Source organism: Salvelinus alpinus, chromosome 19 (assembly GCF_045679555.1).
Source record: "Salvelinus alpinus chromosome 19, SLU_Salpinus.1, whole genome shotgun sequence".
In the NCBI taxonomy this organism is placed as follows: Eukaryota; Metazoa; Chordata; class Actinopteri; order Salmoniformes; family Salmonidae; genus Salvelinus; species Salvelinus alpinus.
Genome location: NC_092104.1, coordinates 37633839 through 37884366, shown reverse-complemented (window position 1 = coordinate 37884366; position 250528 = coordinate 37633839). Strand labels below are relative to the sequence as shown.

At 43.3% G+C, this 250528-nt stretch overlaps 2 protein-coding genes across 3 annotated transcripts; one reads left to right on the top strand and one right to left on the bottom strand.

The window, feature by feature from the left end:
- The first annotated feature begins 21367 nt into the window (after window positions 1–21367).
- On the top strand, window positions 21368–135625 carry LOC139545496 (RIMS-binding protein 2-like). Of its 2 annotated transcripts, XM_071353320.1 has the most exons (27): window positions 21368–21513; window positions 97592–97681; window positions 100786–100908; window positions 103232–103336; window positions 104369–104419; window positions 104955–104975; window positions 106391–106432; window positions 106779–106989; window positions 107734–107888; window positions 108520–108599; window positions 109095–109204; window positions 109479–110726; window positions 118504–118655; window positions 118949–119596; window positions 120198–120332; window positions 120678–120830; window positions 122688–123434; window positions 124637–124757; window positions 125294–125407; window positions 126758–126927; window positions 127522–127690; window positions 127896–127958; window positions 128308–128411; window positions 128984–129010; window positions 129517–129588; window positions 129814–129957; window positions 132643–135625. In XM_071353320.1, the coding sequence occupies exons 4-27, from the start codon at window positions 103235–103237 to the stop codon at window positions 132835–132837; spliced, it is 5034 nt and encodes a 1677-aa protein (XP_071209421.1). In that variant the 5' UTR covers window positions 21368–21513; window positions 97592–97681; window positions 100786–100908; window positions 103232–103234; the 3' UTR covers window positions 132838–135625. The 2 variants fall into 2 exon arrangements, with proteins under 2 accessions (XP_071209421.1, XP_071209420.1); XM_071353319.1 differs by lacking the exons at window positions 21368–21513; window positions 106391–106432 and having other exon boundaries at window positions 125294–125411; window positions 126732–126927.
- Window positions 135626–197521: 61896 nt separating this feature from the next.
- Window positions 197522–202577, bottom strand: LOC139545495 (frizzled-10-B-like). Its single transcript, XM_071353318.1, has one exon. It carries the CDS (start codon window positions 201799–201801, stop codon window positions 200044–200046), a length of 1758 nt encoding a protein of 585 aa, XP_071209419.1. The 5' UTR covers window positions 201802–202577; the 3' UTR covers window positions 197522–200043.
- Between the last annotated feature and the right edge of the window lie 47951 nt (window positions 202578–250528).

The following is a 250528-nucleotide window of genomic DNA, read 5'->3' as shown; positions in this document are numbered from 1 at the left end:
GTCAGTACAGGTGCATCAAAGCAGGGACCGAGAGACTGAAAAACAGCTTCTATCTCAAGGCCATCAGACTGTTAAACAGCCACCACTAACATTTAGCGGCCGCTGCCAACATACTGACTCAACTCCAGCCACTTTAAAAATGGGAATTGATGGAAATTATGTAAAAATGTACCACTAGCCACTTTAAACAATGCCACTTAATACAATGTTTACATACCCTACATTACCCATCTCATATGTATATACTGTACTCTATATCATCTACTGCATCTTGCCATCTTTATGTAATACATGTACCACTAGCCACTTTAAACTATGCCACTTTATGTTTACATACCCTACAGTACTCATCTCATATGTATATACCGTACTCTATACCATCTACTGCATCTGCCATGCCGTTCTGTACCACCACTCATTCATATATCTTTATGTACATATTCTTTATCCCTTTACACTTGTGTGTGTGTGTAAGGTAGTAGTTGTGGAATTGTTAGGTTAGATTACTTGTTGGTTATTACTGCATTGTCGGAACTAGAAGCACAAGCATTTCGCTACACTCGCATTAACATCTGCTAACCATGTGTATGTGACTAATAAAATTTGATTTGATTTGATTTGATTTGATTAGTAACTACATTCAAGTAAATGACCGATTCCATGTAAAAGTCAACCTGAGCATGTACAAATAATGTTACACATTTCCAAATGAAACCACGTTCATAATTATCCTTTAAAGGCAATGCTACCAAATACGAATTGAGTGTATGTAAACTTCTGACCCACTGGGAATGTGATGAAAGAAATAAAAGCTGAAATAAATCATTCTCTCTGGAAAGGTCAACCTAAACAACTAAAACCAGATATAAAGATATTGGAGCTATATATTTTTAAATAAGATCAGCTTTGAGAAGTAACAATCACCAAAATAAAAACTAGACTGTCCCTGACTATCTAAAATTCCCCAAATGTCATGGCATGGGGCCCCCACGTTTGAGTCACTCAGATACAATAAGAACATGGATTGCAGGAAATTAGCTTTAAAACTGTAGAATGTTATCTCTCCGCCCATGGCAAATTGTGTAGAATCCAAGGGATTTTATCCTATGATTTTTAAACCAAATACCATTACCCTATTGGATTTATAACCTGCCCTCGATTATGAAAAACTGTATTTCTATTATGGAACTTGTTTATTTTCCATTTACTGAGGAAACAAAAACTGTTGAAAATGCAAATTGCTGAAGAGAAAATGGAGAGAAAAGGATGTGATGTTTACTTCTGGCCTAATGAGCAGTCTGCACAAAGTGCTTGACTTTTGTGTAATCAGGCAAACAGGATTAGTGAAGGAAGTGGAGGCAGGTCCCCAGAGGGTTTATACTTCTGCCTTTAAATGGGTAAAGGGAAACTTCAGAGGTGGAACTAAAGCCAAATGTCAGTACTTCTACACAAGCTAAAGTATACAAATGCCATAATGCCATACACCTGATGTGGTTGCCAGTTTATTGAAATGAGAAGTAATCTTATGAACTCTAAAGATTCACAGGCATAGGCTACATGATCATTGCCCAGCTCTGTCTGACCGTCTGACCATCTATGTTTTTACATTCACAGTATGTCAATCAGATTCGTTAGACTGCACTTTGTAGATGTCCTTTGGTACAGGAACAATCTGAATCATATTTTTCTTGTGTTCAGAAAACTAAACACTTAGTTGCCCCATCACGCTCACTGATGCTTATTGGGTAGAATATTGTATTTTGCCATCCCATCATACCTGCTCTCTGTTCATGTGGATTTGCGATGAAATAATGAAACAAATATTGAACTCACCAAGAGCAATTCAACTAGCTGTGACAAAGTTGGGGAAGGTGCAGAGACTTGCACAAGGGCCTTCGGCTGCTAGACAAGGAGAATGTGAATGTGTCCGTGCTGTTGAGAAACTTAATAATTTATTTATTGTGCCTTCATTGTTAATACAAAGGAATATACTATAGGCCTACTCTTTACATTTTTCTGATGTTTTTCTTGCCAAGGATTGAAGAGGGTGAATATGAAAAACACAACATTCAGAATTTAATGGCAATAGCCAAAGGGGAAAGTTACATAATGCAGAAGGCCATTGTGCCAGGAGGAGCAGAACAGCAACTGGAAGAAACCAAATGCACCTGACCTATGACTATATGCAACTGAAGATGAGACCAGAAAGCATTGGGCATTTCAATATGACAAGTCATGAGGGAAAATATTTAAATGTCAGATTGGAGGTGGCCTATAATGTGCATTGTAATGATCAGGTGTGAGTCTGCCTGCAGCTCAATCAATTCTCCTCCGTCATCGCCACGGCCATTTACATCCAACCTCAACCCGAAACCTCGACGGCCCTCAAAGAACTTCACTGGACTATGCAAACTTGAAACCACACATCCTGAGGCTGCATTTATTGTAGCTGGGGATTTTAACAAAGCAAATCTGAGGACTAGGCTGCCGAAATTCTATCAACATATTGACTGTCTTACTCGCGCTACTAAGACTCTCGACCATTGCTATTCAAACTTCCGGGATGCTTACAAGGCCCTCCCCCGCCCTCCTTTCGGCAAATCTGACCACAATTTCATCTTGCTCCTCCCGTCCTATAGGCAGAAACTCAAACAGGAAGTGCCCATGCTTCGTATTATTCAACGCTGGTCTGACCAATCGGAATCCACGCTTCAGGATTGTTTTGATCACATGGACTGAGATATGTTCTGGGTAGCGTGGAAAAAGAATCTAGACGCATACATGGATACGGTGACTGAGTTCATAAGGAAGTGTATAGGAGATGTAGTACCCACTGTAACTATTAAAACCTACCCTAACCAGAAACTGTGGATAGATGGTAGCATTCGTGCAAAACTGAAAGCGCGAACCACCGCATTTAAGAATGGCAAGGCGACTGGTAATATGGCAGAATATAAACAGTGTAGTTATTCACTCCGCAAACTAGCTAAATGTCACTATAGAGAGAGATAAAGTGGAGTCGCAATTCAACGGCTCAGACACGAGACGTACATTATTGTGAAAAAGTTTTAGGCAGGTGTGAAAAAATGCTGTAAAGTAAGAATTCTTTCAAAAATAGACATGTTAATAGTTTGTATTTATCAATTAATAAAATGCAAAGTGAGTAAACAGAAGAAAAATCTACATCAAATCAATATTTGGTGCGACCACCCTTTGCCTTCAAAGCAGCATCAATTCTTCTAGGTACACTTGCACACATTTTTTGAAGGAACTCGGCAAGTAGGTTGGCCCAAACATCTTGGAGAACTAACCACAGTTCTTCTGTGGATTTAGGCAGCCTCAGATGCTTCTCTCTCTTCATGTAATCCCAGACAGACTCGATGATGTTGAGATCAGGGCTCTGTGGGGGCCGTACCATTACTTCCAGGACTCCTTGTTCTTCTTTACGCTGAAGATAGTTCTTAATGACTTTCATTGTATGTTTGGGGTCATTGTCATGCTGCAGAATACATTTGGGGCCAATCAGATGCCTCCCTGATGGTATTGCACGATGGATAAGTATCTGCCTGTACTTCTCAGCATTGAGGAGACCATTAATTCTGACCAAATCCCCTGCTCTATTTGCAGAAATGCAGCCCCAAACTTGCAAAGAACTTCCACCATGCTTCACTGTGCCTGCAGACACTATATTCGTGTACCGCTCTCCAGGCCGTCGCTGAACAAACTAACTTCTGCTACAAGCAAATATTTCAAATTTTGACTCATCAGTCCAGAGCACCTGCTGCCATTTTTCGGAACCCCAGTTCCTGTGTTTTCGTGCATAGTTGAGTCCAGGGTTCCACTGTTTTCTGCCCCAAAAATTTGGCCTTCCTGTGACATCGGGTGCTGTAGGTGTCATGGAGGGCAGGTAGTTTGCCCCCGGTGATGCGTTGTGCAGACTGCACCACCCTCTGGAGAGCCTTGCGGTTGAGGGCGGTGCAGTTGCCGTACCAGGCTGTGATACAGCCCAACAGGATGCTCTCGATTGTGCATCTGTAAAAGTTTGTCAGGGTTTTGGGTGACAAGCCACATTTTTTCAGCCTCCTGAGGTTGAAGAGGCGCTGTTGCGCCTTCTTCACAGCACTGTCTGTGAAGAATTTCAGTTTGTCTGTGATGTGTACTCCTTCTCCACTGCTGTCCCTTCGGTGCATCAAAGCTGGGACCGAGAGACTGAAAAACAGCTTCTATGTCAAGGCCATCAGACTGTTAAACAGCCATCATTAACACTTTAGAGGCTGCTGCCAATAGGCATAGAATAGGAATCACTCGACACTAAGGAATGGGACACTAATCACTTTAATAATGTTTACATATCTGGCATTACTCATCTCATATGTATATACTGTATTCTATACTATTCTACGGTATCTTAGTCACTTAATGTTTACATCTGGCATTACTCATCTCGTGTATTTTTTTATTATAATATTTTTTTTTACCTTTATTTAACTGCAAGTCAGTTAAGAAAAAATTATTATTTTCAATGACAACCTACGAACAGTGGGTTAACTGCCTTGTTCAGGGGCAGAACGTCGGCTCGGGATTCGATCTTGCAATCTTTCTGTTACTAGTCCAACGCTCTAACAGCTAGGCTATCTGCTGCCCCATATATATACTGTTATATATACCTATATTATAGTATATTATATATACTGTTTTCTATACTATTCTACAGTATCTCATTCACTTAATAATGCTTACATATCTTGCATTACTCATCTCATATGTATATACTGTTTTTCTATCCTATTCTACTGTATCTTAGTCCGTTCCGCTCTGACATCGCTCGTCCATATGTACAGTATATAGTCTTAATTCATTCCTACTTTGTTGTGTAATTTGTTAGATATTACTTGTTAGATATTCCTGCACTGTCGGAGCTAGAAGCATTTCGCTACACCCGAAATAACATCTGCTAATCACGTGTATGTGACCAATGAAATTTGATTCGATCATGTGTGAGGTCATAGTGCCAGAGCGTTAAGCAGCAGTTGTGCAATGGAGACTGTCAATTGGGATTGCAGAGAGGGTCCTGCTAGAGGAAGGGTGGGAGGGCACTAAACAGAGAAAAAGAGCTGCTGTGGTTGCTAGGCAGCCGAGCAGAGGAGAGAGAGCATATCTATCTGTTTTGGGCTCTGTTCATTCCCTCCCTTCCTCTCAAGAGCGCAGTACCATAGCCAGCCAGAGGTGGCAGCTTCAGCATGTGTTTTCTCCTCCTCTTCCCTCTATCTCCCAATAGGGTAAGAACCCAGGACGGCACAAATAATCTCCTTTAATAGCCTTCTGCGCTTGATTTCCCCATCTGGGATTGGATGGTAATGTTCTTGCTGTTGTTTGGGGTAGCCGATTGGTCGTGTCCACTGTGCAGTGAGAGAGGGTTTGTCTGGTTGGGCCTTGGGGTATCCTCTTTAGAATAATGACCCATGAGGTGCCTGGGCAGAGTCCCAGTGTCAGCTTACAAAAAAAATATGGAGAAAGACTGCAACAGAGCAGGGAGGAATGAGCAGGGGGAGGCCACAGCCAAACAGAACCTCATTTGACCTTGTCACCTTCAATCATGGCTTCTCATCAGCTGTGGGGAGATTGGCTGGCTGTTGGGGGGGGGGTGCTAAAAGGACATATGGACATATCCACTCTCTGTAATTGGAGAGAGTAAAGAGGAAGAGAGAGAAATTACAGTGATTTAAGGCAGCAACTGAGAGCCATCCTAGAGAGAGTGCTGCTGTGTACTGCACTGCCTCTGCACCTCTGCGTGCCTGTGTCTGTGTGAGTAAGCGTGTGTGTGAGAGAGAACGAGAGGAGAGAGGGAGAGAGGGGGGCGTGTAGATGTGTGTGCTCTGCTGCACAGCCACGGTAGTGTGAGCTGAATGATGCTCTCTGGCTGTCTCTCTCCATGCTGCCTGGCTGTGCCGCTCTCTGCTGCCGCGCAGCGCTGATTAACCATTTTAAGCTGCAGCGGACACACACAGCCTGACCAACCACCCGCTTCCCTGCCGCGGCCATCGTCTTGGTTCTACCACCTACTGATGGTCTGACACAGTAGGACACTGCTGCCTTTGCACCGCTCCTACAACAGGCAAATAAAGCGACAGGACTGCTGCTCGTGAGGTACTGTCAAGCCCCCTCTGTTTTTCTCTACAGGCTGCACTGTACTTGCGTTTTTTCTACTGCTGCTGATGTTGCTGCAGAAGCACTGTGCTGCTGGGGGAATGATGATCATAACATGCCTCTGTGTCACGGCTCAGCTCCTCTGCAGTGCTCTACATGGATCTCTGCTATATCTGGAGCCAAGAAGAAGAAGGATGCAGAGTATTCCAGCAGGACCAAACAGAATGCTAGCAGTCAGAGGATGTACTGTAGAATAGCTTTAGCATGTCAGGAGAGGATCTGGAGGGATGTTCTATAAGATTCCTGTGCTCTGGAGTTGAAATGATTGGAGGACACTAGTATTTGTGTAGTGTGGTAGTGAAGACTTTAGGGACTGTAGTGTTCGTGCTAGTAGTGTTTGGTGCTAATATGCAAGGGAAGACACATTGTGTTTGTGTGCAGGGGAAGTTGATTAGGAGACTGTGTGTATTAGTTGTGTTTATTTGTAGGGGACATATAGTGTGCGGATGATATGAATGGGAAAGTGTGTAGTGTGTACCTATTCCACCTAACACCTAAGTGTGTAGGTGGAATCAACATGGGATATGACAATTAGGGGAAAGCCTATTGGTCAGTTTTAGTGGATGATTTGGGAAATGCTTGTTTTATTAGTGATCAATGTGTTAGTGTTCATCACTTGTGAGAAATCAGAGGATTCCTGGTATTACAGTTTGTGTTAAAGGGGTTGAATAATTAGCGGGTTGACATTTGTCATGAATCTTGCCCTGGAGGCTGCAGAACTGGGCGATTCCCGCTACATGTTCCGGTTGCAAATATTAATGAAAACGAAAAGGTACTTTTTGGTCTTAATTTAAGGTTAGGGTTAGGCATTAAGGTTAGCAGTGTGGTTAAGGTTAGGATAAGGTTTAAAATTGTGGCTGTGCCAGTGAACACTCTGCAGAGCTGCCTCCAGAACAATATTCATGACAATAAACACCACCCTGCAAATAATTAAGGGGTAGGATGTCAGTGTTTCATTTGTACTTACTGAATTAGGGCACAACCTCGTTTGGTTGGTAAGTTGATCGTTAGGGGACATAGCTTTAATGGGGTGGCACTGGGGCTGGCATTGGTCCCACCGGGAACACATTGGTCCCACCGGGAACACATTGGTCCCACTGGGAACACATTGGTCCCACCGGGAACACATTGGTCCCACTGGGGAACACCTTGGTCCCACTGGGGCTGGCATTGGTCCCACCGGGAACACATTGGTAACACTGGGGAACACATTGGTAACACTGGGGAACACCTTGGTCCCACTGGGGCTGGCATTGGTCCCACCGGGAACACATTGGTCCCACTAGGGAACACATTGGTCCCACTGGGGAACACCTTGGTCCCACTGGGAACACATTGGTCCCACCGGGAACACATTGGTCCCACTGGGGAACACCTTGGTCCCACTGGGAACACATTGGTCCCACCGGGAACACATTGGTCCCACTGGGGAACACATTGGTCCCACTGGGAACACATTGGTCCCACCGGGAACACATTGGTCCCACTGGGGAACACATTGGTCCCACTGAGAACACATTGGTCCCACCGGGAACACATTGGTCCCACTGGGAACACATTGGTCCCACCGGGAACACATTGGTCCCACCGGGAACACATTGGTCCCACTGGGAACACCTTGGTCCCACCGGGAACACCTTGGTCCCACCGGGAACACATTGGTCCCACTGGGAACACATTGGTCCCACTGGGGAACACCTTGGTCCCACTGGGGAACATATTGGTCCCACTGGGAACACATTGGTCCCACTTGGGAACACATTGGTCCCACCGGGAACACATTGGTCCCACTGGGGAACACATTGGTCCCACCGGGAACACATTGGTCCCTACCGGGAACACATTGGTCCCACCGGGAACACATTGGTCCCACTGGGCACACGTAATTTAAATTAATTTATGTTGAGCCAACGTGGAATAGATGTGGGATGTGTCTTCTCAGGGATTCATTCAGCGTCGAGCAGCACTTTTTTTCCCGAGCGATAGCAGAGATGAGAGAGAAAAAGAAAAGAAGAACTGTATTTTAGTGTGTGTGCGATAGAGAGAATGTGTGTGTGCGTGTGTGTGTGCGTGTGTGTATGTGTGTGTGTGTGTGTGTGTGTGTGTGTGTGTGTGTGTGTGTGTGTGTGTGTGTGTGTGTGTGTGTGTGTGTGTGTGTGTGTGTGTGTGTGAATGAGTTCTGTCTGCCTCCCAAGGTCGCTTCTCTGAAGAGGTCCCATAATTAGGGCTGTCACTCTCCACCAATCACCTGGGGCGTGAGAGAGTAGCCCTCCACCCCTCAGCCTCATTCACAGCTCCACCTGCCCACTTTGACAAGGAAACATGGTCATTTATCATCCCAGTTACTGTCCCTGAAATGCTATCAAGCTGGTTTCCATTACAGTGTATTCGGAAAGTATTCAGACCTCTTGACTTTTCTACATTTTGTTACTTTACAGCCTTATTCTGAAATTGATTAAATAATATTTTTTTCTCATCAATTTACATACAATACCCCATAAGGACAAAGTGAAAACAGATTTTTAGACATTTTTGCAAATGCATATTTTTTTTTAACAGAAATACCTTATTTACATAAGTATTCAGACCCTTTGGTATGAGACTCGAAATTGAGCTCGGGTGCATCCTGTTTCCATAAATCATCCTTGAGATGTTTCTACAACTTAATTGGAGTCCACCTGTGATACATTCAATTGATTGGACATGATTTGGAAAGGTAAGTACAGAGAGATCCTTGATGAAAACCTGCTCCAGAGTGCTCAGGACCTCAGACTGGGGCAAAGGTTCACCTTCCAACAGGACAACAACCCTAAGCACACAGCCAAGACAATGCAGGAGTGGCTTCGGGACAAGTCTCTGAATGTCTTTGTGTGGCACAACCAGAGCCCGGACTTGAACCCGATCGAACATCTCTGAAGAGACCTGAAAATAGCTGTGTAGCAACGCTCCCTATCCAACCTGACAGAGCTTGAGAGGATCTGCAGAGAAGAATGGGAGAAACTCCCCAAATACAGGTGTGCCAAGCTTGTAGGGTCATACACAAGAAGACTCGAGGCTGTAGTCGCTTCCAAAGGTGCTTCAACAAAGTACGGACTAAAGGGTCTGAATACTTATGGAAATGTGATATTTCATTTTTATATTATTCATAATTTAGCTTTTTTTTAAAAAATGCAACAGTTTTTGCTTTGTCATTATGGGATTTTGTGTGGGGAAAAAACGGTTTAATCAATTTCAGAATAAGGCTGTAACGTAACAAAGTGTGGAAAAAGTCAAGGGGTCTGCTACTTTCCGAAGGCACGGTATGTACTGTAGTACACACTGGTAGCCGTTTGATGACAGAAAGGACTTGTGATTACCAAATAGACTCAAATAGAATTTTCCAGTTCCGATCACAACAAATGAGAATGTATGCCAACCACATGACATTGATTCAATGATAATTTTGTAGGAAGGGTTTTTCTAGCTTCAATCCTATTAAAATGTTTAATATGCCCCTCTTTCAGTGATGAAACGACTGCATCGTTAGAGGCACGGTGGTGCTTCCAAGCTGACTGAAATAAAATGGTTGACCGTGCCAGACCTATATCATGCAGCCTAATGCAGCCGGTGAAGCCAGCAGGGGTACAGCAGTACGTGTAGAGGTTTTGTCCTGCTTACTTCTTAGCAGTAGATGCATTATGTAAGCGTGCGAGGGTCAGTGCTCCTCCTGCACTGAGGATGCTGTGGTGGTGTGGTGTGCAGTAGTAACAGCTGGAGCAGTGCTGAGTGAGGCTGAGACTGATGCGGAGGCATGGGTCAGGACTGGCCCCTCAGTAGAGGAGAAAGGATGGGTTATGCAAGAGGAGCGGAGCGTGGCCCTGTGCACTAAATGCTCTCTCTGGTGACGGAGCTGAGGCTGTAGTAACAGCTGGAGCCTTCTATTACTGCTGCTGCTGTGAGGGGCTGGCCTGTAATGGCTGCAGCACGTGACCAGCGCTAGCTACCACGGTGGGAGGTATCAGTGATATGAACAGCAGGGTCTGTGTCCAGGATTACGCAACAGCATCTTCTCTGCTTGGGAAGGCAGGTCTGTAAAGATGCCAGTAGTAGACGGCCCAGTGACAGTGCGTCATCATCACCCCCGTCATTGTTGCCGTGAGCCTGTCCGGTGCATAAGGCAAGCATGTGATTTTTCTCTTCCCTTCCGCCTGCTGCTGAAAAGCGATGTGTTTCAGGGCTTTTCCAAAGTATGCGAGCAGATTTAGTTGTACCGTATATTTGCAAACCCAGTTCATCCATGATTTGTAATTCCTCTCTACACACTCGATCCTAAGCTACCAGATACACAAGTGTGTGTCTGTTTGTACGTTTACACAACATATCACAGTGCACACACACACATTTGCGTTATGCTCTAGCTCCCCCGGGCATATAGCGTGAGAAATTATTCATTTTTATTGAACCTTTATTTAACTCTGCAAGTCAGTTAAGAACAAATTATTATTTACAATGACGGCCTACCCCGGCCAAACCCTTCCCTAACGCGGACAACACTGGGCCAATTGTGCACCGCCCTATGGGACTCCCGATCACGGCCGGTTGTGATACAGACCAGGATCGAACCCGAGTCTGTAGTGACGCCACTCAGGATCCCTCATGTAAATGGAATGTAAGTAGAAATGTTGTGCCAGCTGTAGGTCGTTGTAACCACAGGGCGGCTGGGTTTGTGTGTGTGTGTGTTTGTGTGTTTGCTGCAGGCTCGAGGAGAGGCGGGGAGAGCCGCTAGTAAACTACCTCAGGGATCTGGCCTGAGCCCATTCATAATTGATTCGTTTGGAGTTAATCTGGGGGTATCCACTCAGTCAGAGGGCTACACTGATTGTGCTGTTGGGACAGACAATCTGATGGATGCTCTGTAAACTTCACGTGGAGGGTCATTTGTGTTTTCTTTTGATTAAAGGTGATTATGCAGCTCTGTGTTACTTTACCCAGTAATCAGGGGTCCTATTCAATCAAACCTGGTCTGGAATAAGTCAAATAACATCATTATTGTATTGCTAGAATGTGTTTAGATGCATATACTAAAACAAGGTTAACAGAACAGTGTGATAGAAAAAGACAATCAAATGCATATCACTCATGTCTTCTACAAAGTCAGTATTGGGTTGAATTGTTTGGACTGGTCTGTGGTGGTGTGGTTTGGCTGCACACAGAGGCTGCTCTATCGCTGGCACTATGTCCTAGTCAGGCCATTGATTGTCTTCATTTGGGGCGGCAGGTAGTCTAGTGGTTAGAGCATTGGGCCAGTAACTGAAAGGTTGCAGGATCGAGTCCCCGAGCTGGTAAAAAAAGGTAAAAATCTGTTGTTCTGCCACTGAACTGTTCCTAGGCCGTCAATGTAAATGTAAATAAGACTTTGTTCTTAACTGACTTGCCTAGTTAAATAAAGGTTAAATAAAACATTTGAAATGAATGAGGAGATGGGTGGAGACGAGGCTTCCCGGGGGGTGGAGACGAGACTGCCCGGGGGGTGGAGAAGAGACTTCCCGGGGGGTGGAGACGAGGCTGCCCGGGGGGTGGAGAAGAGACTTCCCGGGGGGTGGAGACGAGGCTGCCCGGGGGGTGGAGACGAGGCTGCCCGGGGGGTGGAGAAGAGACTTCCCGGGGGGTGGAGAAGAGAATTCCCGGGAAGGAGAGGGCTCCTGAGAGTGGCTGCAAGGGACCACTGTGGTGAACAAGGGTTCAGTCAGAAGGAAAGCACAGGCAGCACCCACATTCTCATCTGCAACAGTAAGATATACAGTATATGAAAATCACATTTAAACTGAATATAGGGTAACGTGACTACATCTGAAGCAACAGCTTCTTTGGTGCTTGTCAAAGTGCAGGTGATCTTTTTTTTCAAAGGTTGGGGTTCAGTTCCATAGAGCTTCTCTCAGTCAGCAGTGTTGGCTTTTCCCTTAACTTTCAACAGATTAGTGAAGATTGTCACTGGTTGGAGAAGTCGGGTCTGCTGTTCCGGTATGTCTGTCCAGGGCTCCAGTCACAACAGACAGGATGAATGGCACAGCCTTAGTTTGGGCAGCCTGTCAGTGTTCACTAGAGATGGCACATCACACCACTCCAGTCCAGATCAGGGGAGGTGCATGATTACGTTGGTCTCTAGGGTCTGGCCAAAATCCAGCGGAGACAGCGGCGATTAGAGCCAGGATTTGCATTGTAATGAAAAAGCTTATCTCTGCAGGTTCAATCTCTATCTCTGTCCCTGGCCGGCTCGGTTTGGTTTATATTCTCCCTGATCTGATCACTCTCTGCTATGGTGTACTGTGTTAGAGCAACTATGAATGAAGTGGATCTGCATCTCTAACAGCGTCAAGTTAGCTTGGCATATTTTCCTAGGCCTTTCTGATAGGCATCATGTATAACAATGTCTTGTTAGATGTTGCTTCCATATGCTTAGTTTCATATGCTTACAGTTATCTACACATCAACCAGACAGGTGCTTCCAATTTGTTTTGCGGGGGTCTGAATTCAGAAAGAATCTCTCAGATCCTTCTTCTGATACTTGCGGTATGAGACTGTAAGATTGGCCAGTGGAATCGATTGATATACCACTGCCTGCTTCCAATGGAAACCCACAAGAACATGACACACTAGACTAGAGCAAGTAAGGACATGTGTGACGTGAGAGACATAGGATGCTATAGTTCTTCTGTCCATAGTGACATGCTGCAGCTCCTTTCAGTGTACGCTGTCCACCCTCCCCTGTCTGTCTGAGGTTAATGGGAGTAACTGGCCGCTGATTACAGCATGGTATTGGCGGGAAGCAGAGCAGACACACACTGCCAGTCTGCTGCTCGTGGCACGCTGGCTGTCTGGCTGGTTCCACAGCATTTTTTAATTCTGACTAGAATTAATGGATTGTTAATGTGCTGTGGTGTTAAATGCTTTGTGTTTGTGTGGGGGAATTAATTCGTAGGCCCTGATCAAGTGGAGTTTCACACATTACGAGGAATAGCTTTTTTCCCCTCACTGGGCTACTATATGATCATTCTCATTTCTTAGGGATTCATCTTATAGTAACTGTCCAGTCAAAATCTCCCTTTTAAAATTACATATTATATTAACTCACCCAAATAATGTTGTTGACTCTTGCTATACTCATATGTGGATAAAAGCATAACTTGTAGAAAAAACACAAAAACCCCCACCTCAAACTTGTGTTTAAAACCATTGCAAAAATGCCTGCTATTTCCTCATAGAGGATGCTGTCATTATCATGAGGATGAGCTGGCCAATTAGAGGTGTACTCGTATGAATATTTTTAATGAGCGGTATACGACCACACCATTGTGGTGGCACATCATCTATGAGTCCATGTTAGGTAAAGCTCCGCCTTATCTCAGTTCACTGGTCACGATAACAACACCCACCCGTAGCACGCGCTCCAGCAGGTATATCTCATTGATCATCCCCAAAGCCAACACCTCATTTGGCGCCTTTCCTTCCAGTTCTCTGCTGCCTGTGACTGGAACGAATTGCAAAAATCGCTGAAGTTGGAGACTTTTATTTCCCTCACCAACTTTAAACATCTGCTATCTGAGCAGCTAACCGATCGCTGCAGCTGTACATAGTCCATCTGTAAATAGCCCACCCAATTTACCTACCTCATCCCCATACTGTTTTTATTTATTTATTTTTCTGCTCTTTTGCACACCAGTATCTCTACTTGCACATGATCATCTGATGATTTATCACTCCAGTGTTAATCTGCTAAATTGTAATTATTCGCTCCTATGGCCTATTTATTGCCTATCTCCTCATGCCTTTTGCACACAATGTATATAGAGTATTTTTTTTCCTACTGTGTTATTGACTTGTTTATTGTTTACTCCATGTGTAACTCTGTGTTGTTGTCTGTTCACACTGCTATGCTTTATCTTGGCCAGGTCGCAGTTGTAAATGGGAACTTGTTCTCAACTAGCCTACCTGGTTAAATAAAGGTGAAATAAAAAAATATATAAAAAAAATTGTAAGGGGTGCGTAACTGGTGGCAGGGAAGTCAAACGCAGGAGAGCAGGACTTGGTGAATAGCCGGAGCAGTTAACTAACGGCATACAAAACAATAAACACATGGGTACAAAACCCGTAGCGCACCAGTAACACATAGCACGAGTACTTATAAAATAAACAATTCCCGACAAGGACATGGGGGGAAACAGAGGGAAAATATACAACATGTAATTAGGGAATTGAAACCAGGTGTGTGTGAAAACAAGACAAAACAAATGGAACATGAAAAATGGATCGGCGATGGCTAGAAGACCGGTGACGTCGACCGCCCGAACAAGGAGAGGAACCGACTTCGGTAGAAGTCGTGACAGCCATTCTGTTGTTGGGGTACGCCCACACCATTCCAACACAGAAAAGCTGCTTTTTAAAATACTTAATTACCATTTTTTGTAAGTAAAACTATTTCACTCATATTGTCATTAATTACAGGTCATAGAAATCTGTAAACACTGGACAGTTACTTTAACCATTTGTTTGGTAGGCTCTCTTCGGGGATGCAGTGTCTGTAAGTTTGGTATAAGCTATGAGTTTGGTATAAGCCGCCTCTCCCGTCTCCAGTCTCCATGCACAAGTCACAATGAGCAGGGCACAGGGTAATTTCATAAAGAATCTCTAATAAGATGGATTGAATCAGCCTTGTTCTGGCTAAAATGAATTAAAAAGATAACATGACATACAGACTCCTAAATTGAGTCATTATACCTGCTGAACTCGAGCTAAATATGACGTGTTCCTATTTCAACAAGTAAATATTTACTAACCCTGGGCCACAGTCCAGGTTGAGCTCTGTACAAATGGTCCTCCACTGGAAATCAAATGGAGAATTTGATTGAGCCTGCCTGAGCCAGAAATGCATATACAGTGCTGCTTTAAAGTATGTGAACCACTTGTGCATTTACAGATTTTTTTTTGTTTTTAACATGAAATCTTCATTTAATCAGAACCAGTCTTTTTGATCTGACATAACAGGTTTATATTTACCATTACCATGGTGTAGAGGAAATCATGTTTGTAGTATAATTGAAAAAAAATAAAGGAATTAGTGCAGGTGCAAAAATAAGTGAACCCCAAGTTGCATTGGTTAAATCAAGTAGGTAAGTAGAATCAGGTGGGTAAATAATTGGGTACCAAATGAACCAATCAAAGGAGAGATCGTTAGGAAAGAGTTTGTGCGGGACTCTGATAAATAGAGATAAGAAACATGGTTAGTTTGGTGTGACCCATCCATGTGAATGCAAAGCACACCATGCGGAGAGGAAAGGAGATCTCAGGGGACATCAGGACGAGGGTAGTGAGAGCACATCAGTCTGGGGAAGGCTATAAAATCATCTCAAAAAGAGTTGATCTCCATCAGTCCACTGTGAGGCAAATCATTTACAAATGGAGAGCATTTAACATGACAGCAACTTAGCCTGGAAGTGGACGCCCCCTGGACGCCCCCCCCTTCCAAAATATCCCCAAGAGCCACAAGAACAATAATAAATCAGGTAAAAGCCAACCCAAACATAACATCTAGAGATTTGCAGTCCTCCCTTGCTGCACCTCAGGTAACTGCATGCTTCAACAACAATAACAACACTGAGTCGAAATGCCATTCATGGGAGGGTTGCTAGGAAGAAGCCTCTGCTGTCAAAAAAGAACCAAACTGCCCATCTTAACTTTGCCAGAGACCACCTGGACAAACCTGAAGGTTTGTGGAAGTCCATTCTCTGGACCGATGAGTCCAATATTGACCTTTTTGGTCACAATCAACACCTCTATTTTTGGCAAAAACGCAACACTGCCTACCACCAAAATAACCTTATCCCAACAGTCAAGCATGGTGGTGGGAATGTCAAGATCTGGGGCTGCTTTTCCTCTGGACCTGGATGACTCCACATCATTAAGGGAACCATGAATTCTGAGGTATACCAGGAGATTCTGGAACAGAACGTCAGGCCATCAGTCAAGGAGCTAAAGCTGGGGATGAAAATGGGTCTTCCAACAAGACAACGACCCAAAGGATTTAAGAAAATCTACCAAACAATGGCTCAGGAAAAATAAGATTGTGTTTTGGATTGGCCAAGTTAAAGTCCTGACCTAAATCCAATCGAGATGCTGCGGCAGGACCTGAAGCAGCCAGTTCATACCAGACACCCCTCCTATAAGGAGGAGTGGGCAAAAATCCCTCAAAACAGATGTCAGAGACTGATTAGTGGCTATAGGAGATGTTTAATCCAAGTTATCACTGCTAATGGAGGTGCCACAAGCTATTGACTGAAGGGGTTGACACATTTTTGCACATATCAAATCTGAGTTTCTGTTAAATAAACCACTTTCATTAAATAAACAATGAAAATATATATTTGTGTCTGTCATTTACTTGGAAGGTCTTTATTACGAATTGGGGTTTAGATAAGGATTTTATGTTTATTTTAATATTTTATAGCAAAAGAATGACCAGCCCTGTAGGGATCACATAGTTTCAAGCAGCACTGTACATATTGATATTGATATAGCGTGTCTATGACTTGCATTCTGATTAAGGTATATAGGGAGACCTACCCTTCAGTCCTGGCAATCACAGTTGACAGAATAATTTTTCCTTATGGCCCAGAAATACGACACTCTCACATACATCCCTTGCCTATTGCCTACACTTACAGTGAGTGAGTGCTACACTACCTAAAATGCACTTATGAATCATTCCTGAATATATAAATGTTCTCAACCACATTTCAGGTTTTCCATGAATGTGGCTACTGACAAGCATAAGTATCTGATGAAAAAAAACAAGTCAGTGTTGCTCAAATTTATGGAGCATTTATAGAGCAGAAATATTTCATCTCAAGGCTATTGGACAGGGGCATGCGGCGGGGTAAGAACAACCTGGGTCCAGATGTCCGTTTGTGTTACGGAGGTAGGCGAGCTGCCTCCTGTCAAAAGAAACAAACACTAATTGCCCGTTGGCCTCTGATTGGAGATGTGCAGCTGGGGACGAGTGGTAAAAATATCCCTGCCTGTTCCATTCCCATGAGCAGCGGGCAGGCATACAGGCAGGCATACAGCACCATTGCCTTAGTATGCAGTGCCAGAGGATGGCACCGGCACAGACATCTTCTGGCCATTTCCACAAATGTCAGGGCAGAGGAGGGAGCGACACCAACACTGGGGCCGGTAAATTGCCAGCAACCCCTTAGGGTGAGCTGCTCCAAATGGACTGGCCTACTGAACCATCGTCCTCTAAACACTGGGAGGGAATGTCACATATAAACAGCAAAGCTGCTGGTGTCATGACACGGTAGTGTTGTGTTTCTGTCCCCAGCTAGCTAAAGCCAGGCTGTGTTCCCATGATGTAGGCATTTCCCCCTCTAACATGCAGAGATGGCCTTCCCCGGCTGGCCTGCCCTGGCTGAGTCGAGTTACAGCTCTTTCTCTAGTCTATGACACAGAAGCAGCATCTGGTTCCACCTGACTGAAATCATGAATAATTCAAGAGGGCATTATTATTTTCAGCTAGCTTCACTGGCTTGGCAATAATAAGTAGTTTAGCTACTGCTATCATCACCGCCTGCTAAGTGGTCCAACATGGAGAGAGGATGTTATTTTACCACGTCGTTGGCAACTTATACTTGTGTGGGTTTGTAAGAATTAGGTTGAGTGAGTGTTGCGGTGCTTTGTTACCTAGATATGTAGATGTTTCCTTTGCCTGGTGTTGGAATGGAGGGAATTGTATGTAAACAGTCTTGGACCATCTGTGTGTTTGTGGTTTGCTTTCCTACCTTCATATCTCTGTCCCTGAGCTCAGTATTGTACAGTATGTTTATGTTTTATGGACAATATATGCATGTTACAAGCATGTTACAGACATGACCTAGTATTATCCATGGTCAACAAATATGATTTTTTCTTAGCCTGCAGTAGGCCTACATCTCTGTAGATTATGCCTTCATCGACAATTTATCTCCTTTAGTGAGCTTTTGCTTGTCTGTGTGTGTGTGTGTGTGTGTGTGTGTGTGTGTGTGTGTGTGTGTGTGTGTGTGTGTGTGTGTGTGTGTGTGTGTGTGTGTGTGTGTGTGTGTGTGTGTGTGTGTGTGTGTGTGTGTGTGTGTGTGTGTGTGTTTGTGTGTTTGCATGTATAGTCCGATCTCTTTAGAGCTGTATGTTTGCTCAAGGCAACAGATGTGCAGGCGGTCTAGTCTACACTCTATCCTTTGTATGTTGTAACTGGAGCCTTACTGGAGCATCAGGGGGGAAAGTGCTCATAATTAGCCCAGCATCAGCAGCAGGACAGGTTGTTTTTCCACTCAGACCACCTGCTAGTCCTGTTCTGGGTTACTCTATAACCCACTGGGCGGACACAGGGAAACTAACATGGTGAATAGTGTAGCTATATGTCAGCAACACTCAACTGTAACATCCACTGTAACATCTTAGAAAAAGATCAGTGTAACGATCGTTATACTGAATGGACCAAGGCGCAGCGTGCGTAGAGTTCCACATAATTTTAATAAATGAAAATCACCAAAACAAATACAGACAGAAACGAAACGTGACGCAAATGCAATGCTAACAGGCACTACACAAAATCAAGATCCCACAAAGCACAATGAGGTAATGGCTGCCTAAATATGATCCCCAATCAGAGACAACGATAAACAGCTGCCTCTGATTGGGAACCATACCAGGCCAACATAGATATATATATTCACCTAGATAACCCACCCTAGTCACACCCCGACCTAACCAACATAGAGAATAAAAAGCTCTCTATGGTCAGGGCGTGACAAACAGGAACTTCGCATGAATCTGAACAGCGTAGGCTATACTAAAATATGAAAATATCATGTATCAAAATCGATATCTACAGTATCTGACCTCTATATTGTTTTATGTCTTCCGGATTTGAGAAGATGACGAGTTCAATGGTAAGCCTGTCCAGTAGCTTTAATTCTCGCCCAGCATCCAGCCTATCTGACGCCATGCTATTTTCCTGATTTATGACCCCAAAATATATCTGGCTTCCATTGATTTAGTCACCCTACTTTTTAACATCCTACAAGGGTAAAAATGACAATACAGTTTGAACAGATTATGATAAAGACATTAGGTTTGGACCATTGGTTTTCTTATGGTGTTATCTATCTACCCAATTGGTCAACAGATGCGTTTTTGACTGAATACCTTAAATATTAGCAACGTTTTGTGTAAGTTGAATAGATGCTTATAGGCAGGTCATAACCTAGCTGAGGAACGCTCAACTCCGTTCTCTTATATTAAGGTGGGGGTAAGTATTGATAACTGGCCGCACAATTTGCTAGCAACAACATTGAATCACCATCAGTCGATAAAAATGTAAATTCTGAAAACTTTTACCAGTACATATGTTTGTCCTCTACATCTCTGGGCCTTCCACAGGGTTCTGAAATTCGTACTTTTAATAAAAACGTATAGAATACAACCACTGACTTTTTCCTAATTTTGTTGCTCAACTGGAGATGTTCTACAGCAGGTGGAAACTCCTTCCATGGAGGGCCTAGTGTCTGCAAGTTTTAGATTTTAACTTTTAATTAACCTCTTTCAGCTAGGGGGCAAAATTTTTATGTTTGGAAAAATAACGTTCCCAAGGTAAACGGACTATTTCTCAGGCCCAGATGCTAGAATATGCATATCATTGACAAATTAGGTTAGAAAACACTCTAAAATTTCCAAAACTGTCAAAATATTGTCTGTGAGTATAACAGAACTGATTTTGCAGGTGAAAACCTGAGGAAATCCAACCCGGAAGTGCCTTTTATTTGGAAAAATCCCTGTTCTATTGACTGCCCCTCCTCCATTTAAAGGGGTATCAACCAGATTCCTTTTCCAATGGCTTCCTCAGGCTGTGACCAGGCTTTAGACATAGTTACAAGCTTTTATTTTGAAAAATTAGCAAGATTTATCAAAACGCGTCAGGTGTCCTTTGATTAGTTCATGCGCCCGAGAGTTGTAGCTCAACATTTTCTTTCTCTGTAGTATTGAATAGTTTACCATCCGGTTGAAATATTATCGATTATGTATGTTAAAAACAACCTGAGGATTGATTATAAAAAACGTTTGACATAGTTCGACGAACTTTACGGATACTTTTTGGAATTTTTGTCTGCCCTTCAGGACCGTAACGAGCCTGTGGTTTTCTGAACATAACGCACAAACCAAATGGCGTTTTTTGGTTATAAAACTAATCTTTATCGAACAAAAATAACATTTATTGTGTAACTGGGAGTCTCGTGAGTGCAAACATCCGAAGATTATCGAAAGTAAGCGATTAATTTGATTGCTTTTCTGACTTTCGTAACCAAGCTAATTTGCGGCTAGCTGTTCTTACTGTTTTGTCTAGTGATTGATAAACTCACAAACGCTTGGATTGCTTTCGCTGTAAAGCATATTTTCAAAATCTGACACGATAGGTGGATTAACAACAAACTAAGCTGTGTTTTGGTATATTTCACTTGTGATTTCATGATTATAAATATTTTTTGTATTTTTTGGCGCTCTGCAATTCACCGGTTGTTTACGAAAATGATCCCGCTAAAGGGATCCGTGCGTCAATTAAGCCCTAGACAACCAGGTGGGGGGAGTTACTTACTAATTAGTGACCTTAATTCATCAATAAAGTACAAGGGAGGAGCAAAAACCTGCAGACACTCTGCCCTCTGTGGAATGAGTTTGACAGCTGTGTTCTACAGTATGTCAACTGAGATTCAATTGGTACAAGTGCATTTGCGCTGAGTTGAGCAACACAAATGAGGAAAAAGTCAGTGGTATTTGAAAAAGGTTTTTATTAAAAGGATGAATTTGAACACCCTGTGGAAGGACCGCATTTACAAAGGGACAGGTAAGCGGTTTCAGATTATTATTATTATTATTATTTTTTTTTTACAAGTATCGACTGATGGCGACTAAATGTTGTTACTAGTAAATCGCGCGACCAGTTATTAATATTAAACCTGGCCTCAAAATAAGAGAATGGAGTTGAGCGTTCCTCAGCTACTCATAACCATGTCAGGTCATTGATAATGACTCGCTGAAATAATTCAGATGACCATGACAGCATTTTAAACTTATCTCATGTTTACTCCACAGTTGAGAAAGGAAGTTGTGCCCCTCCACTTCCCAGATGTAGCGCCCCAGTGTCAGAGGGGGGATAGACTACGTCTTCTAGATGACAACAATAGAGCCCTGAAACTGAAGCCTGGGGCTTTCAACCAACACAAGCTACAGCATATACTGCTGGTGAGTCATTGACTCTCTATCTCTATCTATCTGAGGCTGTAGTGGTGGATATTATTTTCAGTGGCAAGAGGCTGCTGTCTTCTTGGCAAGGTAAGGAAGGCAGTCACCCATAGCAGTCAGAAGCTGTATTTTCCCCCTTTGTTTCCCTGATCTGGACTGTGAACCTGTGAACCATAAATAATTGTTCCTACAGCTAGACTGCTAATTCTGCTAAAGATTTAAATAAGTTGACTGTCTGTTTGGAGTAGTAGGCTGACGGATTAATTGGGGACAGTTTGAATAGTTATTGGTGATGTCACTGCTGCTGATGAACAAAGCTTTAAGATGTTGTGGCTCCAGATCCAACCTCTAAAGCCTAATAAATATCCTCTATGCAAAAACTATTCTCAAGAAAGTGAAGGCTAAAGATCTGTTTGGAAGCCACAGTCTACTACTCTCCTTATTTAGCCAACAGTTTCCAGCCCTGACAAGTGGAAGCTGCAGTAGCTGACTACGCTAGCCATGCTACTGGCCTGGTATGCAGCAGGGCAATGGCATTGGGACTAAACAGGTTGTTGGAGGGAGGGGGGCAGGCATGTTATGTATCCTCCAGTCCTCAGGCTGATCCCAAGCTGTGTCTTCACAGCGGAGACTGCTTGTAATTCCCCAGGCTTCCCCTGATGTCTTCATGTTGTTTAATATGAATGAGCTACATCGATTAGCTCTCAGGGCAATGCTTGTGTAGAGGGGATGGGAATTAGCTGTGTGTGTGTGCACGTGTGTATGATTTTATAACTTGCTGTACTGTTACTTTGAAATCTTGAACGATAGCTAGATTGGTGTACAACCGTTTCTTGTCAGTGGATGTTTGTACTATCAGTTTGATTTCTCTGTTTGTAAGATTCCACCAATTGCGTGTGCTGAATGGAAATAGAGAAAAGGTCTAAACAGCTTTCAAGGTTATTCACAAACTTGAATAGTGTTGAGAAATGAGATATTGTTGTGGCTTTCAGTCTGACAGCTACAGTCTAAGGGTGTGAGGTTGGTGGTTCTGTGTGTTTGCAAAGACAGGAAGGTGTTAAATTGTATTTTTCAATTCTCAGCTATGTGATACTTAGCCTTCAAAGAAATAGTCTGTCTTTTCACCATTCTTCTGTCAGCTATTTAATCCCACTGCCGAATCAAACTGAATTATTTTGAACACATTCTTGGCCCAAGACTCATGTAATATTCAGTTGAAACCTCATTCTCTTAGAGCCTCTAACTAGCAACGTAGATTTGGCCAATGTTATAAAACATGACTTTTACCCACAAGATATAGCGCTAGAGAAAGCTGTCCAGCAGGCTATTAGCCGCCAGCCAGGTGTTGTCTTCATTTGTTCTGTGATTGTCCTGTTTCGGTGACATGGTTAGACGAGCTCTGGTCACACAAACCCCTGCCCCCTCTACCTGGAAGTTGCTAGGAAACGAGTGCTTCTGAAGTCAACTTACATCCTATAATTTCATTAAGCTGTTGTTTTGCATTTCTCAGTCAACAGAGAAATGGGATGGGAGGAACGGTAAAGAGACAAGGGGAGGGATGTTAGTCCCCTGAAGTGAGAGAACTGCAGATTATGGTTTCTGAAATGATTGTCGTGGCATCGGTAATTACTGATACTGGATGCTCCCATGGAAGACTGAGTGAAGTGGTAATGAAAAACTAACAGAGCGTGGGGTACTTCAGTAGCAAGCCCCATTAGCCTCCAACTCTGTTATCTTCTAATGGAGATACAATCAGCAAAGCCACAGACTCATGTTAGCAAAGGTATCACTTTTCATGTACATGGCTGTCTGCTGACATTAACATGTGACCACCACAAAACATTCTTGGCATGTTTAATGCTAGCTCGATAAGGAAGGATGTCTTGTGTATATTTTATTTTTTGGCAATAAACAAAAATGTACATAGACAAAAACGATAGACATTTACATACATACATTTCCACCAACATTAATGACATCACACTTGCTTACACCCACATGTTCCCACCGTATTCACACCCAATGTTATTTTGAATGCTTGTAAGACTGCCCCATATGATTTCAAATTGTGTTATGTTGTGTTATGTTTGTCTGTAGCCAGCATTTGATTCTTCCATTCTCTTAACGTTGAAGTATCCAACGTTTAACTTCCAGTATTTACGTAATAGCTTCTTTAATATTGTCCAACCCATTGCCATGTCTTGAAATGGACAGATTAAAGAATGTCTTTGGGGGGTAATTGGTATTAATGAAAATAAATATAAAACATTTGGGAGCCATGCCATTCTAAAGAGATTTATTCTACCTGGAAGATTTATGGGGAGATTGTTTCATTTAGTTAGATTTGCTTTCATGTTGTTGAGTAATGGGAGAAAGTTATCTTTACATGTTTGTCACTTATTAAGCATCATGTGTATTTAATATTTTTTTGTGGTCCACTTAAAGGATTGCTGTAGATCAAGTGTCAAACTCATTCCACGGAGGGCCAAGTGTCTGTGGGTTTTCGCTCCACCCTTGTACTTGATTGAGGAATTAAAGTCACTAATTACTAAGGAACTCCCCTCACCTGTTTGTCTAAGTCTTAATCTAAAGGTAAAAAATAAAACTTGCGGACGCTAAGCCCTCAATGGTATGAGGTTGACATCCCTGCTGTAGATCATGAGTTATTATTTGTGTTTTTCCCATTGCCATCACGTTCATTTTATATACTAAGATAAGAGAGTATTCACAAAATATTTTTAACAAGGGGGGCATTGGGTTTTCTATTTTAGACGCTTGACGCGCTGCAAGCGCTCATTGGTTTTTATGAGCATACTAACCCACATGGGTGATTGAAAGATGAACGAAGTCCACACTCCTGTCCAGTTGGTGGCGGTAATGCACGTTAAAGTTGGTTGCCAACTGCCATATAAAATCCACAGATGAAGAAGAAGCAGGATGACCAAGGAGAGATTAATCAAAGAGATGAATCAAAGAAAACTAACTAAAACCTTAATCAAAGAAAATGATCTAAAACGTGGTCAAAGGACCACATTTGGGAAACCCTGAACTAGCTAGCTAGGTAGCTGTTTAGCTTTCAAGCATATTCACTCATTTGTTTTGTAAACAGTTAACAAGGTAGTTAGCTACCACATGTTCTTGACAAACTGTCAACAGAGTAGCTGGCAAGCAACAAGATATACCAAATAATGGTCTAAAAACCACTTCAGGATAAATAAATCAGATTTGACCGTTCAGACACAAGTCGCATGGCCAAGAATCAGGTGGTTGGAAATGTGGCTTGAAAGATCTGATTTGAATCGGATAAGATTTGAATCGGATATGCCACAAATTGGATTTGAGTCACAACTGGCATTGTGAATAAGGCATAAGAGCATGTCAGTCTCACAGTAATCACACTACCACTACTACTGCTCACAATCATGTTCATCATCAACCATTGCATAACTCCCCATGATAGAGCAACAGTTAGGAATGCAAAGGAAGGAGAACTCCTGTCTAAAAGGCATCCTGTTGTATACAGTGGTTGTATTTTAGAATAGGAGAACAGAGGATGGTGAAAGCGCTGACACCACTGCTCTACTCAAGCAATGACGCAGCCTGAAGGTGTGTGTGTTTCTGCTCTTCCTGTTCCACGCTCCTCTGCATTTATTCCCTCTGATCTCTCTTTATTGCGGCATCAGAACTCAAACAAACACACACAGGAATATTCGGATGGGGGTAGGGTGATGATGCTACACAATCCTCACAAAAACTGTGTGTGTGATGCAGCAGGGCAGGCTGCTGTACTGGGGGGCTGCCTCCCCATGCCCATGTTTACTTGAGTAGTAATGAAATTAGAGCGGCGTGGCGCCCACACTGCCGTAATTCAATTAGCCTTCTTATTAACGCTCTGGAGCAGCCGGCCAACCCAGCCGACCCGGGACCCAGGACTATGCTGCTGCTCTGAGTCTGAGGATAAACACACCATTCACTCCTTAGTACTCCTCACTGACTAGAACCTTTACATTCACAACATTTCTTTTCACTCTAGAATGTTCAGAATACTGACTGCTTTGTATTCAGAACTGTGTCTTTGTATTCGTTAATGCTTTGTGCTGTACTGGGCAGTATTAGCTGGTACTTTATGACTCTGGTTGGAACAAGGTCCATTCTGGTTGTAACAGGTTAAGTGCATTGCAGGAGTTGACATGTGTGCTATACTTGTACTGTACAGGGAGATAAAAGGAGAGGTTGGAGTTTAGCCAGATAAAGAAAACACATGTACACACACACACTCAAACACACACACAGCTAGTGCAAGAGCCTTTACCAGATTACAGTGAAGATTCTGAGATAACACTCCCCCAGGATCAGTTTCAGTTTGGCTGTGAAAGCCAACTGACATTTACTCCTGAGGTGCTGAACTGTTGCACCCTCTACAACCACTGTAATTATTATTTGACCCTGCTGATCTTCTATGAACATCTTGAAGAACGATCTGGCCTTAATGGCCATGTAGTCTTATAATCTCAACCCGGCACAGCCAGAAGAGGACTGGCCACCCCTCAGAGCCTGGTTCCTCTCTAGATTTCTTCCTAGGTTCCTGCCTTTCTAGGGTGTTTTCCTAGCCACCATGCGTCTACATCTGCATTGCTTGCTCTTTAGGGTTTTAGGCTGGGTTTCTGTATAGCACTTTGTGACAACTGCTGATGTAAAAAGGGCTTTATAAATACATTTGAGTTAATTCCAGCCTGCTAAAACTACAACACTGTCATGACCATACACCTGAATCATTAGCTATCTGATAAAACATATAATATTATCTATGTGGTACAATCAGTGGACGTATCAACGGTTCATGTAAAAATCTTTGGCTTTTATTTTCCGTGTGTGTGTGTATTTGTTCTAGAGAGAGTGGACAAAGTCACCACAGTGCCCATATAACTGGGTGGTAGAGTTAAAGCTCTGCTAAGTTTCTCAATCACTGCATTGAGGTTATTAAAATTCCAATCTGCTGGAGGCTCCCTTTCTCGCCTTCTCAGAATGAATGTGCCCTTTTAATAATGTAACTGGTTTTAACAAGATCGTATAACGTTCATCTAACTTTCATAAGCCTGTTAGCCCAGTGACGAATTCATGCCATGGCATCCGAGGCTATTATGGTGCCACACTTCCACAGAGAAGAGCAATGAGTAAGAGTGAGAAGCCCCTATGGAGGCTGGAGAGTTGTACTGTACATACTGTAGCGGTTTCAGGGGTTGTGTTGTGGATATGTGCCTGCGAGATTTCTTTGTTTTTGGCTGCCAGGACCACGGACAGCAATGCGAAGTATTCCCCAGAGGCAGGACCACGGACAGCTCAGGGGAAACTTCTAGCCAAACTGATATATCAGGAACGCTGCCAAAGCCTGATGATGATGATGATAATAATAAACAGGTTTAACCCTTTACTCGGACTGGTGTTGTGTGGCTGTATGTGTAAAACCCGCCTTACAAAGAACCTGGTACCGAAAACCCTACATTGGTGGAGAATGCGGGCAAGGCAGTGAGGATAATCACGCACCAATTTTTATTTTATTTTTTGTAACAAGCGGAAACCAATCGCTTGTTATTGAAGGAACAAAGGGAGTGTCAACTGAAGATGAATATTGACATGCAGAAGTTACCTGCTGAAATCACTGTGGTGAAAATTGCTCAACAGACCACTGGTTAACCCATCATGGCCACTCGGTATCTGCAGAAAATGATGCCAAATGATGACCTTCCTAAAGACATTTGAGCGCACGGGAGAATGAGCGGCATGGCCACAGATAAAGTGGGCAGGAATACTGGCTCCATTTCTTTGTGGGGAAGCACAACAGGCGTTGTCTGATCTGGAAGCAACAGAAGCCAATGACTATGACACACTGAAGAAGGAAATATTAGCACGGTTGCGAGTCCCTGTCTCTTTGAGGGCACAGTGGTTCCATACTTGGACGTATAAACCCGAGAAGGCACCCAGGTCACAGATGTTTGACCTGGTCCACCTAGAAAAAAAATGGCTGGAGCCTATGACCCTAAGTACTGGGGCCATCGTGGAAAGAATAGTGATTGACCACTACATCCGGGGCTTACCTTACAAGCTAAAGAAGGTTGTCAGCCAGGGCAGTCCCACCACAGCGGACGGAGTGGTGGACCTCGTTGAGAGATGTCGAGCAACTGATGAACTGCTCAAACCCAGCCGTCTGGACAAAACCACCCAGGAAAAGGGAGGCCTCAGAGGAGGAAGAAAGACATCACAACTACAGACTCCCCAGGTTTGGAAAGAAAGAATCCAAAGGGTGGAGGGGGAACGTGGGCGCCCGGACCATGTTTTCCAACCTGAAGCAAAGATGAGGAATAGAGGGGTTGATACCGACACCCGGGAGTGCTACCGCTGTGGTGAAATAAGACACATCGCATGGAACTGTCCCAAGAAGGAGGAACCCATGAAGGTCGACATTTCCAATCTACACCACTGCCATGTCATTTCTGCCCATGTCCAAGCCCACCGCCACCCATCGCACCTGTTGGGTACAGGTCCAAGGGAAACAAGTAGATGCTCTTTTAGACTCCGGGAGCATGGTCTCCCTCATCATGCCTTCACTACTAACCCAGCTGAGGAAAGACTGCCACTCCATCCATGGATATCACCTGTGTACATAGGGACACCAAAACGTGTCCAACTGCAGATGTAGAAAGGTAACCTACTGTAGGGTTGATTGAAAATCTGCCATATCCCGTGCAAGTGGGTCACGACTGTCCATATTTTCAAGAATTGTGGAAAAGACTACAGGACAAAAGGAGATGGCTGTGCCAGTAATAGGACATGTCAGGTACCATTTACATTTTCCTGTGAAAAGAAAATGAAACCGCTACCAAAGAACCGCTACCAAAGAAATGATCAAATTGGTACTTACCTGCCCGACTTCCGTAGCCGACATTCGAGTTCTCCTGGGAGAAGGGGAAGGAAACGACGAAGAGACAGGAAACCCAGAAGGGATAAATGGAAGAGGAGGAACAGGAAGAGCAGGGCAAGGGGCCTGGAAATTCCTCCTGAGTTAACACAGTATAGGGGAAAGTTTGGTACTGCTCAGCTGGAAGACACCACACTACAAAACGCAAGACAGAATGTCAAGGTAGTAGATGGTATATCTATAAGTCCTGCTAATGTACTCACTTTTCTTCATTTTTCCATGATAAATAATCTCTTACACCAGATCACGAAGTTGAATGACGTCACAGTGGAGCAGCTGTTGGTTCCAACCCTGTTTCGGCAAACAGTGCTGAGCCTGGCCCATAGCCATTTGTCGGGAGGACATATACGGAGAGAATAAACACAACAGGTGTTACAATGTTTCTTCTGGCCGGGGGTGCAGTTTTATGCGGGTATGCAGTTTTGGTAAGGTATTGCCAGGGGTGTCCTGACTGTCAGAGAACCTCATCCCTTCCTGAAATCCATTAATCCCGTTGCCAGTGATAGACACGCCATTCGATAGAATTGCTATGGATTTAATTGGACCATTACCACTGTCTGCGAAAGGCTTTCAACATATATTGGTTGTGGTAGATTATGCCACTAGGTATCCCGAGGCCATTCCCCTGCGTAGTGCTAACACCAAGAGCCTCGCCAGAGAGCTGCTACAGATGCTCTCCAAGGTACCCCAAGAAATCCTGATGGACCAAGGTACGGTGTTCATGTCCAAGGTGATGAAAGATTTATGTAAATTGCTTCAAATCAAACAACTACACACTTCTGTATATCAACCCCAGACCGATGGCCTAGTCGAGAGATTTAATAGAACCCTGAAATCCATGCTCAGACGGATCATGGAGCGGGTTGGGCAAAACTGGGATCAGCTGCTGCCGTTTTTTTTAAATGTTTGCCATAAGAGAGCAGGCATCCACTGTTTTTTCACCATTTGAGCTATTGTTTTCCCGCAGGCCCAGGGGATTGTTAGATGTGACAAAGGAGAACTGGGAACAACAGACCAGTCCCCACAACACTGTCATAGAACACATAGAAGAAATGCGAGAACGCATTAACAGTGCCCGTTGTGAAGGAACATTTACAGCAGGCCCAAGAAGCCCACAGTCGAGTGTATAATCGTCCTGCTCAACCCCGAGAGTTCACCCCAGGGGATCGGGTTATGGAGTTAGTACTCACAACTGAATATAAATTCCTGGCCACATGACGTGGTCCCTTTTGAGGTGTTATAGAAAATGGGGCCTGTGAACTACCTCATCCGTCAGCCAGGGAGAAGGAATCCAGAACAGGTGTATCATGTTAACCTGTTAAAAAGGTGGGTGAGTCAAGAAGCACTGTTTGGGGAACAAACATATAAACTTCAGTATTTTCGGGCCACTTCCTGCTGGAAAAGATTGCCCTTGGAGATGTATCACCTTCCCAGACCCAGGAGTTACGTGAGTTGATGGGGAAAAGGATTAAACTCCCAAAGACAAAGCTTGGAGGACCTTCCACTGGTTGCAAAGTGTTTACTTTAGTTTGTTTTGGGTTTTGCATATCAAGAACTGCAAAGCCTGATAATAGTTAACAAGTTTATTCCTTGACTTGGACTGGTGTTGTGTGGATGTATGTGTAAAACCCGCCTTACAAAGAACCCGGCACCAAAAACGCTACAATATGTTTAGCCTGCTGAGAGGGAGGGAGTTGGGGAGAGAGGGAGAGATTGGCCTCATGGTAGGCTTAACTGATAGCATTCCACTGAACACTCCCCCCCTCCTCTGCCTCATCTATACTGAACAAAAATATAAACGCGACATGCAACAATTATACTTTCACATGACTGGGCAGGGGTGCAGCCATAGGTGGGCCTGAGAGGGCATAGGCCCACCCACTTGGCAGCCAGGCCTACCCACTGGGGAGCCAGGCCCAGCCAATCAGATTTAGTTTTTCCCCACTAAAGAGCTTGATTACTGACAAATACTTCTCAGCACCCCACCCCTTCCTCAGACGATTCCGCAGGTGAAGAAACCGGATGTGGAGGTCCTGGGCTGGCATGGTTACACGGTAGAGAAATTAACATTAAATTATCTGGCAACAGCTCTGGTGGACATTCCTACAGTCAGCATGCCAATTGCATGCTCCCTCCAAACTTGACACATCTGTGGCATTGTGTTGTGACAAAACTGCACATTTTTAAGCGGCCTTTTATTGTCCCCAGGACAAGGTTCACCTGTGTAATTATCATGCTGTTTAATCAGCTTCTTGATATGCCACACTTGTCAGGTGGATGGATTATCTTGGCAAAGGAGAAATGCTCACTACAGGGATGTAAACATATTTGTGCACAAAACTTGACAGAAATAAACTTTTTGTGCGTATGTCAAATTGTTTTTTTATTTTTATTTCAGCTCATTAAACATGTGACCAACACTTTACATGTTCCGTTTAGATTTTTATTCAGTCAGTGTATAATGCACACGTGTTACACAGGGATCAACCCTGAAAAGTCTTGCTTAAGCATGGCAAGAGGGCCTATCATGTTAAAGTCTATTTGTGGCTGGTTTTTACACATTGAGATTGGTGGTAGAGCATCAGTGTGGGTTGAATGGAGCTGGGGCTGGGCCAATGTAGGAGCAGGATAAATAAAAGTGCTCCTGGGTGATTTAGCCTACTGCATGCCTCGTCCTCCCAGCTTCTGCTGGAGTAATGTGACCTTCATAAGCAGATTCAAATATGTAGCAGGCATGCATTGATTTTTGGACCAGTCACTAAGATTTATGGACTCAGCCAGTACATAAATATTGGTACTTGCTCTCTCAAAGAAGATCTGACACTGTGTGTGTGTGTGTGTGTGTGTGTGTGTGTGTGTGTGTGTGTGTGTGTGTGTGTGTGTGTGTGTGTGTGTGTGTGTGTGTGTGTGTGTGTGTGTGTGTGTGTGTGTGTACATTTATTTGTGGGTACCAGAAGTCCTCACAAGAATAGTAAACAAACTCAAATTCAGAGAAGTGAGGACATTTTGTGTGTCCACTTGTAAAAAGGATATTTTCGTCTTAGGGGTTAGGGGTTTGGTTTAAGCGTTTGGGAAAATAGGATTTTGAATGGGAATCAATTGTTGGTCCCAAAAAAGTCCTCCAAAGTATATTAAGACATAGATGTGAAAGTGTACTGGACGTTCTTAAGACAGAAAAAAGTAGGAGCCACAGCAGGCACCTCACAAAAACAACTTCTGGTATGAAATGAGAATGCTGTTGGTAACCTTAATGGGCTTCTGTAGCAGCAAAATAGGTCATTCCCATTAAGTGACGCCGATAAAACATTTTTGTGTGTTTGATGGTGGTCCCCAAGCTGGATTGATGGCTTCAAAATACAGCGAGGACTTCAATATATTTTCCTTGGTTTTCCTATGTCAAGTCCTCAACATGTAACCTTTTCTCTCCTTATGTATGCACATACTGTACATGTAGTGTAGCATCACTATACAGTAGTAAATGCAAACTCTTTCTCTCTCACACACACCCCTCCCTTACTCGAGACACCCTACACAATTCTCTATCGCCAGCAGACAGAACACAACGTCACAGTTAGATTGCTTTTCCAAATCTGTAACATCTAATTTAACGCCATCAGAAGATGGGAAGGGTTCAATCTAGCGTTCCTTAATTAGATTGCTGTCTGGGTGGAGGGAAAGGGCGAAGATGGCTGCTAGCGTTTCTCCTTGGGAGAGAGAGGAGCTGACTATAAGAATAGTCACTCCAGGTATCAGAGGTGTTGTGCTGACTGTGGCTCTGCTCACAGACTGTGAGAAAGGTTGAAGAGTTTACTTTTGTTCCAGTGTGTGGCTCACCAAGCCATTCATTCAGAGCCTTTCAGATGAACCGTTCACCTGACTGTTACCAGTCTTACTGCTCTACTTGGCTTGTTTATTGCACTGTTGTTTCAGAGAGGTTGTGGGGAGCTGGCCCATTGTTTTTGTTCCTAAGCTCTTGAAGTTGTGACAGTGAGGCTTTTCTCTCTGCAGTTTCTAGACAGCAATGGGTTCTGGACGTTTTCCTTTGTGACGTTTGCTCTTTGGAGACTGCAGAGGAAGAGCGTGAAGACCGAGTGGTCCTGACAGGCAGACTCAGGATGACTCGAGTGCTGATATCTTTTCGTCCCAGGAATTCACCAAGAAAATATTGTTTTCTGGGTCATTTGCTTTGATTCCATCCCCCCCTCTCTGTCCTCTCCTGCTGAAACTCAGCTGATGGCTTAGATGTCATACTGCTTTCCAGTGAAATGATCTCTGAGCATGAAAGTGTGTGTGGTTGTGTGTGGTTGTGTCTGTGTGTGATTGGGTGTGTGTGGGGTTGGGTCTGTGTGTGCAAATTATAGAGTGAATGACCATGTAAATTTACATTCAAAAGAAAAGTCAAAGAAACAATCATGCTTTTTCCCAGAACAGTGTCTCAGTCGGCACAACACAGAGCTGAGCAGTAAGAGAACTAAATGAAATAGCATGACAAACTTGCAGAGCCAGGAATTGTGTTTGCTTGTACTTTTGTTATTTCTTTCTCTCTCTGTCTATCTCTCTCTGAAACTGTTACGAGAATTATGTTCTCAATGTTCATAAACCACTTCAATTAAACTACTCAGTCTGCAACCCAGAGTTTGTAAGATTCTGGTTGAATGAAACAGACGGAGGCCCAGCTATGATAGTCAAAATGTTTATTCACGAGAGCGCTAGTTCGTTGTAAAAAACCATTCATTTTATACTGGCTCCTTACGCACTTACATTCACACACAAACAGTAGGTATCCTACGCACATACTATATCACTACCCAGCCGACAAAGATTAGGGAGACAGTGGGAAGCACTCCCTGTCCTCCCTCAAGATTAGGGAGGACGTGAGAAGTACTCCCTGCCCTCTTCCAAATCTCTGAGGCCCCTAGCAAGGTCGGCCCCGAATTTTGCTCAGACAGTCTGTGTTTAAGATACTATAAAGCTATATTGTACAGATATATTGTTTTACCCTAATTCTGACTAAAACTACACACATCATTAATTATGCTTTTACTGAATTAAACTACACACATCATTAATAATAATTGTATGATTCTAATCAATTTCATACAATTATATGGTTTCAGGGTGGAATATTCTAATCATTACTTTAAACATATAAATTCCATTAACAGAAACACAGAGGGATGAGTCACTCTAAATGAAACTGCTGGTTGAGAGGCCTGGCTCTAGCTTTGTGTGACAATGGGAAGTTAGAGAAAAGACATGCAGTAGCAAGACAAAGGGATAGTTAAAATCAGACAATATGAAAAACAAGTCAATTTCCAGAAAACCTGACCAGAAGGTTGAAACACCTTTTTGACCAGAAGGTTGAAACACCTTTTTGACCAGAAGGTTGAAACACCTTTTTGACCAGAAAGTTGAAACACCTTTTTGACCAGAAGGTTGAAACACCTTTTTGACCAGAAGGTTGAAACACCTTTTTGACCAGAAGGTTGAAACACCTTTTTGACCAGAAGGTTGAAACACCTTTTTGACCAGAAGGTTGAAACACCTTTTTGAACCATTATCTTCCAGTTTATTATATGATGATCTTCCTGTCGCAGTGATACAATAAAACAGAGGTTCCCAAACTAGGGGTCGCATGGGGTCGCCTGATATGAAAATTATGTCGTGGGAGAATTTCCAAAATCCACCCCAAAATAATTATAAATAATATATACTGTATGTTTTTTGTATCTGAAAATCATTGTAATGTGGTCAACCTTAAAAATGTAAATCAATGTAAAAAAAATAAAAATAATCAACAACAGAGTACACTTATATCGTGGGAAAAGGCAGCACTTGACCATTTCGCTTGAATCAGGAAATCAGGCTATTCCCTTTGAGTCAGCTGTCATGTGACCGAAATGTTGCAGACAATGCATTCACGGGTCACTACGGAGGAGTTTTTGTTCCTGACTCAAAGGGAATACCCTGCCGTCTCCCTCAGAGTATTAAAACTCATGGTTCCCTTCGCCAGGTCATATCTGTGTGTAGCTGGATTCAGCAGTGCTCTCGTCTGCATTAAAACCAAATATCGATTCAGGTTGGATATGACAGCAGAGATGAGGTGCACACTGTTGACCACGCCCTCTGACTTTGAGAAGTTCTGACGCGACATGCATCAAGCACACCCATCTCATTAGTGGTGGTGAGATAATGGTGCTTTCAAGGCAACTGGGAACTCGGAAAGAAAACAAGGTCCAATCATGACACCAGTGATCTTAACTTCTCTAGGGTAGGGGGCAGCATTCGGAATTTTGGATGAAAAGCATGCCCAAATTCAACTGCCAGCTACTCATCCCCATAAGATAAGATATGCATATTATTAGTAGATTTGGATAGAAAACACTCTGAAGTCTCTAAAACTGTTTGAATCATGTCTGTGAGTATAACAGAACTTATTTAGCAGGCGAAACCCTGAGGACAAACCATTCAGATTGTTTTTTTTTTTTGAGGTCACTCTCTTTTCAATGGATTTTCATTGGGAATCCAGATTTCTAAGGGACCTTCTTGCAGTTCCTTCCGCTTCCACTGGATGTCAACAGTCTTTAGAAATTGGTTGAGGTTATTCCTTTGTGTAATGAAGAAGTATGGCCATATTGAACGAGGGTCACTCGAAGTGTCCTGTTTGTTTGAGGCTCGTGACCAGAAAGCTAGCTACAGTTTGTTTTAATCCTGTATTGAACACAGATCATCCCGTCTTCAATTTTATCGATAATTTACGTTAAGAAATACCTAAAGTTGTATTACAAAAGTAGTTTGAAATGTTTTGGCAAAGTTTACAGGTAACCTTTGAGATATTTTGTGGTCACGTTTCACAAGTTGGAACCGGTGTTTTTCTGGATCAAACGCGCTAAATAAATGGACATTTTGGATATATATCGACGGAATTAATCGAACAAAAGGACCATTTGTGATGTTTATGGGACCTATTGGAGTGCCAACAACAGAAGCTCGTCAAAGGTAAGGCATGAATTATATTTTTATTTCTGCGTTTTGTGTCGCGCCTGCAGGGTTGAAATATGCTTCTCTCTTTGTTTACTATGGTGCTATCCTCAGATAATAGCATCGTTTGCTTTCGCCGAAAACCCTATTTGAATTCTGACATGTTGGCTGGATTCACCACCAGTGTAGCTTTAATTTGGTATCTTTCATGTGTGATTTAATGAAAGTTAGATTTTTATAGTAATTTATTTGAATTTGGCGCTCTGCATTTTCTCTGGCGTTTGGCCAAGTGAGACAGTAGCGTCCCGCCTAAACTCAGATTTTTTGGATATAAATATGAACTTTACCGAACAAAACATACATGTATTGTGTAACATGAAGACCTATGAGTGTCATCTGATGAAGATCATCAAAGGTTAGTGATTCATTTTATCTCTATTTCTGCTTTTTGTTACTCCTCTCTTTGGCTGGAAAAAATGGCTGTTTTTCTGTGACTTGGCTCTGACCTAACATAATCGTTTGGTGTGCTTTCTTCGTAAAACCTTTTTGAAATCGGACACTGTGGCAATGGTGGCAATGGTTGCCAATCCATTCTTCACAATATAGCACGTAACCCATTATGTGATTGCCTGTATACTGTACTATGATCATGTTATCAAATAATTGTGCTCCCAGGGAAATCATAACACTTACAAAGGGCTAGTACAGTACTTGTACCCTAAGCAGTGTGTACCGTGTGGTGGTGACTCACCAGGGCTATCTTCATTACAGTCATTTGAGCACAGGCGTCAGTCTCATTCTGCCCTGCCCAGTGGTGTCTAATGATGCTCTTATCACCCAATCCATGGATCTATGGTGCCCTGTGCTGTAACATAACTCTGAGCTTGCACATATTCTCACCTTCAGGGCTCCATTATTACTGTATCTGGCTACAGTCGTTTGATAAGACTGTATTGGTCTTTTAGATTGGGATTTTGGGTGTTTCCTTGCTGCATTGCTGCTCTGAGCTCCCTCGTGGACTTGAAGAATACATCTCTCTCTCTTTCTCTCCCTCTCTACTCCCTCTGCACTGCTGATGACTCACACTCTACACACCCTTGCAGAAATCTCTACTCCAGTGCCCCAGAGAAAGGGGGAGATAGAGGGAGATAAACGTGTTTTCTGCCTCTCTTCTGACACAGGATATCTTACATGAAACATGCTCTTTTCTACCTGCTCTCTCTGTGTGTCTCCCTGTCTAACAGAACACACACACACACACACACACACACACACACACACACACACACACACACACACACACACACACACACACACACACACACACACACACACACACACACAGTGTCGTTCCCTATGACTTCCTCCAGGGCTCGAATGCAGCTGGTGTTTTTCTACTATAACCTTTCTAGGACACACGTTCCGCTAGCGGAACCCCTCGACAACATTCCGCTGAAAAGGCAGCGCGGGAAATTCAAAAATATTTTTTTGAAATATGTAACTTTCACACATTAACAAGTCCAATACAGCAAATGAAAGATAAACATCTTGTTAATCTATCCATCGTGTCCGATTTAAAATATGCTTTACAGCGAAAACACAACATATGATTATGTTAGATCACCGTCAAGTCCAAAAAACACAGCCATTTTCCCAGCCAAAGATAGGAGTCACAAAATTAATCACTAACCTTTGATGATCTTCATCAGATGACACTCATAGGACATCATGTTACACAATACATGTATGTTTTGTTTGATAATGTGCATATTTATATCCAAAAATCTCAGTTTACATTTGCGCCATGTTCAGAAATGCCTCCAAAATATCCAGAGAAATTGCAGAGAGCCACATCAAATAACAGAAATACTCATCATAAACTTTGATGAAAGATACATGTTTTACATATAATTAAAGATACACTTGTTCTTAATGCAACCGCTATGTCAGATTTCAAAAAAACTTTACGGAAAAAGCAAACCATGCAATAATGTGAGACGGTGCTCAGAAAGAAAAAATTAATTCTCCGCCATGTTTGAGTCAACAGAAATCAGAAATTACACTATAAATATTCCCTTACCTTTGATGATCTTCATCAGAATGCTCTCCCAGGAATCCTAGTTCCACAATAAATTGTTGTTTTGTTCGATAATGTTCATTATTTATGTCCAAGTAGCTACTTTTTTTTTTTTCTTTTTTTTTTTTTGGGGGGGTGGATCAGCTTAATATTGCGGAAAGAATGTTGTTTCCAATGTAATTGTCTGCATCATTTCCAATCCCCCATATTTTTTTGGGTAAATATATATATCCATTCACGTATGCATACATATACACATATATACAGTGGGGAGAACAAGTATTTGATACACTGCCGATTTTGCAGGTTTTCCTACTTACAAAGCATGTAGAGGTCTGTAATTTTTATCATAGGTACACTTCAACTGTGAGAGACGGAATCTAAAACAAAAATCCAGAAAATCACATTGTATGATTTTTAAGTAATTAATTTGCATTTTATTGCATGACATAAGTATTTGATCACCTACCAACCAGTAAGAATTCCGGCTCTCACAGACCTGTTAGTTTTTCTTTAAGAAGCCCTCCTGTTCTCCACTCATTACCTGTATTAACTGCACCTGTTTGAACTCGTTACCTGTATAAAAGACACCTGTCCACAACCTCAATCAAACAGACTCCAACCTCTCCACAATGGCCAAGACCAGAGAGCTGTGTAAGGATATCAGGGTTAAATTGTAGACCTGCACAAGGCTGGGATGGGCTACAGGACAATAGGCAAGCAGCTTGGTGAGAAGGCAACAACTGTTGGCGCAATTATTAGAAAATGGAAGAAGTTCAAGATGATGGTCAATCACCCTCGGTCTGGGGCTCCATGCAAGATCTCACCTCGTGGGGCATCAATGATCATGAGGAAGGTGAGGGATCAGCCAGAACTACACGGCAGGACCTGGTCAATGACCTGAAGAGAGCTGGGACCACAGTCTCAAAGAAAACCATTAGTAACACACTACGCCGTCATGGATTAAAATCCTGCAGCGCACGCAAGGTTCCCCTGCTCAAGCCAGCGCATGTCCAGGCCCGTCTGAAGTTTGCCAATGACCATCTGGATGATCCAGAGGAGGAATGGGAGAAGGTCATGTGGTCTGTTGAGACAAAAATAGAGCTTTTTGGTCTAAACTCCACTCGCCGTGTTTGGAGGAAGAAGAAGGATGAGTACAACCCCAAGATCACCATCCCAACCGTGAAGCATGGAGGTGGAAACATCATTCTTTGGGGATGCTTTTCTGTAAAGGGGACAGGACGACTGCACCGTATTGAGGGGAGGATGGATGGGGCCATGTATCGCGAGATCTTGGCCAACAACCTCCTTCCCTCAGTAAGAGCATTGAAGATGGGTCGTGGCTGGGTCTTCCAGCATGACAACGACCCGAAACACACAGCCAGGGCAACTAAGGAGTGGCTCCATAAGAAGCATCTCAAGGTCCTGGAGTGGCCTAGCCAGTCTCCAGACCTGAACCCAATAGAAAATCTTTGGAGGGAGCTGAAAGTCCGTATTGCCCAGCGACAGCCCCGAAACCTGAAGGATCTGGAGAAGGTCTGTATGGAGGAGTGGGCCAAAATCCCTGCTGCAGTGTGTGCAAACCTGGTCAAGAACTACAGGAAACGTATGATCTCTGTAATTGCAAACAAAGGTTTCTGTACCAAATATTAAGTTCTGCTTTTCTGATGTATCAAATACTTATGTCATGCAATAAAATGCAAATTAATTACTTAAAAATCATACAATGTGATTTTCTGGATTTTTGTTTTAGATTCCGTCTCTCACAGTTGAAGTGTACCTATGATAAAAATTACAGACCTCTACATGCTTTGTAAGTAGGAAAACCTGCAAAATCGGCAGTGTATCAAATACTTGTTCTCCCCACTGTACATACACATACCTACATAGACATACATACTTTTTTTTAAAGAGTATACCTTTATTATTATTCCCTGCAAACCCTACCACCGATCCCCCAATTGGAGTAAACTGATAAACATTTCTGTTTTTACCTTCAATTTATACATCTTATACACATTTACAGACACAGTCTACTTTATAATAGTTCTCTCTTGTTTGTTCTTAGTCCTTCCTCTATTTCTGTTGTCCATCCAGTTTGATTTCCACTTGTAACTGAGCTATTTCACAATAGCTCCGCACCTATACACATTTCACAGATCCCGTATGCCCTACATTGTTTATCTTGTTATTAGTCCCACCCTTCAGCTCCACTCAACCTTTCCCATCTATCTTCCAACATCATCCATTTCGGATTTTTATTTGCCATATATTTTTCAGCTGTGCTGTGATGCTTCACAAAAGATTTGAATCTTCCTATTCTCATAGCTTCCACGGATTGTAAATTAAAAATAAACATTTTTGCTAAAATAATTATTATATTATTGATTGATTGACTATGGCTTTTCAAATCCCCCAGTATTGCTATCTGTAGCGTTAGTTCTACGCAAATGTTGCAATTCTTCAACCATTCCTGGACCTGTGACCAAAAACGAGCTACATGCGGACAATACCAAAATAAATGGTCTAATGACTCTGCCTCCTCACAGCAGAATCTACAGAGCTGAGAAGATTGTATCCCCCATATATATAACATTCTATTAGTTGCAAGAATTTTGTACAATAATTTAAATTGAAAAATTCGAAGTTTTGAATCCGGCGTTGTTTTGCGTATCAATTCATAAACCATGTGCCATGGAATGGGTACATCGAAAATCTCTTCCCAACTATTTTGCAATTTATATGGCACAGCTGTAAGTTTTTTGGTCCTTAAATGAAATTGGTATATGTTTTTATTTATCACACTTTTCTTTAACCATTTATGTTCTTTAATATAAGGCCGACATACAAGTTCCTTACTTTTATCCCCTTCCACCTGCCTCTTCCATTTTTGTGGTAATGCTGCAATTAATTGGTTGTAATTTTGGGGAGAGCAGACATTTCCATATGTCTGTGTTAGCTGCATGTGTGACATTACTCCACCAGTCCTATTTATGATATCATTCACAAAAATTATACCTTTTTTAAACATTTCTTCGATAAATACAGTTTTTTTATCAATTACTATATTTGAATTTAACCACAAGATTTGTTGTACTATTTGTTCCGTCCTTTCAGGTGGATTAAACTGAAATTGCAACCAACTTTCTAAGGCTTGTTTAAAAAATAAAGATATTTTGGAGATTATTTCCTTTTCAAGCAACCGAAAGTGAGCAGGTGTAATCTGAATAAAGGGAAAAAGGCCCTTCTTGAACATAGGATGAGACATTCGTACCAATCTACTAGAGAACCAGTTTGGATTTAAGTATAACTTTTGTATGACTGATGCCTTTAGTGAGAGGTCTAATGCTTTAATATTTAATAATTTCTGCCCTCCGAATTCATATTCGTTATATAAATAGGCCCTTTTAATTTTATCTGGCTTGCCGTTCCAAATAAAATTGAATATTTTTTGTTCATATAATTTAAAAAGCAGGTCACTAGGTGTAGGCAAAACCATAAGCAAATAGGTAAACTGTGATATGATTAAAGAGTTAATCAGGGTGATTTTCCCACAAATAGACAGGTATTTTCCTTTCCATGGTAGCAAGATCTTATCTATTTTTGCTAACTTTCTATAAAAATTTATTGGAGTGAGATCATTTCTTTCTTTTGGGATTTGTATACCGAGTATGTCCACATCACCGTCAGACCATTTAATTGGTAAACTACATGGCAATGTAAAATGTGTATTTTTTAGTGATCCAATACGTAATATGGTACATTTATCATAATTTGGTTTTAATCCAGAGAGGATAGCAAATGTATCTAGATCCTCTAAGAGGCCGTGGAGAGATTCTAGTTGTGGTTTTAAAAGAAAACATGAATCATCAGCGTACAATGACACCTTAGTTTTTAGGCCCTGGATTTCTAATCCCTTAATATTAATGTTTGATCTAATTTTAACAGCTAACATTTCGATGGCAATAATAAATAGATATGCCGATAGTGGACAACCTTGTTTTACTCCTCTAGATAGTTTAAAACTTTCTGAGATGTAGCCATTATTTACTATTTTACACCTAGGGTTACTATACATAATTTTTACCCATTTTATAAGAGATTCCCCAAAATTGAAATATTTTAGGCATTTATATATAAACTCCAGTCGTACTTTATCAAAAGCCTTTTCAAAATCAGCTATGAAAACCCGGCCTGGTGTCCCCGATATTTCATAGTGTTCTATTGTTTCCAGTACTTGCCTTATATTATCTCCAATGTATCGTCCATGTAAAAAACCTGTCTGATTAGGATGAATAATATCTGACAAAACTTTTTTTATTCTATGCGCCAAGCATTTTGCTAGGATTTTTGCATCACAACACTGAAGTGTAAGAGGTCTCCAATTTTTTAAATGGACTGGATCTTTATATATACCACTTGGGTCCTGTTTCAGTAATAATGATATCACACCTTCTTGTTGCGTGTCTGATAATCTATCATTTATATAGGAGTGGTTAAAACAAGCTAATAGTGGTCCTTTGAGTATATAATTTTTTTTTTTGTATACTTCCACTGGTATGCCATCCAGTCCTGGAGTTTTCCCATCCTTAAAGGCCCCAATTGCATCAAGTAGTTCCTCCTCTGTAATTAGGCCTTCACATGAGTCTTTCTGTACAGATGTTAATTTTACATTATTATTAGGGAAAAAATCCATACAATTAGTTTCAGTTAGTGGAGATGGAGGAGCCTGAAATGAAAATATATTCTTAAAGTACTTTACTTCCTCTTTCAAAATATCATTTGGTGAATCATGCGTGACTCCATCATTTGTAACAAGTTTTAATACGTTTTTTTTGGTAGCATTTCTATATTGAAGATTGAAAAAGATTTTGGTGCATTTTTCCCCATATTCCATCCAGTTAGCTTTATTTTTGTAATATATTACACTGGATCTTTCTTGAATAAGTTCCTCCATTTCTTTTTGTTTTTCCTCTAACTTATTCTGTGCCTCTATGGTACCGTTTTTATTGTTATCTAACTGTATTGTTAGTCCTTCAATTTCCTTTGTTAATATTGTCTCTTTTGATCGAAATTGCTTTTGTTTTATAGATGAGTACTGAATTGCATGGCCTCTAAAGGCACACTTAAAAGTGTCCCATACAATATGGGGATCTGCTGTACCTATGTTATGTCTAAAAAAGTCAGTTATAAATTCTTCTGTCCTAGTTCTAAACAATTTATCATCTAGTAGGCTTTGATTAAATTTCCAATATCCTCGCCCACGTGGAAATTCTGTAAGAGTAATATATATGCCAATTATGTGATGGTCCGACCGCATTCTGTCCCCTATCAAACACTTTTTAACTTTTGGTGCCAGAGAGAATGATATAAGAAAGTAGTCAAGGCGACTAGCTTGATTAAGCCTCCGCCATGTATATCTCACTAGGTCAGGGTATTTAAGTCTCCATATATCCACTAATTCCAATATATCCATGACATTCCTGATTTCCTTAAGTGCCTGAGGGTGATAGTTTGTAGTGTGATTTCCTTTCCGGTCCATAGAGGTATTTAAGACCGTATTAAAATCTCCCACTATAATAATAGAGTCTAGTGTTGCTTGTAGAGTTGATACATTCTTATATATATTGTCAAAGAAGCTTGGATCATCATTATTCGGACCGTATAGGTTAATAAGCCATATATGTTTATTGTCCAATAACATATTTAAAATAATCCATCTACCTTGAGGATCTGTTTGGACAAGTTGCACATTTGGATCAAAGTTATTATTAATTAAAACCATCACCCCTTTTGAATTTCTTTGCCCATGGGAGAAATATATTTCGCCCCCCCAGTTCTTTTTCCACAAAACTTCATCTAAAACTGTTGAATGGGTTTCCTGTAAACAGTAGATATTATAATCCTTCTCTTTTAGCCAGGTAAATACTGATCGTCTTTTCTTATTATCTGCTAAGCCATTACAATTGTAACTGGCTATACTTATTTCACCACTTACCATAATGAGACACACCTTTCAATTATTTTTATCAAAATATATGTTTGTAAACGTCCTATTAAAAAGTAACATAATGATTGAGTGTCTATATAGTTGTACCATGACATTTGCATCTCCACTAAGCAAACCTCCAATTGGTCCCCACTATTCCACCCGCCAAAAGCCCCCATCTCGAGTTGGGTTGTCATCCCAATGCCCGGCAGACCACCCCCGACCCCCCGCATCGCACAGCCCCGGACCGACTGGGATCCATCCTTCGAAAAGTGCACACAGCACCATCCACCGAACCGAAGCAGATCCATTGCCAAATGCATTTCCATCACCCTCACCTCGATTTTTATTACATATTGCTGTGAATCATCCTCTATAGTCCCTAACATCTTTTACTTCTTCCTTCGCAACAGTTGTGGGATACACACATACACCCACACACATTCAGCCCTTACCCCCACACAACCATAAGCTCACCCTCTCAACAATTGCACCATCCCAGAGCCCAACTCAAGATGAGTCATGATTTATAAATGTACTTGCAGTTGCAGCTGCATGAGAAGGCCTGCAAGACCGCGCAAAAAATGAGCATAAATGTAGAGATTTATTTACCATTGTCACATCCTAGATGATGGAGGTCAAATGTACACCTTCTTCCTGAAACACCCACAATACGGTCATCCATTTTGACCATGTTCCCAAGCCTCTCCATGCAGTCCAATTGGTTTCGTGCCACCAGGGCCACAATAATATACCCCCTCTCTGAATGTCCGAGTGTGACCCCCTCCCCATGGGTTACTGCAGCTAGTGTTGCCAGCACTGCCACTGCCTGGGTGGGGGCACCCCACCGGAATCCCCACCGGCTAGGTACAAGGTCATCAAGGTTCTCATTAGCAGCTTTGAGAATTTCCTTGTTTATTATGCTCTCCCTTTAGGGGGCTTTGGCTTTGCAGGACCAACCCTGCCAAGCAGGCTCAGAATCTTGAGGGGGCAGTGCTGCTCTTGGTCCCTGACCTCATTTTGGCTGCATACAGACCGCATACAGCATGCACATAAAACAGTTAGGGACTTCTCCTTAGTATCTGGGCTATTCATGTGGGTGTCTAGGGTATAGGGCCATGGACCGTACCATTAAAATAGGATAATAAATAATTAGATGTAATTTATTTTAAAAATGTAGTTCCCCATGATAGGACAATAAATAAATAAGACGTGTAATTCATTATAAAAGTATATCCATCATCTGAACAACATTGAAAGCCCTCTCATACCCGGCCCACAGCAATACACTGGCTCTGGGATATGCAACTATTTCATTACTCACTCACTCAACTTTTCAAACATAACAAATAAAAATAAACACACACCACACCATCCACACATACTGTGCCTTCTGTTTACTTAGTTTTTATCTTCACTATATAGAAATAGTGCTTGTGTTCAATTAGTTATATGTGAAGATTTATAGAAAAGCTATATTTTGTATTGTATTGTTACAATCAGTAACCGGGCTTGAATTGTGTTTATTTTCCTCATCTATGAGAACTTTGTAATTTTTTAAATAACCATGGAGTAATCTTTGTGTCTCTGAACAACTGGTTATCAATATATAGTTTATCAACGACGAGAGCTACTCGTTTCGCTTTTAATCTATTTTCTTTGAAAATTGGATACAGAACTTTGCGCCGTTCTGCAATTTCTTTCGGAAACTGATCATTCATGCCAATTTTGGTCCCAGCAAGTCTTTTACCCAGGCTTTTAACCATTATTTTATCTTTAAATGAAGCAAATTTGGCAACGATTGGGCGTTCGTACCTCTGCCCTCTCTGTCCGAGGCGGTGTACACGTTCAAGTTGGATCTTATCGATAACTTCGCGCGGTATCTGAAGCGCTGCAAAAAGGAACTCTCTAACTACAGATTCAGGAACCTCTCCTTCTTTCTCTTGGATACCTGTAAGTACCAAATTCTCTCTCATGGATCTAGTTTGTATGTCCAGTAAGCATTCCTTCAGAACGTTGTTCTCCTTTTTAAATTCATTCATTTCGGTTTCAATCTTATTGACCGTCCCTTTTAGCGCGTGTGTTTCCTTCTCCAAAGCCGCAGCTTTTTCATCACTCATCTCTAGGCTTGCCTTCAACTCTTTTATATCTTTACTAACTAATTCAAGTATACCCAGTTTGTCATTTATTGATTTTAACAGATCGGTTTCGACCTTTACCATTGCCGGTGTTGAGAATATTAGATCATCCGTGTCGGTTGAGGAGTCACGTTTTCGTTTTTGATTCGGTTCCCCTGTCTTATTCTCCGTCATGTTTGGGTGTTGCTTGTTTTCGTAATATTTGTCGATAAATGTCTCTAGTCTTAGGATTTGTTTTGTGTTATTATCCAGATTGAAGGTTATCACCCACCAGATTATTTAGTGCTAATATTTTAGTCTAATTTAGCAGATATTTCGAATATTATGTTTTATCTTGAGGTGCTCTACATAACTTCGTTCAGTCCGCCATTACCTTTACGTTACCTTTACGTCCGCCGTCTACGTGCTACTTTTGTTAGCACGTTTATTGCACATATCCAAACGCTCGTGCAGGTCCAGGCGAACGTCGGATGAAAACTTCAAAAAGTTATATTACAGGTCGAATAAACTTGTCAAACTAGGTATAGAATTAATCTTTAGGATGTTGTTATCATAAATATTCAATAACGTTCCAACCGGAGAATTCCTTTGTGTCTATAGAAGTAATGGAACGCAAGTCGATATCATGTGGAATGCGCATGACCAGGACCTGGCTCTCTGCCAGACCACTGACTCAAACAGCTCCCATCCGGCTCAACATCACAGGAGAAGCTTCATTCAACGTTCTACAGACTGTTGACATCTAGTGGAAGCCGTAGGATGTGCAAACAGATCCATATCCCACCGGGATTTCAATAGGTGATGAGTTGAAAATCGACCAGCCTCAGAATTCCCATTTCCTGTTTGGATTTTTTCTCAGGTTTTTGCCTGCCATGTGAGTTCTGTTATACTCACAGACATCATTCAAACAGCTTTAGAAACGTCAGTGTTTTCTATCCAATAGTAGTAATAATATGCATATATTAGCATTTGGCACAGAGTAGGAGGCAGTTCATTCTGGGCACGCTATTCATCCAAAGTGAAAATGCTGCCCCCTATCCCTAAAGATAAACCCCAGTACATTTACATCCATTCTCTCATTCAGTTAGCAGATGCTCTTTACTGCAGTGGAGCACCTTACAAATGTATTAACATTTAATCAGGTACATTTAGTGCTTATGAGGAGGAAGAGTTAAGTAACTGCAATTGACGCATAAGGCTAATTCTCTGCCATAGAAAATTCTGTGTCAATTTAAAGCATTAACCAGCATCACATATGAAGATGTGAAGATGCAATGCGTACAGTAGTGTCCTCTGGATTGCCATTACACTGATCCCATCCCCACAGTTATCACTGTCGGGTCCCCTCCCTCCAGTGGGCTAGCTAACCTAACACAGTGTGACATTCACAGTGACTGCTAGCTGCCGCAACCGTCCACACGGTCCACACGTGGTCTAGTGTAGTGCTGTTGTGGATTGTCTGCCCTCTGGCTTTTGCACTGCCTCTCTTTCTGGAAATAGATAGAGAAAAGTAGCTGAGGGTGATTAATAGTCATACTGTATGTGCAGCAGAAAACACAGTACCAGGCCTGGCCAGGCCACAATTTCCCTACCCTACCACACAGGCTTTAGACCCCACAGGCTTTACATTATATTATATAGCATAATATATCTGACTTAAATCATCCTGATACCTCCTGGCTTACTTCATGTATTTCACCCATTTCATCATGGTTTTAATGCAGCTGACATGTCAGGGGAAAGCACTGCCTTTGATGTAGTGTTGAGTTGTGCCTTGTCTGTTCTGGCACCGTGGCTTGGCTTGTACATCCTCCCAGTCGTTTACTGCGCCCTTGGCTTCGCCCTCACTGCCTTCTCTCTTTAACTGAAATACTTAGTTTCCTCTTCTTCCTTCTCCTCATCTGCCTCCTCCTGCTCATCCCCCACCTGCTCCTCCCCCACCTGCTCCTCTGCCTCCTCCAGCTCCCCCTTCTCCCCCCCTACTCATGCCAGTTAGGATTTGACTGGCACTCTGTTTTTTCCTATTAAGATAGGGCTATTTTTAGTACATTGTGTCACAACAAGGCAGTCTCATTCTGTGCATGCCCTCTGAAATAACTCCACTTCCCTATCTTCCCCTCAAGGCTTCGAGTGGTCTCTTCAGCTACATGTGCACTAGCCCTGGCTGGGTTTCACACAGTGATGTGAGCAGGCCCATTACGCAACCCTGTGTGTGCATTCAGCCACTGGGCTGCAGGGCCAGAATGGGAGCTACAGTCCCACTCTTCTCACTCTCACATTCTCTTTCGTTCTCTCCCTCTCCCCATCTTAATATCCTCTCTCTCTCTTAGGTACTGTTCATGTGCAGCTAGTCTTTTGGATTATATTGACAGACAGTGTTTGTCTTTTCTTATTCCATGTTGCGTTGATTGGAAAACACCATGACTGCCATACAAATTGCACTAATTCTGGTCATTCAACCAGAGGGCTGAAGGAACCAGCCTGCATTTACTACATGATGTTGAGTTCTTTAGCTGTGGGATCCTGTGGGATATGTTCTGTGCTGCAGCAGTAGGGAAAGGGGATACCTAGTCAGTTGTACAACTGAATGCCTTCAACTGAAATGTGTCTTCGGCATTTAACCCAACCCCTCTGAATCAGAGAGGTGCGGGAAGGCTGCCTTAATCGACATCCACGTCTTCGGCGCGGGTTAACAGTGGGTTAACTACCTTGCTCAGGGGCTGACTGACAGATTTTTACATTTTACCTTGTCAGCTCGGGGATTCGATCCAGCAACCTTCTGTTTACTGGCCCAACGCTCTAACCACTAGGCTACCTGCTGCAGTACTCTGACTATATCCAGTACCCCAAAAAATATAAATGTTTTATTGTCACAAAGTATTCAGACCCTTTGACTTTTTCCACATTTTGTTACGTTACAGCCTTATTCTAAAATGGATTAAATTGTTTTTTCCCCTCTATATCCACACAATACCCAATGATGACAAATCAAAAACAGGTTTTTAGAAATTTTTGCAAAAGTATTCAGACCCTTTCAGACCCAAAGGTACTTTGTTGAAGCACCTTTGGCAGGGATTACAGCCTTGAGTCTTCTTGGGTATGACGCTACAAGCTTGGCACACCTGTATTTGGTGTGCCAAATTCTTCTCTGTAGATGCTCTCAAGCTCTGTCAGGTTGGATGGGGAGCGTCGCTGCACAGAGATGTCTCTCCAGAGATGTTCCATCAGGTTCAAGTCCAGGCTCTGGCTGGGCCACTCAAGGACATTCAGAGACTTGTCCAGATGCCACTCCTACGTTGTCTTGCTGTGTCCAGTTGGAAGGTGAACCTTCTCCCCAGTCGGAGGTCCTGAGCACTCTCAAGCAGGTTTTCATCAAGTAACTCTCTGTACTTTGCTCTGTTCCCCTTTCCCTCGATCCTGACTAGTCTCCCAGTTCCTGCCGCTGAAAAACATCCCCACAGCATGATGCTGCCACCACCATTCTTCACCATAGGGATGGTGCAAGGTTTCCTCCAGACGTGACACTTGGCATTCAGGCCAAAGAGTTCAATCTTGGTTTCATCAGACCAGAGAATCTTGTTTCTCTTGGTCTGAGAGTCCTTTAGGTGCCTTTTAGCAAACTCCAAGTGGGCTGTCATGTGCCTTTTACTGAAGAATGGCTTCCGTATGGCCACTCTAACATAAAGGCCTGATTGGTGCAGAGATGGTTGCAGAGGTGGTTGTCCTTCTGGGAGGTTCTCCCATCTCCACAGAGGAGCTCTGTCAGAGTGACCATTGGGTTCTTGGTCACCTCCCTGACCAAGGCCCTTCTTCCCCGATTGCTCAGTTTGGCCGGACGGCCAGCTCTAGGAAGAGTCTTGGTGGTTCCAAACTTCTTCCATTTAAGAATGATGGAGGTTACTGTGTTCTTGGGGACCTTCAATGCTGCAGAAATGTTTTGTTACCTTTCCCCAGATCTGTGCCTCGACACAATCCTGTCTCGGAGCTCTCCGGACAATTCCTTCGACCTCATGGCTTGGTTTTTGCTCTGACATGCACTGTCAACTGTGGTTCCTTATATAGACAGGTGTGTGCCTTTCTAAATCATGTCAAATCAATTGAATGTACCACAGGTGGACTCCAATCAAGTTGTAGAAACATCTCAAGGATGATCAATGGAAACAGTATGCACCTGAGCTCAATTTCGAGTCTAATGCCAAATGGTCTGAATACTTGTGTGAATATTTCTAAAAAGCAGTTTTCACTTTGTCATTATGGGGTATTGTGTGTAGATTGATGAGGAAATTGTTTTATTTATTGCATTTTAGAATAAGGCTGTAACGTAAACAAAATGTGGATAAAGTCAAGGGCTCTGAATACTTTCCGAATGCACTGTACATCAGATAGTGTCACGATCGTCTATGGGTGAATGAGTGGACCAAGGCGCAGCGTGAAAGAAAGCCATCTTCTTTTAACCTCTAACGAGTCACCAACCCTGATCCGGGAGCACCCCCCACCACCCCCCCACTGAGTAGCATAGCTAGCATAGCGTCACAAGTAACTTGTAGCATCTAAATATCATTAAATCACAAGTCCAAGACACCAGATGAATGATACAGGTCTTGTGAATAAAGCCACCATTTCAGATTTTTTAAATGTTTTACAGGGAAGACACAATATGTAAATCTATTAGCTAACCACGTTAGCAAAGGACACGATTTTTTTACTCCCAACAGTTTTTTCCTGCGTCAGTAGCTATCACTAATTCGACTAAATAAAAATATATATAGCCACTAACCAAGAAACAACTTCATAAGATGACAGTCTGATAACATATTTATGGTATAGCATAGTTTTTTTTGGGAAAAATGTGCATTTTTCAGGTATAAATCACAGTTCTACATTGCAGCTGCAATCTGAAATAGTGCTGACCCAGCCAGAACAATTACAGAGACCAACGTCATATAATGAATTACTCATCTTAAAACATTTCAGAAAAATACACAGCGTACAGATATTGAAAGCCCAACATCTGGTGAATCCAAACAATATTTCAGATTTATTAAATGTTTTATAACGAAAACAAAATGTAGCGCTAAATTAGCATAGCTATACCAGGCAGATTCGGCTGGGCGCCCACGGACAGTTCACATGCACAACAGATATGATATAACATCGTAAATTGGGTCTTACTATGGCTGATCTTTCATCAGAATGTTGATCAAAGTGTCCTTTGTCAAGATGAGTCGTTGGTTCCGTTCAGAATTGTTCCTTTCCCACTCCATTTAGCACAGGTACTGGTCGAGTGGCACGGATCTCTCAAACGTAAATAAAATCAGACAACGGAACACCGCAAAACTCCCGAAAAAATTCAAATAATCTGATTAAACTATATTGAAAAAACATACATTACGATGATATGGTCACATGTATCAAACAAAATTCGACACGGAGATAGTTTTCATCCATAACGCCAGCAAAACAGTACACAATCGCAGCTCCAACTCGTGCGAATCAGAAAACCGGAAGTTGTCGGTCACGCCAAAGAAATAGGTCTTATTTCACGTCAGTACCAGATAAACAAAGAATTTCTCCTCTGACGTCCTCTTGACACCCAGAGGAAGGCGAATGAAGTGTGTTTCTGGTCATAGGGGTCATGACCATATATAGGCAGAGCGTTGAAGCGAGCATAGACTTCTTGCATTCTACTTCTTGGTCAGGGAAAGTGCTGTCAAATGACTTGTGTATCACTCAGAGACAAAATTGAAACGGTTTTAGAAACTAGAGATTGTTTTCTTTCCAATGGTATTATTTATATGCATATAGTAAGAGCAATAATTGAATAAGAGGCAGTTTAATCTGTAGAGCAAATTATGCTAATGGGAAAATAGCACCCCCTGTATTCTCAAGAAGTTTTAATGAAGAAAAAACAAACACTTATAAACGAACAACAAACAAACGATCGTGAAGCTAAAACGAACTAAGTCACATGCAACATAGAACATAGACAATTACCCACAATCACCTAAAGCCTATAGCTGCCTTAAATATGGCTCCCAATCAGAGACAACAATCACCAGCTGTCTCTGATTGAGAACCAAACCAGGCAACCATAGACTTTCCTAAACTTCTCTCCTGAACACAACCCCATCCACTATACAAAACCCCCTAAACAATACACACACCCTAAACTAGACAAAATACACAAACTTCCCATGTCACACCCTGACCTAACTAAAATAATAAAGAAAACAAAGAATACTAAGGCCAGGGCGTGACAGATAGGTTCAGTGAAATGTGTTGTTTTACAGGGTCAGCCATAATATCTTTTTATTTAACCTTTTAACTAGACATGTCAGTTAAGAACAAATTCTTATTTACAATGACGGCCTACCCCGGCCAAACCCGGACGACGCTGGGCCAATTGTGCGCCGCACTATGGGACTCCCAATCACGGCCGGTTGTGATACAGCCTGGAATCGAACCAGGGTCTGTAGTGACGCCTCTAGCACTGAGATGCAGTGCCTTAGACCGCTGCACCACTCAGGTAGTATTACAAAACCCCTGGAGCAAATTAGGTTGAAGAGTCTTGCTCAAGTGCACATCAACAGATTTTTTCACCTTGTCGGCTCTGGTATTTGAACCAGCAACCTTTTGGTTACTGGCCCAACGCTCCAAATGATTGGCTACCTGCCACCCAGACTTTAGTTATTGTGGCCAGCAGATGATGATGATGGGAGGGGAGGAATGCATTTATCTGTTCTCTAAATGATGTACTTCCTCCTCCCAGTGAGGACTCCCAGTGAGGTACAGGTCCAGTGTCCAGCAGCAGCATCATGGATGTCCAGTCAGATCTCTGCAGCTCGGCCATAATGTGCACTCCTCTCCTCAGCTAATCCCATCATCTGCTATGTCATTGCCAGCAATGTTCAGGTTAAAAGGAAATGCATTAAAAGGAAAATCATTGTTGACGACAACAGTGGTAGGCCTGATTACCGACAACAATGAGACGGCCTATAGGGAGGAGGTCAGAGAACTGGCAGTGTGGTGCCTAGACAACAACCACTCCCTCAATATGAGCAAGACAAAGGAGCTGATCGTGGACTACAGGAAAAGGCGTGCAGAACAGGCCCCTATTAACATTGACAGGGCTGTAGTGGAGCGGGTCGAGAGTTTCAAGTTCCTTGGTGTCCACATCACCAATGAACTATCATGGTCCAAACATACCAACACAGTCGTGAAGAGGGCACAACAAAACCTATTCCACCTCAGGAGCCTGAAAAGATTTATGCATGGGTCCCCAGATCCTCAAAAGGTTCTACAGCTGCACTATCGAGAGCATCCTGACTGGTTGCATCACCGACTGGTATGGCAACTGCTCCGTATCTGACCGTAAGGCGCTACAGAGGGTAGTGCGAACGGCCCAGTACATCACTGGGGCCAAGCTTCCTGCCATCCAGGACCTATATAATAGGCGGTGTCAGAGGAAATCCCATAAAATTGTCAGAGACTCCAGTCACCCAAGTTATAGACTGTTTTCTCTGCTACCGCATGGCAAGCGGTACCGAAGCGCCAAGTCTAGGACCAAAAGGCTCCTCAACAGCTTCTACCCCCAAGCCATAAGTCATAACAATTAATAAAATTGCCACCGGACAATTTACATTGACCCCCCCCCCCCTCCCTTTTGTACACTGCTGCTACTCGCTGTTTATAATCTATGCAGTCACTTCACCCCCACCTACAAATTATCTCAACTAACCTGTACCCCCGCACACTGACTCAGTACCGGTGCCCCCTGTATATAGCCTCGTTATTGTTATTCTTATTGTGTTACTTTTTATTATTACTTTTTATTTTAGTCTACTTGGTAAATATTTTCTTAACTCTTCTTGAACTGCACTGTTGGTTAAGGGCTTGTAAGTAAGCATTTAACGGTAAAGTCTATGTTACGCTCATTGATGGAAGGATCGGACCAAGGTGCAGCGTGCTAGGCGTACATCTTTCTTTTATTGATGACACCGAAAAAACAACAAATACAAAAACTAAACGCACAGTTCTGTAGGGCTGGAAAGCAACAGTACAAAAACAAGATCCCACAAACTAAGGTGGAAAAAAGGCTGCCTAAGTATGATCCCCAATCAGAGACAACGATAGACAGCTGCCTCTGATTGGGAACCATACCCGGCCAACAAAGAAATAGAAAACATAGATTGCCCACCCTAGTAACACCCTGACCTAACCAAATAGAGAATTAAAAGGATATCTAAGGTCAAGGCGTGACAGTCTACACTTGTTGTATTCGGTGCATGTGACAAATACAGTTTGATTTGATCATTTATCCTTTCTAGTGGGGAAGGATTTAATATCTTATCCACTGTCGTTACCAGAGGTAAGACGATGCGAAGTGAAGGGCTTGGCTTCAGAGCGGAAGCAGTGGGGAGACACACACACTCCCGTGCACACTCAGCATCTCTGGTACAGAGTGTCTGGTCTAGGGAAAGTCAGACAGATCAGAGGATGGGGGTTGTGTTCCGGCCACACAGTCACATCACATTGTGGACCAACTTTGAGAACACTCCTCTCACAGTGAGGCTAAATGAGATCCTGTGTCTCTGGACTCTGAGTTCACCCACAGAGACTCTGCTTTGACAATCTAAGGATTGGTTGCTAACAGATTTTGTGCTTTTTCTTGTGAGGGAGCATTATTTTGATGATATTGGGGTCTGTATACTGGTTGGTCAGTGTAGGTCTCGCTGGCTCTGGGCCTAAGGTCCCCACCCACTTAATACACACATAGTTAAATAAAATAAAAAATACATGCATATACACACACACACTAGCTATGGTGTAATCCGCTAATATCCACTCCATGATACAATAAGTCACGTTCCCTTGCTATCAACCAGGTCCGTTGGGTCCCATGGTCTACAAACATATACTGTCTCCTTTTTATTACCGTCAACATTAAAACAGAAACCATTCCCCAAGGCACAAAGAGTGCGAAAACAGAGTAGGTTGGAACACATTTTTAAATGTATCTTAGATGTGTTTATTTTTTCTCCTGTCAAAGGACATAACTGCAATATAATTATTCACACCACCTGTTCGGATCCAATGAGGCAGGGAAGAAAGCCTTATCTAGCAAAGGTCAACATTCTCACTCGCCTGCTGACCTTATTTTACTACCCCCTCCTCTACCCTCTCGCTCACTCACTATTTCCCACCCTGTTTCTCAATTCAAATTCTCTTTCTCAGCCCTCTCTTGTAAATCTTCTTCTGTTCATAAAACTGGATGTGGCATGTGAATAGTGTTGTGAAGGGTGCCAGTATTGGAGTGAGTGACAGGCGAGGCGGTGGTCATGTTTTTCTATTGTTTATCCCCTCCCGGTGTGCAGAAATCAAAGCTCCGTCAGCCCCTCTCTGATCTTTGGATAAGGACCAGAGAGCATATTGACAATTGAGTCCTTAGCAATAGCAACAGCAGCAGCCATCCAGCCATTCACTGACGCTTATAGTTTATGCTAATGTTGGACTGTGACTCCTGCGTGACTGACTCTGCCTTTGCTATCCTATTGGTCTTGCATACAAAGCATTGCCTCTTTATGTAAATCTCAGCTAAGGATCCTATATGTGCCACCATGGTATATGACACCATGGTCAGGACATTTGTCTTTTTTTTCAAATGTAAAAAATAAATAATAATAATTTATTATTGTTGAGAGGTAGAATACACAAGGTGCAATAAAAAAAAAAAAAAAGGTTTTGCATCAGCAATTTTCCTCTTGTTATATGTCACTCACCGACACTCACTTAACCCATGTCAGTTACATTTGTTTTGATTAGTTAATTTGTCTAGCCATCTATCTAAACTTGTAGTAATCATGGCTAAATTACCTACCGGGCACGTGTCCAGGGGCCCCAATTGATTTTGTTAGTCATTTTCACTCACAATCATATTGACATGGCAGGTAATGACTACATCTGTAGAATTGCAGGACATTAGCTGTACAACTGCACACATGTATTTCTTATTCTGTTAACTTATTGTTTACCTTTTGTTTATAAAACACTTTTCTGCTAACAGATCCTTCTGTATGTATTCAATTATAGTTTTTAATCCTGGCTACAGCCCTGGTCTCATGAAAATCATATTCTCTTTTATATGTCGGTGAGATCATGACGGCTTGTTACAATACCTGCTAAATTTAGTTGCCAGTCGAGGTCTTTTGATTGCAAATGTTGTTTCCCTGTGGCTTACGGAGAAAACATGCAGGCCGAGAGAATTTGATTCCGATTTGCAATCCTCAAATACCCTGGAGAGACAGGGCTCTGTTGTAGAAAATAGTCATTTGTTTTCAATTGAGCCTCGGCAGGGACGCTTCCTCAGTTGTTCCACTCTGCCGTGTGTGTGTGTGATGCGTGTTTGTGGCCATGTGTGTTTGTGTGTTGTGTCTTTCATTTGTGCAATGTTCTGTGTATGCTTCACTCCATTAATTTAATTGGCCCAGCTCCTTTCTCTTTTAGTTTTTGTTAAGAGGACTGATGAGGAGAAGGACTGGAAACACCTTTGAAGAACTCAAATCATACACCCACGCAGTGTTTTGTTGGTTAATAACGGCATATGTACTTAACATTCTGTAAAGTGCATATTGTGATAGCTGTATTATTGCATACAGGCTGACTGACTCTCTCAGATTAAGTAGTTGAAAATTGAATGAAGTCTGGTTGTCGCCTGAGTAGCTAACTTTTGGATTTGTGTGATTTTGCTCAGAGGAAGCAGTGGGCACTCACTGTCCTCTGCTCAGGTAATGTCTGTCCAGTAACGGAGTGTCCTGTAGTAAATTGGCACTGCCAGGGAGTGGAGAGAGGGAGCGTCTCAGTCTGGCCAGGCTCAGATAGGCTGGGGTTGGTGGCGTCTGTTTCTCCTGCTCCTGTGCCAGGCTCCAGAGGGGTGAAAGTGTAGCTCTTTATGTCCTCCTGAGCACCACCTGCTTCCCATTACAGGCCACTACTACATGGACTGGTCTCTCCTCCCAGACCCAGACCGCTCACCCAGCACCCATTAACGGGCCCTGCCTGCTTCTAGCTACTACCATCTCCTCTGATACTATATTATAAGTAGGACCCAGTGTTTTCCCAGGTCAGGTCATATCGTCAAGGAAATATTCCAGGCCCTTCCACCCTCTCTTTCCCTTCAAACCCCCCTCCTCGCTCTCCCTCTCCGTCTCTCGCTCTCCCTCCCCCTGTCTCTTTCTGGTGGGTCATTGTTGATGGGTCCACTAATAGAGAACAGTGTGAGGGGGCCAGCAGGCTGCCGATTGGGTTGATGCAGGCAGGGATGTGAATGCCTGGCCTGTCCTAGCCTGGCCTGGCTGCCACTAAAACTGAGACTCAGGATAGACGCAGCCAGGGGCTTCCCTCTGACTATTCACTCATGCCTTTAGTGAAACTGTGAGACAGTTTGCCCAAAGCTGCAAGTCGATAATCTGCAAAAAATATACCAGCATTGCGGCATTGGCACTGTAGTGTTTTAGTTGATTCATGACAATACCCATGTGAAAACGACAGAAGCTGTCCCTGCAAGTCTGAACAGGTGATGGGTACTGTACTGTAGTGTAGGCCAATGTGATGTTTGTTCAGCGTGAGTGCCTTTCTAATAAGCCATAAACAAATAGTGGATTGGGTATAATTGGGTATATTCAAATGGGATATTCTAACTCACATCTGTCTCCTCCCTGTAGAGTTGAACAGCAGAACATAAGTCTGTAGCTGTAACTGGATCAAGATCAAAGGGAGACACTGCCTACCTCCGCCATGCAGTAGCAGTACTGTACCTCTGCTCTGCCTGAAAGAGCCCCTGCTCTCTGTCTCTCTGTCTCGCTGTCTCTCTGTGTCTCTGTCTCTCTCTCTCTCTGGGGCTGGAAGAAAACAAAGCAAATGAATGCAGGGAGAGACATCAGTGAATTAGCCTTTGCTAGTGTTTAAGTGTTTCATCCTGAGGAGCGGACCTTCATCTGAGGCAGAGGAAGGGGATGAGGATAGACCAGCGGAGAAGCATACGTTAGTTAGAGCAGATTCCACTTCAAAAGCTAGCTGCCGCTCTCGTGATGTGAATTTCAATACTACAGAATGTTCTATCACACAGAGAGGTCTGCTGCTGGAGGGAGACAGGCATTAACAGAAAATCAGATGGTGAGTGGGTGGAAAAGTGTACTACGTTGTATAAAAATTGTGAATTTGTGTTAGCTACCTTAGTAAATGTGAGGTTAATTAAGACGGTCTTATCTTCCCGGTTTGATGGGTCAGTGATTTTACATTACCAGAGACATTGTGATAACACTGGATCAGAACAAATAGGACAGCATGTAATATTTTGTGTCATAATCAGCTTATCTGGGCAGAGCCCAAGTGTCCAGCCAGACAAACAGGCCTGGATGTGAATGAATGTGTTCATGGCAGGGCTTGTAATGTTTCCTCTCTCTAAGTCTCTCCACGGGCCTGTGATGAGAGAGAGGGAGGGACTCAGATGAAGGGACAGACCAGACACACTGTCTGTCTACTGTCTGTCTGCAGAACAGAATGAGGGAGGCTGCCAACCTCACTGCAGGACCATGGAAAATATGTGCCCTGAGTCCCCAGGCACTACATGTGCTGAATAATGGAGAACATGGACACTGTTATGTGGGTGAGAGATCTGAGAGTGATTGTGTGTCATTCTGGCTTGTATTTAGAATGTGTGGTGGGTGTGTTATGACTATGTAGTGGCAGCCTGGTAATGATTTTGTGACGTCACTCTCTAGGTAACTTGTGGTCGTCTGTGTTGAGATGCAGCCTTAGGCTCCCTCTGTCCCCTCACTCACACATCATCCACACATGCTCAGTGCTCTCCACACATACCTGAAGGCTCTACTCTCCTATCTTCTTCTCTCCTGTGGCTGGGCTGATGTGATGAACACTGTGTCCTTCCTGCTCAGAAAGAGAACAGTGAGTGAATACCTACCTAGCTCCCCTCAGCAGCTGCCTCATCTACCTGGCTGTCTGGCTACTGCCCACTCTAATGTACTGACCCGCTGGCACAATGATTGAGTCCACCTCAGCCTGAGCTGGGGAACTGTGAACACTGGAGAATGGAGATAGATCAGTGGTGTGTATTGGTTATGTGAATACCGGAGATGTTTACTGTGCACAGATAAATGATCTGAAATTGGAGTCGAGTGTTACCATGTGAACAGACAGTGCATCTGCAGAGGTTTGAATTGTCATGGTCTGAGAGTGAGTAAGCCTCTGAGTATTTGAGTGGGTAGCAGAGGCAGGAGGGAGTGGGAACAAGGCTATAATGATGCTAGTCATCAGATTCTCTCTGTGTGAGCCTTACTCCACAAAACTTGTTCACATACAAAAACACTCAAACATCCTCAGTTGCCCATGCTTCCAACCTTAAAGAAGAAGTTTACCCAAAATCCAGAAACTCCGAAGTGATTCCAAACATTGAAACTAGTTCAGTGGAGTTTGCCCTCTCCTCTCTCCCTGTAGTGCTGTACGGAAACAGATGCAAAAACGGGTCAAAAACAGCATGATGTTGCTGGATGCAGGCCTCGCTCTGCTCCGTTGCCAGTGAATTCATAATTCGCAGAGTGTGGACAAGTTTGTTGTTTTATTAAAAGCGTACAGCCTTAAGAGCTCTTTTTGTCAAAAGTACTGATTATTAGTGTGATTATTTTATGTAATTTTTGTAGCGGAATGCCACAGCAGCAGAGATGGACATGGAGGCGAGGTGCTCTACAGGTTAGCATATGTGTCCTATGCATTTATGACGGGGGGGGGGTTGAGAGACAATAGACATTGTGTCACATTACATTGCAGAACAGAACATCCCAAAAACATTGTGATAAATAAACATAGGCTTTATAGTGTTTTGGGCAAATGTGAAAACATAAACCCACTAACGGTCGTTCTCATAGAGGTTTATGATAAGCGATCATTCAATACATTTAAAGTTTAGCTACTTACTCGTTACTGTAGATAATTGATTTTTGGAGTAAAGACAAAGTTTATGTGGAGGGGTTCACTCCTGTCGCTGCAGAACTGCTGCTGCTGCGGCTACTGCTGTTTCTGCTGCTGTTGCTATGGCTACTGCTATGGCTACTGCTACTGCTGCTGCTACTGCTGCCACTCTGTGCAGGGGAGAGAGGAACCAGAGCCCAGGAGAGCATACTGCTGATTCTGGGGCTACTGCTGCCACTCTGTGCAGGGGAGAGAGGGACCAGAGCCCAGGAGAGCATACTGCTGATTCTGGGGCTACTGCTGCCACTCTGTGCAGGGGAGAGAGGGACCAGAGCCCAGGAGAGCATACTGCTGATTCTGGGGCTACTGCTGCCACTCTGTGCAGGGGAGAGAGGGACCAGAGCCCAGGAGAGCATACTGCTGATTCTGGGGCCACTGCTGCCACTCTGTGCAGGGGAGAGAGGGACCAGAGCCCAGGAGAGCATACTGCTGATTCTGGGGCTACTGCTGCCACTCTGTGCAGGGGAGAGAGGGACCAGAGCCCAGGAGAGCATACTGCTGATTCTGGGGCTACTGCTGCCACTGTGTGCAGGGGAGAGAGGGACCAGAGCCCAGGAGAGCATACTGCTGATTCTGGGGCTACTGCTGCCACTCTGTGCAGGGGAGAGAAGGACCAGAGCCCAGGAGAGCATACTGCTGATTCTGGGGCCACTGCTGCCACTCTGTGCAGGGGAGAGAGGGACCAGAGCCCAGGAGAGCATACTGCTGATTCTGGGGCTACTGCTGCCACTCTGTGCAGAGGAGAGAGGGACCAGAGCCCAGGAGAGCATACTGCTGATTCTGGGGCTACTGCTGCCACTCTGTGCAGGGGAGAGAGGGACCAGAGCCCAGGAGAGCATACTGCTGATTCTGGGGATACTGCTGCCACTCTGTGCAAGGGAGAGAGGGACCAGAGGCCAGGAGAGCATACTGCTGATTCTGGGGCTACTGCTGCCACTCTGTGCAGGGGAGAGAGGGACCAGAGCCCAGGAGAGTATACTGCTGATTCTGGGGCTACTGCTGCAACTCTGTGCAGGGGAGAGAGGGACCAGAGCCCAGGAGAGCATACTGCTGATTCTGGGGCTACTGCTGCAACTCTGTGCAGGGGAGAGAGGGACCAGAGCATACTGCTAATTCTGGGGCTACTGCTGCATGACGCTTAATACTGGACATCTAGTATAGAAGACCTCGATAAGGGCTAAAGCTATACTGATACCCAGCACAAAATGCTGCAGAGCTGAGGAGCTTATACGTTAAATCCTGCCTCCCTCCATTTCTCTATTTCTCCATTTCTCTCCTTTTCATTCTTTACCCTCTTCGCTCTCTCTCTCTCTCTGTCTCTGTCTCTCTGTGTCTGTCTTTGTGTTTCTCTTCATATTGTCAAGGAAATACTCCTGGCCCTCTCACTCACTCACTCACTCACTCACTCACTCACTCACTCACTCACTCACTCACTCACTCACTCACTCACTCACTCACTCACTCACTCACTCACTCACTCACTCATTCACTCACTCACACTCTCTCTCTCTCTATCTCTCTCTCTCTCTCTCTCTCTCTCTCTCTCTCTCTCTCTCTCTCTCTCTCTCACACACACACACACTCTTGCACTCTTGCACACACACACTCTCTCTGTCCATCTCTCGCTCTCTCTTTGCTCCAGGCTGTGTGAGTATCACTGTGTGTGTCTCTGCATGTGAGAGGAGTGTTGTCAGTGTGCTCTGAGCAGCTGAGGGGAGGTTGCCACAGGACTCACAGGGGAGAAGGGAGGGGCTGAGGGTGTCTGAGAGTTGCACTGTGTCTGTTCTGTGATTCAGTAGGCACACAACACACACACAAGCCAGACAAGTAGAGTGTTAACAGTGCAGGCATCTGCGCCTGCGCAAACAGACTAAAGCTGTGCAGTTATGTAACTTACTCTGCCATTTCAAATTATTTCTGATCATAACTGCTTTATGTGCTGGACTGGATTATTGTGTAATTGGGCTGGGGGTACAGTATGAGACGTGTAGTCAGTGCTGCTCTGTGGATCCTGAGTGTAGCTGCCTGGGCTGTGGTGTTAGGTAAAAGAGGGAGATTATTTTTGAGGTTGTTTAGAGCCCAGCGCAGCGCAGTCGCACGCTAATGCTAAGCAGTGCTAGGCTACTGCCTCCCCTCAGAGCCAACTCCTCACTGTGGAGTTAGCACATACAGAGCTTCCCTAACCCTGCCCTCCCAGATGGAGAGGGAAAGCAGGGATACAAAGAACAACAAGGAGTCTGTCTCCTGGTCACTTCCGTTGTGTGTGTGTGTGTGTGTATATCTTCGGCTGGCATTTTGAGAGGCAACAAATGAGCTGTAAAGCTGTGCTCTCCTGTCACAGATGATGTACAGTGTGTTACTCCCTCAGTAAAAGGTCAAATGTTCTGGCGCTGTGTGACTGCCCGCCTCAGTACATTTGAATGACTACCGCTGAATGGTAGCAGTCTTTTTGACAGTATATTTGTCAATAGGATTCAAATTCAGGTTAACCTGGTTAATTCTGGCTTCAAGCATCTTTCATCCCTAACTGTTCCACAGTTCTCCCAGAGACAAGACAGAGAAAACAGAATGGAATAGATAGCTCTCTATCTCTCTCTCACTCGCAGTGCCTCTAGCTACAGCATAGGCAGGGTTAGGAGGAGCCATCACTATGCATGATGGGGTGAGAGGACATATTCCCCTGCACCCTCACCACAGAAAAACCCCAGCTTTTTCATATTTACATGGTAAGACAGCAGCAAAAGGGCTGAGGATGAAAAGGGAAGAGAATCCTATGTCATTAAATCAGTGTCTGAACTGTGCAGTTGATTATGCTGAGAGGACTGATAGAAGAGGACAGGGTACAGGGGCTAGAAGTGCCTGGTTGGCTGGGACTAGGAAGGAGGGACATATCCTCTGAAAGATGTGTCCAGGCTACTGCAGCCCAACCAGAAGCTGAGAGCCTGAGGAAACTGCCACAGGATAGCAAGTGTTTTTCCCTGTTCTGTCAACATGAGTGCTCTCTCTGGTGCTGAACTCACTACAGACCATTATGTCAGGTCACTGTTGTGGCATCATGCTCTGTTCTTATGAGTGTTCTGCTCTGATTCAACCCTACTTGCCACAATGCTCTTCATACTGTGTATGAACTAGAGCTCGACCGATTATGATTTCTCAACGCCAACGCCAATACCGATACCGATTTATTGGGGGACCAAAAAAAGCCGATACCGATTAATCTGACTATTTTTTAAATTGATTTGTAATAATGACAATTACAACAATACTGAATGAACACTTATTTTAACTTAATATAATACATCAATAAAATCAATTTAGCCTCAAATAAATAATGAAACATGTTCAATTTGGTTTAAATAATGCAAAAACAAAGTGTTGGAGAAAAGTAAAAGTGCAATATGTGCCATGTAAATAAGCTAACGTTTAAGTTCCTTGCTCAGAACATGAGAACATATGAAAGCTGGTGGTTCCTTTTAACATGAGTCTTCAATATTCCCAGGTAAGAAGTTTTAGGTTGTAGTTATTATAGGAATTATAGGACTATTTCACTCTATACGATTTGTATTTCATATACCTTTGACTATTGGATGTTCTTATAGGCACTTTAGTATTGCCAGTATAACAGTATAGCTTCCGTCCCTCTCCTCGCTCCTACCTGGGCTCGTACGAGGAACACATCGACAACAGCCACCCTCGAAGCAGCGTTACCCATGCAGAGCAAGGGGAACAACTACTCCAAGTCTCAGAGCGAGTGACGTTTGAAATGCTATTAGCGCGCACCCCGCTAACTAGCTAGCCATTTCACATCGGTTACACCAGCCTAATCTCGGGAGTTGATAGGCTTGAAGTCATAAACAGCAGAGCTGCTGGCAAAACGCATGAAAGTGCTGTTTGAATGAATGCTTACGAGCCTGCTGGTGCCTACCATCGCTCAGACTGCTCTATCAAATCATAGACTTAATTATAACATAATACACAGAAATACGAGCCTTAGGTCATTAATATGGCCGAATCTGGAAACTATCATCTCGAAAACAAAACATTTATTCTTTCAGTGAAATACGGAACCGTTCCGTATTTTATCTAACGGGTGGCATCCATCAGTCTAAATATTCTTGTTACATTACATAGTATGAACGTCCTATACAATATGATTCAAGCCATGACACCAGTTTACTAGTTTGCTATTAATTATTTTGGTTGCCTGTACTGTAGTGTCTGTAGCAATCCCAGTGCCTCTCTCCCCTCCTCCATGTCTCTCAGTACTGGAGTGGTCCCATATGATTCACAATTAAGACACATGGTTCCTGGATGCAACAGGAGACTCTCACTGGCTCACATACTAACACACAGTCTGGAGAACACATGACTCCCACACACACTGTAGTTAGTACACGTGGGTGGACACGGAGGAAATAGTTCACTATACTCTTTAACCCTCCTCTGTTGTGCATGTATTTATATTCATGTCATTGTGGCCCAACGATAGATCCAGTTTAAGGGGGTTCGTCGCCCTCATCTGTCTTCATTTAATGTGCAGTAAACGCCTATACACTTTATCCTGGAGCTCATTACTCACAATGGCAGCCATTTGAATCTTTTATCGGAGGGCGTTTTAATTGAACATTGGCTGGTGCGTTCCAAACAAATGGGCCTGAGCAGCTTGGGAGCTGTGTATGTATGTATGTGCGTGCGTGTGAAATATTCATAGGAATGCTTAGCCCGATGTCAAGCCGTCTGGTTCTAAAAACTGTACAAATTGTAGTGGCACACCAGGGACACAGATGGAGAGAGAGAGATTTTTGTGGTGGGTGTGTGCAATTCACTCATGGTTAATAATGTAGGTGGAAAAATGTAACCCTCTACTCATAACCACGTACAGCATACACACACACATAATTTAACTTGATCACAGTCTGGTAGACTGGTTGTGAGAGATAAGGTTGGTCAAAGATGCAGTCATAGCAACTGTCAGTTGCCTGGGGTTAAGCAGCACAAGGTCAAAGAGCAAAGCTGGTCCCTCCCCCTCCATCTGCTCTCCCCTCTGACATATTGCTGGAGAACCCCTGTGCCAACTCAAAAGCACAACCAACATAGCATCATATTGATATAAAAAATCGAATAAGTAACTTTCTATTACAAAGACAGTGACAGTATATGTATTTTTCAGAAATATTGGGAAAATCCCACCTTGAAATGGCTGATGTGCATATGAATGTGTTTTCATATGCATTGTGTACTGTGGTCTATACTGATGCTTATTGTGGTCCTGTCTAGGGATCTAGCTCAATGACTATATATATATACAGTGGGGAGAACAAGTATTTGATACACTGCTGATTTTGCAGGTTTTCCTACTTACAAAGCATGTAGAGGTCTGTAATTTTTATCATAGGTACACTTCAACTATGAGAGACGGAATCTAAAACAAAAATCCAGAAAATCACATTGTATGATTTTTAAGTAATTAATTTGCATTTTATTGCATGACATAAGTATTTGATACATCAGAAAAGCAGAACTTAATATTTGGTACAGAAACCTTTGTTTGCAATTACAGAGATCATACGTTTCCTGTAGTTCTTGACTAGGTTTGCACACACTGCAGCAGGGATTTTGGCCCACTCCTCCCTACAGATCTTCTCCAGATCCTTCAGGTTTCGGGGCTGTCGCTGGGCAATACGGACTTTCAGCTCCCTCCAAAGATTTTCTATTGGGTTCAGGTCTGGAGACTGGCTAGGCCACTCCAGGACCTTGAGATGCTTCTTACGGAGCCACTCCTTAGTTGCCATGGCTGTGTGTTTCGTGTCGTTGTCATGCTGGAAGACCCAGCCACGACCCATCTTCAATGCTCTTACTGAGGGAAGGAGGTTGTTGGCCAAGATCTCGCGATACATGGCCCCATCCATCCTCCCCTCAATACGGTGCAGTCGTCCTGTCCCCTTTGCAGAAAAGCATCCCCAAAGAATGATGTTTCCACCTCCATGCTTCACGGTTGGGATGGTGTTCTTGGGGTTGTACTCATACTTCTTCATCCTCCAAACACGGCGAGTGGAGTTAGACCAAAAAGCTCTATTTTTGTCTCATCAGACCACATGACCTTCTCCCATTCCTCCTCTGGATCATCCAGATGGTCATTGGCAAACTTCAGACAGGCCTGGACATGCACTGGCTTAAGCAGGGGGACCTTGCGTGCGCTGCAGGATTTTAATCCATGACGGCGTAGTGTGTTACTAATGGTTTTCTTTGAGACTGTGGTCCCAGCTCTCTTCAGGTCATTGACCAGGTCCTGCCGTGTAGTTCTGGGCTGATCCCTCACCTTCCTCATGATCATTGATGCCCCACGAGGTGAAATCTTGCATGGAGCCCCAGACCGAGGGTGATTGACCGTCATCTTGAACTTCTTCCATTTTCTAATAATTGCGCCAACAGTTGTTGCCTTCTCACCAAGCTGCTTGCCTATTGTCCTGTAGCCCATCCCAGCCTTGTGCAGGTCTACAATTTTATCCCTGATGTCCTTACACAGCTCTCTGGTCTTGGCCATTGTGGAGAGGTTGGAATCTGTTTGATTGAGTGTGTGGACAGGTGTCTTTTATACAGGTAACGAGTTCAAACAGGTGCAGTTAATACAGGTAATGAGTGGAGAACAGGAGGGCTTCTAAAAGAAAAACTAACAGGTCTGTGAGAGCCGGAATTCTTACTGGTTGGTAGGTTTTCAAATACTTATGTCATGCAATAAAATGCAAATTAATTATTTAAAAATCATACAATGTGATTTTCTGGATTTTTGTTTTAGATTCCGTCTCTCACAGTTGAAGTGTACCTATGATAAAAATTACAGACCTCTACATGCTTTGTAAGTAGGAAAACCTGCAAAATCTGCAGTGTATCAAATACTTGTTCTCCCCACTGTATATATATATATATATAATTTTAAATCCAAATGAAGTCTGTTAAGATGGCGTCTTTTGGAGACATAACATGCACAGATCTCATTGAGTAACTCCAGTTGAAGGCTGATCGGGGTACTGCAGGCTGCCATTAGCAACTCAATTATCCTTATAACTTATTTTGGAAGGACATACATCTGGTGTATTAGAAGCAATTATTGGCATTCCATATTTATGCTTCACAGCAATCCGTTGGCTGGAGTGCAGTCTTTATTTTTATTTATTTAACCTTTATTTAACTAGGCAAGTCAGTTAAGAACAAATTTTTATTTACAATGACGGCCTATGCCGCCCAAATCCTAATCCGGACGATGCTGGGCCAATTGTGCACCGCCCTATGGGAGTCCCAATCACGGCCGGTTGTGATACAGCCTGGAATCGAACCAGGGTCTGTAGTGACGCCTCCATCACTGAGATGCAGTGCCTTAGACCGCTGCGCCACTCAGGAGCTCAAAATCTACTGAAGACCAGAAGGAAACAATATTGACACAGGCCAGTTGCTGTTCACAGTTAGCACATGTATTTTGATAGGTTCCTATAAAATGTGTCAATTCATCGTGGATAAAGACATTGAAATGGTAACTCTAGATCTGATTAAATCTGCAGCTAGAAATAACACCACTAGGGCTTTCAAGGTCTCCTCATTTGTTTTATGGGGACTTAGTTTGAGATGACACCTGGACCCAGTAAAATCTGTCAATGCTGATATTAAAATGTTATATTGTACCAGGCAGTCCACCTGAGAATTCATCCCATTGTTTCTGTCATATATATTATATCTGTGGATCCTGGGACCACTTATGGGAGGCTGGCTTTCATCCCACCTATTTTCTCTAACTATGTATTCCCTGGAAGACTACCTATTCAATTGACAACTCAATTTAACAGCTGATCGATAGATGGGTGTTGTGAAAAGCAGAGGCTTGGTTGGGAAAGGCATCTCATTACATGTGGGGAAGGAGTATCAGCAGCTTTCAGGTGGACCCTGCCTGGCCTGGTGGCAGAGGGGCTGCTGGGAATGGAGGCTCTGAGCTTGTGTTTTATAGAAGTGACTCTAAAGATAGCATGTTATTATAACCCAGGCCTCTCTCTGGAGTGTAAAATAACAGCTCTGTATTGGTCACTGAAAATGAGGACAGGATACAGGTTATTGGGTTTTCATTTCTATGTTTATTTTAATCCACAGATCTTGTGAATGAGGCTTTTTACAAGTGAAAAAGTGAAGGGCTTTTTAACGTTTTTCTCTTCAATCGGAACTGCACTTATGCTGAACATTGAGGCTCCCAAAATTGAGAGGCAGGTGGTTGACACCTTTTTATAGTGGCATTGGGATCGCAATGAAGAAGAAAAGAGTTGAATGGAGTCTTTCTCCCTCTTATCTCACTAGCCCACCCTCTAACATGCCCACACACACGCTCACACACACCGAGACAGCACTGAATAAATGAAAAGCTCTGTCCCCCACTGACAAGTCTCGTTGTCAGACCGTGTTCTCTCTCAGGACACTGTGTTGTCATACTGTGGCATGACAACATTTAAGTCATTGTCCCTGCCAAAGCAGAGAAGCCATCCACAGTTAGTCTTTTCTTTTTCTCAGGAGACTGAGAGCAGCAGGAAAAGGGAGGAGTGTGAAAATCTTGACGAGGCAGTGAAGAAAAATAATCAAACATGTCAGACTTTGGTAAGTGCTCTAAAAATACAGTACCTCTGGCTCTCACTCTGACTCTCAGTCCAATTGATTTCTGTGTGTGTCTGTGAGAGAGAGCGAGAGAGAGAGAGAGCCAGGGAAGATGTACTGTGGTGTTTGTCACACTGCTGGCATTCTAGAGGTGATTATAGAAATGGACAAATAGACTCACATTAATTGTATTTGCATGTGTAGCATTACCCCAAAAAATCCATTGAACATCATCTCTGTGCTACATTCTGATAATGCTAGGCTGTACAGTATTAATGCATTCCTGTTTACACTGCTCTTTCCACAGATGACAATATCCACACACATTATTCTAGATGCGATACATTATAGAGATACACTTAGCTAGTAAAATGTATCGTTGGGGCCTGGCTATGTTGGCACAGATGTACAGTACCAGTCAAAAGTTTGGACACTGCATTGTAGATTAATAGTGAAGACAAAAAAACTATGAAATAACACATATGGAATCATGTAGTAACCAACAAAGTGCGAAGATTCTCAAATATAAAATATATTTTGATTTGTTTAAAAGTAGCCACCCTTTGCCTTGATGACAGCTTTGCACACTCTTGGCATTCTCTCAACCAGCTTCATAAGGAATACTTTTCCAACAGTCTTGAAGGAGTTCCCACATATGCTGAGCACTTGTTGGCTGCTTTTCCTTCACTCTGCGGTCCAACTCATCCCAAACCATCTCAATTGGGTTGAGGTCAGGTGATTGTGGAGGCCAGGTCATCTGATGCAACACTCAATCACTCTTCTTCTTGGTCAAATAACTCTTACACAGCCTGGAGGTGTGTTGGGTCATTGTCCTGTTGAAAAACAAATGATAGTCCCACTAAGCGCAAACCAGATGTGATGGCGTATTGCTGCAGAATGCTGTGGTAGCCATGATGGTTAAGTGTGCCTTGAATTCTAAATAAATCACGACAGTGTCACCAGAAAAGCACCATCACACCTCCTCCTCCATGCTTCACGGCAGGAACTACACATGTGGAGATCATCCGTTCACCTACTCTGCGTCTCACAAAGACACAGTGGTTGGAACCAATAATCTCACATTTAGACTCATCAGACCAAAGGACAGCTTTCCACTGGTCTAATGTCCATTGTTCATGTTTCTTGGCCCAAGCAAGTCTCTTTTTCTTATTGGTGTCCTTTAGTAGTGGTTTCTTTGCAGCAATTTGACCATGAAGGCCTGATTCAGGCAGTCTCCTCTGAACAGTTGATGTTGAGATGTCTGTTACTTGAACTCTGAAGCATTTATTTGTGCTGCAATTTCTGAGACTGGTAACTCTAATGAACTTATCCTCTGCAGCAGAGTTAACTCTGGGTCTTCCTTTCCTGTGACGCTCCTCATGAGAGCCAGTTTCATCATAGCGCTTGATGTTTTTTTGACTGCATTTGAAGAAACTTTCAAAGTTATTGACATTTTTCGGATTGACTGACCTTCATGTCTTAAAGTAGTGATGGACTGTCATTTCTCTTTGCTTATTTGAGCTCTTCTTATAGGGCTATCTTCTGTATACCACCCCTACCTTGTCACAACACAACTGATTGGCTCAAACGCATTAAATGGATAGAAATTCCACAAATGTACTTTTAACAAGGCACACCTGTTAATTGAAATGGATTCCAGGTGACTACCTCATGAAGTTGGTTGAGAGAATGCCAAGAGTGTGCAAAGCTGTCATCATGGCAAAGGGTGGCTACTTTGAAGAATCTGAAATATAAATATATTGAACACTTTTTTTTGGTTACTACATGATTCCATATGTGTTATTTCATAGTTTTGATGACTTCACTATTATTCTACAATGCATACAATAGTAAAAATAAATATATATATTGAATGGGTAGGTCTTTCCAGGCTTTTGAGTGGTGTACAGTTCAGGTTGTGTAGATGTCATGGTTGTTCACAGGAGGTCAGCTGTGTGTTACACAAGCCCTCTGCTCCCATGTGCTGCTCTCTGCCTCTCCTCTGCTGCCTCTCTCCTACCTCTGCACCCCAAGGACCGTTTTTCAGAAAGTAGCAGAAATGTCAGTGTGCCTTCTGGGCTGCATGGCCTTGGCTCTATACAAAGGGTCAGGAAGAGAAGAAAGGACAAGGCAGAAAGCAGCTAGTGCTGAGAGTAATCCACTCTGACTACTCTGGAAGGCGTTTTAAAGAGGAGCTTTTCTCCCTTTGTGCTCGCCTTTCCATGACGATTTAAAACATATACAGTATTTCATTAGGATGGATAATGCTGGGGCTCTCTCTCTCAATTCAATTCAATTTGCTTTATTGGCATGACGTAACAATGTACATATTGCCAAAGCTTATTTTGGATATTTACAATATACATTTTAAATGAGAATCAAAATTGTCAACAGGACAACAGTAACAACAATAAACAAGTGTCAAAATAACCATACATTCAACAATAACAATAAGTATACAGTAGAGTACATGTGCAGGTTGATTGGTCTGTCAGACACTGTCCCTCATCTTATGGCAGGCAGCAATGTAGTGCGCTGCCAGCCCACAGCTCTCTGCGTCCTCCCCCAACAGGACGGGTAGCCTACTCTCATCAGAGAGGTCTTTGAAACCTTGAATAAGGGTTTCAGATTTGGGGAAATTACACTCTCTAATTGTTTTATATTTTTTACATTTTGTAAGGAAATGCAGCTCCGTCTCAGGTTCTGCTGTTGTGCAGTGGTTGCACAGCCTTTCCTCTACAGGGAGCCAGGTTTTCCTGTGTCTACCCTTCTCAATGGCAAGGCTGTGCTCACTGAGCCTGTACTTTGTCAAGGTTTTTCTAAGGTTTTGATCAGTAACCATGGTCAAATATTTAGCCACAGTGTACTGCCGATTTAGGGCCAGATAGCACTACATTTTGCTTTGTGTTTGTGCTTGTGTTTCCCAATAAGCAATATAGTTTTGTTTTGACTGTGTTGTAATTTGGTTTATCCTGATTGATTGGATGTTCTGGTTCTGAGGCTTCAGTATGTTAGTAGAACAAGTTTGTGAACTCAGGACCAGCTGGATGAGGGGACTCTTTTCTTTGCTCAGCTCTTATCATTGCAGGACTTGGTAATGATATGAGAGGGGGTCACTGTATTTTAGATGTTTCCAAAACTTAATTGCTATTTTTTGAGTTTTTATTATTAGTGCATATTGGCCTAATTCTGCCCTGCATGCATTGTTTGTAGTTTTCCTCTGGACATGTAGGATAATCTTACAGAACTCTGCATGCAGGGTTTCAATGGGGTGTTTGTCCCATTTGATGAAATCTTGTTTCGCAAGTGGACCCCACACCTCGCTGCCATAAAGTGCAATTGGTTCAATGACATATTCAATTAGTTTTAGCCAAATTTTAATAGGTATTTCAATTTGAATTAGCTTTTTAATGGCGTAGAATGCCCTGCGTGCTTTCTCTCTCAGTTCATTCACTGCCTCATTAAGGTGTCCAGTTGAGCTTATTTTTAAACCTAAGTAATTGTAGTGTGTGCAGTACTCTATATATTTTGTACCAATTGAGAACATTGGTCTAATTCCCTGAGATCTGGATCTTCTCTAGAAAATCTTTGGGGTTTACTGCCAGGGCCCAGGTCTGGCAGTACTGCTCTAGCAGGTCCAAGCTCTACTGTAGGCCATGTGCTGTGGGTGACAGGAGGCATGAGTCATCTGCGAAGAGTAGACATTTAACTTCTGAATTGTGGAGACTAACACCAGGGGCTGAGGATTTTTCTAGAATAGTGGCCAATTCGTTGATGTAAATATTGAAGAGTGCAGGGCTCAGATTGCAACCCTGACGAAGGCCCCGCCCCTGGTTAAAGAATGCTGTTCTTTTCTTACCAATTTTAATGCTGCACGTATTGCCAGTATACATTGATTTAATTATGTCATATGTTTTACCCCCTACACCACTTTCAATAACTTTGTAAAACAGTTCTGTATGCCAAATAGAATCAAATGCTTTTTGGAAGTCGATAAAGCAAGCGTTTATTTTGGTGGACATGTTAATCTATCACGGTGTGTAAGGTGTAAATATGATCAGTTGTGCGATGTTTTGGTATAAATCCAATTTGGCTTTTACTCAAGACATTGTGCTTATTAAGGAAGTTTAGAACTCTTTCATTTATAATACTACAGAAAACCGTCCCCAGGTTACTGTTCACACATGCCTCTGTAATTGTTAGGGTCAAATTTGTCTCCGTTTTTAAAGATTGGAGTTATGAGTCCTTGATTCCAGATGTCAGGGAAATAACCTACACTCAGGATCAAATTAAACAGTTTTAATATAGCCAATTGAAATTTTGCACTAGTGAGTTTGAGCATCTCATTTAGGATGCCATCAGGTCCGCATGCTTTTTTAAATTTGAGAGCCTGAAGTTTCTTATAGAGCTCCTGGTCAGAAATTGGGGAGTCCAATGGATTTTGATTGTCCTTTATAGCTTTTTCTAATCCATTCAACTTCTCATGAATTTGGCGTTGTTCTGCGTTTGTGTCAATTTGAACGGTGTTGTAGAGTGTTTTAAAATGGGTTGACCATATGTCACCATTTTGTATCGCTAATTCCTCTTGTTTAGATTTTTTTTTTTTTTCAATTTTGCCAGAAGTTGTTTGTGTTTATGGACTCCTCAATTAGTGTCAGCTGCTTGCTGTTGTACTGTGCTTTTTTTTGGTTCTGAGTGTACGTTTATAGAGTTTTAAAGTCTCACAGTAATGAAGGCGTAATTCACCATTATTTGGGTCTCTGTGCTTTTGGTTGGATAGTGTTCTAAGTTTTTTCCTTATAATTTTACAATCTGCATCAAACCAGTTGTCATCTGTGATCTTTTTTGTTTTGTTTTTTATCAATTTCAATTGTGCTTCTTTTGCCGTTTGCCTGAATATATAGTTGATGTTTTGTACTGCTAGATTGATGCCTTCTTTACTGTGAGTGAATGTGGTATCCAGAATGTTATCTAAGACTGTTTGGATATTTTGGTTACAGGTTGCTTTCTGGTATTCTTCTGTGCTGTTTTGGGCCCATCTGTATGAATTTCTGATGTTGTACAGCTTACTGGGCTGTGAATGTGTGGTTGTTTCCATGTCTGTTCTTTTGAGGAACAACGTAATTTGGCTGTGATCAGACAGAGGTGTTAGTGGCTTGACAGTGAATGAGCTGAGAGAGAAAGGGCCAATGTCTGTGATCATATAGTCTACTGTACTGTGGCCAAGAGGTGAGCAGTAGGTGAATCTCCCCAAAGAGTCCCCCCGTAACCTACCATTGACAAAGTACAGACCCAGGATTCTACAGAGCTGCAACAGATCCCTTCCGTTTTTGTTGACAGTGCTGTCACTGTTGTTTCTATGGAGGAGATTAAGACAGTTAGAAAAAGTATGGCCTGTAATAAAGCTGTCCCCTCGTGTGCTCGTTAGATCAGGTAGTTTTCCTGTGCGCGCATTTGTGTTCCCACAGATGAGCAAATTTCCCTGGGCCTGGAAATGGCACGTCTCTTCCTCAAGGGTGGGGAAGATCTCCTCTGAGTATTATGGGGATTCTGAGGGGAGATATATATTGCGCAAAGGAACACATCTTTGTCTGTCAGTACAAGTAATTTTTTCAGTTTTAACCAAATGTGATATTTACCAATTTTGAGGGGATCAATTAGATTTTGTAGTACTAAATGATCAATCCTCCAGAGTCTCTGCCTCTATTGACAGAGCTGTGTTTCTGTGATGGCACAATGATCTCTCTGTAGCCTGTGGGACAATGACAATGTCAGCCTTCACCTATGTCTCCTGCAGAATGATGGCGTTAACATCTTTAAGATTTTTGGTGAACTCCAGTGATAAACTCTTCAGTCCAAAGGTTGACGAGTTTAGGCCCTGAATGTTCCACATGCTAACTGATAGCGATTTCATGTTCCAAAAGAAAGAATAGCAGTCAGAAATACAGTAACTACTAATTAATAAGTTGTTAAGAGTGAGATAAACAGGATAACAGCTAACATTCTTTCCGTTATATATACAAATATTCCTATTCATTGAACAAGTAAATTCTAGTACAATAGGTGTGTGTGTGTGTGTGTGTGTGTGTGTGTGTGTGTGTGTGTGTGTGTGTGTGTGTGTGTGTGTGTGTGTGTGTGTGTGTGTGTGTGTGTGTGTGTGTGTGTGTGTGTGTGTGTGTGTGTGTGTTTGTTAGGTGCAAATTTATTGGAGGAGCTGTTTAATCTCACTTAATCCTACAGGGTTCTCCTGTCCTCTGACGACCTCTGCGTAGCTGCGCTGGTCCTGTTGTTGGGCCCTGTGGAGGGGGGCCAGGTCTGGGCCGTGGGGCTTCCTCTCTGGTCTGGTAGGGGTGGTGGTCTGGTGCGGGGTAGTAGGCTGGGCCCGGTCCGGTCTGGCTAAGCCGATGGAAGTGGTGATGCTCTGGTGGTGGGTGGGGCCTGTGGGGTGCGCTGGGTCTGGTGGGGCGTTGAGGGGGCCTGGGGCTCCTTGGTGGTGCAGTGGTCTGGTAGGGGTCTCTGGGTGGTCCTCTGTCCAGTGCTGCATGGGGTGTTTGTCTACCAAGTGCCACGTCCTTTAGAGACTTGGCAAACATCCCTACTGTCTGCTTCCTCAGGTTGGAGTGGTCGTGCAGATGCTCTGGGGTGATTGTTGGGTGGTGAGCAACGTGCACGTTCGTGAGTAGTCCACACCCTCTGGTGATGTCAGCGTTGACTTTCTGAATGGTACGGGGATGAAAGTCTTTGCGGGGCAGCAGAGTGGAGATGGTGATGTGGGAGTTGGGGAACCGCTCAGAGGCCCTCTCTGCTACTCTGTTGACCAGGCTGCCTACTCTCTCCTGCTCCTCTCGCAGGTTGTTGGTGCCGGTGTGAATAATGATGTGGCCTGGTGTGCCAAAGTCAGGCTGGGACAGGATGTGGAGTGCATCCTGGGTTTGTGGGCACCATATTTTGCACACCTTGTGTTGGGGGAAGAGTTTATCTTCTTGGATGAATTTCCCATTTCAGTCAATGAGGATGGCCACCTCAGTGGGTTTTACCAGATTAGTGCGTTTACGGTCTGGGGCTGGAGTACACATGGCCTGTGTACATGGAGGGGTGTGTGGGGGTGTGTTAGGGGGGGGGGGCAGAGAGCTTCTCTCTGTAGTAGGTGGCCCCATGTGAGACTCCTTGTTGACTGGGGGTGTGGGTAAAGTGTTGTCGGTATGGGGGTGGGTTGTGGGTAAAGGTGTGGTTGTGTGGTTGTTAGGGGTGGTGGGGGGCTGCAGCTTTTCTCTAGGAGTCTCTACAGTCTGCTCTCTGTGCTGTAGCACTCTCTTGATGACAGACAACTCCTTTTCCATCTCCTCCTTTACCTGCACCAGCTCTCTCCTCATGGTGGCCTTTACCTCCTCAAGCGCTGTGGTAAGGCTCTCTCTCAGCTCCTGGACAGAGTTCTTCAGCTTGGTCCTGCACTGGTTGATCTGGTCCTGTAGAAGCTCTGTGTCTGGGCTGGTGGTGGTGTAGCTGAGGGGCTGCTCCTTCAGCTCAGTAACCCATACCTCTAACAGAGCCAGCCTGTCTCTCAGCAGGCTGATGGTAGTGTGGTCTTGGCTCTGGTGGTTGTAGGCAGGCAGGGGGGAGGATGGTCCTGCTGTTGGGGTGCCTGAGGTGAGGGGAGAGGTCGGGGTGATATCCTTTTCTTTTTTGCTTTCCTCTGTCTTCGTTAGGGTGGGGAAGTCCTGCACAACAGAGCTGAGTGCAGCCTCACTGCCCTGGACCATGACAGCGCCGTTCTGATACATGTTTACTGTCAGAAACCTGTTTTCCTGGTCCTTATCGCTGTCATTTGCCTTCCCTTGCTTCCCTTGCAGATTCCTTTTTTTGTGGTATAGCTGAAATGCCTGGTTACAGCTGTATGCCAGGCAGTAGTGTGGTCTGTGTAAAATAACAGGTTTGTAACAGTCCTGTTTTGTGAGCAGTCGGCAAACAAAGTTTCTGGGTTCTCCCAAAATTCTGTGCTTAAAATTGATTCTTCCCTTCTCTGATTTGATTTCTGCTGGGTATTCAAAAAAAAGGGGGGAAAGTCTCTCAGTCTCTGCTGTTGATGTTAGTGCTGCCTCAGTGGCCATGTTGCTATGGTTACCACCAGTAAACAGTTGGCTCTAGACTGTAAGCTAGCTGACAGATTTGAATTTGGCTAGCTACCACGATGAAGATTGGTCTTAACTCACTCTCTGTCAATCTTTTCCTCCTCTCTCTCTCTCTCTCCCGCTCTCCTCTCTCTCCCGCTCTCCTTTCTCTCTCTCCCGCTCTCCCGCTCTCTCTCTCCCGCTCTCTCTCCCGCTCTCCTTTCTCTCTCTCCCGCTCTCCTCTCTCTCCCGCTCTCTCTCCCGCTCTCCTGCTCTCTCTCCCGCTCTCTCTCCCGCTCTCCTTTCTCTCTCTCCCGCTCTCCTCTCTCTCTCTCCCGCTCTCTCTCCTCTCTCTCTCCCGCTCTCTCTCCTCTCTCTCTCTTACTCTCTTCCGCTCTCCTCTCTCCCCCGCTCTCCAATCTCTCCCGCTCTCCTCTCTCTCTCTCCCTCTCTCCTCTCTCTCTCTCCCGCTCTCCTCTCTCTCTCCCGCTCTCCTCTCCTCTCTTTCAATTCAAAGGGCTTTATTGGCATGGGAAACATATGTTTACATTGCCAAAGCAAGTGAAATAGATAATAAACTAAGTTAAATGAACAATTCAAAATGAACAGTAAACATTACACTCACAAAAGTTTCAAAAGAATAGAGACATTTCAAATGTCATATTATAGCTATGTACATTGTTATAACAATGTGCAAATAGTTAACGTACAAATGGGAAAATAAATAAACATAAATATGGCTTGTATTTACAATGGTGTTTGTTCTTTTACTGGTTGCCCTTTTCTTGTGGCAACAGATCACAAATCTTGCTCATGTGATGGCACGCTGTGGTATTTCATATCATTTATGGTCCAGTTCCTTCTGCATATTTCACATGTAATTACATAGTAGGTTTTTGTGCTTTGGAATAAGCTGTGAAATGGAGATATAGTGCATGGACATTTTGTTTTGATTTAGCTATGGCTCATTGTGTTGTATTGCAGTGTTCTATTGTTTTACATTGCTTGAGTCTAACACACAATATCTTAGATTTAAAGGAAGCCATGATGAGCTGTCAGTACGTCCCCGCACCCATTCTATCACTGCATGAGAAAAGGGGAGCAGTGAGTCACAGCACAGCTAACTGGATGTGTACGGCGGTGGGGTTTCCCCATCAGAACCACAGGGGGGCCTGGCTGGTCTACATTAGGTAATCACTCCATAAGTACTGAGCTGAGTCCCCTTTCAGACCCAATATCCGACACAGAAGAATTGAAAAGAACAATGCCAGCTCTGAAGGGACTTTTATGCGGAGGGCCGCATGTGTTATTGAATATTCTGTTTTCACTCTGCTATGGGATTGTATTTGAGTAGGGATGTTGCGGTGATCGTATTACTGCCACACTGGCGGTTACTGTCACGGATCCCCCCGGTACTGCTGCTCATTCTGTTCACCAGTTCCGGAGGTCTACGTCACCGGCGTTCTAGGCTTCACTGAACGGGATTCATTATCATCAACCCCGGACTGTCTTGTCTGATTAAACACACCTGGTTCCCATTTCCCCTGATTAGTATGTTATATACAGTATGTGCCCTCTGTTCCCTCTGTCTTTGTCGGTTATTGTTCCATGTCCGTTGGCTGTGTGAGTATCTATGCGTTGGTGCAGCTGTTATGCTGCGTGCTTTATATATTGTGTATTACGGGTATCGTCCAGTGTCGTTCAACGAGGTTTACCCTCGCTCTTTTGTTTGGGTACAGCCCAGTGTTTTTGTATACGTGTTTGTTTTGTGTTTATTAAAAATCCCTATTGTGTATTCCTGCACCTGTCTCCAAATCCTTTATACCAGCGTGACAGTTACGAGTCATGAAGGCAGTGAAATTCCACGTGACCGTTTAGTCACGGTAATTATGCTTCTCCAAGCTCTGATGCTGCTGATGGTCATTAGTAGCCTACCAAACTTGCTAACTGCCTGGTACTCAGCACTCTACTGTCCCTATAATCACTCTGACATCAATGCAAATGTATTCGAAAATCTAAACAAACACTTCATGAGAGCCCATGAGCTCATGTTGCACAACATTTCTATAGGCTATGCATTTGTGTGAGAAAACAGCCATGGTGTCACGCCCTGACCGTAGAGATCCTTTTTATGTCTCTATTTTGGTTGGTCAGGGCGTGAGTTTGGGTGGGCATTCTATGTCTGGTGTTCTATGTTGTCTATTTCTTTGTGTTTGGCCGTGTGTGGTTCTCAATCAGAGGCAGCTGTCTATCGTTGTCTCTGATTGAGAACCATATTTAGGTAGCCTGTTTTCCCACTTTGAGTTGTGGGTGATTATTTTCTGTTTAGTGTTTGTCGTCACCTTTCAGAACTGTTCGTTTGTCGTGTTGTTGTTTTGTTAGTGTTCATATTTATTAAAGAAATGTATTTATGAATACTTACCACGCTGCACCTTGGTCCTCTTCTCCTTCTCCTGACGACAATCGTTACACATGGCCTCTACTAAAAAGTGGATCCCATCAGCTTTCTATAGACTAGGCCTACTATATTTATTTCTCAACTTTCCTAATATTAAGCACATTGCTTCTCTTTACAACAGGAGTATAGCTTACCTGGCTGGCATGAAAATAAACCACTGGGAAAAGCATCCTCCATTCAGTATTTAACTGCATAGATCACATGTGAGAAAGGCTTGCTCACAGAAAGCCTGTGAGAAAGACCCGGTCAAGTGATGGAGTGCGCAGCACTCAGGGAGAAGGGCACAAAGGCCACTGGCCGCAAAAGGCATGGATTCTTTTAGGGTGCATTATGTGAAATTCCAGGCATTATCAAGTGCTTGTCAAATTGTGAGTGACTGATGTAGTGTACAGCCTACGCAAAAATGCCTTTCAAGCGTCTTTTTTCAAATCATTTAGAGTCGCATCATGTAGCCTTACACTGTATTAAAAATCAAAACATATAGCCCAACGTTTCTAGAACAACTAAAGTTACATGAATAACTCTAAGCATATAGGAGTACCTATTTCTTTGTTAACCGCTCGACACAATAACCGCATGTACGCACTCCCTCAAAATCATTTTTAATTTTATTCAGTTTTGTTCAATTGTGTTCTTCATAATATAAAATAATGCCATGGAATTCTAAGCAAATCTTGTCTGCTAAATGAACTCGTGTAGCCCACATCCATTTGGCATAGCATGATCAGGACCTAACATAAGGACAACTCTATTCTGTTCTTCTGAAATAGACTACATTTTCTTCATATCATTCTTCTTTAGACCTGTCTAAAATAAATAATGGATTTATTGTGATGGTGTAGGCTATATTACTTGGATTTATTAGACTTTGAAATGTAGATGTTCCAAAGGTCAGAATGAGTGGCTTGTAGGTGATGTGTGGAAGCCAGGAGATGCTAAATGTGTTTGTTAATTAACTGTCAATTACCGTGAGACCGACCGTTATTTGCTTTACAATCACCAGCTGACTAAAAATGTGTGACCTCCACATCCCTAGTGCTGAGGCTTTGTTACCAAGAGAACGCTCACAGTAAGACTTGCAGTATTTCAGCTGTTGTCACGTGCAACTGAGTGGATGTCTGACTACAGCGCATGTCTCATCATATCAGTTTAAGCATCATTCCTTAGCCCAGAGCCAAATGTTGCATGCGCAAGCTACTCAATTTGATAACATTTGTTTACATTTATGCTAAGTCTGTCACAAGAGACTAGTTTAAGCATGACATTTGTACTGACATTGTATATGCTATTCATATTATCATATAGCAATTGTTATAATTTTGTCATTGTCAGATGTATTATTCATTCCAACCTGTTTAGATAGTAATCTTAGAATAATGTAGATAGACTGATTCAAGCAACACTTTCAAATCAAATGTATTTATAAAGCCCTTCTTACATCAGCTGATATCTCAAAGTGCTGTACAGAAACCCAGCCTAAAACCCCAAACAGCAAGCAATGCAGGTGTAGAAGCACGGTGGCTAGGAAAAACTCCCTAGAAAGGCCAAAACCTAGGAAGAAACCTAGAGAGGAACCAGGCTATGAGGGGTGGCCAGTCCTCTTCTGGCTGTGCCTGGTGGAGATTATAACAGAACATGGCCAAGATGTTCAAATGTTCATAGATGACCAGCAGGGTCAAATAATAATAATCACAGTGGTTGTCGAGGGTGCAACAGGTCAGCACCTCAGGAGTAAATGTCAGTTAGCTTTTCATAGCTGATCATTCAGAGTATCTCTACCGCTCCTGCTGTCTCTAGAGAGTTGAAAACAGCAGGTCTGGGACAGGTAGCACGTCCGGTGAACAGGTCAGGGTTCCATAGTCGCAGGGAGAACAGTTGAAACTGGAGCAGCAGCACAGCCAGGTGGACTGGGGAAAGCAAGGAGTCATCAGGCCAGGTAGTCCTGAGGCATGGTCCTAGGGCTCAGGTCCTCCGAGAGAGAGAGAGAAAGAAAGAATTAGAGAGAGCATACTTAAATTCACACAGGGCACCGGATAAGACAGGGGAAATACTCCAGATATAAGACTGACCATGGCCCCCCGACACATAAACTACTGCAGCATAAATACTGGAGGCTGAGACAGGAGGGGTCGGGAGATACTGTGGCCCCGTCCGACGATACCCCCAGACAGGGCCAAACAGGCAGGATATAACCCCACCCACTTTGCCAAAGCACAGACCCCACACCGCTAGAGGACTATCTTCAACCACCAACTTACCATCCTGAGACAAGGCCGAGTATAGCCCACAAAGATCTCCGCCACGGCACATCTCAAGGGGGGGCGCCAACCCAAACAGGAAGATCACGTCAGTGACTCAACCCACTCAAGTGACGCACCCCTCCTAGGGACGGCATGGAAGAGCACCAGTAAGCCAGTGACTCAGCCCCTGTAATAGGGTTAGAGGCAGAGAATCCCAGTGGAGGGGAACCGGCCAGGCAGAGACAGCAAGGGTGGTTCGTTGCTCCAGAGCCTTTCCGTTCACCTTCACTCCTGGGCCAGACTACACTCAATCATATGACCTACTGAAGAGATGAGTCTTCGGTAAGGACTTAAAGGTTGAGACCGAGTCTGCATCTCTCACATGGGTAGGCAGACCATTCCATAAAAATGGAGCTCTATAGAGAAAGCCCTGCCTCCAGCTGTTTGCTTAGAAATTCTAGGGACAATTAGGAGGCCTGCGTCTTGTGACCGTAGCGTACGTGTAGGTATGTACGGCAGGACCAAATCGGAAAGATAGGTAGGAGCAAGCCCATGTATTGCTTTGTAGGTTAGCAGTAAAACCTTGAAATCAGCCCTTGCCTTAACAGGAAGCCAGTGTAGGGACGCTAGCACTGGAGTCTTCATGCATCGCGCCGACAGAAACAAACATCTTTCTGGTAAGAAGAGGGGCGGGGGGGTATGCCTTATGATTAACGAGACGTGGTGTGATCATCATAACAACACACAGGAACTCAAGTCATTCTGTTCACCTGATCTAGAACTCCTCACAATCAAATGTCGACCGCATTATCTACCAAGGGAATTCTCTTCAATCATAATCACAGCCGTATATATTCCCCCCCAAGCAGACACATCGATGGCCCTGAACGAACTTTATCTGACTCTTTGTAAACTGGAAACCACACACCCTGAGGCTGCATTCATCGTAGCTGGGGATTTTAACAAGGCTAATCTAAAAACAAAACTCCCTAAATTCTATCAGCATATCGATTGTGCTACCAGGGCTGGAAAAACCCTAGATCATTGTTATACTAATTTCCGCGACGCATATAAGGCCCTCCCCCGCCCCCCTTTCGGAAAAGCTGACCACGACTCCATTTTGTTGATTCCAGCCTACAAACAGAAACTAAAACAACAAGCTCCCGCGCTCAGGTCTGTTCAACGCTGGTCCGACCAATCTGAATCCACGCTTCAAGACTGCTTCGATCACGCGGATTGGAATATGTTCCGCATTGCGTCCAACAACAATATTGACGAATATGCTGATTCGGTGAGCGAGTTCATTAGGAAGTGCATTGACGATGTCGTACCCACAGCAACGATTAAAACATTCCCAAACCAGAAACCGTGGATTGACGGCAGCATTCGCGTGAAACTGAAAGCGCGAACCACTGCTTTTAACCAGGGCAAGGTGACCGGAAGCATGACCGAATACAAACAGTGTAGCTATTCTCTCCGCAAGGCAATCAAACAGGCTAAGTCCCAGTACAGAGACAAAATCGAGTCGCAATTCAACAGCTCAGACACAAGAGGTATGTGGCAGGGTCTACAGTCAATCACGGATTACAAAAAGAAAACCAGCCCCGTCGCGGACCACGATGTCTTGCTCCCAGACAGGCTAAACAACTTTTTTGCCCGCTTTGAGGACAATACAGTGCCACTGACACGGCCCCCTACCAAAACCTGCGGGCTCTCCTTCACTGCAGCCGAGGTGAGTAAAACATTTAAACGTGTTAACCCTCGCAAGGCTGCAGGCCCAGACGGCATTCCCAGCCGCGTCCTCAGAGCATGCGCAGACCAGCTGGCTGGTGTGTTTACGGACATATTCAATCAATCCTTATCCCAGTCTGCTGTTCCCACATGCTTCAAGAGGGCCACCATTGTTCCTGTTCCCAAGAAAGCTAAGGTAACTGAGCTAAACGACTACCGCCCCGTAGCACTCACTTCCGTCATCATGAAGTGCTTTGAGAGACTAGTCAAGGACCATATCACCTCCACCCTACCGGACACCCTAGACCCACTCCAATTTGCTTACCGACCCAATAGGTCCACAGACGACGCAATCGCAACCACACTGCACACTGCCCTAACCCATCTGGACAAGAGGAATACCCATGTGAGAATGCTGTTCATCGATTACAGCTCAGCATTTAACACCATAGTACCCTCCAAACTCGTCATCAAGCTCGAGACCCTGGGTCTCGACCCCGCCCTGTGCAACTGGGTCCTGGACTTCCTGACGGGCCGCCCCCAGGTGGTGAGGGTAGGTAACAACATCTCCACCCCGCTGATCCTCAACACTGGGGCCCCACAAGGGTGCGTTCTGAGCCCTCTCCTGTACTCCCTGTTCACCCACGACTGCGTGGCCATGCACGCCTCCAACTCAATCATCAAGTTTGCGGATGACACTACAGTGGTAGGCTTGATTACCAACAACGACGAGACGGCCTACAGGGAGGAGGTGAGGGCCCTCGGAGTGTGGTGTCAGGAAAATAACCTCACACTCAACGTCAACAAAACAAAGGAGATGATTGTGGACTTCAGGAAACAGCAGAGGGAGCACCCCCCTATCCACATCGACGGGTCAGTAGTGGAGAAGGTGGAAAGTTTTAAGTTCCTCGGTGTACACATCACGGACAAACTGAATTGGTCCACCCACACAGACAGCGTTGTGAAGAAGGTGCAGCAGCGCCTCTTCAACCTCAGGAGGCTGAAGAAATTCGGCTTGTCACCAAAAGCACTCACAAACTTCTACAGATGCACAATCGAGAGCATCCTGTCGGGCTGTATCACCGCCTGGTACGGCAACTGCTCCGCCCACAAACGTAAGGCTCTCCAGAGGGTAGTGAGGTCTGCAGAACGCATCACCGGGGGCAAACTACCTGCCCTCCAGGACACCTACACCACCCGATGTCACAGGAAGGCCATAAAGATCATCAAGGACAACAACCACCCAAGCCACTGCCTGTTCACCCCGCTATCATCCAGAAGGCGAGGTCAGTACAGGTGCATCAAAGCAGGGACCGAGAGACTGAAAAACAGCTTCTATCTCAAGGCCATCAGACTGTTAAACAGCCACCACTAACATTTAGCGGCCGCTGCCAACATACTGACTCAACTCCAGCCACTTTAAAAATGGGAATTGATGGAAATTATGTAAAAATGTACCACTAGCCACTTTAAACAATGCCACTTAATATAATGTTTACATACCCTACATTACCCATCTGATATGTATATACTGTACTCTATATCATCTACTGCATCTTGCCATCTTTATGTAATACATGTACCACTAGCCACTTTAAACTATGCCACTTTATGTTTACATACCCTACAGTACTCATCTCATATGTATATACCGTACTCTATACCATCTACTGCATCTTGCCATGCCGTTCTGTACCACCACTCATTCATATATCTTTATGTACATATTCTTTATCCCTTTACACTTGTGTGTGTGTATAAGGTAGTAGTTGTGGAATTGTTAGGTTAGATTACTTGTTGGTTATTACTGCATTGTCGGAACTAGAAGCACAAGCATTTCGCTACACTCGCATTAACATCTGCTAACCATGTGTATGTGACTAATAAAATTTGATTTGATTTGATTTGATTTTGAGTAATATGATTTTAAAAATTGGTTCTAGTCAGGATTCTAGCAGCCGTATTTGAAGTTTAACTAACTAACTGAAGTTTATTTAGTGCTTTATCCGGGTAGCCGGAAAGTAGAGCATTGCAGTAGTCTAACCTAGAAGTAACAAAAGCATGGATTCATTTTTCGGGCATAATTTTTGGACAAAGTTTCTGATTTTTGCAATGTTACATAGATGGAAAAAAGCTGTCCTTGAAACAGTCTTGATATGTTCGTCAAAAGAGTGATCAGGGTCCAGAGTAACGCTGAGGTCCTTCACAGTTTTATTTGAGACGACTGTACAACCATCAAGATTAATTGTCAGATTTAACAGAAGATCTCTTTGTTTCTTGGGACCTAGAACAAGCATCTCTGTTTTGTCCGAGTTTAAAAGTAGAAAGTTTGCAGCCATCCACTTCCTTATGTCTGAAACACAGGCTTCTAGCGAGGGCAATTTTGGGGCTTCACCATGTTTCATTGAAATGTACAGCTGTGTGTCTTCTGCATAGCAGTGAAAGTTAACATTATGTTTTCGAATGACATCCCCAAGAGGTAAAATATATAGTGAAAACAATAGTGGTCCTAAAACGGAACCTTGAGGAACACCGACATTTACAGTTGATTTGTCAGAGGACAAACCATTCAGAGACAAACTGATATCTTTCCGACAGATAACTGGACCATTAGAATTCACAATTTGTTGCCCCAAGGGCCTCTTCCTCCTCTCTTTAGAGGGGCTGACTTTGTGTGTGGTGCTCTGCCCCAAATAATCACTCCATTAAGGCTGTGTGCTTTCTGTACTCCTCTCATGTTCCGTCCCCACAGCACAGCATCACACCACTCCACTGCGCTGCTTCCCTGTCCTGTTCTGTCCTGTCTGTCCCCATTGTCAACCTCCTGAGTCCCCAGGAATTACCCAGAGGAGAAACTGTCCCCAAATAACTTGCAGAATGGCAGGCAGGCTAGCCTCTACAGAGACTGCAGCGCTGCTCTTATCTCCCTATAGACTGAGCTCAGAGAGAAACAGAAACACAGCCATGCAGCCAGGCAGACACGGAGACAGGACCAGAGGCAAGTAGTGAGAAACACTGTGTCCATGTGAGAGGAGTGAGGATAGGGGGAAGGCATTAGTGTCAGTCTGTTTGGTGTATACTGGCTGACCTCTCTGTTTCTCTCCAGGTGAATATAAATGCAGAGCCAGGGTCATGTCAGTGCACTAGCCAGACCGTGCCAGCCTCGCTTTTCTTTGTTTTTTTGTGTCGGTTTGATAAGGTATCTCTGATTAGTGTTTTTTTTTCTGGGAAGGTGCCATATGAAAGATTGCATACATTTTTTTTTAGTAAAGACAGACTGCATAAACATTATTTTAGTAAAGACTGAATACATTTTTTTTTAGTAAAGACTGCATACATTTTTTTTAGTAAAGACTGCATTTTTTTTTTTTTAGTAATGACTGCATAAACATTATTTTAGTAAAGACTGCATAAACATTATTTTAGTAAAGACTGCATAAACATTATTTTAGTAAAGATTGCATAAACATTTTTTTAGTAAAGACGAAACACTTGATGTTAGAGTGTGTAGTGAGTGGCAGGACCATTTGGCACCTCATCCTACCCAGTAGTACCCAGGGACAAAGTGTGTATTTTGCTACTGCCCTGATCACTGATGTGGAATAAAGCATGGCACAGCTCATGAGGACAGTCACCTTGGTGATGGCGTTAGCCATACTAACACCACTACAATATTATTCTCTTCACACATAGTACAGTAGGCTGTTAAGACAAGCTGCCTCATAGATAATGTTGTTTTATCAACTCCTGGATAACTAAGAAGTAAAAACACTAGACTGCATTTAGTTCAACGGAGATAAACAATAATATAGTCATTTGCTCAGTAAAGGGTCATTCCATATGATTTCCTTTTGATTTGAACGAAACCTTCCATACAAGTTTGGCCATGGTAGAAGTGGTCAGAATGTTTTTGGACCTAAATGCTAAAACATTCAGGAGATAGAGGTACAGTACTCAAAGTTGACACATGTTGCATACCCCACCCCACAATGAGACATCCATCTCTTTATCATTAATATCATTTCAAAGCTTTAATGTCAATTATCTAAAATCGTCTAAACTCAGATTTTTTTAATCTTCATAGAATTTTTTCATGTTCATATATATGTTGTATCTTAGACCCTGTTTTACGTCATCTGAGGTGTTTGTGTTGTGTGTGCCATTGGTTGAGACATACTCGTGGATTTCAACTTTTAAATGCTATCACAAAGATGGTTGGAGGTCCACACATTAGAGAATGTTGACTTAAGTGGGAATATCCATTGTTATAAATTAAATTGTCAGTTATCCATAGGAAACCTATTGCAATAATAGACAGATAATACAAAAGACATTCCCATTCAATTTTAATATCCGTGAACACTACCATTTTAAGTAATTTTATGTTAGTTTCGAATCAATTTATATTTCAATGGTGTTCCAGCATAATTGCAGTGGTCTGAAGGGATAGGTCGATTCTATGAATTCTATTTCTATGATTAAAATGACACCCACCCTGTATTTAAGAGTTTACTATGTCTCAATTGATGACGGTCCCAACATAAAACACCCCAGATGATGTAAAATAGTAAAAACTACAACATTTGTGAAAATGAGAAAAATATGAGTTTAAGTGTTTTAAGATAATTGACGTTAAAGGTTAAAAAAAATCATGTAATTATTTTCAAGAAATCATTGAATAGTTTGACAACAATGTTTGTAAAGCGTTGAAATGATATCAAACTCAACTGTTTCTTTTTCAGTGATGAAGACATGGATATCTCATGGTATGGTGGGGTATGCAAAATGTGTCAACTTTGATCACCTCTATCTCCTGAATGATTTGGCATTTAGATCCCAAAAGTCCCTTTCTGACCACTTCTACATTGGGCAAACATGTATGGAAGGTTTCGTTCAAATCAAAAGGGATACATTCCAGTGGCAATTTTAGCATGTAAATCTTAGTGGGGCAAACATAACCCAAAAATTGGGGAGGCATGCCAGCAAAGCCACTACACAACACAACACTAAACAATAAATGAATTGCACTATAACAGTGAAAAACAGTGCCCACAAACTGTTAGGGCCTACATAAAGTTGTCCCAACAGCAGTCCCAACACATTACCACTGCTACATCTGGCTATCAGCGGAGCCTTGTCTGGCAGCGAAACAGTTCATTCAGCCTCATAAACAAATGTGGTTTCTACTTACAATTGAGATGTACAAATGATGGCATAAGGGGATGGATGACGAGCGGATAAGAGGCTATCCGTAATTTTGATTAAGACATTAATGAGTGAGCTAGGACGAATGTAATCAATATAACTATTTGTTGAGCACTTTTGAAATGTACAGCGACAGAATTTAGAACATGGGCCATTCTTAGTGTTCTACCTGCACACCAAGTCAGAACCGTAGGATATATAAAGGGGGCATATAAGCAGACAATGAACGCTCTTACAATATTCAATAGGCTACATGTGCACCAAGTCAGAACAGTAGGCAAAATTAAGAGGGGAAAATAGACCAAATTATTAGGTAGACATGGGCTACTAATAGCTTACTACACAACATACACTTAGTATTTCTTAGCTTCAGTATACATATCTCTCTGGCATATTACATAATTTAGGCAGCAGCATACAATATATTTTTGGACTCACCTTGTTATGCTGTGCTCACTTGAACAGGAAGGTGGCGCGGCGGTCCTTCGTGGGCAAATTTTGTCATCAAAGTCTGGCATTCTCTGGATTTACCACAGGTGGACTCCAATCAAGTTGTAGAAACATCTCAAGGATGAAACAGGATGCACCTGAGCTCAACTTTGAGTCTCATAGCAAAGGGTCTGAATACTTATGTAAATAAGGCATTTGTTTTATTTTTAATACATTTGCTAAAATTCCCCAAAAACTGTTTTTGTTTTGTCATTATGGGGTATTGTGTGTAGATTGGTGAAGGAAAAAATATATTTAATCCATTTTAGAATAATTCTGTAACATAACAAAATGTGGAAAAAGTCAAGGGGTCAGAATACTTTCCGAATGCACTGTAATTGTTTTGACACAGATTCTGTATGTACATACAACCATTGCAATCACATTTCAAGACAGTCACAGATTCTCTCTTGTAATTGCCTCATTCTTGCCTTGTTCTATTCAAATATTGGAATTGCACAATATCAGTTTCAGTTTCTCCCAGCGGATGCATGAAGTTTTCTATATAACGGAGGTGCTGAAGAGTAAACAGTCATCTGAATGAGAACACAGGAGAACACTGTGTCCCTCTTAAAAAGGTCAGTGGTGCCTGCTTGGCTGCATGGAGGAGATTGGGAGAGAATCCATTCCTCAGCCCTGGTCTAATTAGCCACCCAGCAGTGTCCAGCCCCAGCCCCATACCAAGCCCCCATACCAGCCCAGCTGGACCCAGGACCCAGACTCTGTCTCTCTCTCTCTCTGTCTGGTCAAACATGACCGGCTGGCTGGCTCCTCTCTGATAGTCTTTTAACAGGAGAGCAGATTCAGGTATTCTGCACATGTACCTAATTACCCACTGGCCACAGTCCAAATACATTATTCACAAGGCTTCCCTGGATCCACCCTGAATAATTAATAGAATATATTTGAATGACCTCCCCATTGGCAAAGCATCAAATACCTTATTTATTTTTCCTCACAGACTTTTGTGTTACATTTTCTTGCCCAGGGACCCCTGCCCAGGAAAAGCAGTGACCCAGGGACACCCATCACACAGTGCATTTGGAAAGTATTTAGACCCCTTGACTTCTTCCACATTTTGTTACGTAACAGCCTTATTCTAAAATAGATTTAACAAAAATAAATGTCCATCAATTTACACACAATACCCCATAATGAAAACTTCCCCACAGCATGATGCTGCCACCACCATGCTTCACTGTAGGGATGGTATTGGCCTGGTGTTGAGCAGTGCCTGGTTTCCTCCAGACGTAACTCTTGGCATTCAGGCCAAAGAGTTCAATCTTGGTTTCATCAGACCAGAGAATCTTGTTTCTCATGGTCTGAGAATCCTTTCGGTGCCTTTTGGCAAACTCCAAGTGGGCTGTCGTGCCTTTTACTTATGAGTGGCTTCAATCTGGCCACTCAACCGTAAAGGCCTGATTGGTGGAATGCTGCAGAGATGGTTGTCCTTCTGGAAGGTTCTTCCATCTTCACAGAGGAACTCTGGAGCTCTGTCAGAGTGACCGTCAGGTTCTTGGTCACCTCCTTGACCAAGGCCCTTCTCCCCCGATTGCTCAGTTTGACCGGGCGGCCAGCTCTAGGAAGAGTCTTAGTGTTTCCAAACTTCTTCCATTTTAAGAATTGAGGCCACTGGGTTCTTGTGGACCTTCAATGCTGCAGACATGTTTTGGTACCCTTCCGCAGATCTGTGCTTCAACACAATCCTGTCTCGGAGCTCTACGGACAATTCCTTTGACCTCATGGCTTGGTTTTTGCTCTGACATGCACTGTCAACTGTGGTTCCTTATATAGACAGGTGTGTGCCTTTCTATATCATGTCCAATCAATTGAATGTACCACAGGTGGACTCCAATCAAGTTGTAGAAACATCTCAAGGATGATCAATGGAAACAGTATGCACCTGAGCTCAATTTCGAGTCTAATGCCAAATGGTCTGAATACTTATGTAAAAATGTGTGAATATTTCTAAAAACCTGTTTTCTCTTTTTCATTATGGGGTATTGTGTGTAGATTGATGAGGAGAAGTGTTTTATTTATTGCATTTTAGAATAAGGTTGTAACGTAACAAAATGTGGATAAAGTCAAGGGCTCTGAATACTTTCCGAATGCACTGTACATCAGATAGGTGCAGTGAAATGTGTTGTTTTACAGGGTCAGCCATAGTATTTTTTTATTTAACCTTTTAACTAGGCAAGTCAGTTAAGAACAAATTCTTATTTACAATGACGGCCTACCCCAGCCAAACCCGGACGACGACGCTGGGCCAATTGTGCGCCGCACTATCACGGCCGGTTGTGATACAGCCTGGAATCAAACCAGGGTCTGTTTTGACGCCTCTAGCACTGAGATGCAGTGCCTTAGACCGCTGCACCACTCAGGTAGTATTACAAAACCCCTGGAGCAAATTAGGTTGAAGAGCCTTGCTCAAGGGCACATCAACAGATTGTTGATGTGCCAGCTCGGGTATTTGAACCAGCGACCTTTCGGTTACTGGTCGAACGTTCTAAATGATTGTCTACCTGCCACCCAGACCTGGGATATTGTGGCCAGCAGATGATGATGATGGGAGGGGAGGAATGCATTTATCTGTTCTCTAAATGATGTACTTCCTCCTCCCAGTGAGGACTGGACAGGTCCAGTGTCCAGCAGCATCATGGATGTCCAGTCAGATCTCTGCAGCTCGGCCATAATGGGCACTCCTCTCCTCAGCTAATCCCATCATCTGCCATGTCATTGCCAGCAATTTTCGGGTTAAAATGAAATACATGAATCATAAGTTCTAATGTACTGTCTATCGGGTATAATCATGACATGAAACTAGATAATCAGGTTTAGAGTACAATGGTTTGGATATCAATGTATGCATCAGTTTGAGTAGTTTCTATGTTGTAGTAACATCTCAAGGATGATCAATGGAAACAGGATGCACCTGAACTCAATTTCGAGTCTCATAGCAAAGGGTCTGAATATTTATGTAAATTAGGTATTTGAGTTTTATTTTTTATGCATTTGCAAACATTTCTAAAAAACGGTTTTCACTTTGTCATTATGGGGTACTGTGTGTAGATTGATAAGAAAAACAAAGATTTAATCTGTTTTTGATTGAGGCTGTAATCTAACAAAATGTGGAAAAAGTGAAGGGGTCTGAATACTTTCCGAATGCACTGTATGTTAGCAAAAAATATTAATAATCACGTCTTGTCAGCTGAATAATAATAGCAAGTACTGTAGAAGTAATCAACATTTTTGTATTTTTTTATTTTGACAGTTCATTGGAAGAGGAAACTCTAACATAGTCCATTAGCTAGAAAGGTAAAGGTATGGAGAGGCAGAGAGGCAGAGAGGGAGACACATCTGCATTTGAGCTCTCACATTTTTCAACATGTTTTTTTTTTACAAAAGGATAGATTTGGAGTTAAACTAGGATTTTTCATCAGGGACATATGCAGGATGCTACCCTCCACAGCATGGCCTAAAAACTCCAAACCTACAACCTAATTTTGGCCAAAATTAACCGGATAGATTACTGCTACCAAGGTTAAAACTGTCCCGTGGTCCCGTGTGGCTCAGTTGGTAGAGCATGGCGCTTGCAACGCCAGGGTTGTGGGTTCATTCCCCACGGGGGGACCAGGATGAATATGTATGAACTTTCCAATTTGTAAGTCGCTCTGGATAAGAGCGTCTGCTAAATGACTTAAATGTAAATGTAAATGTTTCCTGCCTTCTAGGCAGAGGTGCAAAGAAAAAGCCATATCTCAGACTGGCCAATAAAAATAAAATATTAAGATGGGCAAAAGAGCACAGACATTGAACAGAAGAACTCTGTCTAGATGCCCAGCATCCTGGAGTCGTCTCTTCGCTGTTGACGTTAAGACTGGTGTTTTGTAGTTACTATTTAATGAAGCTGCCAGTTGAGGACTTGTGAGGCATCTGTTTCTCAAACTAGACACTCTAATGTACTAGTCCTCTTGCTCAGTTGTGCACCGGAGCCTCCCACTCCTCTTTCTATTCTAGTTAGAGCCAGTTTGCGCTGTTTTGTGAAGGGCGTTGTACGAGATCTTCAGTTTCTTGGCAATTTCTCGCATGGAATAGCATTCATTTCTCAGAACAAGAATAGACTGACAAGTTTCAGAAGAAAGTTATTTGTTTCTGGCCATTTTGAGACCGTAATCAAACCCACAATTGCTGATGCTCCAGATACTCAACTAGTCTAAAGAAGGCCAGTTTTATTGCTTTAATCAGAACAACAGTTTTCAGCTGTGCTAACATATAGTCGAAGTCGGAAGTTTACATATACTTAGGTTAGAGTCATTAAAACTAGTTTTTCAACCACTCCACAAATTTCTTGTTAAACTATAGTTTTGGCAAGTGGGTTTGGACATCTACTTTGTGCATGACACAAGTAATTTTTCCAACAATTGTTTGGAACACAGGAGTGATGGTTGCTGATAATGGTTCTCTGTACGCCTATGTAGATATTCCATAAAAAATCTGCCGTTTCCAGCTACAATAGTCATTTACAACATTAACAATGTCCACTGTATTTCTGATCAATTTGATGTTATTTTAATGGACAAAAAATGTGTTTTTCTTTCAAAAACAAGGACATTTCTAAGTGACCTCAAACTTTTTAATGGTAGTGTGTATAACAACCATACAGCAGGACCTCAACTAGCTGACTGGTCAGAAAAAAAAACACAAGATGAAAAGTAAAGTACATAATATGAGAGAGGAGGATCCTTAGAGTCTTGACAGAAGTAGGGGATGGGTGATTTATTTATTTCATCTGGCGTGCGGGATAGAGAGGAGGTAGGTGCCACGGGTGGTTCTGCCCGTAACTTTCCCTCGACAAGCAGCCAGTCTCAGAAGGGGGACTTGAAGAGGGAGATTGCATAGTGCAGGCACAGCTGCTCGCTTTGCTCTTGGAGTGTTTGCAGTGCTAGTGTATGTAGTGCATATATCTCACTGTGCCCAGGATGATAAGGCAAACACAGTTTGTTAGCAGATTTAGATTAAACAACATGACAATAACAGTAGCTGTAGATAATGTAATGAAAGTGGGGTGTTGGAGGGTGGTTGGTCATGGAGGACATCAGGTGGATCCAGGTTTGGGAAAGGGATATGGTAGGCTTCTCGGAGCATGGCAGAACCCCTACTGTAGCTCCAGGAGAAGAGGAGCAGAGTGGTAAGGGAGGAGGCAGAGGTGTAGAAGGATGCAGAAAGCAAACACACAGGTTACAGGTAGATCAGGTGCGCGTTCAGCAGGACTCAACGTTTTGGAATCTTCAGATAGAAATATATGTTATGTAGAACCAACATGCCTCTCCAACATGTAGAACATCCCAGTCCTTGGAGGCAGTAGTACGTACACTCACATACGCTAGGCTACAGTAGCTCCATCTTGCCCTCTGATAGACAAGGTAGAATTGTCACCATATTGCTTACACCTATCGAACCCGCTCAGGTCGACACAAGTGCACAGGGTGTAAGGGCTAGGGGTTGATTTGGGATTCAGGGATAGGCTCTTTCTGAATTTGTCGGTCTTCGATTCCTCACGTCCTCTCTCTTCACCTCCTTTTCAAAACGGATTGGAGGAGAATATCTGAGGTTCCTCCCCTCAAACATTCTCTTCCAATGCATTCTGGGGAGGCGAAGAGAGAGGATACGAGGAAGAAAAATAAAATAAGAGCCACATAATCACATAATTACTGACTGCTGTCACACATCAGGTTGCAGGAGAATGAGGAAACTCCTGCGCACATGCGCAGATGCTTACCATTATCTGTATGGGTGCTGACAAGTGTAGCCATTTACTTTTCCCTCAGTTTGCAATATCTCACACTACAGCTTGTGGTCACGTCATATCACTGAGTCTGCATTTAAGTATATGCTAAATGTACATAATCACATGCATTCACTTACTCATTTATCAGGAGATGACTGCAGAATTTGGCAAGCTCTAGCAACTGCCCTAATGACGGACACTAATAGCTAATTGAATCCCATTGTGACGTGGGGGTGGACACATTTTGGCAAGTGGACACTATTTGGCATGACATGCCCACTAAGAATTTTCGCTCTAATGACTGCTTTCTTCCATATCGAAGGGATAGTTTGAGATTTTGGCAATGAAGCCATTTGTCTTCTTCCCTAGAGTCGGATGAACAGGAACAGCTAGCATAGTGAGCATTGGCTCGTGAAACTACCTCGAACTTCCTTCATACTGGACACAGAGACATAATAATGGTATCCATGGTGGTATTCTGTTGCAGTTAGCCATGTTCATAAAATGTATAATGTTTCACACAAATCCCCAAAAGAATTTGTCCAAAAACATTTTAGAAAATGTGGCGGACCCCCTGAAGTACCTTAGTGGACCCCAGTTCGAAAATCCCTGTTCTAAAGTAATTACTTGTTGCACAAATATTCCCGGCCTCATTATCTTCATAATTTATATCTGTCCTTGTAGTTTTATACAGTTATTAGTCAAGCCACAGATTATGGAAGATTGACCACTGTTCGGCTTTCCCATCTCAAAGGTTGCCTGCAAATGACATCTAAGCATTGTGAGACGACAGGGTATTCTAGCTATTGTCTGGTTTGCACGTTCAGTACAGTATTTTTCAAACAAACTGCAAACATTACAAATCGTTCAGTGAAATGAATTGTCAGAGTATGGGGAGTAGCATCTCACTCTGCCTTTCTCTCTCTGGGTTTGCTAGCCTCAGCTTGGCAGAGATACAGTTAGTGCATGTTGTGCGTTCAGAGCATAAAGTATGTCTTATTGTTATGATGACTCCCCTCAGCAGTCTGATGTAGCAGCATCTCTCTTTAGTTTTTTACTTGGTCTCTGTTGGTCTCACGTCATATACATGTACACCTGGACCTGTGTCCTTTAGAAAACCAACCTACATCAGCTCTGAGTTGAAGGGATCGATTTACATGAATTGAAATGCCAATGCAATCATGTGCTTATCCAAGTGAATTGATGCAGTTTGAAGCGCCAATGGGTTTTTGACAGGGATTGTAAATGAATGGAAGTACTGTACAGCCAGCCCTCTCGCAGAGCTGTGTCTTTTGAGACTGTTTCATATGTCTCTTTGATGTGTGGCCCCTCTGCACTGAGAGAACCATTTCTGCTGTCTGATATGTTATGACATGTTCTAGGTGTGATATCTCTCTGTTAGGCTGTGTGTGGCTGCGTGCGTGCCTGTGTGCGTTTGTGCCTCAGTGCTGGTATGTGTGTGTGTCTTCACACTTGTCCTCTATACCAACATGTCTGACCTTCATAAGTAAAACATCCGAAAATACCAGGGCAACACAGTGCACTGTCAGTTAGCCAATAAAAGACACATTGTACTTACAGTAAATGTATCATGCATGAGCGGAACAGAACAACACTGCCTTTGCTTTGCCTGCCGCCGTAGCAGAAAGAAGCTCTGCAGTTGATACTCCAAATTGCATCTGCGGCACGCCTTTTGTCTGTTGATTGAATGTAATCTAAAAATGCAACTCTTATTTACATTCAGTGTAAATGGAAGCATTAAGCTGTCATATACTGTACAGTCCCTTCGGAAAGTATTTTCAGACCCCTTGACTTTTCCACATTTTGTTATGTTGCAGCCTTATTCTAAAATGGATTACATGAAAAAAAAATCCTCAGCAATCTACCCCCATAATGACAAAGCAAAAACAGGCTTTTAGATGTGTTTGCATAAAATAATTAACAGAAATATCTTATTTACATAAGTATAAAGACCCTTTGCTATGAGACTCGAAACTGAGCTCCGGTGCATCCTGTTTCCATTGATCATCCTTGAGATGTTTCTACAACTTGATTGGAGTCCACCTGTGGTAAATTCAATTGATTGGACATGATTTGTCTATATATGGTCCCACAGTTGACAGTGCATGTCAAATCAAAAACCAAGCCATGAGCTCGAAGGAATTGTCCGTAGAGCCACTCCTCAGTAAAAGGCACATTGCAGCCCGCTTGGAGTTTGCCAAAAGGTACCAAAAGACTCTCAGACCATGAGGAACAAGTTTCTCTGGTCTGATGAAACCAAGATTGAACTCTGTCCTGAATGCCAAGCGTCACGTCTGGAGGAAACCTGGCACCATCCCTACGGTGAAGCATGGTGATGGAAGCATCATGCTGTGGGGATGTTTTTCAGCTGCAGGGTCTGGGAGACTAGTCAGGATCGAGGCAAAGATGAACGGAGCAAAGTACAGAGAGATCCTTGATGAAAACCTTCTCCAGAGCGCTCAGGACCTGACTGGGGCGAAGGTTCACCTTCCAACAGGACAACGACCCTAAGCACACAGCCAAGACAACGCAGGAGTGGCTTCTCGACAAGTCTCTGAATGTCCTTGAGTGGCCCAGCCAGAGCCTGGACTTGAACCCAATCGAACATCTCTGGAGAGACCACCTGAAAATGACTGTGCAGCGACGCTCCCCATCCAACCTGACAGAGCTTGAGGGGATCTCCTGAGAAGAATGGGAGAAACTCCCCACATACAGGTGTGCCAAGCTTTTAGCGTCATACCCTAGAAAACTGTAGGCTATAATCGCTGCCAAAGGTGCTTCAACAAAGTACTGAGTAAAGGGTCTGAATTCCTATGTAAGTGTGTTATTTCAGTTTTTTATTTTGTATAAATTTGCTTAAAACTTGTTTTTGCTTTGTCATTACAGGGTATTAATGAGGAAAAAATAACGAGTTAAACAATTTTAGAATAAGGCTGTAACGTAAAAAAAAAAAAAAAAAAGACAAGTGGTCTGAATACTTCCCGAATGCACCATATAAATGTTGTTTTTTGATGCCGGCATCTTGTTACTTTAGTCATGCTTTCTATCACAGATGAGCAACCCGCATTTGGATGAATGCAGCACCTATGGCTGTAACATGTCTGCTCTGTTGAGTGCAGTTGCAGCATTACCTTACTCAGGAGCTCCTCTCCTCTGAGGTCTTAACACTGTTCACTATCTGTTCTATGTCGTCCCTCTCTCTCCAGGAGAATGAGCTTCAAGATGTTCTCCAGGAGAAGAAGCACTTGAGTCTCCACTTGTTCAACAATAGCCAGAACACAGTCCAATATGAACAGGTAGGTAGTGTAGAAGAGAGAGCCACACTGAGCTGCTGTGGATTATGACTGCACAATTAAACCCTTCCCTTATCTGCACACACCGTCTTAGGGGTTTACTCCATTTTCACTCTCCATTTTCACTCTGCCCTTCCTCTCTCTCTCTCTCTCTCTCTACTGTTATATACACTGAACAAAAATATAACCGCAACATGTAAAGTGTTGGTCCCATTTTTCGTGAGCTGAAATCAAATGTGCCTTACGCACAAAAAGATTATTGTAGTCAAGTTTTGTGCACAAATTTGTTTACGTCCCTGTTAGTGAGTGTTTCTCCTTTGCCAACATAATCCATCCACCTGACAGGTATGGCACATCAGGAAGCTGATTAAACAGCATGATCATTATACAGGTGCACCTTCTGCTGGAGACAAAGGCCACTCTAAAATGTGCAGCTTTGTGACACAACAGTGCCACAGATGTTTCAAGTTGAGGTGACGTGCAATTGGCATGCTTACTTTCTTTACCATAAGCCGCCTCCAATGTTATTTTAGCCAATTTGGCAGTACGTCCAATCAGTACTTCCAATCATCACAACCGCAGCTCACGTGTAACCATGCCAACCTAGGACCTCCACATCCGGCTTCTTCACCTGCAAGCCCAGCCACCTGGAAAGCTGATGAAAATGAGGAGTATTTATGTCTGTAATAAAGCCATTTTGTGGTGAAAACTCATTATTTTTGGCTGGACCTGGCTCCCCAGTGGGTGAGCCTGGCTCCCAAGCTGGTGGCCCTATGCCCTCCCAGGCCCACCCATGGCTGTGCCCCTGCCCAGTCATGTGAAATCCATAGATTAGGGCATAATGAATTTATTTAAATTGACTGATTTCCTTATATGAACTGTATCTCAGAAAAATCATTGAAATTGTTGCATGTTGCATTTATATTTTTGTTCAGTATAGATGAAGGTGTATCTTTTTTTATTAATTTTTTTCACCTTTATTTAACCAGGTAGGCCAGTTGAGATTTACCATTTCTCATTTACAACTGCGACCTGGCCAAGATAAAGCAAAGCAGTGCGACACAAACAACAACACAGAGTTACACATAGAATATATACAAATGTACAGTCAATAACACAATATAAAAAAATCTATATACAGTGTGTGCAAATGAGGTAAGATTAGGGAGGTAAGGCAATAAATAGGCCATAGTAGCGAAGTAATTACTATTTAGCAATTAACACTGGAGTGATAGGTGTGCAGAAGTTGAATGTGCAAGTCGAGATACTGGGGTGCAAAGGAGCAAAAAAAATGTAGCTGCTCTGACAGCTGATGCTTAAAGTTAGTGAGGGAGATATGTCTCCAACTTCAGTGATTTTTGCAATTCGTTCCAGTCATTGGCAGCAGAGAACTGGAAGGAAAGGCAGCCAAAGGAGGAGTTGGCTTTGGGGGTGACCAGTGAAATATCCCTGCTGGAGCGCGTGCTATGGGTGGGTGCTGCTCTGCTGACCAGTGAACTGAGATAAGGCGGGGCTTTTAAAGGAAAAATCCACTCTAACTTTTTCAAGTTTTCAAGATATTGGACTTTCAAGAAGCAAAGTGACACATGCAAAATGCATCATCATTATGATGTGGCAAGTAAAACTTCCTATATCTTGAAAACAAGACTGCTGACATGCAAAACATTTTGGGACTGCATCAACAGTGGACTAATGAAAAATTGTTTTTGAGTGGATTTTTCCTGTAAGCGCAGTGCTGCTGTTGAAGCTGCTAGTGTCTCCAGCCTCATCTGGATCATGGGGCGGGAGGTAGCCTAGTGGTTAGAATGTTGGACTAGTAACCGAAAGGTTGCAAGATCGAATCCCTGAGCTGACAAGGTAAAAACCTGTCGTTCTGCCCCTGAACAAGGCAGTTAACCCACTGTACCTAGGCCGTCATTGAAAATAAGAATTTGTTCTTAACTGACTTGCCAAGTTAAATAAAGGTAAAAATAATTAAATGGCTAGGACTCTGAGCCTCTGATTGTATTATTCCTGTTGGCCCCTCACACCTCACAGGCCTTCCTTCCTGCCCAGCTGATAACACCAAGACAAGGGTGATCATCAGATCACGCTAGGAAGTATTAAACCTGATTGGCAGGTAGCGGCTGGGAGTCAAGGGAGTTCAGGTTATTAATGTCTTATCAGGACACTGGGCTCTCAAACAAGTCAGCCATCTGCCAGTGTTATCACTGAGGCTGATATGAGAGTAGCACTTTGCTAGTTGCATGGGTGGATATTAGACCCCTTGCCACACCTGCACACCTGCCACATCTCTGAGTGGACGAATGAGGAGGGGCGGAGCACGGTAACAACACGATTCCTCCCTCATTATTCAGTTATGGATGCACTGAGGAAAGGAGATCAGCTCCACTAGTCACCAATAACTTTTTTTGAGAAAATGCACATTATCAGGGGAGGAGACAGCTTCACTGCTGTCTGGTGTGAGTCACAGTATAAATGGTGTGATTGTATGGCAGCCACCCCTTTTCTAATTGTATTTTACAGTAGCAGTAGCTATAGTAGTACATTAGAAACTTCCTAGTGGGCACAATAGTCAGTTCAACGTCTAGTTTTGATTTACATTTGGTTGTCAACTAAAGTGAATTCAACGTGAAATCAACAAGAAATATCACAATCTCATTGGATTTAGGTTAAAAGTTGGGTGAAATAAATACGGAATTCCTTGACGTTGATAAAAAAAAAATCAAATACAATCAGTTTTCCATGTTGATTCAACATCACTACATTTAATTTATTGGTTAAAATGTTGATTCAACCAATTTTTGCCCAGTGGGTTGATTCATTCAACTCTGTTTCGTTGTTGGACAACAACTGAGCAAATGCATAAATACAGTAGTTGATCCCAGACCCAGTTCGATGCTACAGTACACATCTATGACAGTGAGAACATGTTGTTCTGTTACTCCCCCATTATTATACTGTAGCTGTCAACCAGCCAGCCCTCCTGTCCGCCCATTAAGCACTCCGGCCTGTACCCTGATATCTCCTCCCTTAGAGCAGAGGTGTACATGTGTGTGTTCTGTTTGTCTCACTGTGGTTCCCCGTGTTGTGTTCGGTGTGATCAGGTGAAGTCAGAGTATGCGCAGCTCAAAGAGACCCTTGGTGCTGTGACTCAGGAGAGAGATTCAGCCCTGCGGGAGAAGACCCAGCTCCAAGGCAAACTGGAGAACCTAGAGCAGGTGCTAAAGGTGAGAGTCTGGAGACACACTGTAGATAACCTTACCTTTTGTCTACTGTATGTTTACTGTATGTCTGTGTACTCCTGTGAATAATGAGAAGCCGAGCCCAAGCTCAGGTTCCTTTACAGAGCCTGATTCTCTGCCAGCCTCTACCCTTTCACCACCATCACCTCTCTACCTTCCTCTCCTTTCTCTCTCTAATATCCCTGACCTGTCTGTTGCCTTCCAGTGCCGATGTGGGAGGAAGCTTAACCAGAAGCTGTGAAAGACTAGGAAGCTTGGAGCAGTCGGTCCTCCCTTCTCTTACCCTGGCCCCACCCCCTACATCCCCTCTCTCCCTCCCCTCCATCCCCTCTCTCCCTCCCCTCCATCCCCTCTCTCCCTCCCCTCCATCCCCTCTCTCCCCTGCTAGATTGATCAGGTATCACTGCTATGCCCATCTGTATGGGGAGCAGCCCACTGTAGCCCCATTTTGAATGCTTTTCTCCACCGCAGTAGCCATGCTAGCTCACCTTATTTCTCTGGGCTGCTTTTCTATGACACGAATGGGCACCTGGCTAGGACCAGTCCAGCGCACTGTGGAATGTGGATGTGCATGAGGCGAGTCTATTGGTTCAGTGGGTATGTGGGACCAGGGGGGTTAGAGAGCTGGGGTAGAGATCACTGTTCATGATGGCAATGAAATGAAAGTAAACTAGGGGATAGATGGGTTGTTCCACGAAATAAGTGCCTTTTGCATCCCTTTGATATTTTAAGTAGAAATTGTGCAGCCATATTGAATTTTAAAAGCCTGTTAAATTAAATGAAGTGCCCCTTTAATATAGACCACATGGAGAATTTAATAAAGCAGATTTTTTATGTGAATAAAGACTTGCTAAAGTGCCAAAATGCATCATTTTGACATGTCCCTCTGTGCACTCTGACTTCCAGGATGATCTTAACTCCATAATGTCTCCAAGTTTTCACCATTATTTTAAAGCCCTAGTTATTTTTGTTGCTTTGACAAATTCCTTTCTGAAGATTATTTGTTTCATAAATGTAAATAAACTATCCCTCATTTTAAAGTGAACTCTGTTATGTGAACTGAACTCTCATTTGAATATGGTGAAACTATTTTACTATTTTAAATCTTTAAAAAAACAAAAACATTGAACATCTAATAGTCAAATCATAGAGTAAAGGAGGTGATCTGGTTCTAATCTTTTTTGCCCATTTTCTGGTGTTTTGTGGTGGAAAACTAAGTGGGTCAAGCATAACACGTTACCCATAGATAGACAGGCTAGAATGTTTTTCCAAAACCTGTCTTCAATTGCCCCTCCCTGAGGTACACAACAAGCTTCCATTTCCCCTGTCGCAAGAGGATTTGTGGCTGATTTAATAGGAAATCATCAACCCTGATGCTTTATTTGGCATTTAATAGGTACTAAGTCTTTTATCATTTTAAATGTAACCTCTTTAGATGAGAACATGTTTTTATTAAGTTGAACATGTGCCCTTTGTGACAGAATGTTAAAATTAAGTGAAATCAAACTTTTTTTTACCCATCTCAAAAGGCACCGAATTGGTGGAATGACCCAGATGTATATCTGACGGCATGAAATGTCCTTTGCTTTCTCCCCTCTAACAACTCTGGAACTCTGATTCTTTACATTTAAATGAAAGCAATAAGATGATTGGATGGCACTTTGACATAATGGTTGAGGAAGGCCTTACATTAAGCCTTGGTTTTGTTTGGCTTCTTTTGTTGTTATGGATGACCACGGACAAGTGAGCATGCCTTGGAGTTTGCTAACCCTTTTCATGTAACTAAAAACCATGTATTGATCATGCAAACACAACATTGATGAGGACAGCTCTTCTGTAATGAGACTTCAAACACAGGTATTGTGTTACCCAAAGGGGACAGCAAACTTAAAATGGTTGATTGATGATTGGTTGATCATGCACAGCAAAGCTTCTCCAGTTCTCGTCCTTAAACTCTGTTCCAACATACTGTACATTCTAGTATGGATTTGGAAGTTAATATCCAGGATTTGGGTGGTACACCTTAACTTGATCTCTAATTTAGATAATTTGATACAAACTGTAAATTTACATTTGTTATTGACATTGGTCACATTGGTGTTTTGACAGGCTAACATCTGCCTGAAGTGTGTAAGACTTGGAGGTCCAGTAAAATGTCAACAAGCTCATTATTTGTAAAGCATAAGCCAGGAGTTTCTTGAGGACAGAGCACTGGAGACTTGTGGTATGTAATCCTGATGTCAAGGGTTTTTAGTTCTACTAACAGCAGCCCTTTCTATGCCCCTCCCCCCACGCCCTCCTCGGGCAGCATATGCGCGAGGCTGCAGAGCGGAGGCAGCAGCTAGAGTTGGAGCATGAGCAAGCCTTGGCTGTACTCAATGCAAAGCAGCAGGAAATTGACCTTCTGCAGAAGGTAAGGCACACCAGGTCACCATGCCATTGCTAGTTGCATAGGGAGGGGGGTGACCCATCTTGTTAGCCCAGTGCTGGGACAGAGGTCAAAGAGCTTTGTGTTGAGCACTACTACAGTTAGAGGTTCCTCTTAAATCCCCTCCTTCAGATGTCTGTCTGAGAGAGTCCTGGAACCAAGTAACTCAGTAACAGGCTCTTACTCTGCTATGGGGAGCAGATTAGCACAGTGAAAACTTAGATCAGACTTGACGTTTTTTGGTGGTTTGCTAAAAGGCTGGCCCAGATGATTTGATGTTTTGCCTGCCTCCTCTGAGCAGAGGAGCTGACGTCAAGCAAGCGCAGCAATTACAGGAGAGTGTGAACGTGATAGGAAGTGTCATATAAACACCTCATCTGGAATCGTCAGCCCCTTTCGCGCGCTCTCTTGCTCTCTCTCACGCTCTCTCTCGCTCTCTCTGTGTATGTGTCTTGCCATTTGTGCTGCTTATTTTCAAGTTGGCCATAAATATGCATGCAGTCTCTGTTTTCTCTCAAGGAGCAAAATGAGCTCATTACAGCGTTCTCTTTCTATAGACACTGGCTACTTTCTGCATTCACTATACAATTAATTGCCTGCGAAGTGGATTCATGAAATTGTAAAGTGTGCAGATGTTCTCCTATTCATGTGGAACGTTAGTTTCTCAACAGATGTTCCCAGTCACATGAAGTACACTAGCATGCATTATTGTATGTTGTATTATACAGTACGATGGGTTTATATCACACAAAGATGAATCATCTAGAATAGCCCTGCAGTCTAGTTTTAGGAGAGCACTACAGATGTATATTGAAGATACATTATGAATAGTTTGTTATAATTGTTTGAATGTTTACACACCATTGTTGTCATAAATGGCCTTTGTAACAGCTCAAACAGTGTCTTCCAACTAGAGTGTTTTTCAGTGCTGTCCAGCCAGGTCCCAGTTGTCCAGTTGAAGAGGTCATTTGTTGTGTGTGTGCGGAATGGAATGCCTCCCCATGTTATGTTTTACAGGCTCAGGTTGAGGCTAAGAAGGAGCATGAGGGCGCCGTCCATCTGTTAGAGGTGAGTGTCAGGGCACTGGGGGGTGACGGGAGGTTGGCTGGCCGTGTTGTCACGTGTGTGTGTGTGTGTCTGACATTTTCTACTCCTCTCAACTCTACTAGCTCAGTGTGTGAGACCATGTGCACTCTGTTGACGGTTGTGAATGTGGCATGCAGACCACAGGCCAGATGGAATAACAGATTCTTGCCCATTTTCACGTGATAACTTTATTGTGATGATTTGAAGTCTATAACGTATACCCATGTGACTAGCAAGTGCAAAATAAGAACATGACAGTGCTTTTGATATGACAAATTAGCTATTGTATTTTGTAAATGTGTATGCAGTATATTCAAACAGTATATCCACATGCTGTATATCGTTATTGATCATTATATTATTTTATATTTGTGATTTATTGTTAATAATGAATTATTTTGCATGAGTGCTACTGAAAATCTTCTGTTTTGATTTCAAGGTGTGTGTGAGTGTTCATGTGGAATTGTGCTTAATTTCTTTTCACTGTTTTATTGGTGTGTGTTTTATGCATATACAGAACCACTTGGACAGCATGCAGGTATTTCAGAATAGTTTCTATTTACTTGATATTTTAATCTCTGCCTGTACACTAATCAGGGGTATATCCCCCCTTTTCTTTGGCTCTCTGGAAGTAAATGTTAATGGAATGACAGTTCAGAATTGAAAGTGGTAATGATTTGGAATTAAATTGCTTGTGATATTTTATGCATAAGTCAAACCAAGGTGGCAGTCCATCAAGAGGTCATGCTGATTTTGATGGGAGATATTTGCTTTAGATTTATTTTCATTTTAAAACATGAGATTCAAGAGCTGAACAATGTCATATACTGGACGTGAAACAATGGCCAGTCATTTATTCATTGAGGTTTTTCTGCAGTGTTGTTGTATCAGTGCAGACAGAATTTTTTTCCAGTTCTTAAATGTTTGCTTATCAAAGGCAAGGCTGTCCTTTCCATACAGTGATGACTCATACTCGCCTCCTCCATTCAGCTTGACATCAAAGCATGTGCAAGCATCCACACTCCACTTGGCTCGTAGCCCGCGCTGCTTACCGGACAGACGCTGGGGATATGGGTTGTCACAGGACAGAGCAGGACAGAAGGTCTGGCTTTGACACAGGAGAGGCTCTTATCATCCCTAACTTTAGTTATGGCTTCATTCTAATGTCTGAGGGGATTCTGCTTAGATGCTGGCATAATGGGAACCATTTATATTATGAGGACGTTCTAACATTCTGATTTGACAAAAATAAGCAGACTTCCAGACATAAAGAGGGAAAGACCAATTTGATCCTATCATCCTGCTCTGACGAGTTCATTCTGGTTGATGTTGCATGCAGTGTGTTTCACTAGGCTGCTACAGTACTGGTCATACACACCCAGGGGAGGGCTTTGAGATGGTGATAGGCTAACCACCCTCTGTGCTAATGCACAAACCCATTGAATCATATGCAGCGATTGCAAAGGTCACTCCTCTAATAGCATGTTCACGCGCTGGCAAACAATAACTTGTCTGTATGAAAGTCAGAGCTGAACAAAACGCCACAGACATTGTGCATTAGGCATCACTTTGCTTTGGGGAGTGCATGCAGGAAATGACATGGTAACTTTAGCAACACTCTCAGGGTGGTCTGATGAAGGGGCTGATTTGGGTTTATGTGAAGAGGGGTTGTCTGTCTACATTTGATGGTTAACACTCAACACTTACCCCTGCCCAAGAGAAGATCATGAGCTGGGCACATCTGGGGTTTCTGCTAGGCCTGCCCATGATCCCACTGCACTGTGGTCTCCTATCAATGGGCCGGTGTGTGGTTGCAGACAGTATTTCACTGTAGAAAGCCAAGGATTTGACTGCATGGTTCTATGATGTTTTGAATTGCTCTTGCCCCTCTTTTGTCAGCTTCGTAACTCATGATGACTCTTGCCTTTATTTTACTATCTCTGTGCAATGAAGTTGAGGAGCATTCCCCGCGCTTTGAACACAGTGCAGTTTTTGGTATGCATACTTCCTCTTAGCAAGAGGCTGCTCTATAGAATAATGTGCATTAACTGTAGTCCTGCATGTGATCTGCTTACTGTCACTAGTTTAGGTGTTTATGACTGGACTGTATTTTGCCTGATAGGAACTTTAAGACGTCAAATCCCTTTTCTCTGTAAGGAATGAAACCCACGTTTTTAAAGTCCAATATCTCATCCTACCTCATGTTGTTTGTGTGTGTATTTAGACAAGTATACCGATTTTTCTCCTTCTCTCACTTTCTTTCCTTCTGTTACTTTCTCTTTTGTCTCTCTCTACCTCTTTTTCCCTCTTTCTTTCTCTCTAACTCGCTCGCTGTCTCCAGGCAAAAGTCAGAGAGCTGGAGGAGAAATGTCGGACACAGAGTGAGCAGTTCAACCTCCTGTCCAAAGAGCTGGAGAAGTTCCGGCTACAGACTGGAAAGTTTGATATCCTTGGCAGTGGCACCGATCCCTTAACAGCCCGTGAAACCCCCGGATCTCCCAACAAATCCCTCTCCCAGCTCCTCAACGGGCTGGCTGCCCCCACAGTGAAAGGTTCGAGGAATCCCAGAAGAACTTTGTTTTAGCTTGCCTGTGTACTGTACGTCATAGACCACAGCCCATAGACAACAATATAACCGTTATTTCAGTTATCTGTGAGCTGTATGTGAGAGGTTTGAACGGTTGAATCAGACAGTGGGAGCAGTAGAGCAAAACAACTACATTTTAAATAAACAATCCAGTGTTATGAGGATGGAAAGAGAAACGTGCAGCTGCTACTGAAATTGGAGATCTGAAATGCAACGCTTGTGACGTACATGGATGAGCATAGAGCAAGTAATGAAATAATCAATCATGATACTGTGTGACATAGCCTTTACCACAGCTTGCAACTGCTTGTTGTTAACTTAAATAACTAAATACATGCCAATACTACTGACCTTTACGTTGGGCCGGTGCCTGGGATCTGACTGATTACATAAGGATCTGTATTTTCGACCATGTTTTTTATGACACTAATTATGATTCATATTTCTCTAATTGTTAATGGGTTGTATCCTGTAGTTTCTTGCAATGTTATATGGTATCATGTATTACATGTGTAGGTATCTTATCAAATGAAGTATGGATGATGAATGGTGATTATGACAAATTACCATCACATGATGAAAAGGAGAGCTAATAGTGATATATAGCACTCCATTTTGGACATTACTATTACTACTCACAGATAGAAGTATGATTTTAGCAGGCGCAGTCATGTGTCAGATCGGAGCTGTTCCTTTGTTTTGCCCCCAGGCAATGAGAGTCCGCTGAGCAGATCTGTGATCTCTGAGTTCATCCGACCGCACCAGATCAGTGGGGACAAGCCGGAGCTCCTGTCTGTAAAGCCAACATTCCTCACCCGCAGCAGTAGCCGAGCTGGGAGCTCCCAACAGGCCCTCCTCACCGAGGTGGGCCCTACTAGGTCCCCTACGAACAGCGTCCATCTGCATGTCCCTCCCTCCGCTCATTCGAAGTCAAACTAACCACTCATTCAGTGTCATTCCATGTTAAGCCTCTGACATGAAATATACTGTTCTTGAAATAGAAGAGTCCATGGATGGCCCTGCTTGTATAGGCCTAATGTGGATGGACCTAAATAGTTTGCTTGCTCTTTCAAACGACTCCTCTGAAGATGGTAAAGAATGTATTACACTAATGTTACAGAATTACAGCATTTATTACATGTTTGCAAAATTGCTTCCTGTTATGAAAGTGTAAGCTGAAGTCCCACTCCGGTCGAGAGGCAGGACTGAGAAGTGAGGCAGAGAGGATGGGGTGTGAAATGGCCGATCTGTTTACTTTTACTTTCCTCTGCTGGGAGGATTGGCAGGTTTACACAGTGTTTAAAGGAGAAGATTATAGTCTCTACTATCATGAAAGGCCAAATCAGTCTCACTGATTTCCACAATAGAGAGCATAACATGTATTTAAATTGCATAAGGAAAACCTAGGGTCATCCTAAGAAAATAATATGAAAAGTGGGGGAAAAAATCTATTATATTTGGCTGTTACATCTCTCAAGGTTTGCTCTCTCAACAGATGGACAAAGAACTAAGCTCAACGACTAGGACCAAGAAGAGGTTCACAGGCAAGGTCCGTCTGTGCATCGCCCGGTACAGGTGAGAGGAGGGAGCTGCTTTGAGATGCCTTACACTACTGTGTCATATAAAAATGCATCCCTGCACAGCCCATTTCAACAGTGTGTCCCACTGAGGTTTGAGCTCACCCCTTAATAATGATGCCGTGCTCTGCTCTCACCAAAGAAAATTAACTGGCAGCAGAAAAAATTGGAATCCCCCAGAACAAAGGCAAATACATTAATGAAACCCAGTGCTGTTCACCCACGCTGCTTCTCTCTTTTAGTATGTTGGAAAATGTTATATTTTGCATTTGTTTTTTAATGCAGCTTTCAGCAATTCCCCTTTCACAGAGTCACATACGGGTACTGCAGGGTTTGTGGCAAAAATTAAGACTGTGCTTGGATTTGAACCTGAATTCTTCATCTAGCTTGAGATAATTAGCCTGAGATATTTCCACTTGTGTTGGGTTCAGAGGAGCAACACAGTGAGTTCATCAGTTTGACTCTATTGACCTCTGCTCTTTATTTCCCCTAGTTATAACCCCTGTAATGGGCCCAATGAGCATCCTGAGGCAGAGCTCCCCCTGGTGGCAGGGAAGTACCTCTACGTGTACGGCACCATGGATGATGACGGCTTCTATGAAGGTCTGATATCTCACTCTATTTTACCCTCTCTTGGTTAGAAACCGATCCACATGATTTAAAAATAATAAGAATAATTTCAGAACAGAATGATGTTGCTAAGAGACGGCATGGATTATGGTATGTATGTACTGTAAGGGCATTAGATGAGACGAGGATTAGGCAGTTGTGGATCAATCAGTGCTAATATGGCTTTTACGATTGTTATCTCCTCTTCACTGTACTGTGAGTGTTGTTGTCAATACTACTTACTGCTCTTTCTCTTTCTGTTCCTCAGGAGAGCTGCTGGATGGACAGCAGGGCCTCGTCCCTTCCAACTTTGTGGACTTTGTTAAGGATGAGGAGATGCCCTCTGCTCAGCACAGGGACGGGGCCAAAGAGTCAGGCTACCTCAGTAGTAACCACAGCAGCCTGGGCTCCACAGGGCTGGGCAGCATGTGCCTGAGCAGCATCAGCAGCCTGCTGTCTGACAGTAAACTGGACCTGGAGACCAGCCTAGAGAGAAATATGGAGAGAAACCTGGGGAGCAACCTCAGTTCCACTTTGGGTTCCACTCACTGTTCCACTCTTGGCAGCCACATGGGTTCCACTCACGGTTCCACTCTGGGCAGCCACATGGGTTCCACTCTGGGCAGCCACATGGGTTCCCCTCTGGGCAGCCACATGGGTTCCACTCTGGGTTCCACTCACGGTTCCACTCTGGGTTCCACTCACGGTTCCACTCTGGGTTCCACTCACGGTTCCACTCTAGGCAACCACATGGGTTCCACTCTGGGTTCCACTCTGGGTTCCAGTCACTGTTCCAGTCACGGTTCCACTGGCCTGGGTTCCAGTCTGAGCAGCACTCTGACTAGCCTGGGCAGCAGCAGCCTGGGCATGGACTTTCTGGGCTCCATGGGTTCCTGCAGTAACGGGACGGGGACCCTGGATGTCAGCATTGACGAGATTGGTGAAAACATCGTGCCTTACCCTCGCCGCATCAATCTGATCAAACAGCTGGCCAAGAGTGTGATCGTGTGCTGGGACCCACCGGTGGTGCCGCCCGGCTGGGGCTCCATCAGTGGCTACAACGTCCTGGTGGACAAGGAGGTGAGGATGAGCGTGCCTTTTGGAGGCAGGACAAAGTCGCTCATTGAAAAGCTCAACCTGGCCACCAACACCTACCGCATCTCGGTGCAGAGCATCACGGAGCAAGGCCCGTCTGACGAGCTACGCTGCACTCTGCTGGTGGGGAGGGACGTGGTGGTGGCTCCTTACTACCTGAGGGTGGACAACATCACACAGACCTCTGCTGAGCTCTCCTGGCAGCCTAGCAACAGCAACTACAGCCACACCATCTTCCTGAATGAGGCTGAGTATGACATGGTGAAGGCAGGGGCCTACAAGTACCAGTTGTTCCAACTGAAGCCCATGACCGTTTACAAGGTGAAGGCTGTGGCGCGGACACACCAGATGCCTTGGCAGCTGCCCTTGGAGCACAGGGACAAGAGGGAGATCTCTGTGGAGTTCTGCACCCAGCCTGCAGGTCAGCCCTCCTACTACCTCTCCCCCATCATTAAAACCCAAACTTAGTTATTAGGTGACATTTTGCATAATTGTAAGAATTGCTTGGTGTAATGGATAGGTGTGTTGATGGATCGGTCTGCTTTCATGTCTCCAAAAGAGGTGTACTCAGCATAACTGGCCTGGTTGTTTGTCTCTTCACGGGGTATTGAGGAGGCTGTGCAAGTGTAGCTAGTTCCTGCTGCTTCTGCTACCTTTTGTATATCCAGCCTGCACAGCCGTATACTTTCACTGTGTTCTCCTGCTCTCAAAACCATTTCTGTCTGGAAAGCATCTGGCAATGTAGGGTAAACACAGCAATCTATTTACTTTAGCTCTGACAAGCTTTGAGGCCATTATATTTACAGCCTTGTACCTGACAGACATCAAAAGGCTCGCTTTCATATTTCTGTCACTTTTTTTGATTGCCCTCAAGGATTTGTATGCGCTGGCTTTGATAAGAGATGCACATGCTAAAGATGGAGGGAAAAACAACGTGTGATGAATAGACGTCCAGGAAGCGTTTGCCGCAGGAGGCTGCATATCATCAGTGGACTAGAGAGAAAAATGATTCGGGAGGGAAACTCTAGATGCCTAATGGGTGTAAATAGTGTGTTCTGTAGCTCTATGGGATTGGTCCCCTGAGACCCCCCTCTTGCTGAGAGAGAAGGACTCTTCCTGCTAGGCTTTCAATTTATAAGAAAATCACTTTACAACCACCTAAAAAGAACACTACCAATGATTTCCCTCTGTCTGGACTTTAGTAATCAATCCTACTAAAAAATGACTGAGTGTGTCTAAAATACTGATCAACTAAAGAACAAGCTTGACTTATTGAGCTGACTTATTGTACTGTCCAGCCATGCTGTGTGTGAGGGAGTTGGTTAGGTAGAGGAGGATAAGGTGTGAGGGAGGGGACAGGACAGGAGGGACAGCTGTACTAGGAGCTGTGTGTGTGTGAAGACAGCTGCAGCAGGGAGGGGGGCTTATTGCCTGTGAACACAGTGTGCCTTCACCTCACAATGTGATGGTGGTGCTTGATAAGATAAAGACAACATTTGAGAGGCTTTCAATTACTGGGAATTGATCGTGTTCCTGAGGATAAAGTCACCAGTTACATGATCCACTTTGTGCTCTCTGCCGTGACATAAGGTATTACAGTCCTCTCTCCGTTGATGTATTTGATGCCACCGTCCCACCTTTGTCTCTATGTTCAGCCATTTCCATTGTAATACTGGAGCATGGAACCTGTTAGAATCAATAATAATGTCTGTCCACAGTGTGACCGGGTGTGAGCTCATCACATGGTCCGTTAAACTCATTGAACTCAGAGAGTCACCTGGAGCAGACTCTCAGCATCAGCCTCTAACACTAGTGTCTAGGAGGTTGGTTCTATACATGGAATTGTTCTCTTCAAAAGTACTCAGTGTGTTGACTTTTGTTACGCTGTTGTCTTTGAGTATAATGCATGTTGAGTTCTAACCAGGACCACTGCTTAACCAGAGATGGTTAGAAATAAGTGGATGTATCATGCAATCTAAATGTCATACAAGGGTTATTCATCTTAGTTGTTTTTCTCTGCATGAATGTACATAGATGGATGGGCTACACTGACAGGATGTAAATGCACATTTGAGCTCTCACCGACACTCATGATTTATAATAGTCATAGTTTAATGACTAAAATAGCTGAATGCTCAGAATGTCTACTGCTAAGTTCTCTTCAGAAAGGGGTGTACAACGTAGGTATATATCTTATGACACTAATCTAGTGGAGAGATGTGATTTAAGATTAATGCACATTATCAGACTGTGCTCTTCACTGCTGTGCTCTTCACTGCTCTGCTCTGCACTTCACTGCTCTGCTCTGCTCATCGCTGCTCTGCACTGCTCTTCGCTGCTCTTCTCTGCTCTGCTCTTCTCTGCTCTGCCCTTTACTGCTCTGCTCTGCTCTTCACTGCTCTGCTCTGCTCTTTACTGCTCTGCTCTTCACTGCTCTGCTCTGCCCTTTACTGCTCTGCTCTTCACTGCTCTGCTCTGCCCTTTACTGCTCTGCTCTGCTCTGCTCTGCCCTTTACTGCTCTGCTCTTCACTGCTCTGCCCTTTACTGCTCTGCTCTTCACTGCTCTTCACTGCTCTGCTCTTTACTGCTCTGCTCTTCACTGCTCTGCTCTGCCCTTTACTGCTCTGCCCTTCACTGCTCTACTATTCATTGCTCTGCTCTTCACTGCTCTGCTTTTCACCGCTCTGCCCTTTACTGCTCTGCTCTTCACTGCTCTGCTCTGCCCTTTACTGCTCTGCCCTTCACTGCTCTACTATTCATTGCTCTGCTCTTCACTGCTCTGCTTTTCACTGCTCTGCCCTTTACTGCTCTGCTCTTCACTGCTCTGCTCTGCCCTTTACTGCTCTGCTCTTCACTGCTCTACTCTGCCCTTTACTGCTCTGCCCTTCACTGCTCTACACTTCATTGCTCTGCTCTTCACTGCTCTGCTTTTCACTGCCCTTCACTACTCTGCTCTGCCCTTTACTGCTCTGCCCTTCACTGCTCTACTATTCATTGCTCTGCTCTTCACTGCTCTGCTTTTCACTGCTCTGCCCTTTACTGCTCTGCTCTTCACTGCTCTACTCTGCCCTTTACTGCTCTGCCCTTCACTGCTCTACTCTTCATTGCTCTGCTCTTCACTGCTCTGCTTTTCACTGCCCTTCACTACTCTGCTCTGCCCTTCACTGCTCTGCCCTTCAAGGTTCTGCTCTGCCCTTCAAGGCTCTGCTCTGCCCTTCACTGCTCTGCCCTTCAAGGCTCTGCTCTGCCCTTCACTGCTCTGCCCTTCACTGCTCTGCACTTCACTGCTCTGCTCTGCACTGCTCTGCCCTTCACTGCTCTGCTCTGCATTTCACTGCTCTGCACTTCACTGCTCTGCTCTGCACTGCTCTGCTCTGCATTTCACTGCTCTGCACTTCACTGCTCTGCCCTTCACTGCTCTGCCCTTCACTGCTCTGCCCTTCACTGCTCTGCCCTTAACTGCTCTGCCCTTAACTGCTCTGCCCTTAACTGCTCTGCCCTTCACTGCTCTGCTATTCACTGCTCTGCTATTCACTGCTCTGCTCTGGGATAGATGGTACTGAATGGGCAGCTGACTACATCTGCTGCCTCTGTATGAGTGTGCGCGTGTGTGTGCATGCGTGTGCGCGCACGCGCATGTGTGTCAATGTCTGCGGGGCACTGTCAGCTCAGAACAGATGGGTCATGTTGGTTAGCACACAGCAGAGGCAGCAGAGGACTGTGAAAACCAACTTGACTTCTCTGAGGAATACACTATCAAAAGTTTGTGGACATCCTTTCAAATTAGTGGATTCTGCTAGTTCAGCCACACCCGTTGCTGACAGAGTTATACAGTCGAGCACACAGCCATGCAATCTCCATAGACAAATATTGACAGTAGAATGGCCGTACTGAAGCGCTCAGTGACTTTCAAAGTGACACCTTCCAACAAGTCAGTTCGTAAAATGTCTGCACTGCTAGAGCTACCCCGGTCAACTGTGCTGTTGTCAACGGCTCAGCCGCGAAGTGGTAGACGACACAAGCTCACAGAGCGGGACTGTCGAGTGCTGAAGCTTGTGGCGCCTAAAAATCATCTTTCCTCGGTTGCAACTCTCACTACCGAGTTACAAACTGCCTCTGGAAGCAATATCAACACAAGAACTGTTCGTCGGGAGCTTCATGAAATGGGTTTCCATGACCGAGCAGCCGCACAGAAGCCTAAGATCACAATGCGCCAATGCCAAGCGTCGGCTGGAGTGGTGTAAAGCTCGTCGCCATTAGACTCTGGAGCAGTGGAAACTCGTTCTATGGACTGATGAATCACCCATCATCATCTGGTAGTCCGATGGACGAATCTGGGTTTGGCGGATGCCAGGAGAACGCTACCTCCCCAATGCATAGTGCCAACTGTAAAGTTTGGTGGAGGATTAATAATGGTCTGGGGCTGTTTTTTATGGTTCGGGCTAGGCCTCTTAATTACAGTGAAGGGATATCTTAACGCTGCAGCATACAATGACATTCTAGACGATTCTGTGCTTCCAACTTTGTGGCAAAAGTTTGGGTAGGGCCCCTTCCTGTGTCATCATGACAATGCCCCTGTGCACAAAGCAAGGTCCATAAAGAAATGGTTTGTCAAGATCAGTGTGGAAGAACTTGACTGGCCTGCACAGAGCCCTGACCTCAACCCCATCGAACACATTTGGGATTAATTGAAACGCAGACTGTGAGCCTGGCCAAATTGCCCAACAGTCCCTGCAGCAATGTTCCAACATCTAGTGCAAAGCCTTCCCAGAAAAGTGGAGGATGTTATAGCAGCAAACAGAAATGCAATGGTTCATTGGATCAGTCTAAAACTTTGCACATACACTGCTGCCGTCTAGTGGCTAAAATCTAAATTGCACCTTGGCTGGAATAATACATTATGGCCTTTCTCTTGCATTTCAAAGATTATGGTACAAAAGAAATACAAAAGAATGGTTGTTGTTTTTTCTTTGTATTATCTTTTACCAGATCTATTGTGTTATAGTCTCTTACATTCCTTTCACATTTCCACAAACTTCAAAGTGTTTCCTTTCAAATAGTACCAAGAATATGCATATCCTTGTTTCAGGGCCTGAGCTACGGGCAGTTAGATTTGGGTATGTCATTTTAGGCTAAAATTGAAAAAAAGGGGCAGATCCTTTAAAGGTTTTAATTGCTTTTTTAACTAACAACCCACACAGGTGTGGTTCCTAAGATGGCGCCAATAGATATGGCAGCTCTGCTTCTAGCTCCCAATGAACTTTGCAGTATTTCATTTTTTGTGTTATTTCTGTATTGCCGTGTTTCCTCCCAAGAGAATTCTCTTCGGTTATAGTCACAGTCATGTATATTCCCCCTCAAGCCGATACCACAATGACCCTCAAAGAACTACACTGGACTTTATGCAAACTGGAAACCACATGTCCTGAGGCCACATTTATTGTAGCTGGGGTTTTTAACAAAGCAAATTTGAGCAAAACGCTACCAAAGTTCTACTAACACATTTTACTGTAGTACTCGCTCTGGGAAAACATTGGACCACTGCTACTCAACTTTTCGAAATGCCTACCCCTCCCCCGCCCTCCTTTCGGCAAATCTGATCACGACTCCATTTTTCTTCTCCCTTCCTATAGGCAGAAACTCAAACAGAAAGTACCCGTGCTCAGGTCTATTCAATGCTGGTCTGACGAATCGTAATCCATGCTTCAAAATTGTTTTGATCATGCGGACTGGGATATGTTCCGGGTAGCCTCTGAGAATAACATTGACGAATACATGGACACGGTGACTGAGTTCATCAGGAAGTGTATTGAGGATGGTGTACCCACTGTGTCTATTAAAACCTACCCAAACCAGAAACCATGGATAAATGGCATCATTCACGCAAAACTGAAAACGCAAACCACCGCATTTAACCATGGCAAGGTGACTGGGAATATAGCTGAATATAAACAGTATAGGTATTCAGTTAAAACGCCAGTACAGTGACACCAGTACAGTGACAAAGTGGAGTCGCAAATCAACGGCTCAGATACGAGACGTATGTGGCAGGGTCACAGACAATCACGGACTAGAAAGGGAAAACCAGCCACGTCGTGGACACCGACATCTTGCTTCCAGACAAGCTAAACACCTTCTTTGCCCGCTTTGAGGCTAACACAGTGCCACCGATGCGGCCCGCTACCAAGGACTGTGGGCGCTCCTTCTCCGTGGCTGACGTGAGTAAGACATTTAAGCGTGTTAACCCTCGCAAGGCTGCTGGCCCAGACGGCATCCCTAGCCGCGTTCTCAGAGCATGCACAGACCAGCTGGCTGGAGTGTTTATGGACATATTCAATCTCTCCCTATCACAGTCTGCTGTCCCCACTTGCTTCAAGATGTCCACCATTGTTCCTGTACCCAAGAAAGCAAAGGTAACTGAATTAAATGACTATTGTCCCGTAGCACTCTTCTTTCAGCATGAAGAGCTTTGAGAGGCTAATTAAGGATCATATCACCTCTACCTTACCTGACACCCTAGACCCACTTCAATTTGCTTACCGCTCTAATAGATCTACAGACGATGCAATCGCCATTGCACTGCACCCTGCCCTATCCATAGGGCGGCGCACAATTGGCCCAGCGTCGTCTGGGTTTGGCCGGGGTAGGCCGTCATTGTAAATAAGAATTTGTTCTTAATTGACATGCCTAGTTAAATAAAGGTATCCCATCTGGACAACAGAAATATCTATGTAAGAATGCTGTTCATTGACTATAGCTCAGCATTCAACACCTTAGTTCCCTCAAAGATCATCATTAAGCTCGGGGCCCTGGGTGTGAACCCTGCCCTGTGCAACTGGGTTCTGGACTTCCTGACGGGCCGCCCCCAGGTGGTGAAGGTAGGAAACAACACCTCCACTTCGGTGATCCTCAACACTGGGACCCCACAAGGGTGCGTTCTCAGCTCCGTACTGTACTCCCTGTTCACCCATGACTGTGTGGCCACACATGCCTCTAACTCAATCATCAAGTTTGCAGACGACACAACAGTTGTAGGCCTGATTACCAACAATGACAAGACCCTACGGGGAGGAGGTGAGGGCCCTGGGAGAGTGGAGGCAGGAAAATAACCTCTCACTCAACGTCAACAAAGCAAAGGAGCTGATCATGGACTTCAGGAAACAGCAGAGGGAGCACGCCCCTATGCACATCGACGGGACCGCAGTGGAGAAGGTGGAAAGCTTTAAGTTCCTCGGTGTACACATCACTGATGATCTGAAATTGTCCACCCACACAGACAATGTGGTGAAGAAGGCGCAACAGCCCCTCTTCAACCTCAGGAGGCTGAAGAAATTTGTCTTGGCCCCTAAAACCCTCACAAACGTTTACAGATGCACAATTGAGAGCATCCTGTCGGGCTGTATCATCGCCTGGTACGGCAACTGCACTGCCCGCAACCGCTGGGCTATCTAGAGGGTGGTGTGGTCTGCCCAACGAATCACTAGGGGCAAACTAGCTGCCCTCAGGACACCTACAGCACCCGATGTCACAGGAAGTTCAAAAAGATCATCAAGGATGTTCACCCCGCTATCATCCAGAAGGCGAGATCAGTACAGGTGCATCAAAGCTGGGACCGAGAGACTGAAAAACAGCTTGTTTACATAAGGCTTTTCTCATCTCATATGTATATACTGTATTTTAGTCAATGCCACTCCGACATTGCTCAATCTAATATTTATATATTTCTTAATTCCATTATTTGATTTTTAGATTTGTGTGTATTGTTGTGAATTGTTAGATATTACTGCACTGTTGGAGCTAGGAACATAAGCATTTCGCTACACCCGTAACAACAACTGCTAAATATGTGTGTGACCAATAAAATGTGATTTTATTTGTGGAAGCACCTGCTTTAATTAAATATACAGTGCTTTGTATCCCTCATTTGCTCGTGTTTCCATTATTTTGGCAATTACCTGTACATACAATACACATCATATTGTTTCCTAATTGCCTCATTACACACTTTCGTGGCTTAAATAATCAAATTAAACATTAACTATCAAGTACCTCTCAGGCATTGTATGGAATCGGGTCAAGATATTATTCTTCTTTAATGGAATATACTGACATCTCAGCTGATATTGTATTGTTTTTGAAGTGTTATAATGCACTGTGTTAAATCCTTAAACTCCTGTGTTTCTGCTGTCCTCCCTAGGTCCTCCCTTCCCTCCCCAGGAGGTGCAGGTCCAGTTGGGCCAGAACCCTGGGGTGCTGCAGGTACGATGGAAGCCCCCCCTCCTCACCCCCACTGGAACCTCCAACGGAGCCAACGTGATTGGCTATGCCGTGTGCACAAAGGGACAAAAGGTGCGTTTGAATGATGTATTATGCAGAACCTCATGTTCAACCCTGTGAAAGGGAGTGAATGTTGTAACCTCTAACCTTAAATGCTGTGAGTTGTGTGTAACACTCTACCGCCATCTTTTGGATGAAACAGTGATGTTCAGTCTATGGTTTCTGCAGGGCTTTTGTCATGCAGTGATTTGCAAACTGATGTTAACCAGGCTCCATTTTGCCTGAAATTATATATTATGTTTGTTACATAAAATATGTGTATTGAAGAGGTGTGTGTGTGTGGTCCCTGTCCTGTGTGTGTCCAGATAGCAGAGGTGATGTACCCTACGGCAGACTATGTGACAGTGGAGCTGAACAGGATCCAGTGTCTGGAGGCCAGGGAGGTCATTGTCAGGACGTTATCAGCAGAAGGAGAGTCTCAGGACTCGCCCGTGGCCACCATACCGCACAATATCCTGGGGCCTCCCCATCACTCACCCCACCATCGCCCCCCTGCACACCCCCATCCTATGCCCCAGCACCATCTGCCACACACACAAACACACCCGCCCTACCCCCAGACCTACCCCTTGTCACACCCCCAACCTCAGGTCCACCCTCAATCCCAGCCCTACACCCTGCCCCATGGTCAGCCCCTGCGCCACCCACCCCCTCACCCCCACCCCCAACACCAGACTTACCCCACATCTAAGCCCAAACTAGTAAGTGCCAGAGAGTCAGAAACCAAAGAGCATGAGGCAGGCCTGCTGCCTGGCCCGCCCTGGGAACGCTCCCTCTCGCCCCTCCCTCCTCCAATGTGTGGACACACTCTGGAGCCGCCCCACTTCCAGGGGCGACGTTCACCCTCTCCTCAGAGGATCCTGCCCCAGCCTCAGGGAGCCCCCATCCCCAACACCATCGCCAAGGCCATGGCCAGGGAAGCTGCACAGAGAGTGTTCGCTGAGAGTAACCGGGTAAGCAGCCACAGAGCCACTATACATACAGTATACTTAAGTAATAAGGCCCAAGGGGGTGTGGTATATAGCCAATATACAATGGCTAAGGGCTGTCCTTAGGCAAGTCGCAACGCAGAGCAGTAAAGTAGAGCAGTAAAAATACATGTTTTGTCATACCCGTGATATACGGCTGTCAGCCAATCAGCATTCAGGGCTCGAACCACCAAGTTTATAATTCAGATTGACCTATAGCATGATGATGTACAGCGCAAACAGAGCTTGATTTGTGTGCCAAGTGCCTTCGAGACTCTCAACACCACATGGTACTACTGAGTCAACACTATAGATAACTAATATCATGTATCATTGTGATGGTGTGATGCATCTGCAGCAGAGAAGGCTGGTGGGTGGAGCTATAGGAGGATGGGCTCATTGTAATGGCTGGAATGGAATAAATGGAATGTCGAACGTGGTTTCCATATGTTTGATGTGTTTGATACGTTCCATTTATCCCATTCCAGCCATTACAATGAGCCCGTCCTCCTATAGCACCTCAAGCCAGCCTCCTCTGACCTGCAGCTATATGTAAGGTTTTCTTGTCTCTGTTTTCCTGTGTCAGATTGAGAAGAGGAACATCTTCAGTGAGCGGAGCATAAACTCTGATGAGGAGGAGGATGGTTATGACTCTCCCCACACCAGGAGGAGAGGGGCTTCTGTGGACGAGTTCCTCAGAGGCTCTGAACTGGGGAGACGGGTAATACAAAACAACAACCCTGTCACATGTTAAATACAGAATAACACACCCACTGGGCACAGACGTCAATTCAACGTGTATTCCACGTTGGTTCAATGTCATTTCATTGGAATGATGTGGAATCAATGTTTATTCAACCAGTGTGTGCCCAGTGGGCAGTTTGTTTCTCTCCCCATCATCACTCTGGAGACGTACCTCCTGGCAAAAATGCATTCTATTCTATTCTGTGTAGAGTTAAAGTGATGTGGGACAAAGAAAAATGAATAAAACCTTATAAGTTTTAAAATAAGGTGTTACTTTAACCTCTCCATGTTAAAGCTGATCCCCCCCCCCCCTTTCTCCCAGCACCACTACAGCCACAGTGAAGATTACCAGACAGAGAGCAGCCGCGGCTCAGACCTGTCTGACATCATGGAGGAGGACGAGGACGACCTGTACTCTGAGATGCAGCTGGAGGAGGGCCGTCGACGCAGCATCAACTCTCACAACACTCTCAAGGTACAGCACACACACATACCCCATCTAGTGGGGGTCTGACCTGGAGAGGAGAGTACGGAGGGGGGTTGGGTGAACGGGAGGGTCATCCCATTTACCGTGGCCCAGACTGCCCTGTCTCTCACTGTCAGGCTTTACATGCAGGCCCGCTGTGGCTTTGCCTGCTGAGTGCTCCAGCCTTGTCTGAGCTGAACAGCACATTGCATCAGCTTTATCATCCAAGTCTTAACTTACCCATCTGAATGGCTGTAATACACACCCAGAATGTACTGTATGAAGAGGTGAACACAATATGTTGTCTTACTGAGATTGGTATTGATCGAAACATGGAATGTTGTTTTGTCTCAATATGTATTGCATTTTAATGTACAGTTTAAGAATGTCCATATTTTTTCATCATTATTGTTCATGAATACTCTGTTAATACTCTGTGTTTTAACAGAATATGTCAGTGGCCAAACATTTACCTTATAAAATGTACTGTACCATCAGCTAGAAGGGTCATCATGGTACATCGAATGCATAGGGGAATCTCATTTAAGTGAGTTTAGGCTACTTAAATGGAATAATTCACGTTTGGTTGTGTTCATCTCATGTTCTACCTTTTGTGTTCAAGGTTTTTGTTGTTGTTGTGATGTGTAGATGGTTACCTTTGTGGATGCGTGGACCCGTCTCCATTGAGTATGTTGAAGGGACACATGTGGATGTGTAGCCAGCAGTCATTGTGTAACGAGATCTACTGAGGGACATTATTAGTAGTGAAACAGGCCATTTCTACTGCGTTGATCATAAATACCAAGTAAAGTCTTCAGATATATTCATTTGGAGTGTCAATGTATGAAAGGCTTCCAAAGAAACATGTTTATATTTCAGCTGTGAGTAGACTTTCAGTTGATAAGTCAGCCAGATATGATGCCTTACAGTGTATGAATCCGACCCTGTATACTGTACAGTACTCAACAGAACAGTGTGTTTAGGTCTAGTATCAATATGCCGATACTGAATCTGCCTATGTTTCATATGACAGTACCTCATCATGTCATCCATCAGTATGTCTCATGTCTGTGCAACAAATGAATGTCCTGTATGTATTCATGTTTTTGTATTATGTTCTTGAAATGGAGTAGAGTTCTGTGCAGTAGTGCATGCAATAAGGGTCAAAAAGCAGAAGCAAGCACAGCTGAGATTTAGCAAATAGTCATTATTGGAAAATCTAAATCTGTCATAAGAACAGACCTCGGGTCATGTCTGAAAATGTTAGAACAGACTGAGACACTTTTAACATCTTATTTTGCTTATGCAAGTGCTTTGCTCAGTTTGCTGCCTTATTCCTCTTGGTTAGTATATATATTTCTTATTCACTAGCCCAGGCTGTGCTTGGTGCAATGTGTTTTAAGGCTTTTCTTAATTAGTTCATTCACTTATATGTTTCGTGAGTTTGTCACCTGTTTCATTTATCTGTGAGGATTTCTCATATGGCAGATTTTTTGCACCCTTTACTAATCTGTCCTGGCTACCGAAATCCTCTCCCAGACCCATCCTCAGTGTGGCTGTCTATCACTGCCTTTGGTTCCTCCCACAGATTCCCGTTCAGAGCATGCCATTTCCCCCAGCTCACGGAATGACACTGCATGTCTTACATCTGGCCATTCTGCCACAGATAACTAATTATGTTCTTATTTTGTCTTTTTTCCCCCATTTTATTTTTTATTCACACACTGTGTTGTTTCCTGCCTGTTCTAACACCTTCAAAAACTAAACGAACCTCCTGAAATTTAAACAAAACTCTTCATTCAAATGCCAATCCAAACCAATCAACTCTGCGCTCCGCTCTGTGGCTGGCCCGTTCTGGTCATACAGAAGTATTACAGGCGTCAGGACCTGGGAGAGCAGAGGGACTGCTGGGACCTACAGAGGGAGGTGGTGAGACAGAAGTCCCTACGTCGTAAACGGCTCCACAGCATCCCTGAGGTGGCCGAGGACGAGCCTGACGGAGTCAATGGGATGGGTCATCATCATCAGCGCCTGCGCTTTGACGACGGAGGCAGGCCTGGTACACCCCGCATGCATCGCAGGGGCCCCCGTATCTACCAGCAGGACCCCCATCAGCACAACCACCTCTCCCCCAGCAAGAACCACCGCCGCCTGCTGCAGCGTCAGCACTCCTCTCCCCGCTATGCCTACGCTTTTGAGGAGCGCAGCCTGCGCCGGCTCACCAAGAGTCCTGACAGTGGCCTGGACTGTGGCAGCGAGGAGGAGGGCTCTTTGGGGTACAGGGGTTACCCCCACGGCAGCCCCATGAGGGGCCATATCCGCTACATCCACTGTGAGGGGCCAGTAGAACGAAGGGCCCTGGCTGCAGGCAGGAAGAAGCAGCTGACACGGCAGTGCAGCATGGATGAGGACTACTGTGACAGCCCTAAGACGGGCCACCTGTCTGACCTGAGGAACAGGGAGGTGCACTACGGGCCAACGCGGGAGCCAGGGCAAAGCCCCAGACACGGAGCCCTGAGCGAGGGCAGGCTCCACGAGCTGGACAGGGCCTATCACAGGGACCTTAGGGCCAGCTATGTGAACAGGCTCAACAGGGTCTCGGACCAGCCGCTGGTGTGTGTGACTCAGACTCTTATCTGCTGTATATTACATTAGCAAGCAGTAAAACCATACATTTTTTCTTGGTGTTTTTTCTCTCTATGGGTCTCCCACCTTTACATTGATTTATTTTTGTTTTGTGCAGTATTCTGGCAAGTTATTCGTACATGTTCATGGTGATAATTATTTGTAGTTTTTCATGTGTGTAGTTTGCTCGTTTTTAGAATGTTCAGTGAGTTTTTAAGTGAAGCTTTTTTGATTACCTAAAGGCCATTTCAAAACGTTTTTGTGTCTGATGTCTCTGAGGAGAAAGATTCATTTTAAAACAAAATGGCAGCTCAACCATAATAGTTTGCATGGGGATGCGCTATCCCTATTCTGCTCCGCCCTCCTCCTCTCTCAACCAGCCAATGGGGTAGATATGCAGCTCTGACAGACATCTTGCCCATCCTATCCCACCTCTGATTTTACCCTGATTGCTCCACCTTCCACAGGGGATCTCAATTCCAGCATGTCCTGGCTCTCATTGCTCGTAAAGGCTGGAGTCCTATGACAAATCAAGCCTTTCCTAGTGGGACTACAACGAGGGTAGTCTCTCATAACCATTAGCTGATTTAGCCATCAGTCCATCTGCATCATGTTAGTGCTTGGCAGACAATGAACTCGCCCCTCTTCATGTTTTCCCCCAATTTTTTTCAGCAGAATGTCCTCTCCTACTCCCATACCACACAGCAGTGGTCAGCTTGTTGCTCGATTCCCCTGCCCCCATCTCTGTCCCATATATCCTGTATGACTAACTGGATGAGAAGCCTTTGGGCCTCAGTCTCTCTCTCTGGTTTGGGCCCCAGGCTGAAGCCATTCTGGTTGTGCTCAGCTAACCATGCCTTTCTCCATTCTATTCTCTTTCCTCTACTCGCTCACTCCCTCTTTTCATCAAGGAGCTGACATGAGCAGAACAAAAAACAAATGGTCTTTAGCTAAACATCTGATCCTGTTGTGGTGTCTGGGGTTGATTTACTTTGGTTCTGTTGATGGTTTATTTATTTGTGTGTTCTCTTTATTTTATGGGTTTATTTATTACTCTTATTTTGCCTCCTTAAGGACAAATGGAAGTGACGTCATTTGCTCTTATAGTTTTGCGATCCTTTTGAATGGCTGGTTCGTTCTGAGGAAGGCAGTTTATTTTAACCTAAGCTGTATTTTCTCTCCCTCTAAAGATTATAGGGAACTCCCCCTCCCATGGATGCTCCCATGGCGACCGACTGAACCATTCAGGGAGGAGGCCGGTCCACGGTGGCAACCCCCCACAGCGACGGCCCATGATGGTTCCTTCCATTGGTTAGTGCGGTCACCACATGACGAGATGCCCCGTCCTCCTCTGCAGGGACTGTTGTTGTGTATTTATTTTTCCCATGTGTTGCCTTACTCATGTGAGCTGAGCTGAACATCTCTCCCATAGACACATGACCTTAAACAACCATGTAGTTCTCTGTAGTGGTGTACCCCTACACCTGGAGTTCAGTCCATCTTCCTACCTCTGTATGGTGTTTCTGACTTGGCATAAGCAGGTCAGGGGAGGGGCTGCTACTGTTTACTTGGTGCTTCTAACAGAAAAAATGAAGAGATGTGTGGTTGTAGGTCTATAGCCTTTATATACTGTGATCCTAGAGGGCTCACCCGCTTTAACCCTTCCCTCTATCTCACACAGTGCAAAGCATTGCTGTTTTACGTTGAACTCCAGAGTACAACCTGTTTCCTTATCCCACCACCTGACCCCCCCCCCCCCCAGCAGCATGTCCAGCCAAGCCGTGGGCCAGAGCAGTGTGGGGGGGTCCCTAACAGTAACACTGTGATCTGATTGGTATCGTCTGTAGAGATCACCATGGTGGAGAGTAACAGTGAAGGGAGTGAGGGGAACCTCTCACCTGGCAAGGAGAATGTTTACTATCACGGCAGTGTAGCTCGGCACAGGATATGGCATCATAATGGTATGTGGCCCAGCTTCACTCTAGAACAAAATAAATAAACCTTGCAAATGACAGAAAAGACAGTGTTAAGAACCCTAATTGATATTAGAGGTGAATGGTAGTCTAAAGCTTGAGTGTGAATTTTACACTAGGCTGTCAGGGAAGACAAGATGTACACTTTTTCTGTAGCTGAAGAATGAGTGTCCCCTTCCTGTATGTCTGCCTGCAGCCTCAATTCCAGGCCTCCCTTTGAGACCCCTTCCTTCATTTCACCCTCCCTCTGCTCCTCCCTGGCCCTTCTCCCAGGGCGTATAGCCTCCCCCTGTTGACTCTGTGATTTTGCATGACTGATTGTTTACAGTCCAGTGAGAAGGAAAACCATTGGATGTGTAAGTGGACTGGTGTCTTGTTGGTATCACTCCATTGCACAGTGATGAAACTGCTATCATCTAAACCAGACATTAGTATTGTATCATTAAAACATCATTTAACAGAAATGTTCACAGAATTGTGCTATTGAAACATTTGGTTTGTTCGTGCCAGAAAGTCCATGAGTGAATGAATATCAGGGTGATTATTTTCCCCTCACTGTCCCTGATATGCTTCTGATGAGTCAGGTTTCTGCTATGGCATTTGATGTTCTAATTTCTTTCGGGAATGTTAATTTGCCATTTACCTTAATACTTTATTTCTAATGTGAGCATGGTTTTACCCCTCTTGTATTGATAATGAAGCACACCTCCTCATTTTGAAGAGTGGAACGCATGCATCTGTTGAGCTCTGTGAGACGGTGAAGTAAAACAGCAATGAACAGTCAGTCTGTTTCCCTCCATTATTTTCATGTGCATTGTCATCTAGTTACCTCTGCATCCCATAGCTTGGCTTGACATGTGCTGGCATCTCTGTCTAACTGTATCTGTGAGTGTTATAAAGGTACTCTGTTTGTTGTTTTGGTGTCTGTCATACCAGCATTCAGAGATGTGTGAAAAAACTGCCAATCTGTGCTATCTGTCAATTACAGATAGCATAGACTTTGTAAAATAAGTATCTTGCTAACATATTCTCATTAAATTCAAATTTGTAGATTTTGCTCTGTAATTAGGGTCGTATAAAAAAAAAACTTGAGCCAGGTGCTCTTTGAGAGGATGATGAACTTCACAATGGACACAATAGTGTAGAATTACCATTCTTCAAACCCCTTTAAAGCTGTTTTTCACACATACATCTCATGGCCCTCTCCCCTGTCTATCAGCTCTGACAAAGTGACATCTTCTCGTCCCCCTACCCTCCACTCCGCTCTGCTCCCCAGCCTGTCCTGGGCTGGCAGTAGCAGGGCTGGCAGTAGCAGCAGTGCCCTCTCCTATGTTTCAGATGGGTACGGCGGGCAGGGCCGCGGGCGCCGGTCGCCAGAATACTACGAAGAGCCAGAGGACCTGGCGCGTATATTTGTGGCCCTGTTTGACTACGACCCTCTGTCCATGTCCCCCAACCCTGATGCTGCTGACGAGGAGCTGCCCTTCAAAGAGGGCCAGATCATCAAGGTGTTTGCCTGAGCCACACAGTGCTTTAGTCCAATCTGCTTCACTCAGACTAACAACAATAGGGCCTAGTGATGACTTACAGCAGGGTTCACCAACTGGCGGCCCACGGGCCAAATTCGGGTGGTTTTATTTGGCCCCCAAATATAATTTTCGTTTTTTTACATAGAAGACTGTAAAAACACCAGGGAATCAGCTCCAAGTGATTCTAATTTAGGAAATCTGTTCCCACATATTCCCATGCATAATAGAGAGATGTGATCTTATACAAAAGCAAGCAAGGTTTGAAATTATTATATTTTAGTCAAATATATCTGTTTGGGCTTCTTACATTCAATTTGTCTACAATTCAAACAGTCTACAAATGATTATGTTCCGGCCCCCAACCATCTGCTGAAGAGAGAAATCGTCCCGTGGCTGAATCTAAGTTGATGATCCCTGACTTACAGCATTATGGTCATTAAATTTCACTAAAATGGACAGGCCCAGAATTTGATATAATTCTGCATCTACACTTTGAATTTGCTATTAAAACAGTAATGGTGGTGGCAGGCTCTTTCTCTCCCCCCTGCTAACATTGTTCTCTGTGCTGGTCAGGTGTTTGGGGATAAGGACACGGATGGTTTTTACAGGGCAGAGATCCGTGACCGCCCGGGTCTGATCCCCTGTAACATGGTGTCAGAGATCCAGACTGAGGATGATGAGATGATGGACCAGCTACTCAAACAGGGCTTCCTCCCACTCAACACTCCTGTAGAGAAATTAGGTAGTGCAGCACCTGGACTCCCACTTTCTCTGTTTTTTTTTCCTCTGCTACTCTTTCGCTCTCTACTTTGCAGTTGATTGTCTCTTCCCTTTCTCTGCTTTCTCTAACTTTCTTTTTCTACACGTCTTTTGCTGATGGTACTCTAATTTCTCTGTCTCTACAATCGTTTCCCTCGTTCTTTTTTTCTCTCTGCTTTCCTGTGAAGTGAACTGCGACCGCTTCAAAGATGGCCGCTCAATAAACCGCAGGTCCCGAAAATCCAAGCGAGGTCTGTGTTCTCTTTAGATGCACCTTTCCTTCATCTTCACGCTTTTCTTCTTCCACGCTTTCTTCACTTTTCTTATGAGTGTTTGAGTAGGGAATTATGGGTATTTTCTGTCAGTCTCCAACATGCTCTTCTCCAGTAAAGTGGTGGGGGTGTTAATTATGGCTTTCACCTTCATGTACCATGTATCATTGAAACGGAATCATTCATTCAGCCTTTGCCATGTTAATAGACAGTCATTCATGCCAAATCATAAGGCATTACATACTGTCATTTTAATGTGGGAATTTACAATAGAGTAGTAAGGTGAGTATTTCTAGTGTGTTACTTATCATTCTTATTGATTCTCCAGAGAGGAACAGGCGGAGTGGGCGTCAGCACCCCTCGTCCACACGTAGAATGGTGGCCCTGTATGACTACGACCCCAGGGAGAGCTCCCCCAACGTGGATGTGGAGGTACAGTACTGCTAGACCTCTAGCTTCATATCCTCTTCTCCACGGCTCCACCCCCATTTACAGACCAGATACCATCAGGATGCATGTGACTCAATACCTCTGTCCCTGCCCTTGATTGTATAACATGATACAAACAGAAATAGACAGTCAATTCTTTATAAACTGAGAAAAAGGATATGATCAGGAGTACATTTTGTCCAGGTCACACAGTGTTTCCTGTATGCACACCTCAGTTTTTCCTATATTAGACGTCTCACAGCTCATCAGAGAATAATTCAACTGTATGCTGTACTGTGTGTATGATGCTTTTGGAGGACCATCGTTGTTGAAGACTATTACTGCTGTTATGGAGTCAGGTGTAGAGGTAGTTCTACCCTGTTACTAACGACTTACCTGCTTGCCTTGCCAACATTGCACAAATACACCAGCCATACTTACTCCCTAGATTTACTCCCAGTCTGTACCATTATTTAGTCCCCATTTTATTAGTAGCTTAACCTTTTCCTGTTGTACTTATGGCCCTTCCCCCTGATTTCACTCACTCTCACCTTTCTATTGGCACGGCCACACAGTATGGGAGAGACAGGCTGAATGAGCAGGTGAGTGAGAGGAGCGTCCGCTCTGTGTTTTCTCTGTAACTGTTGGTGGAGTGTTCAGAAGAGGTGGGCTTCACATGGTGGATTAGGCTACAGTATACCCCTCTCATGAACACAGCCCCTCACTCATAGCCTGCGCTGGCATCCTTCCTCGGGTTGGTCTGTGTGTTGAGCAGTCCTATGTTTGGTTTGTGTGTTTTGGAGAGACCTGTAGGAGTGGATAGTAGATAGTAGTATGGTATGCCTATTGTCTGTGTTGCAATCCTGTTTTCAAACATCCAACACTTGATGTATTTGATAGTTGCAACAGTCTGCCAAGACTTCATTGACACTTCTAGATGTACAATGCAGCTCAGTGATTGGAATAGGAAGTACAGCATTTCACACAAAATCAACCCTAACAATATCCCATGTGGTTGGGTTGTAGAGATAATCTTCAACAGATTCAAGCAGCTTTGATGTAGAGAAAGCAGGTCAAACTGAACTCAAACATCTCACTGTTTTGACAGGCTGAACTGACATTCTGCGCTGGTGACGTCATAACAGTTTTTGGTGAAATTGATGAAGATGGGTTTCATTATGTAAGTATGTGAGATGTGACTTACACATCATGATATTTAAGGAGCACATTGTCTTCAACCAGCTTGGTGCAAATAAACACCAGTGGAAATGACAGTGATAGTAATAGTAGTTGTATGATAAACAACTTAAAACGATCATTTTGTATCCCTTTTGTCTAGTCCGCTGTATTGTGGAATCCGATGTACATTCTATGCGAGTCACCCTGTGTGTTTGTGATCCCTCAGGGCGAGCTCAATGGACACAAAGGTCTTGTTCCCTCCAACTTCCTAGAAGAAGTGCCTGATGATGTTGAGGTTTTTCTCACTGACACTCCATGTGGAGATTCTCGTTACCCGCAGGACGCTGCAGCGCGGATAAAGACCAAAAGGGTACATGCTCTCTCGCAGTACTAGCCCTCTGTCATCCATTTACTCCTTTCCGTTCCCTTTACCTCCTTACTCCTTTAGTTTTCTGTCTGTGCTTGTGAGTGTTTCATTTCTGAACGTATGATGGGAATTCAGACTTTGGAGCATTATGCTGTAAATGTTGTTGATGTCTCAGAAATATAACGAAAACTATTAATACTTGACAGAGGTACTTTTATTTTTAATGTTGACTGCTGTGAAGGATTTTAAAATGTGGACATATTCATATAGCGTTCTCAAAGAGAATAAACAGAAACAATAAAATAAAAGCAGAATTGTAACTTTAACTGTTTTTTTGCACATGCACATTTAGCATTGCAATAAATGCTTTATGGGTATTACCTGTGTTTAATCTAAAATAGGTTCTAATAGAGGAAATCGTTTTGATGTACTGGAGGATGAAATATGTAGACTGTAGCAACGCATGTTTTCTCTTTAAGATGCATGAATTCCCCTTGAATCTTTTTATAGTGAAAAATAAGTAGAGTACAGTATAACTTTTGTATTTGCTTCCGAAGCCTTGTTTTTGTATATTGCTTACTTGTAAAATAGCATGCAAGATATCAAGAAGATTATGTTGCCCTTTGAGAGTATAATTTCGAAAGTAATCATAATACTAGCTGGAAAATAATGTGACTATAATTCTTTGTTTAACAAATAATTGCAAGTTAATGTTTGAATAACAACAGGTTTCATCTGAAGTTTCTTGGCTGGTGTTCTAGTTTGTCATTCTCATAGTGCAGACTATTGAAATGCCATCACTGCATTTTTCTTTTCCTCACCCGCTTGGCAAAACAGAAGAAGAGTGTTCATTTCACACCTTAGAGGCTCTGTTTCCATCACGTAAGTGAGCAACTGAGGATACCAAGGTTACGCTCCCCTCGTCTAATGCAGATGACATGGGTTCCCTTAGTTTCCGGTATGCAACACACACACACACTTTTTATGACCTTTATTATGCCAGTTTATGTTTCAGTTAATTCATTTTGAATGGATGTAAATATTTCTCTTTTTTTTATTAACCAGAACATTAGTGATAGAATACTGTGGAACACACCAGGATGACACATTTGATCCCAGTTTACATACTTTACAGTTTTTATTTACATTTTTGTCATTTAGCAGATGCTCTTATCCTGAGCAAATTACAATTAGTGAATTCATCTTAAGATAGCTAGCTGAGACAACCACATATCACAGTCGTAGTAAGTACATTTTCCCTCAGTAAAGTAGTTATCAGCGAAGTCCGTGCTAATATTTGACGTGAATTTATTGTAAAAGCATTCAGGTTGTTGTGTTAACTTATAAATAATATATGCCCTTTAGCAGACACTTTGATCCAAAGCAACTTAGTCACGCGTGCATACATTTTATGTATGTGTGGTCCGGGAATCAAACCCACTATCCTGGTGTTGCAATGCCATGCTCTACCAACTGAGCTACTGAGCAAGTTAAGGACGACCACCCTAGCCAATGCATTAGACAAGAAGCATGGTATCTTCAGTTGTTTCTCTGGGTGTTGTACATTACAATGTCAGTCTCTCAAGATAAGCCTCCTGCTGTAAATCATGGTAAGCTAAAAGGCCATTGTTGCACGTCTAGGTTGCCTCCCCGTAGTACTAGTGGTAACATTCAATCAGACTCTATAGCTAACATTCTGATAGAACCTCCTCTCTCCTTGAAGCAGTGCACCCTGCCACACTTAATCTAATCAAACTGCTCGAAACAAGTCAATGGTAATCAAATGTCTGCCAGACAGGCAATCCAATCAATCAGATAAAAATATCATTGGCATTTCTTTACCCATAGATGCCCAAGATAGTGGTCCTCTCCACAATGCCCTTGTTAAGTTGTTAGTGGGGTGCACTTTTTCTTTCACATAAGGAATGATGCGAAATGGCAAAAAGAGCTATTAACATGTTTTTCTCATAGAAAGTGGCATTAATTAGATTTTCTAACCATATTTTTAATGTCTAATATGTAGTTATATACTACAGCCATATACTACTGTGCTAGAGACTACAGTCTCATGTTATTGGGGTCTTAAGGATAGAGACTACAGTCTCATGTTAATGGATTCTTAAGGTTACATCTTTCCTAAGTGCAATTGAAAAGAAGCCTTTTAGCTCATGATTACAATTAAGGAATATGTAGATATTAGATGTTTACTCTAACCTAGTTGTATATGAATGCCCTTTATATTTAAAAAGAAAATCTGCTGTCATATGTTGTCCCATAATGTTAATACAATATTGCATCTCTTGTTTTTGTGTGAAAGGCATGGCCTTTGCCATTGATAGCCATTCTGGAGAATCTCAGCATAAAATGTGCTATTGGTAAAGAGAGCAGTAGTATGTGGACATATTCTTTGGCATTGAAGTCTTTATCTTTTAAACCAGCTTGATGACAGACTGTGTCTACATGGCAGTGGGGGAGGGGGGTATACAGCACCTCAGTACACTAAAGAGACGACATCCGAGCATTGACAAGTTGAACTGGGCTGCACTATAAGGGAGATAGACTGATGAAGCCAAAGGTATGGTGGCCCTGCTGAGACAGAATGGACTGAGTGGAAGGGAGTAGTGACTGGGGTGCAAGAGGGCTGGCTTTTTAACCCCCCTGAACTGTCCCTTACGGGTCTCCCATTAGGTTCCGTTGGAAAAATCGAGTCCGCCCAGAAGAGCTGCCTACCCCAAAGTGCGCCAACACATCCCCGGCACTGGCCCTGCTATCGTGGGGCCTGGCAGTCCCATCAGGGGCCCCCACGACTTGTCCTCCAAAAAGAAAAAGGGACTGCTCTCCAAAGGGAAGAAACTATTGAAAAGACTTGGCACTGTAAAATAACCCCTTCATATACTTGAAGTATATTACCAACCACATCATAGAGGGCTCTATTCAATCTGTAATGCTGAAGCGGTACAGATTCCGTGATAGAAATGTACAGGTCATTTCCGATTGAGCAGTGTTTACCATGAATGCAGTCTCCACTAAAGCGGGTACATTGCCTTTAAATTTCAATCACGCTGAAAAGCTGAATTTCCTCGATGCGGATTGAATAGAGCCCTAAATCTCAAACACTTCCATTACTGTACGTTCAGTCCTGTGAGGAGAAAAAATCCAGTGGTCAAAGATTTTGATGGCATTTGATAACCAGTCAGATGCTGTACTCTTACACCATTCAATTTAATTGCAGTATGTATTTTGAATACGGTCCAGGGACCTCATAGTTTGACATTTAATGTCATAAGCCAACCTCTCTGGTCATGTATATTTTGCTATCTGAAGCACAGGACTACAATACGATAAAAATATTCTCCATTTTGAATTGGCCAATAGTACGTAGGTGTGTGTTTGACTGAAGACTACATTGACCCCCAAAATATGAGGTGTTTAAACCAGTCTCTTTAGGGCTGAGATCAAACGATAGAGCCCAGAATGGCCAGTCAACATCATACTTGATGAGACTACTACTGGTGGCCCATCCTGACCATACACTTCATGTTGTAGTACCCAAAATGAGGCAAGGAAAAGAGCAGTTTTATGGCCAGGCAGCTGAGGTCCTTGTATGGGAACTGTATGGGAGGTTTGCATGTTTTACCTGAAAGCACATCCAGAATGATCATTCCCACCCAACGTTTGAAAGCACATGCTAGCTGATGGCCTTTTCTATCAGAACATGTTAGCAAGGCACATGTGCATGCTTTGTCGGTGCATTTGATGACAGAATCTACACTGTTTGAGCAAAATGTACTAAATGAATTGCAGTAGTAAAAAGCATGTCATCGTTTTCTTTACCTCCATACAGAATATTCCATACAAACCTAATTATCAGATTGGTTCTCAGTTCAACTCAAGTCCAGGTACACATTTGACAAGTCACGACCTAGCACCTGAAGTCAGGATCTGTGCAGTGGTAAAATATGCTACATCTCCAGAAAGACCGAAGTCAGATAAGCAAGTATCAATTCCTAACAGCAAGTATTAGTTCTTCAAACACACCAAAAGACCTCTGGACAAGCACATTAGATAGGAAAGGGTTTCAAGATTCAGTTTCTTTATTTTTTAAGTAGTTGAATTGTCATGAAATGCCTAGTTGAAACCAACCTCCATGTATTTGCCTTATAAATGCACAATTGTTTGTGTCCAGTCAGTGGAGAGTTTTTATGTCCTGTATGCATTCATGTCATTGCAATACTTCTGAAAATGAAATATTTTTGCAAAAGATGTTTATCAAAGCTCGTGATGTGCATTTTATTACTTGTAAGAGTGTCATGTTTTCTGGAGGACCTGAGCATTGTTAGCTTGTTTGAAACTTCAGAAGGCCCAACTTTACACTCTTCATGTTCTGTCCACATTAAAATGACAAAAAGAAAAAAAAGAAAGAAGTGTGGTGAAAATGTAAAGGTGTATTTAATGTTTTTTTTTGTCTGTACATTGTCACTATTTTGGCACAAAAAATTCAAGGCACTTTTATTTTGTTCTTCATGTTATATACAGTACTTGCAATGTGTTCATTCTGCATTCACAATCCCATTTTGACATAGGTTTGTGTACAAGACAATGGACAAGAGGGAAATGCAATTGAAGGCCGGTTCAATCAAAACTGTTTCCAGGATAAGTTTAAATCAGCATTCTTCCTGTGCAACAACAAAGCATGGTGTGAATTAATGTTCAGTTGGTTTTCATTTTGTTTAAAACAAAACATTTTTGTAGAGTACACTCCAAACTTGCATTTTTGCAGAAGGAGAATGTTGTTTTTGACTTATCCCAGACACAAGGTTTAATAGAATAACCTTTATTGGATGAAAGTCATATTAAGTTATTTTTGTTACATAGAAATTGTGATTTCAACAAGACAAGTCTACCTCCATCATGACCCCTAGAATTCCAACTAATTTGACTACATGTTCACAGAAGCCAACTCCATTTCATTTATGAAACTGAGCTCTTTCTGTTTGCCCAGACGTACTGTATTTGTGTCAGCCCCCAACTAGCACATAGAGTAGTGAATGTATGATTAATTGAAAGCCAATGTATTATATTTATCAAAACTATCCATGATGAGTATGCAGATGTCCAGTGTTTTCTGGTCCAGTTTGTATGTGAAATGAAACCTTTTTCCATCTGTTAAGAACCTCTTACACTATTTTGTTAATCATTTCATCCTTCCATTCAATTTACATCACTGTTTTTTAAACTACTACTTACATGAGATTTGAACTGAGACTGCCAAAAAAGAATGTAACAAAAGCATTCTGTATAACTTTATGTACAATTCTCAGCCAAATAGGCATTTCAATCTACAGTTAATAGATGTAAATTTTTTCCATAATAAGTTGTCCGTCATTGCTTCTATACATATTGTTTGAGTGACTTGCTCTTTTTGTACTTTGTCCATTTGTAAATTGTTTTTAAATGTTTATACTTGATTTTCAGACTGCCTTTTTTGTACATAAAAATTTATAATCAAACTGTGCAAAGCTTTCCCCATGGTGTCTTCAAAACCATGTTTTAAAAGTCTGCAATTGTGTGCTAGCTTTATGAAAAGAAATAGCCTATATTGGGGGTTACAAAATATTGTGTGGGTGTGCATGTGCAAATAATTTTATAAAAGACATTTGATATTTTGTAATGCTGATTGTGCCGTGTTTTATTCCCCAAATGCCATAGTGCAACAGCATACATTTCTGAGTGTTGTGGGACTAGAAAACAATGCCTTGAATGTAACGTTATTAACCGGTTCTCAATAGCGGTTCTGTTCCGGAACAGTATGGATCACTTTCGCTCCTAGTTCTGTTTCTATTCCTTGAAAACGTTTGTTCTTTTCTGGTTTTGTTCCCTGAACCGGTTCCAACCTGTTTTAAAATGTACACTACATGTCTAAAAGCATGTGGACACCTGCTCGTTGAACATCTCATTCCAAAATCATGGGCATTAATATGGAGTTGGTCCCTTTGCTGCTATAACAGCCTCCAGTCTTCTGGGAAGGCTTTCCACTAGATGTTGGAACATTGCTGTGGGGACTTGCTTCCATTCAGCCACAAGAGCATTAGTGAGGTCAGGCATTGATGTTGGGTGATAAGGCCTGGCTCGCAGTCGGTGTTCCAATTCATCCCGAAGGTGTTCGATGGGGTTGAGGTCAGGGCTCTGTAGGCCAGTCAAGTTATTCCACACCGATCTCTACAAACCATTTCAGTATGGGCCTTGCTTTGTGCACGAGGGCATTGTCATGCTGAAAGAGGAAAGGACCTTCCTCAAACTGTTGCCACAAAGTTGGAAGCACAGAATTATCTAGAATGTCATTTATTCGATAGCTTTAAGATTTCCCTTCACTGGAACTAAGGGGCCTAGCCCAAATCATGAAAAACAGCTCCAGACCATTATTCCTCCTCCACCAAACTTTACAGTTGGCACTATGCATTGGGGCAGGTAGCGTTCTCCTGGCATCCGCCAAACCCAGATTTTTCTGTCGGACTGCCAGATGGTGAAGAGTGATTCATCACTCCAGAGAACACTTTTCCACTGCTCTAGAGTCCAATATCGGCAAGCTTTACACCACTCCAGCCGATGCTTGGCATTGTGCATGGTGGTCTTAGTCTTCTGTGCGGCTGCTCAACCATGGAAACCCATTTCATGAAGCTCCCGACGAACAATTATTGTGCTGATGTTGCTTCCAGAGTAAATTTGGAACTTGTTAGTGAGTGTTGCAACCGAGGACAGACGATATTTACACACTTTGTACTTCAGTACTTGGCGGTCCCGTTCTGTGAGCTTGTGTGGCCTACCATTTCGTGGCTGAGCTGTTGTTGCTCCTAGATGTTTCCACTTCACAATATCAGCACTTAAAGTTGACCGGGGCTGCTCAAGCAGCGCAGAAATTTGACGAACTGACTTGGTGGAAAGGTGGAATTCTATGACGGTGCCACGTTGAAAGTCACTGAGCTCTTCAGTCAGGCCATTCTACTACCAATGTTTGTCTTTGGAGAAGAGAAAACACGGTGTATGTTTACATTTATAAGTTTATTCATTTTCAAATTAAAAGTGAAAACAATTAATACAAGGAAGTCATTGATGCAGAGGCCTGTGATGGCTATCGTATTGGGACTCGCATGCCAAAGTGACGATTAGAGTCTGCTTGATGTTGCAACAAACTAGCCAGGTCCGACCATCCTGATATTGTGACCTTACAGTGCGAGACAAATATATTGACACCCTTGCACTTTTCAGAAATAGTTTCCTATTTCTTCTAAAGTAGCATGATATTTACCTTTTTGTTGGATTTTCAACATTGCAGAGACATTTAAATTGTTGCAATCTCAAGTATTTTTTGTGTCTATAAAGACAAATCTTTATAGAACTCAAACCAGGTGCTTTCCAATGGACGAGCTAAGAGGAAAGTCATCCAACAGCAACCAGGAAGCAGGTTCCTGATAATGATGATGCTCCTGTTTAAGGAAGAGGAAGGACTTCTAAGGATAAAAATACATGTTTGTTCTGAGGTACGGCGTATTAATAGAGCACATTTCTTAGAAGTTAATGCACTTCAAAGTTCTTAAAACAAAAATTCAAATAATAAATAAATAAAATTGACAAATATAAGATAGATATTAAAATGAAACTAAACATATTAAAATAATAATAGGGCAATAAAAAACAGTGAAACCAGTGAGACTGATGGAAGTAAAATAAATAAGATAAACACACTTTTATAAAGCAAATAAAAAATATATCCGGTTGATAGAATAGCACAATAACATCACCCTATGTAAAAGCCTGGCTATAAAGTTGTGTCTTGAGCTCTTTCTTAAAAATGTCTATTGTCTCTGATGCCCTCAGCTGCTCCAGCAGGCTGTTCCAACAGCCTGGTGTCATAGACTAGACATAACATAGTCAATGTAAATCCTGGACACTCAAATTAGTATGACATGGTTACATAAGACATATGTTTACTACATGATTCCATATGTGTTATTTCATAGTTTTGATGTCTTCACTATTATTCTACAATGTAGAAAAAGGTCAAAATAAAGAAAAACCCTGGAATGAGTAGGTGTGACCAAACTTTTGCCTGGTACTGTATGTAGAAAATAATAAAAATAAAGAAAAACCCTTGATAATAGTGAAGGCATCAAAACTATGAAATAACACATACGGAATCATGTAGTGACCAAAAAAGTGTTAAACAAATTAAAATAGATTTTAGATTCTTCAAAGTAGTCACCCTTTGCCTTGATGACAGCTTTGCACACTTTTTTGGTTACTACATGATTCCATATGTGTTATTTCATAGTTTTGATGTCTTCACTATTATTCTACAATGTAGAAAAAGGTCAAAATAAAGAAAAACCCTGGAATGAGTAGGTGTGCCCAAACCTTTGCCTGGTACTGTATGTACAGAATAATATGAAATGCTCTGAGAACAGGTTGGTGGCAAAGGCCAGGACCATAAAGACAATGCAGCCACACCAAATGTTTTAAAACATATGTTTTTAAACGTTGCATCCTGCTGAACTCGCCCGAGAACAGCAGAGTGGGGGAGAAGAGTCGGGATGTTATAAGAGATAAAGTCAAATCTCAAAACAAACACACTCCAGAACACATGGAGGTAGAATAATGTAATGTTGCTATTTTATCTGAAAATATTTTATATAAGAGAAATGTACATAAAAAATTTACAGTAAATATGATGAAATGTACAAAAAGAACACCCTGCTGTTGCTTTAAGTGTGATAAAAAAAAATAATAGCAAACGTATTGTATTGCTGACTGATTGTAATTTTTGAATTAGGACATTTCCATTGAGATGAATGCATTGTACACTTGTAGGCAGAGTGACAACAGATACAGAACTTTATAAATACAGTTGAAGTCGGAAGTTTACATACACCTTTACCAAATACATGTAAACTCAGTTTTTCACAATTCCTGACAATTAATCCTAGTCAAAATTCCCTGTTTTAGGTCAGTTAGGATCACCATTTTATTTTAAGAATGTGAAATGTCAGAATAATAGTAGAGAGAATGATTTATTTCAGCTTTTATTTATTTCACCACATTCCCAGTGGGTCAGAAGTTTACATACCCTCAATTAGTATTTGGTAGCATTGCCTTTAAATTGTTTAACTTGGGTCAAACATTTCAGGTAGCCTTCCACAAGTTTCCCACAATAAGTTGGGTGAATTTTGGCCCATTCCTCCTTACAGAGCTGGTGTAACTGAGTCAGGTTTGTAGGCCTCCTTGCTCGCACACGCCTTTTCAGTTCTGCCCACAAATGTTCTATTGGATTGAGGTCAGGGCTTTGTGATGGCCACTCCAATACCTTGACTTTGTTGTCCTTAAGCCATTTTGCCACAACTTTGGAAGTATTCTTGGGGTCATTGTCCATTTGGAAGACCCATTTGCGACCAAGCTTTAACTTCCTGACTAATGTCTTGAGATGTTGCTTCAATATTTCCACATAATTTTCCTGCCTCGTGATGCCATCTATTTTGTGAAGTGCACCAGTCCCTCCTGCAGCAAAGCATCCCCACCACATGATGCTGCCACCCCCGTGCTTCACGGTTGGGATGATGTTCTTCGGCTTGCAAGCCTCCCCCTTTTTCCTCCAAACATAACGGTGGTCATTATGGCCAAACAGTTCTATTTTTGTTTCATCAGACCAGAGGACATTTCTCCAAAAATTACGATCTTTTTCCCCATGTGCAGTTGCAAACCGTAGTCTGGCTTTTTTATGGCGGTTTTGGAGCAGTGGCTTCTTCCTTGCTGAGCGGCCTTTCAGGTTATGTCGATATAGGACTCGTTTTACTGTGGATATAGAAACTTTTGTACCTGTTTCCTCCAGGATCTTCACAAGGTCCTTTGCTGTTGTTCTGGGATTGATTTGCACTTTTCACACCAAAGTACGTTCATCTCTAGGAGACAGAACGTGTCTCCTTCCTGAGCGGTATGACGGCTGCGTCGTCCCATGGTGTTTATACTTGCGTACTATTGTTTGTACAGATGAACGTGGTACCTTCAGGTGTTTGGAAATTGCTCCCAAGGATGAACCAGAATTTTGGAGGTCTACAATGGCAATTGTCTGATTTCTTTTGATTTTCCCATGATGTCAAGCAAAGAGGCACTGAGTTTGAAGGTAGGCCTTGAAATACATCCACAGGTACACCTCCAATTGACTCAAATTATGTCAATTAGCTTATCAGAAGCATCTAAAGCCAGGACATCATTTTCTGGAATTTTCCAAGCTGTTTAAAGGCACAGTCAACTTAGTGTATGTAAACTTCTGACCCACTGGAATTGTGATACAGTGAATTATAAGTGAAATATTCTCTGTAAACAATTGTTGGAAACATTACTTGTGTCATGCACAAACTAGATATCCTAAACGACTTGCCAAAACTATAGTTTGTTAACAAGAAATATGTGGAGTGGTTGAAAAACGAGTTTTAATGACTCCAACCTAAGTGTATGTAAACTTCTGACTACAACTGTAAGTATATATAAAACCAAATACTTTTACTCAAGTAGTACTTCACTGGGTGACTTTCACTTTTACTTGAATGATTTTATATTAAGGTATCTTTACTTTTACTCAGTATGACAATTGAGTACTTTTTCCACCACTGCATGATAGGACTGTGTTTAGGCACATATTTGACAACAATAGTCTTAGATTTACGCTGAACAAAAATAGAAATGCAACATGTAAAGTGTTGGTCCCATGTTTCATGAGCTGAAATAAAAGATCACAGAAATGTTCCATATGCACAAAAAGCTTATTTCTCTCAAATTTGGTGCACACATTTCTTTACATCACTGTTAGTGAGCATTTCTCCTTTGCCAAGATAATCCATCCACCTGACAGGTGTGGCACATCAAGAAGATTATTCAATATCATGATCATTACACAGGTGCACCTTGTGCTTGGGACAATAAAAGGCCACTCTAAAATGTGCAGTTTTTTCACACAACACAATGCCACAGATGTCTCAAGTTTTGAGGGAGTGTGCAATTGGCATACTGACTTCAGGAATGTCCACCAGAGCTGTTACCAGAGAATGTAATGTTCATTTCTCTACCATAAGCCGCCTCCAATGTCATTTTAGAGAATTTGGCAGTACTTACAACTGGCCTCACAACCGCAGACCACGTGTAACCATGCGAGCCCAGGACCACATCCGGCTTCTTCACCTGTGGAATCGTCTGAGACCAGCCACCTGGACAGCTGATGAAACTGTGGGTTTGCACAACTGAAGAAAACTGTCAGAAACCATCTCAGGGAAGCTCATCTGCTTGCTTGTCATCCTCACCAGAGTCTTAACCTGACTGCAGTTTGGCGTTGTACCGACTTCATTGGACAAATGCTCCTTCGATGGCCAGTGGCACACTAGAGAAGTGTGGTGTTCACGGATGAATCCCGGTTTCAACTGTACCGTGCAGATGGCAGACAGTGTGTATGGCGTTGTGTGGGCAAGCTGATTGCTGATGTCAACATTGTGAACAGAGTGCCCCATGGTGGCGGTGGGGTTATGGTATGTGCAGGCATAAGCTACGGACAACAAACACAATTGCATTTTATTTATTATAATTTGATTGCACAGAGATACAGTGACAAGATCCTGAGGCCCATTGTCGTGCCAATCATCCACCGCCATCACTTAATCTTTCAGCATGATAATGCAAGGCCCAATTTTGCAAGGATCTGTACACAATTCCTGGAAGCTGAAAATGTCCCAGTTTTTCCATGGCCTGCATACTCACCAGACATGTCACCCATTGAGCATGTTTTGGATGTTCTGAATCGATGTGTACAACAGCGTGTTCCAGATCCCGCCAACATCCAGCAACTTCTCACAGCCATTGAAGAGGAGTGGAACAACATTCCACAGGCCATAATCAACAGCCTTTGGCAAATGGTGGTCACACCAGATACTGACTGTTTTTCTAATCCACGCCCCTTCCTTTTTCTTAAGGTATTCGTAACCAACAGATTCCCAGTCATGTAAAATCCATAGATTAGAGCCTAGTAAACTTGAATGAAATTGACAGATTTTCTTATATGAACTACAACTCAGTAAAATATTTGAAATTGTTGCATGTTGCGTTTTATATTTTTGTTCAGTGTAGATTCCTTGTACTTAAGGAGCAGCTGCTAAAGGTTTTCCTGGTAGATTGAGATGGCTGCTAGCGCTATGTGGCTGTCACCCCCCTCCTCCAGTCGAGCTAGGTGAATCAGCAACTGGACCTGGAAGGCTGCTCCGTTGACCCAGACCTTGAGAGAACGAGTCCTCATGTGGGCATCTAGCATGGAGTTCTTCAGAGTTGTCAACGCAAAATTAAGTCTGGGCTCCACATACACAATGTCGCTCTTCATCTTTGCCTCATTATGTATGTTCATCGTACATCTCTTGAGGGCTTTCTCCATTTCATTGTACACTTTGGACGCCTTCTCTTCGGCAAACACGCGGCACAGAATGTCTATGCTGTTCTCTTCTGGGATAAGGTTCTTGATGGAAGCCGTGACTATGTCGATCTCTATAGTCATGACTAAAGCCCCGAAGCCTGTTGCCTTTGGTAAATGCTCCCGAGTGCTCCCGAGTGGCGCAGTGGTCTAAGGCACTGCATCTCAGCACAAGAGGCATCACTACAGTCCCTGGTTCAAATCCAGGCTGTATCACATCCGGCTGTGATTGGGTGGCGCACAATTGGCCCACTGTCATCCGGGGTGGGCTGTCAATGTAAATAAGAACTTGTTCTTAACTGACTTGGCTAGTTAAATAAAGGTTTGTCACTAGGTGCATAGCTTGTTCAGATTATCCAGGGTGTTCAGACTGAAGAATGTCTAGAAAGTAAAGTCAAATCTCAGGGATTGGTGTTGAAAATATGTGTGGCTGATGCAGCCATCTCTGGGATTTTTGATGAGCTTCCCATTGTTTCTGAGAAAAGTTTCTAATAAGTAACCTCTAAACAAGGCTACGGTGTGCTTTTCTTGATGTTGTTAAGAGAATGTGACTGTGGAAGAGTGGCTGTTACTGTCTCTTTATGTAAATGTGATGTTTTAACAGGGCTGGACTTGGCAGGGTTTTACTGGAAACCCTGTGGGTAAACATGATGGGGCCATTGACAACTAAATGCCTGCTTATGTTCGCAAGTATGGCCCACTCACTCACACACACACTCACGCACACTCGCACACACACATACGCATGCACACACACAAGCCCACACACACTAATACAAGTGGTGTGTCCTAGGCTGCATGTCACCCCCAAGAGGAACAACTTTTCATCCATCGGGCCACATTCAAACAGAGCTGGACAGACAGGTTCCACTGTGAAATATGGTGGTGGATCTTTGATGTTATGCGGCTATTTTACCTCAACTGGTCTTGGGGCCCTTGTTAAGGGGCTTTACCCGGTACCAGGTCATTTTAGCCAAAAACCTGGTTGCCTTGGCCGCAAGTGGAACTTCCAGCAAGGATATAACGCCAAGCACACATCAAAATCAAAATGTTGCAATGGCCATTTCAATGTTCAGACTTGAACCCCATTGAAAACCTGTGGTTTGAATTAAAAGGGTCAGTCCATAAGCGCAGACGAGTTAAAATATTCTGTATGGAGGAATGGTCTAAGATCGCCTCCCAATGTGTTCTCCCATCTCATTAAACATTTTTGTTAATGAGGAAGATTAGTGTGAGAAGTGGTGAAGAGTGTGTCTGTCTGTGTGTGTGTCTGTCATCTTTCGGACATTGTAATTACTCAACTTGTAAGTATATGTCACACACACACACACACCATAATGCTCCATAACTCTATTTGACTCTCTGGCTCCTCCGGCTGCACAGCAGCAAGATTCACACACAAATGACAATTGACCAAGAGGAAAAATCAATGTCTTAATTGACCATTAGACAAAGAGGAAATTCCCTCCTGGGCCGAGGGCAGACGCTGATTTTGAAGTCGCAGTTGGGGCTCCACCTTCACGTGACCATGAGCAACTATTCCTCTGCCCACTACACACACACACACACACACACACACACACACACACACACACACACACACACACACACACACACACACACACACACACACACACACACACACACACACACACACACACACACACACACACACACACACACACACACACACACACACACACACACACACACACACACACACACACACACACACACACACACACACACACACACACACACACACACACACACACCGTGGGACTGGAACCAGCAGCCATGAGAAAACTGTATGTGTTTGCATCCCAAATAGCACCTTATTCCATCTATAGTGCACTACTTTTGACAAGGGCCCATATATAGGGCTCTGGTCAAAAGTAGTGCACTATATAGGATGCCATTTGGGACGCAGTCAGTGATTAACCTGTGATAGCCCCAACTCAGGTTAAAGGCTGGGAAGTCAGGCTGTGCAGCCCTTAGGGTTAGCAGCAGTTAGCTTGGTATACTGAATCCACTTAGTGTTGTTTCAGTCGTAAAACGGAGAGATACAGTATATAGTTGTGGTTTCAGGCTATCCAGGCTATCAGTACAGTAGGTCATATAGACAACTTCCGTCAGAATTTATCTTCTGTGTAACCAACATTATTGCAGAGCAGGACACCTATAAATCTATCAGAAATATTGTATGTGATGCAATACCACACTAGGTGTCAATTCAGAAAGCAAACCTAAACCCTCATTCATAACAATGATAATAGTTTGAATTTCAGTGTACTTCCTGAATTGACTAGAATTTAAATTAAGTTTGTGCTATAAGGAAAATGTTTCCATGAGTGATTGGCTGTTGCTTTTCTCTTAAAAGCTTTGCCTTTACAATGGCCGAGAAAGGGGATGTGTTTTCTTGGGCCCTCACGCATTTGCCTACAGTGCCTACTAATTCAGCTAGTACTTCTTGTGCAGACACCCGATCCCTTGGGAGGAGAGAAGAGCGTTACATCTAACCATCATTCCTGTGTTCAGAGTGCCACCCTGTGGTAATTTAGTGTTAGTTATGTGTTATGAATTCTCTGCATGAAAACCTATAACTAATAAGAACGGTTAGAGTAAGAATTCTGCAGGACAACATTATAATTTATTTTTATTAGTGCATGGAAAGCCTGGACAATAAACAGCTCCATAAGACATTGAGGTAGAATAATATCAGGTTGTCACTCCTTTTTTGTGTGTGTGTGTGTGTGTGTGTGTGTGTGTGTGTGTGTGTGTGTGTGTGTGTGTGTGTGTGTGTGTGTGTGTGTGTGTGTGTGTGTGTGTGTGTGTGTGTGTGTGTGTGTGTGTGTGTGTGTGTGTGTGTGTGACATGTACACACACACCAGGCAAAATCTTATGGTGAAATCTGTGATGAACTTAAAATGGATTTTTATTTTAACAGTGCTTGATTTGTGCTGTATAAAGGTCATTTCCGACTGAGCCGACATATGCAGCGTTCACCGCAAATGCAGTCTCTGCTAAAGCAGTATCATTGCCTTTACACTTCAATCACGCTGTAAATCTGAATTTGCGAGGTGTGGTTTGAATAGAGCCCTTAGTAGGCTAGTCTAGATTTACACTTAAAATAATTCAGGAGGTAACAGCTTAGGCCTACATTTAAATTCACTGGTTTGTGATCCTATCAGTAATGTTTTCTAATAACGTAATGTGTCATTCATTTACAATAATCAAATCAATTAGCAAAAAAAAAATCTTAAAAGGGGATTAAAATAAATTACCATTAAGGCTACTAAAATACAAAAATAACAAATGGCAGTGAAATATCCTTGTACTATATGCATTATATTGTAGTTTGACGAATGCTACTGCTACAGTAGATTGCTGACCTTTAAGGACAGGTTTGACATCTAAGCAATTATTATCTGGAGGAAAATGGGGGAGGGTCATGCTTTTTCAATTTCAGGGGAGAATTCTTTATTTGTATTATTTTTTAATCCAGGGGAGGGTCATGTAATTTGTTATCGATTTAAATGTCAGCATTTTGGAATTTACTTGTTGAATTCGACTATGTGTAACTTTGGTTTACAACCCTGCTCTCTCTCACTCTCTCTCTCTCTAGTTCTCCTCACTGAGCCCAGCTGGGTGGGCATTTCACTTTTGGCTTTGATTTGGCTGTTCTATGAGTCCCTCTTTGTGCTTGGCGTATCCCGAATGTGGGTATGTAGAATATCTGGCGAATAAAATAGCGCTTGTCGTGATGACATGGGGAGCTAGCGCGCAACAGAAATGCTGCATTCAAAACAACTGGGAAATCGTTGACATCCAACTTCAGTGTGTTAAAGACAACTAAGGACTCTGGAAACAAAAACCTCTGACTGGGAAAATCGTTTTGAACGGTTATCCAACTCTGATTGAAAAGTTGGAAACTCTGGCATCTTTCTAAAGCTCAGACTTTCCAACCTGAAGATCACAGATGTCAGTATTTTACCTAGGCTATTTACTGCAGTATTATTCCTTTAGCTCTTGGAGTCCCAGGAAAAGCTAGACTAGGCCTACAATAGCTTGTTATACACTTATTTTGAAAATTGTATTTATTACTACAGCTTGCTCTTGCTTGCTGAATGTAAAATACAGAAACCAAAAGAACTGGGGCATATTCATTACACAGTTTCTGTTGCAAAACATTTCTTAAACGGAATGAAATTGGGAGAGACCTACCTGAATTTGTTCAATAGAAACTCTAATTTTGCTCTGTTTGCTTCCATTTGGTTATAAACAGTAAATTGTTTATGTAAGGAATATGCCCCTGGCTAGGAGTAAGCAGAGCGAGAGAGTGCATGTGATGGTGTGATCAAAATACACCATGTGAGTAGCCTGCTAATGCACCTTTCTGGACCTTGTACTCTGTCGAGACTAGACCCTGTCGTGTCTTTGGCTATGCCGGATTAAGTGATATGACATGCTATTCTATAAAATCCTTTCTCTGTAACTAATATTACCTGATTAAGCTAATCATGTAAATGTAATTAACTAGAAAGTCAGGGCACCACGAAATAATGTTTATAGAGCTGTTATCTTCCGAATAAACTCTTAAAGACCTGGTAATCTTTTACCTCAGTAGCAGTCAATATTTAATCGTCACCTTATTCAGTCTCATCTGAAAGTTGTAAATTCTTGGTTATATTCACGAACCCTGGCTAACAAGTTGAATCAGCAATACAACATTTGGTTTAATTATTTATTTACTAAATACCTAAATAATTACACAGAATTACATCTACACAGAATGGATCATACATTGATTACAAATTATGTCATAAAGGAAAACGTCCCTGGCGGACGGAACAGATATGATGGCTGGTTACACAAAGAAAGGGGGTTGGGTTTTGAATGAATGAGCGGAAAGACTGAGGAACAAAAATGTTTTGTCTCTATCGGGTCGTAGGCAGCTATGCTATCGTAAATGCAGTATCTTATGCATTCTAAATAACTGCCCATTTGGAAAAGGAAAATGCAATAAATATTTACTCTGAGCTGCGCTTCGGTAGATTGGTCTTAGATAGAAGGCCGGGTTGTCCAGCATGGATCTCTTGTCCTCTGAAGAATGTCTAGTGGTGAACTGGAGCGTGGTAGAATGGATAACTCTATCCGTCCTCTCCTAGCCCAAGTTTACAGTTGCTGCGGCTAACTCAATCGGCTAGAAGGTATCACTTCTTTAGTGAATAAGAGTTCAAAGTTCATACCAAGTTGCCATACTTTAAGCTCATGCTATATTCCAGCTGGTATAGTTGAAATTCATCCTTTCGGCGTGTCGATCGTCATCTTCACGTTGAAATTCGATGCTAATTCCGTTAGGTTCTTTCTTATCTTAGCCCTTTCAACGTAGGGACCGTCGTCCTCTCGTCCTCGGAACACAAAGTTACATTGTCGTACAGGGGCTTATATAGTGGTAGGAGAGAGGGGCATGTTTCATAGTTTACAAACATAGTTCACTTATGGAAACCAATTCTCTCATTTTACAGGCTAAAATTACATTTAATCTTTTCACAAATAGTTTCATATTTAAACATTTAAATTGCACAACAATTCCATGTGAATCTGAACAATCTGAAACTAGAATGTGTAGACTTTCCAAGATACAGTTTATGTCATACTATCATTAGTAGTAATGTCTCAGACAACAACTGATCTGACATCATATTCATTAAGTACCAACACATATTTTCAACTGGTTGGATTACCGAAATATGGTTCAGTTTCCCACCTTTTGATGTTACCATACACTGATCTTTACAGGAAACCTACTGATCGTAACAGTTTGTTGAGGGCTGACAGTTGTCACCCACTTCCCTTGAAAAATAGTTTGCCCTACAGCCAATTCTGTCGAATCAAAATAATTTGCAAAAAACAATCATATTTCGACAGAAATATGGCTGAGACGCAAAGAAAATTCAAGGAGAGGGGGTACAAAAATTATCAGATTAATATTACCATTGAGAAAATTCAAAACAAAACGAGACATGACCTTTTTCAAGGGCAGTCTCGCAAAAAGACGCATTCTTGCATTCTAACTACCCGCTATTCAAAGCGCTCTGAACAAATTAAGGTAATCGTTCACAAACATTGGCACATTCTAAAATCCGATGATAGTCTCGGTAATGTGTTTTCGGACCTTCCCTTGGTTGTATTCTCGCGGGGCAGAAATCTCAGACCAATTGGTACACTCTGATTTACCACCCCAAGATATTCCTGAACAATGTCTATTTGCGCCCCTACTGGATGGAAATTACAAGTGTAATGGCTGTGCTCAATGCAATGGCACTTATAAATGCAGATCCTTCAAACACCCACAAACAGGGAAATCGATCCCAATCAAAGGTGTTATTACGTGCTCCACTAAGGCAGTTATTTATCTTATAACTTGTCCTTGTGGTAAAAATTATGTCGGTAAAACAAAGCGCAAATGAAAAGTACGTATCTCAGAGCATCGTAGCACCATTAGGTGCAAAAACTTGACTTACCCAGTTGCGGCCCACTTTTTGGAGGCAGGCCACTCGATTTCGTCTCTGCATTATATTGGCATCGAACATGTCACCCTCCCTAGGAGAGGGGGTGACCTTGATAATGTATTGTTAAAACGAGAGGCTGCCTGGATCTTTAACTTAAAGACCCTTGCTCCCTTCGGTCTCAACGTAGACTTTGATCTGAAGCCATTCTTGTGATTATTGTGACTTTGCCATTGTAATTGTTTTGTAAGCTTGTGTTGTCTAAAATGAATCTATGATTGTATGCTATCCATTTGTTTTTTGTATGCTGTTCTTTGTATGCCATTTTAATATTTGAGAATTAACCAATGATATTAGGCCACTCTTGGCCATGATTACAGACACCTGTGTGTCTTTTGACACTATATAAACGAATCATCCCGCAGTGTTTGTGATTATACCCTGTGTACTATTAATAATTGTGTACTATCTTGATAACAATAATTCTTTCCTCATTGCACTGTGTTGTTGTGGCCTAGGTAGAATAATGTTATTGTCTAAATACGTAGGACTAATCAATAGTGGAGCTTTGCGTGCACGACTGCTGCAAAGTGTAGCCTTGATGAATGGACAGATCTACCATTTATAATCAAACTTTTTTTCTTACACTTTGACAGGTAAATATTTACAGCCGTAATATTTAGGTAATGGGTGGCTTAATATCTAGCTAATATTTAGCTTTTCAGCTACACAACTCTAGCCTCACTCTTCCAGCTATTCCCGTGTGCAATAGGCTATATGGACATAAGGCTCTCCGCTATTCCTCTTCTCATGAAATCCCAGGAAAAGTTATGGGCTACAAAATCTATAGGAGATGTATTATTATACTAGGCTTAATAGGCTTTTCATGGAGAGAAGCAGGCTTGCTCTTGCTAATTGCGGAATGTAAAATATGCCTAGGCCAAAATGAACTGTTGGGGAAAGTTGCTGAGAGAGAGTGTATCACTGCCCAGTGATGATAACATTATTGCACTGATGTATTAATTGGTTGAACAGGGAAGACAGTGATGAGCACAGTGAAAAAGAAGATTCAAACGAATTGACATCCATTAGAAAAATGGAAATCACTTTCAAACCACTTGAGCAACGAGGCAAGAAATTACATGATGTAAAAGATACGCAGGCTAAACAGCGTTTCTTGTGGAATATCTAGATGTAATTTAAATACAAGTTTATATATAATATTTTTCATTAGGCTACATGTAGCCTACATTGAAGTATTATTTGCCGTTGTCACGATGCCAATGAACAGACCCTGAATCACTAAATGGTCTGTACCACCTTATTAATAGGCCTACAGCGTGCAGTATGATGCTTTTGATCAGTTGATTGACAGGTGTATGCCATAAAACGACAAACTTTCCTCTAGTGTGGATGATCGGCAACATTTTATAGTTATGTATAATTTCACATTATAGTTATCACCCTTGGTGTGAATGGCCCTTAACACTTAAGTTGGTACAGTTGAAGTCGGAAGTTTACATACACCTTAGCCAAATACATGTAAACTCAGTTTCACAATTCCTGACATTTAATCCTAGTAAAAATTCCCTGTCTTAGGTCAGTTAGGATCACCACTTTATTTTAAGAATGTGAAATGGCAGAATAATAGTAGACAGTGATTTATTTCAGCTTTTATTTCTTTCATCACATGCCCAATGGGTCAGAAGTTTACATACACTCAATTAGTATTTGGTAGCGTTGCCTTTAAATTGTTTAACTTGGGTCACAAGCTTCCCACAGAGCAGCTTCCCACCCAACCTGACAGAGCTGGGTCAGTTATCCAGCGAGGGTGCAAAGGGTCCAGAACGGCAGGCAGTCTCAGGGTCAGGGCAAGCAGGGGTCAATAATCCAGTGAGGTGGGGCAAGGTATAGAACGGCAGGCAGGCTCAGGGCCAGGGCAGGCAGAAGGGTCAAAACCGGGAAGGACTAGGAAACAGGAGCAAGAAAACAGACAGGAGCCGGTGAACAAACGCTGGTAGGTTTCAAGAACAAAACAAACTGACAACAGACAAACATAGAACACAGGTATTGTTACACAGTGGATAATGGGGAGATGGGTGATACATGGGGGGGGGGGGTGGAGACAAGCACAAAGACAGGTGAAACAGATCAGGGTGTGACAAAGGCAATCTAACAAATTTAAGTAGGATATTTACACGTACCGGGGAGTAGTGATATGCAATAATACATAGACAATATAAGAAAACATTGCACAAAAATAGGAGTCCAGTAATGCAGAGTTTGTGTACAATTGCCTTCAAAGGAGCAAATTCTGTTACCACTTTGGACAGGAAAGATTGCGGTACAGTAGGCCTAGCATGGGCTCGCTAGGCTGATCTCCTGCCACAAATCAAATCAAATCAAATTGATTTATATAGCCCTTGTTACATCAGCTGATATCTCAAAGTGCTGTACAGAAACCCAGCCCAAAACCCCAAACAGCAAGCAATGCAGGTGTAGAAGCACGGTGGCTAGGGAAAACTCCCTAGAAAGGCCAAAACCTAGGAAGAAACCTAGAGAGGAACCAGGCTATGAGGGGTGGCCAGGCCTCTTCTGGCTGTGCCGGGTGGAGATTATAACAGATGTTCAAATGTTCATAAATGATCAGCATGGTCAAATAATAATAATCACAGTAGTTGTCGAGGGTGCAACAAGTCAGCACCTCAGGAGTAAATGTCAGTTGGCTTTTCATAGCCGATCATTAAGAGTATCTCTACCGCTCCTTCTGTCTCTAGAGAGTTGAAAACAGCAGGTCTGGGACAGGTAGCACGTCCGGTGAACAGGTCAGGGTTCCATAGCCTCAGGCAGAACAGTTGAAACTGGAGCCGCAGCACGGCCAGGTGAAACTGGGGACAGCAAGGAGTCATCATGCCAGGTAGTCCTGAGGCATGGTCCTAGAGCTCAGGTCCTCCAAGAGAGAGAAAGAAAGAGAGAATTAGAGAGAGCATACTTAAATTCACACAGGACACCGGATAAGACAGGAGAAGTACTCCCAGATATAACAGACTGACTGACCCTAGCCCCCCGACACAAACTACTGCAGCATAAATACTGGAGGCTGAGACAGGAGGGGTCAGGAGACACTGTGCCCCCATCCGACGATACCCCCGGACAGGGCCAAACAGGCAGGATATAACCCCACCCACTTTGCCAAAGCACAAACCCCACACCACTAGAGGGATATCTTCAACCACCAACTTACCATCCTGAGACAAGGCCGAGTATAGCCCACAAAGATCTCCGCCACGGCACAACCCAAGGGGGGGGGGGGGGGCGCCAACCCAGACAGGAAGATCACGTCAGTGACTCAACCTACTCAAGTGACGCACCCCTTCTAGGGAAGGCATGGAAGGGTACCAGTAAGCCTGTGACTCAGCCCCTGTAATAGGGTTAGAGGCAGAGAATCCCAGTGGAGAGAGGGGAACCGGCCAGGCAGAGACAGCAAGGGCGGTTCGTTGCTCCAGAGCCTTTCCGTTCACCTTCACACTCCTGGGCCAGACTACACTCAATCATATGACCCACTGAAGAGATGAGTCTTCATTAAAGACTTAAAGGTTGAGACCGAGTCTGCGTCTCTCACATGGGTAGGCAGACCATTCCATAAAAATGGAGCTCTATAGGAGAAAGCCCTGCCTCCAGCTGTTTGCTTAGAAATTCTAGGGACAATTAGGAGGCCTGCGTCTTGTGACCGTAGCGTACATGTAGGTATGTACGGCAGGACCAAATCGGAAAGATAGGTAGGAGCAAGCCCATGTAATGCTTTGTAGGTTAGCAGTAAAACCTTGAAATCAGCCCTTGCCTAAACAGGAAGCCAGTGTAGGGATGCTAGCACTGGAGTAATATGATAATTCTTTGGGGTTCCAGTCAGGATTCTAGCAGCCGTATTTATCACTAACTGAAGTTTATTTTGTGCTTTATCCGGGTAGCCGGAAAGTAGAGCATTGCAGTAGTCTAACCTAGAAGTAACAAAAGCATGGATTAATTTTTGGACAGAAAGTTTCTAATTTTTGCAATGTTACGTAGATGGAAAAAAGCTGTCCTTGAAACAGTCTTGATATGTTCGCCAAAAGAGAGATCAGGGTCCAGAGTAACGCTGAGGTCCTTCACAGTTTTATTTGAGACGACTGTACAACTATCAAGATTAATTGTCAAATTCAACAGAAGATCTCTTTGTTTCTTGGGACCTAGAACAAGTATCTCTGTTTTGTCCGAGTTTAAAAGTAGAAAGTTTGCAGCCATCCACTTCCTTATGTCTGAAACACAGGCTTCTAGCGAGGGCAATTTTGGGGCTTCACCATGTTTCATTGAAATGTACAGCTGTGTGTCATCCGCATAGCAGTGAAAGTTAACATTATGTTTTCGAATGACATCCCCAAGAGGTAAAATATATAGTGAAAACAATAGTGGTCTTAAAACGGAACCTTGAGGATTTGAACTACAGACTATAGAAATCACTCAGTTTTCCCAGCCAAACCAATATTTCAACTTACATTTTTCAAACAACACATTAGAAAATTGGAAAAACTTAATGTGACATTCATTTACAATAATGATCTCCTGCATTTTACACTAGAATAATCTGAAAATGTATTAATATAAATTACCATAAGAGCTACTGTAAACTATAATTCAAATGAGCATGGAGTTCTTCACTTGCGTCAGCGCAAAACTAAGCTTGCGTTCCCTGTGCTTGATGTCACTCTTCATCTTTGCCACATCATGCATGTTCATCATCTGTCTCTTCAGGCCTTCCTCCATGTTCATCTGTCTCTTCAGGCCTTCCTCCATGTTCATCTGTCTCTTCAGGTCTTCCTCCATGTTCATCTGTCTCTTCAGGTCTTCCTCCATGTTCATCATCTGTCTCTTCAGGCCTTCCTCCATGTTCATCATCTGTCTCTTCAGGTCTTCCTCCATGTTCATCATCTGTCTCTTCAGGTCTTCCTCCATGTTCATCATCTGTCTCTTCAGGCCTTCCTCCATGTTCATCATCTGTCTCTTCAGGTCTTCCTCCATGTTCATCATCTGTCTCTTCAGGTCTTCCTCCATGTTCATCATCTGTCTCTTCAGGCCTTCCTCCATGTTCATCATCTGTCTCTTCAGGTCTTCCTCCATGTTCATCATCTGTCTCTTCAGGTCTTCCTCCATGTTCATCTGTCTCTTCAGGTCTTCCTCCATGTTCATCATCTGTCTCTTCAGGTCTTCCTCCATGTTCATCATCTGTCTCTTCAGGTCTTCCTCCATGTTCATCATCTGTCTCTTCAGGTCTTCCTCCATGTTCATCATCTGTCTCTTCAGGCCTTCCTCCATGTTCATCATCTGTCTCTTCAGGTCTTCCTCCATGTTCATCATCTGTCTCTTCAGGTCTTCCTCCATGTTCATCATCTGTCTCTTCAGGTCTTCCTCCATGTTCATCATCTGTCTCTTCAGGTCTTCCTCCATGTTCATCATCTGTCTCTTCAGGCCTTCCTCCATGTTCATCATCTGTCTCTTCAGGTCTTCCTCCATGTTCATCATCTGTCTCTTCAGGTCTTCCTCCATGTTCATCATCTGTCTCTTCAGGTCTTCCTCCATGTTCATCATCTGTCTCTTCAGGTCTTCCTCCATGTTCATCATCTGTCTCTTCAGGTCTTCCTCCATGTTCATCTGTCTCTTCAGGTCTTCCTCCATGTTCATCATCTGTCTCTTCAGGTCTTCCTCCATGTTCATCATCTGTCTCTTCAGGCCTTCCTCCATGTTCATCATCTGTCTCTTCAGGTCTTCCTCCATGTTCATCATCTGTCTCTTCAGGTCTTCCTCCATGTTCATCATCTGTCTCTTCAGGTCTTCCTCCATGTTCATCATCTGTCTCTTCAGGTCTTCCTCCATGTTCATCATCTGTCTCTTCAGGTCTTCCTCCATGTTCATCATCTGTCTCTTCAGGTCTTCCTCCATGTTCATCATCTGTCTCTTCAGGTCTTCCTCCATGTTCATCATCTGTCTCTTCAGGTCTTCCTCCATGTTCATCATCTGTCTCTTCAGGTCTTCCTCCATGTTCATCATCTGTCTCTTCAGGTCTTCCTCCATGTTCATCATCTCTCTCTTCAGGTCTTCCTCCATGTTCATCATCATCTGTCTCTTCAGGTCTTCCTCCATGTTCATCATCTGTCTCTTCAGGTCTTCCTCCATGTTCATCATCTGTCTCTTCAGGCCTTCCTCCATGTTCATCATCTGTCTCTTCAGGTCGTCCTCCATGTTCATCATCTGTCTCTTCAGGTCTTCCTCCATGTTCATCATCTGTCTCTTCAGGCCTTCCTCCATGTTCATCATCTGTCTCTTCAGGCCTTCCTCCATGTTCATCATCTGTCTCTTCAGGTTTTCCTCCATGTTCATCATCTGTCTCTTCAGGTCTTCCTCCATGTTCATCATCTGTCTCTTCAGGCCTTCCTCCATGTTCATCATCTGTCTCTTCAGGCCTTCCTCCATGTTCATCATCTGTCTCTTCAGGTCTTCCTCCATGTTCATCATCTGTCTCTTCAGGTCTTCCTCCATGTTCATCATCTGTCTCTTCAGGCCTTCCTCCATGTTCATCATCTGTCTCTTCAGGTCTTCCTCCATGTTCATCATCTGTCTCTTCAGGTCTTCCTCCATGTTCATCATCTGTCTCTTCAGGTCTTCCTCCATGTTCATCATCTGTCTCTTCAGGTCTTCCTCCATGTTCATCATCTGTCTCTTCAGGTCTTCCTCCATGTTCATCATCTGTCTCTTCAGGCCTTCCTCCATGTTCACCATCTGTCTCTTCAGGTCTTCCTCCATGTTCATCATCTGTCTCTTCAGGTCTTCCTCCATGTTCATCATCTGTCTCTTCAGGTCTTCCTCCATGTTCATCATCTGTCTCTTCAGGCCTTCCTCCATGTTCATCATCTGTCTCTTCAGGTCTTCCTCCATGTTCATCATCTGTCTCTTCAGGTCTTCCTCCATGTTCATCATCTGTCTCTTCAGGCCTTCCTCCATGTTCATCATCTGTCTCTTCAGGTCTTCCTCCATGTTCATCATCTGTCTCTTCAGGTCTTCCTCCATGTTCATCATCTGTCTCTTCAGGTCTTCCTCCATGTTCATCATCTGTCTCTTCAGGTCTTCCTCCATGTTCATCATCTGTCTCTTCAGGTCTTCCTCCATGTTCATCATCTGTCTCTTCAGGTCTTCCTCCATGTTCATCATCTGTCTCTTCAGGCCTTCCTCCATGTTCATCATCTGTCTCTTCAGGTCTTCCTCCATGTTCATCATCTGTCTCTTCAGGTCTTCCTCCATGTTCATCATCTGTCTCTTCAGGTCTTCCTCCATGTTCATCATCTGTCTCTTCAGGTCTTCCTCCATGTTCATCATCTGTCTCTTCAGGTCTTCCTCCATGTTCATCATCTGTCTCTTCAGGTCTTCCTCCATGTTCATCATCTGTCTCTTCAGGTCTTCCTCCATGTTCATCATCTGTCTCTTCAGGTCTTCCTCCATGTTCATCATCTGTCTCTTCAGGCCTTCCTCCATGTTCATCATCTGTCTCTTCAGGTCTTCCTCCATGTTCATCATCTGTCTCTTCAGGCCTTCCTCCATGTTCATCATCTGTCTCTTCAGGTCTTCCTCCATGTTCATCATCTGTCTCTTCAGGTCTTCCTCCATGTTCATCATCTGTCTCTTCAGGTCTTCCTCCATGTTCATCATCTGTCTCTTCAGGTCTTCCTCCATGTTCATCATCTGTCTCTTCAGGTCTTCCTCCATGTTCATCATCTGTCTCTTCAGGTCTTCCTCCATGTTCATCATCTGTCTCTTCAGGTCTTCCTCCATGTTCATCATCTGTCTCTTCAGGTCTTCCTCCATGTTCATCATCTGTCTCTTCAGGCCTTCCTCCATGTTCATCATCTGTCTCTTCAGGTCTTCCTCCATGTTCATCATCTGTCTCTTCAGGCCTTCCTCCATGTTCATCATCTGTCTCTTCAGGTCTTCCTCCATGTTCATCATCTGTCTCTTCAGGCCTTCCTCCATGTTCATCATCTGTCTCTTCAGGTCTTCCTCCATGTTCATCATCTGTCTCTTCAGGTCTTCCTCCATGTTCATCATCTGTCTCTTCAGGTCTTCCTCCATGTTCATCATCTGTCTCTTCAGGTCTTCCTCCATGTTCATCATCTGTCTCTTCAGGCCTTCCTCCATGTTCATCATCTGTCTCTTCAGGTCTTCCTCCATGTTCATCATCTGTCTCTTCAGGCCTTCCTCCATGTTCATCATCTGTCTCTTCAGGCCTCCCTCCATGAGATTGCGCACAGTAGACGCCTCATCTGCGAACATCTGCGTTGCTCACTTGGGGGGTCAGGGTCTATCAAGTATAGATATTGCTAAAGCCCCAAAGCCTGCTACCTTTGGTCCAGTGGTGAGTCCACCTAGTTTACTCACTAGTTCCTTAGTCCAAGCTGGTGTGTAGGTGGATTATTCCAGTTTCTGCTCATGAGACTGCTTGTTCAAATTATCCAGGGAGTTTTGGCTGAAGAATGTCAGGAAAGTATTGTCAATTCCCAAATCCCAGGGATTGGTGTTGAAAATCTGTTGTCATATTTTCTGCAGACACTTTTGTTTGTGTCTGTGTGTTTGTGTGACATGTACCAATTACAATATCAGACACACACATACACACTGTAATCTTCCTCAACTGGTTTTGACGTCTCTCTCTGACCCCTCAGCACAGCAGAGCAGCAGGATTCACCCAGCCTTACAACACAGTCAGTAGAACACAGTCAGTAGAACAAGACCCTTCAGTAGAAACAGTAGAACACAGTCAGTAGAACACAGTCAGTAGCCAAGACAGTAAAAACAATCAGTATAAACACAGTCAGCAGAAACACAGTCAGTAGAAACACAGTCAGTAGGCCAAGACAGTAGAAACAGTCAGTAGGACAAGACAGTAGAAACAGTCAGTAGGACAAGACAATAGGACAAGACATTAGAAACACAGTCAGTAGGACAAGACAGTAGAAACAGTCAGTACAGTAGAAACAGTCAGTAGGACAAGACATTAGAAACACAGTCAGTAGGACAAGACAATAGGACAAGACATTAGAAACACAGTCAGTAGGACAAGACAGTAGAAACAGTCAGTACAGTAGAAACAGTCAGTAGGACAAGACATTAGAAACACAGTCAGTAGGACAAGACAGAAACACAGTCAGCAGAAACACAGTCAGTAGAAACAGTCAGTAGGACAAGACAGTAGAAACAGTCAGTAGGACAAGACAGTAGAAACAGTCAGTAGGACAAGACAGTAGAAACACGGTCAGTAGGATAAGACAGTAGAAACACAGTCAGTAGAAACACAGTCAGTAGGACAATACAGTAGAAACACAGTCAGTAGGACAATACAGTAGAAACACAGTCAGTAGGACAAGACAGTAGAAACAGTCAGTACAGTAGAAACACAGTCAGTAGGACAAGACAGTAGAAACACAGTCAGTAGGATAAGACAGTAGAAACACAGTCAGTAGGATAAGACAGTAGAAACACAGTCAGCAGAAACACAGTCAGCAGAAACAGGCAGTAGGACAAGACAGTAGAAACAGTCAGTAGGACAATACAGTAGAAACACAGTCAGTAGGATAAGACAGTAGAAACACAGTCAGTAGGATAAGACAGTAGAAACACAGTCAGCAGAAACACAGTCAGTAGGACAATACAGTAGAAACACAGTCAGTAGGATAAGACAGTAGAAACACAGTCAGTAGGATAAGACAGTAGAAACACAGTCAGTAGGACAAGACAGTAGAAACACAGTCAGTAGGATAAGACAGTAGAAACACAGTCAGTAGGATAAGACAGTAGAAACACAGTCAGCAGAAACACAGTCAGCAGAAACAGGCAGTAGGACAAGACAGTAGAAACAGTCAGTAGGATAAGACAGTAGAAACACAGTCAGTAGGATAAGACAGTAGAAACACAGTCAGTAGGATAAGACAGTAGAAACACAGTCAGCAGAAACACAGTCAGTAGGACAATACAGTAGAAACACAGTCAGTAGGATAAGACAGTAGAAACACAGTCAACAGAAACACAGTCAGTAGAAACACAGTCAGTAGGATAAGACGCGTCATATGCTTCAGTCTTCAGACACCTGTCACACAGACAACCGTGGGACCGAAACAAGCATCCATGAGAAAACTGCATGGGGTTACATACCAAATGGCACCCTATTCCCTATATAGTGCACAACTTTTGACCAGGGCCCAAAGTAGTGCACTACATAGGGAATAGGTTGTCCTTTGAGATTCACACAGTAATTTACCTGTGACAACCCCAACTAAGATTGAAGGTCATGATCAGGGCTGTGCAGTACTCAGGGTTAGCAAAAATGTATGACATAAGTCAAAATGATAAATCCAGATTCATGCCACACATTGTTTTGGTGATGTGTTTTTAAAACCAAAAAAGATTCCACTAAATTTAAGCTAGTACTTAATAAAACATGTATTGAAGTCAGACTTGATAGTCATTGAACTACTTGTAATTCCTACCAATCATTTCCTCTTCTATTCTTGTCTAAAAAGCTATCCTGGAAAAAATATAAACGCAACATGTAAAGTGTTGGTCCCATGTTTCATGAGCTGAAATAAAAGATCCTAGAAATGTTCCATACACACAAAAAACATATTTCTCTCAACATTTTGGCACAAATTTGTTTATATCCCTGTAAGTGAGCAATTCCTATTTGCCAAGATAATCCATCCACGTGACAGGTGTGACGCATCAAGAAGCTCATTAAACAGCCAGATCATTACACAGGTGCAACTTGTGCTGGGGACAACAAAAGGCCACTCTAAATTTGTTCAGTTTTTTCACACAACACAGATGTCTCAAGTTGTGAGGGAGCATGCAATCTGTCTGCAATAAAGCTATTTCATTGGGAGGAACTGATTGGCTGGGCCTGATCCCCAGTGGCTGGGCTTGGCTCCCAGGTGGGTTGGCCTATGCCGTCCCAGGCCCACCCATGGCCCCGCCCCTGCCCAGTCATGTAAAATCCATAGATTAGGGCCTAATGAATTTACTTCAATTGACAAATATTATATGAACTGTATCTCAGTAAAATCATTGAAATTGATGCATGTTGCGTTTATATTTTTGTTCAGTATACATGATATCTGTATGCACCATTGGTTGTCATACTTTTCTGCTTATTTATATTTATCATTTTACTGAAATGATTGATTATATAAAAGACGTACTATTGTCTGCACTGTTTAGGGCCAAAAAGAGGGTTCTGCTGTAGTTGAGGGGTAAATCACCAAAGAGATATTTCTATATAAATCACAAGCTCTACTGAGAAATTAGATCAAATGCAGAATGACTGTTACTATGTCTACTTTAAATAGATTAATGTTATTTCTCTGCTCAAGTTCCATGGTCTGTGCTGGTTAAATGAGATAAAATAAAACTTTGTCCACAGAATGCACTGTACCTTTGAAATGGTCCAATCTCCTGTTAATGCAATCTATGTTTTCAGAACCAGAAAATGTCGTAATAATAAATGTACACAGTCATGTAATCAAACAGCATTTTGTGTGGTACACTTGCAATAAGATCAATAAGCAAGCTGTAATAGTCAACAAATTGATTACAGAAAGGAAACACCACGTGTACGTTTAACCATTTATTAGAGAATATAACAATGCATAGTCTTGGCGTTAGGGCTCTGCTCCTTCAGGGTAGCTCACTGCCAGAGCCAAACATCTTATGAAGATGATAATATAACGACAGGCAATGAGCATGATATGCTATATCAAATCCCCTGAAGGAAGAAACACAGAACCCAGACAGATGGAGGCTGCGGTGGTGGTGGGATATCAGAAACAGTGAGCTGGCACAATCATGATCATATTAGCAATACTGCAGGAGCTCATGTAGGCTCCACACTATCAGAATTCTAATAGAGTGAAACTCATCACTGCTCTGGTTTCTTCGTCAGCGCTGTGGGCTAGCTCCGAGCTATGTTCCGCCAACTCCTGCACCAACTCCGCCAAGCTACTGCTTCTCAATCGGCCAACAGAGGATGATGGGGCAATAATCTTGAGGGTGAAGCCGTGATTTGAATTAAACAACACCATGAACCAAGCTTGTGGGCACGCCCCATCTACTGTACCTAGCGGGGCGATATCTGAATTCACTATGAATGCTGGACTTTGTGGTCCACTGTGAGCAGACAAATACACAGGAAGTTTAAACTGGTCCCATCTGGCCGGCCGGCCAACTGGTCCCATCTAGTCCGGCCGACTCGTAGCAGCAGTAGCAGCTCCAATGAGGCCCTTTACAAGATTGAACTGGTCGGCCGGCCAGATAGCACGAGTCGGCCGGACTAGATGGGACAAGTTGGCCGGCCGGCCAGATGGGACCAGTTTAAACTTCCTGTGTATTTGTCTGCTCACAGTGAACCACAAAGTCCAGCATTCATAGTGAATTCAGATATCGCCCCGCTAGGTACAGTAGATGGGGCGTGCCCACAAGCTTGGTTCATGGTGTTGTTTAATTCAAATGACCGACAAATGACTGATGATTGGTTGAGAGAAATTGATGATAAAAAGATTGTGTGGTCTGTTTTGTTAGACTTCAGTGCGGCTTTTGACATTGTCGATCATAATCTGTCGCTGGCAAAGCGTATGTGTTAAGGCTTTACACCCCCTGCTATATTGTGGATAAAGAGTTAATTGTCTAATATAACACAGAGGGTGTTCTTTAACTTCTTTGGGGTAGGGGGCAGTATTTTCACGTCCGGATGAAAAGCATGCCCAAAGTAAACGGCCTGCTACAAAGCCATAAAAGCTAGAATATGCATATTATTAGTAGATTTGGATAGAAAACACTCTGACGTTTCTAAAACTGTTTGAATGATGTCTGTGAGTATAACAGAACTCATCAGGCAGGCAAAAACCTGAGAGAAAATCCAACCAGGAAGTGGGAAATCTGAGGATGGTCGATTTTCAACTCAGCTCCTATTGAAGATACAGTGGGATATTGGTAAAGTTGCACTTCCTAAGGCTTCCACTAGATGTCAACAACCGTTAGAACCTGATGCCTCTACTGTTTAGTGGGGCCGAAGGAGAGAGGATTGAGTCAGGTCTGCCATGAGATGACCATGCTCTGACCATGCGCGTTCACGTGAGCTCTGTTCCATCGCAATTCTGAAGACACAGGAATACTCTGGTTGGAACATTATTGAAGAATTATGTTAAAAACATCCTAAAGATTGATTCAATACTTCGTTTGTCATGTTTTTACGGACTGTAATATAACTTTTTTAACTTTTCGTCCGTACTTTCCGCTGGACCTGCCTGCGCGTCGTGAGTTTGGAAAGTGTACTGAACGCTAGAACAACAAGAGGGAATTTGGACATAAATGATGGACATTATCGAACAAAACAAACATTTATTGTGGAACTGGGATTCCTGGGAGTGCATTCTGATGAAGATCATCAAAGGTAAGTGAATGTTTATAAGGTTACTTCTGACTTCTGTTGACTGCATAATATGGCGGCTATATTTGTGACTTGATTGGGCTCTGAGCGCCGACTCAGATTATTGCATGGTTTGCTTTTTTCGTAAAGCTTTTTTGAAATCTGACAGAGCGGTTGCATTAAGGAGAAGTGCATCTAAAATTCCATGCATAACAGTTGTATCTTTTAGCAATGTTTATTATGAGTATTCCTGTAAATTGATGTGGCTCTCTGCAAAATCAAAGGATGTTTTGTGACTTCTGAACGTAAGGCGCCAATGTAAACTCAGATTTTTGGATATAAATATGAACTTTACCGAACAAAACATACATGTATTGTGTAACATGAAGTCCTATGAGTGTCATCTGATGAAGATCATCAAAGGTTAGTGATTAATTTTATCTATATTTCTGCTTTTTTTCTGTTGTGGTTGTGGACAGGCAAAAGTTCAAAGCCAGATCAGAGTCCAGGAGGTACAGAGTGGCAGACAGGCTCGTGGTCAAGGCAGGCAGAATGGTCAGTTGGTCAGTTAGGCAGGTACAGAGTCCAGAAACAGGCAAGGGTCAAAACCGGGAAGAGTAGGAAAAGGAGAATAGCAAAAAGCAGGAGAACGGGAAAAACCCTGGTTGACTTGGAACATACAAGACGAACTGGCACAGAGACAGGAAACACAGGGATAAATACACTGGGGAAAACAAGCGACACCTGGAGGGGGTGTAGACAATAACAAGGGAGGGTCCTGGGATATAAACATTGAGTTGTTATTTTACCTGAAATGCACAAGGTCCTTTACTCCGACAAGGTCCTCTACTACTCCAACCGAATCGTTTCTAGTCATCTCTCCTCCTTCCAGGCTTTTTCATCTTTGAACTTATATGGTGATCGCATCTACACTTTCATAGTATTACCACGACAACCGGCAAAACAGTTCGTCTTTCAATTACCCACGTGGGTATAACCAATGAGGAGATGGCACGTGGGTACCTGCTTCTATAAACCAATGAGGAGATGGGAGAGGCAGGACTTCCAGCGCGATCTGCTTCAGAAATAGAAAGGAGTTCTATTTTAGCACTTGGCATCGCAGACGCTCGTTGGCGCGCGCGAGCAGTGAGGGTGCAATAATTGAATAACATGGAATTCTATTTTGCAACGCTCGCGCACGCGAGGTGTCCGGTCTGGTCAGCATGTAATAAGAAATCCCGCTATGCCCTCCGACTAACCATCAAACAGGCAAAGCATCAATACAGGACTAAGCTTGAATCCTACTACACTGGCTGTGACGCTCGTTAGATGTGGCAGGGTTTGAAAACTACACTGAACAAAAATATAAATGCAACATGTAAAGTATTGGTCCCATGTTTCATGAGCTGAAATAAAATATCCCAGAAATGTTCCATACGCACAAAAAACATATTTCTCTCAACATTTTGGCACAAATTTGTTTACATCCCTGTAAGTGAGCAATTCCTATTTGCCAAGATAATCCATCCATGTGACAGGTGTGACGCATCAAGAAGCTCATTAAACAGCCGGATCATTACACAGGTGCACCTTGTGCTGAGGGCAATAAAATGGCACTCTAAAATGTGCATTTTTGCCACACAGCACAATGCCACAGATGTCTCAAGTCGAGGGAGCACGCAATTGACATGCTGACTGCAGGAATGCCCACCAGAACTGAATGTTTATTTCTCTACAATAAGCCTCTTCCAATGTCATTTTAGAGAATTTGGCAGTATGTCCAACCGGCCTCACAACCACAGACCACGTGTATGACGTTGTGACATCACGGTTTGCTGATGTCAACATTGTGGCAGTGGGGTTATGGTATGGGCAGGCATAAATTAAGGACAATGAACACAATTGCATTTTATTGATGGCAATTAGAATGTACAAGAAATACCGTGACAAGATCCTGAAGCCCATTGTGCAGCCCATTATTTTAAAGATATCTGTGACCAACAGATAAATGTCTGTATTCCCAGTCTTGTGAAATCAATAGATTAGGGCGTAATGAATTTATTTCAAATGACAGATTTCCTCATATAAACTGTAATTCAGTAAAATCAATTAAATTGTTAGGTATAAATGTTACATTTATACCCAGCCAAGAGTTGTCCAGTGACGGGAGCCTACCAGACAAGATAAATGCCTTCTATGCTTGCTTCGAGGCAAGCAACACTGAACCATGCATGAGAACACTAGCTGTCAACATTCACAAGGCCGCAGGGCCAGAAAGATTACCAGGATGCGTACTCAGAGCATGCGCTGACAAACGGGCAAGTGTCTTCACTGACATGTTCAACCTCTACCTGACTGAGTCTGTAATACCTACATGATTCAAGCCCAAGAATGCCAAGGTAACCTGCTTAAATGACTACCAGCCAGTAGCACTCACGTCTGTAGCCATGAAGTGCTTTGAAAGGCTGGTCATGGCTCACATCAACACCATCATCCCAGAAACCCTAGACCCACTATAATTGGCATGCCAGCACAACAGATCCACATATGATGCAATCTCTATTGGACTCCACATTGCCTTTTCCCACCTGAACAAAAGGAACACCTATGTGAGAATGCTGTTCGTTGACTACAGCTCAGCGTTCAACACCATAGTGCCCTCAAAGCTCATCACTAAGCTAAGGACACTGGGACTTAACACCTCCCTCTGCAACTAGATGCTGTACTTCCTGCAGGCTGCCACAGGTGGTAATCGTAGGAAACAATACATCTGCCATGTTGATCCTCAAAACTGGGGCTCCTTAGGGGTGCATGCATAGAACCCTCCTGTACTCTCTGTTCACGCACAACTCAGACACCATCATTAAGTTTTCCGACGACACAACGGTGGTAGGCCTGATCATCGAGAATGATGAGATAGCCTATAGGGAGGTAAGAGACGTGGCAGTGTGGTTCCAGGACAACAATCTCTCCCTCAACTCGAGTAAGACAAAGGAGCTGATCGTGGACTACAAGAAAAGGAGTGCCGAGCACACCCCCATTCACATCGAAAGGGCTGTAGTGGAGCGGGTTGAGAGCTTCAAGTTCCTTGGGGTCCACATCACTAACACACTATCATGGTCCAAACACACCAAGATAGTCGTGAAAAGGGCATGACAATGCCTATCCCCCTCAGGAGACTGAAAATATTCAGATCCTCAAAAAGTTATCCAGCTCTACCATCGAGAGCATCCTGACTGGTTGCATCACCGCTTGGTATGGCAACTGCTCGGCCTCCAACCGCAAGGCGCTAAAGAGGGTAGTGCGTACGGCCAAGTACATCACAGGGGCCAAGCTTCCTGCCATCCATGACCTCTATACCAGGCAGTGTCAGAGGAAGGCCCTAAAAATTGTCGAAGACTCCAGCCACTCAAGTCATAGACTGTTTTTCTGCTACCCCACGGCAAGCAGTATCGGAGCACAAAGTCTAGGTCCAAAAGGCTCCTTAATTAACAGCTTCTACCCCGAAGCCATAAGACTGCTAAACTGTTAATCAAATGACCACCGGACTATTTGCATTGACCCCTTTTTCATGCTGCTGCTACTCGCTGTTTATTATCTACAGTATGTATAGTCACTTTACCTATACCTACATGTACATATTACCTCAATGACCTCGACTAACCTGTACTCCCGCACATTGACTCGGTACCGGTACCCCCTGTATATAGCCTCGTTATTATTCTGTGTTACTTATTATTATTTAATACAAATAAACATAAATTGGGGGTGGTTCAACTTTAATATTGTAAATAGATTGTGGCTTCTATCAATGCAATTGTCTGCAAAACATATCGTTTTTTACTTTAGTTGATTTCAAATGTCATTATTTTTGCAATTTTGTTCTTACTTACTTAAAAAAAAACTGCGTTGTTGGTTAAGGGCTTGTAAGTACGTTTTTCACTGTAAGGCCTACACCTGTTGTGTTCGGGGCATGTGACAAATAACATTTGATTTGATTATATTTAGAACAATATCTAGCCTAATAGAAAGAAATATAGCACAACCCTCAACCTTTGCACAGTGACCAGACCGTACAAATGTACCTAGGTAGGTAGGCAGACAATATCCAGCTACATATTTTTTAAAGTAAAACCAGCTTATTAGTTTTAGAGATTTACAACAGTTAAATTGTTCTATTATTGTTTATCCGCACTGCTAGTAAACGTAGCTAGCTAGCTTGCTGGAATGCCAATAATTGTTATTTACATCTCTTTGGAATGCTATCTTGCGTCATGCCTATAATTTATATATTTTTTTCATGGATCCATGGTCATAATCATAACCAATGTCAACCCTTGTCACTTATGTTACATACCTATTTATTATTCAAAAGGCACTCGCACATCTGAGCTATCTTTTTTGCAGGTGCATGGTAACAGTTGAATAAAATGAGAAAAAAGAAAGAACACCCACACTCATCAGAGAAGTGTGGGGGTTCCTTCTTTTTTTCCACATAGCTATTTAGTACAACTTTATTGTTGTTGATGTTACGCGTTTGCTAAAAAGTCACAAACGGGAGGCCTGGCGCATAGTAACAAGTTAGCAGGTGCCAGGCTAACTAGCTAGCCAACAGCTAACGTTTGCTGGTAAACCTAGCTTTAGTTGGCTAGTTGTAACGTTATAACTTGCTGTTTAGTAGCCATATCTACGACTAAAACGATAATAGGTGTTATAATTGATATACAACAGATCTCTCATTGTAAAACATCTTCTATTTGTAGTTATAGATATGGCTACCTGTAGTTGTTTAGCTAATTTAGCTAGCTAGGCTAGGTAGGTAGCTAGGCTAGCTACCTACCTAGCACGTTGGAAGGAAACAGAAAAAGTATTTGATTTCCCCCCACTGTAACACAGTAGTATGTTAGCTAGCAATACACAATATGGGTTTCAGTATATAAACTAAAGTTAGCTAGCTAGGTGGTTTGCAGGAAAATTACTTTTTGACTCACTTAGCTAGCTAGCCACCATATTTGGCATCTGCACTCTTGTTAGGTTGCCCAAAGTACCTGTTTGTACTGGTCATGAGAATGGTGGGTATCTTTCAGGTCACAGTTGTTGATAGAGATCTGAAAATAAATGTCTTGCTGTTTTAAGTGTTTTCAGTAGACCTCATGCACCTAGTGCCAGCTGAAATCTTACAAATATCCACCAGATGGTGATAAAGTACAGGCCTGGCAGCTACATAAATCCATGTCTATAGATTTGTCGGATTTGCATGTTTAGGCTACCTGATTATAATCTAGACATAATGTTATAATCTCTTTTATCTTGATGACGTCATAAAATACTTTCTATTTTTTTCCATATACAAAATAGTTTAATTCAAAAGCCAAAAGAATACACATCATCTTAAATTATATCAGGCCTGCAGGTCCTATTAATAACATCAGAATTGTCTTGCTTGGTCTCTCATTTTTGGTAAGCAAAGAATAATGAGGACGTGTATAATTCAACTTTTAAGAGAGTCTGATGTGTTTTTCCTTGTAGCCCAGCCACTCAAATCATCTAGCTGTGATACCTAACATTTGCCTCTGTCATTACACCTCATTTTGTATGCCCATTGTTCTTTTCAAAGGAGAAATCTCTCTTGCTTCTGTCAAAAATTAATGTGGAGTATTTGTTTAGACTAGCTTCTTACATTGGTTTTTACATGCACTTAGGTGGCACACAGATCATCACGGACTAAGCACTCACTCATAGTTTTTGGAGGCCAGAAGTTTCCTAAAGGCTGGATTCGACCAATCCCTTTCTTGTTGACTTTGATGAAAGATTAATTATTCAGATGTTAATGATTCTGTGACAAAGTCACTTTCTTCTCTTTCACATTCTTTTAAGAGGGCTAAACTAAGATTCACCATTTCTTCTTCCTCCCTCTTCCATCTCACCCTTCATCCTTTCGAAAATAAGTTGGCACCTTGGAGGGCATTTTGAGGAAGATGTAAGCAAGTCTTTCATGTCTGAGATCTAAGAGTGATTACTGATTCAGACCTGAGGGACCAGTCTGAGAGGAATCGCTCCAGTCACTGTTTACCTGCCTGAGAAAGGGAGAGAGAGACGAGGGAGAGGGGGCATCAGTGTCATCAACATGAATGTTACATCCTACAATGCAATAGTATGTTTGTATGTGTTATGTATTTTATGTATCATATTTGTTTTAAGTATTAAGTATTATAACTTACTTTTGTCAATCACTCATTATAAATTAACTAAAAAGCAATACTGGACCACAAAATGGACAACAAACAAGAGAAAGACAATACACAAACGTAACCCTGTACAGTGTTTTTCTGCAAAAAGACTGCAAGTAATGTGTAAATGTTTATGACGGGCCAGTTAAATGCAAATTAAAGGTAAATACTCCATATAATGTGCTAATTGAACACCTGGACATGTAAAGCTGGCTATCTTGGAAGATGCCATACATCTCCCTTGAGCAACAAAATACTTTTATTTTAGAGGACAGTTCAGGTGGTCTCTTGTCTTTAGGACTTTTTCACTTGGAGTAACAAAGTAAATTATTACAAGATTCATAATCACATCCTACATCTGAGACCAAGGAGGAATGCCCTTCTTCGCAATGAGCATTATACCAGTAAATACAGCGTTTCCTCAAATTCTATTTGATATTCGGGGTAGCTAGGTTAGGAGCCAACCATGAGACAGACAACGATACTTCAATGAGAAGCTGGAATCTATTTCAATCAGTAGCTCCAAGTGATAAAACAGTGGTGTGGCTTCTGAAAATATTTGTATCTATCATACCACCTTTCACTCCAATAATAAGACATTGGACACATACTATAAAGGCCTTCTTTGGGGAGAAAAAGTTTCCTTCAAACACCACCCCTTCCCTTAAAAAAATACAACAAAGGCCAAAGCCAAGAAGAGAAAGGAAAATGAAAGGGAAAAGAAGAAAAGCAAGGCAGAGAGCGAGCTGCAAGCTGAGCAGTGCGAGGCAGAGAAAGGTGCCCCCTGCCAGGGACGTTGATGAATGCGCTTCAGGCTTTAAGCTCGCCCAGCAGCCCCCAGCAGTGTGGATCCCACACTTACACTAATCAACCACTGCGAGACATCCAGGCCCAACACAAATGAGTGGGTGCCTTCCTCCAAAAGAAAAACGGAATGTACTTTAGGACTGCATATGTAATTGGTTATGTTGTTTAAAAATGTATGATCATCGTGATCATTATCGTCATTATGATCGTCATTTTGGGTATTTCTGACTAAAAACATGCAAACACGGTGTATGTCTGTCCAATACATCATGGTCAGCACTATTACCCCCCAACTCACTGTCCCATTTTAACAAAGATATGCTAACAAACAAAGCAGGATCAAAGCCTTCATAGGAATAGCAGTGGACCTATTACGCTCCTACACTTGATTGGAAAAGTAGAACATGAGGGGATTCTAAATAATAGGGATACCGTGGCATGATATCAGTAAGCGGGTTAGGGAAATTAGATTACTTTATTGCCTGCTGTGGAACTTAATCTGCTCAGCATCAACGCAATCCCATAGTAAAATGGTGCAGAAACACACACCACTGTGTTTCTCACGTTATGGAGATTGTGCAGGATGAGCAAAATATATATATATATTTTTTTACCTGACTTGACCTCACTTCCCTTGCCTACACACCCATGTCCTCTAAACCCATGGATTCATAAAATATCACCATATAGTATAGTATACCTTTAATGTACCTCACCACAAAAAGTACTACAGTGATTCATATAAGGCTTTACATACACTGAGTGTACAAAACAGCTTTTGCCATTACATAGACTGACCAGGTGAATCCAGGTGAAGCTATGATCCCTTAACCCATCTTAAATAAGCATGCCCCATTCAACAAATGTAGAACTAGGAATAGATATAGTCCTTGGTTCACTCCAGACCTGTCTGCCCTTGACCAGCACAAAAACATCCTGTGGCGTTCTGCATTAGCATCGAATAGCTCCCGTGATATGCAACTTTTCAGGGAAGTTAGGAACAAATATACACAGGCAGTTAGGAAAGCTAAGGCTAGCTTTTTCAAACAGAAATTTGCATCCTGTAGTACTAACTCAAAAAAGTTCTGGGACACTGTAAAGTCCATGGAGAATAAGAGCATCTCCTCCCAGCTGCCCACTGCTCCGAGGCTAGGAAACACTGTCACCACCGATAAATCCACTATAATTGAGAATTTCAATAAGCATTTCTCTACGGCTGGCCATGCTTTCCACCTGGCTACCACTACCCCGGTCAACTGCCCGGCACCCTCCACAGCAACCCGCCAAAGCCCCCACCATTTCTCCTTCACCCAAATCCAGATAGCTGATGTTCTGAAAGAGCTGCAAAATCTTGACTCCTACAAATCAGCCGGGCTAGACAATCTGGACCCTCTCGTTCTAAAATTATCTGCCGAAATTGTTGCAACCCCTATTACTAGCCTGTTCAACCTCTCTTTCGTATCGTCTGAGATTCCCAAAGATTGGAAAGCTGCCGCGGTCATCCCCCTCTTCAAAGGGGGTGACACTCTAGACCCAAACTGCTACAGACCTATATCTATCCTACCCTGTTTTTCTAAGGTCTTCGAAAGCCAAGTTAACAAACAGATTACCGACCATTTCAAATCCCACCGTACCTTCTCCGCTATGCATTCTGGTTTCAGAGCTGGTCATGGTTGCACCTCAGCCATGCTCAAGGACCTAAACGATATCATAACCGCCATCGATAAGAGACATTACTTTGTCAATCACCGCATTCTTATTGGCAGACTCGATAGCCTTGGTTTCTCAAATGATTGCATCGCCTGGTTTACCAACTACTTCTCAGATAGAGTTCAGTGTGTCAAATCGGAGGGCCTGTTGTCCGGACCTCTGGCAGTCTCTATGGGGGTGCCACAGGGTTCAATCCTTGGGCCGACTCTCTTCTCTGTATACATCAATGATGTCGCTCTTGCTGCTGGTGATTCTCTGATACACCTCTACGCAGACGACACCATTCTGTATACTTCTGGCCCCTCTTTGGACACCATGTTAACTAACCTCCAGACGAGCGTCAATGCCATACAACTCTCCTTCCGTGGCCTCCAACTCCTCTTAAACACAAGTAAAACTAAATGCATGCTATTCAACCGATCACTGCCCGCACCTGCTCGCACGTCCAGCATCACTACTCTGGACGGCTCTGACTTAGAATAAATACCTAGGTGTCTGGTTAGATTGTAAACTCTCCTTCCAGACTCACATTAAGCATCTCCAATCCAAAATTAAATCTAGAATTGGCTTCCTATATCGCAACAAAGCATCCTTCACTCATGCTGCCAAACATACCCTCGTAAAACTGACCATCCTACCGATCCTCGACTTCGGTGATGTAATCTATAAAATAGCCTCCAACACTCTACTTAACAAACTGGATGCAATCTATCACAGTGCCATCCGTTTTGTCACCAAAGCCCCATACACTACCCACCATTGCGACCTGTACGCTCTCGTTAGTTGGCCCTCGCTTCATACTCTTCGCCAAACCCACTGGCTACAGGTTATCTACAAGTCTCTGCTAGGTAAAGCCCCGCCTTATCTCAGCTCACTGGTCACCATAGCAGCACCCACTCGTAGCACGCGCTCCAGCAGGTATATCTCACTGGTCACCCCCAAAGCCAATTCCTACTTTGGTCGTCTTTCCTTCCAGTTCTCTGCTGCCAATGACTGGAACGAACTGCAAAAATCACTGAAGCTGGAGACTCATATCTCCCTCACTAGCTTTAAGCACCAGCTGTCAGAGCAGCTCACAGATCACTGCACCTGTACATAGCCCATCTGTAAACAGCCCATCTATCTACCTACCTCATCCCCATACTGTATTTATTTATTTGTCTTGCTCCTTTGCACCCCAGTATCTCTACTTGCACATTCATCTTCTGCACATCTACCATTCCAGTGTTTAATTCCTATATTGTAATTACTTCGCCACCATGGCCTATTTATTGCCTTACATCCCTTATCTTACCTCATTTGCACTCACTGTATATAGACTTTTTGTTTTCTTTGTTCTACTGTATTATTGACTGTATGTTTTGTTTATTTCATGTGTAACTCTGTGTTGTTGTATGTGTCGAATTGCTATGCTTTATCTTGGCCAGGTCGCAGTTGCAAATGAGAACTTGTTCTCAACTAGCCTACCTGGTTAAATAAAGGTGAAAAAAAGTGTCACAGGTTAAAAAAGGATGTTTAAGCCTTGAGGCAATTGAGATAAGGATTTTGGATTTATGTGTGCCATTCAAAGGGTGAATGGGAAAGACAAAATATTTAAGTGCCTTTGAACAGGGTATGGAAGTAGGTACCTAGCACACCGGTTTGAGAACTGCAATGCTGCTGAGTTTTTCACGCTCAACAGTTTCTCTTGTGTATCAAGAATGTTCCACCACCCAAAGGAAATCCAGCCAACTTGACACAACTGTGGGAAGCATTGGAGTCAACATGGGCCAGCATCCCTGTGGAATGCTTTCGACATCGTGCAGAGTCCATAACCCAACGATTTGAGGCTGTTCTGGGAGCAAAAGGGGGTGCAACTCAATATTAGGAAGGTGTTCCTAATGTTTTGTACACTCAGGGTATGTCTTGAATCCTCCATCCTTACTTATCTCAGTTCTTTTACAAAGCCACAGTCAAGCTGAGTCATCACGTACAACAATGCTGAAAGATGGCCTCTTCCCCCAAAAGAGTAAAGTCCATGGAAATGGTTCTCACACTGATAGATTAAAAGGTTTTTGCCTTTAAACTTTAATAAGCACTACATTGTACCATTATCTCCATTAAATGCAGCCTTGACCAAAAAGTAGGAACTTCTTTGAATTACAATAAGTGGAAACAAATGGAAAGCGAGATAAAGATGCCCCTAGAGGATGATAACTGTGATGGACATTCTTTCCACATTTCCCCCTGAATACATTTAGTTTGAGGTTCTCCCATTCAGCAACCCTGCCACACATCTCAACCAATGGAAGAGTACATGAAAGCATCAAAACAATGAGAACAAATATGAGAGAATCAAAGACAAATGGGAAGGAACAGACTTTCTGTTCCCTGGCAGTCAGAGTTAAACAGAATCAGCACCACTATTACTAGTTACTTGCTGTAATCTTATCATATTCATCATCTTGTGATGATAAACACCTCTGCATTTGTTCTCATCAAGATACTCAAAGGGATCGTAGATTAATTCTAACACTGTTTCTGACGCATGCGATCATTATGACGGAGGGCCATAGAGATACTCTCGAGTATCATGGCGCCAGAGAAGATGGCTGACGTTTTACGTTTTTTGCGTTATTTGTAACTTCTTTTTAAACTTCTTTTGTATATAATGTTCAGTCTCTTATGACTGAAAATAACTTCTGGACATCAGAACAGCGATTACTCACCACGAGCTGGCAGAAGCTTTTTTTTCCTTTAACGACTCTGACGTCAAGGATATACTGCTTTCCCAGGAACAGGCCCAAATCCCCGTCATTTGCATGAAGAGAAGACGGAGAAAAAGAGGGCGAAGGTCGGGCTGCCTTCTGAGAATTCGTAGGCGATTAAATCAACTTTAATGCAGGGAAACTTAAATCCGTTTTACCAAATTTCAATCAGCATGTTAAATGTGCAACCAGAGGTAAAAAGAACTCTAGACCACCTTTACTCCACACACAGAGACGCGTAATTCTATCCTCCTGATTCCAGCTTACAAGCAAAAATGAAAGCAGGAAGCACTAGTGACTAGGTCAATAAAAAAGTGGTCAGAGGAAGAAGATGCTAAGCTACAGGACTGTTTTGCGAGCACAGATTGGAATATTTTCTGGTATTCTTCCGATGGCTTTGAGGAGTACACCACATCAGTCATAGGCTTCATCAATAAGTGCATCGATGACGTCGTCCCCACAGCTCATCAATAAGCTAAGGACCCTGGGACTAAACACGTCCTGGATCCTGGACTTCCTGGCGGGCACCCCCAGGTGGTAAGGGTAGGTAACTACACATCTGCCACGCTGATCCTCAACAGAGGGGCCCATCAGGGGTGTATGCTCAGTCCCCTCCTGTACTCCCTGTTCACTCATGACTGCACGGCCAGGCACGACTCCAACAACATCATTAAGTTTGCCGATGACACAACAGTGGTAGGCCTGATCACCGACAACGACGAGACAGCCTATAGGGAGGAGGTCAGACACCTAGGCATGTGGTGCCAGGACAGCAACCTCTCCCTCAACGTGATCAAGACAAAGGAGATGATTGTGGACTACTGGAAAAGGAGGACCAAGCAAGTTGAGAGCTTCAAGTTCCACATAACCAACAAACTAACATGGTCCAAGGATACCAAGACAGTCGTGAAGAGGGCACGACAACACCTAATCCCCCTCAGGAGACTGAAAAGATTTGGCATGGTTTCTCAGATCCTCAGAAGGTTCTACAGCTGCACCATCGAGAGCATCCTGGCGGGTTGCATCACTGCCTGGTATGGCAACTGCTCGTCCTCCGACCGCAAGGCACTACAGAGTGTAGTGCGTACGGCCCAGTACATCACTGGGGCCAAGCTTCCTGCTATCCAGGACTTCTATACCAGGCGGTGTCAGAGGAAGTCCCTAACAATTGTCAAAGACTCCAGCCACGCTAGTCATAGACTGGTCTCTCTCCTACTGCACAGCAAGTGGTACCGGAGCACCAAGTTTAGGTCCAAGAGGCTTCTAAAAAGCTCCTACCCCCAAGCCATAAGACTCCTGAACATCTAATCAAATGGCTACCCAGACTATTAGACTATATACAGCCCCCCCCTCTTTTACGCCGCTGCTACTCTCTGTTATTAGAGTTGAAGTCGAAGTTTACATACACTTAGGTTGGAGTCATTAAAACTCGTTTTTCATCCACTCCACAAATTTCTTGTTAACAAACTATAGTTTTGGCAAGTCGGTTAGGACATCTACTTTGTGCATGACACAAGTAATTTTTCCAACAATTGTTTACAGACAGATTATTTCACTTATTTCACTTGTATCACAATTCCAGTGGGTCAGAAGTTTACATACATTAAGTTGACTGTGCCTTTAAACAACTTGAAAAATTCCAGAAAATGATGTCATGGCTTTAGAAGCTTCTGATAGGCTAATTGACATCATCTGAGTCAATTGGAGGTGTACTTGTGGATGTATTTCAAGATCTACCTTCAATCTCAGTGCCTCTTTGCTTGACATCATGGGAAAATCAAAAGAAATCAGCCAAGACCTCAGAAAAACAATTGTAGACCTCCACAAGTCTGGTTCATCCTTAGGAGCAATTTCCAAACGCCTGAAGGTACCACGTTCATCTGTACAAACAATAGTATAAACACCATGGGACCACGCAGCCGTCATACCGCTCAGGAAGGAGACGCGTTCTGTCTCCTAGAGATGAACATACTTTGGCGCAAAAAGTGCAAATCAATCCCAGAACAACAGCAAAGGACCTTGTGGGCCTTGTGAAGATGCCAGAGGAAACAGGTACAAAAGTATCTATATCCATAGTAAAACGAGTCCTATATCGACATAACCTGAAAGGCTGCTCAGCAAGGAAAAAGCCACTGCTCCATATCTGCCATAAAAAAAAGCCAGACTACGGTTTGCAACTGCACATGGGGACAAAGATCATACTTTTTGGAGAAATGTCATCTGGTCTGATGAAACAAAAATAGAACTGTTTGGCCATAATGACCATTGTTATGTTTGGAGGAAAAAGGGGGAGGCTTGCTAGCCAGAGAACACCATCCCAACCGTGAAGCACAAGGGTGGCAGCAGCATCATGTTGTGGGGGTGCTTTGCTGCAGGAGGGACTGGTGCACTTCACAAAATAGATGGCATAATGAGGTAGGAAAATCATGTGGAAATATTGAAGCAACATCTGAAGAGATCAGTCAGGAAGTTAAAGCTTGGTTGCAAATGGGTCTTCCAAATGGCCAATGACCCCAAGCATACTTCCAAAGTTGTGGCAAAATGGCTTAAGGACAACAAAGTCAAGGTATTGGAGTGGCCATCACAAAGCCCTGACCTCAATCCCATTGAAAATGTATGGGCAGAACTGAAAAAGCGTGTGCGAGCAAGGAGGCCTACAAACCTGACTCAGTTACACCAGCTCTGTCAGGAGGAATGGGCCAAAATTCACTCAACTTATTGTGGGAAGCTTGTGGAAGGCTACCTTGAAACGTTTGACCCAAGTTAAACAATTTAAAGGCAATGCTACCAAATACTAATTGAGTGTATGTAAACTTCTGACCCACTGGCAATGTGATGAAAGAAATACAAGCTGAAATAAATCATTCTCTCTACTATTATTCTGACATTTCACATTCTTAAAATAAAGTGGTGATCCTAACTGACCTAAAATAGGGGATTTTTACTGGGATTAAATGTCAGGAATTGTGAAAAACTGAGTTTAAATGTTTTTGGCTGAGGTGTATGTCAACTTCCGACTTCAACTGTATCTATGCATGGTCACTTTAATAACTCTACCTACATGTACATATTACCTCAATTACCTCAACTAACCGGGGGCCCCCGCACATTGACTCTGAACCGGTACCCCCTGTACAGTATATAGTCTCGCTATTGTTATTTTACTGCTGCTCTTTAATTACTTGTTCCTTTTATTTCTTATTCTTATTCATATTTTGTAAACTGCATTGTTGGTTAGGGGCTTATAAGTAAGCATTTCACTGTAAGGTCTGTTGTATTCGGCGCATGTGACAAATAAAATTGTATTTTATTTGATTTGAGTTACATTTAATTATAGGAGGCCATTATGAAATACAGTATAACACACTTACAGAGTCCAATTCTATTAACTTTTTTTCTAGATGAATAGGGGCTTTGAAGTGATTTATCGAATGTGTAAATAGGGTTAATTTCCCACTTTTGACATGGTGCTGCTGTTAATTATACTTAACATGGCTCATGAGCAACAAGGGAAAGACTCAGGTCTAATAACAGGGCTGTTTATGAGGGTCTGAAGCTGAGCTCATATGTAAAAATAAAAGGACCTACAGCATGTGAAGTTTAAGCCTGAGTTTGCCATGCAAGTTGGCAGACCAGACCCACTGGGCACAAACTGGTTGAATCAATGTTGCTTTTCATAATTTGTCAACATATTGTGATATGGAATCTACGTGTAAAATACATTGGATTTGCAAAAGGTCATCAACAGTTGTTTTGAGGCTAATTTTCAACCACAGGATTATGTCATCGTGGTAACCAACTTTCAACATAGACAAACCTTGTATATAATATGTTGAATTTGCCCCATTGAAACAAAGTCAGATTTCCAACATTATATCCACTGTCAGAAGAAAAAAAAGAAGCTGGGCAGCACTTCCTACTGATGAGTTGATCTATCTACATCCAAGGTTTTAAGTAAGGCCAGCCCTGCTTAACATTTATATTTGTCACTGACTACAGTACTACCAATGTGCTATAGTGAGAGTGCTTATTAACATTTACATTTTACATTTAAGTCATTTAGCAGACGCTCTTATCCAGAGCGACTTACAAATTGGTGCATTCACCTTATGATATCCAGTGGAACAACCACTTTACAATAGTGCATCTAACTCTTTTAAGGGGAGGGGGGGGGGGGGTTAGAAGGATTACTTTATCCTATCCTAGGTATTCCTTAAAGAGGTGGGGTTTCAGGTGTCTCCGGAAGGTGGTGATTGACTCCGCTGACCTGGCGTCGTGAGGGAGTTTGTTCCACCATTGGGGTGCCAGAGCAGCGAACAGTTTTGACTGGGCTGAGCGGGAACTGTACTTCCTCAGAGGTAGGGAGGCGAGCAGGCCAGAGGTGGATGAACGCAGTGCCCTTGTTTGGGTGTAGGGCCTGATCAGAGCCTGAAGGTACGGAGGTGCCGTTCCCCTCACAGCTCCGTAGGCAAGCACCATGGTCTTGTAGCGGATGCGAGCTTCAACTGGAAGCCAGTGGAGAGAGCGGAGGAGCGGGGTGACGTGAGAGAATCTGGGAAAGTTGAACACCAGACGGGCTGCGGCGTTCTGGATGAGTTGTAGGGGTTTAATGGCACAGGCAGGGAGCCCAGCCAACAGCGAGTTGCAGTAATCCAGACGGGAGATGACAAGTGCCTGGATTAGGACCTGCGCCGCTTCCTGCGTATTAAGAGATATCTTAATAACTAAATAGGTTCACTGTTGATATTGAAGTCGTTCAAATGTTAGATTTAACAGAAATTCAACCCAGGATTAAACTAAAAATATAAACTGTGTGGTTCGAGCCCTGAATGCTGATTTGCTGACAGACTTGGTATATCAGACTGTATACCACAGGTATAACAAAACATTCCTTTTTACTGCTCTAATTACATTGGTAACCAGTTTATGACTGCAATAAGGCACCTCTGGGGTTTGTGGTATATAGCCAATATACCATGGCTAAAGGCTGTGTCCAGGCACTCCGCGTTGCGTCTTGCTTAAGAACAGCCCTTAGCCGTGGTATATTGGCCATATACCACACCCCCTCGGGCCTTATTGCTTAAATAGACAATACATATAGACCTAGGGTTTCAAGGTTTGCTTGATATCACATTTAATCTTCAAGTTAATAATTAATATGTTGTGTTCACTTCCCCATCTCAACCAAAAATGTGTTCAACATAGGACTAAATTAAATCAAACTTAATCTAAAATGCATTTTAAGTTTTATTTAATATGATTTAGTCCTATTCTTTAACTTAGATTTTTAGTTGAGATGGATCCACAAATCCAACACATCAATTATTAATTTGTATACACATTGACTACAAAACCCACAATGCAATGCCTCATCTATCGGCTGGATGGCTAGCTAGCTAGCTAGAAAACATAGCTACACACAATAATACCAAAGTCAATATCAGTTAGCTGTAAAATCGCCTAAACAAATTGAACTATCAATTTAGGAGTCTACAATCTCACCATGTTCAATCTGCAGATCGATGTGCCTCGCAAAGTGGATTCTGACATTCACATCGCCCATGCAACGGCATCATGCAATGGACCGTGGACTGAAGAGACAGATAAATAGGAAAAATGTGGTGGACCCTCTGTTAAATTACACATTTCTCGAAGCAGGAATATTACAAAAATATGATCAATGGCTCATTGGAGAGAAGATAGGGGTGCCACAGGGTTCAATTCTCGGGCCAACTCTTTTCTCTGTATATATCAATGATGTCACTCTTGCTAGGGTGATTCTTTGATCTACCTATACGCAGACGACACCATTCTGTACACATCTGGCCCTTCTTTGGACACTGTGTTAACTAACCTCCAAATGAGCTTCAACACCATACAACACTCCTTCCGTGGCCTCCAACTGCTCTTAAATGCTAGCAAAACTAAACGCATGCTCTTCAACCGATCACTGCCCACACCCGCCCGTCATACTAGCATCACTACTCTGGACAGTTCTGACTTAGAATATGTAGACAACTATAAATATCTAGGTGTCTGGCTAGACTGTAAACTCTCCTTCCAGACTCACATTGAGCATCTCCAATCCAAAATTAAATCTAGAATCGGCTTCCTATTTCGCAACAAAAGATTCTTCACTCATGCTGCCAAACACACCCTTGTAAAACTGACTATCCTATCGATCCTTGACTTCGGCGATGTCATTTACAAAATTGCCTTCAACACTCAGCAAATTGGATGCAGTCTATCACAGTGCCATCCGTTTTGTCACCAAAGCCCCATATACTACCTACCACTGCGACCTGTATGCTCTCGTTGGCTGGTCCTCGCTACATATTCATCGCCAAACCCACTGGCTCCAGGTCATCTATAAGTCTTTGCTAGGTAAAGCTCCGCCTTATCTCAGCTCACTGGTCACCGTAGTAACACCCACCCTTAGCACGCACTCTAGCAGGTATGTTTCACTGGTCACCCCCAAAGCCAACACCTCCTTTGGCCGCCTCTCCTTCCAGTTCTCTGCTGTCAATGACTGGAATGAATTGCAAAAATCACTGAAGTTGGAGACATATCTCCCTCACTAACTTTAAGCGTCAGGTGTCAGAGCAACTTACCGATCGCTGCTGCTGTAGACAGCCCATCTGTAAATAGCCCATCCAACCAACTACCTACCTCATCCCCATATTTGTTTTTGTTTTTCTGCTCTTTTGCACACCAGTATTTCTACTTGCACATCCTCATCTGTACATCTATCACTCCAGTGTAAGTTGCAAAATTGTAATTACTTCGCCACTATGACCTATTTATTGCCTTACCTCCTTACTTCATTTGCACACACTGTATACAGATTTTTCTATTGGGTTATTGACTGTATGTTTGTTTATCCCATGTGTAACTCTGTGTTGTTGTTAGTGTCGCACTGCTTTGCTTTATCTTGGCCAGGTTGCAGTTGTACATGAGAACTTGTTCTCAACTGGCCTACCTGGTTAAATAAAGGTGAAATACACTGCTCAAAAAAATAAAGGGAACACTTAAACAACACAATGTAACTCCAAGTCAATCACACTTCTGTGAAATCAAACTGTCCACTTAGGAAGCAACACTGATTGACAATAAATTTCACATGCTGTTGTGCAAATGGAATAGACAAAAGGTGGAAATTATAGGCAATTAGCAAGACACCCCCAATAAAGGAGTGATTCTGCAGGTGGTGACCACAGACCACTTCTCAGTTCCTATGCTTCCTGGCTGATGTTTTGGTCACTTTTGAATGCTGGCGGTGCTTTCACTCTAGTGGTAGCATGAGACGGAGTCTACAACCCACACAAGTGGCTCAGGTAGTGCAGCTCATCCAGGATGGCACATCAATGCGAGCTGTGGCAAGAAGGTTTGCTGTGTCTGTCAGCGTAGTGTCCAGAGCATGGAGGCGCTACCAGGAGACAGGCCAGTACATCAGGAGACGTGGAGGAGGCCGTAGGAGGGCAACAACCCAGCAGCAGGACCGCTACCTCCGCCTTTGTGCAAGGAGGAGCACTGCTAGAGCCCTGCAAAATGACCTCCAGCAGGCCACAAATGTGTATATATAAACAATAAAAAAAATACGAACCTCCCATGTTATGATATCATCCAGTATTGAAATCTGACATGTATGATAGACATTTTTGCGATCTACAAGTCGTATTCCTATTAACTTCCAGTGTAATGAGAGCGACTTTATCACAATGCTACGTCATACTGGCCAAATTTCTGCCTGCTTGAACGGCAATAGCTCAGATGCATATGAACACATGAAATGTTTGCTTGCTCAATGGTGTTTCATCTTGCTCGACAGCGCCATCTCCTGCACAATGAACTTCAGAGGCTGATTTGATGCCATAAATGACCCCAGGAATCAATAGAACATCGCTCAGAGATGCATAAAAACAATATAACATTCAAATTGGGTGAATCTTTAAGGTTATCTTGCAAACTAATGTAACAGTGTTTATTCAACCTTAAAATGAATAATACAACCATGAGCACATTTTGAGGTTACTATAACTATAAATGTCTTCTTATGTAATCATAAAAAGTGGCATGTTCAAAATAGCATGCGAAGGTGGTAGGTCTGTATAGATCTTCATAATTGCTATAATAACATATGTGCAAAATCTCAAACAGCATTGATCACTTGCACAATGTACTTAAAAAATAAAAAATGTATGTATCCCCTTTTCTCCCCAATTTTCGTGGTATCCAATCGCTAGTAATTACTATCTTGTCTCATCGCTACAACTCCCGTACGGGCTCGGGAGAGACGAAGGTCGAAAGCCATGCGTCCTCCGAAGCACTACCCAACCAAGCCGCACTGCTTCTTAACACAGCTTGCCTCCAACCCGGAAGCCAGCCGCACCAATGTGTCGGAGGATACACCGTGCACCTGGCCCCCTTGGTTAGCGCGCACTGCGCCCGGCCCGCCACAGGAGTCGCTGGAGCGTGATGAGACAAGGATATCCCTACCGGCCACACCCTCCCTAACCCGGACGACTCTAGGCCAATTGTGCGTCGCCCCACGGACCTCCCGGTTGCGGCCGGTTGCGACAGAGCCTGGGCACGAACCCAGAGACTCTGGTGGCCCTAGACCACTGCGCCACCCGGGAGGCCCTGCACAATGTACTTTTAATGTAATCTCACCTGCAATCCTGCCCATTTTGGTTGTGGTATTAGATGAAGTATATTGATAACACATTAAGTTGTTGTATATATACAAAATATCTGACATTGTATTCCCATTTGAATCTTGGGCTCGATTCTAACAGACCTGAGCTAGCCGATACCTGCACAGCGGTTGTTTTGGTGGTGTCTGAGGTGGAACTGCATTAGAGCTGTCAAATCCACAAGCTGCTCCCAGCATAATTCCTAAAGTGGACATTGCCAATAGGTGCAGGGAGTTACATTAAGAGAAATCCAATGCAGCCTTGTTTACAAGTTCGAACACTGGAATTTGAGATGTTGTCGAATCTACACCTCGATAGAAATCGTCATTACTGATTTTCAATTTGAGTGTTATTATTTCTATATAACCTACACTTTTACGTTTTGAACTTCTAACATGAGTGGGACACGTGTGGCTTTGTGCCAATGATCACACGAGCAGCCGCTCTGGTTAGACAGCTCTAGCGCAGTTACACCTTCCATACCGCCAAAGCACCAGCTTTGTGGGTGTCAACTATTGCCAGTTAACACTTGATCTGATCTATACCTTTCTTGTGCTTTTAGATGGTTGAAAGCATAATGATAACACATTGGTAATTCAACAAACTTCTGGCTGTCTTTTTGAGTGGGTGAATAAAGGTTGAAATCTCATTGATCAACGTCTCAACCAAATAATTCTGCTATTAGCACACACTCAGAGTGACATGCTGATTGGCTCTGCACTGAGCAGAAAGGTTGGTTGGAGGTCACATGCATCCTCATATTATCCTTTATTTTGAAATGGTTCAGGAAGAAAGAAACATAAGGAAATAGATCATGATTGTTCAATTAACTGGGAGATTGTGTGTCACTGTCTTATGTTGTTAACAGGTTGCAGTGAGCACACATACTGTAGCTAAAGCCTTTAAAAGATGTGTGTACTATCTTGGTGTGAGAGCCAGGTCAGGAAGAGGTTGTCAGCTACCTGACTTCAATTCATTTGCCCCTCCCTGAACATCATTGTAGCTAAAAGAGTTTGAATTGCACAAATTATAATGATTAAAACTATTAGAGACCGACTGGTCTTGGACGTGGCAAGCCTACGCAAGTAAAGGCATAATTGATAAACAGTGTATTGGTGTATTTCTAAAAAGGGAAGGGCAGCATTTTATACCATTGTCTACAGACATTTGTATGGAAAGTATAGTACTGAAATTGGGTGTATGTGTAAGGCAAGACACTATACCAAACCTGATAATTCCTTATTTTCTGTTTTCTCTTCTCTTGTTGAAATAAAGACTGGCCCTTACCCACACTTCCCCTTACCCAGATAAGTGCCAAGGACACTCTCCCCTTCAAGTTCAAGTTCCTTATTATTTGGCAAATGCTGTTTCCTCTGGGTTTGATAACAAAGATATCACTCAACCAAGAGGCATGACTCACTTCAGGACTGAACAACATGTTTTGGAGGTTTTCTTTGAATGGAGAGACCCAGTTCAGCAAATGAAATAACACTTGGAAACTCATAGAAAAAATGGTGCTATATCTAGAACCTAAAAGGGTTCTTCGGCTGTCCCCATAGGAGAACCCTTTGAAGAGCTGTTTTTGGTTCGAAGTAGAAACCTTTTGAGTTCCATGTAGAACCTTTTACACAGAGGGTTCTACCTGGAACCCAAACGGTTTCTACCTGGAACCAAAAAGGGTTCTCCAAGGGGCACAGCCGAAGAACCCTTTTGGAACCCTTTTTTTCTAAGAGTGTATCATCAGATAATTGTCATGTGTCTGCGAATATGTGAAATGTTAACATCACACACTTCTGTCATTATTTACTTTGTTCCACCTGTCATGCTACTAGTCAGACACCAAAGCAATGGAAGTGTCTGACTGATTTCATAGATACCAAACAACTGTTAGTAACAGGAGCTAAAGGCTTTAGTGAGTCTTCTGTTTTTATCTTGGCTCCACATGTGTAAACATTAGCCAGCTCGGCTGTTGTCTTTTGTGTGTAGGAGGAGGGGGCTCATGCTGACCAGAGTAGTGTCCTACAGAGGCTTTGTCCCTCGGAGCGAGCCTCAGAGAGGATGCCATTTGATCTTTCAAACGTCAACAAAGGGTTGGGCCACAGCTGGGCTTCAGGGGAACAGAGAGCAGACGCGTAGCAACACCCTCCTGCTGGGCTCCTGGAGAGGAGAGGGTTGGTGGATTCACATGGCCTGCCTGCCTTTGCATGTACAGTATGCTACTCTCTTATAGGTGTGTCTCGAATATATCAACCACATGGAAATGTTCCAAAAAACGGATTCTCACCAAGTCAAATGAATGTATTGTGTTAGAGGTTTCATGATGCTTGTATCTAAACCAAAGTAGATAATTATAAGATTGTTCTATATATCAGTTGGGGTCTCTATAAGCTTCAATACGAGGTCCTAAACCTAGCATGAAAGTGCATCTTTGTAGCTGTGTGGGCTAATATAGGCAAAGCATTTGCCATGGGGTAAGTTGAGCCAATGGCCAAGGGGCAGGTAGAGCCAGTGGTTGTGCCAATGGCAACTTGAGCAAATTCAAGTGTTTTCTTCCCAGGTGTAATGCAAGGTATTATCGCTGGGATATGAGGTAACAACAGGGCCTGGCCTATGTTAAAAAGTGTTTTTTTTAAAGTACAAAGTGTTTGTTATTTTAAAAGAAGCTTTAAATGATTGAAAGACAAAAAAACACTTGTGATTGTGTTGAATTGTGTTTGGAATATAATGATAGACATGGTTTTAAAAAGGTAGCGGTAATATTTCATTCAAAACAGAAATTTGTTGGCATCTTGACTTACCCTGTCCCTGAGCTCAACTTACCCCAAGTTGTGCCAAGAGACCACTTTTTTTGGAGAAGCCCTGTCCCTGACCCTACCCCAAGTTGTGGGAGAAGCTATCCCACTGGACAAAAACGGGTTGAATCAACGTTGTTTCTAAGTCATTTCAACCAAAACATTCAAAGTGATGACAATGAATCAACATGAAAAACTGATTGGATTGCAAAAAGTCATCAGCATAAGGGCATTTTGTATTTTTTTTCAGCTCTAACTTTTTACCTAAATACAATGACATGGCAATTGTTTTGGTTGATTTCACGTTGAATTCATGTTTGTTAACAACTCAACAAAATGTAAATCAAAACTAGACGTTGAACTGATGTCTGTGCCCAGTCGGATGTTTTCAGAGCTGTAATGTTTACATGAATTCTAATTATTTCCAGGGATAAACAACATCCTGAAATATATGTATATATCTTTGTTAGAAAGAATACTATATTTCCCTTGACAGAGTGATGCTGGATGTAAAAAATGGCTCAACTTACCCTACTCTCCCCTACCCAAACATACTTACAATTAATCTCATCTCCCCTCCTCGGGAGTCAGCCATACACCGTCACACAATGGGAGTGCCACTGATTTCATTTCCACAAAATATTAAGTTGCTATCCGCACTGCTGAAACTGTCTGGGGGTTTGAAGTTGAAATTTCAGTCGTTATGCCTCTCTTTGTCCAAAGCATTGGCTTGAACAAAGGTGCACTGAAGCATCGTGCTGCAAGAATCTAATAAGCAGGAGGGGGGAAGAAAAGCCCAGTGAAGTGAGCATCAAAGGCGGGCAGCCACAGCATGACTGGCATGGGCCTGAACTCCCAACCTAAGACACACAGCATGCTCTTCAGCAATCCCCCCTTTGGATGATTCCTGGGCAGTAATTAAAAGCATCATTCCCACTACCTCAGTATCTCATTAGCCACAGGACCCTGGGCTTTCATCCCTGTTTGTCTCAAAACATCACAACTACTCCACATTAACAAAGAGGAGTTGTACAAACTACCAAAACATATGGTTGGTTGTAGCATCTCTAAGCCAATTAAAGTATTATTATCCATATCGAAAATAGACACACTTGTAGCTTCTCCTTCCCACTCCTGTTGTGAAAAAAGAAACAAATGATCAAGCAATCCCTGTTGGACTAACCTTCTCTCAAACATCTAGTCTTACTTCAATGCCTCCATCATCCATGCTCAGAGAGTTAGGGCTGTATGATGTCATGTTTTGATATGGTGTTGATTGGGCAGCTCTGGAAATCTCAGTTGCCTTGAGTATTGATAAACATTTCTGTTGCATGCAAACATTTTCACTCCACAAGACTCAACAAGATGACATTTTTCTTCAGAGAGCATGTTAACAGGATCATATTGCATACAGTCTGAGAAAGTAAGCCTATAGCCAATTAGTTACATAATATGTGCATCAGTAAATGTTTGCTACAGGAGCCCTTATAAAATGAGGGCAAATTGATACATTTGAAGCTCATAGGCCTGCAGTATCAAAGGAAACATTTGAAACGGGCAAGTATCAAGAGCAGTGGTCAGATTTAGCACTTTGGCTGTAGATAAAAAGAAACTCATCTTGCCATATTTAATTCAGTAAGAGGCATGACTAACTCATGTATCACACTGGGCCTGTGAAGTATATTGGGAGCCACTTCCCTGACAGAATGAATATGACCCCATATGCTGATTCTGTTTCCCACTTGAGATGCAGGTCACCATGTGTGTTGTTGGGATAGGTTTTACTTGCTATTTTACCCCTTAGTAAATCAGTTCCACTCCAATTGAGCAGAGAGAAGCCATACTGAAACCTTAATCCACTGCATGTTATTAACCCACTTGACACCACTGCCAAGCTTTTCAATGCTTTTAAAAGACAACAAGAACACAAAGAGAGTATAAAAGCCATCGCGGTGGTTGCTTCTCTACATAGATCCAGGTCAATGCAAGCTTCATAAGAAAACTACAGACAGAATGAAATCAACATGATATCAGGAATATTCGGTCATGGCAGTACCACAGTTTCACAGCCACTATGCTGTCTGCCTGCCCACCTGCCTACATCTACCTATATCTGCACACCTAAATGGCACAGCAGCAAAGGGAGTACTAGAAAAGTCTATGACTTACACTAAAGCTGTTATCTTCTGTCAATTAGACTTATCTGTTTTCTGATAACTAGTAGCACAGGTGTTTGATTCACATATTTTATGGTGTTCATTTGAAAAAGGTTTGCCCATGTAGGGCAAAATTAATCTGTTCCTAAATTGTCCTCTTACATACCCCTCACAAATATCACAAACCCTCCTCCCATCCATATGTGGAATGCCTGTGTGTTTGTGCAGGGCCAGGGAGGGCATAAGGAATGCAGTTAAGCCTGTTTCTGGCCATAGGGATCCAATTCTCTTGCTGATCATGATGGCTTACTGTATTAGGACTCATCCCTGGCTAGTACTCAGAGTCTATAACCACGTAACTCTCAGAGCAGCAATGCATGGTTTATGTTTGTTTGGAAAGGCTTGCTGCCTTGATGCCACTCCTAAAAACTATCATAGCCCCCATTTCCTCTTCGATGTCGTTATGAGTCAGACGAAATTAAAACTGAACCACAAGCTGGTTCTCAGCCAAATTCTCTCTCCCTCTCTGTTTCTTTGATAAGCCTTTGATGTTCGCAGGGGGCTTCTTCACTCGCAGTGATGGTAACGAATGATACTTTAAGCGATTCTTTTTTATCCGGCTAGCTTAATGAAAGATTAATGGGTTTGATATTTTCTCTTGTTTATGTTTTATTTAAAAAGTAAGCCATGGTCCTTGGAACCTGTTAAAAGCTCCTCTGCAGATTCTGTAATGATTTTATGTATCAGTGGAGCCTGTATATTCTCCCTGGCTCTAGATGAGGACAAAACACGATCACAAGAGCTGATTGTCTTCTTAGGCACACTGTCTTTACTATGGGGGATGTTGAACTTGAGAGCACTGCCACTTTATCTCAGTCTTAGTAGGACATTTTAATAGAAACCGCTATGGCAGCTACAGTAATGTTCATTTCTATATGTCCTATTTCAACTGTCATTAGCTTCACGGTATTTTCTCCCTTTTTATGCATCAGCTCAAAGGATAAAGATACACTCTGCCCATGTAAAGTTGGTGTGTATAGCTGTGCAAGGACGAACTGGGATCAGAAATCAGCCCTGGCATTTCTAACACACCAGCCCATTTTTTTCCTAGAGGCCCCCACACAGCAAATGTTTTATTAAGCCCCCCATTATCAGCCAGATAAGGATAGTTTTGCAGAAAAAAAACAAGTTACACAAGCCCATTTCTCCGAAATGCCAGATGGCCAGTCCGCCCCTGTAGCTGTGTATAAAGTATAGCTTGTCTAGTCTAGTCGAGATGATCTCAGGAATCACCACCAACCATTGTCCAAAGCATGCTCTATGTGTACATTGATTGAGAGAAGCTTATGCAGGTGTGCATGGTCAAAACAGGTTTAAGACACTGTCCTTGCATGCATCTGTGTTAGAGAGTTAACAAAGGTAAAGGTATGGAAAGTAATTGGAGAAAAGTTCAAAGGAGGAGAGGGGTGGTGCTCAATATGTATATATCCTATGTGCTGTCCATAGCCTTTAAAGTAAGCCTCCGAGACACCCATGATTCTACCTAAAATTCAATATGAAGGGCAAATATATAATTTATTTAAGTGATAATGCCCTAGAAGCCGGTGTTTGGAGGATATATTGTCACGGGTGTTGTTAGGCCCGAGGGCATTATCACTTTTATACAACGGGTTACCAACATATTCAAATAATGATTGACATATTTTCATTAAAGACGTTATTTTATTTTATTTATTCATACTATTTCATCCTTCCACAAGGTATAGTCCCAACACCCAACTCGTTCATTACTATGGGACAGCTGGAGATCGAATTTGAATATTGAAACAATGTTGCAAATGTCAGAGAGACAGACAGCAAGGTTTATACAAATCTCCACTGTTGAAAACTAAATGTTAGTCTAAAAGACGTGAGATAATGTCTAGATGCTTTTAATAGTGGAGATCAAGTTGATAAATTGTTTGGCTGGGCTGATGAGACAGTGGATTGCACAGTCATATGGAACAGAGTAAATAGACATTTTAACATCATAGATTTAGCCAGTGGTAACTTGTGGAATAGACACCGGCTGGAATGCGGTTTTAACCAATATTACATGAAGTCTTACACCATTGTCACCTGGAGATGAACTTTTACACTAAAGTTTGTCATTGGCGACTGCTCCACTCTATAATCTATTTGATGGGTTATCCTGTCAGGTTTGCCATACCAAGTGTCTCAGATCATCTCCTCTATGGGGCTGCGAGCCAACAGAGAGAAGAAGGGTGTTATTTCATATCAGCATTCGCCACCATTGTTTCCTGTTGGCAGGTGCTATAACTCCTTTAAAGTGCTCAGAATGTAGGAATGCAGGATGCACATGTGGTATGCGCTGTCTTCCAGAGAGAGAGAGAGCTGAACTCGTTGGACCGGTGCGGGCCGGGCCCCTCTATGGCCGGCTCCCATGGCCAGGGGAGGTTGTGAAGTGAAGAGAGTGCTGGCTGGGTGTCAGTGCAGGAGGGAACAGTTTATCTTTCTCTGATGGTGATTGCCTCCTGTCAGGCAGGGCCTCCTAAGGCCCATGGGCCCTGATGTCTCTCTCCCTCTCTGATTTATGTCTGACTAGTATAATAATAGTGCCATGAGGCAGCCGCAGCAGGCAGGTACAGCTACAGGTTCAGTCAGGGTGAGGCACAGACATGCCCCATCACCTGAGAGAGAGGAGCTACTCCCTCCTGCTCTCCTGGCTGCCCCTCCTCATCTTAAATAGCACTGCTACAATTTTTTCCTCAGCCTAATTTCCCTGACATTTGTTCTTGAAACATATTTGTATGACAAGACAGCGCAGAGGCTTATTTCTAAACATCACTCATTTGTTTTTTGATTTGATCCAAGAGTGGTATGAGGAATATGTCTTTGGTAGGTAAATCAAATTAATTTGTGTTGATTGCTGTTATGCACCTTTCAATTAAATGCATATATACACTATTATATATTGAATTGAACTGTTATAGGAGCTCATGTTTGTAAGTGCGCAATAATAAAATGTGTGTGTGATTACATTCAGTGGTCTGTTTGGCACAGGACATAATCAGCACAGATAGTATCCACTCCTCAGGTAATCTGAGGAATTTAACTGGCTGGTATATTTTTATTTAACCTTTATTTAACTAGGCAAGTCAGTTAAGAAAAAAGTATTATTTACAATGACGGCCTAACCCAGCCAAACCCTAATCCGGACGACGCTGGGCCAATTGTGCGCCGCCCTATGGGACTCCCAATCACGGCCGGTTGTGATACAGCCTGAAATCGAACCAGGGTCTGTAGTGACGCCTCTAGCACTGAGATGCATTGCCTTAGACCACTGCGCCACTTCTTGGCACCCTACTGCTTGTCTTCTCATGCAACCCCTATTCTGCTGTGGACCCCCACAAAGATATCTCATCCACACACATCCTGTCCCTCTCTCCTGAAATATATATTATGTTTAAGTTGGTGTTTCAGATAAATAGTTTTGTGTTACTGTGTTCTTTTGGTTGAGGGTAATCTAGGAACCCTACAGCTTGTGTGTCTGTGTAAATACAGGGATGTCTATGACTCACTAAGTATTGTCAGTGGACATAAACCTCCCTTTTCCAGGGCCTTGGTGAGGCAGATGGAAAGAAAGACAGACGGAAAAGGAAGAAAAATAGGAAGAAAGGGAAAATGTGCTCACATGACTGTGACAAAGTGCTGCAGTCTTGATTTGCTCACTATGACAACCTTGTGGAGGAGGGTGGGGGGAGTGACTTGGAGACCCCTCTGCTTTTAGCCAAGGCACAATAAGCAGAGGCAAGGCTGTCTTAACCTTAATGACATCCCTGTTGTCACTGGGTCAAATCCTTGAATATCAATGAACTGACTCAGTGCCCCCTGCGAAAGTCCTCGAAAGTGACCGGTTCTCATGAGAGCCCCTGCCTTTTCTCTACTGACCTACTCCAACCACTTAGTTAATTCAGCTCCGAGGCCTATATCCTTAATTAACCTCGTAAGAATCCGCCCCTTTTTTTCCAATTTTCGCCTAAAATGACATACCCAAATCTCTGCTTCCATCATCTCAATTCCCAACTTCAGATGAAAAATTGAAAGGAGCTTGATATGCTGTAGTTTCTCTGAACTCTATTCTATCCTTTGAAAAACTAAATTAGAGGCTGCTTGTCATGTCAGTTTTAACCATGCCCTGATATAACGATCAAATGCTAAGTGCTATGATTAGCACTTCACTTCAATAGTGGCCATTGTTGCATGTATTTGCGAATCCACAAACACTAACATGCAAATGGCATAGTGGTTACAGCGTTGGGCCAGTAACCGAAAGGTTGCTGGATCGAATCCCTGAGCTGTTCTGCCCCTGAGCAAGGCAGTTAACCCACTGTTCTCCGGGCGCTGAAGACGTGGATGTTGATTAAGGCAGCCTCCCGCACCTCTCTGATTCAGAGGGGTTGGGTTAAATGCAGAAGACACATTGAATGCATTCAGTTGTGCATCTGACTAGGTATCCCCCTTCCATATGCTGTAGACATTGAGATTATAGTTGAGTGCACTACATACCTTCACAGAGTGTATACAGTACATACCTTCACAGAGTGTATACAGTACATACCTTCACAATACCTTCACAGAGTGTATATAGTACATACCTTCACAGAGTGTATACAGTACATACCTTCACAGAGTGTATATAGTACATACCTTCACAGTACCTTCACAGAGTGTATACAGTACATACCTTCACAGAGTGTATACAGTACATACCTTCACAGAGTGTATATAGTACATACCTTCACAGAGTGTATACAGTACAGTGGTGTTGTAGAACCCAGTGGGCATGCCTATTGGCCTCTCTCACTCATTCATGACTGCTGTCATCCAGACAGACTTTAATTGAGCATGGATTTTCCACTCAGGGCAGATAAATGGGTCCGGACCCCCTCTCTCTGTAGATTACCCACTCCTGCCATCACAGTCATTACCACTATCAGGATCAAGCAATCTGGACCAACCTCAGTGTCCGGGAAACTGAGGTCCCGTTCCCAAGCTTTAGCTTGATTATTCAAAAGAACAGATGCACTATCTGGTAGAGACACAGTAAGAAACAAAACAATACAGCCATTTATCAACTCCTCAGCCGTTTTTCTGTGTTTGGCTTAAATTGCTTCCAGTCCTGTCACTGCCTGGAGTAAACTACGGAGCGAAACGGGACATTGTTGTCGACCACTGAGGGGTAACACATGTTATGGGTTGTACATGCCAGTTTGAATGAACTACTTTCCTGAGAGAAAAAAAGGAACTCTCCAGGGATACAGGCAGGTTCTGATTGCACCACTTAATACAATCCCTGTGGACAGAAACACATTTGTTGCATGTACCAGACCTGGAAGGTGAAAATTAGAACAGACCAATTACAGTAGGCTATACATTTGTAATGGAGTAAAAATACAGATACCTCACATGGAGCTAAACAGGATTTGGCACACTTATGGTTGTAATCAAAATACAAAGACGAGATGTTATATACAATGACAAGAACACGTTTATTACTTTGTTTGCTTCTGTTGCTATTTTCTGGATGTCTTCCTGTTCAATTTCAAAAGTAAATAGCCTCTTTAACATGTCTTATATGCTGTGCAATACATAATGTTGAGTTGGAACTGATACAGAATCTAGTTTTGTAAAATGTTGTAGAATGTCTGTATATTTTCTGGTAGTGAGACCGAGAGGTTTTCCCGAAGTTTAAGTGACAATTGATTGTGTAGATTCCTTTCATACACTCCCCCTCTGAGCCATCTTTCTTTCTTAAGTTTGTTTAGAGCATCTTTGATCCACAGGCATTTTCTCTCAGTGGTGTTCGTGAGCCATGTCAGTTCATCCCTCTCGCTATTTTCTGTCCCTATATCTTTCTCACACACAAACACTCACAAATGTACATACGCATACGAACACAAATGCACAAACATACTGACAGTCTCCTGGTGTGCTTGCTCTCTCCACCCCTGCACCTCTTTCCATCAATCCTGTCACTGCCTTACCAACATCACACACATGCACACACACACACATATACACACACAAACGGCATCATATCAGTGACAAAATTCCAATGCACCAATGCACTAAAGAAAAGGGAGATCCAAAATAGCACCTCCACCACATTCAATATGACTGTGTGTGTGTGTGTGTGTGTGTGTGTGTGCATATGTGTCTGTTTGTGTATGTGTGTGTGTGTGTGTGTGTGTGTGTGTGTGTGTGTGTGTGTGTGTGTGTGTGAGAGGGAATGCGATCAGAGAGAGGGAACACATCCCCTCCACTGGGCAACAATGGGATTCTTGGCGCTGAAATTCTGATGGGTTATATTATCTGAACACTTTGCTGTGAGGATTAGGAAGGTGGCAGATTACAGCGTCACAATCTGGCGCTGCTAAATCACCATAGCAAAAACCCTGCTTGTAGCTGACACCAGACTATTCACCCCCTCACCCCCCTCCATGCACAATCTCCTCTCAACCGTCTTTGTAGATTCAGCCTCGTTTCAGCCGTATGGGTGCCATGAGTATTAGTTATACTTCCTTATTTTTTATGATGCATTTCAGTTTAATGTTTAATATCCCTGTGCCTTTGTGATCATATGAAACAAGCGTGGTGCCATGCTGAGTTAGCCCAGGCCTCATAATGTGGATTGATCTTCCTGTTCAGGCCGGTGAGTCTTGTTATGCTTCAGTAATGTGGAATTATATGATAGTTAAGTCCCTGTTCTGATGTCTGTTATGACAGGAATCCAAATAAATGACAAAGAAGTGGAGGTTGCAGTGTAACATGAAGGCATGAAAAAGGCTAGTGTTTGTGTATTAGAGTAACGTGAGGTATTTGCTGTTGTACTACAAATGGTATGCAACTTTTTTCTGCTAGTGTTTGCTTTTGCTCAGGTGCATGCCCATTCAATTAACAAACTAAACAAAGACACAGAAAACAAAGGAAGCTGTTTGCACTTTACAGTGTCTGCTTTTAGCAGAGGTCTGTCTCAATTAATACTAATCTGCCTGATCTCTAGCTCAGAGTCATTCGCTCCTAAACATGCAAATAAACATATTCCGCTCTCTTTCTAACCAAAGCTCCTATCAAACACTTGTCTGATCAGGAGAGGGCCTGAAAGGCACATCATTATGCATTTGAAAAAGGTGCCCTTCCCCTGCCTTACAGGGAAGGCTTTCAGTGTTGCCACATTTTTATTAATTACTCTCACCTTCAATAGTCAAGGGGAACATTGCCTCTCCTGCAGCCCAAATGCAAACAGATGTGTGTGTGTGTGTGTGTGTGTGTTTGCTATTGATGTGGAGAATGGTAATAGGACGTTGTGCAAAACTATCCTTATTCTACTACCGGCCATTGTACATACGTCTAGATGTTTATTGATACTATTCTTGCCCCATAGAATGATTTAATACCTGTGGCCTTCCATTGCTTCCTTATACAGTAATCTTTTGATCTCAAGGATTTGAGCCGTGAGGGATGAGAAGGTACTTTCATTACATGCCAAAATACTTTTTTTATAGTTTGCTATTCACTGTACTGAATGCTAAATATGATGATGATGTCAAAGTTTTAAATAATTATCTGAAAAAATATAAATAAGTGTACTTTATTCCATAGGTAAATTGTCAAATTCAGAACTATTGCAAATTCTGACAATTTTGACCTTTCACTTTTATTCTGTAAACTGTTCCTCTTCTTTCAGTGTGTGTGTGTGTGTGTGTGTGTAATGGGTCTGAGAGAGAGAGAGAGAGAGAGAGAGAGAGAGAGAGAGAGAGAGAGAGAGAGAGAGAGAGAGAGAGGGAGAGAGGGCCATCACCTACAGAGAGATTAACCTGGAGAATAGTCCCCTAAGCAAGCTGGGCCTGGGGCTCTGTTCACAAACACAAACAGATCCCACAGAGCCCCAGGACAGCAACACAATTAGACCGAAACAAATCATGAGAAAACAAAAATATAATTACTTGACACATTGGAAAGAATTAACAAAAAAAGAGCAAACTAGAATGTGATTTGGCCCTAAACAGAGAGTACACAGTGGCAGAATACCTGACCACTGTGACTGACCCAAACTCAAGGACTATGTACAGAGTCAGTTAGCATAGCCTTGCTATTGAGAAAGGCCACCGTAGGCAGACCTGGCTCTCAAGAGAAGACAGGCTATGTGCACACTGCCCACAAATTGAGATGGAAATTGAGCTGCACTTCCTGACCTCCTGCCAAATGTATGACCGTATTAGAGACATATATTTCCCTCAGATTACAGACCCACAAAGTATTCAAAAACAAACCCAATTTTGATAAACTCCCATATCTATTGGGTGAAATACCACAGTGTACCATCACAGCAGCAAGATTTCTGACCTGTTGCCACAAGAAAAGGGCAACCAGTGAAGAACAAACACCATTGTAAATACAACCCATATTTATATTTATTTATTTTCCCTTTGGTACTTGAACTATTTGCACATAATAAGACATTTGAAATGTCTTTATTCTTTTGGAGCTTTTGTGAGTGTAATGTTTACTGTTAATTTGTATTGTTTATATTTGCTTTGGCAATGTCAACATATGTTTCAGAGAGAGAGAGAGAGAGAGAGAGAGAGAGAGAGAGAGAGAGAGAGAGAGAGAGAGAGAGAGAGAGAGAGAGAGAGAGAGAGAGAGAGAGAGAGAGAGAGAGAGAGAGAGAGAGAGAGAGAGAGAGAGAGAGAGAGAGAGAGAGAGAGAGAGAGAGAGAGAGAGAGAGAGAGAGAGAGAGAGAGCTGAGTACTGCACTCCAAACAGACAGGCCTGGACTGGTAAACAGGTGGTGCTGGGGCAGCTGAGGATGAGTACATGGGGCGTCTTCAGAAAGCCTGATCAAAGGGACGCTGCCTTAGCCGCCAGTCAACCAGACAGCCTGATTTATGTCACTGTGTCAGAGCACTTTATGACTGCAAGCAACAGCAGCAGCCAATGCACAGGTAGCAAGGCAGGATTCCAGTTCCACCACACCTCCATACACAATGGGAGAAAAGCTATGCAATAAGAGTAGGGGCGAGGAAATAGGAATTGGGTCATCGTTCTTATAGGTGTACGACTATATCTTAACTTGATGTCCTGGTTTTAAGGGATCAGCTGAAGTGATGATGTTACCCTGCTGGTTTTCCCCTCCCTGAATGTGAGTCAGAGACTGTCAGAGACTGACTTCCAGAAGGCCTGTTCTGTCACATTAACTGTATGTTTACAGCACCCGGCCACACAGACTCTTCCCACTGTGCAAAAACTGGTTAAATCAACGTTTTTTCCGAATCATTTCAACAGAAAAGTTCAATGTGATGACATTGGATCAATGTGGAAAACTGATTTGATTTGCAAAAAGTCATCAGGTAAGTCCCCCAAAAGACTGTTGCTACATTAACTGCTGTAGAGAACTATGCAAGTGTCGTATTAGCAGGACATTTGTTGAGAGGAGAAGTTGCAAGGAAGGGAAGGGTGAGAGAATGAGAGTGTGTGTGAGAGGGGCTGTGGGGGATGAGTTGGTCCTTTCAAATTGGGGCCATGGTTGGCTTTAAGATATAATGATCTGAAGACCCTCAGCCCCAGTCACATGCCGGCTGCCAGATTCCCCACTGGGACAAACAAAACATGCCGTCTACCACACCATCGCTAGGGACAACAACTGGGCAATGAGAGGGGCTATGTGGCACACACATTATATAATGAGACACTCGGCTGATTGGAATGAGACACTTGGCTGATTAGATCATAGCAGTTCCAGACCATACCCAGTTAATAATAAAGCCTTTGCACTGGCAGTGACGTGGAATAACAAGTGTAATCATTTGTGATATAGTGGCTGCAAAACACAAACTTTACCTCAGAAAAACAGTTTTATATCAAAATTCAGAAGCATGTGTAGTTTATTCCAAAACATTTTGGGCTGACACTACTGTGCCCTTGCTTGCATACTTCAGAGTGTTTCCCTTTGAAAAGAGCAACTGAAGCGTACTTGGAAGAATACGCCCCAGAGGAGAGGGTGGTAACTGTCATTTATGTTTACAGCCTTGGGGGGCTGTTATCCAGGTGGCCTCTGTTGAAGCCTTCGAAAACACTCACCTTTTTCTGCAACACAGAGTATCAATAGACACTGCTTGACTTTGATTCAGCTGTGAGTCATGTGCTTTTCACTGTTAAAACAGGTTGGGCTGATGCTGGAACTTGAATGCCCTCGGGGGAGAGCACATCATTTACACTCAACCTGCGACATTATCAGGGTCTGGGAGTTCTCATGCATAAAGCCATACAACCTTAAAGTTCAAATAAAGGTGCACAATGTTCCTTGTTTTTGGTGGTTTCCAAAATGGTCCATTCTGCTATAAACTAATGGAATTGAGGGCAGGTGAGCTCATATTAGTGTTGCTTTCACTCAACACTTGACTTGTAGTTGGAAGGAGATGTGCAATTCATTGTTTACAATGCGAGAGCATTTAACTCCCACCCAAATGAGTACGCTACCAGATATATTACTTTCAGTCAATAGTCTACCATGCTATTGAAAACTTGTCTTAGTCAATATGACAGCCACCTGAAATCCAGGCCAGATGTGTCTTTAGAAATATCACTATGCCTGGGTGATAAGAGGAGGGTAGATGACAGATATTGTGTATTTTGTTTGCAGTTATAAACCTCTTCTCAAAGCCAAACCCTTCAAAACAGCCTAATCCTGTCCTGAATGACTGTAGGATTATTACATAACCCCCATCCCTGAAATACACACACATGAAAACACACGTGATTGAATCAGTGGCCTGACAAAAAAAGCACAAAAAACAAAATGATTATCTTTGTGTTATATCAACTTAACTGCATAGACGTTCATCTATAAGGCCTACAAAAGTCTGAGCAGAACTGTAATTAGAGAAAAAAAATGAAAGCTGTGGACTGATCATCTCAGTAACATAATCAAAGCCTGACTTGAGTGAGTTCTTAGAGTGAGAGGATCATACCAGACGCTTATTTGCACATTTGCGCTCTGAACTTAATCACAAGAAAAAAAGGTACTAAAATCAAAGGCTCTAGATAAAAAAAATGACCTGATTAGATGTTGCAAATGGGATGAAAACTGGGAAACAAAAGCAAAACAAACGTAAAAGCCTTTGTTGATGTATGGAACATGGAAGTGAATACATTTTAATAGGAGTGGAATATAAAAGCCTCACTTTTAAAAATGGTTGACACTACAATAATACAAAAGTGCTTTGTTCGTAATCTCTTTGATGTCATCAAACTTTTTTCTATTAGTCATCTCTAATAAATGGCCATGGAGGGAGTGGGCTCTGGATTACCCATGATGCCTTCCTTCTCAACAATTACAACAAAGTGTACAGATGCCATTGTTCTTCATCCTGTAGGTACCTCACTGAGAGCTCACTCCATTGTATCAGGTATCAACAGAAGTCTGAGTATTCATAAGGCTAACTTCAAACACCAATTTGTTTTTATGTAATTAAATGCATAAATCTCTCAAAAGAGAGAGATAAGTCAAGTGTCAAGCACACACTCAGTGGATGATTGAAATATACCATAACGTTACATCAATGGTTAGTGAGGACTATCTTCAAATGTCTAATGTAATAATTTGTCATACAAATTGAGAAATGTGCTTTTTGTAAAGCCAATGGTGAATTCATTCACACTACAGATAAACCCCATACAGTTATAATATACAATTCCAGTTTTTAGGACATTAAAACTGGAATGTTTCATTTATTTTTTATAAAATATTAACTTTAAGAAATATATGCAAATGTTCCCCTGTGCTATAAAACAGCAAAGCAGAAACAACAGGAAAACTGTCTGTACAAATGATTACTTTTGCGATGTCTAGTGCTTGTTGATTTATGGAATGAATTTGCTTCACAATAGGCAGTCAATGCGGTCCAGAGCCCTTTTCAACAGCTGCTTTCTCACTTCAGTTCAGTCCAAACATGTATGGCACTGCTTTGACTTCCATTTAAAAGCCACACAACGCAACACTATAGGGTCTTGATCTCCCAGACCATTCACTCCCTTTGTCAGTGGATTCACTTTCATTGTCTTTAATCTGTTTCTACAATACTTGTGTATTTTTTGCCATTAAGAAAAACATATATTGCACATTATTCAAGCAACCCAACGACACATCCAAATTGTTAATTCCACTTTCTTTGTCTTGGAAAGAAAAATATTTTTTTCTCTATCATGTAAGTGGTTCCAGGAGTAGCAGATATTTTAAACAAAGGCAGTTATTTCTTGTAGCTTGATAATACTTAAAATAAATATGAACATTGATGTGTCTTTTGTTGGCACTCTGATTATAAAGTCTGTTTTAGGTAAGGGCTCTAGAATGGTTTTGGTTTCGCACACTGTCTGTGAGGGCGCCAGCTCATACGCATGTCGGAGGGGGCCTGGTAGGCTCATACTTCGTGTTGTGCCCTTTAAGTGCTGGGTGAGGCTTGATGTAAGGCCCACTGCTTGTGAACACACTGGCAGGCTTCCTCCTCGTCCTCTTCTTCAACTTCCTGCTAAACACATTCTGCCACGACTGCAGTGTCTTTGAGGTCCATATCCACATGCCACTCGTGATGCCCACAACTAACAGCATGAAGATCTTAACCATGAAGATCTCCACAGCCGGGATGGAGCTCTTCATACCACACTCCTCAGACTCTGCATTGTTCCTGCTGCTGTCAACACACTTCTGCTCCACGGCCAGGCTCCTCCAGTAGTCCATGTTGAGCCTCTCGTAGAAGTAGCAGGCGATAACGCAGGTGGCCGGTACAGTGTAGAGGACCGAGAACACTCCGATCCGCACCATCAGCTTCTCCAGTTTATCCGTGTTCTCCCCCTCCGTCTTCATGACCTTGCGGATGTGGAACAGGGCCACGAAGCCCGACAGCAGGAAGGAGGTGCCGATGATGAGGTAGCAGGAGAGTGGGATGAGCACGAAGCATGTGAGAGCTTTCACGTCCATGCTCCCCACGTAGCACACCCCCGTCAGCTCGTCCCCCGCCACCTTCCTCATCACCAGGATCATGATGGTCTTGACGGCCGGGATGGCCCAGGCTGCCAGGTGGAAGTAGCTGCTGTTGGCCTCAATGGCCTCGTGACCCCACTTCTTCCCTGCAGCCAGGAACCAGGTGAGTGTGAGGATGACCCACCAGAGGGAGCTGGCCATGCCGAAGTAGTAGAGGATGAGGAAGACGATGGTGCAGCCCGTGCTTTCCAGTCCCTCCTGGATGATGTACTGGACCCCACTGTCCCGGTCACAGGCGATGTTGTCTGCCCCCACAAACAGACGGATCAGGTAGCCCACAGAGTAAACACAGTAGGACATAGAGAGGAAGATAATGGGCCTCTCAGGGTATTTGAAGCGCTGCGGGTCGATAAGGAAGGTGAGGACAGTGAATGAGCTGGAGACGAAGCAAAGGATGGACCAGATGGCCATCCACACCAGAGAGAACTGCTTATCTCCCTGACTCCAGTACACATCCACTTTGGGGTAGCACTTGGGAGCACAGGACTCACTCTTCTGTACATAGTGGAACTTGCCTGGGTTACTACAGGTCTCCTTGCTCTCCTTGTCCTTCACGTGCAGGTCCTGGCCTTTTATGGGCCTCTGAAGCCTGAAGTCAGGAGGCTGGGTGTGGGAGCCTTTTGGGGACTCATCTGAGCCGTTGTTGGGGGCCTCCATGCATAGGTTGTTTGGGTCATTTTTGTTGGGTAGTCTGGAGCAGTCCAGGGAGGCAGGCCAGTGGAAGTTGAACTGCTCCATGATAGGGGAGCACTTTTGCCTGGCCTGCTCACACATCACTCTGCAGGCAGGTATGGGGGTGGACACCTGCTCCGTGCACATGGGTGCATACAGCGAACAGAGAAAAAACTTGAGGTGAGTGTGGCATCCAAACTCTATGAGAGGGACAAACTCATGTATCTTGATGGCTGCCTCATTCTGGTCCTCGTGGCCCATCAGATTGGGCATCCTAGTCATGTTGTAACCAATGTCCTTACACAGGGAGATGACAATCTGTTGACATCTCCCCTCACCTGGCCGGTCTGGGTCTATGGAGCTAATGGCTGAGCAGCCACAACTCAGACAGACCAGCAGCACATTGACAAGGGTCAGTTTGGCAAAGGAATGCATAGTCTCTCCTCTTTGATCCTTTTAGTGGCAAACAATTGAAGATAAAATGTAACTTCTTAGAATAACGTAGAAGTTGCGTCTCATAAAGGCAAAGACTACTAAAAACCTTTCTGTAGATTATTTTTTATGAATGAGCCAAGCAGTGGATGAACTCACAATTGTCTACGAAAGACCATAGTTTCTCAGTTTTTACTTGTAATTCCTTTGATTCGAATTTAACTCTAGAGAGAATTCCTAACAAGTGTGAATCATTTTCTCGCAAAATAATTGTCGCTTACCATAATGTCCATGCTTTGAAGTGTATACATTTGTTTCAGAATAATCCAACATGTTCAGAGAATAAACGGGTTTGCAGTAGTTGTGTCTAGTCCGTCGCACAGTTAATTTTTTCTGTCCGTCTCGATGTTTTTTTTATTGGATAAAAGTGTTCCGATCCAGACAAACGTTCCAGCGGTTATCAAAGCGCGTTCAGGACGGATTCCTTCTGCCTCTGTCTTGCTGCACGAGTGGAACCAGTCTGTTGTAACTTCAATGTTTAGGCTACCAACTTAACTCAATTGTTCTTCCTCTTGCTCCGCGTTGGGGTTTCGTTGGGGGTATGTGCATACTCACGACAAATCCACGCAAACTGTGTAATAACCTAATAATAACTAAAACAGAGCAGAGATCTACTCCTAACTGCACTCCAGAGACAGAACAAATTAGTTTGGAGTGGTTGGTGGCACCGCTCGTTTGAGTTGGTCGTCGCCACCGTCCTCGGCTAACCTGCCAAAAGATCCGCCTTCAAAGACAGCTACTTTGCATAAGAAAGATGAAAATGACACGGTGATTATTTTCAAATCGTGCGTAACAGCGTGCATGTTATTTTTTAGAGCTTGTTCGCAGCAATCTACTCATTGGTCATTTGTTCTATTTCCGACTAAAACTTTAGATCCAAAAGTGTCCGAATTTAGCACTTTCCAGCGCAGGTAGTATGCAGACACCAAACGCAGCCAAAGACTACCCAACTGGCTCTCTGGTTCTCTTCAATCGAGATATGTTAGTTTCTTTGCCACAACGGACAATTTTCACGGTCCTTGTATTGTGGGAAAATATAATTAGTTGAGAGAACAGTTTTTCTCTCCCAAATTCCCCTTATGTATTCTGTGAGTCGGGTAGTGGGTTAAATTGTTGTCAAAAAGTAGGCTAATGACTAGGCCTATCAATGCCACTCAGAAGCAACAAGTTAAAAACCACTATAAAGGAACCACTCAGAATGCGAATAATGCTTTTCTCTCTATTTCCAACATAATTGTAGTCTATGGAAATCCCCATTTCATCACATAATAGCCTATTCATATTTGCTTCGGGAATAGGCTACCTTGTACACTAAAATCCATATTCATTTTCACAAGGGAATTATGCTCAGAAGGTACTGCATCATTTAGCATAAAGTAGGTTATTAGTACTGACTCGGACATCACATCTATTTACACTTTTCTCCATCAGGCATAATATTCACATTAGTCCTCAGGGATCTCCTCTGCCCTTTAATGTCTGCACATGTATGGCCATCACGAAGTGCAGTAATATTTCCACTTAACCAGTTAAAGTCTAAAAGCTGCTCACTACCTTCCACTGAATACACATGCTCCATTCTAACCAAACAGGAACATTTTCACAATCTACCACTAAATAATTAACTCTTGTTCATTTACCACTCTAATACATTTTACCAGACACTTTTCACAATCCACCAATAAAACATTTTATAAGATACTTTCAAACCAATTATCACACTTATTTAGACCTAGAGTGTTGTTTCTTTAAAAAAAATGGTTGAATGTTTCAAGCTTTCCCCCATGATCAGAATCAACATATAGGCCTACAGCTTTGACATCATGATTGACTTGAAATCAATCTTCTTTCTGTAAGAACGTACTATCATAACAAATGTCTGATTATTTGCACATTTGTTTCACAAACTGATGCTGTTTTATTCTTTAAGTAAAATATGTCTGAAAATCTGTTATATAATAAGCTTCACCACGTACCCTTATTAATAAACACACAATGTTTGAATCCTGATCTTCGCAACCATTTTATAACCTATGAGAACATTACATTTTAATCTTTCAATTGTGTATGGGCGGATTATGATGATAATAAAACACCTGAAGGAGGCACACTGAGACAAATCCATTTCAGTCTTGTTGGAGATAACTAATCATCTGCATCTGATGCAGGCCTAGCCACGGCAGTAATCCTCTGGTAGTGTCATAGTGGCACTGAGTGGCCTGATGCAGGCCTAGCCACGGCAGTAATCCTCTGGTAGTGTCATAGTGGCACTGAGTGGCCTGATGCAGGCCTAGCCACGGCAGTAATCCTCTGGTAGAGTCATAGTGGCACTGAGTGGCCTGAGGCAGGCCTAGCCATGGCAGTAATCCTCTGGTAGGGTCATAGTGGCACTGAGTGGCCTGATGCAGGCCTAGCCACGGCAGTAATCCTCTGGTAGTGTCATAGTGGCACTGAGTGGCCTGATGCAGGCCTAGCCACGGCAGTAATCCTCTGGTAGTGTCATAGTGGCACTGAGTGGCCTGATGCAGGCCTAGCCACGGCAGTAATCCTCTGGTAGTGTCATAGTGGCACTGAGTGGCCTGATGCAGGCCTAGCCACGGCAGTAATCCTCTGGTAGTGTCATAGTGGCACTGAGTGGCCTGATGCAGGCCTAGCCACGGCAGTAATCCTCTGGTAGGGTCATAGTGGCACTGAGTGGCCTGAGGCAGCCTAGCCACGGCGGTAATCCTCTGGTAGTGTCATAGTGGCACTGAGTGGCCTGAGGCAGCCTAGCCACGGCGGTAATCCTCTGGTAGAGTCATAGTGGCACTGAGTGGCCTGAGGCAGGCCTAGCCATGGCAGTAATCCTCTGGTAGAGTCATAGTGGCACTGAGTGGCCTGAGGTAGGCCTAGCCATGGCAGTAATCCTCTGGTAGGGTCATAGTGGCACTGAGTGGCCTGATGCAGGCCTAGCCACGGCAGTAATCCTCTGGTAGTGTCATAGTGGCACTGAGTGGCCTGATGCAGGCCTAGCCACGGCAGTAATCCTCTGGTAGTGTCATAGTGGCACTGAGTGGCCTGAGGCAGACCTAGCCACGGCAGTAATCCTCTGGTAGGGTCATAGTGGCACTGAGTGGCCTGAGGCAGGCCTAGCCACGGCAGTAATCCTCTGGTAGTGTCATAGTGGCACTGAGTGGCCTGATGCAGGCCTAGCCACGGCAGTAATCCTCTGGTAGTGTCATAGTGGCACTGAGTGGCCTGATGCAGGCCTAGCCACGGCAGTAATCCTCTGGTAGAGTCATAGTGGCACTGAGTGGCCTGAGGCAGGCCTAGCCATGGCAGTAATCCTCTGGTAGGGTCATAGTGGCACTGAGTGGCCTGATGCAGGCCTAGCCACGGCAGTAATCCTCTGGTAGTGTCATAGTGGCACTGAGTGGCCTGATGCAGGCCTAGCCACGGCAGTAATCCTCTGGTAGTCTCATAGTGGCACTGAGTGGCCTGATGCAGGCCTAGCCACGGCAGTAATCCTCTGGTAGGGTCATAGTGGCACTGAGTGGCCTGAGGCAGCCTAGCCACGGCGGTAATCCTCTGGTAGTGTCATAGTGGCACTGAGTGGCCTGAGGCAGCCTAGCCACGGCGGTAATCCTCTGGTAAAGTCATAGTGGCACTGAGTGGCCTGAGGCAGGCCTAGCCATGCCAGTAATCCTCTGGTAGAGTCATAGTGGCACTGAGTGGCCTGAGGCAGGCCTAGCCATGGCAGTAATCCTCTGGTAGGGTCATAGTGGCACTGAGTGGCCTGATGCAGGCCTAGCCACGGCAGTAATCCTCTGGTAGTGTCATAGTGGCACTGAGTGGCCTGATGCAGGCCTAGCCACGGCAGTAATCCTCTGGTAGTGTCATAGTGGCACTGAGTGGCCTGAGGCAGACCTAGCCACGGCAGTAATCCTCTGGTAGGGTCATAGTGGCACTGAGTGGCCTGAGGCAGGCCTAGCCATGCCAGTAATCCTCTGGTAGAGTCATAGTGGCACTGAGTGGCCTGAGGCAGGCCTAGCCATGGCAGTAATCCTCTGGTAGGGTCATAGTGGCACTGAGTGGCCTGATGCAGGCCTAGCCACGGCAGTAATCCTCTGGTAGTGTCATAGTGGCACTGAGTGGCCTGATGCAGGCCTAGCCACGGCAGTAATCCTCTGGTAGTGTCATAGTGGCACTGAGTGGCCTGAGGCAGACCTAGCCATGGCAGTAATCCTCTGGTAGGGTCATAGTGGCACTGAGTGGCCTGAGGCAGGCCTAGCCACGGCAGTAATCCTCTGGTAGTGTCATAGTGGCACTGAGTGGCCTGAGGCAGGCCTAGCCACGGCAGTAATCCTCTGATAGTGTCATAGTGGCACTGAGTGGCCTGATGCAGGCCTAGCCACGGCAGTAATCCTCTGGTAGTGTCATAGTGGCACTGAGTGGCCTGAGGCAGCCTAGCCACGGCGGTAATCCTCTGGTAGGGTCATAGGGGCACTGAGTGGCCTGAGGCAGGCCTAGCCACGGCAGTAATCCTCTGGTAGTGTCATAGTGGCACTGAGTGGCCTGATGCAGGCCTAGCCACGGCAGTAATCCTCTGGTAGTGTCATAGTGGCACTGAGTGGCCTGAGGCAGACCTAGCCACGGCAGTAATCCTCTGGTAGGGTCATAGTGGCACTGAGTGGCCTGAGGCAGGCCTAGCCACGGCAGTAATCCTCTGGTAGTGTCATAGTGGCACTGAGTGGCCTGAGGCAGGCCTAGCCACGGCAGTAATCCTCTGATAGTGTCATAGTGGCACTGAGTGGCCTGATGCAGGCCTAGCCACGGCAGTAATCCTCTGGTAGTGTCATAGTGGCACTGAGTGGCCTGAGGCAGACCTAGCCACGGCAGTAATCCTCTGGTAGTGTCATAGTGGCACTGAGTGGCCTGAGGCAGCCTAGCCACGGCGGTAATCCTCTGGTAGGGTCATAGGGGCACTGAGTGGCCTGAGGCAGGCCTAGCCACGGCGGTAATCCTCTGGAAGTGTCATAGTGGCACTGAGTGGCCTGAGGCAGACCTAGCCATGGCGGTAATCCTCTGGAAGGGTCATAGTGCCACTGAGTGGCCTGAGGCAGACCTAGCCACGGCGGTAATCCTCTGGAAGTGTCATAGTGGCACTGAGTGGCCTGATGCAGGCCTAGACACGGCAGTAATCCTCTGGAAGTGTCATAGTGGCACTGAGTGGCCTGATGCAGGCCTCGCCACGGCAGTATTCCTCTGGTAGGGTCATAGTGGCACTGAGTGGCCTGATGCAGCCTCAGCAGTAATTAGCCTGGAGCTAGCCTTGCTAGGCCCATCTGCTAGGCACATCACCCGGCTAGCCAAAGAGGTCCATCAACCACTCCTTGGGCTACAATACCTATTTTGCCAACTGGCCTGGACCCCCGCCGACCCATCACGATTGGACCACCGACGTGATTCGCCCGATGGGATTTTCTCAACTGGCTCCGCCGTCGCGTCGGCCCCTGAATGCCCATCCGCTAGCCTGCTAGCCGCGTCCCGCTAGCTGTCCAGAACACATCGGACTGTTAGCTTAAGAGGCCCATCGGACAAATTCTTTGGCCACAATACCTATTTTGCCAATTGGCCTGGTTTACCACACGGAGCGCTGCTGATCCGTCTGTCGACGTAATAGCACGAAGTGGCCACAACAGACTTTCTTCCGTCGTGACGTCCCTCCAAGGCCCTTCTGCTAGCTTGCTAGCCCCGGCCTGCTAGCTGCCTGAAGCCACTCACTGGACTCCTATGATCACTCGGCCACGCATGCCTCTCGCTAACGTCAATATGCCTTGTCCATTGCTGTTTTGGTTAGTAATTATTGCCTTATTTCACTGTAGAGCCTCTAGCCCTGCTCAATGTGCTTATTTAATACTTTATGCGGTGACATCACCTGGTTTAAATTATATTTCTAGAGACAATATCTCTTTCATCGTCACTCTATGCACAGGTTTACCCTTACTGTATTCACATCCTACCATACCTTTGTCTGTACATTATGCCTTGAATCTATTCTACCACACCCAGAAATCTACTCCTTTTACTCTCTGTTCTGAACGTACTAGACGACCAGTTATTTTAGCCTTTAGCTGTACCCTTATCCTACTCCTCCTCTGTTCCTCTGGTGATGTGGAGGTTAATCCAGGCCCTGCAGTGTCTAGCTCCACTCCCATTCCCCAGGCGATATCATTTGTTGACTTCTGTAACCGTAAAAGCCTTGGTTTCATGCATGTTAACATTAGAAGCCTCCTCCCTAAGTTTGTTTTATTCACTGCCCTAGCACACTCTGCCAACCCGGATGTCCTAGCCGTGTCTGAATCCTGGCTCAGGAAGACAACCAAAAACCCTGAAATTTCCATCCCTAACTATAAAATTTTCCGACAAGATAGAACTGCAAAAGGGGACGGTGTTGCAAACTACTGCTGAGATAGCCTGCAGAATTCTGTCTTACTATCCAGGTCTGTACCCAAACAATTCAAGCTTCTACTTTTAAAAATCCACCTTTCCAAGAACAAGTCTCTCATCGTTGCCGCTTGCTATAGACCACCCTCTGCCCCCAGCTGTGCCCTGGACACCATATGTGAACTGATTGCACCCCATCTATCTTCAGAGCTCGTGCTGCTAGGTGACCTAAACTGGGACATGCTTAACACACCGACCATCCTACAATCTAAGATTGATGCCCTCAATCTCACACAAATTATCAATGACCCCACCAGGTACAACCCCAAATCCGTAAACTCGGGCACCCTCAAAGATATCATCCTAACCAACTTGCCCTCCAAATATACCTCTGCTGTTTTCAACCAAGATCTCAGCGATCACTGTCTCATTTCCTGCGTCCGTAATGGGTCTGCGGTCAAACGACCACCCCTCATCACTGTCAAACGCTCCCTAAAACACTTCAGCGAGCAGGCCTTTTTAATGAACCTGGCCCGGGTATCCTGGAAGGATATTGACCTCATCCCGTCAGTAGAGGATGCCAGGTCATTCTTTAAAAGTGCCTTCCTCACTATCTTAAATAAGCATGCCCCTTTCAAAAAATGTAGAACCGGGAACAGATATAACCCTTGGTTCTCTCCAGACCTGACTGCCCTTGACCAGCACAAAAACATCTTGTGGCGTTCTGCAAAGCATTAACTTTTCAGGGAAGTTACGAACAAATATACACAGGCAGTTAGGAAAGCTAAGGCTAGCTTTTTCAAGCAAAAATTTGCATGTAGTACAAACTCAAAAAAGTTCTGGGAAACTGTAAAGTCCATAGAGAAAAAGAGCACCTCCTCCCAGCTGCCCACTGCACTGAGGCTAGGAAACACTGTCACCACCGATAAATCCACTATAATTGAGATTTTCTTCTAAGCATTTTTCTACGACTGGCCATGCTTTCCACCTGTTTACCCCTACTCCGGTCAACAGCCCTGCACTCCCCACAGCAACTCGCCCAAGCCTCCCCCATTTCTCCTTCACCCAAATCCAGATAGCTGATGTTCTGAAAGAGCTGCAAAATCTTGACCCCTACAAATCAGCCGGGCTAGACAATCTGGACACACTCTTTTTAAAATAATCTGCCGAAATTGTTGCAACCCCTATTACTAGCCTGTTCAACCTCTCTTTCGTATCGTCTGAGATTCCCAAAGATTGGTAAACTGCCGCGGTCATCCCCCTCTTCAAAGGGGGAGACACTCTAGACCCAAACGGCTACAGACCTATATCTATCCTACCCTGCCTTTCTAAGGTCTTCGAAAGCCAAGTTAACAAACAGATTACCGACCATTTCAAATCCCACCGTACCTTCTCCAATATGCAATCTGGTTTCTGAGCTGGTCATGGGTGCACCTCAGCCAATCCCAAGGTCCTAAACTATATCATAACCGCCATCGATAAGAGACATTACTGTGCAGCCGTATTCATCGACCTGGCCAAGGCTTTCGACTCTGTCAATCACCACATTCTTATTGGCAGACTCAACAGCCTTGGTTTCTCAAATGACTGCCTCACCTGGTTCATCAACTACTTCTCCGATAGAGTTCAGTATGTCAAATAGGAGGGCCTGTTGTCCGGACCTCTGGCAGTCTCTATGGGGGTGCCACATGGTTGAAGTCTCGGGCCTACTCTCTTCTCTGTATACATCAACGATGTCGCTCTTGCTGCTGGTGATTCTCTGATCCACCTCTACGCAGACAACACCATTCTGTATACTTCTGGCCCTTCTTTTGACACTGTGTTAACTAACCTCCAGACGAGCTTCAATGCCATACAACTCTCCTTCCGTGGCCTCCAACTGCTCTTAAATGCAAGTAATACTAAATGCATGCTCTTCTACCAATCACTGCCCGCACCTGCCCGCCCGTCCAGCATCACTACTCTGGACGGTTCTGACTTAGAATATGTGGACAACTACAAATACCTAAGTGTCTGGCTAGACTGTAAACTCTCCTTCCAGATTCACATTAAGCATCTCCAATCCAAAATTAAATCTAGAATCGGCCTCCTATTTCGCAACAAAGCATCCTTCACTCATGCTGCCAAACATACCCTCGTAAAACTGACCATCCTACCGATCCTTGCCTACGCGGTGTCATTTATAAAATAGCCTCCAACACTCTACTCAACAAATTGGATGCAGTCTATCACAGTGCCATCCGTTTTGTCACCAAAGCCCTATATACTACCCACTACTGCAACCTGTACGCCCTCGTCTGCTGGCCTTCGCTTCATGCCTGTCCCCAAACACACTGGCTCCAGGTCATCTACAAGTCTCTGCTAGGTAAAGCCCTGCCTTATCTCAGCTCACTGGTCACCATAGCAGCACCCACCCGTGGCACGCACTCCAGCAGGTATATCTCACTGGTCACCGCCAAAGCCAATTCCTCCTTTGGCCGCCTTTCCTTCCAGTTCTCTGCTGCCTGGAACGAACTGCAAAAATCACTGAAGCTGGAGACTCATATCTCCCTCACTAGCTTTAAGCACCAGCTGTCAGAGCAGCGCACAGACCACTGCACCTGTACATAGCCCATCTGTAAACAGCCCATCCAACTACCTCATTCCCATACTGTATTTATTTATTTATCTTGCTCCTTTGCACCCCAGTATCTCTACTTGCACATTCATCTTCTGCACATCTACCATTCCAGTGTTTAATTGCTATATTGTAATTACTTCGCCACCATGGCCTATTTATTGCCTTACCTCCCTTATCTTACCTCATTTGCACTCACTGTATAGACTTTTCTTTTTTTCTACTGTATTATTGACTGTAATGTTTGTTTATTCCATGTGTAACTCTGTGTTGTTGTATGTGTTGAACTGCTGTGCTTTATCTTGGCCAGGTCGCAGTTGTAAATGAGCACTTGTTCTCAACTAGCCTACCTGGTTAAATAAAGGTCAAATACAATTAAAAAAAATAAAACTCCTCTGGTAGTGTCATAGTGGCAATGAATGGTGTGGGTATGGTATTAGTCTCTTTCTTGAATGAGTCCGATGCGAAGGATATACTGTTTCTCCGAGACCAAGCCAAATCCCCATCATTCGCGTGAAGAAAAGACGGAAATACAGGGGGCGGAGATTGGGGTGCCTTGTGAGAATTCGTTGGCGACTGGGTAACCCGCCTCTACCATCCGTTCTATTGGCCAACGTGCAATCACTGGAAAATAAACTGGATGATCTCCATTCGAGACTATCCTTCCAACGGGACATTAAGGACTGTAATATCTTATGTTTCACCGAGTCGTGGCTGAACGACGACACAGATAATATAGAGTTGGCTGGGTTTTCCGTGAATCGACAGCAAAAAACATCTACGTCTGGTAAGACGAGGGGTGGGGGTGTGTGTCTATTTGTCAATAACATCTGGTGCACGATGTCTAATATTAAGGAAGTCTCGAGGTATTGCTCGCTTGAGGTAGAGTACCTTATGATAAGCTATAGACCACACTATTTAATAATAATTGCTTTATCTAACTTTTTTGTAGCCATCTATTTACCACCTCAAACCAATGCTGGCACTATGACTGCACTCAACGAGCTGTACTAGGCCATAAGCAAACAAGAAAATGCTCATACAGAAGTGACACTCCTAGTGACCGGGAATTTTCATGCAGGAAAACTTAAATCTGTTTTACCAAATATTTACCAGCATGTCACATGTGCAACCAGAGGAAAAAAATCTCTAGACCACCTTTACTCCACACACATAGATGCATACAAAGCTCTCTCGCACCTATTTGGCAAATCTGACCATAATTCTATCCTCCTGATTCCTGCTTACAAGCAAAAACTAAAACAAGGAGTACCAGTAACTCGCTCAATACGGAAGTGGTTAGATGATGCGGATGCTACGCTACAGGACAGTTTTGCTAGCACAGACTGGAATATGTTCCGGGATTTTTCCGTTGGCATTGAGGAGTTTACCACCTCAGTCACCGGCTTCATCAATAAGTGCATCGAAGAAGTCGTCCCCACAGTGACCGTACGTACATATCCCAACCAGAAACCATGGATTACAGGCAACATCCTAGAGCTGCTGCTTTCAAGGAGCCAACACTAATCCCGACGCTTAAAACAAATCCCTTTATGCCCTCAGACAAACCATGAAACAGGCAAAGCGTCAATACAGAACTGAGATTGAATCCTACTACACCAGCTCTGACGTTTGTCGTATGTGGCAGGGCTTGCAAACTATTACAGACTACAAAGGGAAACCCAGCCGCGAGCTGCCCAGTGATGCGAGACTACCAGACGAGCTAAATGCCTTTTATGCACGCTAAATTGTTCTTCCTTTGCAAGCAACACTGAAGCATGCATGAGAGCACCAGCTGATCCGAACGACTGTGTGATCATGCTCTCCATAGCCATGTGAGCAAGACCTTTAAACTGCGAGGCCAGACGGATTACCAGGATGTGTACTCAGAGTATGCCTGGAACAACTGGCAAGTGTCTTCATTGACATTTTCAACCTCTCCCTGACCGAGTCTGTAATACCTTCATGTTTCAAGCAGACCACCATGGTCCCTGTGCCCAAGAAAGCAAAGGTACCGTCCTGTAGCACTCACGTTGGTAGCCAAGAAGTGCTTTGAAAGACTGGTCATGGCTCACATCAACACCATCATCCTGGAAACCCTAGAACCACTCCAATTCGCATACCGCCCCAACAGATCCACAGATGACACAATCTCAATCGCACTCCACACTGCCATTTCCCACCTGGACAAAAGGAACACCAATGTGAGAATGCTGTTCATTGTTCATTCAGCGTTCAAAACCATAGTGCCCACAAAGCTCATCACTAAGCTGGGGACCCTGGGACTAAACACCTCCCTCTGCAACTGGATCCTGGACTTCCTGATGGTCGCCCCCGGGTGGTAAGGGTAGGCAACAGCACATCTGCCACGCTGATCGTCAACGCGTGGGCCCCTCAGGGGTGCGTGCTTAGTCCCCTCCTGTACTCCCTGTTCACCCAGGACTGCGTGTCCAAGCACGACTCCAACACCATCATTAAGTTTGCTGACGACACAACAGTGGTAGGCCTGATCACCAACAACAATGAAACAGCCTATAGAGAGGAGGTCAGAGACGTGGCAGTGTGGTGTCAGGACAACAACCTCTACCTCAACGTGAGCAAGACATAGGAGCTGATCGTGGACTACAGGAAAAGGAGGGCCGAACACGCCCCCATTCACATCAACAGAGCTAATGGAGTGGGTCAAGAGTTTCAAGTTTCTTGGTGTCCACATCACCGACAAACTATCATCGTATAAAAACACCAAGACAGTCTTCAAGAGGGCACGACAATACCTTTTCCCCCTCAGGAGACTGAAAATATTTGGCATGCGTCTCCAGATCCTCAAAAGGTTCTACAGCTGCACCATCGACAGCATCCTGACCAGTTGCTTCACCGCCTGGTATGGCAACTGCTCGGCATCCAACCTTAAGGCACTACAGAGGGTAATGCTTACTGCCCAGTACATCACTGGGGCCAAGCTTCCTCCCATCCAGGACCTATATACTAGGCAGTGTCAGAGTTAGGCCCAAAAAATGGTCAAATTGACCAAAGTCATAGACGGTCTGCTACCGCACTGCAAGCGGTACCGGAGCACCAAGTTTCCTTAACAACTTCTACCCCTTAGCGATAAGACTGCTGAACAATTAATCAAATGGCCACTGTCAATCAAATGGTTCACTGTTAATATGGCTCTGTTTCTAGTGATTATGAAGTTAATGTAGACTATTATACAACGGGTGGGTCTAATCCTGAATGCTGATTGGCTAAAACCGCATTACAGCCGGTGCCTATTACACAAGTTAGCACCGGCTAAATCTATGATCTTAATATGCCTTTTTACTCTGTTCCATCTGACTGCGCAATCCACTGTCTCATCAGCCCAGCCAAGCAATTTATAAAACTTGATCTCCACTATAAAAGCATCTAGACGTTATCTCACATTTCTTTTAGACTAACATTTAGTTTTCAACAGTGGAGATTTGTATAAACCTTGCTGTCTGTCTCTCTGACATTTGCAACATTGTTTCAATATTCAACGATCTCCAGCTGTCCCATAGTAATGAACGAGTTGGGAGGAGACAGACAGGCAGCGTTTCTCATTCAGTCGAAATCATGAATCAGCTGGCATAATGTTTATGGATATATACAAAGAAATGTCAATTGAAAAAAGGTCAAATGAAACGAAGTGTAGCCAGTCTTTCCAGCTTCAGTTTGGAGTGATATGAGTTAGCTGTGTTGTTAGCTAGCTCCTCTGAACAACAGTGTCCTGACAAGAGAGCACATGTTCTATGCCAGGCGAAGTCACGCTTCATTAGCTCATTGTTCTAGATGTATCCAAATAAATGTCACTAGAAAACAGCTTCAACAAATGCAAATGCAGCTACTGTTGTTATTCTGGCTGCACTGTTTGACGTGACTGTAAGTTAGCCGTTGTTGACTAGCTAGCAACCAAGGGATAAGAATAAAAAGACTGAACGACTGGCAACCGAACCGATAGAACGAACAACCAGCCGGCTTGGGTAGCAACCTTAGATTTGTGTCGGGACTATATCTCGTGGAAGGATGAAATAGTATGAATAAATTCATCAAACTAACATTTTTAATGAAAATATGTCAATAATTATTTTTATATACAGTGAGGGAAAAAAGTATTTGATCCCCTGCTGATTTTGTACGTTTGCCCACTGACAAAGAAATGATCAGTCTATAATTTTAATGGTAGGTTTATTTGAACAGTGAGAGACAGAATATCAACAAAAAAATCCAGAAAAACGCATGTCAAAAATGTTATGAATTGATTTGCATTTTAATGAGGGAAATAAGTATTTGACCCCTCTGCAAAACATGACTTAGTACTTGGTGGCAAAACCCTTGTTGGCAATCACAGAGGTCAGACGTTTCTTGTAGTTGGCCACCAGGTTTGCACACATCTCAGGAGGGATTTTGTCCCACTCCTCTTTGCAGATCTTCTTCAAGTCATTAAGGTTTTGAGGCTGACGTTTGGCAACTCGAACCTTCAGCTCCCTCCACAGATTTTCTATGGGATTAAGGTCTGGAGACTGGCTAGGCCACTCCAGGACCTTAATGTGCTTCTTCTTGAGCCACTCCTTTGTTGCCTTGGCCGTGTGTTTTGGGTCATTGTCATGCTGGAATACCCATCCACGACCCATTTTCAATACCCTGGCTGAGGGAAGGAGGTTTTCACCCAAGATTTGACGGTACATGGCCCCGTCCATCGTCCCTTTGATGCGGTGAAGTTGTCCTGTCCCTTTAGCAGAAAAACACCCCCAAAGCATAATGTTTCCACCTCCATGTTTGACGGTGGGGATGGTTTCTTGGGGTCATAGGCAGCATTCCTCCTCCTCCAAACACGGCAAGTTGGGTTGATGCCAAAGAACTCCATGTTGGTCTCATCTGACCACAACACGTTCACCCAGTTGTCCTCTGAATCATTCAGATGTTCATTGGCAAACTTCAGACGGGCATGTATATGTGCTTTCTTGAGCAGGGGGACCTTGCGGGCGCTGCAGGATTTCAGTCCTTCACGGCATAGTGTGTTATCAATTGTTTTCTTGATGACTATGGTCCCAGCTGCCTTGAGATCATTGACAAGATCCTCCTGTGTAGTTCTGGGCTGATTCCTCACCGTTCTCATGATCATTGCAACTCCACGAGGTGAGATCTTGCATGGAGCCCCAGGCTGAGGGAGATTGACAGTTATTTTGTGTTTCTTCCATTTGCGAATAATCACAGAAACTGTTGTCACCTTCTCACCAAGCTGCTTGGCGATGGTCTTGTAGCCCATTCCAGCCTTGTGTAGGTCTACAATCTTGTCCCTGACATCCTTGGAGAGCTCTTTGGTCTTGGCCATGGTGGAGAGTTTGGAATCTGATTGATTGATTGCTTCTGTGGACAGGTATCTTTTATACAGGTAAGAAACTGAGATTAGGAGCACTCCCTTTAAGAGTGTGCTCCTAATCTCCGTTCGTTACCTGTATGAAAGACACCTGGGAGCCAGAAATCTTTTTGATTGAGAAGGGGTCAAATACTTATTTCCCTCATTAAAATGCAAATCAATTTATAACATTTTTGACATGCATTTTTCTGGATATTTTTGTTGTTATTCTGTCTCTCACTGTTCAAATAAACCTACCATTAAAATTATAGACTGATAATTTCTTTGTCAGTGGGCAAACGTACAAAATCAGCAGGGGATGAAATACTTTTTTCCCTCACTGTATTGGTAAACTGTTGTATAGAAGTGATAATGCCCTTGAAGCCAATGTTTGAAGGATATATTGACACAGTTTGCCGGACCTCGTCTCGGGCCTAACAACACCCATGCCAATATATCCTCCAAACACTGACTTCTCAGGCATTATCACCTAATTGATCTCTGTCTGTGATAATAATGAGGGGGAGGTTATGATGAGAATGGATGGAACAATATTAGCGTTGTATTATCTCAACACCTGTTTTCAAACCTACTGCAATGACTACATACCATCCATTATGGCATGTAACTGTATATGACAGAAACACCATGCCAGTTGGATTTACCCTTGAAGACATTTTAGTCCTTAGCCTCTCTGATTATGACTATTCTACTATGACATTGCTGCAGGTTTGGGAGAGGGGTTTACTACTGCGGTGATATGGACCTTAAAGGGAACCACATAGCAGCCTGGCTCCATGGCTGAGGCGAGGGCCTTTGTTGCATGGTGGATTGGGAGGGAGAGGAGCAGGATATGGAGAGCCCCTCCACAGTGTTTTAGACACCAGATCCCTCATAGCTCAACTCACATTATCTTGTAAAAGTCTTTAGTTGTGAGATGTATACCTTCGTCTGTCCATGGTTTCCACCAAGGGTGAAATCCCGGATCACGAGTAAACAGGGAATCTTTTAGTACATTTTTACTAGAGTCACCAAAGTGCTTTTTTAAATATTTCAGGAATGTGTTTGAGCAAGATGACAAACATGGCACCAGCGTACCTAAATGGTTTAGCATTGCATATCTCACTGGTAGCATTTCAGCTGTTGGTGCACAATGTCCGGATGGACCAGGAAAATAAATACAGGTTATGAATACACTCTGGACACAATACTCTTTCTTATATGTGCCACATATGTGCAGGTTAGCTGTTTCTACTCATCTAACTACAGTTACTACATTTGCCTGCCTGTGTCTCACATCTGAGCCCTTCCTCCTCTTCTTAACACATGTAAATCTTTCAGACTTTTATTTAATACCTTCTCTGTCACCACGACTCCTGCAGGGACAACAGCTGACATGCCTGATCAGTCACTCTCATTCAGAATGACTTACTGTGTAACTGATGCTTAAAAATATGGCATCTTTAATGTGGAGAGATTTATTTGATAGCATTGTATAGCATTCCCAGGTCCATAGCAACTGGGTTCTCCATTTACTGATCATCTGGTGTTCAGAAGACACAGTCTGACATATTTTTTAAGCAGACATCTACCCTCATTATGTGTCTGGCTTTTTTAATGAAACACACAACAAGATAACATTTTCACATAGTCTAATAAGAATACACAGTCTACTGGGTTGTTGTAATTCAGGCATCTTTGTTCTTGCTCTCTTCTTTCTTCTAGTTCTCCCCTTCTCTTTCATGATTGTTTTGCTGGTCATGATGATATCTCTTTGAAAATGAGAAGAAAAGGGCAGGAATCAGTGTTCAATCTTTAGCATCTGTAGCTTCTGTAGCTACTACTGTCTCTTTTATGTATTTTTCCTGTCCACCTCCCCCCTCCTCCTTTTCATATATTCACCCCTGCCCCAGTATACTTACACGCACGCATGCACACACACACACACCTACACACACACACACACCTACACACACACACACCTACACACACACACACACACACACACACACACACACACACACACACACACACACACACACACACACACACACACACACACACACACACACACACACACACACACACACACACACACACACACACACACACACACACACACACACACACACACACACACACACACACTATCTCATCTTTCCAACCACAACAACTATAAAGCAAGCAGTGCATTGCAGTTCCATCTCTGAGAAATCAGCAACTGTGAGATAATTCTGTAACTAATAAAGTGAAAGGGGCCCTTTGATGGCTGGAGCTGAAAAGATATTTTATTTTTTGTGTGTGGGATTTGAGATGTGTGATTCTATGGAGCGAGCTGGCTCCCCTGCTGCTAGGCTCTGGCTAGAAGCTGGCCCCCCTCTGGATAATGTTATGGAGAATCGGAGGAATTTTATGGCTGTCTTTTCCCTCAGCCCCCTTTTTTTCTTTTGTTCCCCTTTGAAGAATGACTTTAGACATTTTATTTACATATTTAACCATGGATGAAAGAAACGCAGGGTGAAAAAAGAAAGCTCATTGGGTCCTTGTGGGAATTTTGATATGTTTAAATGAATGGAAATCTTATTAGGTATTTTATAAAATAATTGAAGTTAATGTTTTTGGTTTATGAAGTCTCAAATATCTGCCTTAATTACTTGTGCTTAAGTTGCAGCCCAGTCTGTTACAACATGTGAGGTTTGTCATGGGAGAGAGAGGGGGACGTTTTAGACATGTTTTGTATTGTTGGCAGAGCTGAAAGGGCATGTTGATTAAACGTACGGGTGAGGTCGGGGTATAATCTTCTTAACCAAGGGCCTCTTCTCCTCATTCATGGCCCACAATAAGAAGAAACAACACTCTGTTGGAAGTGAGACTATTTATCCAGATGCCCTGCGCATTGTTCAGGGCTCCTGCTCTCCCTCACGATCACATGCATTTATTTAGCATTAGATTTTAGTTAATTTTAGTTGCTCCTATTATCAAATTTAACCTTTATTTAACTAGGCAAGTCAGTTAAGAACAAATTCTTATTTACAATGCGGCCTACCGGGGAATAGTCGGTCTTCTGCCTTGTTCAGGTGAAGAACGACAGATCTTTACCTTGTCAGCTCTGGGATTTGATCCAGCAACCTTTCCGTTACTGGGACCAACGCTCTAACCATTGGGCTATATTATGCCAATGAGGCTCAGGTGTTTGTAAACTAAATGGCCATCATTTTTTGGGGTCAGTCATAAGTATCAACAAACTTATTTCAGAAAAAGTTTATTCAGAAAATGTGGTCAAATATTGCTTCTCTCTGACCCAGAGTGTGTAATAGGAAAGAGATGAAGGAATGACAACAGACATGTAGAGGAACATAGATGGTAGAGTATTGAGTGAGACTCCATAACTGTCTGCAAGAATAGTCCCCTAAAAAACACTTTCTTTCCTATTTGAAATGCAAGGGCTTTAATAAGAGCATCAGTTTTAGTAAAGGGTCAGACGTTTTGAGGAAATGCATATGAATCCGGTAATTCATTATTTAAGAGCCCTGCAAAACATCAAAGCCGACAGTATTCTTTACACATATGGTTTTAATAGTTCAATAAAAATGAATTATTAATGAGTGCTAATTTGTCCCACTTCCTCTTCACGCAGCTCCAAGAAAGTATATCTCAGTCACAAGCAGCTATCCTTATATATAGGCTATTGTAGTGGCGCAGTGGTGTCGTGGATACAGTGAGTCAAACAGCCCATAGTGGAAACCCAACCCGCTCATGGTATGTATCCACTGTGTTAGTGGTTGATTAAATGGAGCTAATAAGGGCTAATAAGGACACCTCACTGCTAGTGTTTATAGTGTGGATTAGTAGGGAGATGATGATGACGCATACGTCCACACAACAGGGAAAGTGACACCCGCTCTGTGACAGTCCTGCAATAAACACAGTTGTGTAATTAATTATGTTTGTTATGCATCAGATCCAATAACATCTGAGGCTCTTTGAAAATGGCAATATTAGTTTAGTAGTTTGTTCTTACATCACCCTCCTTTCAAGTGGTCACCATTTAACAGCCATATGAGGAGGAGGAGGGGAAGACGTCCCCTTTGAGTTTGCTCACCAGCTCCAGACTGAGCACTGAACCAAAACAGTTACAGTCAACTGCTTAACAAAACACATTTTTGTTGGATAAGTCATTTTGGATCCGATGGGAATCTGTGATGCTAAAATTTGTTTGCTATTTAACAGCTTTTCTCTGAACACAGAGGTTCAACATACACAACCATTTACATTTAAACAGGTTCCCCGGGACAAAATGCGTAGCCTATCAGCCAATTAATATCGTCGATTTACTTGCACGTGACAGAACGCTAAATTGTTTCTGGTCCCATCATATAACATGGCACACATCAGCCCTATGCTAACCTCAACAGGTGGCACTGATTATATCCTGGCACAAATTCTTCATCAGCCTATCAAATATTTTAGACTTTATGTCCTTCTAATGGCATTACTTAAAATAGGTCAACCCTTGCCACCAGAGGGATATTTTAAACCTACAAATTCAAGGTTTACTTTTATTCCATTGGTTGGTGGACCAGTGACCACTGTTTGGAAAGCTGTGGCTAGCGATCAATCGTTGATAAATGAACAATCAAACTACTCGGTGTGGCGGCGGTTCGGCACTGCTGTGCTGTGACTGGGTCAGAGATGGTAGGAGATAGTGATGGAGAAGAAAGTGAAGCAAGTATGGAGCATAGTGGTACAAATACAGGAGAAAAAGAAAGTGGGAAAGAAAGGGAGTAGGGGTTTGAAGGGGAGCGAGAGATCTATGGAGGCAGAAAGGAGGCAGAAAAGGAAGTTTGAGGAGAGCAACATAGTTTCCAACGCTAGCGGCAGATCGGAGGTAGAAAGTGCCGAGGAAGGGCAAGATAAGACGTGAGGAGAGCATGGAGGTGAGGAGGAGCAGAAAGTGATTCTGAAGTTTAGGGAGGAAGGGGAGTTGGGGCGATGAGTCTGATAAGCTTGGCGGCTGTGATAAAAGAGTTGATTGGGGAAGATGTCAATGCTAAGTGTCAAGAGATGGGAACTTGTTGCTGTTCTGGAAGGACATGGCGCAGAGGGAAAAAGCTCTCAGAGTGAAGCAAATAGGGAAGTGTAAGGTGGTGTCGAGCAGCTGGACTGATCAAGCAGGGAAGCAGTGGATTAAAGGGGTGATAATAAGAGTGCCTGTGAGTGTTAGCACTAAAGAGGTAAGCGACAATTTGAGAGCAGGCGTTCTAGTGGATGTTCAAAGACTGCAAGCAACAAGGATGGAGTTAGGGTAGATAGTCTGTCTATTCTGTTACACTTCAAGGACAGGGTACTGCCAAATAAAGTAATTATTATGTGAGGGCTTATGTAGCAAAGCCTTTAAGATGTTATAACTGCCAGAGGTCTGGGCATGTGGCAACAGCCTGTAAAGAGAAAAAGAGGTGTGCCAGGTGTGGAGGGGAGCATGAGTATGGGAAGTGTGGGGAGGGTGTAAACCCAAAGTGCTGCAGCTGAAGGGGTGCACATAGTGTGGCATGTAGTGGGTGTGAGGCTATGAAGCAGGCAGTGGAGGGGCAACAAGTGAGAGTGGAGAGAAGGGTGTCATATGCTGAGGCAGTGAGGGTGTTCCAGGTCCAGGGAGATACAGGTTCAAGAGAGATGGGTAGGAGCATCTAGACCAGAGATTAGGGGGCAGGATTGAGGCAATATGGTATACATAGATAAGAGAAAACTGGTGACGTTCATAGCAGGAGCTATCAATAGCACTGCTAAAGTAGAGTCTAAAACAGAGAGGATTCAGCTAATAGTGAAAGCTGCTGGGAGACATCTGAGTGTGACAGGGTTGACATGGGAAGAGGTTTGAGATGACCAATCAGCCGAGGGTGGAGTCATGTATTACTAAATCTTAGTTATGGTGGTAGTACCACAATGGAATGCTCGAAGCCTGTTGGCTAATGGGCAGGAATTCAAGCAGTTCATTGTAGATATGCAAGCTAAGCCTGATGTGATTTATGTGCAGGAAACATGGCTCAAACCGAACGTGGAGTTTATCATCCAGAGATATGTAGTGGTTCGTAGGGACAGAGATGTAGGTGGAGGGGGGGGGATGTGCCACCTTCATAAAGCAAGAACTTCCCTACAGGATGCTAGGCAGAGGTATTGAACAGTAATATGTGGTGGTGGAGGTGTGGTTGAGAGGAGGGGTGCTAGTGGTAGGGAACTACTTTAATCCTTGTCAGATATTGGACCTGGAGAGGGTGGAGGGCCAGGATAGAAGTAGATAACGTGGTGTGGGGATTGTAATGCCCACAACATGCTCTGTCGACAGTAAGGAGAGATCATTACCTCATAGTACGCACAGTAAGCCGAAGGGAGAAGGATGTGTCAGTGGATGTGGATGTGGATGGAGTTGGCAGGTGGGTGTTCGGAAGTGCAAAGTGAAATCAGTTTCTGGAGCTGAGTGAGCAGGTGATGGCTCAGGTGGATATGAGAGGGGATGTGGATTGTATGAATAACTGATTGAGAACAGAGTTAGTGGGGGCAGCTACTAAGGCTATACCTAAGAGTTCAGGGAGGAGGAGGAAAGCAGTCGCATGATGGACGGAGGAGTCTGGGGAAATGGTGAGGAGTAGGAACAGGGCATTTAGAATACTGAAAAGGACACATAACTTCCAACATCTGATTCAGTATAAGCAGGCCCAAGCCCTGGTGAGGAGAACTATCCATCAGGCAAAGAGGTCATGTTGGCGTCGGTTCTGTGACACCATTGGAAGGGCGACACCTGCGGGAGAAGTGTGGGGGATGATTAAGAGGATGACTGGGGTCAGAAGGGAGTAGGATTATCCAATGTTGACAAGTGGGATGGATTTGGCAGTAACAGATGAGGAGAAGGCAGAGATGATGGCCAAAAGCGTTTGTCGAAGTGCAAAGCTCGGCAAATTTGTCAGAGGAGGGGCAGAGGGGGAGACAGAGAACGAGAGAGGAGCATCCTGGAGTGCTGGATAGGAGGGAGGATGTAAATGATGCGTTGAATGCACCATTTACCATGGCAGAGGTAGAAAGGCAATAGGTAAGGTTGGGTTAACCTCAACTGGGAAAGATGAGGTGTGCTATGTTATCTTGGCCCATCTTAGTGATGAGGCACTGGATAAGATTTTGGTGTTGTACAACACAGTGTGGGAGGAGGGGAAACTACCAGGCAGTTGGAAGGAAGCAGTAGTGGTACCAATCCGGAAGCCAGGGAAGGACCCAACGAGGCCAACAAGCTATAGGCCAATAGCTTTAACATCACATGCACAGTGGCAAGAAAAAGTATGTAAGATTATGGAATGCATGATTATGGAGAGGCTATCTTACTTCCTGGAGTGCAGGGGGCAAGTATCGCCACATCAGAGTGGGTTCAGGAAGGGAAGGGGAACTATGGACCCAGTGCTCTGCTTAGAAGCAGATGTCAGGAAGGCTCAGGTAAACAAGGAGACTGTTGTAGCTGTCTTTTTTGATGTGGAGAAGGCGTATGATATGACGTGTAAGGAGGGATTGTTAATCAAGCTTGATATTATGGGGGTAGGTGGAAGAACATACAACTGGATAAAGGATTTCCTGTTTGGAACGTCTATCCAGGTGAGGGTGGGAAAGTCACTATCAGGCAGCGACTTGGTGGATAACGGTACACCCCAGAGGAGCGTGATTAGTCCTCTGTTGTTCTCAATCATGATCAATAACGTTTACTCTCAGGTACAGTCGGATATTGCCGGATATGGGGCGGCAGGTAGCCTAGTGGTTAGAGCGTTCCAATGACTGCCTAGGAACCCACTGTTCGTAGGCAGTCATTGTAAATAAGAATTTGTTCTTAATTGACTTGCCTAGTTAAAAAAAGGTTTTAAAAAATGATTCTAATATTGCGAGGTTGTTATTTGCAGATGATGGGGCGTTATGGAAGAGGGGAACAAATGTGTCATCTATAGAGCAGTGGGCATTAATGTGGGGATTCAGGTTCTCTGTAGAGAACTCAGACAGTGTTCTTTACCAGGAGGAAGGTGGGAGATTAAGTATGCTTGAGGTTATATGGGAAAAACTTGGAGAGGTTGTGGGCCTTCAGGTCCCTTGGGGATTTTACAGGCATGCTGGGAACATGAGCGAGGACAGAACACAAGCTTTGGATGGGTAATACCCAGGCGAAGGAGATGGGACTGTATGGAAGGGAGTTTAGTCCAAGGGTAGCTATTCCTGTAAACCCACCATGGCTACTCCCGCCTCCAGTAGTTAATCTAGAAATGTTGGACAGACTACAGAAAGATAGGGTGGATGTTGAACCATCTGATTTGTTTAAGCGACGTCTGGATTCTGTGTATCAGGATTTTGTGACCATTTACACAGATGGTTCAAAGATCCAAGGACAGGACGTACTGGGTCAGCATTTGTAGTGCAGGAATGTGGGGTGGAATTCAGGAAAAGTATTACAGATCATCTGGCTGTATATATGGCAGAGCTGATGGCCATGCTGTTTGCATTGCAGTGGATGGAGGAAGTCAAGCCAGACAGAGTAGTTATTTGCTCTGATTCATGTACAATGTTAATGAGTCTCCAGTCCTTTAGTTCACGTAGCAGACATGACCTGCTTTATGAGGTGCTACAAACCCACGGCAGGATTAGACAGATGGGTATGCAGATAAGATTAACTTGGGTCCCAGCCCATGTGGGGGTGGAGGGGAACGAGGCAGTTGATGTACTTGCTAAACAAGCACTTAGAAGTGGGGATGTTGATGTTGTAGTTTCAATGAGCAAGGCAGAGGAAAAAGGCCTGATATGGACAGTGATGGTGCAGAGATGGCAGGAGCAGTGGAATAGAGATACTAAGAGCAAGCATTTATTTCAAGTACAGAGGAAAGTCGAGGAGGGGAGGACGGCAGGAAAGGATAGAAGAGAGGAGGATATTTTTTACAAGATTAAGGGTGGGACACAGCCAGTTGAATAAGTCCTTAAATGTGATAGGAAAGCATCCAACAGGAAAGTGTGATTATTGCCAGGAAACAGAGACTGTGGAACATGTATTGTTACAGTGTGGGCAGTATCAGAGGGAAAGAGAGGCTGAGATCTAATATGAGGGAGAAGGGGATACAGGAAATTAGTTTAAAGAGTACAGTATATTGAGTAGAACCTCATTTGAAATAGTCTCAAATATTTTGTTATATCTTTTTAAGAGCAACGGGGCTGGCAGGTAGGATTTAGTTTCTCCCAGTCTCTGGCCCACACTCCACTACAGTAGGTGGTGGTAATGCCGATAAAACCCACCGAAGAAGTTCCGTTGGCCTGTAACAAAATGCAGAGTGCCAATTTGCATTGATGCATTCTTCATTACGCTACTAGCAGAGAAGAAAAGGCGAAGCGAGAGGTTTTACTTTGGGACAAAATCTGTCCATGAAAAGAAGCTCACGAAGAGAGGAATTTTTGTATGGAGGTCTATAATTGAGAATTTCAATAAGCATTTTTCTACGGCTGGCCATGCTTTCCACCTGGCTACCCCTACCCCGGACAACAGCACTGCCCTCCCCTCTGCTACTCGCCCAAGCCTTCCCCATTTCTCTTTCTCCCAAATACAGTCAGCTGATGTTCTAAAAGAGCTGCAAAATCTGGACCCTTACAAATCAGCCGGGCTAGATAATCTGGACCCTTTCTTTCTAAAACTATCTGCTGAAATTGTTGCCACCCCTATTACTAGCCTTTTCAACCTCTCTTTCGTGTCGTCTGAGATTCCCAAAGATTGGAAAGCAGCTGCGGTTATCCCCCTCTTCAAAGGGGGGGACACTCTTGACCCTAACAGCTACAGACCTATATCTATCCTACCCTGCCTTTCTAAGGTCTTCGAAAGCCAAGTCAACAAACAGATTACCGACCATTTCGAATCCCACCATACCTTCTCCGCTATGCAATCTGGTTTCAGACCTGGTCATGGGTGCACCTCAGCCACGCTCAAGGTCATAAACGATATCTTAACCGCCATCGATAGGAAACAATACTGTGCAGCCGTATTCATTGACCTGGCCAAGGCTTTTGACTCTGTCAATCACCACATCCTCATCGGCAGACTCGACAGCCTTGGTTTCTCTAATGATTGCCTCGCCTGGTTCACCAACTACTTCTCTGATCGAGTTCAGTGTGTCAAATCGGAGGGTCTGTTGTCCGGGCCTCTGGCAGTCTCCATGGGGGTGCCACAGGGTTCAATTCTTGGACCAACTCTCTTCTCTGTATACATCAATGATGTCGCTCTTGCTGCTGGTGATTCTCTGATCCACCTCTACGCAGACGACACTATTCTGTATACTTCTGGCCCTTCTTTTGACACTGTGTTAACAACCCTCCAGGCGAGCTTCAATGCCATACAACTCTCCTTCCGTGGCCTCCAATTGCTCTTAAATACAAGTAAAACTAAATGCATGCTCTTCAACCGATCGCTGCCTGCACCTGCCCGCCTGTCCAACATCACTACTCTGGACGGCTCTGACTTAGAATATGTGGACAACTACAAATACCTAGGTGTCTGGTTAGACTGTAAACTCTCCTTCCAGACTCACATCAAACATCTCCAATCCAAAGTTAAATCTAGAATTGGCTTCCTATTCCGCAACAAAGCATCCTTCACTCATGCTGCCAAACATACCCTTGTAAAACTGACCATCCTACCAATCCTCGACTTCGGTGATGTCATTTACAAAATAGCCTCCAAAACCCTACTCAATAAATTGGATGCAGTCTATCACAGTGCCATCCGTTTTGTCACCAAAGCCCCATATACTACCCACCACTGCGACCTGTACACTCTCGTTGGCTGGCCCTCGCTTCATACTCGTCGCCAAACCCACTGGTTCCAGGTCATCTACAAGACCCTGCTAGGTAAAGTCCCCCCTTATCTCAGCTCGCTGGTCACCATAGCAATACCTACCTGTAGCACGCGCTCCAGCAGGTTTATCTCTCTGGTCACCCCCAAAACCAATTCTTCCTTTGGCCGCCTCTCCTTCCAGTTCTCTGCTGCCAATGACTGGAACGAACTACAAAAATCTCTGAAACTGGAAACACTTATCTCCCTCACTAGCTTTAAGCACCAGCTGTCAGAGCAGCTCATAGATTACTGCACCTGTACATAGCCCATCTATAATTTAGCCCAAACAACTACCTCTTTACCTACTGTATTTATTTATTTATTTTGCTCCTTTGCACCCCATTATTTCTGTCTCTACTTTGCGCTTTCTTCCACTGCAAACCAACAATTCCAGTGTTTTTAGTTTTTATTTTACTTGCTGTGTTGTATTTACTTCGCCACCATGGCCTTTTTATATTTTTATTTATTTATACATATATTTGTTTGCCTTCACCTCCCTTATCTCACCTCACTTGCTCACATTGTATATAGACTTATTTTTTTTTTCACTGTATCATTGACTATATGTTTGTTTTACTCCATGTGTAACTATGTGTTGTTGTATGTGTCGAACTGCTTTGCTTTATCTTGGCCAGGTCGCAATTGTAAATGAGAACGTGTTCTCAATTTGCCTACCTGGTTAAATAAAGGTTAAATAAATAAAATAAAATAAATAAATAAATAAAAATAACAGAATGTCAAATTTGGTCAACAAAAAATGTAAATGCTAATTTGCTACGTGAGGTTTATTTGATGGAATATAAGTTTCGTAATGGTTAGGTTGTTACGAATGCACAGATATAAGTGGACGCCTGTGGCATTTCGGCAACCTTGAAAAAAAATATGTTATATCGGAGTTGAACCTGTTGTCATAGAGATAGATGACGCATCATGGATAGGTAACCCATTTCAGAATCACCGGTATTCGCCAAGTACATTTACACATACTCAATTGTACTTGGAGATATGGTTCTGCTAGTGATAGACAATATTTAGAGACAGACAACAGAGTTTAAACAAAGTTTGCATGAATTAAATACAACTAGATAGATTGAGCATAGAGCTGTAAGAGTTTGAGCAGATATACAAATATACAGTGTGTATACGGATGATATACAGTGGATTTACACATTTACAGTATCATGCTGAATATATATAAATGCAGAGAGGTGGACAGAGTGCAATGCAGTACAGTGCAGTTATTTTGTGCACAGTTCAGAGTTTTAGCATGGACATTGTGATTAAGGGCTTCCACCATTAAGTAGTCAACTGGGTGGGGATTCCTATGAGTTAGGAGCAATCAGCCAATGAAGAAGAGGGAATTGACTACTTTAAAATGTAGATAACTTCAATAGCGCTGCCTATGCTGTCACAGACGCTACAATGGCACAGATATAAAGATGAGTCCTCCATCTATCTCCATGGCCTGTTATTCACACTAATATCTGCCCTCTCATTGACTAGAATGGTCCCAGCCATTGGCTAGAATGGTCCCACCGGCTCTCGCCTCCACCCACCTGCCTTCTATCTTTGAGGACATTTCCATTGTTAGAGTGGTCACTTTACTATCTTGTCAATATAATAGACAATTTATGCTACTAGCTACTACTAACATTAGACAACACTTTTATGTTTTTGCATACGTGACAAAATCCCACGTTTTTTTTTCTTTGTTTCACACACACCCATGTGCTTTTATGGAAAAAATATAAATTATGTCCTTACAATATGCAAGTTTATCGTATATCGAAGAAAAAAACCTGAAGTGCCTCATGGATTTGTCAAATAGCATTCATGTAGGCCAGTGTTTCTCTAACTCCCTCGGTGCACGTCTTCCTGTTTGCCCTATCACTACACAGCTGATGAAAATCATCAAAGCATAATGAGGAGTTGGTTATTTGAATCAGCTTTGTACTGCCACGGCAAAAACCAACTGGACCGAGTTTTAATAAACTATGATGTATGCTATCGTTATGAGCGTCGCTTATAGGTGGCACACACTGCTAAAGCGGTTGACTCGCAATCGACTGCGCACTTTAACTGTTGGTTTCAGCAGGGTTTTATTGGCATCTTTGGCATATTTGGTTTTATTATAAACACTCCAAACAGCCTACCCAATCCCTCAGATGCGTCCGCATGGTCCTAAAGCACACCTTTGCCATTCCAATGATAAAACTGGGGGGAACAAAAATGTAATTTCAGAATGTGGGGGGGACCTTCCCCAGTGAAAGTTTTACCCCTGGGTTTGAGCTTCCCTCGCATTAAGCTTTTTATTTGAGGAAAAACCAATTCACTGCCGGTCCTTGATGCTCAATTCAAAACGCTTGTGACGAAGTGGATCATTATAATGCATAGCTTATAAAATGTTGAAGCCTGCATGTAAGTGTAGCATACATAAGAATATACTAATTACAGCCGTGTCTTCATTAATGAAGACTGTCATTAGAATAAACTTATTTTAAAGAACTGTAATACTGGCATCTGTAGGATGATAACGAAGGTGCAAACTACATTCCTACTGTACACTTTGTATAACTCATCCTCCTCGAGTCAAATAACGCATATGTGACAAAGCAGATGATTAGAAAAATGCATATAAAAGGTTGTAGGCCTGCATTTAGGTGTACACGTGCATGTAATATAGCCTATGCAATATGATTATTAGTCAATAGCAATAGTGTGTTTTGTGCAAGGCTGAAGATAGCTCCTTATTAAATTAATTAATAATACATTTTCAAGCTGTTGTCTGTAGGCGTCCCTTTTCAACACACTAGCACAATACATGTAAATCTACATTCATGTGAGACTCGAACGTTTGCCACAATCTGCGAAAATTACATGGATTAGGCACTTTACACATAGAGCCATCTGACCAGTCAGTCGAATACACGTGATAGTTGCTTTTATGATCAGAACGTGCTGTTGGACTGAGATATGTTAAGGATCAAATAAAAATCAAATCAAATGTTATTTTTGACATGCGCCGAAACAACAGGACCTTACAGTGAAATGCTGTTAGGTGCCTCCTAAGAAGAGGTAGGTGCAGGAGTCAGGAGCAGGAGAGCAAGGAATTCCAGTTTGCACAGTCGTTTATTATAAGTCCCAACCCACCAACAACAGGCGGGGAAAATCACGAAACACACGGAGGAGAAACCTTCGGTGCGAACACCGGGGCCTCACTGCGGTGGCAGTCAGCGCTCACTTTCAGGTGCACGTGGACGGCCTCCCAGGTCTCCTTCGAGCGCTTCACCCATTCCTCCACCGCAGGAGCCTCGGTCTGGCTCGGATGCCACGGTACCAGGACCGGCTGATACCCCAACACTCACTGAAAGGGCGAAAGGTTCGTTGAAGAGTGGCGGAGTGAGTTCTGAGCCATCTCTGCCCATGGAACGTACCTCGTCTACTCCCCTGGCCGGTCCTGGCAATACAACCGCAGAAACCTACCCACATCCTGGTTAACTCTCTCCACCTGCCCATTACTCTCGGGGTGAAAACCAGAGGTCAGGCTGACCGAGACCCCCAGACGCTCCATGAACGCCCTCCAAACCCGGGACGTGAACTGGGGACCCCAATCAGAAACGATGTCCTCAGGCACCCCGTAGTGCCGGAAGACGTGTGTAAACAGGTCCTCCGCAGTCTGTAGTGCCGTAGGGAGACCGGGCAAAGGGAGGAGACGACAGGACTTAGAAAACCGATCCACCACGACCAGGATCGGGGTGTTGCCCTGAGACGGAGGAAAATCGGTCAGGAAGTCCACCGACAGGTGTGACCAAGGCCGCAGTGGAACGGGGAGGGGTTGTAACTTCCTTCTGGGCAGGTGCCTAGGAGCCTTGCACTGAGCGCACACTGAACAGGAGGAGACATAGCCCCTCACGTCCTTAGCTAAAGTGGCCCACCAGTACTTCCCCCTAAGGCTTCGCACCGTCCTATCTATACCCGGATGACCAGAGGAGGGTAACGTGTGAGCCCACCGAATCAACTTGTTGCGAACACCAAGCGGGACGTACTTCCGTCCAGCTGGACACTGAGGTGGAGTAGGCTCTGACCGAGATGCCCGTTCGATGTCCGCATCCACCTCCCATACCACCGGTGCCACCAGACAAGAGGCCGGAAGTATGGGGGTGGGATCGATGGACCGCTCCTCTGTATCATAAAGACGGGACAGTGCGTCTGCCTTAGCGTTCTGGGACCCTGGTCTATACGATATCGTAAATCTGAATCTGGTGAAAAACATGGCCCACCTTGCCTGGCGAGGGTTCAGTCTCCTCGCTGCCCGGATGTTCTCCAGATTACGGTGGTCAGTCCAGATGAGGAAAGGGTGTTGAGCCCCCTCAAGCCAATGTCTCCACACCTTCAGAGCTTTTACGACAGCCAGCAACTCCCGGTCCCCCACTTCATAGTTTCGCTCCGCCGGGCTGAGCTTCCTCAAAAAGAAAGCGCAGGGGCGGAGCTTCAGTGCCGCGCTCGAGCGCTGTGAGAGCACGGCTCCAATCCCAGCCTCGGATGCGTCCACCTCCACTATGAATGCCAAAGAGGGATCCGGATGCGCCCGCACAAAGACTAGCAGGCAGCGGAGGTTAATAAACCCACCGAAATTAACTAATCAGACACAGGTGATAACAACAACAGACAGACACAAATGAAAAAGAAAAATGGATCGGTGGCAGCTAGTAGGGCGGCGATGACGACCGCCGAGCACCGCCCGAACAGGGAGATGAGCCACCTTCGGTGGAAGTCGTGACAAAGGCTTACTTACAAGCCCTAGCCAACAATGCAGTTAAGACAAATAAGTGTTAAGAAAGGATTTACTAAAATAAACTGAAGCAAAAAAAAATTTAAATAAGAAGAAAATAGAAAAAATAATAATAATTAAAGAGCAACAATAAAATAACAGTAGTGAGGCTATATACAGGGGGTACCGGTACAGAGTTAATGTGCAGGGGCACAGGTTAGTCGAGGTAATAGAGGCATGTACATTTGAAGTCGGAAGTTTACACACACCTTAGCCAAATACGTTTAAACTCAGTTTTTCACAATTCCTGACATTTAATCCTAGTAAACATTCCCTGTTTTAGGTCAGTTAGGATCACCACTTTGTTTTAAGAATGTGAAATGTCAGAATAATAGTAGAGAGAATGATTTATTTCAGCTTGTAATTATTTTATCAAACATTTTGCGGATGTTCCCTGTAATCCATGGCTTCTGGTTGGGGTATGTATGTACAATCACTGTGGGGACAACGTCATCGATGCACTTGATGAAGCCAAGTGACTGATGTGGTGTACTCCTCAATTCCATCGGCAGAATCACGGAAACTATTCCAGTCTGTGCTAGCAAAACAGTCCTGTAGTTTAGCATCTGCGTCATCTGACCACTTCCGTGTTGAGTCACTTGTGCTTCCTGCTTTAGTTTTCGCTTGAAACAGGAATCAGGAGGATAGAGTTATGGTCAGATTTGCCAAATGGAGAGCGTGGGTGAGCTTTGTACGTGTCTCTGTGTGTGGAGTAAAGGTGGTCTAGAGTTTTTTCCCCTCTAGTTGCACTTGTAACATGCTGGTAGAAATTAGGTAAAACGGATTTAAGTTTCCCTGCATTAAAGTCCCCGGCCACTAGGAGCGCCACCTTTGGATGAGCATTTTCTTGCTTGCTCATGGCCTTATACAGCGTTGAGTGTGGTCTTAGTGCCAGCATTGGTTTGTTGCGGTAAATAGACAGCCACAAACATATAGATGAAAACTCTCTTGGTAAATAGTGTGGTCTACAGGTTATCATGAGATACTCTACCTCAAGCGAGCAAAACCTTGAGACTTCCTTAATATTAGATTTCGTGCACCATCTGTTATTTACAAACAGACACAGACTGCACCCTTTGTCTTACCAAAGGCAGCTGTTCTATCTTGCCGATGCACGGAAAACCCAGCCAGCTGTATGTTATCCATGTCGTCGTTCAGCCACGACTCGGTGAAACACAAGATATTACAGTTTTTAATGTCCCGGTGGCAGGATAGACTTGATCGGAGCTCATCCAGTTTACTATCCAATGATTGCATGTTGGCTAAGAGGACTGATGGTGGAGGCGGATTACCCACTCGCCGTCGGATTCTTACAAGGCAATATAAGTTACAATTAACGCAAAAAAACGCACACAATAGCACAATTGGTTAGGAGCCCGTAAAACGGCAGCCATGCTGAATACTGGATAATGGATGCTTCCATTAACAAGTGTTGGAACACATCCAACCACATCAACGATTTGAATTGACGGATGCAGAATTTGTGCCAGGATTAGGGTTGCAAATCTACTGGTTATTTACCAAAATTACTGGAATCTTCAATAATTTAGGAAATTAAAAGAAAATCTATGGCAATGTATCATAACTTTAGTAATTTATATTTGAATAACATTTTAGTACATAGTATTCGTTAGATCTGTGTCCATATTGTCCATGCATTTCTAGAAATATAGACCAAATGGTTCAAGAGAAAATAGCCTAATTAATGAAAAAAAAGTATCTAATCAACAATGGCAATATTTTCAATTAACACTGCAACTCTTCCAACTGTTTACTTTTTTCACAACTGCCACCAGTTTGACGCCAAAACATTCACAACAAATACGTATTGACATAATAAAATAAATAAAAGTTTGTAAAAGAAAACATTTATCTTTCATGCTGAAACCCTCATATTAAACACCAATGGCACGTGTCAAACTCATTCCACGGAGGGCCGAGTGTTAGCGGGTTTTTACTCCACCCTTGTACTTGTGATTGATGAATTAAGGTCACTAATTATTAAGGAACTCTGCTCACCTGGTTGTCTAGGTCTTAGTTGAAGGTAAAAACCAAAAACCCGCAGACACTCGGCACTCTGTGGAATGAGTTTTACACCCCTAACCAATGGTATTCACTAAATTGATGGTTTATATTTAGGATGTTTGTGAAACTCTGAAGTACCCAAAAGGGCCACTAGATGTCTTTTGATAGATTACATATCATCTTTGAAAGATACCAAAATTCTGGTAGTTTACAGATAAGCTTCTAATGTTTCCAGTAATATACCATCGCTTTGCAACCCTAGCCAGGATATAATCAGTGCCACCTGTTGAGGTTAGCATAGGGCTAACCTTTGTCATGTTATCTGATGGGACCAGCTACAATTTAGCATTCTGTCACGTGAAAGTAAATTTACATTTTTATTGGCTAATACATATTTCTGTGCCGGAGAACCTGTTTTAATTCTAAATGTTTTATGCACTTGTTCCCAAGTATGGACCCAGAGAGGTTAACAGTTTTGATGGAGCAACGAACATGGAGGAAAATGGTTAAAAACAGAGTAAACAACTTAAGGCTCCCATTGGAGAAGATAATTGATAGAAATATTAGCCAGGGTCCTTATGGGGGCACTTGAGTGTGAATTGCTAATCAGGAAGGCCTCTTTTCTAATCCCTCTTTGAGTGGCCGGCCTGGAATCAGCGCGTCTGGGGAGACTCCCCACTGCTTCTGGCTCTGGAGGTTCCATTCAGAGCCCTCCTGTACCATTCCCACAGTCCCCTCACACTGTGCGGCACGAGCGCGCGCACAGACACAGGCATGTACGTGCACACACACACACGCGCACGCACACACACACACACACACACACACACACACACACACACACACACACACACACACACACACACACACACACACACACACACACACACACACACACCACACCACACCACACCACACCACACCACACCACACCAAACACACACACATCCTGCTCCAACCAAATTAGATTAGACCATTCCCTTTCTCCCCAGCAAGGCACTGGCCTTTTCTCGGGTTAGACCTTTATCTTACCCTTTTGTCTCTGTTCCAAAAAAGAGAAACAAATTCCCAAACAACTCCCCCTTATGAAGGCACTGGTGTAGAAACGGGGCAGGGAAGGGCAGCCATCTTTAAACCGACCTTAGGTGATTTCATAATATCACTCCCCCATTCGTTCCACTGCTCTAATGATGTGTAGAGCAGTGAGAACAAGGCCAGCTGTGCTGCATGTCAACCTGTTATTTCACAATAGCAAGGAGCCACCTTTTATCACCAACATTGAGGATCTCTTTATACCAGCCCCTCTCTAACATTGTCTTACTTTAGCTCTGCTTGCTCGTAAATCCTCACATAGATAGAATTCAGCTCATTCTTTACAATCTGTCCACAACGGAGCTGTTTGTGACTGATGAACGTGTACCTCTATACACCTCTGTGATGTGTTCCTTTCCTTGTTCATCAGTTGGGGACACTCACACAAGCAAATATACGTTTGGGTTTTAGAGAGCCTTTCATAGGAAAAGCCTGTTTGCAGCCAAAGCCGTCCCAAAAGCAGCAAATTGAGATCAAAGCAAAATTAAAGCTGACTCGTTCAAAGCCAGATAAAAATGTGTGAGCCTGCAGCAATTTTTTCGCTATTGATTTCCTCCTTTGCCTGCAATCCCTGGGACTGAGCTGACTGTATGTGGGGCTTCGAGACTCCTGTGCTGCCTGGTGCAGAGAGAGGAAATGAGTATCGATAAAGACAAACAGCCGTAACGATGAGGACTAGATAGATATCATGCTTGATTGAAATATCTGTGCTATTTATAAGTGAGATGTATGGCACACATCTTTCCTTCATCTTGTTATAATTGTGTATCGGTTGCAATATGTTGGATGTGTGTCCCTATGGTTAGTGATAGCGCTGTGCCAATGATTCAGGTATTCATTGATCTTCAAACTGTTTTTTTCTTCACATCAGCAAATTTAACCATATTATTTAACCATGGTATTTAACCATATTATTTAACCATGGTATTTAACCATATTATTTAACCATGGTATTTAACCATATTATTTAACCATGGTATTTAACCATATTATTTAACCATAGTATTTAACCATATTATTTAACCATATTATTTAACATATTATTTAACCATATTATTTAACCATAGTATTCTAAAAAATAGAAATGTATGTATCTGAATGCACTGTTTTCTGTTTAGTTGTTTGCCATTGAGATTTGAATAACTGTTCATATGAGTGGACAACCAAACGCATTGGGATAAAGTTGTCTTTTGCTGTTATTAGTTGTGATTTTGTAAAGAAAATAAATAAGGGAACAAAGCTGTTTTCTCATGTTTTCTTTCCACCGGAGGCATGGCGCTCTCTTTTAAGGAACCACATGTGGAGCCTCTCTTTCTGAAGTTCGTTTAGATTTGAGAGGCCATTTATGTGCTCTTTCCCAGACATTTTCCTTGGCAGTAGTTATGACTGTGCCATGGTACTAAGAAAGAACCCAGCTTGAATGAAACCCTCCTAATGGTGTGCTGTTGCAGATCATTTCATTTTTAGGAAGATGTCAGTTTTAATTCAAAAGAGAACTTGAACTTGATGTTCCAATAATAACACAACACCAAGCAAAAAAGCCTCTGTTATGTGTGAGGCTCAAATCAGGATAATTATGGGTCACTCTGTGCGTTGCTTCGCACTGCGGGTTTTCGGCGAGGTGTGAAGGAAGGGATGAGTGGCGGTGCAGGTGAAGGAATCTAGTGTTCGTTTGAAGTCGGGGGGCGGGGTTGACAAGCCTTGCAGTGAAACCTGAACAGGTATGAAGACAAGCCAGAACAATCAGCCTCTAGATTCTAATCATCATCAGCAGAGAACACCTCAGACTCTCTGTTTCCTTTTCCTCAAGCTGTGCCTTTCCACAGGCTCACAGCCAACTGTTTGTCTGTCTGTCTATCTGCAGCACTGAGGTTTGACGTTTGAAAAGTTGTTTTAATACTTTACAGAGCTGAAATAACCGTTCTTATGGGTGCGAAGCATATTAGCTGTAGGCTTACCATGGCCAGTCAAAAATCCAGGAAGCACAGTGTGCCTGAATACACTACAATACAGACCCAAACACAGATACTGTAAGCACACACCCGCTACTGCACAGACGTGCATGCACGCAGGCAGGCACGCACACACGCACACACGCACAGCCTTTCTTTCTTGCCTTCTCTTGTAAGATATAGCACCTGGGCAAGCTGAAAGGAACATGAATCAAGCAGACGAAAATGCCTTTTAATCTGTTTCAGATATTGTTTCATAGCTGTGAGCAGTCCTACCTAACCTATGAAGCTTTCTCCGTACACAGAAGGATTACTGTATCTTTAGGCATTCCTCAGGCTCAAATATCAAAACAGATCTAAATAACCTGTCACTCTCCTCCCCAGAACGGACTATTTGTGCGTGATGGAGCTTGTGGTACAATTTTTTTTTAGGGGGGGGGGGATACCCTGCAACAATAGCTATTATCTGAAGACGAAACGGCATTTAAGGCATTTAAACAATTTCCGAATGTTGAGCTGTGCTACAACTTGAGAACTATGATTGTTCTGGGGTTCTGGGGTGTGTCATTTGAAACAAAATCTAAGTGTTAATAAGATACTTGAAGAAACGGGGTTAGATATAAGTTATGGGGGGGGGGTGGTGTGACAGAAATACTCCACATATTTGAACCTTTGACAATGTGACAGCTGTTGGCAATCTCGAAGAGGAATGTTCCGTTGAGCTTGTCATTATTACACTGTCAAATGAGTGCTATTATTACTTGTTTTTTGTTCTGATTATATGCTACAAGAAGTGTTAGGTCCAAGCAAATAGCTTATGATTTTATACTTTGCATTTGTTGTTCAGTTTCTGAACCAGGGCACAGGAAAAGCAGTGACATTTGACATGGTATCAAAAACAATCCTACTGAGAGCTGTTTGAAATGCACGTTTCATACATCCTGTTTGATATGCATGTTTTTATCTCTGAAGTAAGGGTATCTTAGGGGAATGGCTGTTTTCCCTCTGATTAAACAGCATAGGAAACAATATGCACTCCTCTTTCTCTTCCTGTTCTTTCATTTCTCTTCCTTCCTTTATGTTTTGCTGCAGACATGATTATTGCTGCCTCTTCTCACAAAAGTTTGAGGATGTTGATATGGTGCACACACTATACACACACAAAATCTTTTGTTGAGGGATTTGAAAGCAATTTTAAGGGTGGTAGCGCTTGTATGAAGTCACTGACTGAGGCAAAGAAAATGGGTGCATTGAATGTTTAAATATAATTTGTATGGAACTCTGTGGCTGTGTCTGACTCTCTGTGTCTGAGTGTATATCTGTGTGTAAGTCAAATCCAAAAGCATGTCTGAGCTTTGAACATCTTCAGTTTCCCACATGACCTAACTAAACTGTGAAATACTAGCTCATAGTACATGTTAGACACAGTTCATGATGAAGAAATTAAGTAGTCTTAGCTGATTATGGGCGTATGACAATATCTAGAGGTCTTATTCCACCAGAGACGATTAATTATTGAATTAATAGTTTGCAAATATATATTTAGAAGTTTTGCCCCTTCGTGTCCTTGAAGCCACTTGGACCCCACTCGGACTGTTCTTTCTTCTTTATCGCGTTTGATGCCAAACTACAATTGTGTTCGGTTGTACATGTGCCTCACAAGAAGGACTGCAGACTTTCACGTGATTGCATCCAATTATTATTCGGTTTCATCTCTGCTACAGATGTTGAGTAAATCTATGCTTTCAAGCTCCGGAGACGGAGAGAGACGAAAAGGAGTAAACACAACTTCTGTTGTCTCCTTTGGGCAGTGTGTCAAGTGCTGTTGATGGTCCAGGTATGAATAGATTGAGCAGACTGTTAGCTGTGTAAACAAGGTGACAGCGGGCGGCCCACTGCAGTTCAAACAGGCCGGCAGGAGTGAGGAGTGAAAGACAACACTAGCCTTGTTTCCTCTGCGAGATGACACAGCCTTGTTGGCAGCTCCCTTCCCCTCTGGCGAGTGACGCCACCGTCCCCTATCCTCCACCCCGCACTACAAAGGACAGGCCATGTTTTCACCACAACCCTCTGCTCTCTGCTCTGTATCTGGGCAAACAACCCCTCTCCCTATGTTCCTCTTATTCACTTCCTTTCTCCCTCCCTCCCATTCTCTTTCTCACACACACAGAAACACACACACACTCCTTATTCCCCTGTCTTCTATCTCTCACCTCTGTTGGTGGTTTAACATGGTGGAAGGTGTCTCAGGGTCAGGAGGTTTCCATTAACACCTTTTGGTGAGGGCCTTTCATGTTGCACTGCCAGCCACTGTGATCTATTGAGGGAGGCTATTAAAGTGCCACTGTGACAACGTCTAAGCAGACAGGCCCAATAACACCAAGGGGAAGTCCCCAGGGAACAAAAACTCCCAGCTGTAATTGTTATGTTTGCTGTTTGCCTGTGTTTTTTTTACAAAATGTTGACATTTAGCTTCAGACAGGCCTGTGACATGTGGCTTGGGATGCTGGCTCCAGTCTGTAGTCAAGGTGTGTAGGACCGCCTTACATTAGGCTCTGTATAATGTAAGACATATGTTGTTGACTTATTTAACCTTTATTTAACTAGGCAAATCAGTTTAAGAACAAATTCTTATTTATAATGACGGCCTATCCCGGCCAAACCCGGACAACGCTGGGCCAATTGTGTTCCACCCTATGGGACTCCCAATCACAGCCTGTTATGATACAGCCTGGAATTGAACCAGGGTCTGTAGTGACGCCTCTAGCACTGAGATGCAGTGCCTTAGAACGCTGTGCCACTCGGGAGCTTCCCCTTGAACAATGAACATTTCATTTAATACTCATACTTAGTATATCCAGCACACTACTATAAGAGGTTATCCTGTTAGTTAATAGATGGTTTACCGTACTGTGTTATGGTGTTCAATAAGCCTGTGCTCTGAAAAGTTGTATTCCTTGAAACCAGTGATTCCAGCGCTGCCAGACTATTCATCTGTCTTCATTGGCACCAATTTAGTCAAACCCACAAAACGATTAATTTAATTCTCATTGAATATCCAGGAACATACTTCAATTGATGGGGTCAACAATGAATGCCATCCTGTTTATTTGAACAGATGATATTTATTTTGTTCCCTGGTCTATCCCATGGGAGGAAGCAGAGTCCCTGTTGCAGACGCTGTTCGTCAGAAGTAACAACAGTTCTGCAGAGAGCCAACACACAGAAGAGACTCAAACAAACGGAAATAGAACAATGCCTCTCCCAAGCCTGCGTCTTATTTCATAGGGAACAATGCTCAGTTTGTGGAACTTTTCCGTCCAAATGAAAGACATGGCCTGCTCCTATAGGGCCACACACTTCACACGTTTTGTTGTGATATTTTGGATATTTTTTTGGTTGAACTGTGAAATTCTCAGGCATATGGACAAAGTATCAGATGTTTCTCTAAGGAGGACATTGTGATGTGGACAAAACGGTGGTAAAGGCCTATCAGTTAGTTTAAGATGACGTTACAATCTGAAATACATTAGTTTGTCTCCTGAACTCTGGTTGTTTCCATTCAGTTCAACAAGTGAGTGGGAGTAAACACAAGCTGTTGGGACACTCATACAAAAGTAATTATCTTACCCAAACTCCACATGAGACTTTCATTTCATTACAAGCATATACATTCATCTTCCAGAAGGCATGTCCTAACCGGCCAAACTAAGAGTGGAGGGAACTCTTATCTACTGTCTCTTGGGGTAATTATTTGTTGTCATTATTGTTCTGTATTCATTGTCACTATTTGATCTTCAATGTGTTTTATGGCCACAGATATTGGAAGGGATGTTTTCCCTCAGTAGACCAGTGGTGGAAAAAGTACCCAATTGTCATTTTTTTAAAGATACCTTAATGGAAAATTACTGTCACCCAGTAAAAAACTACTTGAGTAAAAGTCTAAAAGTATTTGGTTTTAAATATACTTAAGTATCAAAAGTAAATGTAATTGCTAAAATATACTTAAGTATTGAAAGTAGATCATTTCAAATTCCCTATATTAAACAAACCAGATGGCACCATTTTCTTGTTGTTTTTATTTACGGATAACCAGGGCCACACTCCAACACTCAGACATAATTTACAAAGAAAGCATTTGTGTTTAGTGAGTCCGCCAGATCAGAGGCAGTAGGGATGTTCTCTTGATAAGTGCGTGAACTGGACCATTTTCCTGTCATGCTAGCCATTTAAAATGTAATGAGTACTCTTGAGTTTCAGGGAAAATGTATGGAGTAAAAAGTACATTATTTTCTTCAGGAATGTAGTGAAGTAAAATAAACATTTGTTAAAAATATAAATAGTAAAGTACAGATACCCCAAAAAACTATTTAAGTAGTAGTTTAATGTATTTTTACTTAAGTACTTTACACCACTGCATCAGACCCATTTCTCTGTGATGTTCCCTGTGGTTTATGGCTCTCACACAATAAACAACAAGGCCTCTGTTCTGTTTCTTACACAAACATAAGAGGACCTAGTAGCTTCTTCTACTTCTTGTACTTTTGTGACCCCGTTGTCTGCAGATCTACCAGATCTACCTCAGCTCCCGTAGCTCCAGCCTGAGGGGCTCCAGTGGCCACCCTGTCTGTCCCTATCCTCCTCTGCCTCTGTAAAGGTTAGTCCATGTGAATGAATCAGCTCTGTGTGTACAGAGCATAGGGAACAAGAAGCACAAAAGCCTTTTGTGGGGGGGTGAGATGGCCCCAGCATAGCTTCTTACCACCAATCAAGAGTGACAAAATAGAGGAGAGAAATCCAAAGGCAGCAGGGGGACTGACCAGGGCTCTTCTGTAATTACAAAATGTTCTTAAAATCCAAATACCAAGCCCTAGCAACCCCAGCCAGGGGACGGACAGAGCGTAAAGAGAAGAAGTGGAGAGAAAAAAAGTCTAGCGGAGTTAAGAAGCGCCACAGAGAGTGACCCTGCATTGACCTCGGCTCCTCAACAATCGTTCCCTGCCAGCTGGAGCCAGGGTTAGGGGGTGAGAGAGAGGGGCCGGTCAGGATCCCCTCCAATTTATGACTGACTACAAGGCCTCTGAAAGAAACCCAATCACCCAGGATTCCTGCACAGCATGGCTCTTGATGGAGATAATAGATAGCCGAAGAGAGTGTGGGACTGAGGCTTTGGGCGGCAATGCTAACAGCTTGGACACAGGGTCTCTGGGACTGAGGGACACTTTACAGAGGGAGGGGTGGTGGGCACTGACTGACTCCATTATCTCTAGCTCTCTGTGTTGTAGCGTGATATCATTACACTACGCCAGGCCTGAGCCACAGCCCCTTTCACCAAGTCCCACACCTCTCTACTGCACTCTTTTTGTCCAACATATTTAAAAACCTAGCTTTACATGCACCAAGCTAATTACTCTCTCTATCTAATTAGTAGAAATTAAATGGTTATTACATTTCAACCTGCTATTAATGTAGAGTGTGAATGAGAGAGGGAGGGTGAGAGGGGGGTATGAAAAGAAAGGGAGAAGGCAGCTGTCTATTTAAAGCGGGGTAAGCCATGCTCGGAGCTACCCTGCTGATACATTAGCATATCTGAATTATCCTGCTCCTGCGCCGCCACCACCACGCTGCAAGGTGGCACATCTGAAGAAGAAGGCCTTTGAATACGCTCACAAGCTGAGGAAGCTCTTATTTTTCAACCCGTTTGAAAATCTGGAGACAACTTGATGTTGGAGCAGCCTATGAAAAGAAAAGAGGAGAGAAAAGGAGAAAGAGAAAGTCTGAGAGAAAGAAAAAAGTTTCACATTTCTTTGAGGAGGACAGAGTTTTACACGCTATTTGAAGCCGGATGCTTAATAATTCACTTGATTCTACAAGCTAGCAGCAAGGCAGTATGGGAACACAGTCATGAGTGATGTGATCCATTATAGCCTGCCCTCAAAGCTGCCACAAACCACCATTGTTTAAAACTTTACAGTTATGACCCTAAACGTTTTTTTTATCAACAAAAAAAGATTGGAATAGACAAATCAGAACCTTTCTACATGCCTTTCAGACTGTTAAACATTCTACATTTCAAGTAGTGGATTATCCACTCCATTTACGGTGTGCACATGAATACATGATCACCAGTGCATGAAGGTTAAATTGAAGGAATAGTTCAGCTTAGCATGGTACTGTGGATGATGAGAATTTATAATAATGCTATTAAGAGTTATTAGCTCAAACAAACAAATGATTCCCCCCAAAAAATTGAAATTGAACTCTATTCCTCACATCATATCGTAACTCTTTACTACTTCTTCACAATCTATACTGCTCAGTTGTAAGAGTTTTCACTATGTTTTGAATCTGACATGAACTCTCATCACATTTCAGGTCACTAATCCTAGTAGGAAACAACAAAGTACCAAATTCCCTCCTCTTACAGCACAGCTGTTTTGATATAGTAAATTCTTTAACAATACATGTGTTCATTTAACACTGTTTTATTTCTACCAGTTTAATTTCACAATATATCTGTAGATCCTGATCTTATGTGGTAAATGTGTCAGTTTCTTTCTTACAGATTAGCCTTGAAGTTGGTCTCCCCTCAGCCCCAAAGCGCTGTTCTATTGACTGGTTCCAGGGAGAGTATTGATGGCTCCAAAATTTGGGCAAGGGAACACAAAAAGGCTGACCCCCGCTGGGCTCAGCACGACAGCCGAGTCAGCAGGGAGGCTTGCATTTATTAGCCTGGGAGAGGAGCTCCTGCAGAATTAAAGCACATTCACCCATCCATTGATCTCTGTCACGAAAACAATACCCGCCCCTCTCTGGCAGCGAGCTAGGCGCTGCACGGCTCTGAGGTAATGTACTGTAGCAGCCATTGAAAACAAGATGCCTCACACCCTCGGGCTCCAAGTAAACTGTCTGAAAAGTGAGAGGAATGGGATGAGAATAACTAACACATTGGATTATCAATCCACCTGTCCAATTGTGTTTTGCAGTGAATGGTGAATAAAATGTGGAGGGATGTGAATATGGGCCCTTTGTGTGCTTACTAAGAGGAGAGAACAGTCTTTGGTTTTGCGTTGTGACATGTTTTGTGACATGTTGTTTGAATGCTTCCATGCATACTAGTTCCCAGGTTCTGTCTATGGAAGTGGAGTGTGCCTGTGGATGATATCCTTGACATAACTGGCTGTACTGGCTGTGTCTAACCTTCTGTACGGCTTAAGGCCTGCATGGGCTGTAAGATTTTAGCCGTCTTATGCCATGATTTTGCCATCCCAGACAACATTTCCACGTCGTGAGCAAATTCTTAGGTCGTTAACGACTGTCGGACGTCTTGGCTCGTTTAGTGTGACAGGGTCTAGGTCTGCCGATTAAGTAACACTACGTGCGGTGTTAGGCGCCGACAAAGTTCTTTCAGTGTCAGAAATGTTGAGCCTTTATGTGGCTGGTGTAACGAACCAATCCTGGTGCATTTTTAATTCAAAATTTGACTATAAAACTCATACAGCACATACAGAAAGTATTCACACCCCTTGACTTTTTCCACATTTTGTTGTGTTACAGCCTGAATTTGAAATGGATTCAAATTCGATTTTTTTGGTCGCTGGCCGACACACAATACCCCATAATGTCAAAGTACAATTATGTTTTTAGAAATGTTTACAAATTAATAAAAAATTAAAAGCTGAAATGTCTTGAGTCAATAAGTATTCAACCTCTTTCTTATGACAAACCTAAATAAGTTCAGGAGTAGTCACAAAATAAGTTGCTTGGACTTAGTAATAGTGCTTAACATTATTTTTGAATTGCTACCTCATCCCTGTACCCCGCACATACAATTATCTGTAAGGTCCCTCAGTCGAGCAGTGAATTTCAAACACAGGATCAACCACAAAGACCAGGGAGTTTATTTAACCTTTATTTTACTAGTCAAGTCAGTAAAGAACAAATTCTTATTTACAATGACAGCCTACCCCGGCCTAACCCGGACAACGCTGGGCCAATTGTGCGCCGCCCTATGGGACTCCCAATCACGGCCGGATGTGATACAGCCTGGAATCAAACCAGGGACTGTAGCAACGCCTCTTGCACTGACATGCAGTGCCTTAGACTGCTGCACCACTAGGGAGCCCAAACAACTGCACCTTCAGTTCTCATTTACAACTGCGACCTGGCCAAGATAAAGCAAAGCAGTGCAACACAAACAACAACACAGAGTTACACATGGAATAAACAAACATTACAGTCAATAATACAGTAGAAAAAGTCTATATACAGGGTGTGCAAATGACGTAGGATAACGGAGGTAAGGCAATAAATAGGCCATAGTGGCGAAGTAATTACAATATAGCAATTAAACACTGGAGTGATAGATGTGCAGAAGATGAGTGTACAAGTAGAGATACTGGGGTGCAAAGAAGCAAAATAAATAAAATAGATAACAGTATGGGGATGAGGTAGTTGGATGGGCTAATTACAGGTGGGCTATGTACCAACAATGCAGTTTTAAAGTAAATAAAAATGTAAGAGATAAAAGTAACAAATAATTAAATAGCAGCTACCTTCAAGTTCCTTGGCGTCCACATCACCAACAAACTAACATGGTCCAAGCATACCAAGACAGTCATGAAGAGGGCACGACAAAACCTATTCCCCCTCAGGAGACTGAAAAGATTTGGCATGGGTCCTCAGATCCTCAAAAGGTTTTACAGCTGCACCATCGAGAGCATCCTGGCGGGTTGCATCACTGCCTGGTATGGCAACTGTTTGGCCTCCGACTGCGAGGCACTACAGAGTGTAGTGTGAACGGCCCAGTACATCACCGGGGCCAAGCTTCCTGCCTTCCAGGACCTCTATACCAGGCGGTGTCAGAGGAAGGCCCTAAAAATTATCAAAGACTCCAGCAACCCTAGTGGACTGTTCTCTCTGCTACCGCACGGCAAGCGGTACCGGAGCGCCAAGTCTAGGTCCAAGAGGCTTCTAAACAGCTTCTACCCCCAAGCCATAAGACTCCGGAACAACTAATCAAATGGATACCCAGACTATTTGCATTGCCCCCCCTTCTACATTGCTGCTACTCTCTGTTATTATCTATGCATAGTCACGTTAATAACTCTACTTACATGTACATATTACTTAAATGACCTCGACACTGGTGCCCCCGCACATTGACTCTGTACCGATACTCCCTGTATATAGCCTCACTATTGTTATTTTACTGCTGCTCTTTAATTATTTGTTACTTTTATCTCTTTTATTTTTTGGGTATTTTCTTAAAACTGCATTGTTCATTAATGGCTTGTAAGTATTTCACTGTAAGGTCTACTACACATGTTGTATTCGGCACAAATACGACATGTGACAAATACGACATGTGACAAATACGACATGTGACAAATACGACATGTGACAAATACGACATGTGACAAATACGACATGTGACAAATACGACATGTGACAAATACGACATGTGACAAATACGACATGTGACAAATACGACATGTGACAAATACGACATGTGACAAATAAGAATTTTTTTATTAGATTTTTTTTTTTATTGAACCTTTATTTAACTTGGCAAGTCAGTTAAGAACAAATTATGATTTACAATGACGGCCTACACCGGCCAAACCTGGGCGACGCTGGGCCAATTGTGTGCCGCCCTATGGGACTCCCAATCACGGCCGGTTGTGATACAGCCTGAATATCCCTTTGAGCATGGTGAAGTTATTAATTGCACTTTGGATGGTGTGTCAATACACCCAGTCACTACACAGATACAGGCGTCCTTCATACTCAGTAGCCAGAGAGGAAGGAAACCGCTCAGGGATTTCCCCATGAGGCCAATAGTGACTTTAAAGCAGTTACAGAATTTAACAGCTGTCATAGGAGAAAAATGAAGATGGATCAACAACATTGTAGTTAATCCACAATACTAATTTAATTGACAGAGTGAAAAGAATGAAGCCTGTACAGAATAAAAATACTCTAAAACAAGCATCCTTTTTACACTAAATTAATACTGCAAAAAATGTGTCAAAGCAATTCACATTTTGTTATGTTTGGGCCAAATCCAATACTACATATTACTGAGTATGACTCTCCATATTTCCAAGCATAGTGGTAGCTGCATCATGTTACAGGTATGCTTGTAATCGTTAAGGACTGGGGAGTTTTTCAGGATAAATAAGAAATGGAATTTAGCTAAGCACAGGAAAAATCGGGTTCAGTCTGCTTTCCACCAGACACTGGGAGATGAATTCACCTTTCAGCAGGACACTAACCTAAAACACAAGGCCAAATCTACACTGGAGTTGCTAAGTAAGAAGACAGTTAACGGAAAGACTCAGCTGTAATCGCTTCCAAAGGTGCTTCTACAAAGTTTTGACTCAGGGATGTGAATACTTATGTAAATGAGATATTTAAATGTGCAAAAATGTCTAAAAACATGTTTTCACTTTGTCATTATGGGGTATTGTGTGTAGATTTCTTTTTAAATCCATTTTGAATTCAGGCTGTAACACAACACAATTGTGAATAATTCAAGGGGTATGAATACTTTACAGAGACTTTACAGTTTACATTCAAAACATCAACATGTAGCCTGCGAACAGTATGTGTACATCTATCTATCAGTTACACATACTGTACGCCCGTACATATACCCAAAAAGTAGGTCACATGGGGGAGAGGTGTTGCTTTTGTTTTTTGAAACCAGGTTTGCTGTTCAGTTGTGCTATATGAGATGAAAGGGAGTCCCATGCAATCATGGCTCTGTGTAATATTGCATTTTCCCTTGAATTTGTTCTGGACCTGGGGACTGTGAAAAGACTCCTGGTGGCATGTTTGGTTGGGTAAGTGTGGTGTCAGTGCTGTGTGTAAGTTGACTGTGCAAACAATTTGGAATTTCCAACACCTGGGGACGTGAAAGACCCCTGGTGGCATGTCTGGTGGGGTAAGTATGTGTGTCAGTGCTGTGTGTAAGTTGACTATGCAAACAATTTGGAATTTCCAACACCTGGGGACGTGAAAGACCCCTGGTGGCATGTCTGGTGGGGTAAGTATGTGTGTCAGAGCTGTGTGTAAGTTGACTATGCAAACAATTTGGAATTTCCAACACCTGGGGACGTGAAAGACCCCTGGTGGCATGTCTGGTGGGGTAAGTGTGTGTATCAGAGCTGTGTGTAAGTTGACTATGCAAACAATTTGGAATTTCCAACACCTGGGGACGTGAAAGACCCCTGGTGGCATGTCTGGTGGGGTAAGTGTGTGTATCAGAGCTGTGTGTAAGTTGAATATGCAAACAATTTGGAATTTCCAACACCTGGGGACGTGAAAGACCCCTGGTGGCATGTCTGGTGGGGTAAGTGTGTGTCAGAGCTGTGTGTAAGTTGACTATGCAAACAATTTGGAATTTCCAACACCTGGGGACGTGAAAGACCCCTGGTGGCATGTCTGGTGGGGTAAGTGTGTGTATCAGAGCTGTGTGTAAGTTGACTATGCAAACAATTTGGAATTTCCAACACCTGGGGACGTGAAAGACCCCTGGTGGCATGTCTGGTGGGGTAAGTGTGTGTATCAGAGCTGTGTGTAAGTTGAATATGCAAACAATTTGGAATTTCCAACACCTGGGGACTGTGAAAGACCCCTGGTGGCATGTCCGGTGGGGTAAGTGTGTGTATCAGAGCTGTGTGTAAGTTGAATATGCAAACAATTTGGAATTTCCAACACCTGGGGACTGTGAAAGACCCCTGGTGGCATGTCCGGTGGGGTAAGTATGTGTGTCAGTGCTGTGTGTAAGTTGACTACGCAAACAATTTGGAATTTCCAACACATTGTTTCTTATAAAAACAAGAAGTGATGCAGTCAGTCTTTCCTCAACTGTTAGCCAAGAGAGACTGGCATCCATAGTATTGATATTAGCCCTCTGATTACAATGAAGAGCAAGATGTGCCACTGTTTGTGTCCAGCTGCAGTTTAACTAGGTCCTTCTTTGTAGCACTTGACCATATGACTGGAGAATAATCAAGATAAGATAAAACTAAAGCCTGAAGGACCTGCTTTGTGGAGTGTGATGTCAAAAAGGCAGAGCATCACTTTATCACAGACAGACCTCTCCCAATCTTTACAACCTTTGAATCAATATGTTTAGACCATGACAGTTTACGATCTAAGGTATCATCAGGTAATTTAGTCTCCTCAACTGGATCAACAGCCACACAGTTACTGGCCACCTATTCTAAAACCAACTGCAACTCTGTTTAGCTGTGGTTGCTGTGGTTGCTGATGCATATAGAGTTGAATCATCAGCATACATGGACACACAGGCTTTGTTTAATGCCAGTGGCAGGTCATTGGTAAAAATTGAAAAGAGTACAGGGTCAATAGAGATGCCCTGCGGTACACCACACTTTACATGTTTAACATTAGAGAAGCTTCCATTAAAGAAAACCCTCTGTGTTCTATTAGATAGATAGCCCTGAATCCACAATATGGCGGAGGTTGAAAAGCCATAACACATACTGTAAGTTTGTTCAACATCAGCTTATGGTCAATAACATCAAAGGCTGCACTAAAATCTAACAGAACAGCTCCCACAATCTTCTTATTAAACATTTCTTTCAACCAATCATCAGTCATTTGTGTGAGTGCAGTACATGTTGATTGTCTTTCTCTATAAGCGTGATGAAAGTCTGTTGATAATTTGTTACCAAGGAAATAGCATTGGGCCAAACACAATTTTTTCCCAACAGTTTGTTAAGATCTGCCAGCAAGCTGATAGGTCGGCTGCTAGAACCAGTAAAGTCCACTTTACCATTCTTGGGTAGCGGAATTACCAGGCCTGAGACAAACACGTTCCTCTAGTCTCAGATTAAAGATATGACAGATAGGAGTGGCTATAGAGTCAGCTACCATACTCAGTAGGTTTCCATCTGTTTTCAATGCCAGGAGGTTTGTCATTATTGATAGATAACGATACTTTTTCCACCTCTCCCACACTAACTTTACAACATTCAAACTTACAATGCGTTTCTTTCATTATTTGTATTTTTTTATGCATGAATACAATGGCTCACTGTTCATTGTTGGCCACTTTGCTAATGAAGTAATCGTTAAAATAATTGGCAACATCAAATGGTTTGGATAAAAGATGGAGTTGAATTTGTCTTTCTGCCCATAATTTCATTTAAAGCACTCCAATGTTTTTTCCATCATTGATCTTGGCTATCTTTGATCTTGGAGAGGTGGAGGAGGGTGGTACCATGTCAGCCTGGCCACACACCCACTGTGTGCTCTTATCTGTTCTCCCCTGAAGGGTGATCTTACATGGGGTACAGGCTCCAAGGCCATTGGCATCTCACTGTTTACTAATCCACTGATAGGGGCCCTCATCACCTCCTAAAATACACGACAGGCTACTCCCATGTTCCCCTGTCTGAGAGGGGTCTATCTTACACAGGGGAGT

Bases quoted from the DNA above. Each gene is read 5' to 3' on its own strand.
- LOC139545496 (XM_071353320.1), top strand. From the start codon at position 103,235: ATGCGCGAGGCTGCAGAGCGGAGGCAGCAGCTAGAGTTGGAGCATGAG. The intron at 119,597-120,197 runs GTAAGCAGCCAC...TTCCTGTGTCAG, and splicing joins TGTTCGCTGAGAGTAACCGG to ATTGAGAAGAGGAACATCTT. The intron at 127,691-127,895 runs GTAGTGCAGCAC...TTTCCTGTGAAG, and splicing joins CACTCCTGTAGAGAAATTAG to TGAACTGCGACCGCTTCAAA.
- LOC139545495 (XM_071353318.1), bottom strand. From the start codon at position 201,801: ATGCATTCCTTTGCCAAACTGACCCTTGTCAATGTGCTGCTGGTCTGT.